Source organism: Crassostrea angulata, chromosome 10 (assembly GCF_025612915.1).
Source record: "Crassostrea angulata isolate pt1a10 chromosome 10, ASM2561291v2, whole genome shotgun sequence".
Classification (NCBI taxonomy): Eukaryota; Metazoa; Mollusca; class Bivalvia; order Ostreida; family Ostreidae; genus Magallana; species Magallana angulata.
In genome coordinates, this window is record NC_069120.1 from 48,113,605 (window position 1) to 48,401,962 (window position 288,358).

Genomic DNA, 288,358 nt, shown 5'->3' on the forward strand with positions numbered 1-288,358 from the left:
AACGATATTTGATTTATTATCTCTATTAATGCAGAAACTACCATGCATATTGCATATACACGATACACCAGAGTTGTGCACATTTAGTCTTGCCTAGTCGTATTTGTAGCTTGGGCATTTGATAAAACAGAAAAAGATCTTGCCTAGTCGTATTTGTAGCTTGGGCATTTGGATAAAACAGAAAAAGATGCAAGCGTTAAAGGGAATGTCTCCAACAGAATGCTATAATCATTAATATAAATGTAAAAAATATTTCTCATTTACATTGTTTTGCGTTTTTAAATAAGTTATAACATTACACCTTTATCTTTACCAATTGGCGATCATTTTCAGTTATATAGTTATATATAGTTTTACATCTTTCTTAATATGTGTGGTAAAAATGTCCAACAGATAATTTCAGGGGTTTATGATATTTAATAATAGTCTAACAATATTTACCCATGCTGTTGTAGAAAGTTCCGTGCTATTTCATTGATCTATCATTTTAATTGTAAATTTAATTAATGGATACGTCATTTCATGAAGGTTTATTAACAAATAGATTGTAAATTTGCTAGGATAATTATTCTATTTGGTGTAAATAAAAGTTTAGTTTGTTTGAGAATTTTTAAATAAAATTCTATGTTATCCATATTACGACAGAAATTTAAACAGAAAGCTATTTATATAGCCAGTAATCACCACCAGCTCAAATTAATTTTGTACCTTTATGGTGACATTAAGGAATTTCCACGAATGCATTACACCCGACAATAAATCAAAAAGTGATATCTAATATTGCAGATACTATGTACACTTAAGTACATTTCATATACGCGAAATGGAAATCAACAAAGGTAAAGAAACTTGAATGAACTGAAATATTTTCATCAATAATACAGTGCTTTTGCAACCTAAGTTTAACAATAAAGCTTTAAAACTACTGAGTTGTATAGTTCATACCTCGCTTATTCCTATGAATTGAGCAACACATTTTGTCATAAAGTTTGCTCTACGGGATGATTGTGTCTGTGAAAAGCATCGGAAGTTATTCTTGCAAATGCATTGATTTGAGACTACATTGGTGGTTTTTGTTTGAACTGGGAAACATTCTGTAGACGAAAATAAAACGAGTGTCACAATCCTTATCTTAAATCCAAGGCAGGAGTATAAAAGGGAAATGGGAGGAGCTAAATTTTGAAAATCACTTATTTCTTGACATGTTGACTAGAGCAGAGGAATTTTGAAAAGTTTTATCATGTTCAATTTCTTTTAATATAATAAAATTTTGCATGGTTGTACCTCTCCATCTCATACATCTATACATTAAAAATGAAGCTTTGAAAAATTATTTTAAAACCAAAATTCATACTATTTTCCACTGCTCTGCATAAGGAAGTTTTACCCTAGGTCAAACGGAATCCTAATTACCACATCAGAAATGTCAACAAATAGAACCATGTGAACAGAGAAACAAGTGAAATAAGTGACTTACTTTACTGATATGCCTTGCAGCAATGATATATTATGTTTATAATTATACCTGTGTGACGATCCCTTATTATGAGTCATGTTCAGCTTTAAACCAATCTTCATATCTCTGGACTATCCCCCCCCCCCCCCTAAATATATATTGAAAAACATCTTGGTCATCTCTCTATCCCTTTTGTTAAATATCAGCCTATTGTATGTTAAAATATATGCATGATTGTATGTTATCTTCACACGTTTCTAAAAAGTTTTAGCCAGTTTCCACGCCCTAAAATAACCAAATAACGATCAGAATTTCGTTTTTTTTCTTCAAAATAATCTATGAAATTGTACGTCTCCCTGTGCACCCAGGTGTCCGCCGATTCTACAATTTATGCGCCCACTCTTTTTCTTCTTATCTCGCAAAAAATATTGATAACTGTGGTCCTTTTATTATGTTATTACATACGTCAATACGATTCAAAAAGATAAATTAATGTATGAATGATTGATACAAAAAGATAACTGCTGTTGATAAAGCAATTCCCCTATCACTACGTTACTCATAAACAAGGCAGAAACTTTCAGCACAAATTAACTCGGATTGAGGATTCTTGGCTCAAAATCATACCCTACTCTTATTTTCTTAGGTGAAAACGTTCAATGGCCAGTTTTCAAAAACAAGTACAGCATAATTTATAAACTCTTATATATTTAAGAGTTTAGAAACATTAGCAAGTAGTATCTAACAATTTCATTATAATAAATAGTACTTTTGACTAAATTATGCATATGAAACAGATAAAACATACAAAATCAACACGATGCCAGTTAAACTGCAGATCGGCTTTAGTGTTTTTTATGTTTTTTACTCTATTTATCAGTTAATACAAGTTTGAGGTTATCTTACTTATTCCTGATACATTAATAAATAGATCGTTCCCTCATATAATAGTTTCCGTATATGCTTTGTTGTCTATCTGCAATCACCGCCTTCCACATAACGTCCAATTCTTTGTCTCTTGCAGGCATTACAAGATATTTACACTTTCTTTTCAATTCCTTGTAACATTTCAAGCCTTCTGGGTGCATAAATGTTAAGTTTCCTCGAAAATTTTCGTGTATCACATTTTTTACTCGGCTTGGAAGCAATCCAAACAAATAGAAGTCATCGACCCAGAAGAATGGGGCAGTGAACACTGCCTGGTAAAGGGCTGGAATTAGGTCAGTAGATATAAACACTACAAACCCGCTACAGTATGTGTGGGGGTACGTGTCACGCCCTTTATAAAACCATTCACTTACAAACCACTTACTGGAAGGCTGCCTTATGATTGGCATTGAATTTGGATTTATTTTGTTACAAAACATAAATCGCTTCCGCTGTTTCAAGAATGAAAAATCTTCAAAAAACTTGAAGAAATTAACAAATGCATCATCGTCAATTTTGATGACTATTTCTGCATTCATACAATTTTCTGTGATCCATCGATATCCCATCACTCCTTTATTTGTTAGATTTCTATAAGAGTCCACAAAATCACCTTGTATGATGTCGTGGTACTTTTTATTCTCACTCTTTAACAGTTTTGTCGCTGTTTTATTACTCGTCGTACCAACCAAGAATATCACCTGCAGGTTTTCGGGACTATAATGGGAACTATTGAGCCAGGTTCTCCTCATTTCCTTTCGTCTCCAGAAATTCCCAACAGAAGTGTGTACCATAACAAGAGCAGATATTTTTTCGTATTTCCTGCACATATTTCGGTTATTTATGAGAAAAGGTGCATGCATCCCGGCAGGGTATCTCGTTTTTGTTTTTATCACTCTGTCACTTGTACTGGTTTGGGAGTCTAAGTAAAATGTCCTTAATCCCTTCATTGGGGCATCTTCGACAACCATATCCTCAATAAACATGGAAATGTGATTCTTTTCATTTTGCATTGTTAAAAACATCAATGTAAATATCACTAAACACGTAAGGCAAATAAATTTTAGGTACGAACTTCTTCTATGCATTTTCGATGTGACGAAAATGTTCAGGGGGTATTGTAATGGTGTCCTCTTTTCTATGGACTGGTTTGTAAAAGATTTGATGTCGAATCATTCACAGAATATATCACAACATCTAGTTGAGTCTGAATCTGAAAAAAAAAATACCAGAATCTAACGTAGCGTTGTTATAATATATCTAAACAATCAATATTACAAAAAGCGTCATAGAACACTAACACAATTCTCTGATATAAACGATGAATTTGGTGTCATGTTTCAATTGTTTTGTTTGTTAAATTGTGTTTTTTAGTGTTAGTTTGTTTAGTTTTGCTTTTTGTTCTTTTTTTTGGCATTAACCTTAAATTAAAATCACTATGAAGTTGCGACATGTGGGTAGAATAATTTTTTTTATGACAACCTGTTCCTTGTTTTAAATTTACCAGAGTCGCCAGGAAATTTAAATTTGGCATGGCCTTTTTTAATAGACTCTTTTGGAGGTAAGAATTTCTTTCCGTCCAATTGTATCTATTAATTGAGCCGCGCAACAAATTTTCAAGCCCACGAAATTGATAGACGCTCTCTATGTTCACATTCATGATGATACGATGCCACAAGAAAGTGTACCTAATTAAGAAACCTTACTGCTAGAGATTTGTTTTGATTAGATTACGATGGGACTGAGAGATTGAGGGCACCTATTGGTCAGCCAATGGGGGTAAATTTAAGTTGTAAGTGTTTATATTTTGAGTTTTTCAAAGACGTATGTATTTGTCAATTTAATGGTTTTCATCCAAAAAGTTTTAGATTGAAATGGTTTTTACTTTCCTTTTTTTTAAGTAAAAGGGGTTCAGAACAATCTACAATATTAATTCTGAAGGTAGAAAGAAATTGATATAAAATAGTTTTCAAAATAATTTTTCGAATAATATCAAGTGTTACAAAAAATGAGTATTGAAAAAATATACTTTGGAGGATTCAATAGATATTTGTCTTAAAACAACATTGCATTTTGCTTAAGGAAGTGCACTGAGATTCGACTGTCGTACAACGTGTCAGTTGGTTGTTTGAATTGATGAAATGAATACTTCTTTGCATATCAAAAATAGAAATTAATGCCATTGACCAACCGATGCTGTTGCAAAAAAAGTATAATACATTAGATATCCTGTGACACGTGGTATGAAAAATGATAAGTTTTGAACTACTCCTTCAAGACATTCAGCGTCATTGTTCAAACATACAAAACACAATTTTACTGATTTTTGCCCGCTGTGTGAGCACAGGAGTAAACGCACCTGGCTCAAAATTATACATTCATATATAATTCAATAACTTTTTCACACATCATTTGTTACAATAACTAAAATTTGTTTTACACACGAAAAAATGGGAATTAAAAGCCCTATAGGTCCCATACACCGCTCTGGTATCCGGTTGATGAACATTTCAAAGATAAGGGAAATATTGGACCACTTTTACCCCTATACATGTATATAATTGTATCATTGTAAAATGCTAAACAAGAGGCCCATGGGCCACATCGCTCACCTGAGGAACAATAGGTATGATAAAATCAGCTTAATGGAGTCATAATACAAACTATCTGGACAATGTACAAGAATACATGTAGATCCTGTATAAATAAAATCCATTTCCCCCCTATATATTCTTATGTTTATAATCATAAATCCCTTTTCTAACAGGATGATTTTATAGTCATATCACATGTTGAGTATTGCAGTTCTCAAAACGATCCTTAACGATTGTTTATACATGTATATGGGATATAAAGCTACATCAAACTCTAAACCTTCTTGTGAGGCCAAAGAATTGTCCTGGGGCCAATGTCTTAACAATTTTAAAGAATCATCTGGCTGATTAGTTTCTGAGAAGAAGATTTTTAAAGATTTACTTTATATATTCCTTTGTAAAACTTCGACCCCCCATTCTGGCCCCACCCTAACCCCGGGAGTCATGATTTTCACAACTTTGAATCTACACTACCTGAGAATGCTTCCACACAAGTTTCAGCTTTCCTGGCTGATTAGTTTCTGAGAAGAAGATTTTTAAAAATGTACTCTATATATTCCAATGTAAAACTTCGACCCCCCCCCCCATTGTGGCCCCACCCTACCCCCAGGGATCATGATTTTCACAACTTTGAATCTACTCTATCTGAGGATGCTCCCACACAAGTTTCAGCTTTTCTGGCTGATTAGTTTTTGAGAAGAAGATTTTTAAAGATTTACTCTTTATATTCCAATGTAAAACTTCGACACCCCCCCCCCCCATTGTGGCCCCATCCTACCCCCAGGGGTCATGATTTTCACAACTTTGAATCTACACTACCTGAAGATGCTTCCACACAAGTTTCAGGATTAATTGTTCTTGAGAACAAGATTTTTTAAATTTTCTCAATTGTTTTCATTAATTTCTAATTATCTCCCCTTGTAAAAGGGTGTGGCCCTTAAATTTCACAACTTTGAATCCCCTATGCCTATAGATGATTTGTGCCAAGTTTGGTTGAAATTGGCCCAGTTGTTCTTGAGAAGATGTTGAAAATGTGAAAAGTTTACGGACGGACAGACGGACAGACAGACGGACGGACAGACAGACAGACAGCCAGACAAAATGTGATCAGAAAAGATCACTTGAGCTTTCAGCTCAGGCGAGCTAAAAAACCTAAAGATGCGTGAGCTTACTAGACCTCTTTTAAGGATCATTGGCGCCCTCTGACGCTTTTTATGAATAAAAGTACTTCTTGGAGGCCTCTACCTAATCCCAGTGTTTCCTAGGTCTTGTGGTCAAACTCAAGTGAGGTATAAACCGGCCTTATAATTGGTCTAACCCTCTGGGAGACACTTGGTGGTACCCCTGCAGGCCAAATCTGAGACCGTAAAATAATAGCCACATAGGTCCTCTACACTACCCTGCTGAGATATAAACCCCTAAAATGAGTCCAAACCTCTGGGAGCCACTTGGCTCTTTAAAAATAAGGTAGATAATGAACCTCTTTTTATCCCAATATTATTGTAAAAGGCAAAAAAAAAAACCCAAACAAACAAACAAAACAAACCAAATAAAAACCGCCAAAGTATGGGTGAGCTAAATAGTCTCTTGTATATAGCTTGGCCATTAAATTAATCAAACCATGGCTGACACAAAGATTATCCACAATTCACCTTTGGATTTCTGTTGTGTTGGTTTTTGTTTGCGGCATATTCAATTTTTTATGAGAATAAAATCACAATGTAACATCTAATCGTCCCATTTTTGTAATAATACGAAATCTTTTTGATTTTTTCATTCATGTTATTCCCGCAGTAAAGTAAACAGACACGGGGATAAATTTTTAGGCACACGTTTAGACAAATACCAATATTCAATGGAGTTTTATTAGACATAAACGCATTTATAATTCTTATCCAGGCAAGCTTTACTGTCTCCGAAGTTATAAATGCTCATAAAAATTATTTATGCATAAGTCCTCTTGATAATAGTTAAAATATGCTGATAATAAAGTAAAATATAATTTGTCGTTCGAGTACTCTCAGTACTTAAATAATTTTTCTACTGGCTGATAAAGCTTCTACGGCCTAATGGCTGTTAGCGTCAGCCTGGGCTTTTTTGGCGATACATTATAACATGTGCATGCAATGGGTCCCACTCCTAAAACTAAAATATTTTACGATGAAAACCAATAACAAAAAATATACCTAAATGCGATCTCGTTGCAAGAGAAAAATAGGTCTACTATATAATTTTTTGAATGATAATATACAATCTTGAAAATTTTAAACCCTAAATTAGAAAAGTTGTCATAAGACACTAAATTGCAATTGCAAAGCGGAAAACCATAATAGAAAAAGAAAACATATTCCTCTGTCCTCTGACATTTAAAAAAAACATGAAAATCACAAAAACCTGAGACATCTATAAGTGAGATATTTGAGATATCTCGACATAAGAAAAGCAATTATAGTCATGTTTTACCAAGATATTCTAATACTGATTTGAATTCTTGTTGAAACAATCTGGAATATACTACATGTATTATAAATTAGAAGGTTTTTAAAAAATGCAATTTTGTTTGCTTCCGGTGACGTCTTTTAAAAAATGACGTGATACTGAAATCTGATTGGTTTAGTCGCAGTTGATAATCCGTTCTATTACCCTCAACGTTAGCAACACATTTGGCAATGGGTAACACAACGAATTGTTACATGCGTGTAAATTATGCTTGTACGGGTCGCCGTGGAATTCACGTCATTTCTATACAAAAGCAGTAGAAATTTCTCTAAAATTAAGACATTCAGCATAATAAAATAAATAGCGACTGTTTGGGAGGATAACAGTTGAAACTGATACTCCGAGAAAACCATTGTCAACCGACGTGAAGCGGAGGTCATGTAAATAATTAGCAGATTGCATATTTTTTAGAAAATTATTCAAAACATTTTCACCACTGCTTATCTGATTTTTTCTTTTAGAGATATAAAGTGTCAAAGATTTTGTATTACGGCCCCTTATTGCCCTTAATTACGTAACACACGACAAACTTTTTAAAAACGTATGCATAGTTCGGCCAGGGTCTACAATTTGCCGTAGACGCTATATTCGTATACATGTGTATATGCACTCTCTCTGAACGAGACACGTGTTTGATGTGTACGCAATGTGTACAGCACAATATGTAGATGTGTAAGATAATACGAGTACCTTTGGAATTCTTTCAAAGAATATGATTACCTTATTTTATTTTTTATTGTTTGTATTTTCCTTAATCTAGTTTTACATATTCCTATAATGTTTAGATTAAGCATTTAGCTGTTTAGAAGTCTTTACCACCTGAATGCCTCGATCGGAAAGCAACCGGCCGTTACTTTCTCGACCGGTACATATGCACCTCTTCAAGCATTTATATGTTTTCGCATTAATGGATGGGCTTAAAACTTTTAATGATATAATAGTATTATATATATGACCTAGAAACTTTATTGATGGTCACTGTACATTCATGGAATTATTGAATAACAGGCGGACGGACAGTACATGTAACCGATATTTTGATGGCGCCCGCGGTGCCGGGCTCCAATCTTAAGGTAGTCATATACTCGGCACTAAATGGGCTCAATCATTAAAAGCTTAGGTTTAAATGATAAATATACATTCTAGCAATACATATACAAAAGAAAATATGTATGTTTACATGCTAGTTTGTTTGTTATCACCTCTCAGACGGGTGTACCCCCTTGCGAAAATTATTGACAATTATGAAATTTGCCAGACGTCCGTTTTTCCTAAAAATAATTACCAATTTTGGGAAAATTAAAACTGAACATACAAAATAGAGTATGAATATTTATTTAAGACATATCTCATCAGTAATTTTGCGCAAGTTTTTGTAAGTAAGTACGCCTTATGGACCTGATGTATCAAAATAGAATACAAAAACTGCAATGCTAGTATCGCGTTTGGTATTTTTTTTACTATTTTATGGACTCAAACTTAAATTCATGGTGTTTATTCTATAGATTGACATCTTAGAAAAAAGATTTGGTAAAAAAAATTATATATTGACGGATTACTTTTCACGCTATAAGATCTAAACCAAGTAGACCCTGACGAAAAAATCAGTAAAAATCACATTTGCTACAGTTTTCAGCCTAGATCTGTCAACAATGTTAGATATCATTTAAACATTAATTAATTGACGATTGATTAAATTTGAAAAAAGGCTTCTGTCTCTAGATTTAAACCGGTTTTAGTAAAAGAAAAAGAAAAATTCGGGGGGGGGGGGGGGGGGGGGGCAAAACAAAGAAGATATAAGCATACCTGAGATCCTGGTTTAATCAGAAACTTCGTTTTTCATTTAACTTTAACAGAATCGAGTTTCTCAACATTAATCATTTCTATCTCTCATAGAATACATGTATTACTGTTCTAATTGCTTATTATTGCCATTGTTTACAACAGCGATGTAGAGCAAAATCAATACCGGGTATCAAAAACGCTTTGTAAAAGTCGAACCAATATTGTAAAATCCGTATTATGACGTAGTGCGATACTCTGACTACTTTAAGTAATCAAAATGAATTGTAACTAAATGTAATTACTTCATACAAGTTTACTGCCTGTTTAGAGTAAAAACCATCCCTATTAAAACCGGCGCATTTTTATTTATTTTGGCGTTTCATACAAATTCTTCACACGAGCATAAATAGTACTATGCAATGTTCTCAACTTGTAGGTTGAAAGATCAGTCTATGATTTATTCTTTTACAGAACTTACTTTAATGACTCAATGTTTATCATGAGCAAAGAAATCATAATAATAAAACAACTGCAGTGAAACTATCAGCGCAGTTGACACTTTTACGAAGACTGGTTTTCAAGGGGCATTGTCACGATTTGGGTCAAAATGTTTATAATGCTTCAGAAAGGCATTTCCAATAGTCACCCAAAACGTGAGTGTCAATCGTCGTGTTTAAAGCGAGATACACAGCTCACAATTCTTTGTCATGTAAACAATCTTTTTTTATGTTTTAGAAGTTAAAGTAAAGAGATCTTATTAATATATGATTGTGATATACGCTTAAAACAAATTAGAAGTGAGAGAAATAAGCTTGAAAAAGAGCCTTTACCGGTTTAATGAAGCAATGTAAACAAAAACAGGACACGAGCCTTGTTTACATAAGAAAGAATTTTGAGCTCTGTAGCTTGCTTATAACTCTTTGACTGATGCTCAGATTTTCGTTGATCATTAGAAATGCATTTCAAAAACCTTTTAAACAATATAAATAGATCGCTTCGCGGTTTTAAAAGCGTAAACTGCCCCAAACCATTTTATATCGCATAAAACTAATAAATAATTCATTTCTTAAATAAATATGAAGGCCTGAGAATACTTCCGACATTAACGGAAGACCCACTCGTTGCTTTGCAACGAGCTTTGCTCTAGTTTTATTATTATTTTTTTTTTTGCAATGTCACTACCTATATACCCGCTTGAATCACCAAAGAAAGCATTTTATAAAAAGAAATTTTCTAACGTCAGGCCATGTGAACATGATCTATGTGTTAGATGTTGCATGAATATTTAACTAGGTAGATGAAAATTCTTTTGAAGAGTTAGACAAAACGTGTAAACGGTCAACAGCATATCATCTGTAATGATTTTCCAAAGTATAATCTCCAGAGACACGTTCAGATAATCTGCAAATTTTTATTAGAAGTCTATAGAATGCAATCTACCAGTTCAGAATAGACTTAAGACAGTTACTAGTATCTGAAGTTTTCTTACAATTTCATGATTATCTGAAGATAAGGCAGTTTTGTGTAACAGATACGATTAAATCGTATGACAAAATGTGGTCATGAGACATAATTAAGTAATGAGATAACCTCGAAACTCTGGCTCAAAATCATTAGCCGACACTCTAACTACTAGAAATTGATGATTTTCTTTGGATAACATGGGTAACCAAAGTTTTGATGATATCAGGATTTTTAAAAAATCTTCTATTCAAAAATGAACAAACGTTATAAATTGGAGGTGTCTCGAGTTCGTAATGCCTCCCGGCATGACCTTGTAAATTATAATGTGATAATTATGGGGGTGTTCGTTCTAGGTCGCCGCTTCTTTACAAATGTTTTTTATGTGTACGGTTTAAAGTTCAATCGACAATTGTCCCAGAGATATGGACACCCAATATTAAAACATTCCCTCGCCCTTCATTTCTATTCATAACTACACAGACTACAACAATTTACTACATACGTGTATTGAGATGATGGAGAACGGGGTCCAGTGAAAAATAAAATGTTCATTTAAGCATTGGATGCTTTTTTTTGGATACAGTCGGTCCTATGACACACCAATGCGGTGCAAATTGAATACCGCGCGTTAGCACGGCATGACAATTTGACTGCACCGCATTAAGTGTCATAGGACCGATTGCATCCAAAAATAAGCTTTCAATGCTTATATTTATATATATAATGATGTTTTTGTATCAAATATATGTGTATCGTCGCTGTAAAGCCATTATATACGCTCTCAGTCAGGGATATGAAACAGACGTGGAACAGCCATATTAACATGTTATCTAGTACGCTTCCGCAGCTAAAACTATAGTGCCAGAAACTTTGTAGAGAAAAATCTTTTTAAATAAGAGTAGATATAATTTAGTGATTATTTTTCAAAAGTACGTATCGAATTGGTCGTGTAAGGTTTAACGTTTCATTTAATATTACAATAATAAATTTACTCAAAACACGTGAAGTTTATATTTGTTGCTCATGGCGCATGAATTAGCAAAGTGTATTCATAGAAAATTGAACGTCGCAGATTTTCAATGCAAACAAAAGGGAAAATTATATACACTAAATGTACATTTGTAAATATAAATACATGAATTTACAACATCGTCACCATCATTAATTTATTTTCTAAATTCTTTCTTCATTTAGAAATTTACATGTATTCTGATCCATATTAGTTCATATTAAATCAAACGATATATACTGGTACTATACCAGTTATCGGCTAAGATCAGTTATCGGCTAAACTGAGAGTTCGGGTTTATAGCACGCGACTATTTACATCTTTGCACTTTCAGCAGTGGGGGAAGTGGCGTAATAAATTAAAAATAGATTGTGGCATCTTTGTGATATGTTACCATATACCTTCTTTGATTTGACATAATATCAATACACATTACATGTACAAACAAAGGGAACTTATTAAACTCTAAGAGATTCATTGTGCAGTTGAACGCATAATCAACATGTACAAGGATTTTACTATGTTATTATCGCAAAGCCGATAACTGATACAGTTATTTGTAAAACATGGCAAATTCGGGGCGTGCTAAAATGCACAAAAATATGTTTTGAGTTTTTAACAATGATATAATGTAACAGATGGATAAACAAGGAAATCACCATTTACGTATGTCAAGTTTCATCTAAAAAATATCAAGAAACAAGGAAATACGAAAAGAAAACATTAAATTTTAACCGATAACTGGTACAGTGCCAGTAGAATTTAAAAAAAAAAAAAATTTGTGCAGCGTTTATAGTCACTGTGATAAATCATAAAATAGCTTTAAAAGCGAGACTTGCCCAAATCTCCATGTTGTTGTTTCTTTCGCTTCGTTTTTTTAATTTCCATTTTATGTCTCAAATATTAAATAACTGAAATGTTGAATAAAGGAGGGTTATAATATGCGATCAAAGAAATAAAACATTGAAACTTGAGCAAGACTATTTGAAAATGTGCCTTATAAACTTCTAACCTGCGTCGATGGTTGATGCAGTAGCAGTTATAAACTCCAAAAACTGCAGTTCTGAAATATACACCAATAAATCCGTTACGCTGTGTATTTTAGTGTCATCATTCACGTACGGCCCTCAGAACCAGGATCTGGGTCTTGATGGCGTTTAATTTTCTATGGCCCTCTTTATCATGTTATTGCTGATCTGATCGGTGTATTATGTTTAGAAATTGTGCATCCCACCCCTACCAAAAAAATGTCTGCGTAAGTAATTGCGTATTAATGCATATCAAAGACTTATTAAGTAGCACATAGCTTATTTGGTTTTTATTTGAAACTGATATAAAACAATTTGAAATGAAGTTTAACTGGTGTATTTCATCTTCAATGTAATGCGAGGAAGTGACACGTATAATTATGCAGTTGAATATTCCGTGTACAGTAGTTGTAATATTTCCTCTACGCGGTAACCATGCATCCTATATCAACGTCCGGTCATCTAGTCGGTCCACTGACTTAAATAGTCAGTAACCGGATATAAACGGGGATTTATTTATTTCACGGATACATAACCACGTTATCTGAAAACAAAAATGCTACGAGAGACTGGTAGAAATTCATACTAGTATTGCGTTTCCACATGTGTATTTTGAATTCATTTGCAAACTGAAATTACAACCGCCAATGTATCATTGTACAGAACTTTAAACTTTAAAGGTATGCGTGGCGTATCCAAGCCAACTATTTGAAATGCATATAATTATGCAATAATTTATGTATACTAGTATGTTACTAGTTGTGGACTCTTTATTACATGCATTTTTTTTGTTCCTTACCGAATTTGTGCAAAGATTTCTCGAATATGGCTGAGTCGATTCGCTACGAATATTCACATAAGGGCTAAAACACCGTTAAAAATATCTATTATAATCATAAATATTTTGTTTTGTTGCTGAAGCAAAAATACATGTATTTTAACCATCTGCAACGATGTAATACAAACTCTTGGTCATATGTTACAAATAAGAGGCCATAAGGGGCCAGAATGCTTAATTTCTTACGCTTATATTCTCGAAACCATGAAATAATTTTGAAGCAATATTGAACAAAAAAAGCTAAACAAATGCAACTACCTTTCAGTTTTTGTAAAACGGCCCGTTAAGGATTTATAGGGTCGGTCCCTAATTATTTTTATCCTACATGCACATATCTCAAAACGAAAAGAAACGTCTAAATTATTGGAGAATAAAACGTCTTCAGAATCACAACATCTTTCATTTGATATCAAGAAAAGGGGCTCAAATGAAGGACTCAGAGTGTAAGAGTGTCGAAAGCTTTTCATTGAAAATTCTATTTACTATATAGTGTTTTTATTCAGATTTAAAATTTCAATGCAAAATGACAACTGGGTGTGAAGAATGTACAAGTAAAATAAAATAACTTACCCAAGGTACATGACGTAAGAACGATAACGCGATATAGCAATGACAACAGTGAAAGTAAGCCAGGCAAGCCAGGCAAGAATTACCCAGAATGCTAGTCTATGACATCATATAATAATTAATCTAAAACCTAAATGTATTTTCTACATAAAGATAAAATGTTACTGCCTAATTAAGGCTAACCTAGCCTAGTGGTATGAGTCACATGGTTACAAACCAACGGTACCCGGTTCAATACCCGTTCTCCGCAGAAATTTTTTATTTTATGTAAACATTCAAAAAATTATCAAAGTAATTTTTTTAATTTCACCCTCTTACATTAAACAACAAACTGAAACAAGTTTCCAGGAAATCTAAAACCACCTGCTAGTGCGGTTTCGGGGGGGGGGGGGGGGGTGGGGGGGGTGTTAAATCCTTTCAAGATGGCGGAAAGAGAGGTGTTCGAAAGAGAGTTGTTGATACTCAAGTTTAGCACATGTGTCAAAGAATGAACTCAGCAAAGCATATGGCCATGGGTATCGTCTTAACGTTAAACATAATTTTATGTGTTTCAAAGGATCTATGGTAGTCATATAGTACTGACCAAAATAATTATGTGGAAGAGAGTGATTCCATTAATACTAACACTGAGAATTACTCTTTGCAATTTACAACAGACAAACGAAAAACTTTCAAAGTGGTTGATGAAAAAAAAAATCATTGAAAGATCTGCTCATAACTTTTTATTTTAGTACACATTGCAATGCATGTAATAAGTTCGCCTGTCTATTTCATTGCAGGCCACTCAACTACGGCTCTTTGAAATAAACAAGATTTGTCTGGCTTTTTAGCTAAGACCACGTAATTAGTGCATATTTCACTTGAAACCAGTGTCATTTTTTAACTTGTTTCAAACGCCTTGAGTGAACCAAATGATCTCTATTGATATACGTGTAGAAAAATGAATATTAGGCCTAATAGTTTTTCATAACAGTATTTACTTTTCGATAATATTGATATGGTATTGATAGCCAATTTTGCAATGGGTTCGCAGAATACCGTAATATGTAGGTTTTGCCAGGAAAAAAATGTCTGCACCTTTTACTAGAGAATAAAGACTTTCATGCAAATGCAGATGAGTTAAAAAGTTATCTTCTTCAAATTCCAAGAACAAATTCAGTAGGTTTAAGAGTGCAATGACAGCCATTTTCCCTTTAGTTAACGAATGATAATCTAAGTTTATATATTATCTGTCTGCAAATAAATTTAACGATAGATTATGCTGATAAATGTACACTATAATTTGCATTCGTTAACTATGGTCAAAAGAGTTGTAAATCATAGTTTCACACTCGTGAAACTATACTAATCAGATAAACCATGATAAACTATGTCAGTATATTTTGCAATCGCAAATGGTTGTTTTCAGTTTTAATTATACATGTAGTTTTACACTTCTGAAACATAGATGATGGCGTTAACATAGGGTTGACAGACGTGAAATATAGATTATCGTCGAAAGCTATAGTTTTACAACCGTTAAACCCATTTTATCGAATCTTAAACTATGATTAACTCATTTTTTGTGAATTTGACGTGCCATATCTTATACCCTTTTTCATCGGGTTTGATGTTCCGAGAATAGTGAATTGAAAAATGGCTGCGCCCATGTAAAACTTTCTCCTCTACTTTCCATTTACCCATAGGATAGTTTTGTGGTAAGTATTTTCTTCAAACAATTATATCCTTAATCTTCATAAAAGTTAAAGAAATGTTTACAATGATGAAATACACAAGAAATTGATAATTGGAACATTGGTGTTCACTATGTACAAGTATCGCACAGCCCCATAACTCCGTCACTACCCCAACTCCGTCACTTTCGGGAAACTCCTCGCCGTTTCAAGTCAAGTGCAATTATGTCAACAATATTTGCATATCAAATATCTTCAATCAAATGTCAACAATTTACAACGGTAAATTTAAGAATATGTTCAAACACAACAAAATTACACCTTGTTCGATCATTTTATGCAACAATAACGATATTTCTGATACATGGGCCCATTTGATGATTTACGGTGGTCAGTCATTTTAAGAGAGGTAAAGATGAAGAATTTCACATGTAATTTGCTTTTTATTTAGGTTATTAATACATTTTTTCAGTCCACAGTAGCGTTTATGCACTACACTTGATGATAACGTCAAATCGCTCATGCCGTAATTTTTGCCTTATACAGGGTTACAGATATATGCCCTGTGTCGGTATTTAGAATATGCTACATTTATTAAGAATGTAATAAATAAATAATATTATCATAAATATATACATTATTGAAATGATATATTTGAAATGTGTAAACACAGAAAACAAATGGCATCCTTACATTCTGAAAAGGTCATTGTGATTGTTGTTACAAGGACCCATTTTTTAATCTGGCGATCATTTCACTGATGAAATTAAGTACAATTTAAATTGTATACACCAATTTTACTTATTATAACTTGGCCTAGATACAAGTTGAGTTTAAACTAAATTGTTAATGTGTCTCCATTCTCTGACATATCATAGATCATGTGGGTGACGGAGTTAGGTTTGTAAGTTATGATAGCACGTGTGATAAATGTGGTATTCAGAAGGCTTATTTGAATAATGATAAAAAATATTTTTGTTAATAATTTTATAAGTTGTAACGTTTCAGGTTATATTTAGTGATTGCAAATGATAAAAACCGCAAAAAATAATTTACAGAGAAACACGGAATATTTTCTGCTTATGGTGACGGAGTTTGGGTACTCGGGGATAATTGTGTAGTCAGTCTCAACGAGATTTCGAGAATAAAAATTCCTGAATAACGTCTTTTCCAAACGAAATCACTCAAAATTTTTCATTCTCGACTGATCTTGCCGAGGCCAAATACAACCGTACAACACTTTGCATCAAAGACATACAGTACCGATCAGACCCAACGTAATGGAAAGTAAACCCCAACTAAACCCTGGGTTTACTTTCTGGGTTTACTCTGGGTTTACTTTGGGTTTACTAGAGTGGACCCAGAGTAAACCCAAAGTAAACCCAGAGTGTACACAGAGAGTAAACCAAATCAGAAGTATACCCCTGAAAAGAGATGCTAACTGTGTATTCGGAATATACAAAGGGTAGGAATTACAGGCAGTAGGATGGTAAGATAAAATACTAGTCTGTTTCACACTTCAGTGCATACAGTTGACCTCAAAAGCAATTTCAAAGTAAACCCAAAGTAAGCCAAAGTAAACTCTGAGTGGACCCAAATTCTCAAAAAATAAACCCAGAGTAAACCCAAGTAAACCCAAAAAGTAAACCCGGGGTTTAGTTGGGATTTACTCTGGTGTTAGGTTGGGTCTGATCAGTACTGTAAACAGATAAATAGTCTCTGTTTGCATATATCAGCTTTCATTAATATGTAAACGGTGTGATCGTTGGACTGAGCGCAGATTTAATATAGTGCAGTTTAATTTTTGTAGAACAAATTTTATTTGAAACGCACACCGTAGGATACGCCTGGTTGCCTACTCAAATCATTAGTCAAAATTTAACTAAACGTCGCGTGCTCAGTCTACATTATGATGTCATGTCTCATACGTAAAACATACATGTTTTGTCTTTGGAAATAGCTAAAAAGAGTTAAGTTATTTCGAACATTTTTTTTATTTCTTCTTTCATTTTTTATCAATATAATTCATATAAATGCCGCTGTAAAAACTGAATACTTAATTCAGTATCTTAAAGATCAGTTCCTTGAAGTTAATGTTTTTATTTTCCATCTGATAATTTGATAAGACATACATAGAACCAGTCATGTTTCTTGATTGAAGCACTATTGAAACTAATAAATCTGATGTCCTCTCTTATTTCTTTTAATTCAGATTACCTTCTGTTAAAACACTGGAACATTTTAATCGACTTTGGGAGCAATAAACATCGATAAGTACCAGTCAATCAATGATTGAAATAACTTTTAAAAACAAAATGGCTGCCAATATGGCGGCGCCCCGGGCTGGAAGAATTTTTTTTTGGCCTTATAAGTACCCCTGATTCAACTTTCATTTTCCACTGATTTTTTTATAGTTACGTGTTACCATAAATCCTCGCTTCGCTTGGTATTAATACCATTCATTATTATCACTGTTATGATTGGGTATCCTATTCTACATTTTTATGTTTAAATACAACACTTTATTTGTTTGTTGTACTACTGTTGCATTTGAATAGTTGGATGTATAACAGATTAATACAGTAATCAAAAGACTGCAACAAGTTTTGAGTCCTGAATATTATAGCAATCAACATTTTTTTTTTTACAAAACACTGTGTGGTCTGGATGAAAACAATTGTACGATTTAGCACAGGCCTTTTAATTTCTATCAATATTAAGCAGTTAATTGTATGGGGAGAGAGAGAGATAAGGTATATATCTCTCTGTGGTTTGAGTACAAAGCTCGTTCCTTGTTTTTTGAGTCTGCTCGCTAAGCAAGCAAGTCCTTGTTATCATAGCCGTTTCTGCCAAAGTTTTGCACGACATTATTCATGCACTAAAGAAAATAGTGCATGCATTAACAGCTTTTGTTTGCATGATTGCCAGTTTGAAATGGTTTAACAATCTCATCTTATTTTTTCATATTTATTTTTAAAAGTTTTTCTTGATGATGTTTAAAACTTAAAACAAATCAAAGTAGTTTTTGTTCAATCGCTGCCCATGAATTCGACAACTTACATGGGGCAAACCTTGTTCCTTATTGATGAACGTAACTATTTGAGAAGTTCCGAATGGAAATGTCATAAAATCCATTTTTAGAAAAAGCCTGTTTGTTTTTCAATTGAGCGCGCAAGCGAGAAGACACTTGCTGTCACGGATCTCTTGGAGTGGATTTTGAGAACACATGTGAATTGATAATGTGCGATGAAATGCAAATAGTTCTTATTTCTTCGTTATTGAAATATACTGGTCCTTTGTCTCTATCCTACATAGCGCAGGGACGCCTTAATATTGCTGCGTAGAGGAGGATATCTTAATATTATTATCTTATAATATATGATAAAGGTGGTCTCATATGTCTGCCACAATGAGCTCTGTAATCTTTGTTACCTATGTTTAATTCATTTACAAAAGACAGAAAAGAAATTTTATGTATTGCTAACAATGTGATAAAAAAAAATTCATCAAAATATTGACAACATTTCAGAGCGAGTCAACTTTTGGGCCCTTCAGGCCTTTGATTTAATTCTGGGCTTTTACTGATACATGTACACTGTATATCCTAGCTATGCTTTGTCTATAAAAAGAGCAATATATGGAATAAAAATGACTTTATAATCAAGACTACAACATTATACAATAGCTTACATCTCCATATACATACGTGTATATGTACAACAAGGTTCAAAATACTTTTTTTATTTTTTGCTTGGACTGTTTCATTTTTCAGTATTATGTGAATTCAAAATTTAGTTTTTGGATTGCAAAATGAATAAAATATTGTCATTTATTGTCTCCAAACAGCAGATCACTGCAAACAACTTTTCACACCTGTGTAAACTGGTGTTCACTTAGTTAAGCTTAATCAAGTTTGCCCTTAGAGATTCAGCTTTGCTATTATGGGTATGTAAATGTACTGAAGCCTTCATCACACAGGTATTTCATATGTAATGGAATGGGAAAAATAATGAGAACCAGACCAGGACTGAACTGGAGCCCCCTGAATCTTCAGTCAGGTGCCCTACCAACTGAGCTATCTGGCGCTGGTGTCATATAATATTTTGAACCTGGCGATATATTGAACCCCGTACTTATTTCCATTTCCCATTGCACAGGGGGTTCAATATATAATGACCGCTATATTTTGAACCCCCCTCTATTTTTCATTGCTATTGGAGAGGGGGGTCAAAATATTATGGCTGCGATTTCTTGAACCCCTCCAATAGCAATGAAAATTAGAGGGGGATTCAAAATATTGCGGCCATAATATTTTGAACCTTCTCTAATAGCAATGAAAGTTAGAGGGAGTTCAACATATTGCGGCTATAATATTTTGAGCCCCCTCTCCAATAGCAATAAGAATTAGAGGGGGTTCAATATATTGCGGCCATAATATATTGAACTTAGGGTTAAATATTTAATAAGGGGGTTAAATATTTTGCAGTGATATATTGAACCTGGGTTCATAACATTGCATAATGTATTGAACCCAGGGTCAGTATTTTGCGGTATCAAAATATTATATGATACTGGTATTAGAACAGATCTAGATCTGACAGTCACACATATGTCAGCCTTATATAAAAGATTTTGCTATGTCCCTTTGCCTTTTAATATGTAAATAATTTTAATTATTTCGTAAATTCTGATTATTTTTTAGGTCTGGAAACATGGCAGAGAAGAATGAAACAGATTTTATCCTTAATTACATGTCAGAGGTGGAAGCTGTGGCAGAGGAAATTCTGACCAGCAAGCAACACATGATAGAACTCGACAAAAAAAGACAAAAGAGCAGAGAAGCTATCAGGTTTGTTCATGATCATTTTGGTTTACTCAGAAGAAGAGATTTGTGTTTTGTTGTTGTCGGCTTTCTTACTCCTATTTCAGTTTTTTTTCTATAACATGTCTATTAATTTAATTATTATTATTATAAGTTAGTTTCATTATTTAAGGACCTCTCTGCAGGCACCTTATATAGTCTGTCAGGTTCTCTGTCCGTCCTCCACCCATCTGTCTATTCAATACAACTTGTCCAGGGCTTTTTTTTTCCTGTGGTCCAGTCTGTTTTACATTTCACCCACAGAGAACCTTTCGGTAAAGTGTGTGCAGTGACCTTGAACCAAGTTTCTAAGTCTATGATTGAGGTCATAGCAGAACTACATGTAAGCAACTATTCCTTGTGACAAGTTGTCTGGACCATATATTCTAACCCCTAAACCCAACTCACTCATATTTCTTCCACAGAGAGACTTTAACAGAGTTAAGTGTGTAGAGACCTTGAACAAAATTTCTAGATCAAAATTCAGCGATCATGTCAGAGCACTGTCAAACTTGTTTTGACCATATATTCTCTTTCCATAACTCCATTTTAGTCATACTTCACCAAAAGATTGCTCGTTGGTCATATTTCTAGGTCAAATGTGAAGGCCATAGTAGACTTGAATAAATTACACATTTGAACCATATATTCTCTCCCCATGGCTCACTCTTGGTCAGACTTTACCAAAACACTGCCTTATGATGTATCAGATACATGCACATTATAATGTGATTAAACTTCATCACCATGTCGTAATTGTTGGCTGTTCACTCTTTGGGTAATAGAAACTTGTTTACATTATGTGCCTACATAATTGACACAGATTTTTAGTAGAGGCCAGCATTATTTTCAATTTCTTTTAGTGGACAACTGACTAGTTTCATCATACTGAAAAACCACAGTCTTATTCTAGAAATGTTTTGTTTAATAAAATGATACAGATGCGTTTTTAAAATTGCAGAAGTACATGTAGGTTAATCAGGAACATTTGTATTTGATATTTGGATATGAACTTGCTAGGTTGAAAGGCTTTTTAGATGATTTGATCATGTACCAACCAAGTTTGTATTCCTGTGAACTTTTTAACATTTCTGTTTATTACTCATATTTACCTTTGAGAAAGGCAATTCTTTCAGAATTATTAACATAACTGTTTTCTTATGTTTACACCGTCAAATGGAAAGCCTGCATGTGTAATCATTATGACATCATTAAAATGTTCATGTTCAAAATTACCATTACATGAGAATTATATTGTTTTTTAAATTATTGTACCATTTTCACCTGTTTGTTTCTTAGGCTTTTTTTTTTTTTTATATCAAGCAGTATATATGTTATATGCTATATTCAGTATATTGATAACAATGTATTGTAGGGTACTACAAAAAGATAAAACTTCAACAAAACAGTGGGTCTGTTTTGGCAATATGTTTATCAAGATGCCATCTAAAGAAACAAAGCTGCTGCTGGAAAAAGGTAAGAATAGTGGTCAACACATATTAGAATTCTTGTTTGCTTTTGTTTGTCGTCATATACCGGGTAGTTGGCCACAAAACGTTTTGTAGGATTATCTCTCTTTAAGCATGCAAGGATGTCTCCCATGAGGAAAAAGAACAAATTTAATTGCAAGGCATTGCTTCTGAGAAGTACTGTTTAACTTGCTTGTCAATCGTGAATCAGCTAGTACTTAAAGCAATATGAGCTGCAATTTTCATGAAGAAATTTTTTTTCTCGAAAATGTTATTTTCTACTAAAATGACAAAAATATCATGGTTTTTAAATTTCTTTTCGCCATGTTTTTGTGAAAAGGGACGTAAAGGTAATTGGAGCGAAATCGAATTATTGACGTCCTGTACAAAAATTGATTTGCTATATGTTCTTTAGAAGAAATATCTTTCCTCTGTGAAAAATTAGTGATTTTTTCCAACTTAATTATCATAAAAGTTTAAGTTACATGCAGACTGAGCATACAAGCAGGTTTTTACAGCAAAATAAAATTCTAAAAAATACAGCTCATATTGCTTTAAATAAACAACTGTTTCTCCCTTTTGGTATGTCTCATAAATAAGTGCATGTTGCCATGCGATCAAAACACATAAAGAAGTGTGGATCTAGATGCAGTAATGTGTGATTATGCTTATATGTTTAGAAAGAGGATTGTTTTGGATTTTTAATATGGAAATTTTAACTTGTCTCCTTGTTGTTTGTGAAATTTAGATTAATTTTTTGTGCAGTTGATAGAAAATATCATTGATTATGTAGAAAATTAATTATCTTTTGATATTTTTACAAAGATTGTGCTTTGCAGTAAAATATTTAAAAAGAATTTTGAATGATACACTCAGCTGATCTATAACAGTGTTGTTTCATCATTGTACATTGTACATAAATTTTTGGTCGTGAAGTTTTGAATATTTTCAACTTCTCAACAACAAAAAAGATGCAGGGATCTTAAGCATAATACGTGTTTATGGTTTGTAGCATTTTAGAGAACTAGGAACTTATCTGTAAAATTTACTGTCCCCTCTTTCCAATTATTGCCTCTGACTTCTTGACATATACCAGGCAAAAAATTAATTAATAAAAATTATGAAATTACTGATTCTTTGGTCAAGGGTTCCCTTATATTAGATCTTCTCTACTCTGAGACATTTAGCAGACAAACTGAGTGTTTAATAATTAGGACGACCATTTAAGGAATCCTCAGCCAGATTTGTGAAATTTATAGCTCCCACTCTCCTGAGTTTGAAGTTGTGATGAGGTTTGAAGAGGGTATGCTGTTGGTTGTCATTGGTCATTTAGTAAAAAATGCAATTAATAATTTCAAAATATGCACAGAAACATCCATGGCAACAAGTTAGGTTTATGTTCATGTAGCAATACCTTTGCAATTGGTACAGTGTACAGATGCAGTGTCCAAAATTAATATGTCAGCCAAAGGCTGTGAATGAAATAAAGAAATCGCCTAGATTTGGTATAAGAGAAATATGAACTAGTTCACCTTGATGTTTGGGTAAATATCCATGTTTGCAGTATGCAACACTGATAGTATTTGCCTCCATTATTATAAAATTAACAGTTGATTTGAAAGCAAATGGAGGTAAATCTATGTTGACTTATTATACATTATTTACAGAGGTGGGTCAAGAGCTCCTCGTATGACAAAATTGAAGGGGACACGATGATATACAGTTATTCTTGTGTTGAGCATAGAAGCTAGGTCATAAAAAATTCTCTGATAATTGAAATTTTCAAATAAATAAAGTTTGAGAGCTTTTGTCATTGGTTTTCTCTGGGTGTGGTATTTAATGTTTCCATCAGTTTGTAATATTCAATCTACAGATAGCATGATTATACGATATGAAATGTTCTCTTAAAAGTGAAACAGATTCTTAGTTCTCCTTTAGCCATTGATTTTATATTATAAGAAACAAGTTATCCAATATTTAGTAAATGTGTAGGAAAAAATTGTTTGATGCAGAACAATCAAATTTAAAGAGTAGCTGTTCATGATCTTATGGTGCAAGCTGCTAAACTTAATTGGAAGTAAACATGTTTGACTTAAACCTGATTTGTTAATACTAGTTTTTAAAGGAATTGCATTGGATGTGCCATGGCCCTCAGCAGTGGATTAGGTTTTATGACTTGTGTTTTATTCTTTCAAAATTTGCAGTGGAAAGAATTCAAAGGTAGTGATGATGATTTGATGATCGATGAGAAAATGAACAAAAGCATGGGGTCACCAACTGAGCTTATCACAAAAATATTGTCAGTTATTAAATGCTATGGATAATCAGTTTAATATAGACTGATAAAGATTTAGCTTATCTATGTGTTTGTTTGTAATATATAAATTAATCATTATTATCATTGCAGATTGGCAAAGATAGTAAATATAATTTTGAAAAAAATAGGCTTCATTTTGATGATTTAAAAGGAATGATTGAACCTCTGTTCTCTGCTGTGGGGTTTATGTTCTTCGATTTTATAATTCAAATTATTTATCACATATCTGTGGACATATAAAGCCATCATTATACCCTAAACAAACATTGGGGCTGTAATTGATTACCATTTATATAGAGTCTACAAGGAAATAGATCAGGCTGTAAACTGCTGTGCACAATAACAGGAAATTATTGGTGGTAGTCAGAGCTACAGGACATATTATTGTGTAAAAATCTGGAGTCTAGACAGGGAATGCTGTATCATTTTATGCTGGAATTAAACTAAAAGCAAATGATCTTATTACCATGCTGTTTAGATTTAGAATTCCATTGTTGTGCATTCCCCTGCAGAGAGGCGTCCACAAGAGATTAATGGACAGAACAAATACATCTGTATCTCATATTTTGAATACTTGTACATGTCAATCGATAGGATGACAAAAGTTTGAATCTCAATGCAAATGTTTAGTAGTAAAGGAATTGTGTTGTGATCTTATCATGTTTTTCAAATTGAGAAAAAAGGGTGATGTAAATTTGATCTATTAATGAATGAGTTCAAAGTACTGGTATATGATATTATAATAATGATATTGATTTTGTATCATTGGGGAAATTAAGGAAAAATATGTCTCGCAGGAACCAGTTTTGATTTGCTTTTGTTTGGAGAAAATTGAAATGACAAATGTAGATGATTGTGGCAAATTCACTCTCAACTACGTTAAATTAAATGGTAATTTGTAAAATGTGTGTGTTTTATTGATAAATAGTGGATTCCCTTTCCTCTTTCTCATCTACAAAAAATGCTGATATTTAAAATATCAAAGGAAGGTACTAGTAATATACTGTCATGTTGTGTTCATCATCTCACCATTTGATGTTAAAGATGTTAAGACAATGACACATGTCTAATTATTTATTTTTTAATTATTTTTTGCACTTGGTCATCTTGTGCAATCATTTCTAATTTGGACAAATATCAAAACAATGCTAATCACCATTTTCCTATTAAGAGCAGACTCTCTGATTTCTACATAGGTTCATTGTTATTAAAATTGAAAATCACTACATTACATTGGTGAACAAATTGTAAACTGAAAACCTAAGACCTCATTTCTCGAAGAAAATGATTTGTTCAATAAAAATGAATTATTTTTTTGTACCAAAGCTTGTCTTAACACTTTTCACTACAAATTTCTATTCATAAAGGTTTACCTAAACTTATCAATATTTATCTTAGTTTTCCATACAATTTGTATCTTCCAGAATTCTTGCAATTTAAACAAGGAGAGAAGTGTTAACCAATATGACTCTAGAATGCAAACTGGTTATGATACAGCTGCACTAGTATTAGCAAATTAATTTTCTGTAGAAAAGTTAAAACATCTAGAAATTCAAGAAAATGATTTGTTCAATAAAAATGAATTATTTTTTTGTACCAAAGCTTGTCTTAACACTTTTCACTACAAAGTATTTTAGTTACAACATTTAAGTTTAAATGTGTTTGAAAGTTCAGACGTCATATTTTTATTAATTTAACATATATTTATTAAAAATATAAATGTTATAAAGTTCCAAAATGAAAGAACTGCGAACGCTAACGCCCGTTTCCCACCTACATTTTACATCCAAGTATTTTGGAATTTCTGTCAGGTATTTAAAAACTAAGTTTTCTACTAAAAAGTATAAACAAATCCTAATCAATTTTTATCAAAATAAAATTTGTAATCAAATTAATAATTTTTAAACAAAAGTTTTGCTAACGCGGGGTCTAAATTTTTTTTCATTGAAATCGGTCGCTATGAGTAAGGAAAATATTATTTAGCGGCCGGTATGTGAATAAAAACTTAATAATCACATGTTTACGTTGGATATTAAAGTTAATTTTCATTTTAATTCATATTTGTTAATTATATTTTGAAACCTTACAAAGCAAAATGCCTTTTTTGGAATGGATTTTAGTCTGTAGACATATGTTCCCCCCGTGAAACAACAAACCCTTTGGTATAAATATGCTAAAAAAAAACAATATAAAAAACCCCTCAAAAGGAATTTTTGTTTCACTGGGGGGGGGGGGGGGGGGGGGGGAGGGGGAATGTTTTATAAAAAAAATTCCGTTTGCCGTTTTCATTATCAAATAAGCTATATTTTAACCCAAAATACATAGTTATCTCTCTTTTTTTAATAAATCATTTATGTTTAATATATACATTAATGTTTACATTATTATGAAAAAATAAATCTAATTAGACAATTATCAAAAAATGACTTTTAGTTAGGCGGCTAGACAATGCTATCGTTCGCAGTCCTTTCATATTGTTTTGATAAATGTTATACTTAAAGAATTTGCATTTGAAGAGAAAACTTTAAAAAAAGTATTTACAAAATACATGACATAGAATACAAGAGGTTTTTTTTAAAATTAAAAGTAAATTTAACTGGGTAGAAAATAATGGCAAGATAATTAAATAATTTCATCCATTCTTTTTTTTCTGCTCTTTTTTCCATGCTTAATAAATTAAATCATTGCTGACATAATATTTATTGATGTATTTACGAGATTTGAGAATCACTGTATATCATTGCTAACTAACACCTAAGCACTAGCTTATTATAACAATAATTGATCACAGAGAGTGTACAATGCATGTACGTAAACAAATGTGATCACAGCCAACAAAGCGACCATATATTAAAGTGTCTCATCAATTCGGTCAAGGTGAAAGTTGAGAGATATAAGTGAGCTTCAAAACACTTGATAACAGACGTTACAATCATCATAGTGATGCGCAAGTTATTTCAGTTTTACGATAAAATCTTCACTGTGTAAACTTTTAAATAACAGGTGTTCTGCACGAAGTATATCTGGACTTATACACGTATTTTATTATTTTTTAAAACTGCAAAGTCAAAAAAATACAAAAAGTCAGCAATTGGGAAGTAACATTTATAGATAGAATGTGATGTTGATCTTAAGTTTGAAATATCAAAACAAACTTAATATTTAAGATCCTACTAAGTAGTCTAAAACAATTAAACAAGCACTGTTTACATTTTTGTTTCCTATTTATGGTGGTTGGCGTGGAGGGGGAGGGGTAGTTGGGGGACGGGAGGAAACCGTCAGCATAAGTGAATCAGATAGATATATTTTGGGGTATACCTTTCTGGATTCGTTTCATCAATTGCGTATTGTAAAATATTTGTTCATATATACCATCCCTTGTTTGTCAGAAACTCTATTCTACATCAAATCAAAATGATTTAAATAAAAAATGTCTTGATAACTGATCATTTCAATTTGAATTTAAATTTAAAAAATCCTAATAAATGCAAGAATCCAATTAAGCTCATAGGTCATTAGAGTTTGTATAAGTTAGAATAAGGAAATTGCATCATATGTTGTATCACTTTATGTCTTTATGATTTCCTTTATTGGAATGGCAGTGAGACAACAACATATCATTTATATTTTCATAAATACTATCATACATAATGATGTTTGAATACATAAAGCAGTGGACATTTTCATAGCTAGTGTTGTCAGTTTAAGTGTTTGTTTGCGAAATTTCTTGCCGGACCTGACCACTGTGGTTTCCAGATGGCTGTGATTTATTGCTTGAACTTGTCTTATGGTACGTGGCCATTCTTTCAGTTCGGAGAGTGTCGGATGCACTGAAAGACGCTGCAAATACATCACCAGTATTTCGGCGCTGTAAAGAACGAAGGACCCAGATCATCGATAGCTTTACGATTTTTCTAAACTTTGTTTCGCCTATGACATAAATTAAAGGATTTATTACATTGTTGATAAAGTAAGCTCTGGCCAATAAAGGTAATAGTGCAAGTACGAGAGGCGTGGAGGGCAGCGTGTTTCCTTGGTTGAATGTGTAATTTGCATCCATGATACAGTCTGGAATGTATGAAACTATGAAGGCAACCGTAATGGCTATCATAACTTTTGTAACCCGAGGGTTGATTTTCATTCTCTTTAGCTTCTGCTCCGCGTTATTATGACTACGAATTCTTAAAATGATGAGTGTATACAATGTAACCAGACTGCTGAACACAGAAATATAAACAGTGAAAAGAACGATTGCATAAATAAATGGATAAATTGTCTTTGAAACGTCATCATCCACGGAACAGTCATACCCGATGACGCCACCATCGAAGTAGTGTATACGCATGCCTTGAACTATTGCATTTGGCCAGGCAAATAAAATTGCAAGACCCATTGCTAATGCACACAAAAAATGAGCCTGGTTTATTGAAATTTGTTTGCTGAAAGGCCGACAGATTTTACGAAACCGACCAACTGCCATTACTAAGATGATTAATGCAGATCCAATTTTGAAAACATGTCCCAAGAATCGTCCTCCTTTACACACTTCCTCACTAAAGAACTGAAGTGGATAAAGATTATCTACAAGTTCAACTGGCATGGCTATTAAGCAAGACAATAGATCTATGACTGCCAGGGTCAAGATGTAAGATCTGAAGGTAGATGGACGGTACCTAAGGCCGTAGACAACGAGCACGACAATATTTCCGATGACACCAAACGCGATAAGTATGCACAAGAAAACAATGGTGGGCATTCGCTGACGTGCTTTTGTATCGTTGAGTTCTTCTAAGGTTTCAAAGATGGCGGTAGTTGTTGTGTTATACGGTACAGACATACTGCGTGCTGTAAAAATTATAATCGTAGATATTTCATAAAAGGAAAATAGCTATATTTTCTTTTGTTTTTTAATCTACAAGAATTGCAATTCAAAAACGTCGTACATTTTTTAAACTATCATAATGTTGCTAAGAGGCTAATACAGTTATTTCTTTAATTTTTCTTTATATATATATATATATATATATATATATATATATATATATATATATATATATATATATATATATATATATATATATATACATATATTGCGTATTGGCCATTTTTCTGATGAAAAAATATTAAAAAGTGTGTGTCATAAGATAAAAAATATACTGAATATCATCCCTGCATTCTTTCAAAAAAAAGACAGAGAAAGTCTCGACATATTCAAGAACTTAGCTATCCTCTAAAAACTAAATAAAGCACAAAAACGTGAATACAATATTTATAATTCATTACAATAAAGGTATCTCACCTGCAAATTTACTAGTAGAACAATTTTCACTGTTTCCCAGTAATCTTTTGCTTTCAATTTTAGTAATATCTTAAAATAACGCCTTTATAATCGTAGTCTTTATTCGTTTATAGGTTAGAGACAATTCTTAACAAAAGGTGATTTATTTGACTCTGTGCATATTTCCTGTTTCAAATAAAATAAAGATAAGCTTTGTTTACATGAAACGTACAAAATCCTTGTAAAAATAAGACAGACACAACTCTGCGACCACAATCATGCACAGTATGAACAGTGTTATGTAACAAGTTTATAAATGTAACACATGCACCAAAGAACCATGTATGATATCCGACTGCGGCTCTTTTATGTTATGAACTGGAAATGTTTCAGTCGCTGTACACATAGAGTGTATCGTGAGGAAAATAACATGTCCTAAAGAGGATAATATAACGATGGTGCTAGTATACATGCAACTGAATTGTCATAATTTGACAAAAACTTTATATCTACAAACTTCCAACGCATTATTGAAAAAAATTGCTTTTTTATTACATTGATCGAAGATAATAAATCCGAGATGAAGCATAAAATTGTATTCTTTGCATTGTCTAGCAAAACTGTTTATCATTTAAATTCACGTAAAGATGAAAATGGTTGTTTAATAATTTTATTTTAGATTTACTTTTACCGTTTAAATATATCTGACGTCAAATGTAGTCCGTTTTCCTTTTTTCGTCTATTTGTTATTCCTATTGTTCTGGGAGTCTCTCACGTGACAGAAATATGCTATAGATATATGCCGAATATTGACCGTTATTTAAAAAAAAACAATCAAAGAGAATGTTAAGGCCAAAAACTACTGTATATCGCAGTAGTTATTTAATAATATTTACACTCAAGCATGTTCTGTAATCTTAAATAATAACGGATAATACGTTAACCGCTTGATTGCCGTAAAAAGCTGTTGAATTATTCTCTTTTGAGAAGTGGATGTAGGCTATGCCTATCCACTTCTCAAAGGAGAATACTATTGAATGTGTCGACTAACCTTGATCTACTTACAAAAAGTACTATTTGAGTCACAATATCACATTATATGATTCGACCTATTAATCAAGGTGCTTGATTATTGCATTGTTTGTATTTCACGGTAAGAACTACTTTTTGTTCAATGGTAGTAATTTCCATACATAGTTTTGATGTTGAGGTCCCATAATGCACCGCTTTATAGATCTCAAATGATGCAAACGGCATTTGCGTTTTAAATAAAAGAAATTTGAAAACGTTTCCTATTTTTCTACACTTGGTTTTTGTTGATAACCAAGATGTTTTAAAAAGGTAATAAAATAAAATTCAGAAGGTTAAGAAGAACAGAGATTAAGTTCTTAGATTTGTTAACAAAATGTTTGACATGCATGTTTTTTCTGCTTACTTCCGCGTATTTTCATTATATAATTATCAAGATGAATTAAGACCCGTTTGTGCAAATTATTTGAATAAATATTTATCTACCCATCTTTCACCCAATAGGATAAGTATTGAAAATGTTTAGCTGTCAATGAAAAGCAAGAAAACCGTTCAGAAAAATTCACAGGCGAGCATATTTGAAGCAAACATTAATTAGTTCGTTTGTTTACCCATGGAAATTTTTTTTAGATAGCATGTAGTGTTGTCATCTCTTCTTATTGTTCAATAAAAATCCATCGTAATTGTACATATAGTAATATTACTAGGAATTGTTAATTATGTAAATACATGTATCTACACCTAGGTATAACAATTGTGAAAAAAGAAAAATACAGAAGTGTACATATTAGACAAACAAATTTACAAAAGATAACAAACTTTCAAAATCATCACTTATCTAATATGAATAAAATATAAAAGCGCTTGTTCACTAATTTTAAGCAAAATTAAAGGCTCGTTAATTTCACAGTACTGTAGATTCCAAATTAATCGCGAGGAATTTATATTCGCGTATAATCGCGAAAAGTACATCCTGCGGATTTCAAAATCTCGCTATTATTTTACGGATAGATATAAACTGAATAGAGTTATGATAAAAATTCGGCGTTCGCGATTTCATATTCTCGCGATTTGATGCAAAACGGTTCAATCGCGGAAGTAAGTACTCGCGTAAAATAAGGAATTTACAGTAATCTGATACAACAAAATCGGTAAGGAAATAGAAGTTAGCAAATAATATACCATTTAATTGGCTCTTATGATAATAACAATACCAGTAACACTACTTAGTATTTCTTTGTTTAAAACACTTGAACAGTAACGGTAGTCATATGCATACCCTCGTCTACTTTAATATCTGCATCAAATACCATAAACAAAAGTGTCACCAAAACATGCTAACTGAGGTTAACTAAAAATAATTTTTAGAAAAGTAAACACAATGACTGCTTGAAGCTTCAAAATCTGAGACACTGCATTAAATGCCAAAAAAAAAAAACAAAAAAAAAAACCATGTCTCCAAAAGCATGCTAACTGACAGAAACTAAAAATCATTTGACGAAAACTTAAGACACTGACTGTTGATTGAAAAATAAAAAAAACATTTGAAAAAACTTTGTCCTCGGATATATTACATTTGTGTGTCGCTTTTTTCCGTCGAAGTTGTGAGAGCATTTGAGACTGCTTTGGCGGGTTTCCTATCAGTATGTCCCTGGTCTGCAGTTCTATAAGTGCCGGACATTGCTGAGTCGTTTGAACTGCTAACGTCTCCACTTCGATGGACTACGTAGACCACGCGATGACATGTTTGTTTGATGATCTTTCGAAATTTTATGACCCCTATGTAATAAATAATTGGGTTGACAATGTTATTTACGAAATATAGTCTGGCTAGCAAGGGTAGAGACCCCACTACCAAAGGTGTGTTCGGAAGCGTATCCCCTTTGTTGAAAGTGGAGTTGGCATCCAGTATACAATCTGGAAGGTAGGAGACGACGAAAACTACAGTTATGGCTATCATTATCTGTGTGATCCGGTGATCGATCTTGTGTTCTGTTACTTTTACCTTGTTATGGCGGCGGATGTTTAGAATGATCAGGGTATATAGGATTAGCAGGCTGAAGAACACGAACATGTAGACACCGAATGTAACGATAGTGTAGACGAATGGGTAGATGGTGTGTTTAACATCACTGTTAGTGGAACATTCGTATCCAACAACACCTCCATCGTAGTGTTTGTACTGTGTGCCTTGCAAGATTAGAAACGGCCATGAAAACAAAACAGCCACAAACATTGTAAAAATGCACATATTCCGAGCCAATTGAGTAGAAATGTTAGTGCTGAATGGCCGACAAATTTTCTGATATCTGCAAACCGCCATCAGAAAGATGATTAACGCCGAACCTATTTTAAGAATTTGTCCTGAAAACTTTCCGACTTTGCATAGTTTTTCGTCATAGAACACTAGAGGAATTAGGTTGTCTGCCAATTCCACTGGCATGCCAATACAGCAAGACAAAAGATCTACGACAGCTAGTGTAAGGATGTAAACTCTGAAGGTGGAAGGACGATACTTGAGGCCGTATACAAGAATTGTGACGATATTTCCAACGACACCAAAGGGAATGAGTATGAAAAGGAAAACAATAGTGGGCATTCGTTGATGCACTTCTAAATTGTTGAGTTCTTCCAATGTCTTGTTGTTCAATTGCTCACCATTTTGTGTGACGTTCGACATTTTTGAATATGTTAAAGAGTTTGGTCAAATGTTTCTCGTTTGTTATATGTACTCACGTTTCTGAATTAAGGTCATTCAGGGTACCTTAAAAATATGATTATATACGTAAATTAATATTTGTTAAATTGTTCGATATGTTCGTGTTTCCTCAGTTTATTATTTCTTTTTTATATAAAACCGTACAAGATAATTGGGAGGAAACATTTTATTTAACCTTATAAATAGATCCTAGTAACCTGTTGATCATATCTCAAAAAGAGTCAAATGTTAAATATAATCGTTCGATACCATTTTTAAACCTGGTTATCTCTAGCATAAAGATGTACGTAATACAACCCATGACATTACATCAGTAGATTTAATTTTGGCCAAAGATATCCGGTTAAACCAGACCCTATTTTGCAAAGTCAATTTTGATTTAAGCTATAGGCATCGTTTTTTTAAAAATTTTATTATACAATTGGTATCTTACCTGCAAAATAACTTGAAGAACAATTTTTCACTGTTTTCCTGTAATCTTTTGCTGTCAATATTAGTATAATCTTAAAGTGACACCTTTATAATAATAGTCTTTTTTCGTTTATAGGTTAAAGGCATTTCTTAACAATAGGTGATTTATTTGACTCTCTGCATGTTTCTTGTTTCAAATAAAATACAGATAAGCTTTGTTAAATTCTACATCAAACGTACAATATCCATGTAAAGTTGAGAAAGACACAACTCTGCGGGCACAATTGTGCACAGTATGAACAGTGTTATGTAACTATGTTTATAAATGTAACACATGCACGAAGGCAAACTGGAAATGGTTCAGTCGCTGTTCACTCAGAGTGTATCGTAAGGAAAAATGACATGTCTTAAAGAGGATAATGTAACGATGGTGCTAGTATACATGCATTTGATTTGTCATAATTTGACAAAAACTTTAAATCATGAGGTTGATTTTTACAAACTTTCCACGCATTACTGAAAAAAAAACTTTGCCGTTATTATTACATTGATCGACAATTATAAATCCGAGATGAAGCATACAACTGTATTTTTGGCATGGGCCAGCAAAACTGTTTATCTTAATGACACTTTAAGATGTAAATGGCTGTTTACTTATTTTTCTAAAGCCCCTTTCACAATTGGCGCACGACCACTTTACACGATCGAAATTTTTTAGCTGCTCACGAGCTCTCGCATACGTTGCACGAGCCCTCGCTTACGTTGCACGAGCTCTCGCATTTGTTGCATACGTTTTACTGGTCGCATCAAGTCTCCTCTGAATAGTGGACATGCACACTATTCAGACGCGACCGAACGCAATCCAAATTATCGCAATGCAACGCACGAACATTACTACGAACGTTTTACAACGTTTTGTGTACTCGCAAGAGTGATGCACGATTTATAAAGATCGTAAGATAAATCGCTGGTGTTTATGCGTCTGTTTTGCGACCGTGAGACTGTTGCTCAACGTGTCTCATGTAATCTTGCAACGTTTTACTATCATTGCAGGACTTATTAGCCTCAATATGCCATGCTTTCCTACAAGTATATATACCCTATATAAGTATCTCTGTTTCAGAACAAAATTCACAATATACATTTATTGCATGATCGTGAGGGAAATACATGTATGGAGATTTTTTCCCTCAAGAAAAATCATATTTCCCGAGGGCATCGCCCGAGAGAAATTTGTTTTTTCTGGGGAATAAATCTTCATATTCCCTGAACATTAATGCAATAAACGTTTTATTATACCAAGCAACATATGATTACACAAAATACGTTGATTTCTAATTATGTTTGACTTTTCAACAGTCGCAACATTAACGTCGTGATTGTTTGATTTCCCATTTAACTGTCTCACTTTTCTTTCATAAACTACATCGTATGCTCATATCGGCTTTTTCATTCCTATGACATCTCCCTGTCACGTGACTTTTAGACCAATCAGATATAATAGAATAATCATATTGAGGTATAATTATAAATGCTGCTGCATATCTGTTTCTTCTTGGGCGGCATCTTTTCTCGCTTTCAGCTACAGTATGTCTACTGAATATGGGCGGTGTATATACCCCCTCTGACTCGCACGATCATTCTGACCATGGAACGCATAATCGCACGTCCAATCACATTGGCGCACGTTCAATCGTCCGATCACCTAGTCTCTCGCGCGTTAATATCGTATTATCTTTCAACAGTTGCTTTCATTGTACAACAGTCGCATACAGACGCAAGATATATTGCAAGATTCGATGCGTTTACATTGCACAACGCTCGCTGAGATCGTGCGAAATTCGTACGAATACTTTTTTCATATGCGATTATTTCGGCAACAGTTGACGATTCATATCAAATTTTTTCGGTCGCAGGAATATTTGATCGCTTCTGCTCGCACGCCAATTGTGAAAGGGGCTTAAGGTTCACATTTACCGTTTTAATATATCTGACGTCGTATGTATTACAAGTCCGGTTTTTTTTTTTCGCCTATTACATGTACTCATTCATATTGTTTTTGATTTTTAGATCTGAGCGTCTCTCACGTGATAGAAATATGTATTTGATATATGCCGAATATTGTCCTTTATTTAAAAAAAAAACTATTAGAGAGAATGTTAAGGCCAAATCTACTGTATATCGCAGAAGTGTTATAATAATCTTTATACTCGAGCATGTTCTGTAATCCTGAATAATAATGGATAATACATTTACTGCTTGAATGCCGTAAAAAAGCTGTTGAATGTGTCGAATATCCTTGATCTTATTACAAAAAGTACTATTTGAGTCACAATGTCACATTATATGATTAGATTTATTTATCAAGGTGCTGTGCCATAGTTTGCATTTCAAGTTAAGAACTACCTTTTGTTCAATGGAAGTAATTTACACACGCAGTTTTAAGGTCCCATGATGCATCGCTTTATAGACCTCAAACGATGCATTTGCGCTTTAAATGAATGAAATATAAAAATGTTTGCTATTTTTCTACTCTTGGTTTTTGTTGATAACCAAGAAGTTATAAAAAGATAATAAAATAAAACTCATAGGGTAAAGGAAGAGAACAGAGATTAAGATCTTTGGTTTGTCAAAAAAATGTTTGACACGCATATTTTTATTCCTTATTCCGCGTATTTTTATAATACGAAATGGCTGTTTTTAGTACCAAGATGAATTTAGATTTGATTGTCTAAATTGTTTTTTGTTTCAATGAATATCTATAATGCACTATACCCATCTTTCATCTCAGAGGATAAGTATTAGAAATCTTTTGCTGTCAACGAAAAGCAAGTTAAAGATCTGCAAGAACCGTTCGGCAGAAATTCTCAGTTGAGCAATTTGGAGCAAACATTAATTAGTTCGTTTTGTTTGTTTGGTATGTTTTTTTATACTACGAAGTGTTGTCATCTCTTCTTGTTGTTCAACAAAAACCCGTCGTAATTGTGGATATAGTAATACTACTAGAAATAGTTAATTATGCAATTAAATGTACCAACACCTAGATATAACAACAATTTATTAACAAAAAAGGAAGTGTACATACTAGACCAACAGAATTTACGAATGATTACAAACTTTCAAAATCATTACTTATTTTTAATGAATAGAATATAAAAACGATAGTTCATTATTTTTAAGCAAAAGGTGCGTTAATTTTACAGTACGTCAGGGCAATAATAATCCGATGCAAATAAAATAGGGAAGGAAATAAAAGTTAGCAATTAATGTACCATTTAATTGGCTTTTATGAAAATAACAATATCAGTAACACTAGTTAGTATTCCTTAAAAAAAAACACTTTTAGTACAGTAACAATAGTTATATCCACATCCGCTTCAATATCTGCATCAAAAACCGATAACAAAAATGTCACCAAAACATGCTTACTGAGTTGAACTAGAATTAATTTGAAGAAAGCTAAAGACACTGACTTCTGATGGAAAAATATAAAACTTTGTCCTTGGTTATATTACAGTTGTGTGTCGCTGTTTTCCGGTGAAGTTGGTTGAGCATTTGAGACTGCTTTGGTGTGTTTGCTATCAGTATGATCATGGTCTTCAGTTCTATAAGTGTCGGACATTGCTGAGAGGTTTGAACTGCTAACGCCTCCACTTCGATGGACTATGGACACGCGAAGACATGTTTGTTTGATGATCTTTCGAAATGTTTTGTCCCCTTTGTAATTAATAATTGGGTTGACAACGTTATTTACGAAATAAAGTCTGGCTAGCAAGGATAGAGACCCCACTACCAAAGGTGTGTTCGGAAGCGTATCCCCTTTGTTGAAAGTGGAGTTGGCATCCAGTTAGGCTTGGGGTAATGCTAAATGTAATGGTAATGCATTGCAATGCATTACATGTTTTCAAAGTAATGCTAGTAATGTGTAATGCCTTAAAATTTGCATTACTTTCCAAAATCTAGTGTAATGCTGGCATTACATGGCATTACTTTGCATTACTATGCATATTTATAAGAGTGTTGTTATTAAGAGTTTTTAATCATTTAAACAATTTACTCCAATTAGTTTGCACTTCAATAAGAAATGTGTCAACAACACACTATGCCCCCAGGATAATCTAAGTATCAAAACAATCTATTGTTATAAGAAGTGCTAAACACCCCAATCCCCTTCCCTTCGCTATGTCACAATAGAATAGGAGACAGACAAAGCAAAATGAATGCACTGTCCATCCATAATGAAAATCAATATTATAACCCATTTGAAAATAATCTTACTTATTTTCTCTCTCTTTCTCTCTGTTTCTGTCTCTGTCTGTCTCTCTCTCTATCTCTCTCTTTCTCTCTCTCTCTCTCTCTCTCTCTCTCTCTCTCTCTCGTATATTAATTACACTGTACATAGTTTTGACTGATAAAAATACAAGATTTATGTATTTAATCTATTATTGCACTTAATATATCCTAAGATAAAGATCGTCAAACAGTATTTTCCAGTCCAAGCTTTGACTGCTCCTACAAAACATTTATTTAGTATAGCCCGGAAGATGGATGCATTTAAAAGATGAACCCTTTGAACCTTCGATCATAAAGTGCAACAGCAATCTTTTGTCTTAAAGTGTCCTCCGTAAAAAGAAATACGATTAAAATATATTAAGAAATATAACTGGGAAAATCATCTGTTTATAAATAAATAAAATTAAGTGTCCACAATTATAAAGATTTGTGTAATTTGGCGATATATCTATATTTAGCAACATTATTTCATAAATTGTTTTTTGTTATGAATGTTATCCTGTGTCTCTATTTCATATCAGATATTGTATCATGCCAAATGTCTATAAATATCATTTTACTTATGTAATATGTTGTTCATATTGCCACAATAAGATTATATATTGGGCAAATAAAGAATGACTCTTTTTTATTCATTGAATTTGAACCTGATACTGAGCATGAAGCTGTAGATATGTTAAAGAGTGTTGTATATTCGAAACATTTGCATAAACTCTTTATTAGCTTTACTTACCAAAAAAAAAGTAATGGTAATGCATTACTTTACTCATGTAATGGTAATGTAATGCATTACTTCAAGAAAATCAAGTAATGGTAATGGTAATTTAATGCCCCAATTTATGAAGTAATGGTAATGTAATGCATTACTTTACAATGTAATTCGCCCCAAGCCTGCATCCAGTATACAATCTGGAAGGTAGGAGACGACGAAAGCTACAGTTATGGCTATCATTATCTTTGTGATCCGGGGATTTATCTTGTGTTCTGTTACTTCTGCCTTGTTATGGCGGCGGATGTTTAGAATGATCAGGGTATATAGGATTAGCAGGCTGAAGAACACAAACATGTAGACCCCGAATGTAACGATAGTGTAGACAAATGGGTAGATGGTGTGTTTAACATCACTGTCAGTGGAACATTTGTATCCAATAACACCCCCATCGTAATGTTTGTACTGTGTACCTTTTAAAATAAGAAACGGCCATGAAAACAAAACGGCCACAAACATAGTAAAAATGCACAAGTTCCGAGTTAATTTGGTGGAAATGTTGGTGCTTAAAGGCCAACGAATTTTCTGATATCTGCAAACCGCCATCAGAAAGATGATTAACGCCGAACCTATTTTAAGAATTTGTCCTGAAAACTTTCCGATTTTACATAGTTTTTCGTCATAGAACACTAGAGGAATTAGGTTGTCTGCCAATTCCACTGGCATGCCAATACAGCAAGACAAAAGATCTACGATAGCTAGTGTGAGGAGGTAAACTCTGAAGGTGGAAGGACGATACTTGAGGCCGTAGACAAGAATTGTTACGATATTTCCAATGACACCAAAAGGGATAAGTATGAATAGGAAAACAATAGTGGGCATTCGTTGATGCACTTTTAAATTGTTGAGTTCTTCCAATGTCGTGTAGTTCAATTGCTCACCATTTTGTGTGACGTTCAACATTTTTGAGGATGTTGAAGATATTGGTGAAATTTTTCTCGTATGTTATATATAATCAAGTTTCTGAATTAAGGTCATTCCGGTTACCTTAAAAATAAAAATATGATAATATACGTAATTTATATTTGTTGAATTGTTCGATATGATCGTGTTTCCTCAGTTTATTATTTCTTTTTTTTATATAAAAACATGCAAGATGATTTGGAGAAAACATTTTATTTAACGTTATAAATAGATCCTAGTAACCTGTTATTCATATCTCAAAAAGAGTCAAATGTTAAATACAATCGTTCGATACTATTTTCAAACATGGTTATATCTAGCATGAAGGTGTACGTAACACAATCCATGCCGTTACATCAGTAGATTTAATTTTTGGCCAAAGCTATCCAGTTAAGGTTAGACGACACGTTCCTCAATTTTATATAACATTTTCAAGGAATTTGTTAATGGTTTACTACGACTCTGACAAACTTTCTTGCAAAAAATTAGGATACCTAATCAGAAATTGATGCAAAATACTAGATAATGCAATTTCCTATATAATCTTCTTGAAAATACACTTGAATTGCTGATAAAAAAAAAAAATTGATACAGCAAACCGAAATTCACCGTATTTGGCCGGAATTGGAACTCACAACATCTAGAAGCTACGCTCCTGGCAGAGAGCGGCCACGGCTCTAAACACTCGGCCATCTAGGCATATATCCATACACAAGTAAATTTTATTCATTTTAAAAATCATTATTAAAAAAATAATGTTTATTTGGAACTCTTTATTACGAGGAGTTACAAAAAAGATGCTCGAGGAACGTGTTGTCTGACCTTAAACCAAATCCCATTTTGCAGAGTTAATTTTGTTTCAAGCTATACGCATCAGGTTTTTTTTTATAATTTATTATAAAATAGGTATGTTAGCTGCAAAATTACTAGAAGAACAATTTGTCACTGTTGCTATCAATTTTAGCAATATCTTAAAACGACGCCTTTATAATCATAGTCTTTATTCGTTGGTAGGTTAGAGATAATTCAAAATAATAGTTGATTTATTTGGCTCTGTGCACAACTCTTGTTTCAAATAAAATAAAGATCAGCTTTGTCTATTTCTACATCAAACGTACAATATCCCCGTATACTTAAGACAGACACAACTCTGCAGGCACAATCATGCACAGTATGAACAGTGTTATGTAGCTATGTTTATAAACACATGCACCAAAGCAGCATGTACGATATCCGACTGCGGCTCTTTTAAGTCATGAACTGGAAATGTTTCAGTCTCTGTACACCCAGAGTGTATCGTCAGGAAAATGACCCGTCTTATAGAGGACTAAGTAACGATGGCGCTAGTATACATGCATTTGATTTGTCATAATTTGGCACCAACTTTAAATTATAAGGTTGATTTTTACAAACTTTCCACGCGTTGTTGAAAAAACTTTGCCTTTTTATTACATTCATCGAAAATTATATAATAAATCCGTGATGAAGCATAAAATTGTATTTTTGGTATGGTCCAGCAAAATTGTTTATCTTAATGACACTTTAAGATGTAAATGGCTGTTTACTTATTTTTCTAAGGTTCACTTTAACCGTTTGAATATATCTGACGTGTAATGAATAACAAGTTCGTTTTTTTCGCCTTTTAGTCATTCATATTGTTATTAATTTCTAGATCTGAGCGTCTCTCACGTGACAGAAATATGTATTGGATATATGCCCAGTACTGTCCTTTGTTTAAAAAAAAAACTATCAGAGAGAATGTTAAGTCCAAATCTACTGTATATCACAGTAGTGTTTTAATAATGTTTACACTCGAGCATGGTCGGTAATCCTGAATAATAATGGATAATACGTTAACACCTTAAATGCCGTAAAAAGCTGTTGAATGTGTCGAATAACCTTGATCTTATTACAAAAAGTACTATTTGAGTCACAATTTATGATTAGATTTATTAATCAAGGTGCTGTGCCATAGTTTGCATTTCAAGGTAAGAACTACCTTTTGTTCAATGGTAGTAATTTCCACACGCAGTTTTAATGTCCCATGATGCATCGCTTTATAGACCTCAAACGATGCATTTGAGTTTTAAATTAAGGAAATATGAAAATGTTTGGTATTTTTCTACACTTGGATTTTGTTGATAACCAAGATGTTATAAAAGGGCATTAAAATAAAACTCATAGGGTAAAGGAAGAGAACAGAGATTAAGATCTTTGGTCTGTCAAAAAACGTTTGACATGCATATTTTTATTCTAAATTCCGCGTATTTTCATTATACGAAATTGCTGTTTTTAGTACCAAGACGAATTAAGATTTGATTATCCAAATTGTTTGTTGTTTGAATGAATATCTATCATGCACTTCTTTCACCTCATAGGATAAGTATTAAAAATCTTTAGTTGTCAACGAAAAGCAAGTTAAAGATCTGCAAGAACCTTTCGGCAGAAATTCTCAGTCGAGCAATTTGGAGCAAACATTAATAAGTTCGTTTATTTGTTTGGTATGTTTTTTTATACTACGAAGTGTTGTCATCTCTTCTTGTTGTTTAACAAAAACTCGTCGTAATTGTGCAAATAGTAATACTACTAGAAATAGTTAATTATGCAATTAAATGTACCAACACCTAGATAAAACAACAATTTATTAACAAAAAAAGGAAGTGTACATATTAGACCAACAGAATTTACGCATGATTACAAACTTTCAAAATCATTACTTATTTTTAATGAATAAAATATAAAAACAATAGTTCATTAATTTAAAGCAAAAGGTGCGTTAATTTTACAGTACGCCAGGGCAATAATAATCATATGCAAATAAATTAGGTAAGGAAATAAAAGTTAGCAATTAATGTAACATTTAAATGGCTTTTATGAAAATAACAATATCAGTAACACTAGTAAGTATTCCTTAAAAAAAAAAACACTTTTAGTACAGTAACAGTAGTCATATCCACATCCGCTTCAATATCTGCATCAAAAACCGATAACAAAAATGTCACCAAAACATGCTTACTGAGTTGAACTAAAAATAATTTGAAGAAAGCTAAAGACACTGACTTCAGATGGAAAAATATAAAACTTTGTCCTCGGTTCTATCACAATTGTGTGTCGCTGTTTTCCGGTGAAGTTGGTTGAGCATTTGAGACTGCTTTGGTGTGTTTGCTATCAGTATGACCATAGTCTTCAGTTCTATAAGTGTCGGACATTGCTGAGAGGTTTGAACTGCTAACGCCTCCACTTCGATGGACTATGGACACGCGAAGACATGTTTGTTTGATGATCTTTCGAAATGTTTTGTCCCCTATGTAATAAATAATTGGGTTGACAACGTTATTTACGAAATAAAGTCTGGCTAGCAAGGATAGAGACCCCACTACCAAAGGTGTGTTCGGAATCGTATCCCCTTTGTTGAAAGTGGAGTTGGCATCCAGTATACAATCTGGAAGGTAGGAGACGACGAAAGCTACAGTTATGGCTATCATTATCTTTGTGATCCGGGGATTTATCTTGTGTTCTGTTACTTCTGCCTTGTTATGGCGGCGGATGTTTAGAATGATCAGGGTATATAGGATTAGCAGGCTGAAGAACACAAACATGTAGACCCCGAATGTAACGATAGTGTAGACAAATGGGTAGATGGTGTGTTTAACATCACTGTCAGTGGAACATTTGTATCCAATAACACCCCCATCCGAATGTTTGTACTGTGTACCTTTTAAAATAAGAAACGGCCATGAAAACAAAACGGCCACAAACATAGTAAAAATGCACAAGTTCCGAGTTAATTTGGTGGAAATGTTGGTGCTTAAAGGCCAACGAATTTTCTGATATCTGCAAACCGCCATCAGAAAGATGATTAACGCCGAACCTATTTTAAGAATTTGTCCTGAAAACTTCCCGATTTTACATAGTTTTTCGTCATAGAACACTAGAGGAAGTAGGTTGTCTGCCAATTCCACTGGTATGCCAATACAGCAAGACAAAAGATCTACGATAGCTAGTGTGAGGAGGTAAACTCTGAAGGTGGAAGGACGATACTTGAGGCCGTACACAAGAATTGTGACGATATTTCCAATGACACCAAAAGGGATAAGTATGAATAGGAAAACAATAGTGGGCATTCGTTGATGCACTTTTAAATTGTTGAGTTCTTCCAATGTCGTGTAGTTCAATTGCTCACCATTTTCTGTGACGTTCAACATTTTTGAGGATGTTGTAGATATTAGTCAAATTTTTCTCGTATGTTATATATAATCAAGTTTCTGAATTAAGGTCATTCCGGGTACCTTAAAAATAGAAACATACGTAATTTATATTTGTTAAATTGTTCGATATGATCGTGTTTCCTCAGTTTATTATTTCTTTTTTTTATATAAAAACATGCAAAATGATATGGAGAAAACATTTTATTTAACTTTATAAATAGATCCTAGTAACCTGTTATTCATTTCTCAAAAAGAGTCAAATGTTAAATACAATCGTTCGATACTATTTTCAAACATGGTTATATCTAGCATGAAGATGTACGTAACACAATCCATGCCGTTACATCAGTAGATTTAATTTTTGGCCAAAGCTATCCAGTTAAGGTCAGACGGCACGTTCCTCAATTTTTTATAACATTTTCAAGGAATTTGTTAATGGTTTACTACTACTCTGACAAGCTTTATTGCAAAAAATTAGGATACATTAATATACATTTCTGTAAAATACTAGATAATGCAATTTCCTACATACTCTTCTTGAAAATACACTTGAATTGCTTATATAAATATAAATAAATAATACAGCACAGCGAAATTCACTATATTTGGCCGGGCTTTGAACTCACAACCTCTAGAACATACGCTCCTGGCAGAGAGCGGCCACGGCTCTAACCACTCGGTCATCTAGGCATATATCCATATACAAGTAAATTTTAATCATTATTAAAATCATTATAAAAATAATCATGTTTATTTGGAACTCTTTCTTACGAGGAGATACAAAAAAGATGCTGGGGGAACGCCTCGTCTGACCTTAAACCAAATCCCATTTTGCAGAGTTAATTTTGTTTCAAGCTATACGCATCAGTTTTTTTATAATTCATTATAAAATAGGTATCTTACCTGCAAAACTACTCGAAGAACAATTTGTCACCGTTGCTATCAATTTTGGCAATATCTTAAAGTGACGCCTTTATGATCATAGGCTTTATTCGTTTATAGGTTAGCGACAATTCGAAACAATAGGAGAGTTATTGGCTCTGTGCATGTTTCTTGTTTCAAATAAAATAAAGATAAGCTTTGTTTACTTCTACATCAAACGTACAATATCCATGTAAAGTTAAGACCGACACAACCCTGCACAGTATAAACAGGGTTATGTAACAATGTTTATGAATGTAACACATGCACCAAAGCACCATGCATGATATCCAACTGTAGCTCTTATGTCATGAACCGGAAATGTTTCAGTCTCTGTACACCCAGAGTGTATCGTAAGGAAATTGACCGTCTTGTAGAGGACAATGTAACGATGGCACTAGTATACATACATTTACTTTGTCATAATTTGACACGAACTTTAAATCATATTTGAGTTGATTTTTATAAACTTTTCCACGCGTTGTTGAAAAGCCCTTTTATTACATTGATCGAAAATAATAAAACCGAGATCAAGCATAAAATTGTTTAAATTATATTCTTGGCATGGTCCAGCAAAATTGTTTATCTTAATGACACTTTAAGATGTAAATGTCTGTTTACTTATTTTTCTAAGGTTCACTTTTACCGTTTGAATATATCGACGTGTAATGTATAACACGTCCGGTTTTTTTTCTTTTTTCGCCTATGAGTCATTTATATTGTTATTAATTTCTAGATCTGAGCGTCTCTCACGTGACAGAAATATGTATTGGATATATGCCGAGTACTGTCCTTTGTTTTTGAAAAAAACTATCAGAGAAAATGTTAAGTCCAAATCTACTGTATATCACAGTAGTGTTTTAATACTGTTTACACTCGAGCATGGTCGGTAATCCTGAATGATAATGGATAATACGTTAACTCCTTAAATGCCGTAAAAAAGCTGTTAAATGTGTTAAATAAACTTGATCTTATTACAAAAAGTGTTATTTGATTCGCATTGTCACATTATATGATTAGATTTATTAATCAAGGTGCTGTGCCATAGTTTGCATTTCAAGGTAAGAACTACGTTTTGTTCAATGGTAGTAATTTCCATACGCAGTTTTAAGGTCCTATGATGCATCGCTTTATAGACGTCAAGTGATGCATTTGCGTTTTAAATTAAGGAAATATGAAAATGTTTGGTATTTTTCTACACTTGGTTTTTGTTGATAACCAAGATGTTATAAAAAGGTTACCGTAATAAAATAAAACTCATAGGGTAAAGAAGGAGAGCAGAGATTAAGATTTGTCAACAAAATGTTTGACATGCATATTTTTATTCTAAATTCCGCGTATTTTCATAATACGAATTGCCTGATTACCTAGATGAATTGAGATCTGATTGTCCAAATTGTTCATTGTTTGAATGAATATCTATCACTATGCCCATCTTTCACCTCATAGGATAAGTATTAAAAATCTTTAGTTGTTAACGAAAAGCATGTTAAAGATCTGCAAGAACCGCTGGCAGAAATTCTCAGTCGAGCAATTTGGAGCAAACATTAATTACTTCGTATGTTCGTTTGGTATGTTTTTTATACCACGAAGTGTTGTCATTTTTTTCTTGTTGTTCAACAAAAATCCGTCGTAATAATGCGTATAGTAATTCTGCCAGAAATAGTTAATTATGCAATTTAATGTACCAACACCTAGATATAACAACAATTTATTAACAAAAAAGGAAGTGTACATATTAGACCAACAGAATTTACGCATGATTACAAACTTTCAAAATCATTACTCATTTTTAATGAATAAAATATAAAAACGATAGTTCATTAATTTTAAGCAAAAGGTGCGTTAATTTTACAGTACGTCAGGGCAATAATAATCATATGCAAATAAAATAGGTAAGGAAATAAAAGTTAACAATTAATGTACCATTTAAGGTAGCTCGCGGGTTTACCTGCTTGTGAGAAAACCTACCTTGAAAATTTGTCCACGTGATCCATAGGTTTCAGAGTTTTATTTCTAAAATTTATTTGAGATTCGTCTGCGCGGTAATAATGTTATCGTTTTTCAAATACAGTATCATTGATAAAATTAATCAACGCCATTTCAATGAAATATATAGTAAAATGCACATATTAGTCGAGAAACGCATTACAAAACTATACATCAAACTTTTAAACGATTCAGACGAAATTAATTATACTCAGCACAATAACGGAGGAGATAATTTTGAATCAATTCATAAAAAATAATCAGTATGTGTTCTCGGCCAATTTTTGGCAAAACAACTTTAAAGATTTAAAAGATTTGTCCAAACCTTATATTTTCATTATGACGTTAGCCCGACGTCATCATTTCCTTACGTCTGAGAACCCAAAAATTGAAATGAATTCATTGGCAAAACTAGCTGATTAACACATTTTAGAACTTGTACATACTAATAAGACACTATTATGAATGTTATCAAATGCACAAATGCAATTAATGTAAGGCTGTTAAGATACAGAAAATTGCTATTTTTGTTTTTATGAAATTCTGAGTCAATCAATGCCAAAAAAAAAATGCCAGGCAAATACTGACATAATAAGGCCAAAAGAATTTTTAAAAATTTGATCGGTAGTTAAAATTACGGAAGCAATAATTGTAAAAAAAAAAAATATAAAAAAAAAAACCCAACAAGTTAATGCATACGGTTCAATTAATTTACTTGTCTATTTTAAAACATGATTTTAAATGGAAGAGTTCAAATGTACATTCTTACTTTATAGAACAAAATGTGACAATGTATGTGACATCTTTTTTTTTTAATTTCAGCACTTGATATTATAATTGTTTGTATAAACATTAATATACTGCATTTAGGCTTTTTGAAGTATTTCCTTTTAAGCTTCTTAATAGCTTATTTGTCATTTTGAAAAAAGAAGAATGTATGAGTTTATTATGGCGGTCAACTCTTTACGTCGATTCTTATTGTGACGTCAGCAAACCCGCGAGCTACATTAATTGGCTTTTGTGAAAGTAACAGTATCAGTAACACTACTTAGTATTCCTTAAAACACGTTTAGTACAGTAACAGTAGTTATATCCACATCCGCCTCAATATCTGCATCAAAAACCGAAAACAAAAATGTCACCAAAACATGCTAAATGAGTTGAACTAAAAATAATTTGAAGAAAACTTAAGACACTGACTTCTGATGAAAAAATATAAAACTTTGTCCTCGGTTCTATTACAATTGTGTGTCGCTGTTTTCCGGTGAAGTTGGTTGAGCATTTGAGACTGCTTTGGTGTGTTTGCTATCAGTATGACCATGGCATTCAGTTCTATAAGTGTCGGACATTGCTGAGACATTTGAACTGCTAACGCCTCCATTTCGATGGATTATGTAGACCACGCGAAGACATTTTTGTTTGATGATCTTTCGAAATTTTGTGTCCCCTATGTAATAAATAATTGGGTTGACAACGTTATTTACGAAATAAAGTCTGGCTAGCAAGGGTAGAGACCCCACTACCAAAGGTGTGTATGGAAGCGTATCCCCTTTGTTGAAAGTGGAGTTGGCATCCAGTATACAATCTGGAAGGTAGGAGACGACGAAAGCTACAGTAATGGCTATCATTATCTGTGTGATCCGGGGGTCAATCTTGTGTTCTGTTTCTTCTACCTTGTTATGGCGGCGGATGTTTAGAATGATCAGGGTATATAGGATTAGCAGGCTGAAGAACACGAACATGTAGAGACCGAATGTAACGATAGTGTAGACGAATGGGTAGATGGTGTGTTTAACATCACTGTCAACAGAACAGTCGTACCCAACAACACCTCCATCGTAGTGTTTGTACTGTGTGCCTTGCAAGATTAAAAACGGCCATGAAAACGAAACGGCCACAACCATTGTAAAAATGCACATGTTCCGAGCTAGTTCTGTAGAAATGTTAGTGCTGAATGGCCGACAAATTTTCTGATATCTGCAAACCGCCATCAGAAAGATAATTAACGCCGAACCTATTTTAAGAATTTGTCCTGAAAACTTTCCGACTTTGCATAGCATTTCGTCATAGAACACTAGAGGAAGTAGGTTGTCTGCCAATTCCACTGGTATGCCAATAAAGCAAGACAAAAGATCTACGATAGCTAGTGTAAGGATGTAAACTCTGAAGGTGGAAGGACGATACTTGAGGCCGTAGACAAGGATCGTGACGATATTTCCAACGACACCAAAAGGGATAAGTATGAATAGGAAAACAATAGTGGGCATTCGTTGATGCACTTTTAGATTGTTGAGTTCTTCCAATGTCTTGAAGTTCAATTGCTCACCATTTTGTGTGACGTTCGACATGTTTGAAGATGTAGAAGAGGTTGGTCAAATATTTCCCGTATGTAATATATAATCAAGCTTCTGAATTGAGGTCATTCCGGGTACCTTAGAAATCAAGATATGATAATATACGTTAATGTATATTTGTTTAACTGCTCACTATGTTCGTGTTTCCTCAATTTGTTATTTCTTTTTTATATAAAAACATACAAGATAAGGAAACATTCTATTTAACCTTATGAATAGATCCTAGTAACCAGTTCATCATGTCTCAAAAAAGAGTCAAATGTTAAATACAATTGTCCGATACTATTTTCAAAAATGGGTATCTCTAGCATGAAGATGTACATAATACTATCCATGTCGTTACATCAGTTGATTTATATTTGGCCGAAGCTATCAGGTTAAACCAAACCCTTTTTTGCAGTTAATTTTGTTTCAAGCTATGCGCTTCAGTTTTGTTGTTAAAGACATGGTTGTTCTTTAAACAAAACTCTAAATTAAAGCATTAGTTTGTTGAAAAATGTGATTTCCTATAACAGTACAAAACTGTCTCAGTCTTTTTCTTTCTACTTTATACATGCGTGAAGAGTGGGTTTTTGTTTTTGTTGTTTTTTAAAGATATGATGACTTCATTAGATAAATTATCAGATTATTTTTCATTCACAAAGATTCCCCGATGCCTCGCTCAATGGGTTGTTGTGATCCTGAAGATAAAATGATGTGTTCTTCTAAAATTATACATGTATATTTATTTGAAATAAAACGAATTTAACAATGCTATTTAAGCTTTTTACAAATTTATACAATTGCAACATGTTTGTCAAGTAATATGCAATGGAACATAGATGAAAAATAAATTACTGTTAAAAGAATTGCTGATATTACATGAAAAACCAACATCAGTTATATTTTTGAAAAATCATTTAAATCTTACCTTTATGGACAAATGTTACACTATCATATGGATTGTATGCACCGAAGACGCATGTTTATACAAGTATAACAATTAATGTGCATATTTATTAAAATTAAAATTTCCTCATAGTGTATCATTACCGCTTTTAATGACAAAGAACAATTCAGCAGCGTAGATATTGTTTGTATGGAATTTGGAAAAAACAAAATCTATCTCTTATCACGAGGAAACATATCAAGTCAACAAGACGGGGTTTTCTCTGTCGTACATGTTTAACGGGTTATCTACATTTAAAAGACACACTAATGGAAGATTGATATGGAAATTTTTTCAAGTCTCTTTATCAAAATATATTGTAAACATTGAAAACTAAAGAGAAAAAAGGTCATATGCGCCCCTACTCATAGGGATGACACTGACCCCTCTTCCTTTCTTTTTCTTTGTATTAACTCTCGATATCAGTAGTTATAAGATAAAAAAAAATATCATAAAACTTTACTTAAGTAGCAGTTACCTTCGTTATAGTTAAAGGACAGGCACCTGACGTCATTTGTTTTTTCTCAAAAATATACCTGTACCTAATGATAAACAAGCTACACATCGCTGCCATCTTGGATTTATTTAAAACTACCCCATCAGTTGAAATTTTTGCTGGAAGCTCATCGCTAGAATTATTTTGCGCTCCTCGTCATTTTCCAATCGGTCCTTGAACTTACAACAACTTCCTTAAGCTTACAACAGTTTCAACCAAAACGGCGTATTACACCTGTCATTTAGGGTGAGAACCAGAACTTGGGTTTGAACCCTTTGTATATCATATATACAATAAAATATGTCATTAATAAAAATCCAACCCCCCCCCCCAAAAAAAAAGTCTGCATCAACTGCCTTAGATACGCGATAAATGTCCAAGGGTATTCTGGAAGTTTACACCTTCAGGTAAATGAGATACATTGTATCCCTGCACCGTCATCTTCGCCATCATCTTTGCTTTTCATGATTTTTGGATGAGTCTGCCCCCCCCCCCCCCACTTTACAAAACGATGCTACGTGCCTGTTTTAACTGGTTGAGACACAAGTTCTCGAGTACAGTGCCTCCCCAACGATGGTCTAACCACATCGCTTTAAAAACCTATATATTTTTCTGGGATTGAACATAGTTCTACAAACTTGTCAAGGCTCGCGGAATAGCATTGGAAGTAAACAATGCGAATGTAGAGATTGCCTATCCCGTTAGTATATACGATCCTGCTTATGGTTTTTGCTTTTAAAGGTTCAATGAGCTATGTTTGCTCCACAATATTCACGACAACGATACCTGGTTTTATTGCATGAAAGCTTTCATATAAATCGGCGACTTTTTCACTCCCGGTACAGGTCCTTACAAAACACTATGAATAAAACATTCCGTGTTTTCCCTAGGTTATAACTTAATTCGAATTTTATAGCATCGTTTATTATGTTCTGATATTCGGTAGTCAACATGTTTTCAAACTGTATTAATGCCGTGGAGTGTATATAACCCGTTGTTTAATTCGATTAAAATGTAAATATGCAAGGGGCGCAACTTAAGTTCTCGCTAGATAGCGCCATCACATCACCAAGTTTTTGTAATAAAATCCGCCAAGGGTTTATGAGGAGCAAAGCGGACCGAAAACCCTTGGCTAGCGAAGATACTGCACCGTGTGTTTATGTTAATATTTTCAAATATATACGCATTCTTGATAATGTTTACATAAACTTTGGTAATAAAAATTAATATTTAAGTAATAAAAAACTGACCGTATTCATTATCCGCGTCATCATAATTTGTATGTTGATCGACGCCGTTTGCAAATATATTGCCAATGTAACCACTTTGTGAAAATGTATAAACTTCTAATATTCTTCTCTGTACCTTCTTTTTCTCTGTACCTTCACAGTCGTTGGAGATAAAGTAAATGCATGGTTATAAGTAAATGCATGGTTATTAATCCTCCCGCAAACAAAGTTTGGGGGGGGGGGGGGGGGTACTAGTATATAGGAATCACCTTGTTCGTCCGTCCGTCCGTCTGTCTGTGCAAAACTTGTGTCCGTTCATATATTTTTTATGGAGAAACATTGGTAGTTCTTACTTCACACAAAGATTGCCTATGATCTTAGGATGTGTCATGACCTTGAACCAAGGTCATTCCGGTAAGGACAAGGTCACTGGCAGAAAAAAATGCAAAATTCGTTTACAAAATTCCGTATCTTTTTGATGGGGAAACATTGGAAGTTCGTACTTCACACAAAGATTGTTTATGACCTAAGGGTGTGTCATGGCCTTGACCCAAGGCCATTTGGGCAAGGGCAAGGTCACTGGCAGAAAAAGTGCGGCGATATTCGTGTATGGTCCATATCTTTCTTATGGAGAAACATTGGAAGATCTTAATTCACATAAAGATTGCTTAAAGCATAAGGGTGTGTGAAAACTTTGACCCAAGGTTAATTGAGGAAGTTCAAGGTCATTGTTAAAAAATGCTTAATTTCTGTCTGTGTCATGTCTTGTACTAAAGGAAATAATTGGAAGCTAATATTTGACACAAAGCTTGTTTGTCTCAGGCCACATAAAATTAATTTTTAGATTCTCATCCCCGTCTCTCTGAAAATGGCCGGGCCCAATGAATTTTTTTTTGAAAAAAAAATGTGTGGGAAAAAAAATTCGGTAAAAAATCGGGCTCAGTATACCAATAATTTAAAATGTTTATATTAAAGGACACAGACCACAATTATATTTCCCTTTTATTCCTTTATACAAAAATAAATCATATAAAAAAATTCCACTGGCTCAAATGAGTTCAAATACAGCATACCTATAGAATGACACTAGTCCAACAACATATCCAAACTACAGGAAAATCAATCGAGAGGGGACTGAGATATTGCCCCTAAAATAACCCCTACCATGAAAAATTCACTTTCACTTTGGAATTTGTGTAAACGTTGGCCTCTTTACACCCTTTCTATTGCGCCTGTAAAGATAATTTTTCTAATATTTTTCTGTCTGTATTTTTTTCAAACCTTCTTCTTTCCATCCATACATAAAAGGAACCAAATTCGACCATTTAGTACCCCTAGGAATTTTTGAAATAATACATACATTTTGAGAATGGAACTACTTGCCTGGTCAATTACCACGGGGTAAAAAAAATAGTGGTATGTGACCTAAATGGCTGCTTGGCATGTGGATTTTCGTTTGATTCGAGTCATGTTTGTTAACATAAGGATGCAAATGTTCTCAGGCATTAACAGTTAACTTGAAATAAAATGGAATCCAAAGAATGGAAATTGGTTTGTGTACCCACATTAGCATTAACAGTTTAAAAAAAATAGAGCAGTTGTTATTTATAGAAAATGGACGGTGAAATAGATTCCTCCAATATTTTCTATAATCGAAAAAATACATGAGCTATGATTTGTTCTTAGCAGGGGCGTATCAATTGTGAGTTTGCTCACAGTACCTCTAGTTATTTCCAAATGTCTTCTTCCTAAATTGTGACATTCACTGCCCATAAAGGGGGTTGGGATGGGGTGGGGGTTACATATTGTAAACATGTATTTCATATTGATCTCATTACTCACTCTGGTAGCCTATTGCCGTTGGCCGTGCGCCGTCGTTTACAATTAAAAATATTTCAACTCATCTTGAAAACTGCAAGATAAATTTCCACTTGATCGAAAATGTTCTTTTTTAGGAAGTCCACTTTGATTTCCCGTACATTGTATGCGTGTAGCAATAACCTGTATGTATGTTATGAGCATTACAAATGAAACTGTAATTATTATAAAATACTAACGATTAAAGGCTTGCAAGGTTCTTTTTACCAAACGTTTACAATTTTTAGCTTTTTGGGTTTTTTTCTTTTTCCGGATTTGCTTTAATGCTTTAAATCATTCAATTAAAAATGTTCACCCGAGTGCACTGACATGCTTAACATTTAATCGATAAAGAAATGTTTTTTACACCTCTCATAAAATACAGTGGTTGCAACTGTTTCACACATGCGGTAAGCTTTGCTTGATTAAAACCGTTCCCGATAGGAAAAATGTTCATATACTAGTATACTAAAAAATTTAATCATCGGGTAATCGGACTCACTGAAGTAATGAACTAAAGGAACGCAGGCGTTTTTACTATTCGTGTTATTTCCCTCTTTGCTGCTTTGGTGATTACTCTTCGACGTGCAATATAATTACGCAATCTTAATGTTGAATTATTACTACGCATTCTAGACAAATTAGATAAAGTTCTACGCTACTCGTTTGTCATTGTTTAACATCTCAGCGAGAAGTCTGTATACGTCATCAATTGAGAGCATAGCTCAAAATGACTCAGGACATTTTGCTTTATATATAATCAAAGTGTTATAAATTTGTTTGTAAGCACTTTTGTCATTTTCAAAGTAAATTATAAATGGATAGAAAATGCAGTTACCATGGGCTGTTCGCGTGTTCGAAGTCATCTCGGTTGAATTGACGATTTATTTTGAAGTTCCAAAGTTATCTGTCGAGCCAAAGATAATTATTACACTACATGTATTCTTTGTATAATGTATAAATAATTCATATAGTGAATAATATCGGGTCTGATTACTCAGAATACGTTTTCTTCTCCTCGGGGTAATGACTGGGAATTAGCGACATATATGATCAGAATGTCTTCGTATATAAGGTAGCTGGCAGTATATAATAGATGAACAATGCGTGTCAAGATACTGGTATGATTCTGACCCCCATCCCCTCCCCCAAAGAATTTTGATTTATTGGTTATTTGCTCGGAAAATTTTGATATTTGAAATAACTAATTCAGCCGGGCTGAACAAATAGCTAAACATTTGAACATATAAACGTTCGAGTCTTTTCAAGTTGCATTCATGTATTAAATCGTTTTTGCAAACATATTCCGCAGTTAATATGATAATGGGATAGAGCGAGAGATATTTGATTTTCTGAAAAGAAATACATGGCGTGCATGTAATGGCTCAAGTTAGGATGTTAGCAATCCAAATTCCTCTTTTGACATGCTTTGCTTTTGTGTAGTAATATATTTTTCTTTATTAGGTAATGATTGAAAAATTATGGGGGAGCAAAAATTTATTCAGAATTGGCTTTTCATCAAGGTGAAATTTTCAATGACTTTGTATTCCTATTTTGAGGGACTAGTAATTGCTTAATTTTTGCCCCAAAAAATCTTTCATTAAAAAAACCCTATGCTTTTTAATCTTAGTTTATTAAATCGAAAAGCGACTTTAGATTTTTAGTGATGTTTTGGTATAGCAGATATTTTTTTTTTTTTTTTTTTTTTTTTTGAATTTTATGATTTTTATTGTATGTATTTAAAAAAAAAGAATTATCATATATACAAGTTGTTGAATTCAAAATGACCACCGACCTTAGTATCGTATCATAGCATGTCTTGTTTACATGATCAGATGTTAGGCGACGGCACACCAGACTGGGTTTTTTTCTTCTACATACAAGTTCGGACGGAAGAAAGTAATTACGATTGATTACATTTTTTTTTTTTTTTTTTTGAAGTTTTTATTGTTTATTTACATTTGTTCTTAATACAATAGCAAAAGTACTTACTACATAATTTTTCAACATAGATGTATAGGATCTTTAAATATAAGTAGATATGCACATTTTCATACAGAGTATTCGACATAGGTCTTATAAGTAAAAAAAGATATTTGAAAAAAAAAAACATAAAAAAAATGATTGACAAAAAGGTAACGATAAAAGGTTTCAGAATTGTTCAAACATACATGTATATTTCACTTTTAGTACAGCAAGATATTGCCTATGCTAACATGAAGGGCCACAATCTACTAACTACATGTCTCTAATGCCCCATGTTAGCAAGACAGCGACCACACCTGGTATGTGGACCTGTTGGCACCTATTTGTATAACAAAACAGATATAGAAAAGATATATAAATATATATAAAATAAAAATAAATTATGTATCCTATTATATGAATTATAAATTGCTTCTAATACGTTTTAAAAGGATTGCAAAACTCCTTTGTGACAACGATTTGTAGACCTCAGAGAAAAAAGTTAGTACATATTTTATATGATTACATATTTCTTGAGGTTTTTCCTCTTTGTTTTCAATTCTACAATACATTTTATACTTAAATATCTTACAGGCAATCAAAGAAATCAAACTGTTAAGAAATAGTGTTTTCTCATTCTTTTCAAAATAAAAACCTATTACTACTGTTTTCCATGATACATCAAAATTTAAACATTTTTGAACAGTGTCCCATATTTGACTTACATTCTTACATCTCACAATGAGATGCTCGTTGTTTTCCTTTACATCTTTACAAAAGACACACATATCATTTTCAACAATTTTCCATCTTTTCATCATTTCTCTATTACATAATAAATTGTTTAGTAATCTGTAATTAAAGTCAGATATTTTTTTGTCTTTAATGGCTAAGATTTTTTGTTCATAAATAGATTTCCATGATTCCTTGGAAATTTCAAAAACATTTTTATAGTAAAGTTGATGTAATGGTGCTACAAATTGTTTTTGACGAAAAATGTCATAAATTAGCTTTGAATTAATATCACAGATGTATACATGGTTTTTAAAACACAGTTCAAAAGACGTTTTTCCGAATACAATGTTTTCATATTGAATATCTGAACAATCATATTTTTGAAAACATTTTGAAAAGATCGTTTTTATAATTACATATTCACATATCCAGTTTCTTTTACAGACAAGATGGTCATTAAACCATTCTGCAGGTTTCAAACCATTTTCGTTTACAATATCGTTTAAGTACTTAATACCACTTTTTAACCACTCTTTAAAAAATACTGGTTTGTTTTTTAACACAAAAATTTTATTACACCATAGCGGTTCTTTTAATAGTGCGTTTAGACTCATGTCTGATTTAAATTTTTTACATTCGTTAAAAAAGACAAAAATTTCTTTGTAAAACAGGGGAAAATGTTTTATCATTTAATAATCATGTAAACATGTTACATTGGTTTTACAGAGATACTCAAAATCAAAAAACATTTCTTTACACAGACTGTCTACAAAAATTGATAAGGAACTGTTTTTTTTTTGGAAATGTGATTTATCCAGGACACTTTTATTGATTTAAGTTTCATCAGTATATCAACAATACCTATGCCTCCATCTTCAATTTTTCCTATCTGAGTATTTCTTTTGATTCTGTCTTTTTTATTCCAAATAAAATTATATAAAATACTCTGTATTTTTTTCAGTATACCTTCATCTGGGAGGTTTAAAATTGATCCAGTGTATAAGAATTTTGGTATTGCCAAACTATTTATTACACAAACTTTACCAAATATTGTTAATTTTCTTGTTTTCCATGACTCAAATAGTTTTTCTAAATCGTCAACAATTTTTGTCCAATTTTTATTGTAACACATCTCTTTGTTTTGACCTATAAAGATTCCAAGAGTTTTTATACATGTCTTGTTTACTCTTACATTTTCTATTTCTTGTAAAACATTTTTCCAGGGACCTGTTAAGAGACATTCTGTTTTAGACATATTTAATTTCATACCTGATACATTACTAAAACTTTGTATTATCTCTAGGCAATTTTTCAATGAAGCTTCGTCTTTTAAAGGGAGAGTACAGTCATCTGCATGTTGTATAATCTTTATACTCTGAACCATTCCAGGTTTTTGAAAGCCTATTATATTTGGATTAGACCTTATGACGATTGCTAGGATTTCAACAACAAAAAGAAATAATATTGCTGATACCGGACACCCCTGTCTTATGCCTCTATACATACTACATGTCTTAGATATCCACCCATTGTTTTTTATTCTGAATATAGGTTTGTTATACAATATGTTAATCCATTTTAAAAAGTTTTCTCCAAAATTGAATTTTTTAAGAACTTTTAACATAAAATTCCACTCTACAGAATCAAACGCTTTTTGAAAGTCAAGGAACAACAAAATTGATTCCAAGTCATTCTCCTCATAATAATCAAAAATATCAACAATTAATCTTGCGTTTAACGCTATATTTCGTCCTTTAATATAAGCTGATTGATTTATGTGTATTGTTTTATCAAGTATATTTTGAAGTCTGTTAGCAAAAATAAAAGCAATAATTTTATAATCGGTGTTTGTCAGGCTAATAGGTCTATAATTATTTAAGTTTTGTGGATCTCCTTTTTTAAATAATAGAGTGATTAGAGAGAGCCTCTGCGAATATGCCATAGTTTCCTTTCCATAAATTTCTTGAATAGTACAATAATAATTTTCTTTTAAGCTTTCCCAAAATGTTTGGTAAAATTCTGATGGTAATCCATCAAGTCCCGGGGACTTATTTTTTTTCATACTTAGTATAGCTTCTGTACATTCCGAAATCGTTGGAAATTTGTCTAGTTCTATTCTGTCTTTGTCGTTTAATATATATTCTAAATTTAGATTTTCGAGATATTCATCTACTGTACTGTTATTTGTGTTGCATGATTTATATATATATATATATTGGTATAGCAGATATAATTTTTCAGATATTAAAAGTTGTATTATGTATTGCATTTGTTTCAATTGCTTTAAGTAGATATACGTTTGACAAAAATGCGCGATTCGCATTAACGATTTTTGTGGCTATTGCTACCAGTCTTAACGCGCAAAAGAATGAAAAATATTTTTTTTTAAATTAATTGTGCAGTTCGTTAAGTAATTAAACAAGGCCTTTGCAACAAAATATTTATTTCACAATATACGTGGAATATTTTTATAATATATAAAAATTAAAAAGTATAATACTTATATAAATGAATTTTCTGATAAAGGTATTAATGTTCATCACTGTGCATGCACCACTTTCTCGAAAAAAAACCCCATTAAAAATATCACAATATTAATAAATCAACAATATCGACATTGAGACAATGAAATGTATATATTTCCTATGTAAGATTGACTTTAATGTGAAGCAAACTTCTGGTAACAAAGAATGGGTTTGTACATTAAAATATTTTGAATTTTTAAGACAAAAGTACATATATGAAATAACATACAAATAATTTCAAGTTTTATTGTTCTTAAACGAAAAACAAGGATTAGGAACTTTTCGTAACTTTCACATTGTAATTACTTAAGTTGAAATCTACATAGATTTATACACTAAAAGCAATTCGGAGAAAAACAATTCAGAGAAAATTCGATTATAAATGTCGTAATTAAGATAATAGCTGTTTCCAATGCTGATGACGAAGATGCAGATAAAACCGGTCTATGAATGAGACATGGTTGGTTTCACATCTGTAAGGTGCATCGTTTCAGCCACCGTGAAACTCTTTAACTTTTTCTTCCCAGGTCGGCAGACAGAATAGAATACCCATCTAATGCTTTGTTTGATAATGTTTCTAAATTTTGGATCTCCTAAAAGGTAGATGAACGGGTTGATGACATTGTTAATGAAGAATGTTCTGGCGATCAGTGGGAGGGTGGCCAAAATCACAGGACTAGGAGGTGCTACATAACCTCGTTTGAATGTAGATATTGCATCAAGAATACAATTAGGTAAATAACACACAACAAACGCCGTTGTGATCGCTATCATCATTTTTGTAATTCTTGGATTGGATTTCCGAATGTTATCATTGAAGGCGAATTGCTCCTGTTCCTTCACGTGCATGTTAAGGTTATAGATAACTAAACTGTAAAGAACCACTAATAAAATAAACACTATAGCGTACACGGTAAACATGACTGTGGAGAATATGAATGGGTATTTTGTGTTGAACATATCGGAACTAATGGAACAGTCATAGCCGGTAATGTTAAACTTTAGGGTACGCTCTCTTATACCTTGAATAAGCAAGGTTGGCCACGAGAACGCGACCGCTAAAACTACCGAAGCTACGAAGGCTAAACGAGCTTGTGAAATTGATGTACTTTTGCTGAACGGATGGCAAATCTTTTTGTATCGTCCTATTGCCATGACCACAATCACAAATGCCGCGGCCATTTTGAACACATTTCCGAGGAATCGTCCAACTTGACATACTGTCTCATCGAAAAACAAAAACGGCAGAACGTTGTCAGCAATTTCGAATGGCATGCTGATACAGCACGTTAAGAGGTCTATAACGGCTAGAGCTAAGATGTAAAATTTGAACGTAGTGGATGGATATTTCCTGGTGTAGACAACTATAACTATGATATTTCCAATCACCCCTATGATAATCAAAATCCCGAGGAAAATAACAGTCGGCAAGCGCTGCATAGCAATATCATGGTTTTGTTCCTCGCGATTCTTGAAGTTAGAAGTTTCATTCATGATGTCCGTTGACGTTTCAATGGTTTCCAGGTCATTATAAAGAGTCACAAGATCCATAAGATTTTGTCAACCTAAAATAAAAATGATAATTCATCATCAGGGGGAGAAAAAAAACACTCAACATTGTAACATAAGGATTATTTGGAAATAAAACCCGACTATTTCAATTCAATCGCACAGAAACACAACGTAAGTGAATTATTTGAGGAGGTTTTATGATATCAATAGCAAATGTGATTATTGCGTTGTTATAGGCTACTAACCAATGTCCTTATCTAATAATTGATGGAAAAAATACCTCTCATAAACATTAAATTAAACGGCTTTGTAGATCACATTCCTGCGTTGATGCAGTTGTGTTTTATAATGAGTCAAGCGAACAGTGTAATCAATACCCTGTATAAAGGGAAACCAAAGATCAGTACCATTTGTTGATTGTAAACTCAGCATCCCTTTGTCGTTAAACAGTATTTCATATTTTATCTGGTAATCGATATTTAAAGGAATTGTATAATGATTAAAATTGTTTTATTTAGATGTAATGTCAATATTCCGCCAGCTTGTCTGCTATTTGTATATTTTGGGTATGAAATAAATGTGCGCAGGCCATGTGGAAAAGACACAATATTGCCTCCGTAATAAATATTTCTGAATTGATAATCAATTGATACAGTCACTATCCTGTTTCATCAAGAGCAATTTCAATCATTTGTCAACCGGTTGGTTGTGTCTCATTAGCTTAGCTCTGACTGGTGAATGGTTATACATTTTAATAAAACTCTGTGAAGATAGCTTGATCTCCATTAGCCTTTCTTCGCTCTTAAACTACATGTAGGCTATTCATTAGCGTTATTCCGGTTGTAATTCCGGGGGGGGGGGGGGGGAGAGAGAGAGAGAGAGAGAGAGAGAGAGAGAGAGAGGAGAGAGAGAGAGAGTTAATGAATAATTTTTACCTTTTCAGTACATTTTTGTTATATCTTTATGACCTGTAAAAGATTTCTTAGTACTAGCGGCAAATATAAAGTGAGAAGTATGGAAAATGGTGTTCTTTATGACAGCTTGATATATTGGCCATCGAAATTATTCCCAAGTCTGTTACTTTTTGAAAACATGATAGATTTGGGTCACTTCACTAATTACATCCAATCATACTTTGGTATAGTGTTTTTACAAGGTTAAATATGATCAGAGCTTTATCGATTTTTATTTTCGCGTATCTCTCACTTTGGGTCCAAAATTGTATTTCCCAATGGATCCGTGCTCTGTATTATTGTTGTGATATTTAATTATACGTGCTGTGCTTATAAATTTGTGATAGAGAATCGTTGCATGCAATGTTAATCCCACACAAGCAACCGATACTCTTTCAATTTCATCACCAAGCATCATGGCGACACAAGCTATGGTTGGTCATACTCTAAAACCTGGCTTGGCCCCTTTGGCCTGGCCTGGCCTCAAAGTTGGCCAAACCTCAGGATCGATCATGAAGCTCTTTCAGATAAGTCAATATTGTAACCAGTCATTAAATAATGGTTTATCATAAAATGACTATGAACATTTGTAATTTATATCAAGACGTTTTTAACAGCATTTCAATTTTGTCAGTGTTTGCAATCAAGAGACATTAAGACAGTTTACAATTTTTTACATAAATATAAGTTTGCTTCATGATCCTGGGGCCTTGCTCTTCAAATTTTTTGGCCTCAAATTAAAAAAAAAATTCTCACTTTCTTAGATTTAGATTGAATTTTTCTTGATTTCTTTTAGAAATTGAAAATTCAATACTTTTTACAAGTAGCTGACTGTTCAAGTTTAATTGGTTTAATTTACGTATAAACACACAAAAAAACCCTATGACATGAATATACACCATTGCTCCTACTATTATGCCAATACATGTACCAAAGCGGTTAACTTTTTAACTTAGAACCCCCCTCCCCTCCCCCATCCTTCATTTAAAATGTTAAACATCATTTTAAGAGACTGACCTGACTGAAATCCAAAGAGTGAGGCCAGGCCAATTTTGAGACCAGGCCAGACCAGGTTTTAGAGTATGCCGTTGGAAAGTTAATTTTGTTTGCTTTTTAGTTCGTGTGTTTAATCACTTAGGATCTGCCTTCGTGCGATTGTTCTATCTCTGTGACATAGTAAATCTTTCTGCCTGAAATTAATTCTTAAGTTGCCCCCGTCACTGGAGTATGTATTTTCTAAGTCGTTTATAATGAATGTCTGTTCTAGAGGTTGGAATCAGGATGATACAGTTGCGCACACTAGCTACAACGACAACCTACCAAAAATATCGCGTTTTTAACTACATATATTAGAAAAAGTTATCAAAGAAAGTTGGTTAGTTACATGAATATATTTAATGTTAAGATTCGTATTATATTTATACACAGAAAAAATCTCTTTTGTAAGATAACTTTTTTAGTTTATGAATCAAATTAAATAACCCATTCACACATTTCAGTTGAATAGAGATCTGTGGGAGCTAACGTAGCTAGGTAGATCGGAAAGCTAATTAAAGCAACAGAAAAGTGCAATTGCAATAAACCAACTTATGATACAGACACGGAAAACGCAATGATTTTCATATATTTTATTTTGCTTAAATTACTTACATCTCTCAGTGTCTTTGTCTGTGATAACACTACGAATTGATTTTGTTAAGTAAAGTCAATACATTTTATCAAGCAATGACTATTTTAATAATTATTCGTACAATTGCTGAAAATTATATTAATATAAGAAATGTTTGTTTGGAATTGCCACCAGGGGGTTTCCGGACCCAGTGGGAGGGAGGGAATTTCTTTAATGAAACCTGAAGTTTAACTAATTAAAAATTGGTAAAAAATAAAATTCTCCATATGAAATAAGTTCTTTGTTTTTTGCTAATAATATTATATTACCGGGGGGGGGGGGGGGGGTACATGTATTTCAATAAGGCGGGTGGCAATTTTTAAACAAACAATAATTTTGTTTTTTGTTTTGGCCCAATAAAGACTTTTTTGAAAACTATGAGTTGATCAAATACATTCGGGCGTGATCAAAGCTATCACTATCATTCTGGCTTTATTGGATTGTATCACACCGGCCTTATTTGATCACCTCGTAATACACAATCATTATGAAGGAATGATTCCTTCACCAAAGATTACGTAAACGGCATATTACATTGAAATAGAATTTTTAGGCAACTGCCCCAATGTAAGAAGTTCTTTAAGTGCAATGTACAAGGAACGTGCGCGGTTTGTGTCCTCCTGTACAATGTGCCATTGTACATGCACATCTTTGCAGTTGGATTGTCCACCTTCGATTTCTTAGAGGATAACTCATTCATTATAGACCAGTATAGCTAAAAAGGTGGACAGCGCTCTTTGTTATCATAATCTGATTCATGTGTTCAACTGGCAGTTGATGGAAGCACGGCTTTACAATATATTAGGAACACTTCATGATATATTCTCGCCAAGGCTCGGAAATAGCAAACACATAACTCGGTGTACCTAACATTCTTGTGTAATCCATTACCTATCCAAACAGAATGGACATATTGAATCTTGCAAAGCACGGAAATAACTCTGATATTGGGGAAAAAATCATTAAGATAATTTTGTGCATGCAATTAACAGCAGCATTTATATCTCGTATAAACCTAGGTCTAATTGACCGAAATAACAACGATTTTTGTGTGGAGTTAGAGTTTTATATTTTATGATGTTCCATCAAATATAGGAATTAATTGCAGTGTGAGGATGTGATAGTCAATATATCAAGGTTAATTGGCATCTGTAGCTCAGACTCTACTAATTGCGCTCTCCAGGAAGTCCTATACATGTATTACTACCACTTGTTGGATATTGGATATGTAATGAATTACACCTAATGTTTATAGGGTCTTTAATATGTCAACTTCAATTTATTTTCCTTGGACGCCATCTAAACTTGCATGTTCGACTGAAAGGTGGCTTTCTACTGTGAAAAATATTTCATCCACAGAAAAATACACGAATGAGTGAATTTGAATCTACTTACAATACTAAGAGGCGTTTTTACTAATACTTTGATAATGTATTGAACTGACAACTCGACTGGCTTTGCATTTCGCATAAGAATCGATAACAATTATTTGTAAGCTGTAACTGCTGTTTTTGGTTTTAATTATCTTTTCAGAGATTCGATCCGATTGACGATGGCAGGTTTCATTGCATGATTTGTTTGTTGTTAAAACCAAGCATCAAAATAAGTTGGGTGAATTAGTAAAGTTAACGTTAGTTTGACTCATCTGACTGATCGTGACATTTTTTATAGTACACATTAACCATATAGAGAAGATATCAGTGTATGTGCGTGAATAAGTACACGCGTACCTCGTGCAAACAATGTAACACAAAGGTGACATGAACCTTCTGAAATATGTCCCCGGTGTATCATTAACACTCCCATTTTTTTTCTGGAAAGGGTGCATTTTCTTTAAATGACAATTTTCTTTTTGCTTCATGATCATTAATTCATACATATTTATAAGGACGCGAGATTCGTATGTCCAAGCCAACTTGACCCAGTTAAGTCAGAGTCGAATATCGAAACTTGATAACATAATACCACTAAAACTAAAACCCAAAGAAGATATCCTCATATTTTGGAATACTTTCAACGGGTTGAACATGTGTTTTCTAACTTACCTTACGTGTAGAATAGTATTATTATCCTGAGTATGAAACGACACCAACACGTGTTGTGGTAGAAAACATTTAAATGCAGGATAGGCGCTTAAACCCACGCAGTTAAAAATCCTCATTATGTTAATATCAAATTCGCCGATGTTCATCACGTGACTAATTAACTCCTCTCCCAATTTTTCCCTTCATTTCTTACATCACAAGTACAATGGACAGTTCGCTTTCAGCGGATATGCAGACGAGAAAAAAGAATTGCTTACGTCTGTCGCTGATCGAGATAAGAGACCGGGGTTTCACCTTGTGGCTGCACATTTAAACAGAGAGCTCTCCAGGCCATCAGAACAGCCGGTTGGTTTCAATTTTCACTGAAATGTTTAAACATTTCATTGAATATTTACACTGTGTGCGTCTTTCAATAGACAAATCATGCAGGACAAGTAGCGGGGTCACTGTATGTGCCATGGGAATTTTGACCTTGCCTGTTATTCGCTTTATGTGTTTTACGGGATCGCTGTGATTTATTGTTTAAATTATGGTCCTTTGTTGACATGCCAACAGAAATTATTGAAATTTATTCATTGAATTCAGTATACATTCTGGTATACATGTATCTATATATTTCCCAGGTCATTTATAAATACTTTTTCGGTATTTGCCAGGACATTTGCTTGTGATTTGATATCATACATGAAGCTGGTATGTCTGTACTTACGAATGTGGTACCCACGGTGAACAGGCAAGAAATTAACACAAGTGCTAAATATACCAACAGAAAAATTCATGCCCATAATGATTTTATGTACCAACACTTCATTCCCCACAATGTACAGATAGCAAAAATCCCAGAATGTACCCTGTGTTGGTATGTCTGGTTTGTGTGGTTCCTTGTTACACTTCTATAAAGGGTCAGTATGAAATACACACACTCACAAGCTTGTATTGCTCTCTGGTGGTCTTTGGAAACCATGATTGACACGCATTTTCACTTTAACTGAAATCGGTCTTGTTAATAATGATGTATCTTGTAAATCGATTGCTGGACCTTTTTTATTGAGGTCTAAGACCATCAAAGCGAGAAAGTGAACCATAAAAAAGATTTTTATTGTCCAATTGTCCAATTAACACGGACGAAAAGGAAGAAGTCAGGAAATCGGCTGAAGGAATTGACATTATCTGAGACCTCGGTCAATAGGAATTGACATTATCTGAGACCTCGGCCATTAGGTCAAGTTTAACCCTCACCTTTGAAGTCGCCCTTTCATTCAACATCATATCAATAAACAGACGATTTGTAGACAGTGTATGAACATTGTACATCTAGATGAATGTACGCTATTAAGAGTGTTTTAATGTTCATTTTTAACATGTATTTTGTTTAACTTATCTTTGTTAGTGATAATATGAAATCATCCCGAGGAAAGGCAAAAGAGCAGAGCATATGTAATGGTCCACAAACAATGCTCGTAGAGACATAGTCAGTTGTATCGGAAGCTTGAGTATTTGTGTATGTACTGAAGTAATCACATATTGAAAGTAAACTTATAAAATATTTGAACAGTTCATGCCCTTGATTAACATGAATCAATGAAAGGTTCAATAAACGATAACCCAGGGTTTTAAGGCAACATTACACAAACCTTTTCTGGGTTTGTTTTTTTTTTTTTTTTGATGTTCGGTTTTTAATTGCATTGTTTTGATATCTATGGTAAACAGAAGAAAAACAGATATATATTGATTTCAGTAACTGACTTATTTGTTTATGCATGTTATTTAGGGCTTATACCTTTATGTCAGACAAGGTGCAGTAAAATGCATTTGATGTCATGATCGTTAGCGAGCTAGTGTACTGTGCTAAGCTATATTCTTTTTACCGTCCCAGTCGTTAACAAAAAATTTAATCAGTGAGATGAACTGAATTAACAGCATCAAATAACAAGTGTTCCATAACTTGTTATTAATTTTTAAAACCTATCAATGGAATAGTTAAAAGCTTTTCCTTTGAAACATAACATATGACTATTCAAAGGAAATAATCACTTGGTGACGTAACACTTTTATAAAATACAATTTTCAGTGTAAATTTATTATTTATAATGTCAAAGTTTATCTTTTATCATCAGGATGTTTATATTTTAAATATTACCCAGGGATTGTCATATTTGTAGTTTTTTGACAGCTTCTGCATTATCGTCGCCAACCACGGGTTTCGTGTCCATTCTATTTCCGCAAACAAATAGAATTGAGACAAATCCGTGGCTTGCGACAATGTTTTTGCTATCTCTCATTCCAGCTGTTTTAAAAAAGATAGATATACATTATAATACTGTATAGCAAACTCTCTCCTACCTGGCAAGACATTTATTTTCTATATCATGATCATTTACAGTGCCTTTTTAATATGATAAAGCTATATGCTTTTGTTTTTGTAATGATGAGTGTTAAGATCATTTTTTAGGGGGAGCTGTTTTACATTTTATATCAGTCTGTACGATAAACATTATACCACTTCCACTGCTCTACTTTTGGCTTTGTTTTGATAATAATTTTAGAAAGATAACATTTTTGCCTTTTGAATTCGAGCTAACATCTGATATATAACTGATTGACGCGATCAGGAATGATTTAATCTTATCAAAGTTCGACGTAATGTTTTGAGAACGGAAATCGAACACACTTATCAATTTTAGTGTATTCACATACATGCATTCCTGATCAAGCACGCTAGGTCTACTCAGTGGGGCATACTCATGCATGTGTACATTGTCACATAACTAATTTTGTGCTGAAAACAAGGTAAATAAAGGACACAGCCTTACAGTTATTGTCGTTTATTTTGGTTCTTTGCTCAGATGTTGCAGCATTGTCCGCTATGGTTAGTGGTTTCCCATTGTAGGAACTATGTTCAGTTTATTCCTGTAATTTTGTTCCTTTTGTTTTGGATAATTGATTCAATGTTTCTTATTTTCCACCGTGAAGCAAACGTTTTTGTCCCTCTATTGATTTTGCTAGATAATTGATGGGCTTTTTAGATGACTGATCATCGTATACGTTATATCTGACACATTTAGGACAAACGTTCGGATATTTTAAAAATGTAACAGAAAAGATAATGTTCGCATTTTTGGACTAAAAAGAAAATGTTTAATCTCTTCCCTCAGATACCATATGCAGAAAATTAAAAGTGTGACTTGCTCAATTGTTGAGTTAGTACTTTTTGTCTATAACATTCCCTCCCCAATCTGTGTATGCTTAGAATTTGCAAGATATCAGCATTATTATTGAATTGGATCCTGTGGGTTTGGCTGATATTGATGTGAATTTCAATATGCTGCTCTATTTTAGACTCTAAGAGTCAGTTCATAATTGATTTATCAACAAAATTAAAGCAAGTGGCCGTTTTTAAACGACAAGTTATCTGTAAAAACAGAACATTCAAAGAAACATATTGAACGTTGTTTTATTTTTGATAGATTTTGTTGATTTTTCATAAAAGTTTGCGACCCCTGTTCTTGTCCTAAATATTATACATGTAACTTAAACTAACTCATGAAAAAACCGACACACAGAGGAGCATAAGCTCTAGATTTACTATTGACGTATGGGGTAGGTATATTTTGGACCAGCTGTATTTTAAGGACCTTTTCATCCTTTCATGGCATGTTTAAATTGAGTTGCTCGGAAAATCTACCAAGGGATCTATTATACCTCTCACTATTTTAAAGGGTGGTTTTTTTTTTTAAATGTATGATCAAATTGTTGGAGCAAGTGAATGTTATTGGAGCATGTCTTATTCCCAAGCACCCGTTGACCTGAATTAATCAAACATCTGCAGATTTTAATGTAATGCAAATCCAACCATCCTTTGATTATCCGTATGCGATCGATATTTTACGGATGAGTATGCAGGTTAAATTCTTTAAAAGGTGTTTGTACCTACTTCATTTTGTGCCAGACATAGACAAGACTTGCATAGTATTTGATTCTTAAGGTATGACACCATTCGTGCTTTGGACAACGCTTTTAAGGTGGTATGGGACATCTGGCGAAATCGAAGCTAGTGTACTTCCATATTTTAATTGAAATGCTTTCACCGGTTTAGAATTCTCAAATTTTACAATATTCGACCAATAAAAAAAAAACAACTTTTAAAAATATTTGAAGAGGTAATAATTGTAAAACACCAAGCGAGATTCGAAATCATGACTTACAGATTCGTATAGTAAACCCTCTGACCCACTGCGCTATGCTGATAGGTGACAATTTTGGGAAAGAAACTACTTATATATAATTACGCTGGGTTTTATTGTTTATTTCGATAAACAATACGTCACAACATGGAAGTGTCCCATACCACCTTAATATGTCCACTGCATACTATGTTCTTTATGAACCATTTATGAACCAATATTGCACCATCTGCATGACTAATACATATGGGTATACAAAATACTTGTCAAAAATCGTTGTTTGTATCATATATATTTTCCGGATATATGGCTTAAATTTTGGTCAGGTACACTTGTTAATACGCAAGCTAAAACAAACAGAAGTTGTTATCTAATACAAGCATATTGTTGCCTTGCTTTGAATCCTATATGTTGCTTATTTACCATAAGAAAACGAATTAAAATTTCCAAAAAAAGAAAATCTATAATGAGAACTGTTTGCTCACAATTTACCCTATTCGACCATTGAAACATTTGTTTTATACATTACATCAGTTATTCTTTAGATAGCGTATGCGACATTTTGTTTTAATTGTACTAGACTTTAACTTGTTCACAAATTTATCAAGGAGGTAAACATAATTTTAAAAAGGAGTTAAAGCCATGCCCTGTCCTCAACCCTTTCTCTCCAAAGGATTTCTTCATTAAACTTATTAGAACACGGAAGAGAGTGTCCTCAGTACTCTCCCATGGGTTGGATTGTGTTCATCCCGTGCATATTCTCTTTATGTGCTTAGGTGGAATATTTTCTTCCTTTCTGACCGTGTAACTACCCCAGCCCCCCCCCCCCCCCCACACACACACACAAACACACACTATAAAAATAAAAAAAATTGCATCTGCTTCATCCTTAAACTCTAAAACAACTTTAAATTGATGTATAAATAACCAGATCAAATGGTTTATTGCAAGAAAACTTTAAAAGTCTTTTTATTAACCTACCTAACATCTAACTGTTTTTAGACTTGATCAAGGTCAAAATTGCAAGGGGCCAATTTCTTTATGATATATGACCTCATTCATATCTTGAAATTAAGAATTTGCATGTATCGATTTCCACAAAACTTGCTTTGGAACTGCAATCTACGATGTTTTTAAGGAATGACTCATTTGTTGTATGTTTCTCATATTTTCAAGACTTTTAATAAACACGACAGTGTAATACTTTTAGACAGGTCCATCATTTACAATTGGTCTATTCTTGGAAGCATGTGCGCTCCGTAACCTTTGTATAGGGTGTCGAATAATGTATATAGTGTATGCTATCAACAACCAAGAAAATCCAGGACTATGCATGTAATTCTAGTTTATTTTCTTTGATGTTTAATCATTATATTGTACTGAAAAATGAGCAAAAGTACTTAAAAAGAACAAGTTCTTTATTGTATAATGAGAGAGAGAGAGAGAGAGAGAGAGAGAGAGAGAGAGAGAGAGAGAGAGAGAGAGAGAGAGAATGTGCTCTAATATGATTATCTAATAAAAACATGATCGAGATGAACTTTTAATCTGCGATAGGACTATGTTTATTCAACGGTCAAGCAGTAGATTATATGGTAAAACAAATCCAAAAATGAAAGAATTTTAGCACGTAACTAATTGAAAATACCAACGAAGATGTACCCTTGGGATTTATATCTTTATAGCTCAGCCAGATTTTGATACCTCTAAAAATTTCAGTCTATTCTGTAAAAGCATGCGACTAATCATTTATCACAGTCCCCAGTCGTAGAGGATCGCAGACGCACAAACAGAAGCATTCAACAAATTGTATTTTCATCTCTCTATTTTAATGCATTTGATATGTCTTTTAACAACAAGTCAAAAGGAACATGCAGGACTCAGCAATCAGATATTTGATGATCGAGTTTTTCAACAAATGATTTCAATTTTAGATATCAGTCTTTTTATTGGAGGACTAATTGGTTTCGGATGACAACGCCTTACCCATTGTTTCCACAATTTCAAATCCAGAAAGTATATTGAATTGATATGCCAATGATCTGATTCGGATCGAGCGCAGGTTTTTTACAGGAAAAGTTTGCTCATATCGTTCAAATGATGTTTTAATTGTATACTTCTATTTACGAATCTGTTCACTTGACATAATGTTCAATTTTTATACAGTTTATATCATTTGCGTTATTATCAATTTTGAGGAGGACTAAATAACTATTCCATGTTCGTTGTTTTGCGGTTTAGAAAAGGACAGTTGTGACGTAGGCAAACATTTACGTGTGTCTGACCGATAAAAGAACAAGAGCGTACAGTGCCTGAAATTCCCCGCACACCCAGAATGTTGAAATGGCATACGTACATATATAAAAAGAAATTTACATTTGAAAGTGTACATCAGTACATGTATAATATAAAACATTATTCTCTGACAGATTAACAAATGTATACATTTATAATTTGTACTTATCTCGTTTGTTTTCTAAACACTTGCACGATGTTCTCCTATCTGTGCTAGCGCTATTTTATGCGACATTTTGTGTAAAGAACATAAAAATTACTTATTTTTATCATTATCTAGAGCGTATTAAACATTTTTTTTTTTAAATCGTATAATTTTTTTTAATAAAAAAATGATTTACTTAAAACCACAGAAATTAAAAATAAAACTCGGCTAAGATTCGAACCCCCTCTTATCCGATAAGTTTAGTCTACAAACTTCAGCCTATCTCACTGAGCTACGCTGATACACTACGAGAACGGCGAATAACTTTGATTGTTTGACAATCATAGTTAATTTAGTAAAAGTTAAATTTTTTTGGTGAGAACCACGGATTTTGACTCATTATGGGTCTAGACTCCATTTTCATAAATTATAAATATAGATGAATAAAAATTTCAAATAAAAGTACTTTTAGGATGGACTCAAGACCCATTCATTCCTAAAATTTGCAATTTAGAACAGTAAATGATAAAGATCTTTGCATAAAACGCTGTGTAGCTTAATTTGGTAACCCATATCTGTTGTGTTTACAGAATGAAAGCATATGTTTGACTCACACCACTACATTACATAATAAGCAATGCTTACAAGTCAAAATTTTAATATTCCAACTGAATTCACACTGAAAATCGTTCGTCTTTATTGCTTAAGTGGGGGAAATATAACGCCTTGTACTCCCCTGTCCTTTTGTAGTAGTTTATTAGCTATATTTATTATGTGATGATCATAACGACAGGAATAATCATTACTTTCGGTTTTAATTTTGGGTGGTTACAAGAATAATGTTTATGCAGTATTGCTATTTTTAGTGATGTAATTAACGAGGCTTCGTGCATATTCTGAAGTTTGATTCGGCTCCTCTAGGGCTGTAATTTACCAAGTGCACATATTGGCAGCCGTGTCCGCTCCCTAATAAAGAATGTACATGTAACCTTTCAAACTAGGTAGATAAGCGTATTGTATACTCATTGTGTGGACCCTGAGGTACACGGAGAAAGCGAGGTTGAGCCCCTATGGGGAAATCATATGTGTGCAAATATATAATCGAATGTGCAATGGTCCTTACTTCCAATTAAACGCTTACATAAGTTATAAACGGCTGGACTAAAAGAAAGATAACTGTAAGAGCAGCTCGATTGCGGCGGATTTAGAATTCTCTTTCTTTGTTTTTAGTAAACGATCCTTTAATATACGATTTTGTTTTGATTTATTTGATTTTATATTTATTTCATTCATTCTTATTTATTTTGATACTTGTAAGTTGTTTCTTTTCAGATGTTTTTTCTCCATTATTTTCAATATCTTTGAATACGCACGCATCAGGCTTGGGGCGAATTACATTGTAAAGTAATGCATTACATTACCATTACTTTATGAATTTGGGCATTAAATTACCATTACCATTACTTGATTTTCTTGAAGTAATGCATTACATTATCATTACATGAGTAAAGTAATGCATTACCATTACCATTACTTTGTTTTAAAAAGTAAAGCTAATAAAGAGTTTTTGCAAATGTTTCAAATATAAAACACTCTTTAAAATATCTACAGGTTCATGTTCAATCAGTATCAGGTTCAAATTCAATGACTATACAAGAGTTATTCTTTATTTGCTCAATATATAATCATCTTGTGGCATTATGAACAACATATTACATAAGTAAAATGATATTTATAGACATTTGGCATGATACAATATAGGATACGAAATAGAGACACAGAATTACATGCATAACAAAAAACAATTTATGGAATAATGTTGCGGTATCAAAAGCTAAATAGAGATATTTCCCCAGATTAAACAAATCTTTACAATTTTGAACACTTAATTGTATAAATTCATAAACAGATGGTTTTTTCCAGCTATATATCTTAAGATACGGTATTTTAATCATATTTCTTTCTTCTGAGGACACTTTAAGACAAAAGATTGCTGTTGCACTTTATGATCGAAGTTTTAAAGGGTTCGTCTTTTAACTGCATCCTGTTAGTTTGAAAATCTTCCAAGCTATACTAAATAAATGTTTTACAGGAGCAGTCGAAGCTTGGACTGAAAAGTACTGTTTGACGATCTCTTTCTTAGGATATATTAAGTGCAATAATAGAAAAAATACATGAATCTTGTATTTTCTATCAGTCCAAACTAATGTACAATGTATTTAATATAAGAGAGAGAGAGAGAGAGAGAGAGAGAGAGAGAGAGAGAGAGAGAGAGAGAGAGCGAATAAGTAAGTAAAAATATTTTCAAATGGGTTATAATACTGGAAGTGATATTGATTTTCATCATGGATGGACAGTGCATTCATTTTGCTTTTAAAGGTGCATGTCTGTCTCCTATTCTATTGGGACATAGTAAAGGGAAGGGGATTGGGGTGTTTGGCACTTCTTATAACAATAGATTGTTTTGATACTTTGATTATCCTGGGGGGCATAGTGTGTTGTTGACACATTTCTTATTCAGACTAATTAGAGTAAATTGTTTAAACGATTAAAACTCTTAATATCAACACTCTTGAAAATGTTATGAAATTGTGCTGATATATTTAATAATATTAACAATTCAAAAATAAATCTTTGAAAATCTTTAAAACATTTTTATCTCAATAATTATTTCTTTCTTCTTTAAAAATAAATTTAATCAAATTCTATTTCAACTATTCATTTATTCATCACATTTTTTAAAGTGAACATGCATAAATAAGCATAATAATGCAAAGTAATGCCATGTAATGCCAGCATTACACTAGATTTTGGAAAGTAATGAATTACATTACCATTACTTGTAATGCTAATTTTGTGGCATTACACATTACTAGCATTACTTTGAAAACATGTTATGCATTGCAATGCATAACCATTACATTTAGCATTACCCCAAGCCTGGCACGCATACATACTGCTGTTTTCTAAAAGTAAAGACTTAATAATTGTCCCCATCGTTAGTCGCTACATGTATAATCAAAACTGAATTTTATTGTCCGTAAGCTATGATTATGTCATCTGTTTAAGTTATAAATATTTCCAGTAACAGGTTATTATTATTTTACCTTGAAAACCAGTTCAGTTTAGTTTATTTTTCTTAAAACCAAAGGAAGTACGTAAGGTGCATGTAACAAAATGACATATATATATAATATATGTGTATAATATCATTGTGAAGGTCAAACGTAAGAGAACACATACTCAGAGATTTGATATCTTTAATTTAGAGTATGGTTTGTGGCAACGCACTTTGAAAAAATTACGCACTTTGAAAAAAAAATTTTAAAGTGCATAATTTTTCAAAGTGCTTTGTAACAATGGTTGTATTGTATTATAGTATTGTGATATCTTTAATGGCATAAATTGAAACAAATCACTGAAAAATCATTTACTCCATAATATCAACAAAGATGAATGGGCTCTAAATTACTCTTAAAAAGCACTCATTTTATCAGACTGATGCCATGAAAAAAATATTCATTTTAATATTGCGTTTATTAAAAATGTTAACTAGTGGCTAGTGCCAAAACGGAAACGAAAATTGTGTGAAAAAAATTTATTTCGATCCAATTTACATTGACCATTTAAAGTGTTAACTTTGCATGCTGTGTTATCAAAAACGTCATATTAATAACCATCCGCTTCTTCAACCATTGCACTTGCTCGTTTGGGTTACCATACATGTTCAGTGTATTTATACAAGAAAGCGATCATTGTAACGTAAGTAAAGACACAATTTTTTTGCATCTACACAACTATGATAAGGAAATTTTATCAGAGTCACTAATACGTCGGTCCGCAGAAACTTACGTGCGCGGATCTAAGGAAAGCAAGAAGGTTAGGAACCCCCCCCCCCGACGTACACGCATATTGTCAAGAAAAAAAGTTTAACTCATGCGTCAGTATAAAAACCCAAATAAAACTGAATGTGTCAAAACGCACGTTAATACATTGAAGAAAAATACAACGAAGTTCTGTACTGACACTGACACAAACAATTGACGGTAGTTTGGATAAGGAACACATGGTCTATTTATGACTAGATGTTTCAGTAGTAAACAAAACGTCGTCATCGTTTATGGACTCGTGTTCATTTGATGAACCAAATTAGAAGATGTTTTTACTTTGATTTTACCTAACATGTACGTGTATCAGAGGAGGAGGAGGAGGAGGAGAGGATTTCAACAAATAGCCGTCAGATCTTCCACAGATTTATTAAGTCAGTTCTGTTTAGCTATAAATATTAATAAGTAAAGAAAAAGTCCATATATGTTACGTTTTTTAAAATTTTTGGCATTTTCCTATATTTTTATATAGAGCTCTCCTTTAAAAGGATATCAATACAGTCTAAAAATGGCCACACCCATCGAGCCCTGTTATGTGCGTGTGTCAGAGGGACGAGCGGAAATTATGAGCATATTACATTGTTCTTATCAAAACTATTAAGTAAAAACTGGAGTCAAGTACAGTGTACATTTGCATGATTTATGTCTTTGCCCATGACGCCGATCGATTGTGAATTTATGTGTGTTGTACATGCACGAGTTCCATTTTTAGAAATTAACATGTACGTGTAACAGAGGAGAGGGTTTTATCTTAGGTATTATGTAGCCTAATAACGAAACTACATCTTGATCATTTTATCAAACTAAAGTGAAAAGTTCAAACAGTAATATTTATGTAATGAGATAAACTTAAACGCTTTTTTTTCAAAAGGTGGGGCTGTTTAATATCACTGACGAATCTATTAAGATGATTGTATCAAGTCAGCTCTCTCTGCCGCGGATGTTTAGTGTACAATAAGGAGTCTGGCTTCTGCTGTATATTCTGTCTGGGGGTAGTTTATTTCAGATAGAAGTATCTCTGAAGCTTTAACGACACCGGACCCCCCGCTGTACCAAATTAATCTTAAGTGGCAAATACTTGTTGAGCAATAAAATGCAAAATGATGACCGTATATCAGGTCTTTATTTGTTGTAAAGATAAATCCGATCAGCATTCACTTTATCTACATTCCTATTTGGTTAGAGTTTATCGTATTGTTTTTGATGGTATTATTTAAAAGATTCTGTACAACTTCTTGAAATGTTCCTTCCCTGTGTAATTGCACATTTAAATATGTAAATTCTGGATAACACGATCAGAATCGTTTATACATTTACTCCTTGTCCAAGATGTATTTGATATATTGCACAAAATGGAGACATGTGACACTGTTAACTGAATGTTATCTTATCTTATCTCAATTTGTTCATCCTTCGCAGAGGATGAACATATTGAAATGTAATTTGGTATGTATACAGGTTTATCATGATAATATCTAGGTCAAGTTCACTATTGGGTACGATCGAGCAATTTTCGACAGAGTTATGGCCCTTAGACGTACAAAAATTCCCGCTATTAGCAGTTTCCGCTCATTTTCTTCGCAGAGGATTAACATATTGAAATGAAATTTGGTATACAGGTTTATCATGATAATATCTAGGTCAAGTTTGATTTTAGGTATGATAGGGCAATTTCCGACAGAGTTATGGCCCTTGGACTTAGAAAAATTCCAAATATTTGCAGTTTACATTCATTTTATTTTTGTAGATGTTTCCAAGTGAGGGGGCATAAGTGTTTCACAAACATCTCTTGTTAGATATTATATGAGCTATAAACTATTATCTAGTAAAGAAAAATTCCATATATTTTACAAATTTGTTTTATATTTTGGCATTTCCCTATATTCTCATATAGATCTCTCCTTTTATGAGATCAATACAGTCTAAAAATGGCCACCACCATCGAGCCCTGTTATGTGCGTGTGTCAGAGGGACGAGCGGAAATTATGAGTATTACATTGTACTTATCAAGACTATTAAGTACAAACTTGCGTCAAATACATTTGTATGTTTTATTTCTTTGTCCATGACTCCGATCGATTGTGGTGTTAAGTGTACATGTACAACGCACTTAAAACCACAATTCTTTGTAGCTGTTATATTTCAGATATGTGTCACGAAAATTATTTCGTGCTTAGGGTTGTTGTTGTTAAAGTTGGTTTTCTGTACTGTAATTGATAAATGGAGTCGATATACAATGACGATATTTATTCCACAAGGGTCCAGCATAAAGTGAATTATAAACAAATGATAAAAGTGATGACAAATAAAACAGAGTAATAAACAATGAGTCTTTACAAAATATGTATAGAGATGCAACATAAAAAGGACCACAATAAAAATGAGTCTTTGCATACTCTAACACAACTGTAACATATACACATGCTAAGTGAATATTGACCACATTAAATCTGTGTTTTATAAGTACATAGCTATATCATATGATTATAAATAAAAATTAAAATAAGGGGAAAATTAACTAAAATGGAGAGATCGCTTGGCTATGTTGAGGACCATAATTATTGAAAAGTCAACTATATTTGTTTACATGTAGTAGTAAGCTACGAACCTATACTTAGCGCGAGTACACATGTACTCGGCTATGTTGACGAGCCGAAATAAAGACGTAAAGTGATTAAAGTTAAATATAGATCTTAAGTTCAAATAAAAGAAAGCGTAGATAAAAATAAACATGTTAAACACTTACATTATAATTTAGGAACGATCGATTGTAATTATACAATGAAATACGCATTCTCTTAACGAAATAGATTTGTAAAACCCGCATTTCCTCTTGGGCGGAAGTATAAACAATGACTAAATTTAGAACCAATCACGTGGTAATTCCGGAAGACGCTTTAGCAATTATCAAAGTGAGAAGCGGGGAATAGTAATTATTGATAAGTAAGAGAATCAAAAATAAATCAAATAACAAAATATTAGAACAGATGGGAAAATGATTATGAACATAAAATGATTGAGAAAATAAACATTCAAGTTAATATTTTTGGCTAACAATATTTTCTTATCAAAGCATGTAATATACATGTATATAAATGTAATTTCAAGATATTGTAAAATTCAATGACAGAAAAAGTTGAACGTTTTACCCTTTAAAAAGACAAATAGTTGTAATAAAAATGCATATAAAAATGTATATAAAATAATGTCCTACCTGTAATTGATAAATGGAGTCGATATACAATGACGATATTTATTCCACAAGGGTCCAGCATAAAGTGACGCGCTGGGATCTTGGGACAAAAATCGACTTAGTCCAGGTGAGGTACATTATAGGTTAATTACTTATTGTATCAATAAAAATAAGAAAGGATTCCCTTGCGAGGGCCTCTTGACAAAAAGATAGGTAAAGCGTGGGTACAGACAAAGGGGCTTAATCCGATGACCTGACACTAATTGAGTAGATCAAACATCAAAAGAAATTTCTAATTGAAAAGTGATTTGTTACGTAAAATTTGTTTGACCTTAACTAGATAGATATTTCGCTCGTCGCCATGATAAGTGTGAATATTTACGAAGCAGATTATCAAGTGATAGAAAATATTTCCTTGCGGCAAAATGGGATTTATAGTGACAAAAAGATATTAGTTACTTTTTGTGCATTTTGTTCCAGAAATAGTTTGAAACACAATTACAATATAAGGACACAATATGTAGAAAATAGGAGAATTTTCTATATTAAAATATATCTGATAAGGGGTCAAATGTACCTTATGATAATTCCCTCCTGGTTCGGAAAATTTTTGTCCTCAAAAATAAAAGTTATGGTAGGGGGTAAAAAAATGGGGGGGGGGGGGGGTAATGTAATGTTGAATAAGCTAGGTATCTAGTTAAATGAATGAATGCGTGCATACAAAATGAAAAAAAAAATAACTATCTACTACTAACAACTAAAAATAACATACAAGTAATGAACCGCAAGATGCATGACTCATGATTACTGATAAAAAAAACAAGAATCAATATATATGGTTAAAGAATGAACACATAAGAAAAAAAAAAATCATAAATAATATGATACAAATCAACATCTATGGTGATGTGAGAAAATGGCATCAGCGGTTGATGCTAAGGTAAAAAAAAAATAGTCAACATCTATGGTGATGTGATGATAGGGCATCAGCGGTTGATGCTGGGTAAAAAAATAATAATGGGCATCTATGGTGATGCGAGGTAAGGGCATCAGTGGTTGATGCTGGGTTGAAAAAAAAAAAAAAATATACACGTGTATAATCAACATCTATGGTGATGTGAAAGAAGGGCATCATTGGTTGATGCTGGTACAAAAAAAAATATCAACATCTATGGTGATGTGATAGTACCGCATAAATGATTATGCTTGTCAAAAAAATTAAAAAAAAAAAGCAAAACAAAACAACTAAACATGGAGACTATTAAAATTGGTAAATGAGTGAAAAAAAATAACAAAATTTCAACACCAATGGTGATGTTGAAGTACAAAATAAAGATACATCAGTACAGATGAGATAAGAGCATCTCAAAGTACGAAGTATAAACTTGGCTATATACAAAAATCTGAAAAATAACTATATACACATGTACGGTTCACAGTCAAGTTGTACAACACATGAGGAAATGAAAAAAAAATATATAACTTTCAAGGGAATACATTTATACACACTTCCACACTGTAAGAATTGTGATCCCAGATTTTTTTTTTTTTTTTTTTTTTTTTTTTTTTATTAAATGATTTTATTCAATTAACTTGAAATATTGATGGTGAGATAATTAGAAGTATGCCGTGTAAGGTTGTTGTAACATTGAGCGGAGTTTGTATGCGTTGATGGGTGAGAGGTGAAATTTTGTAGAATGTTGATTGATTTGTGTGTGTTTGTTTTGAATGATCGGACTATCGATGGTCAAATGTTGGGTATGCAGGTTGTCATAGCAAACAGGCTAAAGCATGCAGTCAGTACCAATTGTGAGTTGAGGGTTTAGTGTGGTGGTGTAAAGTAGCTAGTGAATGCAGATAATGTGCAATGGTCGTGTAGTAGTAAACATGTAAGTATGTAAAAGTAAACAAGTAAGTATGCTCAAGAACATGCACTTGATTAATTCAAAACACGGCAGGTGAATGGGAAAGTGTTGGGTAGTGTCCAGTGACCTAGGGAAGGAAGTAAAGTTCAGATAGATCAGGAGTTATGTATAGTTGTCAATATTGCACAAGTTAAGGGCTAGGTTTAACTGTTAACATTAGTTCTATGGAAAGAAAATAATGTTAAATATGTACAAGTATACATAACGAGTGGCTCAGTGAGCAAAGAGAGAAGTAAGGATGTAGACAAGGCGGTCAAAGATTAGGACTTGCAACAACTTAAATTCATTCGTAAAAACATGCACGCTCTGGTTAAACACTGCAACCGGACAAGTTTTGAGAGAATCAGAGTGCATGCTTGTTATTAAACACTTGTTAAGGTTTTGTAAAGGAGTGTTGAAATTGGGTCTAAGCATGTTAGTAGACTTGTTTCTTGTTGAAGAACGTGCAGTTAGTGACTATTAGTTAGATAAGTGCATTTTCTGAGTTGGTGTTTTGTGATTATAATGGTACTGTTGTATTTTGGTGTCTGATGCAGGTAATTAAGGTGTTATGTGAATGACTTCTTGTGTTGTACATTTTGCAAAAAAAAATGGAATTGTATGAAGGGTAAGAATGTCTTGGAAAACAAGACTTACCACCTTAAACACAGTCTGTTATGTAGCAAAAGTTTGTAGTGGCCATTATTGTCTTGAATGCTGGTACCCCTGTCACAGTGAAGGGAGGGCACAGTGTGGTCTTCCTCTGTTGTTCTGGAGGTCGTTGCCATGGAGACTGGTTTCTCTGTCACGTTGCAGTGACAGGAGGATGTAATGTGGACTGTCACTAATGTTGTGGAGCCCATCACTAAGTTGGCTGCTGAGTTTGCTTTGATGTCAGCTGTGGTGACTGTTGACTTGTAGGCCATTGCTTAGGTTGTCATGTAGACTGCCACCATGGTTGTTATTGGTCCTGCTGTCAGAACTCTTTGTCGAGGCCAATGTCCTGGTTGTTCTCCTTTAGTATCAAGAGGGACTTGTTCTCTAGTCATCAGTTTGTCATGGCTATAGGTCCTGGAGCTTGCTAGTTGACTCTTCAAAGGGATGAACCGTGTTCTTCCACCATTTGTCACGAAAATTATTTCGTGCTTAGGGTTGTTGTTGTTAAAGTTGGTTTTCTGTACTGTAATTGATAAATGGAGTCGATATACAATGACGATATTTATTCCACAAGGGTCCAGCATAAAGTGAATTATAAACAAATGATAAAAGTGATGACAAATAAAACAGAGTAATAAACAATGAGTCTTTACAAAATATGTATAGAGATGCAACATAAAAAGGACCACAATAAAAATGAGTCTTTGCATACTCTAACACAACTGTAACATATACACATGCTAAGTGAATATTGACCACATTAAATCTGTGTTTTATAAGTACATAGCTATATCATATGATTATAAATAAAAATTAAAATAAGGGGAAAATTAACTAAAATGGAGAGATCGCTTGGCTATGTTGAGGACCATAATTATTGAAAAGTCAACTATATTTGTTTACATGTAGTAGTAAGCTACGAACCTATACTTAGCGCGAGTACACATGTACTCGGCTATGTTGACGAGCCGAAATAAAGACGTAAAGTGATTAAAGTTAAATATAGATCTTAAGTTCAAATAAAAGAAAGCGTAGATAAAAATAAACATGTTAAACACTTACATTATAATTTAGGAACGATCGATTGTAATTATACAATGAAATACGCATTCTCTTAACGAAATAGATTTGTAAAACCCGCATTTCCTCTTGGGCGGAAGTATAAACAATGACTAAATTTAGAACCAATCACGTGGTAATTCCGGAAGACGCTTTAGCAATTATCAAAGTGAGAAGCGGGGAATAGTAATTATTGATAAGTAAGAGAATCAAAAATAAATCAAATAACAAAATATTAGAACAGATGGGAAAATGATTATGAACATAAAATGATTGAGAAAATAAACATTCAAGTTAATATTTTTGGCTAACAATATTTTCTTATCAAAGCATGTAATATACATGTATATAAATGTAATTTCAAGATATTGTAAAATTCAATGACAGAAAAAGTTGAACGTTTTACCCTTTAAAAAGACAAATAGTTGTAATAAAAATGCATATAAAAATGTATATAAAACTAGAGCAAAGCTCGTTGCAAAGCAACGAGTGGGTCTTCCGTTAACATCGGAAGTAAAGCTGGAAGTTCCTGTAAGAAGCAGAGCTCTAAAACCAATAACAAGAGTAACTAAAATAAAAAGATGAAAAAATCGAATTATTCCTGGTACGACTTAACAAAATCCGAATGATTTTGAGTACGAATTAACAAAACCTTTCCGATTTCAAGAACGACTTAATTAAAAAAAATCCGAATGTGTTCAAGTACGACTTAACAATTATTTTTGGTACGAGTTAATTTTACTTTGAACATTACACTATTTTTTAAACCAAGGACGCGGAATCAAAATTTCCGGAAAAATCAATTTTTAAACCCCGATATCTCTGTAATGCTACGTTCGATTTTCAAACGGATTTCAGATTTGAATTCACCATGGCAAGTTCTATAAGACTGTAGTTTTGTCTTATTTTGTTCAAAAAAATGAAAATTTCCAAAAATTGGAACTGCTTCCGGTTTTGAGCAAAATTGATGAAGAAATTTTTAAACCCCCCAGTACATTATAGAATTGATACATCTATCATTAGTTAAAATTTCAAAGCGATATCTTTAAAGTTAACGGAGATTTCTTCCGGACAAAATCACTTTTTTTAAATTTAAAAATGGCCGCCAAATTTGAACGGAAGTGACGTAAATGCTGAAACTTTACCATCTGTGAGGCACGGTAACTTTACAAAAGCTCTGAAAATTTCATTGAAATCGGATGAAAACTTTTTGAGATATAAAGCCGAGAAGGAGTCAGAAAAAAAATAAAAAATAAAACTAGAGCAAAGCTCGTTGCAAAGCAACGAGTGGGTCTTCCGGTAATGTCGGAAGTAAAGCAGGAAGTTCCTGTAAGAAGCAGAGCTCTTAAATCAACAACAAGAGTAACTAAAACAAAAAGATGAAAAAATCGAATTCTTCCTGGTACGACTTAACAAAATCCGAATGATTTTAAGTATGAATTAACAAAAACCTTTCTGATTTCAAGAACGACTTGACAAAAAAAAAATCCGAATGTGTTCAAGCACGACTTAACAATTATTTTTGGTACAAATTAATTTTACTTTGAACATTACGCTATTTCTTAAACCAAGGACGCGGAATCAAAATTTCCGGAAAAATCAATTTTTAAACCCCGATATCTCTGTAATGCTTTGTTTGATTTTCAAACGGATTTCAGATTTGAATTCACCATGGCAAGTTCTATAAGACTGTAGTATTGTTTTATTTTGTTCAAAAAAATGAAAATTTCCAAAAATTGGAACTGCTTCCGGTTTTGAGCAAAATTGATGAACAAAATTTTAAACCCCCCAGTACATTATAGAATTGATACATCTATCATCAGTAAAAAATTCAAAGCGATATCTTTAAAGTTAACGGAGATCTCTTCCGGACAAAATCACTTTTTTTTAATTAAAAAATGGCCGCCAAATTTGAACGGAAGTGACGTAAATGCTGAAACTTTAACATCTTTGAGGCACGGTAAGTTTACAAAAGCTCTGAAAATTTCATTGAAATCGGATGAAAACTTTTTGAGATATAAAGCCGAGAAGGAGTCAGAAAAAAAATAAAAAATAAAATAATAATAAAAAGAAACCGAAGAAAAACAAGAGGGTCTTCCGTTGGAAACGGAAGACCCTAATAATAATAAAAAGAAACCGAAGAAAAACAAGAGGGTCTTCCGTTGGAAACGGAAGACCCTAACTAGAGCAAAGCTCGTTGCAAAGCAACGAGTGGGTCTTCCGTTAATATCGGAAGTAAAGCTGGAAGTTCCTGTATGAAGCAGAGCCCTTAAACCAATAACAAGAGTAACTAAAATAAAAAGATGAAAAAAATCGAATTATTCCTGGTACGACTTAACAAAATACGAATGATTTTACGTACGACTTAACAAAAACCTTTCCGATTTCAAGAACGACTTAACAAAAAAATCCGAATGTGTTCAAGTACGACTTAGCGATTATTTTTGGTACGAGTTAATTTTACTTTGAACATTACGCTATTTTTTAAACCAAGGACGCGGAATCAAAATTTCCGGAAAAATCAATATTTAACCCCCGATATCTCTGTAATGCATCGTCCGATTTTCAAACGGATTTCAGATTCGTGTTCAGCATAACAAACTCTACAAACCTCGTAAACATTTTAAATTAAAACGAAAAATTCGAAAATTCGAAAATTTAAAAACACTTCCGGTTTAGACCGGAAGTGACGGAAACTAATTTCCAGTCTTATGTCCAAATAAAAACGATCATTGCTTCAACACAGAAAATTCCAAGTCTTTATCTTGAACCGTTTTTGAAAAACGCCCTGGACAAAATTACTTTTTTAAAATTTAAAAATTGACGTAACGTAAAAACGGAAGTGACGTTGTAGTTGAAAATTTTAAAACTTTGAGGCACAATAATGCTTCATAATCCCTGAAAGTTTCATGTAAATCTGTTGAAAACTTTTTGAGATATTAAGCTTTGAAAAAGTCAGAAAAATAAAGAAAATGAAAAATAATAATAATGAAAAAGAAACAATAGAATAACAAGAGGGTCTTCCGTTGAAAACGGAAGACCCTAATAATGTCCTACCTGTAATTGATAAATGGAGTCGATATACAATGACGATATTTATTCCACAAGGGTCCAGCATAAAGTGACGCGCTGGGATCTTGGGACAAAAATCGACTTAGTCCAGGTGAGGTACATTATAGGTTAATTACTTATTGTATCAATAAAAATAAGAAAGGATTCCCTTGCGAGGGCCTCTTGACAAAAAGATAGGTAAAGCGTGGGTACAGACAAAGGGGCTTAATCCGATGACCTGACACTAATTGAGTAGATCAAACATCAAAAGAAATTTCTAATTGAAAAGTGATTTGTTACGTAAAATTTGTTTGACCTTAACTAGATAGATATTTCGCTCGTCGCCATGATAAATGTGAATATTTACGAAGCAGATTATCAAGTGATAGAAAATATTTCCTTGCGGCAAAATGGGATTTATAGTGACAAAAAGATATTAGTTACTTTTTGTGCATTTTGTTCCAGAAATAGTTTGAAACACAATTACAATATAAGGACACAATATGTAGAAAATAGGAGAATTTTCTATATTAAAATATATCTGATAAGGGGTCAAATGTACCTTATGATATATGTTACAATTAGGAGTAGTGAATTTGAAAGGGGACTTATTTGTGTTATTATCTTTTTATTATAAACAAATCATGTTTAGAACTGCAAGCAGAAAAAAATGTTCGTCTTATGCTGAGCGCCCTTACCGCAGCCCTAGTGGTTCGCCGTAAACACACTTAAAATGACTCGCCTTTGACTGTACAACCGCTGCATGATTATGTTTGATGCATCTTTATAAAGTGTAATAATTATTTATTTGCAGAGCTGCATTTATCCAAAAGCTCCAATCCGTACCTTTCTTTCTTATTTATAGCTTCGTGTAATATTATTCGCGAGTCAAGAGGGATGAACAGCCGTGCAGAACTATATAACCACCGCTTTTATCATGACCAGTACTAACCGGTTTTAAAACTCTTGTCATGGTTCAGGTTCGCAGAACCAATCAACTCATCTATAATGTTGGAATTCTAGATTAGTGATATAGAATGACTAAGAATTATAAAAATGCTCGATATACATGAACTTGCTCAAGAAATGATCCGGACATAAAGATCTCGGAAGATTTTTCTGATGGATTCGATAATGGAACCCTATTACTTTTGGGACTGGTGCTTCTGTCGTACTGTATTTATACTGTGGGCTAAGATCATACTACTAGCACTTTTATAACATATAAAGATTTTGTATTGGTTTCAGCAAAGTTCCCAAAACCTTGGGAATGCATTCGTACATAATAAGAAGAGTTCGATTTTGGACTGCTACCTCTCTCTTCTTCGCTAACCAATGGTGTTTGATCCGCACCGTTCTTCATGGGGAGCGGTGCGGATCAGAAACCCTTAGCTTGCGAAGATAATGTCGTTTGGTTTGCAGATTGTTTTTGTATATATTATACGAAGAATTTCTTGTTGGTCTTCCAGCATCTCAGGAATAATTTAATTTGTACCATCTTATTTCTTTATTTCTTGGGGAAAAAACTTTTGTGTAGGGTTTGTTAAGTTTTGGGTTTGATTTAAAATATAACTTGAAGAAGATATATGTGTGGAGCAATAAGGTGATATGCATTCTTTATTTCTATAGGGATAAAACTTGGTCCCATTATTCATCATTGAAATAATGTCTAGTCAATAATACTCTTGAGATTGCGTTTGATAATGATCCTAATGTAATAAAGTCCAATTTGGACATATGAACTGAACTTCCAGTCGAATGCTTGTGTGCGTAGGAGTAAGGCTTGCTCCCTTGAAACTCTAAAACTGCATTTCTGTTAACACTTCAACACAATCTTTTTCCTAAAATTTGCTTTATGCAAAAATATTATCAGTTAGGCATATAAAGATTAAACAACTGACAGGGTTTATCAATATATGTGTAAACCTCTTTACTAATGTAAACGCTTCTTAATAGCAAAGGGATATATTTATTCGAAGAATAAACTAAGAAAAAAAATATGTAGCATTAACTTGTAAAGATTCCTCTATCAAAAGGCCAATTCGGAATGAACATTCCTTTTACATTGATTAAAACATGACGTACAGAAAACTGAATAGCACGAGGAACACTGCCAAACATTTATGCAAAGGAAAACTCAGGAGAGAAACTGTCTAGAATTTCGTAACATTTACTTCCTACAAATTCTTTGAACTCGATACCAAAAGTAAATTGATTTCTCTGTAACCGATCACACGCTCAGCTCTTCAGGTTAAATGTTATTGAATCATCTGTCTATTTGGCATCAGTGATCGATGCAAGTTGATAAATAAAAACGTTCCGAAAGTATTCCATCTTGTTATAAATCTTGTATCTTCCTAAACATTTTTTGTGAAATTAATTAAATATCGTTAAAGGACCCTCTACTCTCCATACACTGATCTGTTATTCCAGGGTACTTTTAGACCTAACTGACCTGCCCTTCGTACAAAATGCCATCATTCAAAGCTTCTAGATCTGGTATAGCTTGGAAATGTTCGTCCACGGATTATGGAAATCGGAAATCTTCTTAGAAGACATTCACATCATTTACATGAATTGCATTACTGTAAATTCCCAATTCCTCTGCGTAAATGAGCGAAAAGCGCCCCTCGCAGATTTTAAATTCTTGCCATTATTTTCTGAGAATTGGAAACTATAAGATATATGGATGAATGTTGCGCGTTCGCGATTTTATTTTACCACGATTTGATACAAAACAGCGGGATCGCAGAATTAAGTCCTCGCGTAATATAAGAAATTTACAGTACCTTCTCGTTTTGAATACCGGTATATCATAACCATTTACTTATTTAGTGATCAGTGTGTCTGTCCGTTCGTCCGTCTTTCTGTCTGTCTCCGTCTTTGCGTCCGTCTGTCCGTCAGAGATTGCTTGTCCGGAGCATATCTTCTTTCCCCTTGGTCCAATCTGGCTCATACATCACCCATATAGTGCCTTTTAGGTAAAGGGCGTGCAGTGATCTTGAACTATGTTTTTAGGTCTAAGGTTAAGGTCATAGCAGAATTATATATAAAATCATTGTCCGGGGCAAATCTTCTCTCTCCGTGGTCTTATCTTGCTTATACTTCACTCACAGGGTGTATATGGTCAGAGAATTTGCTGTGACATTTAATGAAAATTGTAGGTCAAGGGTCAAGGTCGTATCGGACAACGCAAAAACCCTTTTGTATGAGCATCTGTGCTTTCCACTTAGCCCTATTTGGCTCATACTCCACCTAAATAGAGATTTTGAGAAAATTGTGTTTATTGACATTGAACCAATATTCAAGGTCAAATGTAAAGGGCATAGCAGAATTGTATGAAAAATCCTTGTCCGGAGCATATCCTCTTTCCCTTTGATCCAGTCTGGATCTGGTATAGCTTGGAAATGTTCGTCCACGGATTATGGAAATCGGAAATCTTCTTAGAAGACATTCACATCATTTACATTAATTGCATTACTGTAAATTCCTAATTCCTCTGCGTAAATGAGCGAAAAGCGCCCCTCGCAGATTTTGAATTCTTGCCATTATTTTCTGAGAATTGGAAACCATAAGATATATGGATGAATGTTCCTTTGATCAAAGGATATGCAGTGGCTTTGCATGATTTTTGTAGGTAAAGTGTTAAAGTCATATCGGATCACACAAAAATCTCTTTAAGAGCGTATATATACTCGCCACTTAGCCCTATTCGACTAATAATATACCTAAACAGAGCTTTTTGGTTAATGGCGTGTAGTGACCCCGAACCAAGTCGATGTGAAGGTCATAGCGAATCTTTTTTTAATCAGCTTTAGACCGAAGATTATTTCCCATTTGCTTAATCTTGGTCAGAAAAAAATGTCTGTATGTAAAGGGTAATGAAATTGAATTAGAAGTTCTATGCCGGCTGCATGAAAATTTCTAAGTTATAGGTCAAGGTCAAAGCAAAATTTCTGGTTTTTTTTTTATCCTGTTGTCCATATTTTAAGCGGGACCCTTTGAGATAGTCTCCATCTCAATGTTGTCTAGTTAGGTTTTTACTGACTGACGAGTTGATCAGTCTCATAGACGGCGAGGCTCTAACTTAAAAGTGATTTTAGAGGACAACTACTCCAAATATTTTTAGAACTTACGGAACGCGGTTTTTGCATCAATTATTATAAAATGTCGAGATAAGTAGGCGAAGCGACCGTCATATTGCCGAATATTAATTCTCACCAGAAGGACATAGAGATGTATCCGACAGTCATGTGCCATGTTTAAACTAATGAGAGTGTGACATTGCAGTCCGAGGGAAAACAATTGCAAATGTCAGTTGCTAGATCATACATTGTCTAGACTATATAATCTGAAGAGCCTCTTGAAACAGTATACAACATTATGACAAGTAGATTATCCCCTCTTCATCCTAGGTCAAGGATCAAAGGTCAACAATTCGCTCATATTGTAGATCGATCAAGTATTTTTGTGAGCATTAGGCTTCATTTTGCAGAGAAATTCAGGTTATAACAGATGGTTAACTTCTATCGATCATCAGGTAAATGAATGAAAGTCAAGGTGTTTGATGATAGATCCACTTCAAATATATTCAACCATTATCTGAGTGAAAGGGTGGAAATTGCTCGAAGACACTAACATCTAACTTCATAGAGAATTTTAATAGGTGCGTCCTTTATACAATACAGTACTACTTTATGTACATGAAGTTAAAAGGAATCAGGGGAAAATCAATTAAGTTAAGAGATGTGGAATGTTGGATACGATTTCTAAGCCTGCAATTCAGCCTATGACAACAGTAAACGTCTGTCTAAGTCTTTATCCCATTGATCAGGTACACTGACACTGTTTATCTGTCACTGATTAGTTTGTAGAATTCTAATGGTTTAGAACCACCCACGTTTCCATAGGTTTTAAAACGATCTGTTTTTATCTTTACGCAGTTTTAATCTGCAAACATACATTTTATTTGTCCGTTAACAGTGAAAAGTCATGAACTTTAGTGAGTATAATTTCGTCAGATGTTTGCAAGTCTGTAATACGAATATGTATCTGTTTTTGACTTGTACGTGTATTTTTCTGGTGTTTTAAAATCTTTGTTTTAAATTTTAAATGCCTTATTCGCGATAACCAACATATCTTGTATCATAAATTTTTCAAGGCTAACCATGTTTTTGGAGGGACTATTCACTATCTGAATGGTATGGAATTGTTGCTCTTCAAACTAGAAGAATGAAACACAATAATCCGAAACAATATAGATTTGTCTCGATTTAATATTATAATTTACAAGTTTCGTTTTTATCTTTGAAGTCTTGAAAATTTTAAATATTAGTGTGTCTTTTTATAGTAAGTAAATACTTTACTCGTAAAATTATATGTCCCATAAATAAGCACATAGAGATTTAATTTCATTTCCTAAGCTGTTCCTTACAAACTAACATTCTTGGGATATCTAAATTTATAATCATTTTTAATATGATACAAAGTAATACTGAGTTTTCAAAAGAATACACTATTATATCTGTACCGCCAAAGATTTATATATATATAGGAACGTTTAATTGGACGTGAAACATCCGTAGATTATATACATTGTTTTGCCTATAACAATGAATGTGTTGATTTTGATGGCCGTGACCTCAAAGCAATAAACAATGCATGTCTTTAATTTAAATAAGGAAAGATTAGTTTGCATTCAGCTATTAATTTATGGATATATATATATATATATACATCCTCGTTTATCGGAAAACACAACTTGAAAATGTCCCATGTTTGTAGTATTGGTAACACTAATATTGTAAGAAAGTTGCTATTTTGCTGACGGTGTGATTTGGTTAAATGTAGCAAGCCATACAAGGATAAATTCATCTTAATTGTGAAATAAAAAGTATTGTTATATAATATAATATAAATTCATAAATGTAGACAAATATCGTCATGTCATCATAAAAAATGTATTTTGACGGTGTTCATAGTTGGCTTTGATAATATTTTATGGAATTATCCAGACTGCGATCTAACTTCTGTTAAGCGTATGGACTCCGTTATGGCGAAACTATGCTTTCTTTTCTGTTTAGGACAGCATACTGTGTAGTAAAGCCATCTCAGACTTTGTTTCACGATATTTCGAAACTTTGATTCTCCAACCAGATATATGAAAGGGTTGATGATATTGTTAATGAAAAAAGCCCTGGCTAGCAGCGGAAGAATTCCCAAAACGATTGGGCTTGGCGGGAAAAGGACTCCCCTTTTGAACGTAGAGGCTGCGTCTAGGATACAATTAGGAAGGTAACACAAGATAAAAGCCACGGTGATTGCAATCATGAGCTTTGTGATTCTGGGGTTCATTTTGTCCAGTTTGTCGTTGGTTTTCTTGGTGGACCTCTTTCTAGAGTGTCTTCTGAGAGCAAGGATCACAAACGTGTACAAAACACTTAGCATCAAAAACACGATTACATACAGCACAAACAGAACAGTCGAGTAGATGAACGGGTACTGGGTGTTCCTTATGAGGTCGTCGATGGAACAATCGTACCCGGTGATATTTCCTGGAAGATACACGTGTTTGATTCCTTGAATGATTGCGTTTGGCCAGGAAAAGGCAATGGCGAGTAGGATTGCTGCCGCACAGCATAGACGAGCTTGGGTCAAAGTGGTAGCCTTTGAAAATGGATGACATATCTTTTTATATCTACTTAATGCCATAACAACAAGGACAAACGCAGATCCTATCTTTAACACATTTCCAATGAATCGGCCGCTCTTGCAGAATCCCTCGTTATAGAACATTATGGGGTATGTGTTGTCAACAACTTCGAGAGGCATAGGTATGAGGCACGAAAGTAGATCAATCACTGCCAGAGTCAGGATGTACAACCGGAAGGTGGAGGGAGGATACTTAGAGGAGTAAACGACGATGACCACTGTGTTACCAATCACTCCAATGATTATTATGATGATCAGGAATATGACGGTCGGGAGGCGCTGCTCGGCTTTCGATGCGTTCAGCTCTTCTAGGGTTCGAAAGTTTTCCATTGAGGTAACGGCTGTTGTGTTGTTCATCTTTCTATTTGCTAAAAGCGAATAAATATCAAATATTATGCTGGAAACCGCTAGATTCCATAACACTGTTATGGTTATTTATAAACTACTTATATAGAAGAACTTTTGAGTACTCATCCCATATTTAAAATTATGTACATGTAGTCAAACAAGGGAGCATTTATCAATTGTATTGAGAAATGCAACGAGGTCTTGTCAACTTCTAACCGAATTAAATACAGTGTGGGTCAGCAAAATCATTAATTTTTCTCCTAAGGCCCCCATCTATTGATTTTTGACAAAAGTATTTACTGTACAGTAATAATATCATCACTTTAAACTAACATTATCAATAATACCCAGCGTAAAAGAGATTTGTTCTCTCGTTATCAGAATAAATTACATCAGAGGCCCACCATTAAATAAGAAGAATATATTGCTATATACTAATTATACAGCAAGAATTGTTACTTAATAGCATGAAGTAGACATACCTTGTAGGAATTGACCAAGTGTAAGCGCTCCCTATCTGATCACTGGCTTAACGCAGCGCGTCCTCCGTCGTTTCCGTTGATCCACTTCAAGCAACAGTAAACCAAAGAATCGCTTTTTTATCTTGTTAAAAAGCGCACTATGACACACGGAGAATCGCTTTTTATCTCATTAGGTGCAATACGAAAACGTCACCTCAAATCAGTACTATGTGCATTACGAGTTCTATGTTATGTCTATTGTTGGGTGACCCCCTCTGTTGCTCTCAATATGTTTGTAAGTGTTACTGCTCCGTCAAGATGCCTCTAACTCACGTTTCACACATATGTTACTCAACGTCTTCTTCGGTGTGCAATGTCGACATTGATGCCACAACTCTGATTAATCATCCGACTTTCTTCATGGATTTTTTTTTCTCTAAGTTCAGGCGATTAATAATTGATGTCGGTTGACAATCGTTTAACATTTCCGTCGATACAAGGAAACCCTCTTAGTTGCCTTATCTTCGCTTCTTAGTTCGTCATTACCATTTCCTTATGCTTGATGAAGCCAAAAGACTGAGTATTTACCGTCAGTCTAGAAAAATGTCGTGGAAGCTACTGTACTTTGGCTCGGTTGACTGTATCTACCCTTTTATTTTTTACCCTCTTCATAGTTGTTTTCCATTGGACTTCCTATTTTGATTGACGGGAAAAGTTCACCGGAAATTTAACAGAGTATTTTACATCTATTCATTGTATTGCAACAGAAGCCCTGAATGACTAGCCAGAGATTTCCATTGTAGCAATACTTACCCAGTGAATGATGACTTGTAATAAACGATGATGGTTCAATTTGTAACCCTGATGATATATATTTCATCTCGATTATAACAGTTGTATTGCCTCATTTGAAATCGTTTTATTGATGAATACAATAATGACCCCGATAACAAATCTTAAGAATAAAAACAAATAGTAATGCACAAAAGATGAGAGTTTGTATTGCTTTTTGGGGGTTGGGGTATGGAGTGGAATGGTGTTTTTTTAACATTGGAAAATTAGTTAATGTTTCGTTTATAAATTGACAGAAGTCCAAAATATTGATCATTGCTCTTATATATGTATATGATGATGGAATATATTTATAGGATGATGGGGGTGTAGCTTGTAAGGGGGGGGGGTGTCACCAGTCGTATGATATTGTAATGTGTTTGTTGTTCTCTTTTGCGACACACTTATTACGTCATAAGTGCAATAGAAATTATCTTTAATTCGATTGTAAACTACAAAGTATAAAAAACATTATGATCTGGAGTAAAAATAAGTGCTGAAAATCAAATGTGTAGCATGCAGGTCCTCATGGTTAGTGTTGTACCAGTGCACGGGTCTAAGTCCTGTTGATGGATAGTTATAGCCGTTGGTTGTACTATGAATTCTTATTAGGAGCATTGCTCACTTGTACGTATGTGTGCATTAATTATTTGCCAGTGTTTGCAGTTTACATATAATGTCCAACGTAATTCATGTATATGAACATGTATCTGAATTATTTTTACTTTATCGAATGCGCGCATTATATACAATTATATACAATTATATCTAAATGTTTATTAGGATTCAATTTAAACCATATATATTTATGCACGAGTTAGATGATTCATAGTGTTATTTGCTTTGAATATAAGGATTTAAGTGATTGCTTTATGATATCATTACCATAAGTAATCGACAACGTGTACATTCTTGTGTAAATTCCAGAATTTTTACCAAAATGCATTGTCATTTTGTTGCCTTTTTCAAAATGTAGACAACTTTTACGAAAGTGTTTATAAATTTTACTTAATCGGTATATAATTATATATATACATAATGAACATTACTTTTTGGTGTAAAAACTTCTATCAAAATAGCAAAACTATTTTATTCTGTTGTTCAAGTCCATAGGCATCTTTCACGTGTACAGAACCCTATAACGTTGAAGGACCCGATTATTTAATGACTATTTGAATGAGTAAAATGCACGTGTCATGATGCGCTGGGGTAGTGGCGGGGGAGGGGAGTGTCTGTAGTACAAGAAACAGCTAACTTCTTCTTCCATTTATATCACCTTCTCTTACGAATTGTCTCATTAAAACCACGCAAATTTGAGCTTATTCTATGCAATGTATCTACCATTTCGAACATTCTCTGAATAACAGTCTTACTAAAAATCTTTTTTTTTATCCGCTTAGATTTCTGGTATAGATAATTTCATGTATATCTTTTATTCAAATATGTTATTTTGTATTTTGCCTTTCCCATAAATGCATAAAAGTTTATGCAGTAAACAAATCAAGTATCTTAAGTGTACATGCAGATTGTGTATTCCTTGATAGTTTCCACTTTATAGGAGTAATCGGATGTGATGACGATGGATGTTCCCGATTTTTAAGAAAGCATATCCTATATACATTATCTTGATGTTGGTTTTAGGGAAAGTTTGTCGAGTTTTTTAAGTATAATATGGCGTTTGAATATGTGGTTTCTTTAAATTTAAGGATACATAGGCCTTTTGTATAATTGTTGCTATGCACGCAAATCTGAACTACCGAAAAGCGGTTATGCATTTGTTGGATCAGTATCTATTCATAAAGGTCAATGGATCCTTTCTATAATGCACATGCTAAACTGAAAGAATTTTCTCTGTTGCAAGCAACGTAGGCTGATCGAAAGAACTATAAAGTCGGCCTTTAATCTTGATTTTCTGTTAAATTGTTTATAAATGCCGAAGGTTCGTTCGTTTAGATATCTAGTCTGCAAAGCAGGTCACGTGGATAATGTTTATTATCTTGATTATGCCAGTAACTACTTAAGGATCATCTTTCTGAAGTTTCTTTATTTCTGTTGTTGTAATATTTATATTACGGAAGGTCTTACATGTTTTATAGAGGATAAATAGGAGAGTGGCATTACATTTCATCGATTTTCTACAAATATACGACCGGAAGTATAGACCAATGTCTGCTGGATTTTTGTAATCTTAAGACTGATAGGACAGAGTTTCACTGTTATTCCTTCTTTATACAACAAAAATTATCTAAGAAATTTTCCACAAGTTCTTGATTAATTAACTTCGAGGTCAATGTAATCGAATATGAGTTGAAAGGTGTGGTATACTTTTATTTGGAACTTCCGACATTTTTACTATCGCTTGTTTTACAATTTTTTTTGATCAGTAGACAGACGTTTATTTCAAAATGCCATTCGATTTCCTTTTTCTTTCTTTTTTTTCATTTTACCTTACCTGAGCTATAAAATCACCTCACTTTAATGAGCTTTTCTGATCACTGGTTGTCCGGCGTCCATATCCATTTTTATCCAGTTTTTTTTTCACATTTTGGTCTCTTCTTTGGAACTTCTAGGCTACAAGTGCGCCTTGCATAAGGGGGGGGGGGTTGTTCAAAGAAAGGGTCAAACTCTTTTTGTTTAAAAACCAAGGTACTGAATGTACAGCTGCCAATTGATGCTTATACATGCAACAAAAATTTGTGTAAGACTTTAGGATATTGCATTTTCTACAGATAAATAATTGCTAGTCAACACCACATTGTCCATTGCACCAGAAGTTTTTGTAATTTACATTATTAAAGCTTCTTTATTAAGTATAGAGTTAAGGAAAAGTAAAATTTGTTTGTGAAAACTGGCAACATGAATAATTTTTCATATTAAATGTTACGCGGTTGGTTTAATTTTTTTCTGATTCCGTAAATGTGACAGTTATTTTGACAGCATTTGTTGATTAGTTATTACTTGTTAATGTAATATATTTATTTTCCAGATTTTGATCAGCTGGACAAGGAAATATCAGAGACCAGGCAGGACCTGAAGCCAAAACTTCGGCAGCTTCGTGACCTTGAAAACAAGGACAATCCTAAAGGATTTCACTTGAACCCGTTAACGAAAGAGGAAATGCGGGCTGTCGAGCAGATGCTTTAAGGTCAGAGGCTCGAACAACTGTGTATCATAATGTGCCAGATTCACAGAATATATGTCAAGAAGCGATCGGATTGACGCATTTCATCTACATCAGGTCTATTCCATCTGACAAAATCGGAGGTTCAAAATAGACATGTAGCTTGTTCGAAAGGGTTTGGATCTTTGTTCGTAAGACGAAAGTTGATGTCTACAGAGATGGAAGCAAATTTATCACAAGCAGCCCCGTTATACCACCCCCTCATCACTTGCGTAGATTCCTGGTCTTTTTATTTTACGTGTCACCTGCATTTCATGAGACAATACACCTATTTCATTGCAGAAGTATAATGCCAGTATTAGATATATGTATTATGAATAAAAAAAAAAAGGTTACATTGTTTAAGTCTCTATCATTGTGACAGTTGAGACCACTTGATTCTTTTTCTTATTGTGCCAAATTATCCTGGTTATATGTTCTGTGATAATCGGTCAAACAATGTCCTGATCTTTTCATACGTGAAGGCACTTCGGCTGGCTAACAGATGTCGCTGTTACAACAGGAAGAAGAAAGAGACTTAGTATAATTCAATCGCTTTATTACAAAAATGTATATTTCAAATAATCAGAAATTGTTTATGCTGTGTATTTTGATCTTTCTTTAAAAGAAAATGTGTTGCATAATTTTCCTGTCGGACAAATTCCCCAAAAAATTTGTAATTACAAACCTTTAATGGTTTCGTATGAAATGTTAATTATTTTTTAATATGTAAGACTAAATTAGAGTGTATCGTTTTGAGGGCTATTAAGTATAATGTATATTTTAAATTTGATATTGTTATTTTAAATTAAACATGATATTGATATAGGCTTTTTTTCTGAAAAATTGTTTCAAGGACGCTTGTTTCGATATCGAAATACGCTAAGTAGAACAATGGTTTCACTATTAATGTACCACGGGGAGCTAAACGTTGGGTTCCTAATAATTTTATCCACAATACCTGATTTAACGAAAATTGATTTTATGTCATTTTGCAAATTATCCGTAATGATAGAAATGTTCATTAGATTATTAAATAATCATTTTTCAGATATGTATTATTTATCTTTGATGTGAACCTCATCAAGTAAATTGAAATAGCAAAGTAACATTTATAAAACCAGGTCTCAGTACAGAACTGATCAATCTAATTTGTTAATAATTTTCTACATCTATGCAAGTCCGATGTCTGTAAAGTATTACTAACGTCATTTTATAACTTCTTTAAATAAAAGAAAACTTTGTCAATTTGACTTAAATTATATTTGACACTTTCCAGAAACTATACAAACGACGGATTATGAATAATTTATATTGTTATTTGGTTTTAAAAAAAATCTATTAAATATGGCAGTGTGACAATACATGTACCTGCTATCTATAAAGGAGGAATTAACCTGATTAAAATTTCTCTTTACTTTGATCTGAAGCATTTGATCATTAAATATGAGAATCTTTTAAGGATTCTGTCTCTAAATATTCACTGATTGTTCTCGGATAAAATTTGCCTTTTTCATCTGATAACTTTCTTTTTTTAATGATCATAAATCGTATTTTTTTTTACAATAAAGCTATTATTATTTTTATTTGTTTTCATTTTCTCTCTTCAAACGTAGCCTTGAACTGTATGAAATTTTCAGCAACAGAACGTGAAACTGTTCGTTTATAACTGCATATTTACTTAAAGGGACTTGGACACGATTTGACTTAAAATTTTCAAATTTTATTTTTCCATTTTCAATGTTTATAATGATAGATATAGAAGTTTAGAATGCTATGTTAAAATCTGAAAGTCAACTATCAAGTTATAAGCAAGATACAGAGTTCATGATTCTTTGTAAACAACTATAATACGAGATTTGTTTACATGACATTCAATTCTTACCTCTGTATCTCGCTTGTAACTTGACTTTAACATTCAATATTTTGGTCAATCATTTAAAATGCACCAGTAAACCATTTTATACACAAAAAATAAAAATAAAAACTTTGATCTCAAATCGTGTCCGAGTCCCTTTAAAACTTATGCACTATTTTTAGCCGGGCTCTGCTGAAAGCAGAGTCCTGGCTGTAGGCAGGCAAATCGCCAATGTTACTATAAATAGCACAACTTCAAAAGTAATACAAACAAAAAACCAAACAGCGTCAAAGTAAAAGTTTCCGCTATACCAAATAGTTACACAAAGAGCCATGTTTTTGTCAAAAGTGTTGGCATTTTGTTTCTTTTTTTTAATTCGAGAGAATTGTCTATCTTTTGTAGTTTTCTTATTATTAACGTGTTTGAAGAAATGGGGATTGAATATATAATGCTTGTTGCAAAATTCAAGGCAGCAACTGTTGAACTTTTTTCTAATAGACAGACATATTTTTGTATATAGCCGGTTACAAAATTTGGTCGCTCTATGACGCTTTGTCGACATTAAAAGCATGAGAGAGAGAGAGAGAGATTTCAGTCTTTACTACACAATATGCATAAAGACACACCAAAAGAGCCCGGCTTTCGGTACTTTAGTACTTTGATTTTAATCATGCCAATTAAGGGATCATTAAATTAAATTTAAAGCATTTCGTTAATCTTAGCATGGTTAACGAAGTCATGGCAAGAGCCATACGTGTGTAATTTCAAAGAACAAGGTTGATATAGACGTAGGGGGCTTGGTGGTATTGACCAGTTTTAGACTTTACATGTATCATGTACACGAAGAGTTCTATATAAAGATATGATAATAATCAAATTTCAAAAAATTTCCAAAAAAAAGGCTAAATGAGTTTGATTATTTTTCTTTACTAAATAATAGTTTTTGGTCTTAAAAGTTTAAGGTAGATCTGACGGGTAATTTGTTGACCACACTAGCTTGGCTCAGTTTCGAACAAACTGTTAATATACCAGTAATGAAAATATACTTCGTATTGATTTGTGCATAATATAGTTAGATATCATTTAACCTATAGTAAGTATCTTTTACATATATAAATCTGCGTCATAAACGGGAAAGTTTTCAACACAGTGAGATATGATCTTGATGCCTCATAACAGCAGTGTCACACCATACTTATCAACCTCCAGAATCAACAAGAAATGGTTTGAGATTGCTGCACTGTCAGAAAAGAAATCTGTAAACATTAAGGCAGTCCAAGATTTAGAGAGATATTCTTGACAATTTCTCCCGTTTCACTAAAGAAACATGCCAAACTAATCGAAGGAACATCATTCGAAAGAACATTTCCATTGATTAATGTTACTATTGAAAGGGGGGGGGGGGGGTTACATGAACTGTGTGTCTTTCTTGAATCTTTTACATTTTAAATGTACAATGTACATGTATTATCATTTATGTATGTACATCTAAGTATTCATATATGGTTTTATAATTGTAACATGTTTATACAATGTTACTGCTGCTTTTGTTGTTCTTCATATTGAGAATGCCAGTTCTGAGGAGACTATGTAGCCCACTGGCATCGCGATGTTTATTATTTGTAAAGTAATGATATTTAGCCTAATGACCAAAAGTTAAAATAAATATTTATAATGAAAATATAGTTTGCGTTCATGGAGCTACATGACAGAAAAATCATCTTTACTGTATAAATGCTTATTGATGAGTTTAGCACTAATGCAAGGAAATGGCATAGCCAAAATAGTTTGCGTAAGTGTAAAGACTTTTCAAAGCTTGCAGATCTTCTGAGTACCTCGCTATGTTCATATTAAGTAAGTTCATTCGTAACGTTTTGAACCAGTGTCTTATTATCTTTTTTAAAACACTGACACTACAAGTCAGGGTTTTTTTTTTTTCTAATTTATGCAAAAAAAATTATTGATATCAATAAAGCTTTTACTTAAAATATGTTTTAGAAAAAAAAATAATTTATTTAAAAAGCAAAAACGTCACGTAAAAACTTGTGCAGTTTTACGAAACAAAACCTGCTTTTTTTTACAGTCTAGATCTGGTCATTCAAATTGTTAAAGAAAAGTATTCCATTTTGAATACACTAAAACCGAGCGTGTGTGATGTGCTCTTTTCTATTTCATCAAATGCAAAGCCAATACAGTATCTGCCAAATCGGTTCAAAGTTCTAGCTTGGAAAGTCAAATCACAGGCTTTTTGCTGTATGTATATATACAATATATACACAAAATTTTACCCAGTAACTTCCTAGCTGCTTCATTATCAACGGTGATGACATCCCGTCGACAACTGAAATATCATATAGGAACGACATTGACAAACTGTATGCACTACATCAATGGCAGTTTTGTGTGAATGTGAGAAATTTCGCCATAGAAAATTTTATGTTAGAGTTCTCACAGATAACCAAGAAAAAAGGCCATTGCACTTTGGTCTATAAGTGTTTGGTTTCAGAAAACTTTTGTTTTTCATTTTGCGTTTTATTAAGTCCAAGTTCTTTGAGAAAACAATAATGATTTGTATATATCTTGTATTGGGATCCTTCTTGCAAATCATGTCTTTTATTGCTATAAAGAAATAAAACACTTCTCACCTTTGGATGACTCTGAATGTTGATTTTTGGCTGGCTATATTCCAACCATAAATCACTTTGAACGCATGATTGTAGCTCAGTGTATTTTACATCGTAAATCGACACCCAAGAATAACGATGCTCAAAGTGCAATCATAACAGTAGTAATTGTCATTCTACGCCAATCTATTCTATTTCTATTGTTCGTTATCTAGAGCGACTTTAATTAAGAAGGCGTATTGGTTTGTTAAAGATTAAGGTACTGACGTGCACGTTTTGGGATCGCGAAAACTTCAAGTGGATTAAATTTGAATTCTATGATGAACATGTACTATTTACAAACTGAGATATTTTCATTTCTTTTTTCTTTTCTTTTCTTTTTATTATTATCAATAACTTTGGCTAAATTCCTTCTGTGTTTTAAAATGATATAAAAATGTAAAATATTTACTTAATATATAATAGTTTTAATCATTTGTACAAGGGCTGATATAAATATAAGTAATCAACTATATCATAAAGCCATTTTTGGTTTATTAGATTTCCAAGATCACCCCGTATTTGATCACCTCATAATACTCAAAGAATGATTCCTTGTTCCTTAAATACATGCGGCAGTCTAATCACGGTAATTTCATAAAATTTATATATACATTACAGATACTGATTTACATGTACATATAATAATTATGCTTTCAAGGGTTGATTGAGTGTGTTAGGAGGCACACTTAAAAGTGAGGGCTAATATAATAATATAAAAATGTAAAGCAAACACGCTTAGGATGATTGTGTTGTCAATAGAGCAACATCTTCGCTAGCGAAGATGATAGAGCAAATACAGAAGAGTAAAGTATAACACATATAATAAAAAAACGGGACTGTAGAGCAAACACTCAAGTCATAAGTGCTAACCAATATTATAAAAAAAAACCACATAATCATTCATTAATTAATTTTACATTGTGGGGGGGGGGGGGGGGGGTTGTTCACTATTTTCGTCGGGATCGATATTCTAAACACTGGGGTTGTTTTTTTTTTTTATAATAAAAAAATTATAATTATATTATATGAAAGTAACTATGTTGTATTTAAGAATCATGAAACTTATCTTTCAAAAGTTAGAGATTTAAGATTTTTTGTCAAATACAAAATTTTAAGCACTTGTTTTATAAAATATGACGTAAAATAATGCGTGGGCCCAAGAACCTGGGATTTTCCGTCAATTATACACATTTCGTCGCACATGTTGGGACTTTCACTTTCAACCTACTGCTCTGTGATGGATTTTTCCGACTCTAATTCCGCATCTCTAGATGTGAGTATGGATGGAATGGCGAGCGACGACTCTAATTTTGCAAGCACGTCGTCTTGGACCGGGGTATCCGTGGCCGAGACAGCAGAGAACAACGAAGAAAACGACGACATAGAATCTTACTACTTTGAGTCGGATCATTTAGCATTTCGCGGGAACAGCGATTATAACACAATGCTTAAAACTATAGCTTTGCTCGAGGCACAAAGAATACAGGCAATTTCAGATATAGAGAAACTGCATGAATGTATGGATGATGCATTGAAAGACCCCATCGACTTCGTAAACAGACTGCAACATGGAGTAGATTTGGGTCTACCAAAACCTCAGCAGGTGACAGAGCTCCCCGATATCAATTGGGAGAAATATACAAGTTCTGTAGATTTTTCAAGTCTTGGCTTTCCGAAACATTTGACTCGATTAAAGAGACAATTGGTAGAAGGACCAAGCAGTGCAGAGTGTGGGGAAGAAACTGTTAAAGTTGATGGCAGTTTGACATATGTCAGAGGCAGGGTGAAACGTGAGGACAAGCCAGAAACATTCAACAAGCTTTGGACAGCGGAGGAGCAGAAAAGATTGGAGGAACTTCTACTTGAACATCCTCCCGAAGAAGTTGAAGCCAAACGCTGGGCCAAAATTGCAAAAGCCCTAGGAAACCGAACACCTATTCAAGTTGCCAGTCGTGTGCAAAAGTACTTTATAAAGCTGGCCAAAGCAGGCCTCCCCATTCCTGGGAGATTGCCAAACATTGCCATCCACAGACAGAAGCATGCTCATCGGCATCAACGATTTCAGAAATTTTATTATCAGCAATCCACATTTATGGCTTCCCATGAGCCCCCAGTATACATGTCAGATGATGAGAACTCAGGGTCTATATACGGTGGGGACGAACCACGAGAAAACTATGTCAATTCAGGAATGGACTTTTCAGACAATGACGATGAGCCAGATGAAGATGACAGCATTCCTCTTGAGCTTCAAAACACACCCGAATACCAAGAACTAATGCAACTAAAGAGAATGAAACAGTGTAAAATGAGGATAAAGAGTGATGCCTCTTATACTCATAACGGCTTTAAGTGCGATGGTTGTAACTGTGATCCTATCGTTGGTGTGAGGTGGCATTGTCAGGATTGTGATCAGGAAGATTGTGTAGATTTTTGTGACAGGTGTGTACACAAGAACATCGAGATAGGCCAACACAACTCGAGCCACCGTCTCGGTGCAGTCACCAAGGAATCCAATGACATCGATTATGAATCTCAGACCTTCATGCCAGATGGTTACAACTATCTGGATCCAAATTACATGCCTGCAACTTGAAGCAAGGAGCCAAGGACATCAGATGAATATATGACAATTTTGTGAAATATGATTTAATTTAAAGCTATGTTTTGTAAATTTGTGGATACATTTATACAGATACTGTTTATATGAATGGCAATCTATTGAAAATTGTGCATATATAGTCTATATTGTATATTAATTGTTACTCAATTTTAAAATAAATGATTCAATACTAGATATAATGCCTCTTTCTGAGCTTTCCAAATCACATAATATATCTTTGTCATTTTGAATTCAGTAGTACTGCATGTGTATTTAGTGTCATGTTTATATTGCAAATAGCAATTTTTTTGCTTTTTTGTGACCTCAATAACAAAAATTACAATACGGTACCATAAATTGTAACTGGAATTGTTTTAAATCATGAAAAATGACAGACACAAAATAAGTGGTAACATGCGAAGTGTGACATAAAGAATGTGGGCGCTTAAGATGTAGATTCGGCAGGAATCTGGGCGCACAAGGAGAGTGAAAATTTCATCAATTAATTTTGAATATTTTTTCGAATTATAACCGTTATTTGATTTCTGTTGGATGTGGAACGAGTGGAAAAATATTTGAAATTCAAAAGGTTGTATTATAATATGGGTCTAAATATAGCAACACGATGCAATTCATGCAAAATCCTACTTATTTACAACTGTTTTTAAATGATTTTGTTGTCTCTGGGTCTTCTCTCCACAAATATGTAAAGGTAACATATTTCAACATTAAAAATGTCGCTTTTTAAAAAAAGATGGAGAGATGACCCAGAGATGACTAATTATGTACTTTTTCAAATTATTTTTTGAAGGATAAAAAACAAAGTCCATTGATATAACAGTGTTGTTTCAAACAGTACTTTATAGAGCATATATTGACAAGTCTCCGTGGCTCAGTGGTTTCGCCCTGGATTTAGTGAATACATACATTCAGTGTTTTGGGTTCAAATCCAACTGGTGGTCTTTTTAAAAAAAATTAAACTTTTTTGTTTTAAATGTTTGTTATTATAACATGATGTTGAATTATAATATACCGGTATATTTTAATTTGTTTTATTGATTTCTAGATCTGCTGTATGAACACTATAAAAAATTCTTTTCTTATTAATGTTTTTTAGGATATACATAATATAAATTCATTAAAATATGTTTTCATTAACATTTCCAACTAGTTACAGGTTTACCTCTCATTGCCATTTTTTGAAAGCTTTGTGAGTTTTTTAATAACCGGAATAGCCATGTACTTCGACTCTCAACATAATATATTTTTGTTGAAACCTGTACATAGCCTTTCGAGGTTATAGACATTTAAATCCCAATTGATTCGTGTCGTGGATTCCTGCAAACTTACAATCTTGTGCGCTCACTTTCTTTTATTAATTTATTAAGGATATATAAACTAATAAATGTACCTTAAAATTCCTTTACAAACTTTAATAATTGCTTTATTCGTTTGCTATTATTCAATTTGATAAAAACCATGCATAGCCAGTCTTGTATAGACAAACTAAGTGATTGTGAAAAGATCCTTATATTTCCTTCATAACATGAATTATTTATGCCTTATTTCAAATGGCGCCTTCATTCATTAGTGATGAAAATGTCACCAATGGCATAAATGGTGACACAAGCTGACAGCTGATCCATACATATCAACTACTTTTTAATTTCTGAATTATGTTAGTAGAACTTTCAAAAATTTAATTGCAAACATAAAGTCATATCATTATTGCATTTCGTCTAGCTGTGCCACTTTCAGCATCTAATGGGGGTTATATTCTTAAGAAGACTGGATAATCAACATATTAACCATCAGATCTGCCTTAAACTTCTACACATAGGATATTTTGGACGTAAACTATTATTTGGTAAAGGAAAAATCAATTAAATATTTCAGTTTTAAAATTTGAACATTTCTCCGTATCTTTATACATGGATCTTCGTCTAAAGGAGGTACATTGTAAATAAAACCTAAAATGGCCACATGCAACCATCCGGCCCTATAGCCTTAAAATTAGGGCTCCTGGTTGTCCAAGACAAGGGCTGCCCATTATAATTCTTATAAATTCAAAAGTGGAGCGTTTTACCCAATTCAATGTTAATTTTTGCAATTACTCTTGCCAATAAATGTATTATATCGATATAATGATTTTACCAATATGCCTAAATTGTTACTTATTTTCCCTAAAATGCGAGAGCCCTACAATTTTTGCCGATAAGTTCATGGATTTATTGTTTTGATTTATTCAGGTACAACACAAAGGTGCTAACAAAAGAGTTCAAACAAATTCTAAACTTGAAATACTTTGAGCAAAATGTCTGTGCATTGATTATTGCATTAAATTTTAAAAATTCAGTTCAATGGTTATATTATCTCCTTTGAGGTGCTTTAATTCAAAAGAAAACATTAAGATGACTGTATAAAAATATTTAATGTAAATCATTGATTTTTTCCATTTTGTATAATCTACCGGTATATGGACACATATACGTTACACATTTTCACATTTAATTAAGAGAAATCATTGGTTAAATGCGTTAGAAATGATGTGTAAAAGTGCAAATGAGTGGGCTTTATAAACATGCAATAGATATTATCACCTCTGGTCAAGAATACCTAACAAGTTACCCAGAGTACAATCCCCTAGCAAGTATGCTCAATAAATCAGTTACTGTCACAGTGGAATCATTAGATTTCGTGGTGGCTCAATTTTTGTGGAATTCGTGGGTATCTCTCATCAACAAATTTACATCCTCTACGAATTAATAAATAAGAGTTAAAATACACAAAATAACGTCCCCACGAACCAGTAAATTTTGAGCAATCCACGAAAATTGACCCCCAAGAATTTTAATGATTTCACAGTAATTTAGTGAATATATATTGATCATATTTCATTTCAGGGTTTCTGTCTGTTTCATCATAGACTGAAGATTTTTGAGTTGAGACATGAGTGGTAATTCAAATATTCACTTCGTAATCTATGACCTCTTTGCATGCTGAGGAGCACTGGTATGATTCATCATTGTACACTCTGTAATATCATCCATTTTCAGTGTACCAAGTGGGAAGAAACTGAAACTCTGACCCAGGATTTTGTAGTGAGCAAGTTATGTCCCCTGGTGGAGTCCACTCAAACAAGTAGACTGTCCTACAATACAAACATGTGTCATTTACAAAAGCTACAAATATGTTATTTAATACAAATATATGAACAGGGGGGCCATGGGCCTATCACTTAACTGAGCCATAATGTGTAACAACTGATCTTGTTATTTGGCTTTCCTCTGACCAAGAGGTTAATGTATGATATAAAGTGGAAAATTCTCAAAAGTGTTTTGGATATGGAGTGTACTAATTTTACTTTACATGATGAAGTCTCTACTTTCGTCAGAGAAATTTATGGGTAAAATTTCCCCACATGTGACATCATGGATAACAGAATATGTGCATGTACAATTAATCTTGTCAATTCTTCACACATGAAGGTGTCAATAACAAAAGCAACCACTTACTTGGAGTCATCTTTCGTGCAGGTTCTTTTTACATGAGAGAGAAATTTATCCAGGAAGTTGAAACAGACCACTGGATCCCAACCATCTCGCTCATCCTGGGAATAATATTATTCCAGTTATTCAAAAACCAAAGTACAGTGTATGTATAATGAAAATATGATTTGCATGTCCTTTTCTATTCATCATATTTCAGTGTGTACATGCAGGTATCTCATTAACTTGCCTTGGCTCTCTGTGGGATTTTAAGAGTTTCCATTTTCTCCAGGCTGCGTACAACACCACCGTCGTCACGGTAACCACAAATAATGGTAGGGATCCCAACAAGAAAACTTTGTGCCCACCACTTGATTAACTTGAATCTAAAATCAATCACAAATTTCACTCCAGGAGTTATGCCCCTTGATGCAGAATACACCTATAGATACTTGTATGTACCGGTATATAAGTTGGCCTTAAATCATTAACAATTTTGATACCACTTTAAATACATGTACAATGTATATACTAAATATAAATTATACAGAAGTTAGCTTAAATGAATGCCACATATAATTTAATCTAGAGGATGAATGTGCCCCAATTTATTGAATTCTATATTTATAATATAAGTCTTATCTTTTACTTGATAAAATTCCTTTCTTGTCTGTAGCTGTCCAGCTGCCTTGTGGTTTTAAATTCAACATATTTACAAGGTTCCTTTGCTTGCAGATCAATGGCATCCACCTCACCCGAAAATACTGTATAGGGAGATAAAAAAAATCCATCTGATTAAAAACATCATCATGATCTGACTCTCTGGTATATGTATATAATATGAACATATTATTTAAAAATATCTATGCCAAAATTCAAGAAAAAATTACCCTTGAAAGTCTTAAATGATTTTTGTGTCCAAATTAAAATAATAAACTACATGTATAACTCTAAAGATATATATCATACATATAAAGCTAAATTTCTCATGAATCGCACAAAAATAAAACATCATAAATCAGGACAAAGATGCAGATTAAAAGAAGTTATACATTACATTCACATATAACGGAAAGTTTAAATATGTTTGTTAGTTTCAAGTTTTTACAGTAGGAAAATGACATAATTTGGCCATGTTCATGCATGAATAACTGTAAAAGAAGGGTTTGCTATGCATTGATGGATGGGATATGGAATATTTTTTTAAAGCTGCTTGGTCCGATTTCATATCAAATTTTATGCACGCTTTTAAACGATGGCTATGCTTAGTATATGTATAATAATAGACATTGCAGTAGTTTTACCCGTCAATTATGCCAAATTTCAATGAAGAAAAATACGTACAAAATTTGATAACAAAACAAACGACATTAAAAGGTACCGCGTTATTTCGCCTCATGTTAAATTTCACCCCTGACGACGAGACGGGTATGGTTGAATTAACTTTGACATCGCATTATATAATGGTCGAAATGATCAGACAAGTTACAAATAAACATGTGTACGTTTTGATCGCTAATATTTCCAAAGTCTGCATTCTTTACAATCGATGCATAGCATGTGGGTTGAATACCCCCAATCATTCGGGGGACGAAACCAAGCGGTTTCCTTTTCTAAACATTCCCGTGATGCATTTTGGTTTGTTTTTTCGTTTGCCCAAAGAGAAATTATTTTTATTTACTTTGAATATTTCTAACTTTGAAAGGAGACTGATTCTGCTGGTGTAAATAGGAGAAAGTCCATAACTTTCTAAGATAAATGATTTGTATGGAAAAAATTTTGATACTGTTATTACAAAAAAATCGGGCCAAGCAGCTTTAATTGTGCAAATAACTGATTTTATGTAACAATGTCCCAATTTTATCTATATTAATCATTCCTAGAGATATTATTAAAACAGGGTATAGTGTTCTAGCTTTATACCTTGAGATTTTATGATCATATTGGTTTAATTCTTAATTTATCAAATTATTTTTTTTTTACTGAGATCCTGCACTATTACAAAGGCAGTTGGATGTTAAAAACATTTTTTTGTAGGTAGAGTATTCTATTTTTTGATAATATTACATGCATTACACAATGGGAAATAATCTCCTATAATAAGCAATGAATTTAATGTCAAGTGTCTGCATGTACACTACCAAAGAGCTATCCATGCTGGTAGACATCCCCGGCCTGTATGAAGCACATTTCACTTCAACTAATAATTTAGTCAGCATTTTTCATGGCATCTTTCTTACATAATGAATGCTTCTCCAGTCGAGATCTGACTACTGTACAGAATGCTTCACAGTTGTTGACTGGTTCATCCGTTTTAGGCAATCCATCAGGTTTGTCTGTTGACAGGCAAAATAAAAGTCAATCTTACAATTTGGGGATAAGGATAATCTATTGTAGCATTCTTGAACATTGAAATACTTCAGAATTAAAAATCATTTCAAAGTTCAAGAATGCACATGTACTAATTTGATATACATGTACCTATACTTCATCATGTAACACATTGGAAAAAAAGGTTATAAACCTTCAAATACATTAACCGTAGAATAAATTACTTCTAGCTCAGTGCTGAACTTGATTCATTTGTAAACTCATTTGACAAAAATATCAAAAAGGATAATAAACAAGAGGCCCAGAGGCCACATCGCTCACCTGAGCAACAATTGCCTTAATTCAGATCAAATTAGCATTACAGTATCAAAATAGCTTGACAACTAAGTACAGTAGATCTTGCTAAAAAAAAATTGAAAATCTGCCAATTTTTATCCACCTCTTTTTTTGGGGTAAATACGAGGGTTGTCCCAAAATAATGTATACAAGACACATAATTTATAATCTGTTCACTGCAATTTCATTAGACTTCTATCTTTTCTTCAATGACCCTTTGGCAAACAATGCTGAAAAGTTCAGATCTGTACTTTTTTTATTTCTCGAGAAGATGAATAATTAGTAACAACAAGTTTTGTCAGGCGGCGCAATGTGCGACGTCGAGAATTTCCAGTTTTACGTTGTTCCTTAACCCTCCACATCGTTTACGATTACATTTACGTTTTATTTCCGAAAATGTCTCAGAAAAAATAATATCTTTAAACATGTACCCAGCATGTACATTCAATATATATTTCTAGTTTTGATTTTTTAAAAAAAATATTTTTTAAGTACAAACGATCTGTCGGCTCCAAACTTGTCCTGTATTACTTGTTGTCTAACGTCCGTCTTACCGAAATGCGTCGTTCAACATTTTGACGTCCATTGATATCGTTCGGGGTTTCTTTTTTCCACTTATTGTCATCATACTTGTTCAAATATTTTGAATGTTGTTTAACTACTTATTGATAAAACGCATTTCTCATCGATTTTGTTAATTTCATTTACTTTCAAAGCCGCTTAGGATTTATTTCATGGTCTTTACAAAATTGTATCAGTTAATGCTGCGCCGCCTTCAACGCTGACAACATCATTTCATTACTAGTTAACTTTTCAACTTGTCACAAAACGCGCTATAAAATATTTAAAAGTGTTGTCATAGCCAAAACATTTTCTGAGTAAATGATAGAACTATTATCAAATAATAGTGTATGTTTTATTTGAATTTTTTTCATTCGATAAGTACTTTTCCGCCCAATTTTCAATTCATTATGTTGATTTTAACTTTTTGTTTTTGACATTGCGCCGCATGTCGAATTTCTGATCTTACATGCTTTCATTTCACTAATTTAATCTCAAACAATATTCGATTTTAAAACATTATTTGAATGCAAATTTCTTGTACCCTTTGTGGCACAAATTTCATCTTCCTTTGTCTTCGATTAACTGAATAACGCCACTTGTCTACGCTATTTTGGGACAACCCTCGTACCAAGCCCCTTTTGTTGTTGTACCTGTAAGAAGATTTTTCTCTATTTTTCTATTCCTATATACCCCCCCTCCCATTTCGTGGCCCCACTTTTCTCTAGGGAATCATGGTTTCATCAAACTTAAATCTGCATAAGCTGTGCTTTCACACTAGGTACTGAGTTTTGGACCAAAAACTTTCCCAGAATGTTTTTAAAGATTTTCTCTATATATTCCTATTTGTAAAAATTCAAACCGCCATCATGGCCCCGCCCTACCACTAGGGACTATGATTTTGCAAACTTGAATTTACACCACCTGAGGATGCCTCTACACAAGTTTAAGCTTTTCTGGCCAAATAGTCTTTAAAAAGAAGATTTTTAAAGATTTTCTCTTTATATTCCTATGTAAAAATTCATCCCCCATTGTGGCCTCATCCTACCGCTGGACTATTATTTAAACAAACTTGAATCTTTATGATCTGGGGATGCTTCGACTCAAATTTGGGCTTCCCTGGTCTAATAGTTTTGAGAAGAAGATTTTTGAAGATTTTCTCTATAAATAAAAATTTGTCCCCCATTGTGGCCCCGCCCTACCCCCAGGGACCATGATTTGAACAAACTTGAATCTACATTATCTGAGGATGGTAACACGCCAATTTGAGCTTTCTTGGCCAAATAGTTTTTAAAAGAAATTGTTTTAAAGATTTTCTCTATATATTCCTGTATAAAAATTTATCCCCCAATTGTGGCCCCACCCTACCCCCGGGGACCATTATTTGAACAAACTTGAATCTACACTATCTGAGGATGCTTCCACTCAAATTTGAGCTTTCCTGGCCTAATAGTTTTTGAGAAGAAGATTTTTAAAGATTTTCTCTATATATTCCTATGTAAAACTTGATCCCCCTCTTGTGGCCCCTCCCTACCCCCAGGGACCATGATTTGAACAAACTTGCATCTACACTACCTGAGGATGCCTCCACACAAGTTTAAGCTTTTCAGGCAGAATTCTTTTTGAGAAGAAGATTTTTGAAAAATACCAACAAATTTTCAATAATTCTCAATTATCTCCCCTTTAAAGAGGGCGTAGCCCTTCATTTGAACAAACTTGAATTCCCTTCACCTAGTGGTGCTTTGTGCCAAATTTGGTTGAAATCTGCCCAGTGGTTCTTGAGAAGAAGATGAAAATGAGAAAAGTTTACAACAACGACGACGACAACAACGACGACTACAACGACAACGACAGACAATGGACAAATTGTGATCAGAAAACCTCACTTGAGCCTTTGGCTCAGGTGAGCTAAAAACTGATTGAATAGGCACCTGCAGTAACATATTGTTCAAACTTCCAGCCCCAGTATGCCATCTCTTTCTGCCTCTCTGACATTTCCTGCTTCTGACGTTTCCGGCTTTCTGTGTCAAACTCACACATATAGTGGGTGCCCTGGTAGAGGGTGACTGCTATAAGCCAGCCCTCTCTGTTTTCAAATGGAGTACATAGCAGCTTGGTAAGAAGTCCCCTCCAGCATACAAAATCAGTGTGAAGATTTCTGTTTAAAGGTTACATGCAAGTATTATAAATGTCATCTTTTTTAAAATACACATCAAATTTGTCAAACATGTATCAATAAACTACATTTCTAAATCAATGAATTAAGTCATTTGCAATTACAGTATAGTGTGCAATTAATCAACGGTGGTTTTCTTTAGGTCCACAAGGCCAACTTTATAAGAAAAATTTGTATGACTTTTTCCAATTACGGTAAGTGTTTTTAACTTTGGATCAGCTGGTTACAACTTTTTACCTTCAAAATGTGGAACTCAAATAAAACTTTGGTGTTGTGACCAACCTCTGGAACTGACTAACTCCTCTTAGGGGAAAATGTAATGGATGAGAGAAATTATGATGGACCAGACCAGAATTTGAACCTGGGCCCCCTGAAATCCTAGTTCCTGTGCTACCAATTGAGCTATCTGATGTCCGTGATCAAATGGGTTTAGTGTCAGAATCAACCCTTGGAACTGACAGGTCAACTCCTGCTGAGGGATAGAACCTGGGATGCTGATCTTATACTAATAGGGTAAGTCTAATGAACATTTACGGTAGGAGGAATGTGATTGTCAGACCTGGTTGATTGTTGGTGCTAGATAGTTCAGTTGGTATAGCATCTGACAAGAAATTCAGGGGGCCCAACAAGATTCACATCCTGGTCTAGTGGTGCATCATTACTTCTCCCATCCTGTTACATAGTAAAATTACAAATATTGACAAACTGCCAGAACCAACCTAATCTGATTTTTCTCTTCAACTGACTTCTTCTTTTCTTCTTCCAGTAAAAATTTGTCTCTGTTACAATTGATCCATTTCAAAATGTCATTAATATATTCTTTAAAAGTTTCATCCTTTTCAATGAAGTTGTGATATCCCTTGGTTAAATCAAATCTCACTTTGTGAATGTCATTAGGAGGCACATAATGTTTCAGCATGCTTCTGTCATTATGGAAGTTTCTTTTGATGTCAAGAGACAGTGAACCAATTTCTGTTGGCTGCCTGAAGTATGGAAAATTTCCATCTCCTTTAAACACAGCAACAGGTCTCGTTTTTAACGTCGGTTCTGTTCGTGCATATTTGATTTTTTTGTCCCGGGAAGACTCGTCAACCCCTCCATACGAACGTTTCATTCTAAAACTATCAATCAACTACATTTCATGCGTTTGGACTGTTAAACCATGTTTACACACGTGTCGAAAATGAAAGTAGACAAGCGGAAGTTCAGATAATCCAATAGAAATTCAGAGATTTCTTGAGTGCGTCATAGTATCATGGTAGCCCCCATGACACAGATTGCGACGTCTGACGGTCTGTAAGTCGGTGAGAAGGTAGCCGATAGAATGGTAGTTTTACCAAGTTAAGCAAAGTAGGATATTTCAACAGTTTATTTTTAATATTTTATTTGTTTTTGGTTCTCCTCCAACCTTTATTAAAGTTAGCTGATCAAGTGTGATTTTGAGATATTGAAATTGTATTATATCAGCTGTATGTACATATAGCCATCTTAGTATCGGAACTTTAGATGATATTTCATTGAAAATAAATATTCACGTAAATGCTTTAAACTTAGGATCACATAAGTCCTACGTATGTCCTACGTACCTTTTTTACACAATGAGATAAAAACCTTTGTTCATGACATTTGGTTTTGTTATACTTTCATGTTAAATACTGAAATCTGATTGGTTAAGACGCAGTTAATAATATTTACTATTACTCTCAGCGTTAGCAACGCACTTGGCAACGGGTAACATTAAAAAATGTTACATGCGCGAAAATAATGCGCTTACGGTTCGCTGTAGAATTCACGTTATTCCTATATAGAAGCAGTAAAATTTTCTTAAAAATTTTAAAAAAGACATTCAGTATAATAAAATAAATAGTGCCTGTTTGGGAGGATAACAGTTAAAATTGACACCCCAAGAAAACCATTGTCAACCGACGCGAAGCGTCGGTTGACAATGGTTTTCTCGGGGTGTCAATTTCAACTGTTACCCTCCCAAACAGGCACTATTTATATAATAGCAACCCTGTTAATTTCTCTGTGGATAACAGATTCTTCTCATTGAGCATGTTGAATTGTTGGTAATAAATTTATTTTTAAAATCAAAGATTTTACGCAGAATTAATCTGGAAAGATAATTCTTGTTGTCAAAAACATCTATTCAGAACCATTTTAACAAGAGCTTGGACATTGGGTAGTTTTGTCAAACAGCAATGCAACGTAGGCCTGTCTATTTCATTTCTGGCCATTCAGCTATGGCTCTCCAGGGTTGTCTCTAAAAGTAGAAGGGAGAAATAAAAAAGTAGAAGGGGATCTGGAGGTCTAGCTTATAGCTAGATTGTGTTTGAAATGCAATAATAGCCGGGTAATTACGTCACTTTAGGCGGGGAAATTCCCCGCCTCCCAGGTCTTAGAGACAACCCTGCTCTCTGAAATCAACTAAATTTGTCTCGCTTTTTAGTTAAGACTACACAATCGGTGTATATTTGGCTTGAAACCAGCATCATTTTGAAGTTGTTTTGATGCAAAAACTAGATGGTTACATCCTACTAAAAGTCCAAGGCCTTGTTAAAATGGTTCTAGTTGCTTGTCTTATTCTTGAATGTATTTTGTAGAAAACGGAGAATGTCTAAACGCTCCATTGTAAATGATCTTTACAAGTCCAGAAAACGAGTTTGTACTGCACCCAGCTCTGCTATCAATGAAACTTCAGAATTTAATGATGGTTTGAATGGAACATCTTTCTCTGGTAACCACTTGTTATTAATCTGGAATGTTATTTGAAATCAAAAATGTCCTGTTACAGCTTTCTTTGTATTGAATTCTTTCATTGAGTCCAAGTTTATACAGATGGAAAATTAAGTTAATTTAATGCAAGTTTAATATTCTATAGACCAAATATCACATTATTGCTTGATTTAAAACATGTAGATGGTGCACATGGACATGATGGATGTCCTCAATCTTTACTTTCTTCCAAGATATCCAATTATTATCCATGCAGCACAATTTGCTTAATTGCTTAATATTTATACTGTATATGTATGATTATACCTCAGAGTTCACTGACAGACAATGTTAACACCAATGTAAAATTTCTCTTTTGTTATGATCCCTCTCTTCTAGACTTGTCAAGTTTCAATACACTACTAAATAATGGCTTCTGTCGGATTGTACAGATATATCAAGAGCAGGATAACATGTATAGATGAAACAAACCCAGCTTTTACATTTACACACACATGCATTATTTAAATGTAGTACATGTGTAGAATTTTTTTTTTTTTGCTCTAGCCGCAGAGATCCCCTCTGATACGAAGGTCTCTCTCCTCCACTTGAAAGAGTTGTTTCCCTTGGAGCGGTTTGAGGGGAGACTGCCTGTGGTTATTGTGAAGCATCAGCTGTACAGTCTGATCAATGACCGCACAGCCGTCGACAAGGAATTAGTGAGCAGATTTTTATCATTGATCTTCGTGATTCAATTCGAGATAAATTGGTATTATAATTCAGAAGGCTAGACTTTCTTTAAATGTACCGGCACATTGTACATGCATATGTTTAATTGTTTATTCTCTGCATGTATATAACATGAGCTTATTTATTCTGTAAGGGTTTCTTTTTTTACTTTTTTTTTTAGGTCACCTGAGTCACTCAGGTGACCTATTGCAATTGGTCTTCGTCCGTCGTCGTGCGTTGTGCGTCGTGCGTCGTGCGTTAACAATTTTACATTTTTAACTTCTTCTTGAAAACTACTAGGCCAATCGTTACCATTTTTGGTGTGAAGCATCTCTATGGTAAGAAGAATCTAAATTGTGAAATTTATGGCTCTACCACCCCTGGGGTGCCACGGGTGGGGCCAAATATGCAAAAAAAGCCAAATTTTCAAAAATCTTCTTCTCTAATTCAACACATGTGAGGAAAAAACTGAATGCATGGTTATGATGTCCATGAGGCCCTCTACCAAAATTGTGAAATTTATGGCCCCTGGGTCAGGGGTTCAGGCTCTAGGGTGGGGCCAATATGGCCATATAGTAAAAATGTATTAAATCTTAGAAAATCTTCTTCTCTACTACCATATATGTTTGTTAAAAACTAAATGCATGATTATGATGTCCATGAAGCCCTCTTCCTAAATTGTGAAATTCTTGACCCCTGGGTCAGGGGTTCAGGCTCTAGGGTGGGGCCAATATGGCCAAATAGTAAAAATGTATTAAATCTTGGAAAATCTTCTTCTCTACTATCATATATATTTGTTAAAAACTAAATGCATGATAATGATGTCCATGAAACCCTCAACCTAAATTGTGAAATTCATGACCACTCGGTCAGGGGTTCAGGCTCTAGGGTGGGGCCAATATGGCCATATAGTAAAAATGTATTAAATCTTAGAAAATCTTCTTCTCTACTCTCATATATATTTGTTAAATACTAAATGCATGGTTATGATGTCCATGAAGCCTTCTACCTTAATTGTGAAATTCATGACCCCTCGGTCAGGGGTTCAGGCTCTAGGGTGGGGCCGATATGGCCAAATAGTAAAAATGTATTAAATCTTAGAAAATCTTCTTCTCTACTCCCATATATATTTGTTAAAAACTAAATGCATGATTATGATGTCCATGAGACTCTCTACTAAAATTGTGAAATTCATGACCCCTTTGTTAGGTGTTCATGCTCTAGGGTGGGGCCAATATGGCCATATAGTAAAAATGATTTAAATCTTAAAAAATCATCTTCTCTACTCCCACACATGTGGGCAAAAAACTGAATACATGGTTATGATATCCACAATCTCCTTTACCTAAATTGTGAAATTCATGGCCCCTGGGTCAGGGGTTCAGGACATGAGGGGGGGGGGGGCAATATGGCAATAAAGTGTTAATGCATATAATGTTTAAAAATCTTCTTCTCTATTCTCACACATCTGTATAAAAAAAACCGACTAATAATTATGTTTACCAGGAAGTCCTCTACTGAAATTTTAATTTTCATGTCCCCTGGGGTATGGGTTTTGACTCTAGGGCAGGGCCAAAATGGATGTATAGATGTTAATGCATATAACGTTAAAAAATTATCTTCTTTACTCCCACACACCTGAAAGGAAAACTGAATTCATTATTTTGTAGACCAGATCTTTTAGTTTTTCACCAAAATTATAGGTTTCACAGTTCTTTTTGAATTAAATGTGGTTGTCATTACAAATTTATAATTTTTCTACTCCAGTATGAAACCTAATTAATTATAGATGCATATATGAGACTCCATGACAAGTTTTTGTATTGGATATATGCTACTCAGGTGACCGTTAAGGCCAATTGGCCTCTTGTTTTTTTTTACAATTTTATGTGTCAACAAGTTAATTTAGTGGGATGTAGTTAAAAGATGTAATTTTGATTGCTATAATAATGCAATTTTGCAATGAAAAATTGTTTTCATTATGACATAACTGTACATGTATGCCACTTGGGAAAAAAATTGATACGAAAATTTTGGTGGAACATTGTTTCTTGTTTAATGAGGGGTTTTTTCCTGCTTTTAATTTTTAAGGATATTTATAAGAAAAAGACATTCACATCACTTGAGAGCTTATATGTATAGAATATACATGTGTTATGCACTTTTCTTTACAGAATACTCTTAAATTAGCCAATGAAATAAAATTATTCAAACTGGGAGCTGAGTTGGATGACTACTGTATTGTGTTCACCAAGGAATACCAGGATCATGTGATTAAAGTGATGAGTGAACTCTCCATAAGTAAAAACATCTGTAGTAAGTGCATCAATTGAGCAAATTACAGCAAACTACATTGAAGCGTTTAATAGGCATTTACTCCAGAAAAGTTGTTAAGTAATGTTTTGACTGACCTTTGTCCAATCAGATCGTAGAAGGCAGAGTTGAGACATTACCGCTCGTGATTTAATTTGAGAGAGAGAGAGAGAGAGAGAAAGAGAGAGAGAGAGTTACATGTATGACACAGATGAGCGAACTATCTATCAACAATAGTTACCCTATAAAGTGACAAATCACGGTCTAGTATATCTTATAAATTAATGAAACTTTGAAGTGTTTTGAAATTCTTTAACCAGGGAACAACGTCTATATATAGATCAATAATAGGATGAGGTAATGTCAAATATCGAAGACTGCACAAATAGTGTTGATGTTAATGTTCAAATTAAAGTTTGCCGAATCTTCCTGGAATTAAACACAGGTTGTAAATTTACCTTGTATAAAAAATTTCTTTATGGTTACTCAGTGTGAAACATTCTTTACCTTAGAACGAATTTGTCCGCCATTGTTTTACTTTTCCACTAAGCACCCGCCTGCGTTGCCTTTCCTTTACACTACATCTAAATTCATCGTGTTCATAAGTGATCATTCGTTCGCATTTCAAAATATTTAATGTCCGTATTCTCGGACTCCATGCAAGGAAATTTAGTTGGTTAGCTACGTCATTCTTATCCATGTACATGTTGTCGACGGCGCGCGGCCAAAGAAGTTTTCACAATCGATTTTAAAACGCTTTAAAGTTATACCAATATAGGATATACATGTAATTTTTATAAACAGACCTTAATTAATTTGTTTGCAAGTTTATAACTAATGATTATTCCTTCATCGGCACCACTTATAATTTACACAATTCACTCTCTCTTTCTCTCCTCTCTCTCGTTAAAGTCACGAGCGGCAATGTCTTAACTCCGCCAAGCTACGATCTGATTGGACAAAGGTCAGTCAAAACATTACGTAGAAACTTTTCTGGAGTAAACCCCTATTAAACGCTTCAATGTAGTTTGCTGTATAGGCCTATAATGAAAAAAATGCTATAGTTTTGTAACAGTTCCTATGAGATTGAAATATAGACATGCAAAATATTTTTCATACATATATTTGTCGCTTGCCCTTAGTATAATTTGTTCAACAATATACTATTGAATTTTGTTATCTTGAGCTTGATACGTCAAGATATCCAAGAATTGGAGATTTTCTGGTACCTAAAATGCCTGAGTACCCATGATATTTGAGAGACAGATTTTGGATTCTAAGTTAGTTAAGTTAAAATACCATAAAATTTCAGATAGGAACTTTAGGATTATTTATTTAGTAATGAAAAATTTTCTAATATGTAAGCTTCAGATCTTGAATCTTTTCCTATATCTTAGTTTGTTTAAAGCTATCTTTCTGAATAAGATAAGTATTGTCTAGAAATGGATATTGCCATCAAACCCTCTTGTCAATAAGTTGTACATCATAAAAGCAACATCAATACTCAATACTAAATAGACAATAGTCCCAATACATTCCAGTATTTACATGTACTAGTTGTGTTTTTATTTTCCACAGGGCAAATTTTATAGCTTAATAGTATGGTAACTTTTAAGATTCCTACAATAAAATATCAATGATTCATAATAAGTGTTAGATTTCTTGTGATATGAGCATCTCCATAGAAGTGGATTTATTTTTTTTCCCTCAATAGTATTTCTTTTTTTGTAGATAAGTTTGTGAATACTGTGATAAAGAAATACACTGATGTCTGCATCAACAAAGATACTCTGATGAATGAATTCAACTTCACCGACTCAGAAATTACGTACGTAATTAGTACTAGATAGTAGATCCAATTAGCTATATGTTCATAATATCATACATGCTTGCATGTTTTGTAAAAACCAGGGCTAAATTAACCTTTATTGATATTTTCCGTACTCCCCACAGTGTTTTGTTCATTCCTATTCTAAGTATTAAAACTATGTCAGCCTTAAGAATCTATTTATCAAACACCAAAGAATTCTGGGTGCCCTTCAGAACATTTATATTCTGTATAAATGAATTACAGGCAGCTTGTGAAAGCATCCGTCCTGACCGTCCGAGATGTTGGCAACTGGTGGGTGGCCCTCCCTAATGCTGGAATCTTCATGAAGTGTTTCTTGAGGGGAAGAAAGGCTATTCTCACTATGATCAGGAAATGTAAATACCGGGAGATCCTCCAGTCAGTAAGTGTAAAAGGAATTGATATACATTTAGTAGTGTAGGCAGCAAACTCTTTATGTATTCTAACTTTGTTCGTCCAAATATAAAACAATACGTACTAAATGAATAAACAACAAGTGTTACATAAGAATGCTCCAAGTGGTTATTTTGTTACACACACAACATAGTTCATGTATGTGTATACATGTATAACACAACATTATTATCAGCCCAGGGAATCTGTTTCTTTAGTTGATAGACCCATGATCACTGCAGTCCATATTGTTTGCCATTCTCTTACACACTTCACTAGTGAGCAAGCTACACTAATGCATGGCCAGACTACTAGCATTTATACAATTTGACGATGTGACTCAAAATCTATTTGAACACTTAATAGAAATCCTTCTGCACATTATTTTAATTATGGGTGGGTTATTATTTTTGGATACAAATGAAACTGTGTGTTTATGTATTCAACTAATACAATTCACGTAGCTTTATTTAAGTGGGTCTAGTGTTTTTTGCTGTTTGTTGTTGGGCTCAACTTTGAAATCTTTGAGGGTCAGACAACTCAAGCTTTTAATGGGTATGTCCATCTCATGATCTGTATAGATTGGTACAAAACAAGTTGTATATGGGTAGGTGAAAGTCCTGTATTGTTTGGTATAGCTCAAATTCTAAATGTGACTGTGTTGTTTCTTGTTTTCAAATCAAAATTTGTAACAAATTTATAATTTTTCTTTCATTAATAGGAATTGGAGCAGAGAAAGTGGCCAAAAGTATGCAAACTTGGACTTCAATATCACATGCATGAAGTGATAGGTGCGGATCTCATAAAATGGTAAGGAAAATGACACATGTACTTCACAACTTTGGATTTTAATTAATACTACATGTATTGACTACTATATCTCAGTTATGTTTTTTATCTACCTATTAAATAAACCATCACTTAACACTTTTTAAGGCCAAAATCCAGTCAATCTCTGGATTTAATTTTTTTTTTACTGCATGAAAAGAACCTTTTTATGGCTGACTGTAAGATTCTGTTCTTTTAATATAGCATTCAAACAACCTCAGGACTGTTGCTTCGATTGAAAGATTCCTAATTGTTGGGTGATTCCATAGTGAATACTCTACAGGAAAGGCTCATTAAGCAGCCAGATCTGCAGGATTTTGCATATTCTGAACATTATCTACATCAACATCTCATTCGTGCTGAGTCTGTTGGATAATTCTATAGGAATTACCAGTCCAAATTTTGGTGCCATTGCATTCTTTGGTCTTATAAATGTATATATTTTAAAAATACAATTGTTTTGTGATTAATTTTCTGTCTCTTGATCTGTTATTTCATGCATACAGTATATTGAGTTTTAATTATGCAAGTGTATGTTGGAGTCAATGAAATAATTAATTTCTAATTGTTGACTGATATTCTATAAGGCTGATCATAACTTTGAAAGATACGGTTGGCATCTCTCTTTGTTGATACTGATCAAAAGATTGTTTTTATTGCAGTTAAAAAAATCAAATATATTTTATCTATCAAAACATAAATCCACCCTCAAAAAAGTTTGATGGAAAAACTTTGATATTTGCACCCATTGTCTTTCTGTGATATTGTCTTGTTATTTATTTTAATGTGCAACAATTTTTAAATGAAGAGACTTAATTGTGTATTATTACACATAGACTGATAATGGATTTTTTTTTTTTAATTATTTGAGATGCTGTGTGTTATTAAGGGATATTGTTTGTTTGTCATTATCCACTGTTTGAGTGTGCATGTACATGTATGTATTTATTTGTTTGGGTTTATTCTGGGTTTTTTCTTTGGTACATGGTTAAGAAATATTGAAAATAATTGAATACATGTATGTAACTGTACCTGACACACCCCTCTGTACCCATTAGAAAAAAATGTAAAAACATATGTTTAAGTTGTTGAAACTTAAAGTGTTTAGTGAGTAATTTACATACGAAATACATGTGCTTTGCCTTTTGTACTCCGTGAGCATTCAAGGGGTGGTTTCATGAGTTTTGATCTTTGAATTTTTTTTATTTAGTCTACCTCATATATCTGTTCAGTACACTCCCACAATACAGGGACAGTATCAAAATTACTGATATTACAATACATGTATTTCTGCTTGCTCACTGGTGCAGAATTGTGGGTCTTCCTTATTCACTCTCAGGTAAACATAGACTCCTTACCTCATTAGTTTTAGAAATCTTTCAGTAATGTTACATAATATGATTGTGCAAACATATTATGTTGTTCTGCTTAGATTGATATTATTTATTATTAAAACTATTCACGTTATTAGGAATGTGGGAGATATGTAATAAGTTAAACATCTGTTCCTTCGGTGCATTGTCCGATTATAGATATATAAAATTGTATACTTATTATGATATACGAGTACATGTGTATGTTTACATGTTGGGAATTTTAATTGTAAAATCAGTTTAGTTTTTATGATGCATCAATCCACTCAATTGACTGTTTGTTGTGTGTATTAGAAGAGAGTTGTATTAGAAGAGAGTTAATATTGTCAAAAGAAAAAGGGAGACATGCAGATTGTCTTTCTTGAACTGCAGGGTAATAAAATTCTGATGTTAAAGATTACAACATTCATAATAAAACTGAGATGTATAAATGTACCTGAAAGTATTGATTTGTTTTGCAACATTTACAGTATTACCTGGGTAGTTGGGATTTTTAAAATTCATTAAAAGCTGCTTGGTCTGATTTATATCAAATTTTGTGAACGCTTTTAAATGATGGTTATGAAAGTATATGTATACTAAAAGACATAACAGTAGTTTTCCCGGTCAATTAAGCTATATATTAATGAAAAAAAATTGTTTATAAAAGAAACGACACTTGTAAAGGTTTGGCCATATTTCTTGTTAATGAAATTGTATTTCTTGTTATGTTAATGATACCCAAATTAAAAGTTCTTCTTTAATAATGAAAAAATATTTTTGATAAAGAAATAATTCATTATTGCTTCACACTGTAAAATGAAGCATAATAAGAGAGCCATGATTAAAGTGTGCTCTAAAGAATATCCCTTTTGATTGGAGGTACATGTAGAAACGGGTTTTTTTTTTCAACTTTATTTTGTATGTTAATTTGTATCAATTGATCCCTTGCCTTATCATTGGGATTTATAATTAATACAAGATGAATGCAATATGAAATATATGCTATCAACAAGTTTAGGATGATTTTATTTTAATATTTATTTTGTTGTTGCAACAGTCCAAGTTTAAATAAAGTGTGTTAACAGTTTTTGTTTTTGTTCAAATGCAATTTAATCTAATATGTTCATTTGTGAATATTTCATTCACTGTGATCATAATTATTTTTTGAAGGTTGAATAACACTATATAAATAGTGCCTGTTTGGGAGGGTAACTGTTGAAATTGACACCCCGAGACAACCATTGTCAACCGACGCGAAGCGGAAGTTGACAATGGTTTTCGAGGGGTGTCAATTTCAACAGTTACCCTCCAAAACAAGCACTATTTATTTTATTATATTGAATGTCTTAATTTTAAAGAAAACTTTACTGCTTTTATATAGAAAAGAAGTGATTTTATGCGCATGTAACAATTCGTTGTGTTACCCGTTGCCAAGTGTGTTGCTAACGCTAAGGGTAATAGAACGGATTACCAACTGCGTCTAAACCAATCAGATTTCAGAATTTAACATGAAAGTATGATAAATCTTATTATATATCTTATTTAATATGATTATTTTATATAACGTGACATCTGATTGGTTATGAAAAATACCGAGGATGAGCATACAATGTAATTATTATAAAATGGATTAATTATATTCAAAGCCGTTTTTTTATCAGAAAATTGTCATGGAAAGAAACTGGTAAACATTAACTATGTTATTGTCCTACTTGAATTGAAAAACAACTAGAAACTGATGTATTCTAAATCACCACCTGTCGTTTGGTATATAAACAATTTATTGCACGTTTCAGCTCTACTGGCCTAATAGTTTCTGAGAAGAAGATTTTTAAAGATTTACTCTTTATATATTCTAAATTATGTAAAAATTTTACCCCATTGTGGCCCCACCCTACCCCAGGGGGGTCATGATTTTCACAACATTGAATATTCACCAGGGGATGCTTTTACATAAGTTTCAGCTTTTCTGTCTGATTAGTTTATGAGAAGAAGATTTTTAAAGATTTACTCTATATAAATCAGAAAAAATAGAGTAAATTTCATCTTCAGCTATTTTGTCTTCTATCATTGTTTATATCTATACGATGGGAACACGGCATCCTCACAATGTCAAGGGTCCTGAGTCCACTCGTGGCCACGGCTTCGAGTGGACTCAGGACCCCTGACATTGTGAGGATGGGAACACGGAGGCATCATTTATCTTTCCAATTACTAAGAATGACAACTCTTGCACCAATATTTTGTTTCGTTACACCATGGACATAAAAACAGGTAGCTGACATACTTGATCTCGCTGAAATATATTGTTCATATATTTTCTTCGTCTTTTTGTTTGAGAGAGGTATTTTACTTACCTTTCATCCCTTGACCCTATTATTTTAACAAGAAAGGGTCTTACTACCTTTACAAAACCTATTTAAAATCGCAAACTCTGAGTGCATGGTAACAGTCAAATAATGTATAAAAATTAACTTATAACCTTTCTAAACTTTTAAGATTTTGTTAAAATTAACTGAATATGTACTAATATATATGCTAATATTTACCCAAAGGTAGCACAAAAGTTTAACTTTGCAAAAAACAAAGATTATACATGTACTTTCTAGTGCCCTGTAACAACCCAATACCACCTTTTTTGAGAATGACATATATCTATGTAAATGTTCGACCCCCCCTCCCCTTCATTGTGGCCCACCCTAGCCCGGGGGTCTTAATTTTCACAACTTTGAATCTATTCTATCTGAGAATGCTTCCACACAAATGTCAGCTTTCCTGGCCAAATGGTTCTCGAGAAGAAGATTTTTGAAAATTTCTTTTTCAAATTTTCAATTATTCATGAATCCCTTTAAAAAGGAGGTGCATTGGTTCTTAAATTTGAATCCAATTAGCCCAAGGGTGTTTTGTGCCAAGTTTGGTTGAAATTGGCCCATTATTTCTGGAGAACATGTTGAAAATGTGAAAAGTTTACAGACAGACGGACGGACGACAGGCAAAATGTGATCAGAAAAGCTCACTTGAGCTATCAGCTCAGGTGAGCTAAAAACACTATTTAAAAAACAAAAATGTTCCAGTGATGTATATATATAAATGACAACATATTTCGATCAAGGACGAATATACTAGACGTAGTAGTATATATACATCCGTGGTTCGATAAATATTTTTTTTTGAAATTCAAACTGCGCTGAATTTCTTTATTTAACATAATTATGGATGATTTTTTTTTTAATTTAAATTAGAAATTTTAGCTCTTACGAAAAAAATCATTAAATAATTTTATCAAGCGCATTTCTTAAAAATTGACTTTGATGATGCTCTCTCTCTCTCTCTCTCTCTCTCATTTCAAATATATTCACACTTTCAGGTAATTAGTAATACGCTTTCAGTTCGGAGTTCCTCTGTCATCCATGTGATGCAACAAAACACTCTAAGCTGATTTATCTGTGTATTTAGCGCTTTTGTCACGATGATCCAACATATTTGTCTCAGCATGATTATCTAAAGAACTGCGTCCATGTGATAGGGAACACCCTTGGTGTTTTCGTTTGCAAGGTCGTTCGAATTTCCTCAATGTCGATTGTTTTTACATAAAACCTTTAACACGTAGGTACAGTATACACATTTCACTGTAAAATGTTAACATTGAATTTATAAATTCTGGTAAAGATTAGCAAAATAAAGATATTCTTTGTTTTAAAACAAAAATCCGAGAGATTAAGGATCTTTGTGAGCTGTTCGCCAAAATGAAACTTGATATGGCTATATAATTTTTTGTTCTCGTTTTGTTAAGAAAATGACTCCGCGACAGACTTTTCTTTGCTTATGGAACTTACTGTTGAGAGATGCTCGCCATGTCCTGCTTTCAGATAGAATATTGGTACAACAGGCTTCAAATAAAAGGTATAATTCAGCACGTTCAGAAATTTAATTCTTTTTTGTATATTAAAATTGCTTTACCCATAGATACTTTACAGGTCCAGTACAATCTCCAGATTTAGCTATATAGCTTGAAAAAGCTATATTGCTTTATAAAGCTATTCAAAATAGCTAAATAAAGCTATTTATATGCAGTATTTGAAGAAAATATCAATTGTAAAAAATGGACGAAAAATCGCAATTAACTTGCTACTCATATTTGCGCCAGTGACCATTATAAACTTGACCCAAATGCAAGATAGTTTTAACACTGCAGCTTTTAAACACTTTTAAGCAAAAAATACATTTCCATTGTTTGGGTAACTGTTCACCACTTTGTGTGCAATGAGGCGTGGATATGTATGATTTCTTCTCTTTGTGATAAATTATTACCAATCAATTATCTTGTTTACCATAACTGACCTCCTTTATATTTCATTCAAGAAGTAACTGTGTGGTCATGAATCAGTTGCCCCCAAACTTTTAGTGCAAAGTCTCTTAAGGAGATGCAAACTTTTGAGTAATCTTTACATGCATTGTTTATAGAACAGTTCAAAGTTGAAAATTATCACTGCACTAAAATGCGATTTTTTATACATACTGAAAAAATTACACATTTAAGAAAATTGTATGACAAAATAGCTAAATGAAGCTATTCTAATAGCTTAATAAAGCTATTTAGCTTATTCAAGCTATATAGCTAAATCTGGAGATTGTACTGGACCTGCTTTATATAATAAGTTTTCTGATACACTATAGTCTTTCCCATGTTACTGTGTCTGTTATTTTTTGACAAAGGTAAACAAGAATACTGTGATTGTGTGTATACATGTATGAAGGCTCAGTCGGTAGAGCGGTGGTTTTTAGGAGTTGAATTTTTATTAACGAGGCCAGGTCTAATTTGTTCTGCCCTAGATTTTTGATTGAAAGTTTTTACATGAATTTCGACTGATATAATTATTATTTTAAAATAAAAAAATAAGACATTTACCACACCGTTTGTTGAAGGGGTCATCTCAAAGTTTGTTAATTTTTAACATGGGACCCTATTGGATTTTGCTTGAAATGTATCAATTTTGCACATTTTTTACATTTGTTTTAAACTTCTGCCCTAGGGATTTCTTTTTCTGTTCTACATATTAAAGTTATTGCTAAAAGGCATCAAAGGCTCAAATAAAAAAAACCTTTTACCTCCTGGTTTGTTCCAGGGGTCTTATCAAAGTTGTTTTTTGTATGCACAATTTCCCAGATTTGTCAGATAATGGCCATTTTTTATTTGACAAAGGCGGAAATGGTGATCTTTATAGTAATATTAAAACATCCAGACATATTTAAGTAATAAACAAATATATAACATCACATATTAAGGGTCATTAATATGAAATACATGGTTGCTGTCTTGAAATATATGAATTTTAAAAAGCTATATTTAGGCAGGTTAAGAAAACGTGACAGAGGGCTAGGCTTGCTGAACCCTCTTCACGTTTTTGACCAGAGCCCAAATATAGCTTATACTTCGAGACATTAAGGTTTATTCCACAATATGATATCAATTTTACGCATCAAATGAGCTATAATTTTCAAAAATTTCGCTGAATATCAACAGTTGAAACTATCACGCCATGGTGTCAACCAAGCAAAAAGATGACGTCACAATACAAATGAAACGCTGCACGAAAGCCTGCGTACTCGTTCTGTACTCGGCCTCGTTAAACAACTATCCTTTGCAGTTACTGTAGCAGAAGTGAAACAGTGTTTGACTTAAGTACAAATCATCACCACTGACAAAACTTGGTACTTGAAGATAATCGATAAATTTGATGTAATGCACCTCTGTCAACGCTAGAAAAATAGTCTGTCACATGATCAAAACAAGCATGGCTAGCACATGGTATTGTTTTTTGGTTTTTTTTTTTATTTCACACGTTCTGTAGACATACACTGTACAATGCATGATTATGATGCTTTAAATATAATGATCCAGAAGTGCAAAATTTTATGTGAGAGAGAAAGAGAGAGAGAGAGAGAGAGAGAGAGAGAGGAAAATTCAAGTAAAAATTGGATTCCAGATGTTCCAATGAGTATCAAAAATCTCATTTTCGCCATTTTTGTAAGAAATAAATTTCTGTGTTTCATAGAAGAGCTTTAAAGACGACATTGCAAAAGAAACACTCAACTGTTTCTCAGTACACCTTGCTGTGTAAATATAGTACTTAAACCAAAGAAAAATGATATTAAGGATATCTTTGCTTTTACCAAGGATGCTTTTTGGTACATGTAACCAGAAAATTGATTTTTTCTTCTAAATAATGTTTAAAATTTTCTAAAAAAGATTGAGCACAATCACAATCCCACAATATATGTTCTATAGTTTCCTCTTCTCTGTGACAAAAGGTACACATTTTAGAGTTTACTTTTTTAATTTTGAATAAAAAAGAGTTTGTTGCTAAAATTTTGTTAATTATTCTGTATTGGAACCATTGAAGTTTACAGTTTTTTGTTATTATGAAAGGTAGTTTATGGATTAATTTCCATTCCATGTCCTCTATGTCTATAATAATTCATTCCACCTTCTTTTACCTGTTGTCACAGAGGTATTATTTTTTAAAATATCATAAAAGAACTTTGACTTTTTACATTTCATAACTTTATATATGTTTTCTCTAATAAGCGGGTTTGCTAATTTTCTTAAAGTTTGGTTTTCACCCAATTTTCTGATGTATGTCTTTACAGCATGGATTATACTTGCATATTCTAAAAAGTTGACCTTTACATTTGTATACATTTCACAAAACTTATCAAAACTAAGAAAAGTACTATCTTCCTCAATAATATCATTGATGTATCTAATATTATTATCAAGTAGTTGTTTATTAAAAAAAGATTTCCCTCCAATATGGATCAAAGGGTCATACAATAAAGGTGCGTCTGCAATAGCACATGGTATTGTTGATTCTCTTCTTCTGTACAATTAGCTTAAAGGGAAGTCATCGAAAGTGAAAACTTTGAGGACATGTTTAAAACATCACAGGAGATGACATATTACTGCTGATTTATGTAAATCATCGATGAATCGGTAGCGTATAGAAACTGATTTTCAAAACATATGTCAAACTAGATCATGTGATCATAATGTAATGTTTACCTCCGCAAAGTAGTTCTCCTAGTAACGTTGAAATAAAAATTTAAAAAGGCTTTAAAGATTAAAATTTAATTATTTTAATCATATTCATAGATAAAAGGAATAACTACATCGATTTTGCAGCCACCGTTCATTCAGCGTTCGCTTTTAGTTCAATCCCTCTTTATTCATTTTCATTCAGAAGTTAAAAATGGAAGGATCTCTCTTTGAGAGTAACAACAAATTGAGGAAAGGAAGCGTTTGTAAAAGTAGAAGGAAGTTACATTTCACATCAAAGACATCATTTTAATCAGAATCCCATGACGCCAGGATATAATTTAGTCATTTTTAGCTCACCTGAGCTGAAAGCTCAAATGAGCTATTCTGATCACATTTTGTCTGTCGTCCGTCTGTCCGTGCGTCTGTTCGTCTGTCCGTAAACTTTTCACATTTTCAACATCTTCTCAAGAACTACTGGGCCAATTTCAACCAAACTTGGCACAAATCGTCCTTAGACAAAGGGGATTTCAAATTTGTGAAAATTAAGGGCCACATCCGTTTTGAAGGGGAGATAATTAGAATTACCGGTAATGAAAAATTTTCGAGAAATTCTCGAAAATCTTCTTCTCAAGAACCATAAAGCCAGGAAAGCTGAAACTTGTGTGGAAGCATCCTCAGGTAGTGTAGGTTCAAAGTTGTGAAATTCATGACCCCCGAGGGTAAGGTGGGGTCACAATGGGTGGCTCGAACTTTTACATAGGAATATATAGAGTAAATCTTTAAAAATCTTCTTCTCAGAAATTAATCAGCCAGGAAAGCTGAAACTTGTGTGGAAGCATCCTCAGGTAGTGTAGATTTAAAGTTGTGAAAATCAGGATCCCTGGGGGTAGGGTGGGCCACAATGGAGGATCGAAGTTTTACATAGGAATATATTAAGTAAATATTTAAAAATCTTCTTCTCAGAAACTAATCAGCCAGGAAAGCTGAAACTTGTGTGGAAGTATCCTCAGGCAGTGTAGATTCAAAGTTGTGAAAATCATGATCCCTGGGGGTAGGGTGGGGCCACATTGGGGGAGGGTGTTAAAGTTTTACATAGGAATATATAGAGTAAATCTTTACAAATCTTCTTCTCAGAAACTAATCAGCCAGATGATTCTTTATAATTGTTAAGACTTTGGCTCCAGGACAATTCTTCGGCCTCACAAGAAGATTCAGAGTTTGATGTAGCTTTATATCCCATATATAAACAATTGCTAAGGATCTTTTTGAGAACTGCAATACTCAACATGTGATATGACTATAAAATCCTCCTGTTAGAAAAGGGACTAATGATTATAAACATAAGAATATCAAGGGGGAAAATGGATTTTATTTATACAGGATCTACATGTACTATTGTACATTGTTCAGATTGTATTATGACTTCATTAAGCTGATTTTATCATACCTATTGTTCCTCAGGTTAGCTATGTGGCCCATGGGCCTCTTGTTTTATTTTAATGGATGCATGAATGTAGTTTGGGCAAAAAGGTACTTATGATTATCAAAAAATGAAAAAAAAGGTAGTGGAAGCAGAAACTTGGGACAGAGTATAATTGTATTTCAGTACATATATTACATTGCTATTAAATTCAAGATAAAACATGAAATACTTTCCTTGTAGCATTCCACAATGCAGTTTTGTAAGGACCTATCATCAGACTGCACCTGTAATGTTCTACAGAAGATTCCTTGATAGAGGAAAAGGCAAGGTTAAGAAGAAGAAAAAAGAAGAAGAAGACCAGGAAATAGATGCAAAAATTGTGGAGGAGAAACTTACTCAGCTCGAGAAAGTTAAAAAACCTGGATATAAAATTCGAATACCTACATATGAAAGTACAACCGACAGATATATAAATAGAATCTTTAAAAAAGCCGAGGAGCAGGGTGAAAAAACTGAGGAAACTTTCAATACTGCCATTAAGATATACAAGTTGAATGCTGGACTGTACGTGCGAGGGCATATAGAGTTTGGTGATTTAGCACTGAGTAAATTAGAAGAGTATGAACTTCAGTATAATTTAGAAGTGTATAAAATGATATTCAGCATATTTCCTGAGGGAAAATATTTACCTAAGTCCAAAGTTGATGCCGAGTTCATCCCTTTTCCTCGTCAACAGGATGCCGCTCTGAGAGTTCTGACAAAAATGTTTGATAATGGTACGTATGAAGATGATTAAAAAATATGGGATATCAAGTTTTAAATTTTTTGAGGGTGAAAATGTTAATCTACATATTAGAAAATAATGAATTTCTGATTTTGAAAATAACATTTTTTCTTAAATTCAATTATACTTAAAATACTTAATAAAATCACAACTGAAAAGTTTGAAAATATGGATAATTTGAAAATTGCTGAAATAAGTTTTAGATTTTGAAACAGTGATAGAAGTACAGTATATTGGAATATTTCTTGACACCCCTGACTCTCATCTGAAAGTTTCTTTAGTCAAAGATTACATTTACCATAATTTCTGTTGGATCATTTTCCATGTTGCATTATGTTCATACTTTATGTTGGAGCCAGCAATTAGTAACAAAAAAATGAATCATAGTGGCCAAGACCAAGACTTTAGAAATGAGTTCATTGAATATTGCATGTGATTTAAAAATAGAAACCCACGTGTGTTGATAGACCCATGTTGCCTTTAACTACCTAGGCCTGTTTCATTCTTGTAGGTGTGATTCCCGATGAGGAGTTTGGTAGAATGATCATATCCAGATTCTCCCAACGCTCCAAGGTTTTCACACGGTTCCAGAGAATGCTGTACTGGATGCCCAAGTTCAAACACATGAACCCCTGGCCTGTGCCACGCCCCCCTCCCAAGGACCCCACACAGCTGGCGGTCATGGCTCTCAAAAGAATGAGTTTTGATTTGGAGACTAAAATCACCGTTGTAAATGTAAGTTGCAGCATGTATTGGGCTCTCAGCTGTTAAAGACAAATTATGATATAAATATTAATTAAGTGACACAACACATTTAAATACAATGGATGTTTTCTTTATTGGTTCATTTATCATATGTAAATGTAACAATTTTGGGCAATGCAGAAAAATACACTTACATGGGTATCTCTGAATGTTGGTTCCTACTTCAATGAGCCTTGTTAATTAGTACATGTAACATATACACAGCATTAAAAATTTATTTACAAATATATGATGATTTCAGATTAGTATCTGATATCATCAACAGATTCAGAGAATCACATACCTTAATTTTTATATAGCCTTTTTGTTGGTATTATTGCATTAGTAACGTCACTTCAAATATTTTTTATATTGTACATGTACATGCTGTATATTATCGTTGCCAGGACCCCAGGGATTCTTGTAGTGGGAAGTTCATAGCCAGTGCTCAGAGCCCTAAACAGATTGAGCTTCTGTCCAAGCACCCTCCCTCCAAACCGATAATTGTGGAAGGGGAGCACTATGTCTACCTCAGAAAAGTTAGCCAAAAAGTGTTTGTGCTGAAAACAGACCGCGAGGGAGAACTACCAGGGGAAGAGCCTGACTATTACAAAGCTATGGAGGAAGAGGAGGATGAAGGTGAGAGCCACATTTGATGAAGAGAACTTGAAAACAGAACAAATGAGAGAAAGTACACAGACAACTGTTGAATTACAGAGTTTATGTTTGAATTTGAATAGGCCTACTTAGTAGACTCAGTATGCAGCAGGATTTGGTGAATTTGATTCATTTTATCCCCAGTTTCTTTGATTTGCTCTGCTTCATACTTAAAAGACCTTAACATTTTAAGTTCTGTGTTAAATACAGTATTAATACAAAGGTCCAAGTGTGATCCCATTCACACACACTTACTGCTCTACCTAAGTTTTATTGATATCTTTTGAGGTTTAACATAACACAGCAAATAGAATACACACCACAATAAATATTGTCTTTTTATACTGTAGAAATGTTTGACTTCGTGACTCCACTGGAGGAAGAGGAACAGACAGCCATAGTTCCCAAGAAGTCGGTACATGAGCAGGAGGACGGGACTGTGTACGGGATGTGTATTACGAGTGACTCCAGCAAAGAGTCCGTACAGGACTGGATACAGTTCCTACAGACCAACAACCCGGCCCTCGAACATATACCCGTCTTGTTTAGGATAAGAGATGCTGACTTTTTACTGAATGAAACCTTAAAACATGAAGAGGAGGAATAAAGATTTGTAATATTTGATTTGTGATATTTGAACTTCAGAATAAATTTGGTGAGGTTCCCAAGAAGTAGTTTTTTTTTTTGCTTGTAGGTGTTTTATATTCAAAATTCCAGGATGATAGATGTTTGTTTATTTGGGTTTTTGTAACTTTTTCTTCTGTATTTTTTTTATATATGACATTTTTGTTTACTCATGTGCAAAATGCTGTCTGACTAAAGGAACTTCTTTTTTAGTTTTCACATTGAATTTTCATAGATTACAATAGTTTTGTTTTTTTTTCACTCAAAAATTCAGCAAAACTTGGCAAAGAGCCATAATTATCTCATTTACAAATAGGAATTGTTTGAAGGACACTAAATCCTTCTGAGGAGAAAAATCAAGAATTAAAGCCTAGCAGTTATTTTTTTTTCATTTTCTTACAAAAAGAATTTAGTGTGTTTTTTTATATTTTTGAAAATAAAATTTTGAGTGTGTCTAAAGGAGTCCAATTACATTATCTAAAAGACAAAGAATGAAAAATACCTGAAGATGACAGTAGGCTGCAACAAAAATCAGTTGACATCTGAGAGATGGCTGTCAAATGGAATTCCACTGATACGACATTGATTTTCAATGATCAGAAGTGGATCAGTCAGACATTAATTATATATTTGTTATGAAATATTGAGATTTATTTGGTCTGAGTTGTAGACAGACGTCCATACGATTTGGATCGTTTGGAATAAGTCACAATTTTCATGGACTTCTTCCTATTTTAGGAATACATGTAGCTCATAGATGCATGAGTTTGAAGCGTAAAGGTGGACCTTTCGTCCAGAATTAACCAATTGTGAATGTTGCAACCATGTTGAATATCTGTAGGCATTAACATGAAACAGCAAAGCTAGCTGTTTTCTGGTTTTATTTGGTGGGATAACCATTGTTAAGGTTTTGATGTTTTACGTCGAAATCAATTCAATTGATGACTGGAATATACCGGTATAGTGTAAATAACTGACACATGTCTGATAATTTACATAAAAAATTATTAATTAAAACTGATCTGACCCATTTAAGTGCAAAGTTTCCTCTGAAAATCAGTCGGTTTCAAGGTCCAAAATATCTGCATCTTTAATTAGCGGTGCTTTTTCATGTGCGTAAGTTGACATCGAATATAATCACCCTTACTGTAATTAAAACTAAAGCGCGATCAGTATTAAATATTGAATAATTTCCCACTCGAAAACATAAATATGAGTTCAATTAATCCCACCATATTCCATGAGATGATCTAACAGCTTGAAAAGATGGAATTCAATATCGGGTACATGTATGATATGATACAGGTATGACACCGGAATATCCGGTTATCAGAAATACTGTCTTCCAAGATCTCGTTTGTCACAGAAAATGAATAAATCAAAGAAAAATTCTGAAATGAAATAAATAAAGACCACGAAAGCTTTTTGCACTGCTGAATATCTGTCACGTCCGAACGGAGCATCAGCTGGGCTGGAAAATTTTAATGAAGTCCATGATGAGATATAAATCATTGTAATATTTCTTTAGGGATTATTTAATCAGCAAAAATATGTTTTTGTTTAAATAAATGTTTTGATGGAAAACTGGCACCAGCAGAATTGTTTTTCTCTTCTCTCTCTCTCCCTCTTTTTTACATCTCTCTCTCTCCTCTCTCTCTCTCTCTCTCTCTCTCTCTCTCTCTCTCTCTCTCTCTCTCTCAGAAAAAAAAATTAATCGAGACCCCCTCTAGATCTCCAACAATCCACGTTCCTCTGGGCATGCGGCCTTGTTGCTACATATACGTAATATACGTAGTGTTCGGGTTGGAGTAGCTCCTTATTGTTTAGAATAGTCAAACTAACGTTTTATAACGTTTTGTGGGATTTTGTAATTATTGATGAACAGCTGATTCTCTCCATGGATTCAAATTATGTCGCAATCTCTTACACAAACACTAGAAAACAAATAAACTTGCTTCCGTGTGCTTCCAAACTACGAGGCAATATTCATATTTTGTGATTGGAAATCTCCATAAATCAAGCTAATGTAACGTTATGTAAACTGTCACTTGTAGAGCCTTGAAGTCATCGAAATGTTTCGAGAGGAATGGGGAAATGCGTGCGTGTGTGTTGGGGGGTGGCCAAAGCAACGTTATGCTAATAAAATCTTTTTAAAAAAAAACAAATGGGGATCGCCGAGTTTCCGGGATCAAAAAGTAGCTTAAAATTTAATGCAATGGTTGTAATTATAATATTCATTCTGAACTACCCCTCCCAACTTTGTGTTTGATGAAAGGTAGAATTATGCGTTTCTCGACCTTAAATTCTGAGTTTGGACAAGGCTGACTGTATCATGTTGACGACAATATAAACGGAAAATGCACTAAAGAGAAGTTCAAACCTGATTCCTGCTGGTAAGATCAGCTCCACTCAGACTCTATGTAAGCCTTGTCTTGGAAGCCATACTCCTTCGGGAAGGGGGGGGGGGGGTCGAGAACTGAGTACTGTGTGAGAGTGTATGTGGGGGCATTAGCATCCACGTGGAATAATGCTGTGGATTAGTGATTCATTTTATCAATTTAGAGGATTACATCTAAGTTAAGATGAAGGATACTAAAATTAGTTGTTAATTTTCACTATATACATGTATTTTGTAGAATTAATAAACTTTATTTTTAATTTGAATAAGTATTTTAACGCCATGCAAGCGTTTTATATATGCTAAGATGTCACTTCTAATAAATGAAGTAAACTTGTTAACTTTGACAATTATTGAAACAATTATTATATTTTTTATTCTATGGGGTTTAAAATACTATTAAATAACCACAAACTTTTTAAATCTTTAAAGATAACAAATAAGCGATATAGATCTAGAATCCCATTATTGTACTTATATCACTGTCTCTGGTTTATCTTGAAAAAACATATATATTCATTAGACAACTTTAGAGAATGTCCCTTTTGATTGAACACTTATTCAGATATCCATTATTGCAGATGTATCAATCTTATAGTTATCTGAATGTGTCGCTGTCACCATGGCTATAATATTCTTTCTGTCGTGTTTTGCTGCGTCCACTGATTTCTGATTAGTGTCCACTATTCTTTATCGTCTGTATTACTGTTTTTTTTTGTTTTTTTTTTTTGTTTTTTTAACCAAATTATCCAGTTTTCTGATTTGCAGACAAGGATAACAACCCAACATTTCTTTATAATTATAGTTTTACATATACATTGAAGGTATGGTTTGAAGTTATTTTTTTTTCTTAATTAAAGATGCTCGTAAGATGAACACAATCCTTTCTTCATAATTGATGGTATGATAAACAAAAACTTACAACCACAGTAGAGGCTTTGATTAAAAACGCAAAACATTCCTGGAAAACTCTGATGAAGAAGTGGGAATCCTAATAAACGGAAGGTCGCCGTATTATCTTGTTTTCTTGTTTCTTGTCATCTCTCGGCCAACTGAAAAACTGGGGGGGGGGGGGGGGTCAACCTTGAACGAGGCCGGGCCTAATTATTTCTACTCTAGATATTTCGAGGAAATTTCGTATATTTAGTTTTACTTCCATATCAATCATTTCAGGATCAAAGTACAATTTACCATTCCAATTTCTTAGGGATCGTCTCGAAATTTAACAAATTTTAATATGGGGCCCTAAGGGAATTTGTTGAAAAAGCGCTAAATTTCTCTTTTCTCAATATTTTCTGTACATTTCTACACTAGGGATTTCCTTTTCTTCCAAATATATGACAACTTTTCTCAAAAGTCACCAAATGATGGAATATTAATATACCTACTAATTTCGCACACTGTCTGTGTAATTACGTTGAATCATTCTTGATGCAAACTCTGCTCTCCTCCAAAAGCGGCGAACAGAACTTGTGGTTTGTTTGTGAGGGGGGGGGGGGGGGGTGGGCTCCGGTCACCGGCTATATAATGGACAATGGATATGCTAATACTTACAACTCTTTATTTGTAATTATAAGGAAAACGGTAAATGAACCACAGGTAATGTCCTCGCATACATTGAATGCGTCCTCACTCAATGACATCCAAATTCATTGTCAGATCTCTCTCTCTCTCTCTCTCTCTCTCTCTCTCTCTCTCTCTCTCTCTCTCTCTTGTTCCCTTGGTACGGCCACACCATTTATATCTTTCTCCTCAGACTCTCCCGTAACTCAATCAACAACTTACTCTCATCTATCATATCTCAATCATGCTCAATATACAGATGACAACTACACAATTACTAACAAACGATAAACTCATGCTTGCTCGCACTCACATTCCTAACAAGCTATACGATCATGATCTTGGGAAGCAGGGCTAAAACTCCTATGTCGTGCACCTGCAACCTTTTTAAACCTCTTACACCACCTCTTTTCCTCAACATTCATTAATAATACCTACCCAAGAGGATAGCCCTAGCTGTGATATGCTTCCACGAACGTTAGGGTGTTTGGGAAATGTATTTTAATAATTCAAGTTATTGATTATTTGTTGTTGTGATTGTACTAATATATGGTGACGATCTCTCATTGAAATATATATAATTTTTAAACGAGTGTTATTATTTCTTTTGATAAACTTTCTCTAATCAAAAACGTGAAGCTGAAAACTATAGAGATCCAACTGTTTCTTGATATGACATGCAGTTCTGCGAAAGAGAACATTAACTGAGGAAGAGCAAGGAAAGGTGACAAAGGAAAAGACATTGTCCGCACGTAATAAACGCCAATTGCACGGCAAGAGTAGGTCCCTTCGGTGCTCATCAAAATCGAACCTGAACTCAACGTTTCTTATCCTTTTCAATAGCTTATTATATTTGTGTTAATCCTCTGAGAATTAATTATTACGGATTAGTAGAAGAGTTAACTTTCAAAGTTAATTTTTTCTTTCCTTTACTTTTCTATGTAAATAATAGATGTACATGTAGCTTCTTCAATTCTCAAATGCAGCTGCATGACGGTTTATGATATTTTATTTTTGCCAATGACTTTGTGACCTCTTCATATTATCGGTAACAATATTATTGGTACTTGCTTTTATTGTTGAATACATGAAATATTGCAAACGTTAAGTATCGAAAAAGTAAGTAATTAAAAAATCCTTGGCTGGATACGCTCTTCGAATAATGGGTACCGGTGTTTATGATGTAACACAAAATTGCGTATCAATTTGAGCAACCCACCTTTTGGTTATTATCACGACAATTATCGCACAGTTCACGAAAATAAGGCGCTAATAACAAAAAAAAGATGTTTCGTCATCAATCCGGTCGTAAATGAGGCCAAGCATTATTTGGGCTTGGAAAATTTAAGTACAACGGTGCTTTTTTTTCGATAAAGCATGTAATACTTTCAAAATATTAAAGATTTTGCTTACGTTTCTCACACTGATTTCGTGTGGAGGTACGTAGTCACAAAATACAAAATCAATGGCATTGAAAAGTTCCACCAATAATTGTGTCATAAATACATGTATGTTCCTTTTTTACCAAACATTATTCGGGCCGATTTTGTATCACCCTTATATGTTAATGCTATCTTTTACATGTGTTCTTATCTTAAGATATATAAATATATATATATTTAAATTCATCACCAACTTTGTATATTAGCGAACCATGAAAACCTTTCTTAGAATTGAAATTCTCTGAGAAGTTTCTTCTTTTTTAAGAAGTGATGGGTCACAATCTACATGTTCACTGTTGAGTTTACTGAGAATCTTTTTGGATGTCCTAAAGGTATATACACACGATTTAAGTTGCTTAAAATTTTCAAATTGTTTTTTTCCATTTCTAACATCTAGAGTGGTTACAATTAATATTTTGTTAAAATTTGAAAGTCAAATATTGAGTTACATACCATATAAAAGGTTAGACACATTTTTGGTTTGTAAATATAGCTCGATTTTTGTTATTGTTTACATATTTGTGTTGTACTGGTAAAAGTTTCAATCACATGTTGCTTTGTTTAGTTAATAGTATTCTTTATGAGCACATTGAATAAGTTTATCTTGTTTGCCATGAGCCATTTTGTCAAAAAAAGAAGACAATTTCTTCACATTACACTATTTATAACTCGAGCTTTGTTTACATAACAATGAATTCTCGTTTGTGACTTGATTTCTGAGATTCAAGTTTTGGCCAATCATTCAAAATGAACAATAAACCATTTTGTACATAAAACATGAAAAATAAAATTTTGTTCTCAAATCTTGTCAAGGTCTCTTGAAAGTTCAAATGATTTCTAAGAGGTCCCACCGCTTTGAAAAAGATCTTTAGATGCATTATCGTTTTTTAAATAAGAACTCGAGTTCGTCTTGTTTAAGTTCTTCCTTTATTTTGGTCTTGAACTACCGTAACGAAATATACAATTTCTTCCCAAATCAAATAACTAAAAGAGTCATTCTATTCTTTCACATAACAGTTACATTTGTCTAAATATCATTTCTGGTGACTTAAAACTATTGAACTGATAATATCCTGATTTGAAACATGTACACAAATGGTAATTTATGTAACTTTGTTCAAATCTATGATTGTAACAGTGTTGAGTTTACCTGGACGACATTTTGTAGGTTTATTCTGGAGATGTTACATCTATAGTCTGACGTATTATTAATTACTCTAATAGTATTATAATCTGGTAACAAGATTTCATCTTTGATGTCATAGTTCTGCTTTCAGAATAAAATTATCATAGTGTTGCGTTAACCTGGAAGACATTTTGTACGTTTATTCGGGAGATATTACTATTAGAGTCTGACGTATTGCTCTTCGGAGGAAACAACAGCAGTGGTCGATAACGCGGGAAGTAATTTGAGTGTAATATATATATAGTCAGCTCCCACATCAATCCACAGACAAGCCTGTGTAGGCTCCAGAATGGGATTCTCTGACACCACAACCTCAAACTGCATGGTATGCGCAATTTATTTTATTTTTTTTACAACATGTAAATGTTAAAAATAGAGTTTTTTAATTTATATATTTTAATTAAGACGTAATGTATTATTGATTAACCGTACTTGACAATTCTATTCTGAAAGCAGAACCATGACATCAAAGATAAAATCTTGTTACCAGATTCTAAAACATTTTTTTGTTAATAATAAATTCAAAATTTTTCTCAATTCAAAGGTTTGTTCTTAATTACATTTTTTCATCATACAGGCTACAAAACGTTTCATTAGATCATAGATTTATATGGATTTACTCAATGGAGAGATCATTGGTCATATTTTATATGTCATTATGTAAATGTATTAAAATTGACAGTTTAGTGCGTAATATATATATATATATATATATATATATATATATATATATATATATATATATATATATATATATATATATATATATATATGTATACACACACACACACACAGAATGAATTTTTTATAGTTGTTATCTTACGTAGGATGACCGACCAAATCAAATATTTTTTAAACTAAAGTACACATCATAAGGATGACATGATTTGAAGATGACGTAAGTGTCTAAATCTTAAGTTGTTAATGTTTTTAAGATAATAATTACTGAACAATTTTTTTTTTTACATGAGACAATGCACTACATTCTAAAACGTAAATAAATTCATCGCCAATTGGATTGGCTTTACATAAGCCGCACTTGCGATCTGATCTTCACGTGGAGTATTGTTCCACCTACCAATTTCTATGGAGAGGTGATGGTTTTAATTTTATATTTAACAAACAAGTTTCTTAATTTTCGTGGTAGTAATAGTATATAGTCTTCACAACAAAAATTAGATTTAAAAATACGATATATAGCACCTTTTGACGACCTATCTAGTTCACTATTCCATTTTTGGAGAAATTGATCTTTACGAATTTGTTTGACAATATTTTCTAACCATTTACGTTAATAGGATTTTGCTGGTGCCATATATAGAATAAGCCACAGCTATCAAGAATGTTTTTTTTAACACAAACAAGCCACTTACTATTGATTTCACCTCTAGTGTAACAATTGTAAAGATACATATACATAGTTTTACATAACTTGTTCTTCTGAGATAAAATCATCTCTGCCCAAAATCCAATAGTTCTCGTATAAATTGTTATATATAATGGAAAACGACCTGTCTCCCCATAAACCATAAAGCTAGGGGTACTACTTTTCAAGTTAAGTGTTTAAGAAACTTTAAATCTACACGCTTGATAACATCAATATTATTGTAACCCCAAATTTTACAAGAGTATAGTAAAACTGGTAAAACAACCTTGTCAAATAAGTCAAATTGAATATCGAAGGACATATCCAAAAATCTAATTTTTTATAATAATACCATACAAAGCTTTCTGAGATTGAGTACACAATTAAGTGTTTCTTGGCTTTACAAAAAGAGAAATTTAAACAACGTAAACAAAATTCTATAAGATGTTCAATATTTCCAGTAGGAAAATTATTTATCCTATGGGAATTATTTTCCTGTGAGATATTAACTTTTTAAGGTAAATATGTCACCTGTCAGGTTAAACAAACTATATAAAAAAGTGGTTATAAACTCTCAAGAGAATGGTATATCATTTGGTATATGAAAGGATTGTAACACGGCTTGACGAGGGTGCGCTGTGCGCGACCGAGGCAACAGGTTAACAACTATTTTGTCGCATGGTCTTTGTTTCTAGATTGGATGGTTGAACTTATCAGGTTTTCAGATTCAGATTCATTTATTTCAATCACAGCGCCACTTCACAATGGTATAAAGAGACTATAAAATACATAAACATTTAAGATTTTCTAATTAAATAACAACGGCATACGTGAAAACACAAGTATAAAGAAAGGTATAGCCTTATGTTTTAAAAAACGTGAAGTACAGAAACTACCGGGGAAGCATATTTTATTTATGATCCTTATAAATGAACATAATTTTGTTTAAAACAAACATCGCTCACTATTAGACACTACATGTTCAAAACTAGTTGTATTTCTTAATTTGGTATAACTTGTTGGAAAGTATTGGTTTTTCTTTCCTGTTGTAATGACGGACAATTAAGAATATAATGAAATTCAGTCCCAATTTCGTGTTTTGCGCATCTTGAACATATTCTTTCATTTCTAGGTGTATTACACCAACGTCAACTTCCAATGGGTAGGTGGTGATTACAAGTTCGTAATATACTAAATATGATTACATCTAAATAATTTCAAATTTGAGTTTTTCCTTGTATAGTCTATAATTCAAAGCTTTAGCAAATGATTGAAGTACTGATTGCCAATTTTGGTTGAATTGATCAATTAGAACATTTTTTTTTTACTTTTAACCACTTGGTATATGAAATTTGTATTTTTTGTTTAAGCCAAATATTAGAGAGACCATAATGATTTAGTGTTGTTCCAGTAGATTTAACCAATTTCTTAGTTAAATTGAAAGGCCAAGTTGTAGAATAATTTGGTTTCTTTTCCAGTCAGTAATTTTGACCAATATGAAATCATGCGTGTTTTTATTTGAATTTCTAAAGGATATCGACCAAGTTTCCCATATATCATGAAATCTGGAGATAATTGTTTTAAAAGAAGCTATAGTTTTAATTACAAAATTTGAGGTGTAACCATTCTATAACTCCTAAATAGTTCAAATATATCACTACTTCAATGAATCCATCGTCATATTTTAAAAGCTGTAAATTTTCTCTCCGTCTGCCTCTGCTAAATACTAGCATTTTAGATTTATCTATATTCATTTTCAAATTCCATCTTCTGCAATAAATATAGTTTGATAGGTAAGGATTGTAATTAGATAAACAGTCAACAGTGTTCTGAGATGTATTCACTTCTTTGTATGTGTATTAAAAGTGACAAAATAACAATTAAATTTTCGTTTTGCATTCATGGGCTGTGAAATCGTCTCATGATAGAGATAAAGATGATTTTTTTATATTACGTATTTATAACATCTACTAAACTAAACGATAATAGATGTACTCAAAAATCGTGATGACGTTTTCATTTTTCCCCATGGCGTATGAATTGTGTATTCAAAGAAAATTGAACGTCGCAGATTTCCAATGCAAACCTAAGGGGAAATATATACACCAAAAAAAAATTATATATATAAATATCTGTATTCACAAAGCAATATAATGTAAGCCCGACCTCAAATTTAACACGAAATACTGCAATAGTTAATAAAAATTACAAAAGATATCATATCATTGCGATTTGATCAATATCCTTTTTCTTGCAGGACAATAGCCTGAATAATACACTTGAGAAATGTCTTGGTTTGAACAATGGCAGCGTGATGGCGGTGAGGCAAGAACCCCTCCTGGACTCCGACACCACGCTCGCCATCATCTATATCGTCATCATGGGGATCGCTCTCCTGGTCGGTACGTGTGGAAACGCTCTAATTCTCCTGGTTTCCGCTGTAATGAGGGGAATAAACAAGTCAGGGAAGGAATTCATCCTGAACTTGGCCATTGCAGACTTGTGTGTGACGGCCATTGCAGACCCCCTCTGTATAGTTGGTGTGTACACAGTTTTCTATCGGTATTTTCTTCATTTTCATCATTTTTATAAGAAGATAAACTCTCAAAATATTAACTCAGTAACAAATGCATTTATGAAATCTCTATAAGAGTCTTCCCACACGAGACAAAATAATTTAAAAGTTATTAGTAAACATTCAACAATTTTATAAAATATTGACTGCATGCTTGTTCAAGTTCTATTGTCAATGTAATTTTTTTTCAAAATTAAAGGCGTTGCTAAAGGAGAGCAGTTCTTTGACGACAAGATGTGGATGTGTGATTTTGTAGCCAGCATGTGTCTGACTGCCTGTTTCTGTGCCTTCCTGAGTCTAACACTTTTGACACTTTCACGCTATATATACCTTTGCCACAACCAGCTCTATGATAAACTGTTTAACCGTGTCACCTGCATTATCATGTGTGTTGTCTGTTGGGTGACGGCATTCCTTTTTGAGTTTCCTAACTTCATCGGATGGGGAGGACACTATTTTGACCAGAAGAACCACCAGTGTATATGGGACAGAACCGCGAGTTTGTCCTACACCATGTTCGTCTCCATTGGCTTAATTGGTGGACCCCTTGTAATCATGGCAATTTGCTACTTCCTGATTTTCCAACAGATCTGGGAAACCAAACGAGATATATACAAATTGGATTCTGAAAATCCACTGAGAATGAGAAAGGCATGGAACGAAACTGTCCGGTCTTCTAAAACTCTGTTCTGTATCTTCATTGTTTTCGTCGTTTGCTGGACGCCCTATGCCATCACAGTGGCCTTAGATGTACAGAACAACCTGTCCACCGAGATTCATCTTTTTGTCACTCTTCTTGCCCATTTCCATTCCAGCGTCAACTGTATCATATACACCTCTGGAAATAAGAGGTTTAGGAAGGGACTTATGCGTCTCTTTGGTTGCGCATCCTCTACCAAATCGTCGTTCACATCTAATCCGGACACCACCGCCAAGAGAACCGGTAGCACATCTTCTACCAGTCCTTCCGTGACCAGTGAATCTTACTCTCCTCACTTCAACAAGAAACATCCCATAAACACATTTTCCTCCGTTTGTACTATCTCCAGCTCCTTCAATGTTAAACTTTAACACGGTTTACTTTCATTTAAACGGCAAATCGGATATCATTTTAATATGAATTTGAAAGCGATGGTAGGCCTATAAGATAAGACAATATGTATTGTTTTAATATTATTTTCATCAATGTTATTTTATTTATGATTATTATGGTATCGTTAGATTGCTTTCAAAAGTCCTTAAAGCAATATTGTATGACCATATCGGTGAATCTGCAAAGCAACAGTCCAACTGTTGAATCGAGGAGATAAAACTTTGTCTTTAGATTATTTATAATTGGTTTAGTTGTTTGTTAATATTGACATTTTTCAGTGTCTTTGTCTTTTATCAATAAGAATCGACTTTGTATCGTAAACTCCACAGCATTGATCAAAGACTATTTTAAATATTTAATCGTGCAATTGATGAAATTTATATGGTTCTAAGTAAGAAGAAAGCATTCTTTAATTTTTTTTTTACAGATACTGTATCTAAAGAGACGTGCTTTTATCTTGCTTCAAAATAAATGTAGTAATTCCAGCAAAGTTGTTAAATACTCGATTTGTTTATTTATTTTTTTAAATATTTGATCTGTCGTCCCATGTCTTATTGGCTTCTTATACCCCGTACTATATATATATTTTCATTATTGGCCTTTTGACAAAAAGTGAAGCTTTCTTGTAGTTTGGTTTTTAAACTTTGGTTTTTCCTTATTAGTATTGGTAAATAAAGTTTCGTGAGACCATCATCTACCTTAGAAAATAGTTAAGCTAACAATGAGTGTCCACACATAAGAAAAATCAATAAAATCGACATGTATTCAAGAATTTCTAAACGAATTACTTTCTCTGAAAACATTAACATAATCATGGCTATTATATGATTGAATAATTCATAGCTCATTAAATTGGCTGATTTCCAACAATCTAGAAAATGGTATATTAACTTGCACGTGACTTAGACAGTTTCTTTACATAGGACAAAAAATAGATCGTCCAATAAAATATTGCGTTTCTTCATATGTTCGGATATTATTTCAAACTAAAAAAACAACAATAATTGTAAACTGTTGCATTACTAAAGCGAAATTGGTTTGCAATGTTCATTTACTATTATAACTCTCTGGTGTTATCTTTAGATGTCAAACCATTGATCTTGCAAATTATTTCGATGGCTATAAGAAAATTCTTTTTTGAAAATTTCATTAAAATCATGGAAATTAAAAACTGAATAATATAAGATTGTAAATACAAGTATTATTCAAAACATACGCGAATGCCGCTATTATCTTTTCTTACAGATGTCAGATAGCTATGCGATTTTACACAAACAAATCTATAAAATAAATTGATTTCTATGATGTTTCATGAGGGTATGTAAAAGTAGTCTTAAGGATGGCTTGTGGATCTGGATAATCAATATATTAAGTTTCTCATTGTCAAGGATGCGTTAATGATATGGTAATATCTATTAAGATTAAACTACAGTTTAATAATATTCAAAATATTTTCATCTACATTCATTTATATACCATTAATGTTTTATTGGTAAAATCCGATCATTTTTAAATATAACTTTTTCCCGCAATGTCTATTCAATGCAAGTGTTCTGTTACTAACTCATAAACGGCCAGTTAAACCCAAACTGCATCTGAATATACCTCATATGAAATCAAGAACTTTGTCAAGAAGATTCATCAATTTCACCGAAGAACAAGCATAACTGATGCACCAATGGAAATCAAAAAGAAAAAAGACAAAGAAAACAGTGTTACGTATATGCTTCACTTTAAACATGACGATATTAAGAAACCCACACATAGACAACAAATAATTTAACCAAAGAAAACAAATTTTTAAATGCTGACAGTTTTGATATAATAGACTAAAATCATTTACCAATTACTCATGCAGTTACCGAATTGTGTGTTGATATATATATATATATATATATATATATATATATATATATATATATATATATATATATATATATATATATATATATATATATATATATATATATATATATATAGATATAAAGCCAGTCGGATGAAATTTTAAAGAACTTTCACATATTTTTATACAATTGCAAGTAATCATTCATGCATACTAAATCAAGGGAATAGAAGTTTATGTACTTCAAATCTATTCTTATACCATATAAGTGGAAAACACTGTTCTAGATAATGCGTTTAATAATACAGCTCTAGACAACATAAATATATACTAAGATTATAAGTGGGCACACTTTTACATACGATATCGATATCCACATGGCAAAGTATAGGTCGAGGATTCATTCAAAATTCACTACATCATTTTTTTTGGGGGGGGGGGGGAGGGAGGGGGTTACGTCTATTACGGATGACAGTAGATGTTAAGACTATCTACTTTGACAGAAAAATAAATACGAATCATTTTAAATCCATAATGTTAAGTGAGGAATCTGTCGAATTTTTTCGACTGTTTAGCTTTGGAATACTTATAATTATATCGCCTTTATGGGATCGAGAGTAAAAATGACAATAACAAACTGTAAACCATCTCAAAAATCCATAAAAAAATACAAATTCAAAGCAGAGCAACACGGACCTCTAAAAAGATGGAGGGAAGATCAGGTGCCATGGAGGGGTGAGCATCCTTTGCTGACCGGTCACACCCGCCGAGTGCTCTTTGTCATGATCGGGTAAAAACGGGAAAGTCCGTAGACAATTAGGTGGTTAATTATGGTCTAACAATTATGTTTTTTGTCAGTAGTTTACCTCGCCTTAGAAACTGTTCATACGAAGAGCATGCCCTTGTGTATCGAATTAACTGAGAGACAAAAACACCATATGCAGGTGATGAAGGTATATTGCTACATAAGTAAGAAAAGTTGAGTATAGAAAAATTGAAGTCATCGCGTTTATCACAAAGTTTTGTTGTTAGGTTATCATCAATATCCATTTCCAGTAAAATATCTTAATATAAAACAGATGACACAGACTCAGTGGTATCTTTTATTTCAAGTTCACTGGGATACATCGAGTAGACGTAAGTATGGAAATAACAATTTATTTTTTTTCACGTACAAGTTTTGTGAATAAAACGTTAATCCGATGTAAATGTTGATATTAATCCCAAAACCGTGCTTTGGTTAGGAGTTTGTGAAAAAGGGGTAGCCAACAGCGAAAATGAAGAGAACTACTCGTCTTTAATAAATCACGAAAAAATAAAGAAAATGGTTCAGAAAGCTGGATACGCAACGAATTCAGTATCTTCAGAAAATTTTAAGGAATGATTTCAAATTATTCAAAATGTTTTCCTAGATGGCGCATTTCTGTCATGTTATTCTGCCTAAACATCGTTTGTCGACTTAGTGGCTCACTAATCTCTAATAAATATCAACGAATATGTGAATATAATTGATTTTGCCGATAATACGCATTTGAAAATGACCTTGACATTATGAGGACTTATCTGCATTTCAGCAGTGTTTGTCCCATCTTTGCAAGAGTTTAACTTTTCGTGTTTTGGATATACGTTTGCTTTGTATATACTGTGATAAGTGCCAGTTTCTTCAATTTTCTTAATACTTTCACCATGTCAGTAAATATCTACATGCTTGTGTCTTTAACGATTACATCTGCGATTAAAAGTTCGACAAGTATCTAAATGTGCAATGTTCAGTGAATATTGAATAATCCGCGCCTTGCAAAGAGACGTAATCTGGCTCTTTGGATCAAGTAACTGTATTATGATAAATTTATTATATACCCTTGTCCATTTAAATGTTTTAATTACAAAAACTATCATTTTAAAATGAATTGTATAACTATTAGATTTATAACAAAGCTTTTTAACAAACTATTTCGTAACACAATAAAATACAGACGGTATTAACTGTGTACTTTATCATAAGTTTCAGCGAGTGGTGATACGGAATCGGGAACTTTAAGCGTAATGATACGAAAGATCAGATTACACTTTGTATAATTGACAGGATCAAGAATAGAAAATTGATGGGCAAATATATATATATATATATATATATATATATATATATATATATATATATATATATATATATATATATAAAGCACAGAGAAATTCATCTTAATGGAGCTTCACCTCCGCCCCGGACGGGGCTTGAACTCACAACCTCTAGAACCCATTCTCCTAGAAGTGACCGGCCACTGCGCTAACCACTCGGCAATCTAGGCAAGACAAAAATCTTGCTTTCGATCACGAACGGAACCTAGCGCGTTGGTCGCTCACTACACAGTTGATTGAGACATAGGTGGAATACAATTAAACGACAATTTGAGAGGATCGGGGCGATTTATATTGCATAGAAATATACATATGATAAGCACAAACATTGCAATAACTCTCAAAATGACATGTACAAATATGCAAAGTACAGAAAATACCATTTTTTGTAAAAGTAACTCGTGCCAAACAAGAATCAAAGTACTGAAGAACTGACGGGAGTTGATTTAATCGATTAATATTAGTATTAGTCCCTACCGGTTTTCACCGGATGGGACTATAGCTTTCCTCTGCGTCCGTCAGTCTGTAGGTATTTAGGACAAATGTGTAGACGTACATGTTATCAGGAAATTCCTATTCCATCATTCTTCTGGTAATTTCAGCCTTTTGAACTTGAATTTTTGCCATATATTGAATCTAGTTAGAATAGCATGTAGATATGCATACATGTATGTCCAAGAAATTCCGATTTCATTATAATTCTTTTGATTTTCGAATGTTGATGTTATTAAAGACAAAATTATAGGTTGCACACATTCTGGAAGTTTTGATGTGATGATTTTTTTGAAGTTATGATCCTATACAAAATATATTTCTAGCTCACCTGAGCCAAAGGCTCAAGTGAGCTTTTCTGATCACAATTTGTCCGTTGTCTGTCGTTGTCGTCGTTGTCGGTGTCGTTGTAAACTTTTCACATTTTCATCTTCTTTTCAAGAACCACTGGGCAGATTTCAACCAAATTTGACCAAAGTACCACTAGGTGAAGGGGATTCAGGATTGTTCAAATGAAGGGCCACGCCCTCTTTAAAGGGGAGATAATTGAGAATTATTGAAAATTTGTTGGTATTTTTCAAAAATCTTCTTCTCAAAAACTATTCGGCCTGAAAAGCTTAAACTTGTGTGGAGGCATCCTCAGGTAGTGTAGATTCCCGGGGGTAGGGAGGGGCCACAAGAGGGGGATCAAGTTTTACATAGGAATATATAGAGAAAATCTTTAAAAAATCTTCTTCTCAAAAACTAAGGCCAGGAAAGCTCAAATAAAAAATGGAAGCACCCTCAGGTATTGTAGATTCAAGTTTGTTCAAATCATGGATCCTGTGAGTAGGGTGGGGCCACAATAGGGGGATCAAGATTTACATAGGAATATGTAGAGAAAATCTTTTAAAATCTTCTTCTCAAAAACTATTAGGCCAGGAAAGCCAAAATAAAATGGAAGAATTCTCTGGTAGAGTAGATTCAAGTTTGTTCAAATCATGGTCCCTGGGGGTAGGGCGGGGCTACAATGGGGGATAAATTTTTATATAGAGAGAAAATCTTTAAAAATCTTCTTCTCAAAACTATTAGGCCAGGAAAGCCCAAATTTGAGTGGAAGCATCCCCAGATCGTATAGATTCAAGTTTGTTTAAATAATAGTCCAGTGGTAGGGTAAGGCCACAATGGGGGATGAATTTTTACATATGAATATATAGAGAAAATCTTTAAAAATCTTCTTTTTTTTTATTTGGCCAGAAAAGCTTAAACTTGTGTAGAGGTATCCTCAGGTAGTGTAAATTATAGAGAAAATCATGATTCCATAGAGAAAAGTGGGGCTACGAAAGGGGGGGGGGGTATATAGGAATAGAGAAAAATCTTCTTACAGGTACAACAACAAAAGGGGCTTTGTATTTACCCCCCAAAAAAAGAAGTGGATAAAAATTGGCAGATTTTCAATTTTTTTTTAGCAAGATCTACTGTACTTAGTTGTCAAGATATTTTGATATTGTAATGCTAATTTGATCAGAATTAAGGCAATTGTTGCTCAGGTGAGCGATGTGGCCCCTGGGCCTCTTGTTTTATTATTTGAAGCATTGTCAGGTAAATGGGAGAATGGGGGTATGTGAATTTGCTAACCTTTCTTTCATTTACATTTGTTAGAACATCTGATAGTACCAAAATAAGCTTGAGAGACTGTAATATACATGCTTGCAACCGTGTCTGAACAGCAATGTGCAGTTATACATGTAGCTCAAAACTTCATTTATTAACCATTGAGAAATGTATCTTGGACTGAAATTATCTGGTATAGCACATGTATCTTTATCATAAGATTTATTTTTTTAGTTAAACATGCTGTTTGTGCAATCTAGATGTGTCATCAAAAACAACACATTACTGATGATATAACACCGCTTTTGTTTATTGGTAAAAAAAAAACATGTTTAGATTTTAATTTTTTTAATTCTTAATTTTGGTACATGTACATATACGCTTAAACCACGTAACCTGCATGTTAGATGTAATGTGTGGTGTTAAGAGGACCCTTTACAACATTTGGTACAGTGTATATTAAGTCACATAAACATGATTTGTTTAAAAAGTTTGTCTATTAATAGTCACGATAACAGGCCGACGCTCTCCCATCGATGGCAATCTTACATGTTGTAGTTTGATGTGTCTCTCATTCGATGTCATTGATATGTTATCAATGTTTATTTTCTCCACCTGATTAAGGTCAGACGACACGTTCCTTAATTTTAGATAACTTTTTCCTGGAATTTTTAACTACTTTGACAAGATTTCTTGCAAAATTGGGGTACCTTACCGGGCATTTCTACAAAATACTAGATTATACAATTTCCTATATAATCTTCTTGAAAATATACTTGAATTGCTGATATAAAAATAAATACATCTACAGCACAGCGAAATTCATATATTAGAACTATATCTCCGCCGGGGCGTGGCTTTGAACTCACGACCTCTAGAAGCTATACACTTCTGGCACTGTGCGGCCACGGTTCTAACCACTCAACCATCTAGACACTTAACCAAACCCAAGTCAATTTTGTTCATTTTTAAAGTAATTATAAAATTAATATTTTTTATTGGATCTCTTTATTACGAGGAGATACAAAAAAGATTCTCGAGGAACGTGTCGTCTGACCTTAATATATTATACAAAGATTTTCAAATTCATTTCTTGTTCTTCAGGAAAATTCTGTAGGTGCTTGTTGTGCCCAATCAGTGCCCATTTCTTAGGCCAACAGTGTCAGGCTTTTTTAACTAGATTGATTTAAATACGTTTTGAAATTTAAATCAATTTCACATTTCTAACAATATACATATATCTATGAAACACATTTCATTACGACTATGAAGTGGATTAGAGAATCATTGCTTTTGAATTGATAAATCAAAACTTAAACAGTTGGTATTTTTAGTCCTCTACCGGTTTCACCGGAGGGAACTATAGCTTTCCTCTGCGTCCGTCAGTCCGTCCGTCCGTTTGTCTGTCCCACTTCAGTTTCCCACACTTTTTTCTTTATGCGTTTGAGGAATAATATGAAATTTGCTGAGCAGCTTCAAAATGTCAAACTCCAGATTAAGTTTACACTTTTGTAGCGTCTGGTTCGGGTTCGTTATCGGGTTCGGTGTGTATTGAATAAACGAGGAAAGTATGTAGTCAGTAAAAATATCGTGCATTGTACTATTCCTTTTATTGTTTCAAACGAATAAGTTCTGTAAAATATTGTCAAGCATTATGTTCTAAATTTAATCGACAGGGTTTTTTGTATTATAACAATCGGGTTATCGGGTTGGTCTGTTGAATCGAGGTACAAAAGACGGTAAGAAATGATATTCTGCATAACAGTGCATTTTTTTCACAAACTTCTACAAACCGGTAGGGGACGTGTATTGCTTATGCAATACTCTCAGAATGCTTGTTTATTTTAGAATCAACGATATATTATTTTGCATGGCAAGTAGTTTCCTATATGTATTTGAATTATGCACATTTTAAAAAAAATGAATTATTCTCCGACAAGAATTTGGCGAAAACCCCATATGAATAATGTTGTGTAATATTCAAAGAATTAATTCCATCAAACTACGTATCGGTAATCGATATTTCAAAGAAATAGTATAGATCCAAGCAATATTGAACTCTAGTCTCGTTCAACCAGACGCTCGGCTGTCTCCGTTAATCTACGATAAGCAAGAGAGACTCTCTGCTTGTCGGGGATTTACGGATATATTGAACTCTGGCGTAGGAATACATACAATGCACGACTACAAAAAATATCTAAATTGTTGGTACCATTTAAAATCTGACTATTTACAAGGCATCTATAAATAAGTTTCATTCAATTTTTTAGAATACATTTCATCGAATTTATCGATTATTTTCAAGGATATTATCACCGGTGTTAGTTTGTGCTTAGGTCCAAACACTGTTTTACTTCCGGTTCGCCTGAGTAACTGCATAGGAGAGTTCTTAATGAGTTCTTAAGCAATGTAAACAAAAATCAACATTTAACTAAAACTTATACCCATACTATTTATATGTGAACAATACAAGACTGTAGATTTAATATTATAGATACTAAAAATGAAATATAAAAATTAAAAACTTTGAGCTCAAATCGAGTTCAAGTCTCTTTACATCAAATAAAATGAAACTTAACATACGTTTTAATAAATGTATGTGAATAAAATGATGTAGTGGTATTGACTTTGTTTAAAAATATATATGTTACCACATATTTTTTCGTATCTACCAATATACTAGTACATGCATTTGGTTAAAGTGAATACGTATGCTCTTGTATCATTATGTTTTTTGTTTGTAACAGCAAAAACTATTGCTCATTTTATTCTAAGAAATATTACTTTACATTGATGAATATACTTAATACGTCTTCGATATCTTTTTACTTTCATCGGAATTTTCTAAAAATGAAATGTGGTGATAACAAACAGTGTTGAATTATCAAAAGCCTAAAGCCCAAAAGAAAAATACAAAACATAAGCAGAGCAACACGGACCTCTAAAAATTAGAGGTAGGATCAAGTGCCATGGAGGAGTGAGCTTCCTTTGCTGACAGGTCTCATCCATCGGGTGCTCTTTGATGCAATCGGGGCGGGAAAAAAACCGTAGACAATTAGGTGATTAATAATGGTCTTACAATAAGTATCAAAAACGCCAGTCAGTATTCGACCTAGAGGAATATTGTATTTGCTGACAAGGTCGTTGTATCGACCTTAGAACTAACGAAAAGATGTCTTCGATCGAGACTGTTGATAGTCCTGGTTTATCAGCTTGCTTGTCAATAGCTTGTCTCACCTTAAAAATTGTTCGTACGTTGAGCATGCCCGTGCGGTTCGAAATAACTGAGAGACAAAAAACTCCAAATGAAAGTGATGAAGGTATTTTGCTACATATTAAAAAAGGAAAATTGACTATAGAAAGACAGAAGTCATGACGTTTATCATAAATAAATCATTATCACAGTTCTATGGCTACATTGTTTTCTTGTTTCTGCAACCAGGGATGATTATGAATTTCATACACATTCATAATGAGTTTATATTCAAGTTAAGATTATAATAACAACTAGACACTTGTTGCAAAAGCAACAAAAAGGTCTTCTGTTTTGATATACGTGTATTAATTTAACTGTAAGACATTGCTTCTCTCACATAGAAATAAAAGTGGATATGATAATTATTGTGAATGATATATCCAGACGTTACTTACATGTAAAACAACGAAAATAAAAAACAAATCAATTTTTGAAGTACTTTCTCTGAAGACAGGAAGCAACGCCGATCAAAACAAAAATGTTAACCATTTGTACTATCATAAGTCAATCCTTCCTCAAAGTTTGGTTGTTTACGTCTCTGCCAATTCTAAGATCTCTTTGAAACAATATTTTTGTCTCGGGACCAGAAACGGACAAACAGAAGTGATTAATAAAAACAAGATCTGGCATTTCTCGTACATTCACTGTTTATTAGGCTAGATGAAACACCCAAGAAAGTCAATTAAACTTGTTAAAACATGATTTGTTTGAACCCTTTCAGTAAGAAACCCGAAGTGACAATTGACAAAATTAAACCCGTTAAACACATTCCCAATCAAATTTCTATCAATCATGAAAGCTTCGTGTCTCAATCACTTACAATGACAAAAATCTCGAGGATATAAAATTTGTAAAAAGGAAAGCTACATAGAGATATTTGAGATATCTAACCGGAAGTAAACTTTATTTGCTAATTTAACATTATATAGATGACATATGTAAGATTATATACTGATATTTTCATTTAAAGTAAAATGAATAAAACATGAAAAAAACTAATTTTTGAAGTGCTTCCGGTGACGACTGGAAGTTACGCCGAACAAAACAAAATAGTGTAAACACATGTACATACATAGGTCTTTCATCCCAAAAAGTTTGATTGTTCAAGTCGTCACCGTTTTTGAGATCTCTAGGAATCAAGGTTTTTTGTCTCGGGACAGGAAACGGACAAACGGAAGTGTTCGATGAAAATAAAAGTTAGTATTTCTTAACCATTAGACAACAGGACTTTATTGACTTTCAATTTGTCTTACTTTGTGAAACAAAACCAGTAAATCTCTTAAACAACATGGATTGTTTGAACTCTTCCGGTGTGGACCGGAAGTGACGGTTGACAAAATAAAAACGGTTAAACACATCTTCTATCAAATGTCTATCATCCGTGTAAGTTTTGTGTCTTGGTCACTTACAGTTTATGAGATCTCGCTGTCATAATATTTGTTTTAAAAAGACTACCTGAGATATTTGAGATATCTCACCGGAAGTAATTTTTTTTTGTTTATTAATCATCGGATAGATGACATATGAAAGCGTTTATACTTATATATCAATTCTGTGTTAAAGAAATAAAATGCGTAAAAACATAATTTTAGAAGTGCTTCCGGTGACGACCGGAAGTTACGACGAACAAAACAAAATAGTTTAAACACATCTACAGCTATAGGTCTATTATCCCTCAAAGTTTGGAGGTTCAAGTCTTCATGGTTTCTGAGATCTCATTGTCCATAGCTTTTTGTCGCGGGACAGGAAACGGGCGACAGGAAGTGAATTTTGAAAAAATGAAAAAAAATCCCTGGAGATATTATCGTTTTTTATCAGTCCTAAAAATTTCAAGAAAATCCATCCATGCATCTCTGAGAAATCTGGTAAAACTTTTAAAAAACTTGATTTGTTTAAACTATTTCTGTGTGGACCGGAAGTGACGGTCGACAAAATAAAAACGGTTAAACACATCTTCTATCAAATGTCTATCATCCCTGTAAGTTTCGTGTCTTGATCACTTACAGTTTCTGAGATCTCGGGGTTCAAACATTTATTTTAAAAAAGGCTTCATGAGATATTTGAGATATCTCACCGGAAGTAGAATTTTTATGTTTATTTATCATCGGATAGATGACATATATAATCATTTATACTTATATTTCAATTCTCCAAGAAATATATTAAATGCGTAAAAGCATAATTTTTGAAGAACTTCCGGTGACGACCGGAAGTTACGACGAACAAAACAAAATAATTTAAACACATCTACAACTATAGGTCTATCATCCCTCAAAGTTTGGAGGTTCAAGTCTTTATCGTTTCTGAGATCTCATTGTCCATAGCTTTTTGTCGCGGGACAGGAAACGGACGACAGGAAGTGAATTTTGAAAAAATGAAAAAAACGCCTAGAGATATTATCATTTTCTATCAGTCCTGAAAATTTCAAGAGAATCTATCCAGCCATCTCTGAGATATCTTGTGGACAAAAAACGGACAAAAAAAAATAATAATAATAATAATAAGAAACATTACAATCACTATAAGGTCTTCCGTTGGAAACGGAAGACCTTAATAACCAAAATTATACTGGTTAACCATACTTTAATACTAAAAAGATGCTCTTTAAAAAGATTTCTTTAATCAAAATTAAAGATACGTGACATATGTCATAGTAGATATTAAATAGTTAGTTAGTAGTTAGATCCAATCCTTTGTATCAGTCTGTAAATTTAATGTTTACTTTTTAATAAGATATATATGAAAGGCGTCATAAGGATTGTCTCTGTTGGTCAATTGCAAAACCTATCCATCCATAACTCTGTCTAATACTGCTGACAAAAAGTTGCCATATCTGACGTAATAATTTCTGGTCGTAGCAAATAGATTAGTCGAGAATGCATTTAATAGTCCAACTATAAAAAGATATATTCCGCATCTTTCTTGAACAAACCACACAAGCGTTTTCTCAAGAATGGGAGGTTTCGACTTGACAACATTAATCATGGTATGAACAATTTCTTATATTTCAAAATTTAATTTCATTATGAAAAAAATTGTTTATAATACGTTTGTTAATAAAAAAAATCGTTTATATTTTGTTTTTAGAAATAATTAACATACATTAAGTAATTAGCAAAAGATGTCAATACATATCAAGATCGGAGAAGACTATTTTGTGGTATATATTTCTTAACACCAAGATTAATTGAAATAGTCATTGGCTAATTAAAAAAAAATACCAGTAAATTTTTTAAATTGTTAAAGAGACATGGACACGATTTTGGTCAAATTTCATTTTTCAGTTTTTAGTGTTAATAATGCTTTAAAAATACCTACTAATGATCAACCATAATTTGAGGGTCTGTCGTATACAGAGCTCACAATTCTCAGTCTTGTAAACAAGACTGGTGTCCTGTTTTTGTTTACATTGGTTCAATATACCGGTAATAGTTCATTTTCAAGCTGATTTCTATCTGTTCTGATTCGTTTAAGTCCAAAGCAACATTCAAAATGTAAACAAAGCTTTGTTTACATGAAAAAGAATTGTGGCCTCTGTATCTCTCTTATAACATGACTACTGACACTAAAATATAAGTTGACCATTAGAAATGCCTTACTAAAACATTGTAAACAATAAAAACGGGAAAATAAATTTTGACCCAAATCGTGACCATGTCCCATTTAGTGGAGTGACAATACCATAAAAAAATTTGATTTTAATGTACCATTCTACCTCACGGCTAATTTGTACTTTTTAGGAAAGATGCTATATAATTATTTTCACCTGGTCATAGACATTTCTATGGTCAAAATTTGAAATAATAAATTTTTAAAGGTCAAAGATCAATGACTGAAATATGACAAAACATATTCGTACTAAAAAATTGCAAACATTCGCGAATTATTTTTCAATTTAAAACATTTTTATGATATTTTTAAAAGCTGTATTTATTGATATGAAGAAAATGTCACCGATACTGTCTGTCTGTGTGTCTGTCTGATTTTGAAGCGCTCCTCTTTAAATAACTATACTTTTTATGGTTGAAATATGATTTTATATGTATATATCAAACAACCATACACAAATCAAGAAATGTATACCATGAAATTTAAAATTAACAAAAGGAAAAACAATTGAAGAGAATAATCTTAGATGTATATGAAATAAGCATTGACTGTCACTTCAAATTAATCGAGATATTTAAAAAAAGTTATACAGCTAGATAAATATACACTGTAGTGTATATTTAATAGAAGAGATAACATGAATTATATTTATTTTTCCATCTGTTTATCCCTTTGCTTGAACTCTCCGGAAATATTCAAATGTCATTCGAAATGTACAAAATAATTTAATTATCACTTTTCTGGATGTTTAACCAATGAGACACAGAGCATGCTTTGAAAAAGGCAGGATATTCATTGCAATAACATGTAACGAATGGTTAAAATTTTATTATACAGTGAATTAATTTGACCCTATAATCCGTGATTTTAAAATATGTTAGAAATTTAATCATTTTTGTAACATTGAAATGTAAAATGCAAATTTTTTATTGCATTTTCATTATTATAAAAATGAAAATCACGAAAGACATTTGTATACACATATAAATAGGTACAAATAAACAAATATAAGTAAAACGAGAGAAAAGCTAGAAGGACCTGTAAGAAGCAGTGTTCTTAAACCAAGAACAAGAGTAACTAAAACAATAAGAAAAAAATCGAATAATGCTTGGTACGACTTAACAAAAATCCGAATGATTTTTAGTACGGCTTAACAAAAACCGTTCCGATTTCAAGAATGTCTTAACAAAATAAACCCAAATGTGTTCATGTACGACTTGACACGATTATTTTTGGTATTAATTATTTTTTTAACCAAGAACGCGGAATCAAAATTTCCGGAAAAATCAAATTTCAAACCCCAATTTCTCTGTAGAGCATGGTTCGATTTTAAAACGAATTTCAGCGTTAGATTAAGCTTAAAAAGTTCTTTGTTTTTGCTAAATGAAAAATATCAAATTATTGCTTATAAAAAAGTTATCATAAAAAAACTTACTAGCCCTTTTAGCCCCTAATTTGAGCGGCCATCCCTCTTTTCTTTATATCAAATAAAAGGTCTCGCAAATGTAAACATTTTTTGTTCGCATGTATTCACGAATTGTTAAACGTTTTCGAGATATCTGAACAGCTGTGTTTTAGGGACCGACCCTTTAACTCCTTATCGGGGCCACCAACAAAAAAAATTAATTGCCATATTGTTAAGAACATTATTCTTAACATTTTGTGTTCTACATTGTTTTTCAAAATATTTCTCCTTTTTCAGATATTAATGATCAAAGTTTTGAACTTCTGGCCCCTTGAAACCCCTAATTACGTAATATATGACTTAGCTATGGTACTATAAAGATAAACAGCTTACAGTGAACATTTTTGCTTTTATAATTAATAACACAAATTTTTGTTCAGTAAAGAATTATTGTAAGAAGATTTTAGAGCCCTCTTGGCCCCTAATTTGAGGGGCCAGCCCCTTTTTCTTGATATCAAATTAAAGGTCTTGCAAATATATACATATTTAGTTCAACAAGTGTTCACAAAGTGGTAACCGTTCTCGAGATATCTGTATAAATGTGTTTAAGGGGCCGACCCTTAAAATCCTTAGTGGGGCCATCAAAAATTTAAGTTGGCATATTGTACAGAACATTATTTTGAGCAACTTTTGTTCTACATTGCTTTTCAAAATGTTTCTCCTTTTTCCGATATAAATGATCAAAGTTTTGAACTTCTGGCCTCTTGAAACCCCTAATTACGTAATATATGACTAAGCTATGGTACTGTATAGATAAACAGTTGTACGATAAACATTTTTGCTTGTATGATTGATAACAAATTGTTGTTCAATAAAAGGTTATTGTAAGAAGACTTTAGGGCCATCTAGGCCCCTAATTTGAGAGGCCAGCCCCTTTTCCTTTATATCAAATTAAAGGTCTTGCAAGAATAAACATCTTTTGTATTACATTATTTCACAAAATATGTACACATTAAAAGATATTTCAGAAAATGTTCAAAAATTTCGTGGAAAAAGTTGGTGCTTATTTTCAGGTTCAGGCGAGCTTCGAAGCCTTGCACAATTTTCATAAGTGAAGGCAATGGGATACATCTACATACATTTATCTACAATCCCTGAAAATTTCAAGCTTCTATCTTGATTAGTTTCGGAGGAGATGCGTGGACAAAATGACCTTTAAGATTTTACAAAATCGTCAATTTCTGAAACCGGAAGTGACGTCATAAGTTTAAATTTATTAACCTCGAGTATTGATGATACCAAATAAGTTCTGAAAATTTGGTGGAAATCGGTTGAATAGTTTTTGAGATATAAGCCACAAAAAAAGTCAGAGGAAGAATAATAATAATGAACTAGAGCAAAGCTCGTTGCAAAGCAACGAGTGGGTCTTCCGGTGGTGTCGAGAGTAAAGATAGAAGCTCCTGTAAGAAGCAGAGTTCTAAAACCAACTACAAAGAAAATTAAAAAAAAATTTAAAAAAAAAATCGAATAATTCTTAGTACGACTTTACAATGTCTGAATGATTTCAAGAACGAATTAACAAAAACCTTTACAATTTCTAGAACGACTTAATAAAAAAGTCCCGAATGTCTTCAAGTACGAATTAACAATTTTCGAATTATTTTAGGTATGAGTTAATTTAACTTTTAAAATAACACTATTTTCTTAACCAAGAACGTGGAAACAAAATTTCCGGAAAACTCAATTTTTAAATCCCAATATTTTTGTAATGCATCGTCCGATTTTAAAACGGATTTCAGTTTTAAATTAAGCTTAATAAAAGCTCCTTTGTTGCTTTATGATTTTTATCAAATTGTTGGTCAGAAAAGAGTTATTATAAAAAGACTTAATAGCCCTTCTGGTTCCAAATTTGAGGGGTCAGCCCTTTTTTTTAAATATCAAATAAAAGGTCTCGCTAATATAAACATATTTTGTTCTACAAATGTTAACGAATGGTTAACCGTTATCGAGATATCTAAACAACTGTATTTTAGGGGCCGACCCTTTAACTCTTTACCGGGGCCACTAATAACAACATTTATGGTATCATATTGTTCAGAACATTATTTTGTTCTACATTGCTTTTAAAAAATATTTCTGCTTTTTCAGATATTTCAAAATGATCAAAGTTTTGAACTTCTGGCCCCTTGAAACCCCTAATTACGTAATATATGACTAAGATATGATACTGTATAGATAAACAATTGTACAATGAAAATTTTTGCTTCTATAATTAATAACAAATTATTGTTCAGTAAACAGTTCTTGTAAGAAGATTTAAGACCCCTCTTGACCCCTAATTGGAGGGGCCAGCCCCTTTTTCTTGATATCAAATGAAAGGTCTCGCAAATATAAACATATTTTGTTCAACAAGTGTTCACGAAATGTTAACCCTTCTTAGGATATCTTTACAAATGTGTTTTAGGGGCCGGCCCTTTATCTCCTAAATGGGGTCATGAACAAAACGATTTAAGGAAGCATATTGTTCAGAACATTATTTTAAGCAACTTTTGTTCTACAATGCTATTCAAAATATTTCTCCTTTTTCAGATATTAATGATCGAAATTTTGAAATTCTGGCCCCTTGGAACCCCTTATTACGTAACATATGACTTAAGTATGGTACTGTATAGATAAACAGCCGAACAATGAACATTTTTGCTTCTATAATTAATAACAAATTATTATTCAGTAAAGAGTTATTGTAAGAAGACTTTACAGCCCTCTTGGCCCCTAATTTGAGGGGCCAGTCCCTATTTCTTGATACCAAACGAAAGCCCGTGTAATTTAAAACAACTTTTGCATTACATCTTATAACAAATTATTTATACATCAAAAGATATCACAGAAAATGTGCAAAAATTTCGTGAAAAAATTTGGTGCCAATTTTCAGGTTCAGGCGAGCTTGGAGGCCTTTAGCAATTTTCATCATTGGAAGCATGGGGGTACATCTACATACATTCATCTACAATCCCTGAAAATTTCAAGCTTCTATCTTGATTAGTTTCGGAGAAGATGCGTGGACAAAATGACCCTAAAAAATTTACAAAATCGTCAATATCTGAAACCGGAAGTGACGTCATCATTTAAAAATTTTATTAAATGTAGCGCCGATCATGCTTTATCCATCCTGAAAATTTTGTGCGAATCGGTTGGATAGTTTTTGAGAAATAGCGCTCCAAAAAAGTCAGAAAAAGAAAAAAAAGAATAACTAGAGCAAAGCTCGTTGCAAAGCAACGAGTGGGTCTTCCGGTAATGTCGAAAGTAAAGCTAGAAGTTCCTGTAAGAAGCAGGGTTCTTAAACCAACAAACATAAGCAACTAAGACAAATAAAATCGAATTATTCTTGGTACGAGTTAACAAAATCCTAATGATTCCAAGTACGAATTACCAAACCTTATCGATTTCAAGAACAACTTAGCAAAAACAAATCCGAGTGTGTAAAAGTACGATTTAACAATTATCGAATAATTTTAGGTAGGAGTTAATTTAACTCTGAACATAAAACTATTTTTTTAACCAAGAATGTGGAATCAAAATTTCCGGAAAAATCAATTTTTAAACCCCTTTATCTCTGTATTGCATCGTCCGATATTAGAACGGATTTCAATTTCAAATTATGAATAATAAGCTCTTATTTTCTGCTTTATGATTAATAACAAATTATCGCTAAAAAAATAAGTTATTATGAAAAGACTTTGTGGCCCTTTTGGCCCCTTATTTGAGGGGTCAGCCCCTTTTTCTTGATATCGAATGAAAGGTCTTGTAAATATAAACATATTTTGTTCAACAAGTATTCACGAATTGTTGACCGTTCTAGAGATATCTGAACAATTGTGTTTTAGGGGCCGACCCTTAAACTCCTTACCAGGGCCACTAACATAAATGTTTTAGATACCATATCGTTAAGAACATTTTTGAGCAACTTTTCTTCTACAATGCTTTTCAAAATATGTCTCCCTCTCCATATATTAAAGATCAAAGTTTTGGACAAATGGCCCCTTGAAACCCCTAATTACGTATCATATGACATAGGTATGGTACCGTATAGATAAACAGATCTATAATGAACATTTTTGGTTCTATAATTGATAACAAATTATTTTTCAGTAAAGAGTTATTGTAAAAAGACTTTACAGCCCTCTTGGCCCCTTATTTAAGGGCAAGCCCCTTTTTCTTGATATCAAATAAAAGGTCTTGTAAATATACACACATTTTGTTCAACAAGTGTTCAGAAATTGTTGACCGTTCTAAAGATATCTGAACAAATGTGATTTAGGGGCCGACCCTTAAAATCCTTAATGGGGCTACCAACAAAAATTATTTAGGTGGCATATTGTTAAGAACATTATTCTAAGCAATTTTTGTTCTACAATGCTTGTCAAAATATTTCTCCTTTTCTAGATATTTAAGATCAAAGTTTCGGACTACTGGCCCCTTAAAACCCCTAGTTACGTAACATATAACTTAGGCATGGTACTGTTTAGATAAACAGATGTACAATGAACATTTGTGGTTCTATAATTGATAACAAAATATTTTTCAGTAAAGAGTTATTGCAAGAATACTTTAAAGCCCTCTTGGCCCCTTATTTGAGGGGCCAGCCCCTTTTTCTTGATATCAAACAAAAGATCCAGATAATCTGAACAACTTTTGCATTACATGTCTTAACAAAATATTTACACATTAAAAGCTAGGGCCGAAAATGTGCGAAAATTTCGTGAAAAAAATTGGTGCCAATTTTTGAGCTCAGGCGAGCTTCGCCGCCTTGCGCATTTTTCAAAATATACAATAATTAGGATCATCTACAGACATTCATCTACTATCCCTGAAAGTTTCACGTTTCTATCGCAATTAGTTTTTGAGAAGTTACGTGGACAAAATGGTCCTTAAAAATTCACTAAATCCTCAAAATCTCAAACCGGAAGTGACGTCATCAGCGAGAATTTTTTTAATATCAAGTACTTTTAATGCTCAATACATCCTGTAAATTTCATGCAAATCAGTCGAGTAGTTCACGAGAAATAGCGTTCGAAATAAGTCAGAAAAAAAATAAAAAATAAAATAATAATAAGGACTAGAGCAAAGCTCGTTGCAAAGCAACGAGTGGGTCTTCCGTTAATGTCGGAAGTAAAGCTGGAAGTTCCTGTAAGAAGCAGAGCTCTTAAACCAATAACAATAGTAACTAAAATAAAAAGATAAAAATCGAATTATTCCTGGTACGACTTAACAAAATCCGAATGATTTTAAGTACGACTTAACGAAAACCTTCCTGATTTCAAGAACGACTTAACAAAAAAATCCGAATGTGTTACAGTACGACTAAACAATTATTTTGGGTACGAGTTAATTTTACTTTGAACATTACGCTATTTTTTAAACCAAGGACGCGGAATCAAAATTTCCGAAAAAATCAATTTTTAAACCCCGATATCTCTGTAATGCATCGTCCGATTTTAAAACGGGTTTCGGTTTTAAATTAAACTTAATAAAAGCTTCTTTGCTGCTTGATGATTAATATCAAATTATTTGTCAGAAAAGAGTAATTATGAAAAGACTTAGTAGCCCTTCTGGCCCCTAATTCGAGGGGTCAGCCCCTTTTTCTTGATATCAAATAATAGGTCTCGCTAATATAAACATATTTTGTTCTACAAGTGTTCATAATTTGTAAACGGTTCTCGAGATATCTGTACAAATGCGTTTTAGGGGCCGACCCTTTAACCCCTTACCGGGGCCACTAACAACAAAATTTTTGGTATCATATTGTTAAGAACCTATTTTTGAAGAACTTTTGTTCTACATTGCTTTTAAAAATAGTTCTCCTTTTTCAGATATTAATGATCATAGTTTTGAGTTCTGGCCCCTTGAAACCCCTAATTACGTAATATATGACTTAGGTATGGTAATGTATAGATGAACAGCTGTATAATGAACATTTTTGCTTCTATAATTAATAACAAAATATTGTTCAGTAAAGAGTTATTGTAAGAAGACATTTGAGCCCTTTTGGCCCCTTATTTGAGGGGTCAGCCCCTTTTTCTTGACATCAAATGAAAGGTCTTGTAAATATAAACATATTTTGTTTAACAAGTGTTCACAAAATGTTTACCGTTCTTGAGATATCTGTACAAATGTGTTTAAGGGGCCGACCCTTTAATTCCTAAATGGGGTCATAAACAAAAACATTTAAGGTAGCATATTGTACAAAACATTATTTTGAACAACTTTTGTTCTACATTGCTTTAAAAAATATTTCTCCTTTTTCAGATATTAATGATCAAAGTTTTGAACTTCTGGCCCCTTGAAACCCCTAATTACGTAATATATGACTTAAGAATGGTACTGTATAGATAAACAGCTGTACAATGAACATTTTCGCTTCTATAATTGATAACAAATTACTGTTCACTAAAAAGTTATTGCAAATAGACTTTAGAGCCTTCTTGGCCCCTAATTTGAGGGGCCAGCCCCTTTTTCTTGATATCAAATAAAAGCCCGTGCAAATTGAAACAGTTTTTGCATTACATGTTTTAACAAAATATTTATACGTCAAAAGATATTACGGAAAATGTGCGAAAATTTTGTGAAAAAATTTGGTGCTAATTTTCAAGTTCAGGCGAGCTTCTAGGCCTTGCGCATTTTTCGCAATTGGAAGCATGGAGGGAAATCTACAGACATTCATCTTCAATCCCTGCAAATTTCAAGCTTTTATCATGATTAGTTTCAGAGGAGATGCGTGGACAAAATGGCCCTTAAAAATTTACAAAATCGTCCATATCTGAAACCGGAAGTGACGTAATCATTTGAAATTTTAATAATCTGTAGCGACATTAATGCTTTATAACTCCTAAAAATTTAGTGTAAATCGGTTGAATAGTTTCTGAGAAATAACGATCCAAAAAAGTCAGAAAAAGAAAAAAAAGTATAATAATAAAGAAAAAGAAACCGTAGAATAACAGAAGGGTTTTCCGTTGAAAACGGAAAACCCTAAAAAGAAACAATAGAATAACAAGAGGGTCTTCCGTCGGAAACGGAAGACCCTAATAATAATAGAAAGAAACAGTAGAAAAACAAGAGGGTCTTCCGTTGGAAACGGAAGACCCTAATAAGAATTTCAAACAAGGGAGATCCCTCTAATGATAATCATTAAAATTCATTTTATGAATCTTAGCAACACTCATAAGCCTTCAAGTACAGCATCTCTTAAGGTGGCTCAAAACACCTTGAAATATTTTCTCAATTGACAAATCAGCAGAAAAATACTTGATAATGATAGATATCATAATTGATAAGAAGTGTTTAAGTCAAATAGGCAAAAATGTGCAATTTTAAATGAACAAGTACATTTTTAAAAATTTAATTCAATAAACAGTAACAAAAGCTCTAGGCAGACTCGAACTCGAATGGTTTAGAAACCCAATACTTTAAGGTGGCTCTATACACCCACAGTTTATTCCAATTTTCAATAGAAGACCACAAAACATATACTTATCAAATATTAAAATGACGATAGGGATACTATAGGTATTTTTAAAGAATTTTTTAATGTTTTTTCGTGTTTTTGTAAAATATTTTTTAAAAAGACAGCTATCAACAAATTGAGAGAAATTATTTTGTCATATGATGGATATTTCCTTCAGACACATAAAAAAAAAATATAACACTTTTTAACATTCAAAAATGTTATTATTGCAATTTTTTTTAGTATTTCCCCAAAACATATTTTTTCATATTTTCTTACTCTGTTGACAAATCATCTGAAAATGTTGCTTGATGTTATAAGAAAGTGTATTTTAATAAATGTGAAAGAAAAAATTGAACGAAAACAATTGCAAATAAACCCAAAAAATATTTTAAATTTTATTTGGTATGAAAGTTCCTCATGTAAGGGTTATCGTTCCTAAGTCCCAAGGCCCAAACTCCTTGGGGACTTTTCATTTCTGAGTTGAAGAAAATTTCCTAAATATAATGTTGGAATGATAAATACATGCATATTTCATTATAGACTTTGCCCTGTATAAGTGAATATATTTGCTTTAGTGCAAAACTAAGTCAAATAAATAAAGGGGAACATTGACTAGGCTAATAGGATTTATGTATCCCAACCTGAGAGAAATTCAAAGCAACCCTCTCATCCCCGTTAGGTGTCGATATTAATGTGCATTAAAGTATATTATAATTGAACTATTTTCACTTGTTTAGAATTTTCTTTCACGGTATTCAACCAAAAAATATGTTTTAGAAATTTTTGGAAAGTTAAAAAATTTATTGTTCTCAACGGGAATCGAACTCATGACCTACTGGTTTGTAGTGAACCCACTAACCCACTGCGCTACGGTGTAACATATCGATGATGCTAAAGAAACTCTTTAAAAATTTATACTTGATTTTATTGTTTATTTCGATAAATAATACCACACAACGTGAAGGTGTCACATACCACATTACTTGTAAGTAATGAATTTTCCAATTATCAAATTAAATATATCCGTTTAACAAATTTTTCAAAATAGCGGTTCCCATACAATTCACCTCAGTTTAAATCAGCCAGTACCGGAAATGCATGTTTCCAGATTTACTTTTTTGCGTACTGCGTCATCAAAAAGTGGTGTATAGAGCCACCTTAACCATTGAGCTATGACAATATACAACCCAATCAAACGATATGAAGAGTTCAACAAAACATTTAAATCGCCATCTTGTGATGTAGTGTCTTAAAAAGTATAAGTCTAGGTGTAGTGATGTACCTTAATTTACAAAAATATTAACGGGTACTTTATCCGAATCTGTCCCTTGCTTCCTTTAACTTAGTACATTTTATGAACAGATGTCTTGTCTTAGAATAAGAAAGCTAATGCAATTCTGAGAAAAAAGTATACTACATATTGACAATTCCATTGAGGTTTAATAAACATATGGCCATTTAAGTGAACCCACCATATTCAATTTCTTTTACTCAACACAGATTTACAGGGTTCTCCATAGTAAAACATCTTTACCTGACCTTTTAGAGGTCAATTATTTTTCAACCACCATTAATAAGAAACCTTATTCAATACAACATACATCTACATGATATTATCTTGATAAAAGCATCACATCACTTAGAAATACCCTTACATGTATACCCTCCCCCTATCTTTTGATTTTCATAAAAAGTCATGGTTTGAAATCTTTTACCTAATTTTATGAAACTTGTGGCAATTTCTTTGAGTCATTTCTCACACATATTTGAAAACAATCATTAATGATACTAAAATTTGATCTTTTTTGTTTCTTGAATGATTTGTAGCATTTTAATAATTAAATAGACATGTATTCTTGCATGTGATTTCTTTTTTCCATGAAAAAAGGTAAGCTAACAATCATATTTATTGAATATCTAATCTATTCTGGTTTCTTGTCTCTTTTTAACCATGCTAAAACAGTAAGATCAACAAGTTCAACATCTGCCTTAAATAAAATTAAATTCAAACACACCCGGGTAGCTGGAGGCGGAGGAGAATTCCATTAAAAATGTTAAAATTTGACATGTTGTGTCTACTTTTTTTAATGCACATATACCTTAAAAGGATGAAAAGAGATTGTTTCTTGCTCATTTCAAAAGTAATTATCATTGCAGGTGTTATTCAAAAGTCAAATGTACATTTACATATCCTACATGTAATCTTAATGGAGACAATTGGAAATAGTTGGGTGATTTTTCAATTATGTAAAGACATCTAAATATCTTTATAAAATAAAAAATGAAGGAAATATAATTGCATACTTTCATTGAAAAACAAATTTTCACAACAATCATATTTCTTTAAACAGCCTTAATTTTGGTTTTTTATAATTTCTTATCAAACATGAACAAACCACAATAGGGCATGATGCTTTCTTAAAGTTCCATTATTGTTCATGCATTATCCTTTTTAATTTGAAATACCGGTAGATAGTCTGTAGAACACAAGGACTATGCATGTGGGTAGAGGTGACAGGTTAACCTCAAGAGCTGAAACCATACGAATCAACAGGTAAAAGTAATGTGGTAACAAGAGTTCGTTTTGAGCTGAAATGAAAAAAAAAAATTAGCTGAGTTAAAATACATGTACTTGTAATAGCTGTGCTTACACTAACATATACATAATGTTTTTGGAAAAAATAAACTGACCATGCAGTGTTATAAGTATGACATATCCAAATACATGACATTAACATTTAGGCAGTACAAAAACAAAAATGTGCATATCAAGTCATAATATCATAACATTAAAAAAATTTCTTGGGTGTAGACATATCAGATTGAGAGAGAGCGAGAGCAAGAGCAAGAGAGAGAGAGTTTGTTTTACTTGTAGTGCAACAGCAATATTTCAATTCATAAACTACAAAGGAATACATGTATTACCAATCTGAACAGCGTCAAAGCATAAGCTTCTGCTACATGTATACCATGTTTTGTCAATTCTACTGGGGTTTTTTGCGAATAAATTTAGCGAGGTTTTTTTTTTTTCTTATGAGTTATGTTTTGAAAACAATACTATGTATAATGCGCAGAAAATTCCAGGAACAATTTTACAAAGCTTTGGATTTTGGTTGCACATTGAAAAAATGAGGGATTGATAATAGGAGCATGCTCATTTTAAAATTCAATCCACTTTAGATTTCTTTTACAAGACCGAGATATTTTTGTCACAAAATTAAGTTGCCCTCTGACACTTTGCCAAGATAAAAAATTTGAGAGAGAGAGAGAGAGAGAGAGAGAGAGATCTAAGGCACATGCAGTAAAATTATTTACATACTATGTAGATGTGATATGCATGTAAAGCTTACCTAAAATGAATCAATATGTATAAAAGATAAACTAATCTCTCAAATTACAATGATTCTGTGAAATACTTATATCTTGAGAAGACTGTTTAATAGATATCATGGAACATTGACCTAAAATCTGAGCTTGATATAATACGAAATTTGAGACTTTTCATCTAGCACCCTGTTTTGCATGCTCGTTACACAAGCAATAACCATATATAACAGAGAGAGAGACAAAAGGTCTAATTTTAATTAGATTGAATATTTACTATGTCAAATATATTTATTTAATTAAACACAAGCCTGAGTTTTTTAATTTATAAATTAAATGAAGGCGACATGGTAAAGATCTGCTATATTCAAATATTTAGGGCAAAGTTATCATCATGCAAACATGCACTCCAATTACAACATTCTATTCTTGTGTACCTTAAGACTCCCACCGCTTAAAAATGCACTGTTTTACAGTGTGCGGTGTGTTGTTCAATACAAAGTAAGACATACATATACATAATAACAAATAGAAATTCAAAAGATGGTGTGCAAAACATACCCGTGAAAATACACTGGACATATAATATTCCGAGATTCCTCTTACTCTAACGCCCGCTTTTATATTGTGACGTACTTCAAAAGCGGAGGTTAGAGTCAGAGGAATCTCGGATTAGATTGAAAAGTGCAAATACTTTGAAAAGAAAAAGTCAGTACGACATATCCTGTATTGAAACATACCTTTATGATCTGTCATACGTTAGTTGAGCTGAAATTTCCACTATCGATGTCTTGCAGGCCATGCTTCTTTTAAAAATGTAGACAAACCGCTATCAGCTGTTGTTAAAACATGGCGAGTTGACATGGGGAATCGTACGATAATTATTTCGATTAAGACTAAAAAGACTATAATAAAAACTAACAACGTAATTATCGAACGAAATAAGGAAATTGTTTCGATTAACACTCTGATTAACATTTAAAAAAAGGAGTTCGGTTTTATGACCTGTACGAACGGTTTTCAGAAGGAGTTACTTTCAGTGTGAATTATGCACTATTTTTCAAACCAATAACACGGAATCAAAATTTCCGGAAAAATCAATATTTAAAACCCGATCTCTCTGCAATGCATCATCCGATTTTAAAACGAATTTCAGTTTTGTATTAAGCTTTGGAAACTCTACAATATGCACATAATTTTATGTTTTTTATATAGTTTCATGATCAGGACGAATTATTTTCAGTAGAAGTTATTTTCAGTGTGAATTTTGCACTATTTTTTAAACCAAGAATGCGACATCAAAATTTCCGGAAAACTCAATTTTTAAACCCCGATTTCTCTGTAGTGCATCGCCCGATTTTAAAACGGATTTCAGTTTTAAATTAAGCTTAATAAAAGCTTTTTTGCTGCTTCATGATTAATATCAAATTATTGGTCAGAAAAAAGTTATTATAAAAAGACTTAGTAGCCCTCCTGACCCCTAATTTGAGGGGCCAGCCCCTATTTCTTGATATCAAATAAAAGTACTCATTAATATAAACATATTTTGTTCTACAAGAGTTCACGAATTGTAAACCGTTCTCGACATATCTAAACAAATGTGTTTTAGGGGTCGACCCTTTAACCCCTTACCGGGGCCACTAACAACCAAATTTTTGGTATCGTATTGTTCAGAACATTATTTTGAACAATTTTTGTTCTACATTCCTTTTCAAAATATTTATCCTTTTTCAGATATTAATGATCAAAGTTTTGAATTCTGGCCCCTTTTAACCCCTAATTACGTAATATAAGACTTAAGTATGGTACTATATAGATAAACAGCTGCACAATGAACATTTTTGCTTCTATAATTAATAACAAATAATTGTTCAGTAAAAAGTTATTGTAAGAAGACATTAGAGCCCTTTTGGCCCCTAATGTGAGGGGCCAGCCCCTTTTACTTGATATCAAATGAAAGGTCTCGAAAATATAAACATATTTTGTTTTACAAGTGTTCACGAAATGTTAACGGTTCTTGAGATATATGTACAAATGTATTTTAGGGGCCGACCCTTTAACTCCTAAATGGGGTCATAATCAAAAACATTTAAGGTTGCATATTGTACAGAACAATTTTTTGAGCAACTTTTGTTCTACATTGCTTTTAAAAATATTTCTCCTTTTTCAGATAATAATGATCAAAGTTTTGAACTTCTGGCCCCTTGAAGACCCTAATTACGTAACATATGGCTTAAATATGGTACGGTATAGATAAACAGCTGTACAATGAACATTTTTGCTTTTATAACTAATAACAAATTATTGTTCAGTAAAGAGTTATTGTAAGAAGAATTTAGAGCCCTCTTGGCCCCTAATTTGAGGGGTCAGCCCCTTTTTGTTGATACCAAATGAAAGCCCTTCAAAATTAAAACAACTTTTGCATTACATGTTATAACAAAATATGTACACATCGAAAGGTATTACAGAAAATGTGCAAAAATTTCGTGAAAAAATTTGATGCTAATTTTCAGGTTCAGGCGAGCTTCAAGGCCTTGAGCAATTTTCATAATTGGAAGCATGGGGGTACATCTACAGACATTTATCTACAATCCCTGAAAATTTTAAGCTTTTACCTTGATTAGTTTCGGAGGAGATGCGTGGACAAAATGACCCTTAAAAATTTACAAAATCGTCTATATCTGAAACCGGAAGTGACGTCATCATTTGAAAATTTGATAATATGTAGCGACGACGTTGTTCTATCACTCCTGAAAATTTCGTGCAAATCGGTTGGGTAGTTTTTGAGAAATGACGCTCCAAAAAAGTCAGAAAAAGAAAAAAAAGAATAACTAGACACGATCTCGTTGCGAGCAACGAGGAGGTCTTCCGTGCACTTTTTTGAAGGTTATATGACCTTGACTTTGATATTTGACCCTTCATCTCCTTATCGGGGCAACAACAAAAAAATTATGGTTGAATTTTGTTAGGAACATCATTCTCAGCATTTTATTCTATATTGATTTTCATACTTTTTAAAGTATTTGTTCTGTTTGAGGTATGTTATCAACGTTTTGTACTTCTGGCCCCTTAAAACCCATTAAAAACCCCTTAATACGGAACACATGATAAAATAATTATAATATATTGTTAAATAAATGTGAGATGAACATTATTGCTTCCTAAACATATTACAAAATAATTTTCAGTAAAGTGCTATGGAAGAAAGACTTTAGAGCCTTTTGGTCCCTAAATTGAAGGGCCAGCCCCTTTTTCTTGGCATCATACGAAAGTTCTTTTGATATTAAACATATTTTGTCCAACAAGTGTTTAGAAATTCTTTGCCGTTTTTGAGCTATCTGGGATATGACATATTAGGGGCCGACCCCTAATCTCCTTATTGGGGCCTAGATAACGAAACTTTTATAATTGAATATTGTTTAATACATCATTCAAAGCATCTTTTATTCTATATTGCTTTTCAAAATATTTGTCCTTTTTGAGATATATTCGATCGAAGTTTTGGACTTCTGGCCCCTTGAAACCCCTAATTCGTAATGCATTATAAAAATTTTATAATGTATAGGTTTATTAGTGAAAGATGAACATTTTTGCTTCTTAAACATATTAAAAAATATTTCTCAGTAAAGTGCTATAGAAGAAAGACTTTAGAGTCCTTTTGGCCCCTAAATTGAAGGGCCAGCCCCTTTTTCTTGGCACCATACGAAAGTTCTTTTGATATTAAACATTATTTTGTTCAACAAGTGTTTAGAAATTCTTTGCCGATTTAGAGCTATCTGGGATATGACATATTAGGGGCCAACCCCTAATCTCCTTATTGGGGCCAGATAACGAAACTTTTATGATTGAATATTGTTTAAAACATCATTCAAAGCATCTTTTATTCTATATTGCTTTTCAAAATATTTGTCCTTTTTGAGATATATTCGATCGAAGTTTTGGACTTCTGGCCCCTTAAAACCCCTAATTACGTAACGCATTATAAACATTTTATAATGTATAGTTTTAATATTGAAAGATGAACATTTTTGCTTCTTAAACATATTAAAAAATATTTCTCAGTAAAGTGCTATGGAAGGAAGACTTTAGAGCCCTTTTGTCCCCTAATTTAAGGGGCCAGCCCCTTTTTCTTGATATCAAATAAAAGGTCATTTAAATCTCAACACATTTTGTTCAACAAGTGTTTAGAAATTTGTTACCGTTCTTGAGATATATAGGAAAGAACGTTTTAGGGGCCGATCCCATAACTCCTTATAGGGGCCATTTAACGAAAATTTGAAAATTGCATATTATTAAGTACATCATTTTGAGCATCTTTACTTCTATACTTTATTTCAAAATATTTTTCCTTTCTGAGATATGGGTGATCAAAATTCTGGACTTTTGGCCCCTAAAAACCCCTAATTACGTAACACATGATAAAATCATTACAGTTATTAGATACATTACTGTAAGATAAACATATTTGCTTCTATAACTGTTCACAAAATATCACTCAGTAAAGGGCTACAGATGAAAGACTTTAGAGCCCTTTTGTCCCTTAATTTGAGGGGCCAGCCCCTTTTTCTTGATATCAAATGAAAGGTCTTGTAAATATAAATCTTTTTTGCATTACAAGTGTTAACAAAATATTTTTCAAAAAAGAGACAAACTAAGAAAACCATTTAAAATTACGACATTTTTTTAGCCTCAATTTTCGGGACCAGGCGAGCGTAAACGCTTTTTGAGCATGACAAATATGAATGCCAAATAGCACATCTACAATCTCTTGTCTACAATCCCTGAAAGTTTGAACTCAATATCTTTTACCGTTTAGGAGGAGATCCCTGGACAAGCCGACCCTCTGAAAATCGTTAAAACGTCATTTTCTCAAGAAGAGAAATGACGTCATAAAAATAAAAAAATGTATATTAAGTTCGGATTAATATCTATTAGATCTGAAAGTTTCACGAAAATCGGCCGAGCCATTTTCGAGAAATCGCCTGCACAAATTTTGTAAGAAAAAAAATAATAATAATAGGGAAAAAGAAACCGAACGAAAACAATAAGGTCTTCCGTTGGAAAACGGAAGACCTTAATAAGAATAAAGAAAAAGAAACCGTAGAATAACAAGAGGGTCTTCCGTTGGAAACGGAAGACCCTAATAAAGAAAAAGAAACCGTAGAATAACAAGAGGGTCTTCCGTTGGAAACGGAAGACCCTAAAAAGAATCCGAAGAAAAACAATAGGGTCTTCCGTTGGAAACGGAAGACCCTAATTACTATATTCAATTAAGTATGCAATTTTAAACCTAATATGATCGGCATATGTCCCACTTAATGGGTCTCGAACTGAAATGTAATCGCAGGTTGGTTATATACACGGTTAAAATCTAAAAACCCTTTTTTACTGAAATAAACATGATTTATTATGAAAAACATGTAGAGATGTCTTTCTTCATATTTGTTAATCATACTTTAGAACAATTAACCTAATGCAGTATGCAGTATGTATAAAAACAGATCAATAATAATAGATAATAATAGAAAACATCAAAATCTATGTATCAAACTGAATATAATTTTATCAATTACTATTTATAAAATTCTTCCTTTGTGGTAAGAGATATCAGACAAATCGATTTTAGAATTAATGTAATTGATTGAGCTGTCATCGTAGAAAATTTTAACTCTTTCTTGAAATCTCCATAAATTCAAGTAAATGTGATTTATTTTTTTGACAAATTCTTGACAATCTAAAATACGAAATATACTCATTTCTTCAATTTAATTTCTTAACTTTTAATTTTCTATCATCGGACAAAACTGACATATACGACATATACCAAACGACATATACAAAATAGTCGATTTACAAAACAAATAATATTTTCAATGATTTGTCTTCACTTCACAATGTATATTGCATAAACATGTATGAATTTATTACTGTAGTTGCCTCAGTATCTGTTGTTGCAATCTCTTTCACTTTTATAATAGCTTACAAGGCATACACAGGAAAAATGTCCATATGTGTAAAACATGTGTTTAATACCACACATGTTTTACACATATTTGACATGTGTAAAACACATGTTCAAATTTATACATGTATAACATATGTATATTTTATATGAAAAACACATAAAATATACATATATTTTACATGTGTAAATTTGAACATGTGTTTTACACATATTATATACATGTTTTTTGACACACATGAAATATGTATATTTTACATGTGTGTTACATGTGTGATGAGTTACATAGAAAATATACATGTATATTCTAAATGCCAAAGATTGCAAAAATGTGTGATGAATGATGTTTTACACATGTTAAACACATGTTGAACATGTGTGAAATTAAACACTTAATACATGTGTGCTCTTTTTATGTGTTTTACACATGTAAAATATATATGTAAAATATATGTTTAACACATGTTTTACACATGTGGACATTTTTCCTGTGTATAACACTATCGCATAACAAAACTTTTTGTGATCAACAGTAAATACGAGACTTTGACTCAATCAATGTTTGTTTTATTTACAAGAAAAATATTAAAAATGCATACTTGCATATGAATTTAAGACAACAATAACTGTTTAATTAAGAATAAATCTTAATAAAAGTTTTTAATCATGGAGAACAACAATGGTTGACACAATGGGAAAAACATAGAAAAATGTTCAAATCTTAATTTTTTGGCATTTTAAAAAATATTTGACTTGAGAAAACTCTACCACCGGACAAAAATGTTTGAAGAGGATGATATATTTAAGAAAAAATAACTTTCAGCCGTGAGGTATGTCGGTCCATTAAACTAGAAAAAAGAGACCTTTTCTGTCTTTGTCACTATACTATTTAAATCAATGCACTAAAAATAACAATTCATTTATAAAAAAGTAATGAAATTGTTAAATACCAAATTGGCTGCAATACACGTGTATTTCAGAGGCATAGACAATGGAATATATCATTTTCGCTTACAGTTCAATAGATCGAATAACACACCCCAAAATATTGTGACTCTCAGTAACGACACCGCTATGACAGTACTGAGAACTGATCCTCTCCTGGACACCAACCCAACGCTCGCAATTGTCTACATTGTCATTGTCGGGATCGCTATTCTTGTCGGGACTTGTGGAAACGTTTTGATTCTCAGGATATTTACTGTGATGAGGGGAATCAACAGGCCAGGAAAGGAGTTTATGATGAACTTAGCCATTGCAGACTTGTGTGTCACGGCCTTTGCAGATCCTCTCTGTATTTTAGGTGTGTACATATCTGTATTTTAACGTATTTATTTTCTAATTTGTTTTACATAATATTTCGTGGGCATCAGTTTCATGATGGGGTGGGGGTGCGTGTCGCATTTTCAAAGATACACAAATGCCTGACTGGTGATCTCATCAATACAAAATAATATTAGAAATTGCTTTTTATCAGCACTTGGTATTGTGGATCAAGTCAACAAACAAATCTAACGAATTTGTTCTATTCTCTTTACTTAAAGGTGTTGTCAAAGGAGAATATTTTTTCACCGACAATATGTGGATGTGTGAACTCGTTGCTGGAATGTGCGCAACAGCCTGTTCCTGTGCCATCCTGAGCCTCACTCTTCTGTCGTTGTCAAGATATATATACCTTTGTCACAAGCAGCTCTACTATAGACTTTTCGGTCGAGTCTCTTGCATTGTCATGTGCGTCGGCTGTTGGCTAATGGCCTCTTTTTATGAAGTCCCCAAGTTTTTTGGATGGGTAGGATATTATTTTGACCAGAAAAACCACCAATGCATTTCGGATCGAACTGCAAATTTGTCATTCACCATGTTTGTCTGCATTAGTACAATCGTACAGCTTAGTATGATAAGCGTTTTTTACTTTTTAATTTTTCTACAAATCTGGAAAACCAAACGAAATGTTTTCAAATTAGATTCAGATAATCCTTTGAGGATGAGAAGAGCGTGGAATGAAACGGTTCGTTCGTCAAAAGTTTTGTTCTGTGTCTTCGTTGTTTTCGTCGTTTGTTGGACACCCTACTGCATCATTATGATACCAGATGTAGAAGATAACTTTTCCACCGAGGTCTACCTTTTTCTTACTCTTCTGGCACATTTACATTCGAGTGTCAACTGCATAATATACACCACTGGAAATAAGAAATTTCGAGGACAAATTATGCGCCACTTTCGTTGCAGATCGTCTGTGAAATCACCAGTCACTTTTCACATGAAAAACAGATTTACATTTACGTAGACAACAGTATTGTTTCAATGTACATTTTCATTTGAGCATTACCTGCATTATTTACATTTTTTTTTTAAAGAAAAATGTCTCGATGTTTGCAAACTTTCTTTTTTTAATTAAAAATTTTGATTAAGTGAATTGTAAATTACAACAGCTTTTCCTTTAATTATTGATCTAAAAAACAAAAGTAAGGCATTTTACAATAGTTAGGTCTTATTTTGGCCAATCAAAATGACATACAGGTCAAAGTCGTTCGAAAATCCGAACAATATTCATTTTTCATATCTGTATTGTTTAGGGTGGTGTAGAAAACTTTTAAGGAGTATAGTAAGATTTCTTAAGGTATTTACAAATGTTGCACTACATCCTCCACCTTGAAATAGTTAAAGAGTTATTGCTAGATGAACTTCAAAACTATCGTCCCATAAGTTTAACAAATTGTGATTACAAAATTATTGCTTGTGTTTTTTCTCGACGTTTAAAAAAAATTATGGACAAATTAATAAACCCCGATCAGTCTGGATATATTAAAGGACGTTATATAGGAACAAATGCTAGACTTATTTTAGATATTTTTGATTATTGGGAAAAAAGCAATGAATCAGGAATCCACTTATTTGCTGACTTTCAGAAGGCATTCGATTCTGTTGAATGGGAGTTTCTGTTGCTGTCAATGATGAAATTTAATTTCGGCGTGATTTTGTTAAATGGATCAAAATTTTGTATACAAATCCTTATTTCTATATAAAAAACAATGGTTGGATCTCTAGAAAATGTCATATGTATAGAGGTATTAGACAAGGATGTCCTGTCTCAGCTATTTTATTTCTATTTGTAATGGAAATTTTATCAACAAGAATTAATAATTCTGATAGTGTTAATGGATTTAAAATAAGCAACACACGAAATGAAATTAAATGCATACAACATGCAGATGATAGTACTTTTCCTGTTAAGGACATAGACTCCCTTGAACATGTTGTCAAAATTATTGAAAACTTTGGATCTGTATCAGGGACAAAGTTTAATTTATCAAAGACGGAATGTATTCCTTTAGGGGCGCTTAAACATACTATGGAAGGCGAAACAACTCTTAAAGGTATAAAAATTAATTTTGAAACAATTAAATGTCTGGGTATATATATGGGGCATAATAAAACCGAAAATAATGAAAGAAACTGGTTATGTAAACTTAAGGAATTTGAAAAAATACTTGACTCTTGGCGAAGTAGAAAATTAACTATTTTTGGAAAATGCCAGCTTATAAATTCTCCAAGGTCTTGTACACGGCTACTATTTTAGAAAACCCTGAACAATCTTTCATAAAGAGTATTAATAAAATAATTTTCTCCTTTCTTTGGGGTAATCGAGAGCGCATCAAGCGTAACACCTTAATTAGAAACATAAATGAAGGCGGCATTGGTATTACAGACTTTGAATCAAAACTCAAAGCTATAAAAGCTTCTTGGGTTTCGAAAATTATTCAAAATAGAAGTAGTCTATCTTCACTCTTAAACGCTTGTGTAGTTAAACATAATATCGATATTCCATTTTTGATCAATTCAAGCATTACAAAATACGAAGAATTTAAATTAAACTCCCTTCCTGTGTTCTATAAAGAGGTCCTTGTGGCCTTTAACGAATGCAAAGATATTTCATTAACCAATTTTGCTAATCAAAATATCTGGTTCAATAAAAGCATATGTTTTAAGGGTAAATCTCTATTTTTTTCAAGTTGGACAAAAGGTGGTTTATTACTAGTAAAAGACCTCTTTAATGAGAATGGCTTCAAAACAATAAACGACATAAAAGAATGCTTGGCATCACCAAGCAATTTTTTATGTGAGTACTTTATAGTTAAAAATGCAATAAAGTTGCACCTTTCAAGAATAGATTTACAAACCATAAATTTCACGAATTCGCTCACTAAGTCACATTTCTATTTTGAAGGAAAGCTAGAAGATACTTCAAATGAAAAGTCTAAATTTTTCTACAATATTCTTATAAACAAGAAATCCCAAAAACCTATTATGGAAAATATATGGTGTAAGGAATTCCAAATAGACAAGTACTACTTTAATGTAATCTACAAGAACAAGATTCGATCATTATTTGATAAATCTGTATCAGAGTTTAATTATAAATTACTTCACAACTTGTTGACCACGAATCTAACGGTTAGTAAATGGGATAAAAACATTAATGGGAACTGTAATAATTGCAATACGCCAGAAAATATAAAACATTTAATCTACGAGTGTGACTTGACAATGCCACTTTGGCGGAAAATTTCTCAAATACTAAATATTGATGTTACTTGGAAATTGATTGTCATTGGTTTTATTTTCACGAGCAACAAATATACTCTTATCTTAGACAACACTTTGTCATTCATTGCATGCAAAATTTACAAATATAAAATGAAACGTAGAATCTTAAACGAACATGTGTCATCTGAAGATATGCGCTGTTTTTTAAAAAATGCGCTAATGCAATTGTATCTTACTGTAAAAAAATCAAAATGTGTAAAGTTAAATTTCAGCATTCTTGAAAAATTATCAAATAGTATATGATAAATGAAATATTATAAACTTTATTAATGAACTATTATAATGTACAAAAGGGAGACCTGTCCCTCTTCACATATATGCGGTAGGCAATTTTGGACTGTGATGCTGTTGTTAGTCCTGCCGCATTGCATTTACTTTATGTTCCGATTGTATATCTATTGTATGAATATTATATCAATTGATACCTCCCCGAATAGTACTCTTATTTTACTTTACTATTACTTGTATCAAAGTGTGTTATTTCATATTTACGTCTAATTACGCTTTAAAAAAATACAATTATACATATTGAAGAAAACAAATACCTTGTTCAATATATATAAATGCTCTACAAATGTATGTACAATATTGATACGTATATTATATCAATTGTTATTTCAAATCTAAGTCTATTTACGCTTAAAAAATACAATTATAAATACTGATTCATTTATATCGCTGATTAGCATTACTGATCCAGGGGGCCCCTGGCACCCCAGGTGATGTATATATAGAGAGCCTCTGCGGAGGTATTATCTCGCATGCAAATGTACTGTTTAATAAATGCATACAAAAAAAAAAAAAAAAAAAAAAAAAAAGAGTTATTGCCATTATTTTATGAATAGCTTGTTATCGCTAATTCACTAAAACCATAAAAGATAGAGACATGAAACTTTTACCAATGTCTTTCGTAAATATCAATGATCTTTAAATTTATTTTAACAGAAGGATGATGTCTCCTTTTAGCAGTTTTTGCCCCGTAATCTTCTTAACTTTGTTAAAGACACTTACAACTTTTGAGCCATACATTTTAGAGACAGCGGACGACTTAAAAATGAAAAGTTGACCTTGGCCAATCAAAATAACATAAAGGACAAAGCTCAAGGTCAATTAAAAAAATAATACTAAATCTTTTGACAGTATTGTTTCATGTAGTAATACAAGGAAAGTATTTCAGCGATTCTTTTTAAACAGAAATGTTCTAAACAATACACAAAAGAGGTTGAAATACCTTTAATTGTTCGAGAACAATTAGACTACTTGTCTTTTGATATGTTTCCGCATATATTCAGGGGTAAGGGTATTAGTGCTTACATTCAACAATCATTTATCGACGCCTTAAAGATAGCAAGGGACAGTTTCGAATAAAGTACCAGTCAATATTTTTGTAAAATTGAGAATTGCTGTACTTGAAGGCTTATGAGTGTTGCTAATATTCATGAAATGATTTTAAATGCTTAACATTAGTTAGAGGGATGCCTCGTGTTGAAATTGATATTGCAATATGTAGGCCCCATATGTTAGGTACATGAGAATCAGAAGTAAAATGCGAAACCTGCGGCTATGACTGTTGTGTTGACTTTACACATTAAAATTGCAAGTTACAGACGGGAGGTAAAATAACACGAAAAGAAGGTGGATGGGACATTGTAAACTAAACACCGGTAAGTTTCTGCCATGTGATGGCGCAACATGCACACGGTACGGAAGGTCAACCCTCTGCAGGGAATTAGCTGGGGTAGGTCTAAAAAGCTGAAAAATCATGAAAAATTTGCAAAGTATGGAAGGGTCAAAATCTCATGAAACCAGTATGTAGAGAATTTTACAGGTTTTGACTAGTAATTTTCTTCAGAAATTGGTGATTGCCCTTATACAGAGTGAATTAAAGGTATTTGTGCTGAATGGGAACTGAGGAAGTTCCGAAGATACACATCCCCTGGCTACAATGAAATGTATCAAAAAAATTGTCCCGTGCCACCTTCATAAGTCTTTTTACAAACATCAGGAGTGAAGATTGTAAAATAATAAGATGATCACTTAAAACTGAAACATTTCATGATCAACAGCTGGTCCATGAATGAAGATTATCCTTGAACCAATATGTCTAATCAAAATGATATAACATGATGTAAAATAAAGGATCTAATACCGTCTTAGTCTGACCAACAGTGGCAAAAGCAATACCAAATATATAATTTTGTATAATAGATTTCTTTTAATAATATTTCAAAAAATAATCGCCTTTCAGTTCTTCAGAAGAATTAAAGAGTGTTCTTATCACGAACTTTGAACCTTTGTTATGGTTTCTTCCTGGTCCCTGAGGGTCACAATCTGAACAAACTTAAATCTACCATGTATATCGGAAAGCTTGTGTTAAAGATACCTTAAATATCCTACCCAATATCACTCTTTAACAATTATTTCCCCTTTAAAGAGGATCTTATTTGAACAAATTTTATAGCACTTTCCCCAAGTATGCTTTGTATAAAGTTCGGTTGTAATTTTCCAAGTGGTTCTGGAGAAGAATATGAAATGTGATAAATTTACGACAGTGACTGCAACCACAACAATGACTTGGTCAGAAAAGCTTTATACTTGATCCTTTGAAAAAAGTGGTGATATAAGTGCAATACCTAAAGCCAATTCTGATGTTAAACTTCTTCTAAGTCGTCACACAGACCCTTAGTGATCGATCAGTAGGCAGATCGCGTCCCAAACGTATAACCCAATTAAATCAGTATTTTAAGAACTCATTTAGAACTATATTACAAAAACAGTCAGGCATGCAACTTCTATTATTTTGATATGATAATCCCGGCTGGAAAAGGGTTAAAGTTTTGACTGCTTTTAACTGCATAACTGTCCGGTTAGAAATGCAAACTTCTGATTAAAGTTTTAAAAACTCGTTTAAATGTTGCGTAGGCTATAAATCTTTAGTTACGCAGAAACATGCAAAACCGGTGAGTAAAGGCAAATTTCAGACCATGATGATTTTATTGGAGAAAAATTATCTTATGCATAAATTTCGGAAGAGAACGCCAACAAAAAAGGCAGTGTGTCTTCTGGTGCCAAATATTAAAACAATCTTTGTACAACTGTCAAAAATATAACAAGTAATATTAAAACTGAGATTCAAGGAGATCCATGCAAAATGCTTCTAGCATTTCTTTCTAATTTTGCATGGCCATCATCAAACATAATATTCACAAAAAAAGTAAGACACTACAACTAAAATTACCCCTTTTCTTCAGAAGCAATTAATGACAAAAGCTCAAATGTCACAGACCACTTCGCTACTTCCTATATACAACGACACTGAATGTATGATACCAGTACTAGTCAACTTCTGATGATGGCAACTGGAATACATCGTGGACTATCAAGATGATCGCCTGGTTCGACATTGTTAATAAGGTTTGAGATTTTAAACTTGACATTGAGCACTTTTAGGTAAAATAAATTAAGCAAAGCTCTGAATGAATGGGATATATATCCTTCTATCTAATATCAAACTACAATAAATCCAACCCCTCGTAAACATTTCTACGTACTTGTGGAGGATATACAGAGCAATATAGAAAAGCTGAGCAATATTTGTTTAACTATTGTTAAAGATATCCACCATTGATAATTTCACTTAAACTTCCTGTTTCTGATTTTGATTTGAATAATTTAATCTGGATCATGTCCCCTACACGTGTTTAATGGTGCCAGAGTGATTTGTAGGTCAAAAATCCAGAGCACCTGTAGATTGTTAAGGTTTTTATTTTGAAAATAAATTTATATTTGAGAAAAGCTTTATGTTCGTACAACACACGAGTTCAGAAAAAAATGCATTGATTTGCAATTTCCTTGAGATGCCTGTCAGAGATAAGCTTAGGTAAACATCTGATTTAGTAGACGAAGTATGCAGTCCTGCATTTTCCGATCAGATACACCCATTTGGTAAATGTAAGAACGCAGTGATTAATACTCACACTAAATAGTCTCTAAAACACACGCGTGTAATAAAAGAAAATTTCTGGACATCAATAAATGTCATAATGAAGTTATCTTCAATGGTTAGTTTAAACAAATGAAACTTTTACTGCATTCGTAACGTTTCTGTTAGAATCATGAGATGCAGTAGTGGCCAGTATAAGTGTGTGTTTCTTAAACAATAAAATGGTTTCTTTGGCGATTCATGTTGGATATGAAGGTTGCAACATTGCATAAAAAACACATATTAATCCACTTTAGCGGGTAATGTAAAAATTTTTTCTACAACGATCGCTGCCTTCATAACCCGCATGAATCGTCGAATAAGTCATTTTATTGTTTATATTTACATCTTTTTTTAATAAATTAAATTTGTTGTAAACAAATTCACTAAATTACTGTAAATTTACATCAGTACGTTAGCTAAAAGAAACAGCAAAATCGTCTCCTACATGTATACGGATTTGAGTATGACATCATAATGATTTTTTCGTGCAGTTCGTGATATTTCTTAGGTCGCTGTAGGTTTCGACCAATCGATAATCACAATCGACGGGACGTGAAGATTTCAGTCCTGCAGTTTCTATAGAGCTATGAATTCAAGATAAGTTTCTGTAAAAAACAAAGGGCATCATACTTGGTAGATGTAAATATTATAAGATATAACACTGAAATAATCTGACAGAGTAATCTTTTTAACCAACAAACTAGACTTAAATTTAATGCATGGAGGCACTCTTTATACAAACAATTTGCTATGTTGGAGGATAGTTCAAAATTTTATTTTGGACAGGCCTAGCTGTAGTAAATCTAAAATGCGGGGGGAAAACAAATATTACAATTTGCAGCGAAAAAGAATCCTGGTTTAAGAGGTTTACTTAGAGTCGGTGATGATATTCTGACTTAATGTGTGTTTTTTTTAAATTTCAAAAAGTAAAATTACAGAAATTACCACAAATATAGAAACGCTCATGTTTAGATACGCCATAGTAAACATAAAATTCAAACTTATTATTTAAGAATAAAAAAAAATAAAAGATCATAAACAGAGCGTGGAAACATGTTTACCTAGGATATTACTTCGGCTATCAGATGCAATATTGCTGTAAGTTCTCAAATCTGTCTTTTGTCATATGTAATATTTGATTAATGTTTCAATGTTTTATGACCCCAGAAAAGTATGCCAAAAGCATACCGCTGTACACACCAGAGTTTACCTGTGCAAGTTTTGTGTAGTTTTGCAGGTAATCAATCGGCTGTGCAGCTAAGACGGATTTAATCATAAAGCGAAACTACATAATTTTGAATGTATTACACCGAATTCGGTCATTATCTGCATAGCGTTTTGATGTAGCTTTTGTCATACACGTGAGTATCTTTTATTCCATATCAAGAAATATTGCTATAAATCGTTATGGTCGCAGAAACCAATTTCAAACCCGTTCTTTATGATTTGATATACCTCAGTCAAAAACTCTTAATTCAAATTTGTCAATATTAAAACAGCTGTTGCTTTGGAAAGTCAATATTCAACATGGTGGGGTGTTTTTCTGGACGTTTTATACAGCATTTTTTGTCTTTATCTGATTTGGAAGAGAAAGGGGGAAACCCCCGCAAAACATTGCCCTTGTACTACGGTATTTGGCTAGGGAGGGTCCCTTCCTTTCTGGTGCACGACTACTCAATTAACTTGTTATCTCTGTCTGTTCTAGAAGTCTGATCTTAAATAATTACCTTCTCGATGATCATTCTTCACAAAAAGATTGTGTACTTTTTTGCCTTTCGTATAGCTCGACTCGCTTTTTATATCGGAATCATTAACTAAATGTTATGCCAATTGTACAGAATTTCGAGCAAACCCGTATAACCGACACGATTCTAAAAACGCAATATTTCAGTTTTGCAAATACAAACTACTGCGTCGTTCGCAATCTGCACAAAATCTGAATAATTGTCGATCCCTGAACCGTCCTGATTCTACTTCCTTCATTATTTTTTCTTTAAGTTTGTTGTGATGTTCATACGCCGATATCAATTGTTTTGAATGAATGTGAATTCTTTGCCCCGTGTATTATTTCATGACCTTTGCCCAAATAAATATGCTTTTCATGTTTCTAGCTAATAGCAATTTCATAACAACAGACAATTATGATTCAGATATTTACCCTGATGTATATACAAAACTAAATAGACTTTTGTTTGTTTGGCGTAGTTGTCATGGCCGTTTAATCAAATGTGGAAAAATTAGATAAGTACATGAATATCAGATAGATATCAGTCAGATATATAGTACATGTACATCAGATAGATTTCATACATGTACATTGAACTCGACATGCGCCGTTCAAACAATATGGCAGCATATATCAAATATATATATGTAATATACAATATTAGAAATACTCTCTTGACCCGAGGAGCCTGGAAAAAACAGTGCCCCACGGAGACAGTATTCTAATCAAAATTATGCACTTTGTTGCCGAGTCCTTGAATACAGATGACCTGCAAAACCATTCTTTGTCCATATTCACTTTCCAGCACATCTTTCTTCTATTCTTCATGGCCATGACGCTGCAAAAGAAAACTCAACCCGAAAAAACTATTCACAATTTATAATTGTACAAAAACAATACCTATGCAACTATTCACAAGTAGTTTAAATGGAAATTTATAATAAATTATAACCATGCAACCTAATTCTAAATAATGGGTTTGGGTGGGAGGGGATTTTTTGTGAACGACTCAGGGAACAGTTGAATATAAAAGGAAGAGCTTAACGCGCACGCTCCAACACCAGGAAGTGTAGAGTTATTGCCCTTGAATTAACATTACTAGAGTTATAGTTCTTGCCCCAAACAATATGCTTAACTGCATGAAATAACAGGGTTTATCCATATTTGATAAACCTAATTATTTCATGACCTTTGCCCAAATAAATATGCTTTTCATGTTTCTAGCTAATAGCAATTTCATAACAACAGACAATTATGATTCAGATATTTACCCTGATGTATATACAAAACTAAATAGACTTTTGTTTGTTTGGCGTAGTTGTCATGGCCGTTTAATCAAATGTGGAAAAATTAGATAAGTACATGAATATCAGATAGATATCAGTCAGATATATAGTACATGTACATCAGATAGATTTCATACATGTACATTGAACTCGACATGCGCCGTTCAAACAATATGGCAGCATATATCAAATATATATATGTAATATACAATATTAGAAATACTCTCTTGACCCGAGGAGCCTGGAAAAAACAGTGCCCCACGGAGACAGTATTCTAATCAAAATTATGCCAAATGGATCACGGACACTGTCACGTGAACCATCCGCCAATACCAGGCGGCAATTTTGACAACAATGACACCTGTAGATATGATACATAAGAATGTCTGTACTTGGACATTCTAGATTCAGATATATGTATATGATATATAATAAGATAGATAATTAAACGGACCATGACTTGCCACAGATATATCAGCTAGTATATTTTAAGGATAGGTGCGAGAGGAAGATGTCACAAACTGCACAATAGCATTTTTCAGGGAATTTATGTATATATTGTTACCCAGATCTGACAAATGCACACCATCTAATCTAAATAATCGCTTTTGAGTTATCTGGATATCTGGATATTTGATAGATGCACCATTAAGCTTTTTCAAAACAAATGTTGCAATGGCACTATTTATTCTACGCCTAGAGTTTTCACCTTCAATGGTTGATAAAGACTGCCTCCAATTACTTCTAGGTAATATATGTGACCATACAATGAGAGTGTTTGGCAAGAGGTCTGCTATTTGAGATAAAGTTAGTTTCATGAATTTTTGAATACCTTTTAGGGTATTTTGAGGGTCCCCAATATTATTACCCCCGCAGTGAATTATCAAAATAGTTGGTTGTTTATTAGCTATTAACATACTTGACACAGTTGTATACAAGTACTCCCAAACCATTCCCCTTCTACCATTCCAATTAATGGTAAAGTGGTTTAATCCAAGGTTTAACTGATTTGTGGTCTCTGCATATTTCTGTGCCCAATGAATAATAGATGAGCCAATGATCCAAACTGAATCTGAAATTTATGTATGATTTCACAGCATAAAACTATAAATACTATTAACATGGTCTTATGTAGGATTTGAAAGCTGAGGAACTCCATCTACCCATGTGCTTGATTTGTATTTCAGAAACCCCTTTTAAGTACAGGTAAGTTGCACCTCCAATCCTAAATGAGTGCGACTTGAATGAATTTGTAGGTACCTCTAGGAATTTTAAGGATTTATACAGCATGGATGAAAATTGATATTGAGTCAATGGTTTAGTATTGCAGTGGGCAAATAGATGTGTTGCTTGAATGCATTGCCTATGACTTTGAAATTTTTGAAAAATTTGAAACATCAAAAAAGAATCTGGTGTTTTGGGTATTCTAATGGATGAACCATTACCAAATTGATCTGTTTTTGAGCAACCCACAAAAACTATAAATTCATCCTCCAACATTTGAACATGATTTCTTTCCAATGCCACTAGTTCACTTACTCTCAATAAAGCAAAAAATGCAATGAGAAATGCTGACTGAAATAAATGTGCTTCATACGAAGAAATAGTTAAATGTGGAATGATACTGGTAATTTGTGTTAATAAAGACAATGTAATTGGTTGTCTAATGTCCTGAGTTCTGCATGACCTTTTAAATCCTGCTAACAACTTTTTGACCAAAAAGGATTCTGTAGCATTCTGCCAACCATGTAAATTTACAACAAAACTCAAACCAGCCATATAAGATTTTGCTGTTGAAAATGCAAATCCAGATTCCTTCATATAAGCTATAAACATTACTATATGATCTATAGGTGGTGGCCACAAATGCTCAAAGGAAGCTTGAACTCTGAAATTAAAAATTGCTTGGATGCCTTGTTTATAAACTTTACTTGAGTTTTCAGATATACTGGCTTCTAACAGTTGATCTATAGTTGATGAATAATCTCCCAAAATGGAGCAGGAATTTGACATGGAAAATTGTCTGCTGTAGGAGCCAACTGTCGGAATCTTGACCACTGAAAGCGAGAAATAGCATCTGCTATATTGTTATTTTTTCCCGGAACATGTATAGCTCTAACCTGGATATTATACCTAAGGGTATACAATACCAACGCTCGAATCAAAACCATGACCCTGTTATTTTTTGAAGACTTTTGATTAATAATATGAACTAATGAGAAATTGTCAATATGCAACAATAACTTTTTTGCATAGAGTTGTTCTGCCCAAATAAAAACTCCCAAAACAATAGGCACAAGTTCAAGAAAAGTAATATCTTTTGTTGTCTCATAAAACCAATGTGAAGGCCAAGCCAAATAACACCACTGACTGCCAAATATAACCCCACAACCTACTGAACCTGAGCTATCTGTATAAAATTTGAGTGTCTCATCATCTTGCCATGTCAAAGATGGAAAAGGGGTTAATCCATTAAACTTTGTAAGAAATTCTACCCACATTTCTAAATCCAATCTGATTTCTTTTGAAATTCTTATGAAATGGAAAGATTTTTTACCTCCTGCTAAAGCCGCATATACACGACGACAAAATGCTCTTCCTGAGGGCAAAGCTTTAACCACAAATGCTAGTGACCCTGCTAATGACTGTAATTTTTTAACGGTGACCTTTTTACAACTTAAAGCATCATTAATTTTTTCCAAAAGTTCAGTAACTTTATTTTTTGGAATGAAAATAGTTCTTGAAACTGTGTCAATGCCTAATCCTAAGAAACAAATAGATGTACATGGACCTTCTGTTTTTTCTGGAGCTAATGGGATCCCTAAAATTTCAGATAACTTTATCATATGAGCCATTAACATCTCACAATCAGCTGTGTTTGCTCTACCTATAAATAAAAAATCATCTAAATAATGAATGATCCCCCTTGAATTTGACCTTTGCTGCAGCTCCCAGTGAAGGAAGGAAGAGAACATCTCAAATAATGAACATGAAATTGAGCAACCCATTGGCAAGCATTTGTCCACATAATATGAATTTAAAAACTTGAAACCTAGCAAGCAGAAATCTTCAGGACAGACTGGCAACAATCTAAAAGCACTTGAAATGTCCATTTTGGCCATTAATGCACCCTCCCCCATCTCCTGAATCAGTGACAAGGCTTGATCAAATGTAGAGTACGACACTGAACAATATTGCTGATCAATGTGATCATTGATACTATTACCCACTGGGTGTGATAAATTAGAAATCATACGCCACCCTCCTTGCTTTTTGGGGAGGATACCAATAGGATTACACCGCAAATTTGAAATAGGTGGACAGGGAAAGGGGCCTAAAATTCTACCCAATTTTATTTCTTTCTTTATTTTTTCATGTAACTCAACAGCATGTTCCTCTGCAGATATCATGTTTTTAAATTCAACCTTTTTTCTAATGCCTGTATATTGAAGTGAAAACCCATTTTTAAACCCATTTGATAGAACTGTTGCTATTTCTTTGTTTGGGTAATTTACCAGTAAAGAATCGAAGTTAGATGTATTGATTGGAGTGCTGCCAATATCCCATAATTTATGTAACAAGTTACATGTAGGTTTGCCGTCCTGTGGTTTGTTGTCGATTCCTTGATTCATGTTGGTGGGAACATGTGACGACAACGCACTTGGTGCGTCAGGGGTGGGGTTAACTATGGGCGGCATGTTGTGAGGAATCATCCCAATCATCCCGCTCCGTGACATTCCCTGGCCTGCTTCAGTTGACGCCTGTGTCGCTGGTGTCGTCGGAGCCGCAGGTGTTGGAGGAGTCGCTTGTGTCGGAGGAGCATTAATATTGGAGATGTTTGCAACGGGCTGTCTCACTTGACCTCCTCGACGATTTCCGCGACGACCTCGTGCCAATACACTACTCGAGGCAACTGTATTTGTTCCATTTGGCACGGCTGCGTATGGGCTTCTCGCCTTAGATGCCCTTTGGTTCCTTACCCTCAGCATGATATTGAAATAATATGCCGGTATAAAGTAATAAAACTCGCCGATTAATACGATAAAACTTGATTATTTCTCTAGTTGATTTTTTGTGACCGACTCAGGGAACAGTTGAATATAAAAGGAAGAGCTTAACGCGCACGCTCCAACACCAGGAAGTGTAGAGTTATTGCCCTTGAATTAACATTACTAGAGTTATAGTTCTTGCCCCAAACAATATGCTTAACTGCATGAAATAACAGGGTTTATCCATATTTGATAAACCTAATTATATTTAAAAACCTGTGAAAATCCTAACAATAATATTTTGCAGTCTGAGTATTTGGATAAACATGACAAATACTTCTCTAGTGCAGGGAGTTTAATGGGAGTTTTACCGAGGCCCCAAGCCTTTGCGGGTTTGTAAATCTGAAACGGGGGCCCTGGTTGTTGGTGTTCTGCATGTGGTTCCCTGAAATGCGATTGTTTTGTCCTGGGTTGATTGTTAGCATGTTATATTGGGAATCTGGGGGCACGAAAATTATGCATGTGATTTGTTTGTGCAAGAGTGCAGTGTAGCATGGCATGCTTGGCACTGGAACGTAATTAACTATCAGTTTACGTGCAAGGAAACTTTTCACAAGACCTTATGAAATTGAGGTTGTAGCACTTTCCTATAGATGTAGCTCTGTGCAGTGTTTGAGGAGCATTAAAGTTGAAGTTGGGGTCATGTACATTAACCAGAGATCAGAATCATCTTTCCCCCGTGATGTTGCTGGATTATGAGCCTTACGTAACCTATGCTGGACATCATATTCTTTCCATCCCACTGCTCCCCTATTAGCGCCCATTCTAACACACTACATGTATTTCAAAAGCTCTATGTGGATTTACATGTAGCAGGGTGGTCACTTAGATAAATCGCAGCTAATATAAACATGATATCAGTCCATTGTTCTTTGGTGTCAACCCTTTTTGGGTAAGCATCCTTGGATATCCCCCCTCCCCCATATTATTTACGATTAATTTCTTTTCATCCCCTCCAGGTCTAGAGGACAATAGAGAGGCCAGATCAATATACTGCCCTTCTATTTTCTTATTTTTTATTTTTGGCATTGCTAACGTGCATACCTTGCATGTTGTGGACCGATGGAGCGGCTAGCGGAATATCGTCTATGCATATGGCATGTGAAGATGATGCCGATGACCCTGAGGGTTTTGTGTTCTCCGAATTGGTTTGCACCAGTTCTGATGGGCCGTCGTCCATTATACCATTGGGCCGCTGCTCCCTGGTTCTTGCCGTTGGACTTTCACTGGCCTTGTCATATCAATTTTCATCCTTTTAGACCGCCATGGCGGCATTTCAATCATTCGATAATACGTAATATGCATAAATAAACAAGTGTTAATTTAAAAAATTGGGATTTCAAAATAAGTGTATAATTGTTTCATCAATAAATTTGTTTATTTTAACGTTATACTTTTATCAATATTATTTTTCATTAAAATATTTACATTTTCAGCTGTCTTTATCTGTGATACCATTACGAATCAAATTGATTCTGAAAGCCTAAAACCCAATTATTTCAGAAATATTTCATAAATGAGCAACACCAAATGGGTGTGTCTTAAAGCATGACCTAAAACGGTATTGGCTCCGCTGCGTAGTAATACATAGCATGTGCTACATGGAAAAATAGTGGCTTTAAAATGTTGTTTTAAAGTGTAGAAATTGGAAATAATATAAATATAAGTACATGTAATAAGAAATCATTCTTTGAATATATATGAGGTGATTATTTCGGTCGGACGTGGTCAAATCTATCATAAAGCCCTTCTGGCTTTGACCACGCCCCGACCAAAATAATCACCTCATAATATTCTAAGAATGATTTCTTTTTCCTTAAATATATTTAAAAGGGATTTAATCATATTATCTAATTCTTGAAACATGATGTATTAGATAAACTTGATTCGGTAGACTTAAAACAAATGGGTTTTTACTAAAATTGAAAATGTCAGGGCCGCCAGCTCGTGGAGTTTGGTGCATGCTCAAAATTTATTTCATAATAGTTTCTGCTCTTCTTGAAACATAACAAGGAGGAAAAAGAGTAATTTAATTGATTTTATTAAGCTACATTGATAATGAATGTACATAAATGTACATAAATGTATAGGACCATAACCACCCCTTCTCAACTAACAACCAACTACCTTTTTTGAAATTGTGTAATTACTTCATTATTAGTACTGAACAGTAACCCACACGCCATCTATATATTTTACATGTAAGACCATGACCAAATGTTACACATTGATTAGCTGTTGTTACATCCTCTCAGTTTTATCCATATCAAAAATAAAACCTTTTTGATATGAAACGTTTTCATAAAAATCAAGAACTTCAGTTAAGTTAAGCTTAAGGTTAACATTTTCATAATTTCTTTAAAGACTTAGAAAAGAATTAAGCGTGTACTGTGCTCTGGTAGAAATTAATTTCTTTATGAAATGATGGTTACCTACTGAAATATTTTCATGTTAAGAATTATGCAATTTCATTAAACACTAAGTAAACTGTGTGTCTACACTAACACAATTTGAATTGAATTTTTGGATATGGTTTAAAGTTTCTTCTCTCATTCCAGATAATCTCAGAAACGGACTTTGACGATAGAATTTTTTTCTTAGCGTAAGAAATATTAAACGAAAATGAAGCAAACTTTTCTCGTAAAATTCACTGAATGCATCGCTAAATGACTAAGATGTTAAACATGTGATCAAAATGATATCTTGTCATGTGATTACTTTTAAAAAAAAATATTTTTAAAAATAAATATATTGTTATAAAAACCTGTACACTGTTGTCATGTAAAATACTTTGTAAAATACTTGCATAAGCACATTGGATGTCCCATTGCATTATTTTCTACACCTTAGCTAAGCGTTAACAGGGGAAAGGGACTGGGGAAGGGGTCCAGAGAATATCAATAACACCCTCCCAGTTATACAGGTTAGTTTAAGTGGACAGTTTTGCAGTTTTTTCATCCCTCCCCTCCACATACACACATAGATATGTTTCGTCACATTGTCAATATCAGTTATGCATGATTTATTTTGATATATTTTGTGATGTCTTATCGAACATGAAAGAGATAATTAACTTTAACTTGACTGTACCTATATGTTCTTAATCCCTTAGTAACCAAAGTATCTGTGACACTGGCTGGTTATGTGGACACGGAGCGGGCACACGGTGGATCACTTACAATTTAACTTTTAGCGGTGCATGATATCTACCTGTACCTGCAATACTAAAATTCATATCTAAGAAACAATTCACAATAAACAGGTGATTCATTATTCCATCAAGGATTGTAATATGTGACGTTGCATTTGTAAATTACTATGAACTTAATTTGTGAATGTTAATCTGGGAAAATCCAGCTTTGTTTGACTTTTCATTTTTACTCAGGTAATCGACACAGGTGTAAAGTGTGTAACTTCAAAGATGTCCAACGAAAAACTATTCAGTATCCAGACAGGGAAAATTACCCATTTCACGGAGGTGGACTATGTGTTGTTTGGACTATTATTGGTGATTTCTGCTGGTATCGGACTTTTCTTTGCCATCAAAGACAGAAAGCATAATAACACCAAGACCTTCCTGATGGCGGGGGGAGAAATGAGTCCCTTCCCGGTGGCTCTCTCCCTCCTGGCTAGCTTTATGTCCGCTATCACAATCCTGGGGACCCCGGCAGAGATGTACAATTACACTACGATGTACTATTGGATAGGGTTATCCTATCTGTTTGTTGCTTTTGGGGCTGCCCATGTGTTTATGCCTATCTTTTATCAACTAAGAGTAAGGAGTGCGTATGAGGTAATTTCTGTTTTTATTTAATACATCATGCATATTTTCATTGACAAAAGTTGTGTACATCAAGCCTACATCTGTCGCTTGTCAGTGCCTAGTAGCATTATCAATTCTCGGAGCTCTGGTATCTCTCGCACTGTCAACTAAATTTTCACCTGAACGTATATTATCAACGAAAGTAGTTATTTTCACCTGTATGGCAGGTAATACACTTTTCAAAATCAAGTGTGAAACAAAGTTCTAAATTGTGATCTTGACATCGTTCACAACGTTAGACAAGTGTCCTTATAGCAAACGATCGCCAGCAGGAAAAAATTATGTGAACGGGAAAATATTTTGCACATTTCAGTAAACACATTGTGAACGTGAAGCCCGCGTTTGTAAATATTTAGGAGGCACATTGTATTTAGAAAAACTTAAGATAAATTACTTAACAAATCTCTACTTTTCGAAATTACCTGAAGAAATCAAAGATGCAAAGAACTCACCTGTTTAGGTCACGTATATCAATATATACAGGAATTAAGTAGGGCCTAAAAAAAGTTGTGTGTTTAGGGTAACCCGACCTAACCTAGAAAAATGCTCCCATCCTACCATTTTTAGATGTCTGTCTTTATCCGATTGTGAATTTTATATTATTCCTATTAAAAAATCTGTTTTTAAACATGACAAAAACAAACATTCTTAGGATTCATGCAGAAAAAAATATGATAAAATAAAAAAAAAATCCCTACCTACCTAACCTAATTTTTTCATCAGTGTTACCCTAAACACACAACTTTTTTTATAGGCCTTGAAACACAGTTCTGGTTTTCTAACTGTGTTATAGAAAACTATCTTGTCTTTGAAAATATATGCATTAATGGTGATATTGATTATAAAGTAAAATTTTTATTTAAAGAGGCGAAACTTACTCTAGTGTCGAAAATTTGACAGGTGTGCTGATGTCAGGCTTTTTACCGCCCTATTTTATCCCCCTAGTTGGTTTCATATATTTAGTTTTACACTTATCACTTTGCGTTCGATATGGTTCTTCATCGTTTATTAAAACGCCAAGGATAAGACATGAGATATTTTATATCTTATCTCCAACTCAAAAATTGATATTGGTATCCCGTTAAGCATGTAACACTATAAAATTTCCCTATTAAACCTGTTTATAGCTGCTGTCACAATTCGAGGTTTAGAAAACACGTAACATTTCATTAATTTCAATTTTATGACTAATAAAAAAACCCCAGGATTTACGTATTTGGAATAATGTTTAATAAGTAGCTTTGAATCTTTATCATGTATGTCATATTGAGGCAGTAAATAATGACTTCATTTATATCATGCCTTTAGTTCCGTGTTAGTTTCATTGGTGATTGCCTTAAAATAAGTTAATTCATATCTAAAGTATTTTCTCTTTGCGGCAACTTTATACTTTAATGCTGAAATCATCTGCATTTTAAGATTGTCCTGATTTAATATTTTGGTCAACATATACATGTAGCATCAGAAATAATGTTCTTTGTTAATTTTTTATTGGGGGGGGGGTGTGATTACAGTATCTGTTTTACACTATCTATCTATCTATCTATCTATCTATCTATCTATCTATCTATCTATCTATCTATCTATCTATCTATCTATCTATCTATCTATCTATCTATCTATCTATCTATCTATCTATCTATCTATCTATCTATCTATCTATCTATCTATCTATCTATCTATCTATCTATCTATCTATCTATCTATCTATCTATCTATCTATCTATCTATCTATCTATCTATCTATCTATCTATCTATCTATCTATCTATCTATCTATCTATCTATCTATCTATCTATCTATCTATCTATCTTGTGAGTTTGTTCTGATTTATTGTTTAAAAAGATACGTTTAGAGCATCTTATGTACTGATTTATTGTAAAGTGTTCCTAGCATTTGCATCCAATGTTTGAGGGTTTTTCTTTCTTTCTTTCTATTTTTTTTTACATTTCCTTTATATTATGCCGATTTTGTTGTTTTATGTTTTCAGTATCTGGAACACCGATTCAGTCGAGGGGTGAGAACAGCAGGCTCAATGACATTCTGCGTACAAATGGTAATACTTACATTTTCAACTGTCTTTGTCTGTGAATACATCACGAATCAATTTTGAAGCCTATAACCCAAAAGTTTCAGAAAAGATGATCGACACAAAAATATAGCATTACCGAAACACGGTATTGGGTGCGCCGCGTAGTAATACATAGCATATGCAATGAAAAAAATAGGGATTTTAACGAAATTGGAATTAATATAAATTTAAGTAATAAGAAATCATTCTTTGAATATTATGAGGTGATACATTCGGCCAGAGCTTGGTCAAATCTATCATAAAGCCCTTCGGGCTTTATTGGATTTGACCACACCCCGACCAAATTATCATTGTATTTAATCCTTTACAGAATTGTGATAAGTGGAAACAATGTGTATATTGATGGATACGTTAACAAACGAAGGTTGAGCCAAAACTTAAGTAATGTCGCACTAGATGCTACTTAAATTATAAATACTCCGCTTACAGCGACAAACACTCGCACAATATACATGTAATATCTAATTAATAATGAAGATTTGAAATGTTCAAAGCGAAATACTCATTCTGTCGGAAGGTATCGTACAATATATAGAACCCGAGGTAATGATAATCGCCGCAAATGCTTAAAATTATAAGGCATTCTGTTCACTTTCTCTTCCTATAAATTTGATTTAACGATTTCAGTTCCTTTTCTAGTTGAATAGTTTAGTCTAAACTAAAATGCATTGAATCTTTAACGCCCGTGCAGTTTCTTAGCTCTTTGATAGAGGGAGAAATAATATTTGATAGATAACTCCGCGTAAAATATCAACATTAAAAACTATGTTTAAAAATTAATTTTTCCATTATTATACATGTAATAAAACTGTGACATTACTTTTGGATTAACCTTTGTATATTTAGTATCATGTCATGGTGAGAGATTCTTAAACATGTATTTGTAAAGAAAGTTGGCAGCAAGTAATTGATTGGATTCTTAAAATACATGTATGTTACTTTCTGTTAGGAAATCATAATTCGATAAAAATTCAAAGCAGTCTTACTATGTAATCTAATAAGATATTACTATGTTACAGTCTGACATTTTATTTTCTAAAATTAACTTCAAGTATGATTTTTATTTAGATGTAATTCGACATTCTGTAATTTCTTCAATAAATTTGAAATTTTAGGAACCAACAGAATCCAAGTTTTCATTATAATATTCAGTCATTTAAAAAGAAGCTGTTGCCCTCTTCAACGTTTTACTAGTTCGTATTTATAACAACTTGACATGTTTGTAAATAAAAGTGTTTATCCGCTGTTTCTTTTTGTTTAGTTGTTGTACATGGCCCTAGTGCTCTATGCCCCATCATTGGCCCTGAATTCAGGTAATACACATCATGCATCTACAGAAGAACATTAAACTAATTAAGTATGATTTATTTCAATCTTTTATATAATAGGTTGGTATTTTTTATCGAAGGCTGAGGGTTGCTTTTTTTCTTCATGAATGATTTTACATGGAGCTTGTGGACAGTAATACTAGTATAGTATGGGAATGATGTAAACTTGCTGCTATTATGGACAGTAGTATTGTATGGGCATGATGTAAACTTGCTGTTATTGTGGACATTAGTATTGTATGGGCATGATGTAAAACTTGCTGTTATTGTAGACATTAGTATTGTATGGGAATGATGTAAACTTGCTGTTATTGTGGACAGTAGTATAGTATGGGCATGATGTAAACTTGCTGTTATTGTGGACAGTAGTATAGTATGGGAATGATGTAAACTTGCTGTTATTGTAGACAGTAGTATAGTATGGAAATGATGTAAACTTGATGTTATTGTGGACATTAGTATAGTATGGGCATGATGTAAACTTGCTGTTATTGTGGACATTAGTATAGTGTGGACAATAGTATAGTATGGACATGATGTAAACTTGCTGTTATTGTGGACATTAGTATAGTATGGGCATGATGTAAACTTGATGTTATTGTGAACATTAGTATAGTATGGGCATGATGTAAACTTGCTGTTATTGTGGACAGTAGTATAGTATAGGAATGATGTAAACTTGCTGTAATTGTAGACTTTAGTATAGTATGGACATGATGTAAACTTGCTGTTATTGTGGACAGTAGTATAGTATGGGCATGATGTAAACTTGCTGTTATTGTAGACATTAGTATAGTATGGGAATGATGTAAACTTGCTGTTATTGTGGACAGTAGTATAGTATGGGCATGGTGTAAACTTGCTGTTATTGTGGACAGTATTATAGTCTGGGCATGATGTAAACTTGCTGTTATTGTATACAGTAGTATAGTATGGGCATGATGTAAACTTGCTGTTATTGTGGACAGTAGTATAGTATGGGCATGATGTAAACTTGCTGTTATTGTGGACAGTAGTATAGTATGGGTATGATGTAAACTTACTGTTATTGTGGACAATAGTATAGTATGGGAATGATGTAAACTTGCTGTTTTTGTAGACAGTAGTATAGTATGGAAATGATGTAAACTTGCTGTTATTGTAGACAATAGTATAGTATGGAAATGATGTAAACTTGCTGTTATTGTAGACAGTAGTATAGTATGGAAATGATGTAAACTTGCTGTTATTGTAGACATTAGTATAGTATGGAAATGATGTAAACTTGCTGTTATTGTAGACAGTAGAACAGTATGGGAATGATGTAAACTTGCTGTTATTGTAGACAGTAGTATAGTATGGAAATGATGTAAACTTGCTGTTATTGTGGACATTAATTAGTATAGAATGGAAAGGATGTAAACTTGCTGTTATTGTAGACATTAGTATAGTATGGAAATGATGTAAACTTCTGTTATTGTAGACAGTAGTACAGTATGGGAATGATGTAAACTTGCTGTTATTGTGGACAGTAGTATAATATGGAAATGATGTAAACTTGCTGTTATTGTAGACAGTGGTATAGTATGGAAATGATGTAAACTTGCTGTTATTGTAGACAGTAGTATATTATGGGAATGATGTAAACTTGCTGTTATTGTAGATAGTAGTATAGTATGGAAATGATGTAAACTTGCGGTTATTGTAGACAGTAGAACAGTATGGGAATGATGTAAACTTGCTGTTATTGTAGACAGTAGAACAGTATGGGAATGATGTAAACTTGCTGTTATTGTAGACAGTAGTATAATATGGAAATGATGTAAACTTGCTGTTATTGTGGACAGTAGTATAGTATGGAAATGATGTAAACTTGCTGTAATTGTAGACAGTAGAACATTATGTGAATGATGTAAACTTGCTGTTATTGTGGACAGTAGTATAGTATGGAAATGATGTAAACTTGCTGTTATTGTAGACAGTAGTATAGTATGGAAATGATGTAAATTTGCTGTTATTGTAGACAGTAGTATAGTATGGGAATGATGTTAACTTGCTGTTATTTTTATCTTCAGTGACGGGGTTTACGTTATGGGGATCGGTTATCTCGGTGGGAATAGTATGCACACTGTATACTACAATAGTAAGTCAACTTACATTTCAATATTATCTTAGTTGTATTCATGTAGAATATTTATTTATGTTTTGCCATGCAATGTGCATGTTACGCACTTTGAAAAAAAATTTCAAAGTGCGTTAAATCTTGGGCCAAGTGAACGCACTCGGAAAAAAATTTAACGCACTTTGAATATTTTTTTTCAAAGTGCGTAATTTTTTTCAAAGTGCGTTGCCACAGTGCGTTCATATGATGAACGTTAAAGTAAGCTTGGTTATTGTGATACTGGCACTATACTGACAGTATTGTTAGTAGGGATTGCCACTCGTCAAAAGTCATATGATCATACAATATGGTTATTATTTTTGGTTCAGAATAAGGAGATGTGAATCTGTTTTTGTTGGTCAAAGGTTTCAAAACCTCTTTGTGTATAAAACTTATAAGCAACGTATAAAACACATATTTTTTTAATATACGGAACGAACATGTAGTGTTACACTACTTCGATACTTGGTAAGTGTCGGAATTCTCACATCGTTAGGTAATTGAATCGTCATAGAATCCCCGAATATACCTCGTTAAATGTATATTTCAATTATCCTGTAATTTGTGAGGTAATTGCAGCATTATTTGTTGATGATGTATAATATCCCTCACATTTAGTTAAAAAGTAAACTCAAACTTTTTGGGGCGATAGGGAGCTACATTGTAGTATTTCTTAATCTAAGTTACTTGTAGCTTTTTTCATGTTTGATAATGTTGTAGATAGGTATGTTTATAAATGTCTATACGTTTCATTCTTTTCTTACTGTATTATAAACGTTTTAACGTTTACCTATAGATGAGTCCAAAGTTGAAAATAGAGTTGAAGTTATATAACAAATAGATTGTATTAAAATTTGGAGTAATAGTTAATTTGGTGAAGTATTGAAAAACAAACCCACTTGACTTTCTCTAGAGTAATAGTTTTGAGTAGTTATACATGAATAATTAGACGCACAGTTATATTTGTTTTGACACTTCATTTTTCAAATAAACATTGTGCACACATCATATTCATCGATTAACCGGAGTCATATGTTACCAATCTCTTAAATTGATAAATATTGTATGGATTTATATTATAGCACTGAATGATTTATTTTTGACGTCGTCGTGTCAATAACTGCCGCCAGGTAACCACACAAACTGAATAACGCACATTACATAAAGGCAATAAGTTTAACTTACAAGAAGCAAAAAGAACAATTTGTTTGTTACAGGGTGACATAAAGGCTGTTCTTTTCACCGACTCTTTGTTTGTTACAGGGTGGTATGAAAGCTGTACTGTTCACCGACTCTTTCCAAGTAGGAATGATGTTTGCAGGGTTGTTAGCTATCTTAATTCAGGGTAACATCGAGCTGGGTGGGTTTCATGAGGCATGGAAAAAGGCCGAAGAAAGTGGAAGGGTGTATTTTGATGAGTAAGCCTTGATGCTATGTTTATTTAGATGATGTTAAAATGATGATAATTCCACTATTCAAACTTATATTATTCAACACAACAAGTCGGGATGTTTCACGATTATTTGATTTTACCTTCTTTGTTCTTACTTACCCGACAAAAATATTGAATTTATCAAGAATAAATTCGTCATTGATTTCTTTGGTATAATAAAAACATGTTTGACTGTTCTTTCAGTTTTAGTCCTGATCCCAAAGTCCGACATAGTGTCTGGTCCCTGGTGATTGGTGGAACCTTTACCTGGGTAGCCATCTATGGCGTCAATCAGGCACAGGTCCAGCGCTATTGCACCTGTCCTTCTCTAAGGAAAGCCCAAATGTGAGTGCACTTTTAATGAAATCCATTGATTCCTTGAAAGGGCGCACGAGTATCTAACATAATATGACGATGATTTTATTTTTTTTTTTGCTGTAGAGCTATCTGGCTAAATTTCCCTGGTCTGTGTCTCATCTTATATCTGTGTTGCCTGATTGGAATGGTGGTCTATGCTTTCTACAGCACCTGTGACCCCTTCTCTTTTAATCTTGTTAAAACATCTGATCAGGTGAGAATTTTGGTGTCACATCTCGTTTTTAAGATTCTTCCTGGAAGCTTTAAATCTTATCACATGTACATGTATATCAAAAAGCATGGTTTATGCATTTGATGTAGATTTATAAGGACTCGCCTTCCACTTTTGTCTGTTTTGCTCTATAATTATAATAATTATACTCTCGCTCCGAAGGAGAAGGGGGTATACTGTTTTACCCTTGTGTGTCTGTCTGTCCGTCTGCCCGTCCGTCTATCTGTCTGTCCGTAACAAACATTTCTCTCGCATTTTTCTCAGCAACTATTTACTTTATTTTTGTACCAATCAGACGTCAACTTCCTGTTAAATGACGACTTTGTTTATTTTTAGCATTGATTTTTAAACAAATTTTCGTCAAAGACTTCTCAGCAACTATTTATTGCTGATGCTTGAAATTTTAACACACTATTTGTTTAGGCATGCCATATTGTGGGATATATTTTTGTGCCAATCGCTTATTTTTGTGCCAATTGCTTATTTTGCATACTCACATCAGAGCGGGGGTATTACTAGTAAGCATTGGCTCACAGATGTCTTGTTTAATATCGTTTCAAACGGTACGTCTTCTGCAGTAAAGAAATTGAATTGAATCAGATGCTTGACCAGACAATGTCTTTATATGGCAACAAATAATACAAAGTTCAGTTAGTTTGTTCTTTTACTTTACAAACACATATTACATTTACTATTTGAGTTGAACTGAAATGTATGTAAATTCAATGATAGACAAAATTGAAATGAAAAAAAAACGTTTATTAAGATCGAATTAAAAATGAATAACTTGCACGTAAAATCAAAATCATGGCGTTTGATTTATTCTGATCTTCCATAAAAAAGAATAATATATATATACATATATAGATGTATGTACATAATGACCATCGTTAAGACCAAATGATATGATCCTTACTCGTATATGACACCGATATCAAACTTTGGTCACTTGGAAACCTAAAAACGAACATCTACTTCCTTTTATGTATTGTAAGCCTTAGTACAATTTACTAATCTTTTAGTGCCACTGGTGACTAGGTTACCATACCATTTTCAAATTAATTGTAGAGATATTTGATTGCAATTTTGGATTTCATCAATCTATAAAATTAGTATGATAAATGTACGATTGATGAGAAAAATATATGTTAAGAAACAATTAATATGAATTATGATACATGTAATATTGTATATGTTTATCATTTACCAGTTGCTTCCTCTTTTTGTGATGGATGTGTTGGGGCACCTTAAGGGGTTTCCAGGCCTCTTTGTAGCATGTTTATTCAGCGGAGCGTTAAGGTGTGCATGATTCTTTAGATTTATTCAATATTGGACCCAAAGCTGTGTATCGAAAAATTTAAAGCTTAAAAAATAGTTTATCGTTCTATCATTGTTTAACACTCTTTAAGCAGGAGATATCAAAATTAGAGCGGCTTTTTAACAAAGATTATACGGAAATAATAATATGTATAAGTACATGAAATTCAACTTCAAACTGTGAAAAGGAGATTTTTGGAAAAAGAAATGATATAAGATACATGTCTTTTCCTACAAACATGATACTAACTAAGTTGTGTTCTTCATTCAATCGTTAACGTTTTATTCCCAGCACCATCTCCTCTGGATTGAGCGCTCTAGCAGCTGTGGTGTTAGAAGACGTTATCAAGGCATACATGTTCAAAGACCTGTCAGAGAACGCAGCCACCAACACGTCAAAGGGGCTCGGTAAGTGTCCATTTAGTCGAAAAGGAATACATTACTTTATATAAAATAACCACTGAATCTATACCTCAGCTCAACAGGATTTTGAGTGGTTTTTATACAAATAAAATGATCCCTACATAAACTCAGAGACTTCAACAGATAGTTAAAACGTTTTGAAGCTCAAGACCGGCTATACTAATGGTTATGAAAAATTCTTTAGAATCAAATGTTAAAATCTTAAAGTTTGGTGTTGAATGCTTGTGTTACATTAAGCAGAAAAGGTTTGTTGTTTTGTTGGTTTTATCAGAAGAAATCTTACAGATACCTCCCTGTAATAAATGGGTTTAACATTGCTGTTGTGTGACAAAAGTCGATACATATCTTTTTAACGTGGCAACGCCATCATTTATTAGGAAGAGCTATATTTGATGTTTCCTGGTGTGTTTCATTTTATCAAAACGATGTTATTAGATCCTCAAAAAGAAGCTTCAAGATATTCAATGACTCAACAAAATTCAAATCTAGCGACTAAATGGGAACGCATAACTCTGTGTGTGGAAGAGGGGCGGTAAACTTTGCGGGTATTCTCTTGATGACATAATCTCGTGGATTAGCTTGGTTCATATTTGTCTAAAATGTGGGGGGGGGGGGGGGGGGGGGTAGGTGGGGGTATGAATAAAGTAAACTTGAACCACAACGAATTTTTATGATTCCAGAGTAATAATGACCTTTTTTAAAATTTTGTTAGTAGCAGAACCAAATCCATCAAGTATTTTTCCTTTTGTTTTAGTGACACGCTAACAATGTATTATTATTACAGATCTGAGTGATTCTTTTAAAGGGCTGGGTAGACGGGATCATATATAGACTATTATTAGATCTCTGTATAAAAATATATAGGGCAATAGGAAAAATTTATTCCAAAACTATAAAAAATGTTTGAATTTTTCTTTACTAAAGAATACAGTTTGCGCCCTTAAAAAATCATCTGTAAAGTTTTAAAGTTGATTTGACGAGTAGTTTGTTGAACATCTTTTCTTGTTATATAATTATATTTCAAAGCCAGTCTGGTTTCAAATGAATAAATACTTAAGAAGCATCAGTCATATAGAAAATGTACTGTAAAATTTAATGCCAATAATTGCACTTTTGACGCCAAGTATTGTACTTTTCAGCTTTTGTATTTGGGATTATATGTCTGGGATTGACCTACGTAGCCTCACTCCTAGGTGGCGTTCTACAGGTCAGCCTTTTTATTCAGAAAAATTCACTGATGCATGTTGTACATACTGCTCATAATTAATAGTTATAGATAGAAAATATGCATTCATATGTTTTTGTTTTACCTTCCAGGCCGCTCTTTCGTTATTTGGAATGATAGGCGGTCCTCTTCTGGGGTTGTTTATTTTAGGAATGATGTTTCCATGGGCCAATAAATGGGTACGTCCCAAAATGTTAACCGAAAAATATATAAACACTCGCTGAAAGTTTAGGGTCAACATGTTTATAACAATATATTGCTACTTTAACTTTCTAAAACATCTGAGTATTGACTTAACTGTTTTTTTTTCTTTTTTGTAGTCTCAATAAATCAATTTGATATATTTATTTTGATTTCGGCAAGTTACTCTTTACCAATAGTAGACATGCATAATCATCCATTCCAATTTGTATTTGTGCCAACATAAATCACTTTTATGGGTATCATAAAATAGAGATGAAATAAAAGTTTAAATAAAAAAAAGGGAAAAAAAACGAGCTGCAATATGTATTTTTTAGAAATCCGTGGTAGTTACATATTGTAATACATGTATCTAACTTGAAAAAAAATCACCATTTAAAGTCGGATGGCTATAAATTGAACATTAATTATGATGTGGCTATTTTCAATTTCAGGGAGCCTACAGTGGTCTACTTCTGGGTTTGGTATTTATGTTTTGGATTGGTGTTGGGGCACAGATCTATCCGCCTCACAATCCAAAGTCCGCCATTAATATAACCGGCTGTAACTGGAACCTCACCACCCCCGCACCTACACCCACCCCGATATCTTCATTCAACGCTTCTACCACCGCCGCTGCCATTAGCTCCACCACTGCGCTCTTAAACCCTACCACTCCTACTGTGGTTGAAGAAACGTAACTTTACTTCTAGTTACTCTATATTTTGTCGATACATACATGTCCAGATATTGTTACATTAAAATACAAGAGATACTGCGCAGTTTTAAAATTTATTAGCAAAAGCAGCTGTGTTTCGGGGAAAAACGTTGACTTTTTTCAATTCATTATGTGTGGTACAGAGTTGTAAAAAGAAAAAAAGTGTCTAAAATTTCTTGAGTTATAACAAAAATATGCATTCATTATTGACATTAATCTTGCGTTGTAATATTTTTTTCTCTTTCACAGAAATGTATTCCAGGATCTGTATGCGCTGTCTTACATGTGGTACAGCGCCACAGCTGTTCTCTTTGTCGTCGTTGTGGGTCTGATTGTTAGTTTTCTGACAGGTAGGCTCAAATTGTTAAAAGCAACCAGGTTCTATGCATACATGTTCAGACTAATTGACAGAACTATAGTTACTTTATCATCCTAAGGTCGACCTCTAGTGTCAATGTCCTGCATGTGTCTTTGCAAAGGTTGTCATTCCATGCCGTCAAAGGGATAAAATTGACGGGAAAGGAACCAGATTCTAATGATGTGGTTTCCATACCAAACAAAACATGTTATTTTTATAAAATCTCACCAGCAGGCATGCTACTAATAAACTTCACCAAATTAATAGTTCTGAAATTAGATGTCAAAATTTAGCAAATAAGATATCATGTTCATTTATAATAAAAGAAAAACAGACAATTCATATTTTTTTCTTGTCAATCAAATTTTTCCATACAAGCAAATCTATCGGCACACGCCGTTTATTTTTTTTTGGCTGAACGTTGCTTCTACAAGTAATTTTACCAATTCCTGTAATTATTCCATTGTGTCTATAATACGTATAACAATGAGTTAATTAACTAGTTTGATTGATGTAAATCGCAAAAGCCTAACTTACTATGTTATTGATGAAATTATAATCTCTATAACAACATCATATCCCGTTTCACTTTGAACTAGTTGTAGACTTTATTATGATTGAGATTTGAGTAAGAATATACAATAAACGTGTTATGTTAGGAAGAACTTTTTTGTTCTCTTTTTATATTTTGATTTATTCTTAACACTGTAATTATACCTTAAAACATGATGTCATAATTTTCCTATTTTGTGTTAAAACGGAATAAAAATCTAGTGGTAAACCACTTATGTTATACATATGTTTTCAATTTATGAACTCTGTGCTGAAACGTTGCTGTCATCTTAAATATACTCTTATTTTGAGGTTTTTTAAAATCATTTTAGGGCCTCAGGATCCCAAAGATTTGGATCCAAGACTAATATGTCCTTTGTTTGACATCCTTTTTCCCTACTTGCCAGAAAAGATCAGAAAACCTCTTAGGTTTGGGGTCAGACATGGCGAAGTAAGCAATCGAATTCAGTAGACCTTCTCGGTTTTGATAAAAGGAGAATGAATAATACATTAAAGCAATATGAGCTGTATTTTTTAGAATTTTATTTTGCTGCAAAAAACCTGCTAGTATGATAAGTCTGCAAGAAACTTAACTTTTATGATAAATAAGATTTTAAAAAATCATTGATTTTTGTCAGGAGAAACATTTCCCTTATAAGGAATATATAGCAGATCAATTTTTGTACAGGACGACATGTACAATAATTCAATTTTGCTCCAATTAAGGCTTCTTAATGGCTTTTCCCACAAAAACAGAGCTTACAGAAATTTTAAAACCATGATATTTTTTGTCATTTTAGTACAAAATAACATTTTCTTCAAAAAAATTTTCAACATGAAAATTGCAGCTCATATTGCTTTAATTTACTGAAAATAAAACTATTATGTATAAGTTTAACACTCCCTGTCGTCATTTTCCCGTTCATTCTATCAATAATTCAATGAAAACACTCATTTTTATCCTATCATAATTATGTTTCATTTGTGTATCAAAAAATAATTTATCATATAAGTTACATTTATGATAACTAGAATCTATAGTATGGCGTAAACAAACAATGGTTTGCAATTATATCAGACAAAATTTACAGACTAGAGATTTGATATCTGATTTCTATTTGAAACGGGTATATGAATTTCGAGAATTTTAATATTATTATACATTTTTGTTTTCAGGTGAACGATAAAATTAAAAAAGGAGAGGGAGGTGTATATGCTGATGTAAATATAGACATATTGAATCAAGAAATCCAAGTAGATTCCAATGGGAAAACTAAAGAGATCCAAGTCAATGGTAGCAAGAGTATGGCAAATCAGAGCATCCCTAATGGGACTCCCAATGGGGGGTTTGTGGGAGATGAAACAGAAATGGTTTCCCGGTTATGATCTTTATCCACGAAAAACATTCCTTGAAAAAAGTGCATGTTTCAAATTGATTTTCCATGCTGCAGACAAAATACATTTTCAATGTATACAAAGCATAGCTGTTGTTAGTTAAACTTTATATTTGTTTTTTATCTACTGTTGAAATGAAACCAATCCTATACTAATGTTGAGATATTAGTTTGATTACTCTAAATGTACCAGTAATATCTAGGATGATAATATGCGATGTTTTTCCCTTCTTAAATGAACCAATTTGAAGTGCCTGTTGATTATGTGTAATATCATATGATGTTGTTTCGTTATGAGTAATTATATACCTAAAACAAAATATGTACATTTGTATATTTACATTTATTGACTGGGTAAGAGGACAACATATCAACTGTTGGACCCGAAGACACAAATGTTGACCAATGACAAAGGTCCATTAAGGTCAATTAAATAACTGCCCAGTAAATAACTGTATACTATATGCTTGTATATACTTAACATTTATTTAATTGTGCTTATTTGCCTTTAATTTTATTTTCAGATTTTTCTTTTGCTTCTTTATCGTTTATACTTTTGACGTTAAGAGATAAGGAGTCCTTACAGTTTTGTCTCATGAAAAAGGAAATCACTTCATTCCATTCTTTCCGTTTAGCCCAATATACAAAGAGACTACTAAACATTTTAAATTTTGCCTGATATGTACATATTTAGTGACATACTCGGACAAATTTCGCGTCGGTTGACAATGGCTTTCTCGGGGGCGTCAATTTCAATATTACCCTCCCAAAAAAATTACTGTTAACTAGTTATAATGTTATAGGCACTTTTTTCAGAAAATTTTTATACAGGGATATCTACTTTAATTATGTGTATATATTTTGTTTGTTTGTATTCATGTTTATGAAAAGAAACTTGTGCCTGTTTATGCGTTATAAATATAAGTATTTAGGTTTTGCATTGAATATTATATACCGAGTCCAAGACAAAAACGCGCACATTAACTATTTCTCGGGAGAAACAGTAACTGTCAAGGGGACATTACATGATCTTGTCCGAATATTCAGTAAGTATGTAAATGTATTTTATTACACGTACAGTCTGTTTAGATAATCGAGTTATCGGACGCAATCTTAGAGGAGGGAGTGGTTGTCTCTTGCATTTTGCAAAAGATATACAGATAGGAACATATTTGCGAGTAAAATAATTCTAATGACTTGATAGTTTCTATACTCTGTACAGTACAGTACAGTACGGTACAGTAGGGCCCATTCAATTTTAATAATTTAATACTTATAGCAAGAATTTACTGTATATTCCATATAAATGTCTCTTATAATCTCTAAACTTACCTTTGAATGCATCTTTGAAACTATTCCTTACATCCCAGAAAAACACAACAATATCAAACATATATAAGATTCGACTTGAAACAAAAAGCTTTAAAAAGGTATTGTGAGAAATTATTGATTATTCAAATGGAACATAAAGTAACCGGCAAATTAGCATATAAAACATGACACAATTATGACAATTTGTGTTATGTATACGCCTTTTCTGGGGAAGAAAATTCATATCACACACTGAGAAGAACTAAATATTTGTAGTATTAAATCAATAACATTTTACGTATTACAATTTATGAATATCGTGATAAGCATTCATATTGCAACAACACAGTTCATCAATAAACGAGTTTAAAATAGAATACAAAATGCACTTCAAATATCTGTACATACATATTAACATATTAACATACATTCAAGACTGTATATATATAGGGTAGATCAAAAATGCACCGAGCAGGGGAAAAATAGTTCAATTTGTTATTCAAAAGTGGTTTGTAGCGTCAGTATCCAATAGATGGATTTATATTTACACCAGATGGTGCGGGGCTGTCATCTTTATGAGAATAAAAATTGTAATTTACATATGTAATTCATCATGTCATAACATTCTTACATCTGTCATTCCAAGAAAGGTAACTCTACTTCACAAATGTGATTATTTTTATATTTCAAATTTCAAAGTATTTTAGAATATATTTCTCCGGTCTTAATTAGATATTAATTAGATATTGTGAAAACATACTTATCATTAAAGATTATTGAACACATCATACTTCACAAAGTTCTCTGTCTTCTATAACAAATCTTAGTTTTCAGGCATCCTATTGGCAGCTTTAATGGTAATTTGGAGTATAAAGTAAATCTTGCTTATGATGTAAAATCTAAGATTTAAAAAAATATCATAAAGTATTGTAACACAAACTAATTATGCTCAGAAAAAATTGAGTTAAAGCTGATGATGAAATCGAATTAATATCTGAATATTATTTCAATCTTTCAATATTTCTTCAAAAAGTATAAACAAATATCGAAGTAAAAAAAAATATGTAAAACATTTATTTCATTGGTAGTAAAAACATCTGGAATTATACAGACGGTGGTTTTACGTCTGTCAAGCGAATGGAATCCGGAATGATGGAGGTTTTTCTTCAGGCTTTTTCTGACAATGCAAAAAAAAAATGAAAGTCATATTCATGTAGATCTTAGACTCTGCTGTACTATTTTGCGAAACTTTGTTTCTCCAGCTAAATATATGAAAGGATTTATGATATTGTTTATAAAATAGGCTCTGGCTAACAGGGGAAGAATTCCCAAAACGATGGGGCTTGGTTTGAAAATAACCCCCCTTTTGAATGTAGAAATGGCATCTAAAAGAAAATTGGGAAAATAGCACAAAATAAAAGCCACAGTGATTGCAATCATAATTTTTGTGATTCTTTTGTTCACTTTGTTGTGTTTGTTGTTCGTTTGCAGCCATGATTTCTTTTTGGAATGCGTTCGCAGGGCGAAGATTGCCACAGAATACAGTGCACCTAACACTACGAATACAGCAAAAATTAGAACAAATAGAACGGTAAAGTAAATGAAAGGGTATTTAGTGTTTCTCATACGGTCGTCAATGGAACAGTCGAACCCAGTTATATTTCCTGGAAGAGTCACTTGCTTAATTCCTTGAATGATTGCGTTTGGCCAGGAAAAGGCAATGGCGAGTAGAAGTGCCGCTGCACAACACAGTCGAGCGTGAATAAAAGTGGTAGCCTTAGAATAAGGGTGACATATCTTTCTGTATCTTCCAAAAGCCATGACAACAAGAACAAATGCTGACCCTATTTTCAATACACTTCCGATAAATCGGCCACTCTTGCAGAATCCTTCGTTATAAAACATTAAAGGATATATGTTGTCAACAACTTCGAGAGGCATAGGTATGAGGCACGAAAGTAGATCAATCACTGCCAGAGTCAGGATGTACAACCGGAAGGTGGAGGGAGGGTACTTGGAGGAGTAGACGACGATGACCACTGTGTTACCAATCACTCCAATGATTATTATGATAATCAGGAATATGACGGTCGGAAGGCGCTGCTCGGCTTTCGATGCGTTCAGCTCTTCAAGGGTTTGATGGTAAATCAAAGAAGAATTGGAAGCAATGGAAACCATCCATGTTGTATTGTCCATGTTTCTTCATTCTAACAAACAAAAAGTTTTTTATAATTCATAAATATATTACGTTCTAGTGTCATGTTTCTGAAGATTGAAATGCTGCATTTATCAAACGAGAAGGCAACACCATCATCATATCCATATGTTTGCATATCCATTGTTCTTTCCCACTGTAAGTCCATACGGAGGAACTGCAATTATATTTCTATAATCGCAATTGCTCTATCTGTATACTATGACGTCATAAAGGTGTGACGTCATATACTTTTACATGACGTTATAATTTTAAACCACTATACGATAAATCAAGTGTTTTTCCTCCAACTCCATAAAATTGATGTATTAAATATTAAAACATGTCTTATAATAACACTTTAAAGGAATTACTGTTATAACATATCATTGATTCTGTTAACAAATCTTTGTGAATTAAAAAGATACATTACAGTTTGAATGTTCATTTTGATGCAATAGCTAAATGTCAAGGTCTAGGCTAATACAGGGTATTTGCAAGTGGTAAAATTCAAATATAAGTAATAAACAACGATTATTTAGTGAACATGGCGTTATGAATAGCAACTGCTCTGCTGGCATATTTTCCATGATGCGCTAGCGCGCATCATGGAATATGCCAACAGAGCAATTGCTATTCATAACGCCATGTTCAATAAATAACGTTGTTTATTTCTTAAATAAAAGTCCTACAATTGACAAAGTTTGTAAATTCACATATTAAACTTACAATTCAAACAATAACAATTAATTGCTTTAAAACCTGGAATATTACCGTCTCTTTAAGAGACAAAATTATATTACACTCAGCTGTTGTTATAATTAGTAACATTAGTACGTCCTGTCAAATGTTTTATTGAATTCAATTCATTGTGGGTCAGCAACACAATTAATGTTCCCTAAAGGCTGACTGAATCGATATTCTTGGCAAGTAGAAGGTATTACTCAACCTGCTGTATCTGACATCTATGTGAAATTTGTCTCCGGAATAAAAATACAATACCAGATGGCCTGATCGAAAGTAGATGCTTCTTCTGTTATACTTAATATGCAATATAAACGATTCAATAATGTCAAGCACACATACCTTAGTAAAGAATAATACAACAATGGGTTTATATGCTTTCGCAGGAATAAAGCGAGGTGTCCTCTGTCGTTTTCACCGAACCACAAAAAAACTTAACCGAATTATCACTTATTATATTCTATATTCAACACATTTTTAAAGCACTTTTTTTCAAGTTACACAATGTCCAATGTAAAAGATGAGCAATCCCTTTCATACCACGAATCACAATGTGAATACTCACTTCAAATTAGTACTATGTATATAATAAGTACACTACTGCTGTGATTTTTTTTCTAGTATGCTTCCACGTGTTACTACTCCATCAAGATGCATCTAACTCATGTTTCACACATATGTTACTCAACATCTACCATGGAATGCCGTATTGCAACATTTCTGATAAATCGTTCGAGACAATAAACATGGTATGTACTCACAGGGTTAATAAGCATTTGACATTGTCCCTTGGCCCGTACACGGAATTGCTCTTTTATTCTATATTAAATTCTTAGCCAAAATAATTATCGTAGTTCATTGAAATAAAAAAAAGAATACTTACAGTCACTCATGAGGAAAGATGTTTAAGCTTCTCTGTTGCTCTCCAAGTGTGCTATCATTAAAAATTGTAATCTGAAAATCATTACAATTACATATTTTCCATCAAAATAAATGTTAGGCCAGTTTGTTATTTGCTCGTACGCGATATTGTTGTAGAGTCCATTATAAACCCAAACTATACCGTAATGATTTTATAACGAACTACAGATTTTGGCATGTGCGATATTGTGACATCCCGAAAGTTACACCAACGCATGTACATCACGAACCAATTATTTCATTGCTATCCTTAAATTATAGATAAATTATAGATTTATTTTAATTAGAAAAGTTATAGCTTTCTGATGCGTGTCAAGGCATGTTTTATTGACCTGATGAGATTATATCAACTTCGGACTTCAATTCGTTGACAATCAATGTATAAACCTAGAAATTTTAAAGGGTCTATAGAAACATGAATTGATCTCATCATGAAAAACACCAACAATAATTTTATAGTGTACACAACTAATGATATTGTCTCATTTTTATTCATAAAAGGGATGCATCACGTCAGACATCCCATTAATTTTTCAAGGACTAAATGGATTTGTGAGGATAAGTTTGTTGGCGTGTCTCCAATTGCTAATCTTTGCAAATCGATTTATGCAGTTTAAATATATAATAGTTCGACATTAGACAATTTTTTTTCTTTTTTCCGGTTCCCAGAGCCTGTACAGAATTCCAGAAAAGTTCATTATAATGATGTGATATATCGACTCGATATATCCCAGTGGACTTGAAGTAAAAGATACCACAGAGTCTGCGTCACCTGTTTCATGTTTGGATATTTTACTGCAAATGGACATTGATGGAAACCTAACGAAAAAAATTATGATAAACGCGATGGCTTCAATTTTTATGGTCAACTTTCCTTACTTATGAAGCAATATACCTTCAATATCTGCATATGGTGTTTTTGTTTTTCATTTAAGCTACAGTTAGGCACCTGATCCTACCTCTATATTTTTAGAGGTCCGTGTTGCTCTGCTTTGAATATCGTTTGTCGGCTTTTTGAAATTGTTGACCGTTTTGTTACTGTCATTTTTCATATCAATAAAGTTTATAAAATATTTATGCATATTCCATATTCAGGTCTGCAGATATTCTCCCATGTGACAATTTTATCCTATATTTTATCTCCCTGAATTGGTTTTTATTCGCTTGCAATTTAAACAGAAAAGAGTAGCTGTGATTAAAATCTTTTTTAAATTTCGTAGTGGATGACGTTTAATAATTGCAAGATAGAGTTTTAACGTCTTTGTTTTGTTTTTGTAACCATGGTTTTCTCTTAATTTTCATTTCATTTATTTATTTGTCATCTGTTAGTTATCTACTTATTTGTTGTTATAATCTTTTATAACACATTGATCTATCGTTTGTAAGAATTTTAATGAATATGCTATAAGATTTTTAAAAAATACTAGAGTATTTTGATGTATTTTATGAGCCTTTATAAACATCGCTTGTTTATAGTTATTGGTATAAATTACGATAAAGATTCTTACAGCGTATTTATCACATTTATTTCTTTGATACGTTCATATTCTCATTTGAGAGAGAATTTGCTCGGCTTTTCTTCTATCCATTGATCATCATTACATTTGGTCTACCTTGATTTTTCTTGTACCTTAGTTTCTAGTTGTTTACAAATGTGGTGTTCATTAACTGTGACTCTAATTGTTCTTTTAAGGAAGAAAATATTTTGTCATACATTCATTCTAACGTTCGAAATGATATTGATTTACTTTCTCTATAAGTAAAATACCAACTAATGTTTGATCGATAATGATAAACGAGATACAAGAAAATCTATATTCTATCCATGACCCCTTTCTTTTGTTTATGATGATTGCAAAGAAAACAACAAAAAATCAGAAGTTTGACAATGGATGCATATAGTATAAATAATCTAAAAATTCTAAGTATTAACTGCCAGGGCCTAGGAGACAAAAAGAAAAGAAAAGATGTGTTTAACTACCTTCATAATAAAAAAAATATAACATTTTGTACAAGAGGACGAGAAAATGATGCAAACACAATGGGGTTTTGCAGCTTACTTTAGTTCCTATACATCAAATGCCCGTGAAGTGGCAATTTTTTTAAAAACAGTTTTGAATTTAAAGTTAATGATGTATTTTCAGATATTAATGGTAACAGTCTAATGTTAGATGTAACTATAGACAATAAACAGCGCTTGCTAGTAAATGTATACGGACCAAATGAAGACAATCCACAATTTTATATTTTATAAAGTTATAGGTAAAAAAAAATTGTAACAGTATTAAATAACCACTCCATTATTATGGGTGGTGACATCAATATGGTTATGGATAAGACCTTAGATACTATGAATTATAAAAACTTGAATAATCCCAAAGCTCGGTCTAAATTAATAAATCAAATGGAATCCCTACATTTGAGTGATTTATTTAGATGTGCAAATCCACAATTGAAACGATTTTCTTGGAAAGAAAAAATCCATTTAACAAGCAATACTAGATTGTTTTCTTATATCACTTGAATTATCTCTCTTTATACAAACCATTGAATATGAAAATAGCTACCATTCAGACAACAGGCAGCCCAGATATGTTACATATAAAAACTACAGACTTTGTACAGGGCAGATGATATTGGAAGTTTAACAACTCTCTTCTTCCTGATAAAGAATATATACACACAATAAAGACACTGAAAATTGATACAAAATAAGCTGCTCTTGTCTGTAACATTAATGAAATTCAAAATATCAAAGACTCCGAAATAGTATTTCAAATATCCGACAGCTTAATTTTAGATACACTATTAATGGAAATAAGGGGAAATCTATCTCTTTTAGCACATACAAAAAAGAAAATTAAAAGAAGGAAAAAAAACTTGAAGATGAGATTAAAAACTTAGAAAAAATTTGATGAGTCAAGCAAACAAATACTGGTTGATAAGCAGGTAGAATTTGAAAATTTAAGGGTGCATAAACTTAAAGGAAACTATATCAGATCAAGGGCGCAGTGGATTGAAGAAGGAGAAAAACTAACAAGATATTTTTGTAATCTAGAATCGCGCAACTTTATAAAAAAAAAATTTATTAAAGCTAGAAATTAAAAATGGTCAAATTATACAATCACTAGAGGAAATTTTAAACAAAACAAAGTTGTTTTATAAAACTCTATAAAAAAAATGAAACTTTAAAGAGATATAACTTAGCTGAAAAACTTAAACATTACAAAGTCAAAAAACTAACAGATGAAGAATCAAATAGATTAGAAGATCCAGTCACCAAAGCAGAAGTTATTAAAACTCTAAAGCAAATGAAAAATGATAAAAGCACAGGTGCAGATGTATTTACTGTAGAATTCTTCAAATTTTTCTGGTTAGACTTAGGTGAATATACAACAAGATCAATAAATGATTCTTTTGATAAAGGAGAATTGACAAATACACAAAAATTAGGGATAATAACTTGAATACCTAAACCTGATAAAAATAAACAACTTTTAAGAAATGGAGACCTATTACACTCCTCTCAGTAATTTACAAAATTGCGTCAGGCTGTATTGCAGAAAGGATAAAAACAAAAATGCTTACAATTATAAATGATGATCAAACCGGTTTTTTTAAAGAAGATTTATTGGAGATAATATTAGAATTGTATATGATATAATGAGTTACACTGAATTGAATAATATTCCAGGCTTTTTTTTGAAAAATTTTGAAAAGGCATTTGATACAGTATAATGGGACTTTATATTCCAAACTTTAGCCTTCTTTTACTTTGGCGTTTCAAGCAAATAGTGGATCAAATGTTTTTATCAGAATATATCCTCTTGTGTTATTCAAAAAGGTATACTTTCTCAGTATTTTAACCCCAAAAAGAGACTGTAGGCAAGGATACCTTATTTATTCTCTGCCTAGAATGTTAAGGTATTTCAATCCGAAACAATAGAGATGTTAAAGGAATGGAGATTGACGGAAAAGAATATAAGATATCACAATGAGGTATGTCTAGTGCACGATGTTTTATCAATATTGTCGACATCGCAATGTTGGTCAATATCGAGTAGATATTGTGTTGATTATTAGCATTATTATTAAATTTGCATTTTCAGCGTAAAATTTATATCATGTGTACATTTTCGATATTGCAATGTTAACCAACATCGAGTCGACATTGTGTCCACATCGTGTGTCTTGTTTCCTGTTTACATAGTCGACATCGTCGACATCGCAATGTTGATCGATATCGGGTCGACATCGTGTCTACATCGTACCTCTTATATCCTGTTTACATCGTCGACATGTTGATCGACGATATTAACAGTAAAGAAATATCGGCAAGGTTGACGATGTAAACTCGGTATCGGTTCAACATCGTCAACGTTGCGATGTCGACGATATAAACGGCAAAGAAATATCGGCAATGTTAACGATGTAAATTCGATATCGTTTCACTATTGTCGACGTTGCAATGTAGACAATGTCGACGATGTTAACAGCAAAGAAATATTGGCAATGTTGACAATGTAAAATCGATATCGTATCAATATTGTATACATCGCGATGTTGACGATATCGAAAAGAAATATGCATATTGGACATGATACATTCTTGATATCAGATGGGTCAGCATCATCTCTAGATGGTATACTACAAACATTGGACTATTTTGCAGAAATATCAGGCCTAAAAATTAATTTCAGTAAAACAAAACTGATATGGATAGGTAGAAAAAAAATTCTCAAAAAATGTTCATCACCACAAGATGGAAATTTAATTGGGAGGAAACAACGTTCGATTAACTTGGAATAAAGTTTTCTGTTAACTTAGATGAAATGATAGATCTCAATTATAACAACAAGATGGAAAAAATATTAAAGTTAATAAAACAATGGAAAATAGAAAGCTTACCCGCCTTGGAAAACTATCATTCATTAAACCCCTTTATTCCAAAGATGAATCATTTGATATTAACTTTGCTAAATCCCCCAAGCCACTATATAAAAAATTTTGAGAATAAACTGTATGAATTTCTGTGGGACGGTAAACTAAACAAAATTAAAAAAGCTGCAGTTATACAAGATTATAAATATGGTGGTCTAAAGATGATAGAATATTTAGATTCTATAATTGCTCTCAAGTCTAATGGACAATACGACTAATATCATGCACGAAATTAAAATGGAAGAAGTTATTTGAATCTGATTTAAATGTTTCTAAACCAGAACTTATGAACTTTGGAATACACATTGTTAAAATTCTAGAAGATAATACAAGATATAAATTCTGGAAGGAAGGATGTCCTTCGAAGCTGGATACTGGCCATGGTTTATAAGGCAAATATTTCAAAACAAAGTAAAACATATCAAATGACCACTTATGGTATAATCGGGATGTTACATTTGATAAAGAAACACTCTTTTTTTTAAAATCATTTTGTACTGGGATAAGATACATTAGTGACATATGTAATGCAGATGGGTAGTTACCTTTCTTTTCACGATTTTAACACATTTTTCAATGCAAAATCAAATATTCTTCAATATTCAGGGCTTATTTCAGCATTTAGAAGTTATCAAAAGAACGATGGCAGATTTATAAGAAAGGAGTATAATTTAAGATACCCAAATACAGTAATAATCTTTATGAACTCAAACAAGGACTGTAAGGAAATGTATATGCACTCGTCTCAAAAAAGAAAGAGTTTCCCACATCTGAAAAAAATGGGAAGAAAAAGGATACTACTTTACAAGAAAAGAATGGAATCTTATTTATGATTTGTCGTTTAAATGCACTCAAGAAACTAGGTTACAATGGTTTCAAACCCAGTTACTTCCAAGAATTTCTGCAAGGAATAAATACTTATGTAACTGCAACTAAATCAACTCTGCTTCATGCTCCTTCTGTGGACACTTAACAGAAACAATAGACCATTTTTTCTGAATGCTACCTCATAAAAGAACTTTGGGACAAAATTAAACACAAGCTTGATGATTTACAGTTAAATGTGAATTTTGATAATGAATATATTCTGTTTGGCAAATAATTGAACAGTGATATACATCGCTTTGAAAATCTAAACCCTGATAGTAAAACAATATATATATATATATATATATATATATATATATATATATATATATATATATATATATATATATATATATATATATATATGCTTGTAAATTTAGTTTATCTAAATAATTAAACATAAAGGCACTGAAACATATCATTATTCACAGATTCTATGTCGAAAAATATATTCTTCTAAAAACCTGCAAATACCAAGAGTACAATAACTATTGGACAAACATCTTCCAAAAGCTATCATCATAGATAATTTCTTTCATCTACTTTTATTTTTGTACCTTCTCCACTGTATTTTTAAAGATTTTTTCTACTATTCTCTCCTCCCCATGGGTGAATTGAATCAAAATCAAATGCTGGTAAATCCTGATTTAAAGAAACGCATTTTGTTATGTATGTGTATTATGTTTGTGTCTATGCAAATGTACGTTTTACATGTTTGTATAAGTATGTACAATAATATTAGAGCAAGATTAATTTAAAGTTAGTCAGTGTATTTTTTTTTTAATATTATGATCAAATCACCCAATTTCTACCCCTCCCTCATCCCCTTGCCCCAATTATAAACCCACCCAAAATATCAACTTTCATGACAATGATAAAATTAAAGTGTTGATAATGTGCACTTGTGTAAATACATCTGTATAATCATAAATTATATTGATTGAAAAATGTCTTGATCAAATGTGTTATAAGTGTTTATATGTCTTATATCACTTGTATCTGTTATTTTTTTTTTTTGTGAAAGTTGTATTTAATAAAAAAAATTATATTCTATGCTAATAAAGAAACCATCGTTTTTGAGGATACAATGCATGTTTACTTTTTTCAATTATCACAATAATCTTTGTAACATGATTTACAAAGCAACAGAAGCCCGATATATCAGCCTAACAAGTGTGACAACTGAGTGTTAAATATTATAGCATTTGAAACATAAAATCGTCATATATAGGAAAGAATATTCAAGTAAAGTCGATTCATGCTTTCTTCATAAATGTTGATTTACGTATATATATCTCTCGCTTGTTACAGTTGAAGAAGAAAATTATAAGTAAAGTTGAGACATTTTATATATTTATTTTTATTGCTTTAAAGGGATTTACTTCTTTCTATAAATAAGATATCAACAAATGTTTGATAATATGATGGCATATTTCTGCCCCCTACATTAATAAACGATATAATGTTATGAAAGATTACTTTCTATACCCTCTTTTAGACAACGCAAAAATACGATCATTACCAATTAAATTTCTAAAAGGAGGAGTGTTTCAATTTACAATTGCTATCATAATTATTGATTCCTTTGAAGGGGTAATTTATGTTGGTTTGAGGAAGCCGGCATAGCAATACGTGTAAGATATCACTCTCATATTTGTTCTAAAAAAGACAGTATTTATTCTAACGGGGAGATGGAGCTTTGTTTTGTTTTATTTCAACAGTGTAGTTTAATTAACCGAAGTGCAATAACCAATAGTCATAATTTAGAAATTCGAAAAAAATATCTTATATATTATGGTTTAAAAAGGAATCAGGCCTCAGCATGCTTATGTATTTCCAGTCTTCAGAAGCGTGTTCCTTAAAAGTCATCTAAAACTTATTATGGTTATTCTGCCCTGCATAATAATGGTTTCCATAATGTGTTGAGCAATATTTGACCATTCTTTACTTGATTTTATACTTTTTAACACTTATTTTGTATCACACTTCCAGTGTTTAGATGACATAGAGAAAGAACTTTTGATTCGTGCATTACATTGCGAAAAAAGTATACTAGTATTTCCTATAAGATGTATTCCTAAACAAATAGATGACGTCCACTATTGCAGTATTCGTCAAATAGGCTGACTTTAATATTCGATTATTTAAAATGTAAGTAGAAAGTGATAAATTTCTGTTAAAGTAAAAACATGTTTACTTGTTGGTGATTGTTTATTTGCAATAAACATTTGTCATAATTTATAACAGCTTAAAGTGTAATCAATCATAATTCATAAGTGCCAAAAAATTTGCAACCAAGGTCAAATCCTTTCACGGTTTTATTATTACCACGTAGTATTGTATCGAAACACGGAGTTTTAAATGAAGTTTTTCCTTACTTACTACGACCAATATATGTACTTGGAAACTTCAGTTAATCAAATTTAATTTTGTCTACATAGTCTTGTAAATATTCAAAAAGCGTGATGAGCACATTTTTCGTAGGTTATTATATGAAACGTTTTGTTGTTTATAAAGTAAACAGTAATAATATACATGTAATAATACTAACTGTTTGATTTACTTTGCATTTACATTACGAATATTTATGTACAAAATATATTAAAAATACAGTGTATTTAAATAAAAATAATTGTTTTCCAAAAAATGCGACAGATAGTCAAAGAAAATTTATCAAAGCATCTGGATAGTACACTTGAAAAGAAATATTGTTAAATGCAAGTGCTCCTACATAGGACAAATAAACAATCAAATGAATAGACACTAACCACCTATTCTTAAAAGAATTTACATTTTGTGACAATTAAGAGGCGTTCAGCAACTTGATATTTCTTTTATATGCATATTGCATTGCTTGTTTAATAAAATTGAGGACATCTTTTTAAATGCAGACAAGACTATGCATATCTTTCAATACACAAGATCATGTTTCTGTTCTGTTATATCCGAGAGTTTGATTTACAGTGCGCATTAAGCCTTTCAATGATTCACTCCTAGGTAATTCTGAAAATTCCGAGACCTCATACAGAGATTTTTTCTACATGTGTTTATCAAAATCTTTATATGTCCCAAATCTACACTTACTTTTCAATCCGGTAAGTAACGATATAGATTGTTTTAGTTCCTATTCAATATTTGCCAAAAAATACGTCTTATGTTATTTTTTTGTAGTGACATTCTTACAAGGCATAATTGATTTTTTTTTCTTTTATTGAGATACATTTTCTGTTGATTAAGTGATTTAAAAGTAAGACACTGTATTTCATTTATAATTGTTCGACATACTAGATTTGCAAAGGCAAGGGCAAAATTTAGGAGAACAAATCGTCAAACATGTATTATTTCCCGGTGTATCATGTGAATTTTCTAACCCTGAATCTTTTTGGAATATGAATGTGTGCCATATTCACAATAAAATTTTATAACGTCTTAATTTAGGTCTCATTGAATTGGTTGATATAAGCTTGCGTGTATGTAAGTTAACGTGTGTACACGAAAAATTCTTAGATACAATGAAGATATTTTATGGTCAGAACTTCACTTTAAACATCTACAAAAGAACACATAATACCGTTATTAATTCTAAGCTAAGAGGTGTTTTGAGAAAAGATTTAAAACACATGTCTGTTTAAATTGCTATCTATTCATTCAGTTTCAAAAGATCGGTACTCATATATCGCTGTAACGTATGCATTCTTTATTCTGCATGGTAGTTATTAGATCTTTTAAACCCCTCGGAAAAGAACGGGAAATTTGGAATCTCAGGTAATAATGATAATCATTTCATCATGAATTATGTATATATGTTTTATTTTAATTCTGTATATTTCAAACAATATTGGATGTGACAACTGATATCGTTACCTATCGACATATGTATCATTTAGTGAGCATGTGTCTGTTGGTTCTTTTTTTTTTTTTTTTTTTTTTTTTTTTTTTTTTGAAGAAATTGCTTCATTGACTTTTAAGAGCTTCCTTCTTTGATTTTAAAGAACTTTCCGTAGTGGTTTTGAAAACGCTTACTGCATTTTATCATAAGAATATGACTATTCTCCTGAGCGTTTTAAACCGCACTTCTTTTTTTTAAATTGTTTTCTCACCATTCCTACCCACCAGGGTTTGGGTAGATACTGTAAAATGAAGACAAATGTAATATTTTTAGCGAGTAATCTTTCATTTCATTTCATAATTTTATAGGAATATTTTATTTTATTTATTAATAGAATAAATATGATTTTATCTTAACTGTTTAATTCCCATGGGTCCCAAAGATATGTTTTGACATAACGCCGTCCCCATTTATATGCAGATGGGTATGAACATCATATCGGCCAATTAGGGTTTAACTATCAGGCATATATTTTTCTGTAATTCTGCTGTTTTTCACTCGAAATATGATTTATAATACAAAATTTTAGGATCATCTTTTTAGTACCAGAAGATGAACTTCTGTTTTAGAAAGAAAGATTCAAAAACCTGGTATATTCTTTCTCGTACTGTAGATCCTATAAAAGTGTTCCGCAAGTCAACTGGTTTTCATGTGCTTACATTGGGGATATACTTATTTAAGTCTTTTTGATTTCAAGGATCTTGAACATCACTCGAGTCTGTTCCTTATAGAGGTTCCAGAATAATGTCAAGAAGGATCAAAACTTCATCGTCAAGTTCAGCTCGAAAGGAGGTATTATTTTTTAATATCCCGGCAAGTAGCATCGGGGGCATGCCCCCCTCCCCAACTTTTTCTCACAATAGGCGTTTTCCTTTGAAAGGTGGGTCCCTGCTCAGTAATGTTTAATTTAAAGTGATTTTTTCATGAAATCATTAGTTTGACACCTTATGTAATTAAAAATCTCTCTCTCTCTCTCTCTCTCTCTCTCTCTCTCTCTCTCTCTCTCTCTCTCTCTCTACTTTGGGGAATTGTCATTTATGTTTAATAATGTTTTCAACATTTTCTAAGTACATTAAATTTTATGTTTTGAAAAATAGTGGACGTCTTCATTTTTAAGAAAACGCCCTGTGATAAGATAAAGGGTTTTTTTGTTTTGTTTATTTTTTTTTTTTGGGGGGGGGGGTGTGTGAAAACTGAGGAAATGTAAAAATGAATGTACAAATACAATATTTTAAGTATATAGTAGTTAAAGATCAAAATCCTCAATGCAGAAAATTACACCTTGCTCCGATACTAATGCACTAAATGCAGTATTATCAATTCAATATTTAAACAACGATAATTTTGTGCTTTATCGATATTGATAACTTTATATTTTTGATAAGGTGTAAACACAGCTATGAGTGATGACGTCACTCGAGTAGGAACCCCCCTTAAATTAATATATAGAAAATGTGTTACGAAGAAACTACCCTTCTTATTTAATTTGGGGGGCATGTAAACAATTATATTGGTAAATTACAAAATTATTTAAAACAGAAGTTTAAGGAATAACGTATTAACCCCCCCCCCCCCCCGCCTACCCCACTATAGGTTGAAATTGTAAATATATGTGCTATTTTGCATGCTTTTGAAGATTCCAGATAAGTTTGTCCCCTCCCCTTTTTCAAAAACGATCCTGCGTGCCTGATATCACACCACCTACTGCATGTGTTTGCACAAAAATATTAAATGATATGATTATTAGTACACCAGCATGTATATATGTAAGTTTTATGGATGATTGTTTTGAATATATAGTATGTTGTTTTGTAGCAAATGATGGCCATTGAGAACGATATGTATCCAGCAACAGAAACGAAAGTTAATAAAGATAGGAAAAGAAATGTCGACGAAAACATTCGAATCGAGGTCCTAGAGGAAAAAATAAAGATTGATTCCAAAAATCATGAAAAAGAAAAGAGAAAAATCACGTCTGAAAAAGATGAGGCAGTGAAGTCTCTGGAAGCTGAGAACGAACATCTAAAGATCGAAGTTGCAAACAAGAAAGACAAAATAAAGCAGTTGGATATAGCTAATGGTAAGAAGGATTTTCTTCTAAAGGAAAAAAACAAGCAAGTTAAGGAATTGCAACAGGAGAGAGATGAACTTAAACAGCGAGCAGATGATCTACAGAGAGAGATATCTCGTCTTGAAGACACAAGAAGAGAAATGTCAGAAAAGTTCCAAGAGACCACAATAACTGTTGAGAAGCAGCAGGAGGAAATAACGATAATGAAAGTAAAAATTGATGATCTAAAAGAAAAGCTTGCATTAGTACAAGCAGAGAGGGATGCAAGGGACGCACGGGAAGAACAGTTATTATCTCAGATGAAGTCGATGGAAACTAAAATGGAAGAGATAAACAGAAATGCTAAAGCCCGAGAGAAGGAACAAGAACGGAGAATGGACGAAAGGGAGAAAAAGCGAGACGAAGAAGCAAAGCGGCGCGAGAGATTACTGAATGAAGAATGGGAACGAAGAGAAGCCAAACGAGAGGAAGATGCCAGAAGGAACAACCAAAGAATGTATGATCAACTCGATAGAGTTCTTTGCGAAGTCTTAAATAGTAAGACAGAGCTCCGAAGAGAAATAAGAGAACATTCAAAGCCCAAAAATGACGGTTTTTTCATTACCGAATCTAAAAATCTACAGGTTCAGAGCGGTAATCATTACTACATGGGGCCGACATCACCATCAAGAAAAAAAACCGAGACTTTGTCCAGAGGAAAGGTGCAGCCTCAGACCAGATTCTCTTTCCCATCCGGTATTGGTGTTTCTCTACCCAGAAGTGGGATTAACAACAAAATGCCCAACTACAAATAAAGAAAATGTCGCCAACAGGGAGTTGATTTCATATTTTTATTGGTCATGCTGTAAAGAAAAGACATGTAACAGGAAGGAAAACTTTCCAGATTTTTAGTCGTGAGAGTTTTGCTTATCTGTTTATAAGTCATGATCTACGAAAGCAGTTTTGATACTAATATTCATAGAAATGAGTTTTGAAAGGGTTCTGCAGTTTTCTGAGTCTTTTAATGAATGTCCATTTTTTTATTGATTTGTTTAAAAGACTGCTAGTATATTCATGTTTTTATTAAATTGATCAATGAAACGTTTACAGTTATTTGAAAGCATTTTCTTAAAGTGTTGTCATTCCGAATTTGTGTAATAAGATTATGCTTATTGTCGTGTTAATTTGAAAGTGCATGGTTTTGTTACATTTTATAAAATAATTGGCAGTTCGAAACTTTGTGTTTTTTAAACTGCTTATTGCATTGTGATAAGGCAAATCCTCTAGTTAATGTAAATTCTAGATATAATGATTATCACATTTGATTTCATAGTTTTATGTGTGTGTTGTTTTAAGCTTTCGTTGGCATTTTAGCCACAGATTTTTGTTTTGTATTGAGTGTTATCATTTTTCTTTATCAGAAATATTGTCTGATTACTTTTGTTATTTATTCATGTTGAAATTTAAAATATACGTCTTTTTTTAAACGTGTGTCGGTTGTTTCGTTTTCGATACTCGGAAATCCCCTGAACTACCCACGTTCTGAGTATTCTATAAGGCTTTTGTTAGTTTGCGTGAATTTACAGTCAAGATCGTTACTTGGCTTACATTATCATTCTTGAACATTACTTACCGTAATACGATGGCAGGTTTTTAACATGTACTATCATTGTGTAATAATTATGTTTAACAAAAAATAGCATAAACATGGCCTTACAGGGGTAGAAAATGCTGTAAACTATTTCGATTTTTTTTTTTCATTTTCATTTTAAATCAACTGATTAAAACGGACTAAATGCAAATAAGTCCTTTCTTATTTGTTTTGTTTCGATTAGATTAATTTTTATGCGAGAAGTTATTAATTAAAACAAATATAAATCACTAACTATAAAAGTAAAAGTTTGTCCACTAGAATATTAAAGATTTCAAGTTACTTTTTGATAGATGTGCAGATCTTAAAGCAATTGCAAAATAAGCTAAAAGCAGAGGGTAGAAGAATAGTCTTATGTTCTGCGATATCAACTTGCTTTGGGCTACAGATCTAGAATTTTTGGTTTATTTGTTTTCATTTATTGTTTTCTATTTTTTGCTTTGTTATATGTTAGTTTTGTGTTTGGTTATTTGCTTTGTTTGCTATGTTTAGAGTTTTATTGTGTGTGTGTGTGTGTATGTGTGTGTGTGGGTGTGGTTTTTTTAATTTAGTTTTTATTTTCTTTTGTTGTTGTTGTTGTTTTTTATGATTTGGGTTTTTTTTTTTTTTGGGGGGGGGGGGGGGTGTCAGGGTTTTTATCATTTTCTTTTCTTTTGCATGTGAATGCTAAAGAAATGAAAAGTAAGTTAAAACAAATTTATTTTGAATGCCATTGGTTTCGTACCTATTTCTATGTTCTAACTGAACGTTGAAGTTGAGCAGTGATTTAATATTTTTCCATTTCATTTTCAAACTATTCATAGCAAATGTTTACATATTTGAAATAAAAGAATTTGCTAGCGATGAATCCAGAGGCGGTGTTATTTTGAATTCGACTGCAATTTCTTTTATGAACGCAAAGAGGGAGTACTCTATTCTGTTACATGCACACGCGATGTTTCACGTGGTTCGCGTAATTTCAAGTCCACATAAACATTAAAGCAATATATTCATATATACGAAAAAAAAAGCCGTTTGTTGTAGTTACATGTACCGTGTTTTGTTATCAATGAACAAAAAAAAAAGACTCTCAGAAAACGTTTTAACAAGAGGTACATGGGCCACATCGATCACTTGAATAACATTCAAATGTGCCATTCTATTTTTAAATATGAAACTTATCAAAATTGTTAAAACCTTGACCTCCGGGTCAATACTGCGGCCCCCAAGTGGTTCAAAGTTAAATACCGAAATACTCGTATAGAGGGATTTTTTAAAAATCTTCTTCTCAAAAACTACAATGCTACAACTTGTATAATTACTATGCAAACATCCTGGGATAGTGTAAATTCTACATTGTTTAATCCGTAACCTTGAATCAATACTGAGGCTCAAAGTGAGGTTTTTTAGTTGAACATGTTTTATTGTATACAACATATACGAAAGAATTAGAAACAAGTTCGAAAATTGTTAATAAATGTTACAATTATACAACTGGCGTTGAAAATTGTACAAATCAAATATACAGAATATACACAATTAAAAGTAATATATAGTTGATTAAAGAAGCAAAATTTTGACAACTAAATTTTCTTGAGTCTTGAATATACATATACGTCTTAACGTAAGATAAAATACAGTTATTTAATTTGGTTGGTGAAGTAGTATCGCCCCAAAACTAGAAGGTGTGTATCTATATGATAGTCAACTCATTTAACCTTGGTAATCTATCCAACTATCTAGCCAACACTTTTGCGAAATTGTTTAATTGGAGTAGCCTGTCTTGATTAAATGCTAATTAAGAGAGTTCCACTTTGAAACAGCATCTGGTATAAATGACATTTTGTAAACTGTGAGTCTGTATTGCGAAGATTATATGAGGACCTGTTGTTAATTTTACTAGGCACCACTTCTTAAAGATATTGTGGAACTTCGTTATTATGAACTTACTACATGGTAACTAGTTTAGCAGTTCATCGTCTAGATGATAGTGGTTCTAATCAAGTTTCTGAATATACAGAATCTGTAGACGCTACATGTAATAGGAAGGTCTGTAATAATCCGCGCTGCACATATTTGGAGTTTTTCTAAGCGATCACTATCGGATAAGATACATCCATTCCAAACAACAGAGGCAAATTCTAAGACTGGTTTTAAAAAGTGTTACTAATATTCACTTTTAAAAGAGTATTTCTTCTAAAAGTAAATTTTAATTTTTTTTTAGAAGTCCTGGCTTTTTAATAAGCCGTTCTTGTTATTTTTGTTTATATATTGGGACCAGCCTAAATCGCATGAAACAAACAATCCTAAATGCACGCGCACTGGCACGAACTCTAACTGACAGTGTTGGAAAAATAATTTAGGAGGACCGATCGATGTGGTTGTTCACTGAGAAAAGTACAGCCCTAGTTTTACAGGGACAAAACTCTGGAAACCATTTTTGGACCATTTATCTAAACACTGAGGTCATGGTTCGATTTCGTTCAAATTGCATGTTGCACTGAATTATCATCAGCAAATAATCTATAAAAAGACATCATATTTTCAGCAACATCATTAATGTAAATGAAAAATAATAGAGGTTCAAAGTTTAAAGACATACCATTTATATTCTTCACTGTTTCGCAAGTACATGTATCTGCCTTTTAAAGAGGGTTTCAACCTTTGTCTAAACATCACCTTGGGTTGCAATTTTTCCGGCGAATATATTTTTGAGAATTTTTAACCTTTTTGTCTCCTCTTGAAAAAGGACGTTATCTTTCATTTTGATAATCTTGAATCTCCTTCCGATACGAATGCTTTGTACTAAGTATTGTTAAGATATAAACAGCAAGTTAAAAAGTTCACCTGGATAGGAACTTGGTTGATCACGTGATCAAATCATATGAAGCCTGCTAGAGAAGATTTGATCACGTTCCAACCATGCAAGTTCATAACCCGGTGAACTTTTTGTGTTACATGACTGACGAAATCCAAAACTAGGCGTTCAATGCTTATATTTATATCCATAATAATGTTTATTTCAGGCACGTAGCATCGTTTTTGAAAGGGGGTAGACTCATAATCTTGACAAGCAAAAAAAGGGGGGGTTGAATTTTCCAAAATCTTCAAAATTGTAATCCGTGTGTGTGTGTGTGGTGGTGGTGGTGGTGGGTGGGGTGGGGGGGGGGGGGGGGGCTGGCGTAGTACATGTATATCTATAACTTCAATTTCACTCCTAATTATTTCCTTACTTTCATACCAATTTTTTTTTACATACTCCCCAGAAAGGGGGGGGGGGGACTCGATCTATGATAATTCAATTTTTTATATGTAAATTTAAAAAAAATAGTTGCTACGTGCCTGTATTTGACGGCACAAAAACTGTACATGTAAAATAGGCCTATTGGACTTTTTTGCTATGACGTCATAAAAACCATGTATATAAATATAAATCTTTTCCTATATATTTGACGGCTTGTTGATAGAATTTCAGAGGCCAGTGTATAAATGTTCGCGTATGTTTACAAGTTTTTCCCAACGATTCAAATTTCACACGTATTGTCAAATTCGATCAGTACTGCATGTTTGTATATGTAAAATCTTGAAACATAAACATAAGCCAGACTTTTAGATTTTGAGACAGAAACTTTAGTCTATTGTCGTTTGAATTTAATTCGACTTTTTTAAAATTCTGATAATTAAATAACTTTTCTAAATAATACTAAAAATTTACTTTTTTTTCTTTTATCAAAAAATGCTATATGCCTAAACTTGTCAAAAGCAAACTGCGTCCCATTCAAGACAATAATTAAAAATTTGTCCCTAATGTAATATTTGTAGATGTCTATCTATCACAACACTAAATCAAACAAAAAACAGGGGAGAGAAAAAAAACCATTACGAAAATGGACTTACCAAATGCAGCAAATGGCGTATACAGTTAACGTAATAACGTACGTTATTCGAAATCAAAGTAATTTTTTGTGCTGTGGTTATTTTATTAATTTTACCAGAGACATTTATGTCTTTTATTTTACAAACTTACTACATGTCAATATTATTTTGTAAGTCAAGATGATAAATTATGTTTTTGGTTGTAAGATATGGTGACACACCACTAAGATCCATGCTAACAATAGAAAAAATTCACGCATGCGCCTTTTGTATATCCGGAATTTAGTGAAAGAGTGGTTGAAGGCAACCTTCCGTCTGTTTAGACACACGTTATCACACAAAAATGGCGTTAAAAAGGATACAGAAGGTATATTGAATATTGATATAAACAATTTTAGTTCTACGTTTCATACTGATGACAAGAAAAAGATTATTTTAATGTTATATCTTGTTTCCCGGCGACAGAGGGTTTACCTCCTCGAAGGCCATAGCCGCCATTTTAATTCATAGAAAACTATATAGCGTCGTATATCCGAATTTATTGGATGGTATTTCGTTATTTTATTGTATTTTATGATTAAATCAAACGTTTATTGAATAATATTTCCCCATAGGCTCTGTTTTTACGGAGAATTGTAAATTTAAGTAGCATGGGGAGTTTTGCAGTCGAGAGTTCAACGAGGTCGATACACCCAAGATTAAGTAAAAACGAAAATAAGAAATGTAAATTTGAACATCGGAAAGCGTGCAGCTAAAAATGGATTTACACTGTTCTTTTCTTATACCTGATTTCATTCTTGTTCTATTTAATGAGTCTGTTAAACATTATGCAAGGGAATAAGTGGTAGGCAAGGTGAAGATTAATGAAAAACTTCAATAACCCCCAGCGAATGACTGGCCCATGTAGTCTTGTTCAGGTTAATACTACTTTGCTTTTACTTGCTGACGTTTTTGTAATGAGTCATAGTGATGAAATTTTTGAAAACATGTATTTTCTTCACTCTTATTTATCAAGCTTGATACAGTATTACAAATATAAAGATGATAAGGATGTCAAGTGTACTTTTATAGATAGACAATTGAGATTTGTACTAAATAAAATCAAGATTAGAGCTTGCATGTGAAGAGTGGATTATGTGGGAAGTTATTTCCAAAATTAATCTGATGTGAAAGGGTTCATATTTCTGTGGATATAGGGAAATGAAGAATATTTATAAGATATATAAATCAATTTTGAAATTTTTAGAACATGATCGTTTTTGGGAATGTGTTTTGATAAAGTTCAAGATATTTTAGCCGTTTTAGATTTATAATATTACAGAAGCATTATTAGTAAACATGTATCACTTTTATTAATTAATTATTCACATTTGTCAATTAATTGTTTTTTGTTCAAGTGAATTAGAAATGGGACAATCAATTGATGCATCACTCAGGGTATTAATTTTGGAGATCTATGGATCGATACATTTAGCATTAATATGATGATACCTGAGCAAATGTTTCCAAAAATGCCTAAGCTTCATATATCAGCTATTGTTAGTCTGCGCACCTAATACTGTCAAAACTGTTATAAAGCTTATCTGAAGTGTGAACATTTTTTGGACTACCTGTTTATGACAAGAATAGTGTACACACCACAGGTAACATGAAAGTATTTTGTTCATTTTGCAATGCTCATTTGAAATATAATGATATCACGATGGACATGCAGTAACACATCAACAAATTGAATAAATTTAACGAGGCCGAATACAGAACGAGTACGCACGCTTTCGCGCAGCGTTTCATTTGTATTGTGACGTCATCTTTTTGCTTAGTTGACGCCATGGCGTGATAGTTTCAACTGTAGATATTCAGCGAAAATTGTTGAAAATATCTCGTTTGATGCGTAAAAATAATGTTATATTGTGGAATAAACATAAATGTCTCGAAGTATAAGCTATTGGTCGAAAACGTGAAGAGGGTTCAGCAAGCCTAGCCCTCTGTCACGTTTTCTTAACCCGCCTAAATATAGCTTAATTCATACATTTCAAGACAGTAACCATGTATTTTATATTAATGACCCTTAATATGTGAAGTTATATATTTTTTATTACTTAAATATGTCTGAATGTTTTAATAATACTATATAGACCACCTTTTTCGCCTTTGTCATATAAAAAATAGCCATTATCTGACGAATCTGGGAAATTGGGCATACAAAAATCAACTTTGATAAGACCCCTGGAACAAACCAGGAGGTAAAAGGTTTTTTTTATTTGACCATTTGATGCCCTTTAGCAATAACTTTAATTTGTAGAACAGAAAAAGAAATCCCTAGGGCAGAAGTTTTGAAAAAATGTTAAAAATTTGCAAAATTGATACATTTCAAGCAAAATCCCATAGGGTCCTATGTTAAAGATTAACAAACTTTGAGATGACCCCCTAAACAAACGGTGTGGTAAATGTCTTAAATTTTAATCTTAAAATAATAATTATATTGGTAGAAATTCATGTAAAAAGTTTCATCCAAAAATCTAGGGCAGAACAAATTAGACCCGGCCTCGTTAAAACCTTTTTTCATGCTTTCATTGAGTTACAATGTATCATGATATGTAATGTATCACATCTCAGGTATTGTGATATGTACCGAATCAGCTGAGTACAGTATCATTCCAGCCCTAAAGTGAATCCTATCCGTGACCCATTTCTATAGACCAAGTTTTTTTTCTGTTTGCAGGAGTTAACAGACCTTGGTCGGGATCCCCCAGCACAGTGCTCAGCAGGTCCAGTAGGAGATGACTGTAAGTCATAGTGAACCAGGAAGCATTCAAAAATAGTCAGAGCATGGCAAAGTCCCTGTACATTCAGTAACATACTCCATATTGTACTGAATCAGTTCACTGTTTATTCAAATTTGTGCAATAAAATTTTGATATGTGAAATAATTTAATGATATGATTGAGTTCCTAGGGCATAAAATTTCACCAGAAGGCTTTGCTTTCAATGTAGAATGGTAAATTCAAGTAACACTGATAAGGGGATTTGCAAAATAAACATTTTCTGTAACATGTTTCTTAGATATTTCCATGATGAAGCACCAAACTATATAAGCTGCCAAAGGGTTTTGATAATGTTAGCATATACATGTACATGTATTATGAAATACTAGTGATGATTCAGTTGATTAAAAATATTGTGCATGCTTACTTTGAATGACATGTTAAATGATATGCATTAGAATTGAACTTAAATACAGAGTTTGTGTTTGTTGCAATAATTCATCTTTTACTTGATAAGTTATACATTTATTCATTTCAGTATTTCATTGGCAAGCAACAATAATGGGACCGGTAAGTAAAATTCATCAAAGAAGTATGTATGCTTATTAGTGCTGAAACGAATACCATAAATTAATATTTGAATATTCATTACTTCTATTCGTACTAGAATATTCGTAGACTTTATCTACGAAGTATTTTGCATGTTTGATAGCTTAATTATTTGATTATATGTCTAGATTGCTTCAGCAAGTTAGTTCGATGTTGATACTTAACGCATAAGTATCCTTTGAATAAGTTGCGTATATATTTTTTGGCAAATGATATTGAGAAAAAAAAATACAATCAAACATGTTATAACTTCTTTAATTTACTGCAGTCCAATATGTAGAATTTTAACAAGGCTTTGGACTTTCAGTACGTCTCAACTGTCTTTTTCTTTTGTCAAAACAATTTTAAATGACACAGGTTTTAAGCAAAATATACACCGATTACGTAGTGGTAAATCAAAAGCCAGAAAATCTTGTTGATTTCAAAGAGCAATAGCTGAGTGGCCTACAGTGAAATATACAGGCCTACGTCACATTGCCATTTGACACAACTACTCAAAGTCAAAGCTTTTGTTAAAATGGTTCTAAATTGATCCAAAACTTTCAGCCATATTTGATTATAGCATTTGATATAACCAATGATGACCTCAATTCCGGAAAAGTCCCATTTTTATTGAAGCATCTTTCCGAAACTCGCACTCGCTTAAACACATTTAATAAAATATTTCAGTTGTTCTGCTATTATACATTCATCATATTAATGAATCGTAAAATCCAGAATGTTTGTCTCTGTCCAATGTACACCCTGCTTTTACATTCAATGTATGGAAGTCAGGTCAGAACTTCAGGGAAATGATTAATTTTACAAACAATTAGACCGATGGGTGTTTGCCTTTATAATGATTGATTAGGTTAGGTGGTGTGCCTATATATATAAAAGGCTGCTTTCAAGAACTGTTAAGAGTTTTCAAATGGCTAAAAAATAAATTTTGATTTATTAAAATAACTTTTATTCAGACTAAAATGTTCCCAAACCCAGTTTCTCTTTTCTATGGTGCGAAAAATAACTGGTTTACAATGCTGCTAATTGTGACTGAATATTTGAATACTAAAAATCTATTCGAATATTAGAAATTACTTTTCATTCACAAATATTCAAACATTCGTTTCAGCACTCAATGCATGTACATAGCTCAATCTAGTATGTATGTACTTTTATTGCTTGAATTATAAAAATGTTATCTTAAATGTCAGTAAAGTACAACCAACTTTTTTTTATCTCGTTAAAATAATTGGAAAGCTGCAAAAGTCCAAAAAGAATTTACTTATCTTTTTACCAAAAATATTAGCATAAAGGAAAATTAAGAATGATTGTTTTTAACTTTTCCTGTACATTTCATAAGATCATACTATTTTATATCTTTGTTCTTTTACAGTCAGATAGTCCATTCACTGGTGGTGTGTTTTTTCTAACAATACATTTCCCTACAGATTATCCATTTAAACCCCCTAAGGTAAGTGCACCGTCCTCATTCGTTCATTTCTGTTTTAAGACTATACATTTTAAGATTCCTATAAGAATTTTATGGTTGTGTCTGATTGTTTGATATCATGCTAAATTAAATTTTTTGTTTACAATGATAGAAATCCAACCAAACTCCTGTTAGCATGATGCTCTATATAAAAGGAATTTTTTGTTGTAGACTTATGTTATAATATAGTCCTTGGCAACCAATTTTATAACTAATATTCCTTTTTAAATTAACATTTCCTGATTGTGAGGTAGGCAAGGTCTGTTAAACTGTTGTATAATTTTCTTTAATACAATGAATGATTTCCTTCAGGTTGCCTTTACAACAAGAATATACCACCCCAACATAAACAGTAATGGAAGCATCTGTCTGGATATATTACGGTCACAGTGGTCCCCAGCTTTAACTATATCAAAAGGTACCAAGTGACGTTTCTTGCTGCTTGCAGTGTTAGGCATTGCTATCATGAAAAAAAATAAATACTAATAATATGTACTTGTTTCAACTACTTTTTATACTTTTGTAATCTTTCAATTTATACAGTTTTTGTGATATAAATTTGAAATGATTGGCATATTTTTTAACAGAGGAGTAACAAATAAAAGAGTTGTGATAATTGGAAATAGTTTATCTATTTCTGTGATAAAAGATTCCTGAGTTTGTAGTTTCAAACTTCAGCCTGTAAAATCTTTGGGATTCATTTTGTGCCTTTGTTATTACAGTACTACTTTCCATATGTTCATTGCTAACGGACCCAAATCCTGACGATCCTCTTGTACCAGAAATAGCAAGAATTTACAAAACAGACAGGGAAAAGTACAACCAGACGGCCAAGGAATGGACTACAAAATATGCCATGTGACATCATTATGACAGCGAAGAAGACAAGACAAAAATTTGCATATGATGTTTTGACATTTTCACTTTTTTCCCGTGGTATGTTGCACAAATATGTAACATACAAGCATTTTCCTGAGGCAGGGATCAATGATGAAGAGTGAATTTCTATGACTCCCAATCATTTTTTCCCCTATGGAAATTCTGTGGTTTAATAAAATGAAAGAAAAGTTGCTAAATTATACTAAAAAATTTATTTCCAGTAATTTAATTTTGTGACATGTTTACGTTTGGAAACTTTAATGACATTGAAATGCTCATGTTTTTTACCTGGTATGAATGATGTGCTAAAACAAATGAATAGTGATACCGCGGTAGTCATATTGTGTGTCCTGTTAGAGATCGGAACAATTTGTCAGGTCCATTTATATATTTTTTTGTCCAAGAGGCAGTGAATTTCCCCTTTGTTTATCAAATTTACCAGTGCATAACTGTATGTAATCTTTATGCAGATACTTCTCTAAGATGTTAAAGCGCCTGTATTGCTAGCCCACTTGTACATGTTAAGTTATTGTACCTATTTAAGGGAATCTTCTGACTAGTGCTAACATGGCCTGGATTGTTGTCCATGATAAAATTGCTGATATATATGTATTTGATTATTATTTCTAAAATTTGTTTTATTAATATGTTAAAGAAAATTTTTTCTTTATTATTTTGAAAATAAGAATGACCGTAGAACAGATTTAGCGCTACATTTACGTGTATAATACAAACAGCAGCCATGTTTTTTTTTTATTTCTGTATCAGGGGGATGTACTTCTCAGCTAAAAATGTCCTTTGTAACATAAAATTTGCATAGTTGAAATTAAAAAAATGGAATAATTGTAAGTGGAGTTGATTATTTATATTCTTTGAATGACTATATATTGAGAAACATTCATGTATTAATTTGCAGCACTATTGAGCAATGACATGCAATGCTGTGTGGAAGGAAGTGTTGGCAATTTATTTTGAGACTACAGACATCAGACACTCCTCTGGAAAACTTAACATGGTCTCAGAGACGGGAAGAAAATACTATGTTATTCTCACTCAGTGATGGAGGGATGGATCATCATCCTAGCCATTTTCTTTGTAGATGAATGTATAAAACTCCGCTGGTTTGTGATGTGGAGATATGACCATGTTCTGTTGATTAAAATTTCATTGCAAGTAGCTCGAAAAGCCTGAAAATTAATAACCACCCCCACTCCTCAACGGTTACCAGAAGAAAAAAAACTATTTTAAACAATGAAACAGGGAAACATGACAGTCATGATCATAAGGAAGGAAGAGAGGCCGGGATCTATATGATAGCTATAAACTGTTAACTCACTAAGCCAACCCAATTCCTGTATTGGCATTAGTCATTTCCAAATCGAGAGTTATTCCTCTTTTGGGTGTTGCAGTGGTGAATAATCTGGTCATTTTAAGACGTACCTTGTGGTTTTACCGTATAATTCATAAATTAAAGACTCAATATCTGAGACCCCCTTATCCCCTGAACATTCAAGCTTTGAATGCTTGCACACGTACATTACAATTTGAATAAAAAGTTTACGTTAATCCCCTTGATGTGTAAAAACGAGTATATTTTCAAAACTACTATGAATTATGTAAACTTCTACTGCAATTTGCAATATCTGCAACATGTATGTATACCTTTGAAGTACTTCAATAATGTTACATAAGAAGAAATAACACATGCTTCACCAAACAATTTTTTATGTAGGAATATGTTGTTATCAAATGAAACGGCTAATTATTTTGTTACCAATAATCTGCTTATGTGAATCCGGTGCTGCTTTAAAAAAAAAAAATTAGAGCAGAATATTTAATTCCATTTTGTATAACAAACTATAATCTCGAAAAACTTGGAAAATAGTTTTTAAGTATCCTTACTCTGTAAGTTTATCATTAAACCTAGTTGAAATAGACCGTAAAACAGCAATGTCACCCCGCCTCTCCCTGCATAGTTTCTCCCACCGGCAAACACGGACATAGGTCGATTTCCCCATAGGCAATAAAATCGCTTAGCATTCAGTCCACCTCTGCACAAAATTAGTGAAGAGTTTTCGAAAAACCGCACATAGGTATACTTATTGTAGAGCCCCTTTCCCCCACTTCTGCTTCCGGATTTCATCAACCGAAATTAATCTTAAATAGGAAAACTAACAAATAAAAATTTAACAGAATAAAAGAAATATAGTTTATATATCATTTAGGAGGTTGGATGATCATCAAATTACCAATATTAATCAGATTTGGCTTAAATTTTTAAAATTAATTTGTTTCGCTAATAACCATTACATGTACTTAGTTAAGTATTTTTTTCTTCTTTCTTTTTACAGAGCATGCATTTTTAAAGAAAATAGAATAAAAATATTTCCGTCCCTCTCCTTTATTCTAATATATGATAAATATAAAAAAAAAAAAAAGAATTGATCTGGATATATCTGTTGAATTTTGGTACACGATTTGAATGCATGTACACAATTTTTCTAAACTTATGAATAAATATAGTGGTTCACAAAACTGCACAAAATTAGAAGAAATATGTCTTGCATGTAGGCCTTGATGAATAAAGAGAGTCCTAACCACGTACATGCGCGGATCTAGAGGGGGGGTCGGAGGGGTCCCGACCCCCCTGGAAAATGAAAATTTATTAAATTTACATAGTAAAATTATCGCGAAAATATGCCTCGGACCCCCCCTGGCAAACACAATTATCTTTCGGACCCCCCCCCCCCCCCCCCCTGGAAAAATTTTCTGGATCCGCGCATGACGTAGGGTATAGAACAAGACACAGATACATAGCTGATGTATAAAAGGAGAATTTTTGATTTATAGAATAACAATTTATTTTGAATTAAAATACGTATTTACATGTTTATTTTTTCATAAAATATCAAAAAAGCGACTGAGACGTGGGACATGTGTATACCGTGTATTGAAGGTAGCTGTATATCTTCAAGAACACTATAAATTTCGTTAATTTCTCTTCAATTTTTATAGGCTACTCAAAAAGTGGAATGGGCAACTCCATCATAATTAATTTTTTTAAACCTGAAGAAAAATGTTCGCTGCTAGAAATTTAAGTTGGTGCGGGGGCAAGGCCCTGCAGGAGCTGTGCAGCATGCAGCATTCTCGGCTATTTTTTTTTTCTTGTATGTGCATAAAACGCATAGATTCAACCCCCTCCCCCTAACTTTTTTGCATAGTCAGACATCAACAAAGACCTATTTTCTGCTTTTCAAGATTTCTGACCCCCCCCCCCCCCCCGACACTTCCGATTTGCTTCCAACGCCACAGAAACGTAAGGACAGAAATAACTTGCATCGTAAATTGATTATTTTTACAGTCCCATTGTCAATCTCTGCATGGACCCCGCAAAAAATTAAAACTTTTCTGTCGGAAGCTTTTTTGCGCGGAAGTGACAATTCTCGCTAAATGCGGACACGCAATATTTTGAACATGCGGCGCTGATATGGCGGACTTTTTGTTTTCACTGCACTGTGTATGGCTAGGGCAGCGTTGACGTAGGTAGTATTACTGCACCGCATTGAATTGTGTAAATAAAAGGTGGTAAGTAAAACGTCTGAAAATGAAAGAGTACTTATTTATGAACATTTGCGATATAAGACATGATAAGTCAACTGTTTCAAAACGAATTGCCTCTGATTATATTTATAGTCATAAACTATAACGTTAAGTGCAGTCTGTATCATGTCAAGATCACAGGGACTCGGTTTTTCGGATATTGGAGCTTTGTTCTCGAAGATAAAACTGAGAGTAAAATTGGTAATCTTTTGTTTATTTCTATGTATTGCAAAAAAAATAACAGTAACTGAAAATCACTGTTTCAATCATCAATAAAAGTGATGAATGTACAATAAAAAAGAAACAGCGGATGTATATATATCCCCGAGCACCCAAACTCCGTCACCATAAGTAGAAAACCTCCCGCGTTTCTCTGTAAATTATTTTTTGTGGTTTTTATCATTTGCAATCACTAAATATAATCTGAAACAATATAATTTATAAAATTATTAACAAAAATATTTTTATTTTTATTCAAATAAGCCCACTGAATACGACGTTTATCACACGTGCTATCATAACTTATGAACCTAACTCCGTCACCCACATGCTCTATGATATGGCAGGGAATGAAGACACATTAACAATTTAGTTAAAACTCAATTTGTATCTAGGCCAAGTTATAATAAGTAAAAATGGTGCATACAATTTAAATTGTATTTAATTTCATCGAAATGAAATGATCGCCAGAATAAAAAATGGGTCCATGTAACAACAATCACAATGGCCTTTTCAGAATTTATGGATGCCGTTTGATTTATGTCCTTTTATATTTCAAATATTTTATATCATTAATTAATATATTACTTATTAAATTATTTATTTATTACATTTTTAGAAATGTAGCATATTCTAAATAGCGATATACCGGATATGTCTATATACCCTGTATAAGGCAAAAGTATCTGCATGAGCGATTTGACGTTACCATCAAGAGTAGTGCATAAAGGCTATTGCAGTCTGAAAAAAATGTATTAATTACCTTAATCAAAAATGTATTACATGTGAAATGTTTCATCTTGACCTCTCTAAAAATGGCTGACCACCGTAAATGATCGAATGGGCCCGCATGTCAGAAATATCGATATTTTAGTGCACCCGTGAAAAAGTTTTAGCTGATTTTACACAATTAATGGTGCATAAAATGAACATGGTTTAATTCTGTTATTTTTTGACATATTCTTAAATTTAACCGTTGCAAATTGTTGACATTTGATTAAAGATTTTTGACATGTAAAAAATGACGTCATAATCGTACTTGATTTCAAACGGCGAGGAGTTTCCCGAAAGTGACGGAGTTAGGGTAGTGACGGAGTTAGGGGGCTATGCGATATTGCAATGCACAGAAATTCACACAAGATTATCAACTTTTATTAATTTTGTTTTCAGGATTAAATGATTAGGAACTCCACTATCCGACAACCGAACCCCAGGCTCCTGTGATCAAGATGGGTGCAGTCTTGAAACGATTTAGAAAATGAACCTTTTCCTAGTATTAAATGCTGTTATTTTAGATGCTAATAAAGTAACTTATTAAAATAAATATGGTAATCAATTAAATAAGAAAATGTCAATGCAGGCATTTGGGAATGATGGGGCCACCTGAGCTTAATTAATTCTTATCCCCATTCCGTAATGTTAACGTTACATACCTATACTCTGTCAAAAGATATATATGCAGCACATTTTTTAAAATAATTCAATATGAAAAATTACATCGGGGTTCAAACGATGTTCATTCAATAGTATGAAAAAATCCCAAGGCTTCTTCTTCAAAATGCCCCCTCTAGCTTGTCATGTTTCATATACACATGCATGGCTAAAAATAAAAATTAAGTTTATGGTGATTTTTATTACAAATGAGATGGAAGTACCTCGATGACAATGTTGAAAAATTGTGCAAGGTATTCTGAGTTACTTCCGAATAAAGAAAAGATGTGGGTACATTATTTCCCATAATAAATCTCTGTAAGAAATCTGCTTTCATTCCTGTGAACTTTTAAGTGTGAAAAATGATAGTGTGTCAATGAAGATATCTTTGACATTGTCCCTTTCTGTTCATGTCCTTAAAATTTTTTACATATTAGGAATAAACAAATAAAAATCCTTTTCTTAAACACCCAACTGACCAGAAAAGCTTAAACTTTTGTGGTAGTACCCTCAGGTAGTTTAAAGTTTCCCTGAGAGTAGATAGGGGTCACAATAAGGGTTGAAATTTTACAAAGGAATAGAGAAATATATTTTCACTAGTAATCTTCTTATGAATAAACCAATGGGCAAGAAATCTGAAGGGGGGAGTTGAATCGATAAAAATCTCTGAAAATCTTTTCAAAAACTGAAAAAATAAACAAATGGAGCTTGATCAAGGTTTAACATAATAAATTAAAATATCTTATTAAATCTGACAAGATTTACTCTATGAATTGTCAAGATATTTTGTATTTGATATACCATAATAAATGCTGATTTGGGCAGATCGAGTTACAGCTAATGTTGCTTAGGTCAGTGATGTGAATATGGCCCTGGGCCTCTTGTTTAAATTGGCCAGGGGCTGCATAAAGGGAAAGAAACCATTTAAGGTGCTACAACCCTTAGCCTCAAAGTATTTTTTTCATCAGAAAAATGTTATTTGTCATTCAAACTTTGTCAATGTAATGAAATGAATAGAAATTTATTGATGGTATCCATGCATTAATGTACAAAAGCTATTGCAAATTTGCCGATGATGGATATAATGGAATAAATACCGTTATACAAGTTGAGATGAAATTGAAAGAAAAAAGGTTGTACCAGCTAGTGCATTGGTGGCTCGATCATACCCCTTTACATATATGTATAGTACTGTAGATCTCTGTGGAACCACGAAGCCAAGCATTTTGTTTAATAACTGATCATAAAATCAACACTATAAGACGTACTAAACAGGTTGGGACTAATCTCCCAAATGGGATATAATAGCCCAAATTGGATATAAATTTAAAGTGCAAAAAATATTTTTTTTTTATTTTAAAATTTTTGACATAAATCTGTGAATCAAATGCAACAACTTTTGGTTATTAATAAGAAGTTTTTCTATATGTCTGTAGTTTGTAAGATTGATCCCCAAGAAGTTTTGGATATACTGAGGGATCAATCTCCATAATAGTACAGCTATAGAAAAAGTTGTATACCAAAAGTTGTTGTATTTCATCTAATGCGGATTTATATCAAAAATTTTAAAATCAAAAATTTTTATTTTTTGCACTTTAAATTTATATATCCCATTTATGCTATTATATCCCATTTGGGAGATTGGTCCAAACCTATTAAACTTCTTTATATAAAAGGCAGATGTATGGTATGAATAAAAAAAAATCTGGATAATATAGAGGTATGGAACATGACTGAGGACTGGAGCTTGTTGAAATAACTGAAAAATTGTTGTACCTGAAAATTTGCATGAACATATCCAATTCAGTTAATTGTCATAGATATTCAGATGATGGGTAGTTAACAAGGAGAGAAAACTGATATTATCAAAATATCATGTGTATGCGCGCGGTAATCAAGAGTTAAATTGAATGAAAATTTTCTTAACGCAGGGTTTCAAAAGGTTATGCAAGAAATAACAGTAATCTAGAATGGAGGCTTCTTTGGGCTCCTAGAGGACAGGAATAGTAACTTATCTCTGTCTACACTTGATGTTCCAAGATAGGGAGGGGTACCTTTTGTTGACAGTTAAGATTTCCTCACCTAAAACAGACTCTGCTTACATAGCAAATTTAACTCAAGATCATTTTGGTCTGTGATCATATAATTTGGACGTCAGAACTTTGCTAAATCAATTATTAATCAGGTAACATTTTTAGTTAATATTTTGAAATTTTTTAAAATACTAATTCAGATAGTTGAATTTGATCTCACTAGAATTTACTGAAGATGTTGCAATATTATATAGCACTAACGTAAGCATATGAAATTCTTTATTAAGAACTTATCACTGACCATCATCAGAACCCTGCATGCTCCGTTCGTCTTACCATACTGGGTGGGAATCATCACAAAATAACTGCAGGGAGAAGGGTATAGACACCTGGGAATGTTCAAGATGTATATGTATATAAATACATCAAGTGAACCGTGAGGTCAATACTGCCAAGAATTCATGAGCAATACATAGTAAAACATTATTTCTTAATTTAATATTGAAAGAAAATTTCCTACCAGTATTTTTCCTCCAATATAAACTACATGTATATGTACATAACTATACATATCTTTTACAACAAGTATTTTTTTCATTGAAGAAAATGAGATAAATGCACCAATTTGTTTTTATTATTAACAGTACATATTCATTAATTTAATAATACATGTATTTCTAAGCTAATGGATTTAAGTTGCAAACTTGGTCATTTGGTAATTAAACCATTTTTAAAATTTTATATTTATACAATGTATATATAAGAGCATCATTCCTCATCTCACACAGCTACCATTTTATATTCATTAGTATTTTGTCTGTCACCATGACTTAACGTTGCCCTCCAAGTCCCAATGCACATGGATTTATTTATTAAAGAGCTGTTTTATTTTCTAAATGCTTTGAAATTTGAATGATGTAACTTTTACAATGTTGCAATATTCATGGCCCCAAGGAAGTAGCTGAAATTGCATGCTGGGGATAATTGGATTCGCACTATAACTTTTATAACTCTGAAATAATTATATATTCATTAAAATTTTGATTGAGTTCTCAGTTTTGGTTTAAAGTACTATTATCAAAAAGTTGAATATTTTTAATGGTAACCAGTAGTTTTGGTACATGTATATTGTTGGAGACAGCCCAATTCCTGCATGTGAGGGCTGTCTGAGCCCTGTAGCCTTTTACAGCATCAAGTTACTGAGGTAGTTTTCTCACTTTCAAAGAACTGTAATTAGATCTAAACTGTTTCACTGAAATAATGTCACATTTAAAACCCAAGGATCACGTCTCTCTGGCCTGCAGGTAATAGTACAATTATAAAAGCAGTTTGTTCTTCAACTTAAATACCGAAGATGGCAAATGATGTAAATGTTGATGTTTTGTTAAAAAAATGATTGATGTGGAAAAAATTATGTGGTGTTGGGTGATTTCAATCTATCTTCGGAAATGAAAAGATTTTCCTCAATTATGGTAAGTTAAAACAGCCGACGGAAGCCCGTGCTGAATTGAGAGGTGCAATTTGGGTCGGCATTCGTGGGATGTGCCCTTTGATGGGACGTGGAGACCCCACGATTATTCTAGCAGAGAGCTTTGTTAGTTCAAGAAATCAATATTGCATAGTGAAGCTGGGAATATTTCTTCTCTGCTAGCTACTATTGATGCTGGCTCAGTGAGTAGTTGGTGTTTAATGGGAATTTTGTGTCCTTTTCCAGCTACATGCCAGGTGATTTTTGTGTGCAGCGTGTAGATTAAACAGTTTCTTGGTAAGTACAGGTATGAAAAATAAAATATTTTTTTTCTTAATGAAATATTTTACCACATAGAAAAGCAATATTTAGTAATAAATAGTGATTAGGGATTAATTTGTAATTATTGATTTGTAAGATATGAATGTTAAACATTCTGTACAGATTTCAGAATTCATTGTTTCATTGAAATGGAACTAAATACCACTTTACATTGTTTAAACAACTGAGTCGGTATTCCAGTACAATTTGCTGGGGATTATGCTGATGTTCAGAATTTATTGATCAGTATGATAATGTAATTTGAATGACATTGTTGTCTTCTGTTATAAATGTTTGCGATATGTTGATGATGAAATGACCTGCGTTTCAGACCTGCCCTACCCAGGGATGAAGTCCGTGAGGAGCTTGGTTGTGTTCGGTTTGCTGTGTTGTCTGTCGGAGGCCCGACCTCATGAAAAGGTAGGCTGCTTCTAGAGACAAAGATTTACAATAAAATTTACGACAGTCATAACTTTTTTTCAGTCCCGTGGAATGATCCTTCATAAAATGGCAATTAAAGTATACAAAAACATTAATTCCAAATGATCTCCATCATTGAGTGAAACATTTGGCACCAGACGAATAATCAAAATTTATTAATTTGGTCGCGCATGTAATTCATAGGTTCCTTAGCACATTCACTGCAACATATAAATTATTAATTGGTACATGTACTCCGATCTCGTGGTAAGTTGTTCACAAAGATCTAGTGTTCAAAGAATCGTGAGACATCATAATTAAGACCTGCATGTTGGCCAATAGAATCTGCACATTTTTATATTGCTTTCTTTTTCACATTGTTTGCAGTAAATTTCAAGCATTGATCAGTCTGTCAGGCATGATCATTTTATTACTGAAGGAAGTATAGACTCGTATGGAAATCTTTTTATGAAACTTTGACTAGATTAGATTCCATAAAAACATGACAAAAAATTTTAAATTAGAAGTTTCTTTTTTGGAAATAAATATTAATGAAATAAAGTTGTTCTGAAAGACTATACCTTTATTAATCCACAGGCAATATCCAACCACACAAAAAAAAAAATACCAATAAAAAAATCCAATATAGCAATAGCAGAGAGTAAAGGTCAAGTTATAAAATCTTTCATCAACATCAGTGACATTTGGATATCAATGATTGTCTGGATTGAAAGGTTAATAATGCCCATCAATTAAAAGCATCTAGTTCAACCTTATGAAGGAACCCGGTCAAACTAACCAAGGAAATAATGTCATAATGAACGAGCAAATGTTATATGAATTCCATATTAATAAATTTGATGATGTTTTGTCAATAATCAGCATGAACATTAATTAATGGTACCAGTTTTGGACTTGCAAAGAGGAAAACAAATCTAATGAATTTGAAAATATTTATTTATTCTTGATTGTTACATGTATATCAATTATGCTGAATAATTGGTTAACTTTCACACCATCAAATACAGGGGGTCTTCTGCAAAGTTTTTTTCTCTTTCGTGCTTTGAATACTGGACCGGTAATTAGAAATTTAAATAAGAGAAGATATTGCGCATTACCGTCCTGAATACCGGTAGTCAATGATGAAAGATCATGGCTTCATCTCAAAAGCTTGGTGTCTCATTTAGATCTGTGGTTTTATTTTCTCTCTAATCACCGACTGTGTCAAAAACACAACAGAAATCAATAACAGACACTAATGAAGAAACCATTAGCAATGTTGAACATTAATAATTTACTGGAAACAAATTTAAGAATATTCTCTAATGTGTGTTCAACCTGATAGATTTAAAAATCGATTCTTAATGTTAAACTGGTTCAGGCTTCACTGATCAGAAATAGCTCATTTCTTTCCAGATGGAAATTATATTATCCTTTTAGCACCTTGAAATTATACATAGAATTCATGGATAAATTTTATGATTTTGTTTTATTGATTTACGTACCAAAATTTCATCACATCGTGACTGCAGTACTTTTCCTAGACAGCTGGCCTTTTTTCATCATTGTATGTATCCAGAATGGTGACGACCATAGTTATTAATGTGTAACTCTACCTAAATCTTTACTATACCATAATCTATGAACTGAATAACAACCCACACAGAAGACTAATGGTTGTTCCTCCAAGTGACTTACTCTCATTTAGATATGGGCCCCTTGGGTGTGTTTTGATGTCTGGATTGCAATATATTGTTGTCTGTGAATAGGTCTGCATTGAGTTGTTGCAGGCTCCCTGAATAAGGCTTTTATATTGATTTATTGACTGGTTCTCTTACCTCCTGATTGGGGCATGCAATACTGTCATTACTCAAACCTTGTAGAATCAGGGAGGCAAATGAAAGGAAGAAATGTTTTGTTGGACAATCTTATTTGATATAACAATTAATGGACCAAACTAAAAACAAAATGACAACAAAAAATTTACCAATTTGCCATTCTTTTCTTTAAGTAAATGTGTTTTGCCATGTTTGATTGTAGCTTATTGCTATTTTTTTGCAGTAATTAAAAATGTGGAGAAACTCCCAGGATTTATTTATTTGGTGTATGGGAAAAAGAAACTACACAATAGATTTTGTACAAAACTTGTAATCCATTGCAACCTATGTGTAACCATTTAACAAATATTCCAGAGTCAGAGTGTTTTCAAATACCCAGAAACAAAAAGATCAACACAACACAAAGATGTAACTTATGAATTTGAATCAAGTGTATATATTCTAAAGAAAAAATGGTGAAATTTTTTACCTACTCTCTTGCAACTCCATATGTTATCTTTTACAGATGACTGATCATTAATTGTCAGAATAAGAGATTAGACATGCGTCACAAGACTTAAAACGATGGTTTTTATATCATTCAATAGTATTAATGTTTTACAAACATGCACTTCTAATACACGATACCAAATGCATTTGTTTAATGTTTTATGTCATTTTGAGGTTTTTTACACCATTCCGTTGATTCTGAATCATTTTTCTTGAAAATCAAATCCCTGTTCACAGCAGGCAGATAGTTTTAGGATTACATGCAAAACTCGATTGATTTTTTCTGCTTTTTATACTTTAATCATTTTTCATTCATTTTCTGCAGTTTGTGGACGCCTGAAGAAATGAAATTTCCTAATTGCATCATGAATTGATTTTATGGTATTATATGTTCCAGATAATGAAAATGCATGCCAGAAATGGCCAAAGATATGCCGATATTGGCCCTAAAGTTATATAAGCTTTATCATTTATTGCGATGGTTGTTGAGTGTTTAGAAATTTCCTGTCACTGTTGCAATTACAGGGGTATGAAGTGTCGGGTAGTCAGGTATGATCTGGATGGTGAACGGTGCATATGACCTATATTACTCATGACCCATGAAGTGTATTAATTCATACGTGTATTGAAGGGATGAATTTCTGAAGATATTCAAAACTGTCCCAAGCTAATTTATTATTGTATAAATTGGCATGTAGCTTATTATTTAATTCACTATGGAATTCCAGTATATCTGTTATTACTGTGCAATAATCTGTTGATATTTTGCATGAAATTATAAATATCTTTTTAATAATTTTGCTGTCTTTCAAAGGACACCTGTTTCAGATATGTTGATTTGCATCTAAATCTGACAGACCTGACTTTTCTTTCATTAACTTTTCATATTTCTATTATTTACTTTGGGCAATATTTAGCATATCTTTAGAAATAGTCTGAAATTTAGTTTCTGTACGTTAGACATCAGACAGAATCAGTTTAATCATCTATAGAAACCTCTCATTCTGATAAGCACTGGCTCGCTGATTAGTTCTGTTTGAAGTCTGGAAGTCCTTCAGTGTTGATGGACTCTGCTGAGTCTGATGAACTCGAGATCTCCGTGTTATTGACCACTGATAGAGCTGTTGAAGCCCTGTACAGCCTAAATCAGTGAGATGGATGATTTCCTGCCTCACTACATACTTATTCTGGATGATTAAACAGTATCCAACATCAATTATACATGTAATATCGACATCAATGGCAATCAGACAACTTATCAAAGAATCATGTGATTTTTTTCATCACGGCAAGGTTTATCAATTGGTTTTTTGCAATATTTGTTATAAAACAATTATTCAGCATAGTCTGTGCATACCGGTACTTGCAACCATTTAAAGGGTTTGCAAATTAAATATAGACTATGATAGTGGCTATTTAATAAGTCGTAACTTAATATACAGTTTTAGAGAATTATACTTTATGATGATTACATAAGGAATAAATCAGTAGTTGAGATTTTTATCTATACCGTTAAGACTTTTGGTGATTTTATTATGGGTATATAGTCAGTTGAAAAGACCTGAATGAAATAAGGAATATTGTAGGGATTGGGAATTATGCTATCCTTCTCTGTGTTCACTGCAGCAGTATGTGTATCATAATGTATTCTATAAAGGCAGGAATAATTACCAGTAATTATGATTTAATTCTAGATAAAGAAAAGAGTATACCAGTAGCTCACATCTATTTTAGATAGAGTAAGAAATAAGTCAGTGCTTGATGAGACGCAAATCAGACAATGAACTGTCTGCCGTTTGTGAATACCAATTAGACAGGCAAAGGTACAGTAATCTGGTATTGTTAGAAGCTGTTGTTGAAGATGTTTACAATCCCTCGGGAGTCTTAGATTCCCCCATTTTCTCCATGCTGATTGCTCCTGACATACATGGAACCATGGCCTTCCTTGATTGAACAGAGATCTTGTTCCCCCTAATATGGAGATCTGATGCTTACAATTGATTTTCTCTCTTATCTCCACCAAGTCGAGTGGCAGATCTATGTGTAGTTCTTTGATGTCATGGATTCAGATAAATGTTTTGTACAGATTAAGATATATTGTGGTTTCATAAACATTTGTGGAGGTTATTATACCCCCGCAAACGAAGTTTAGGGGGGGATATTGGTTTCACCCTGTCCGTCTGTCCGTCTGTCTGTAGACGCAACTTTGTCCCCCCTATAGAATTTTTTATTACTGCATGGAACAGTTTGAAAATTTGTACATATGTTGAACACCATCTGAAGATGTGCACCTGCAATTTTTTTTAAGATCAGACAAGATTTAATGATTTTATGACAGTTTTCATTTTCCTTATTCTACATATTGTACACTAATGTTGAAAAGTAAGGGAGGTAATCCTTACAGATTTTATTAATTAATTGATAGAAAACACTCTAAAATATATTTATATAAATACATCCAGATGAAGTTTTTTGTCTTTATGTCTTAATTAATTAAAAAAAATTATTTTTTATAAGTATTCTATGAACTGACAATGCAAAGTTTTTGTTTGTCAATGATAAATTCTTAGGAGCTAATAAGAACATCAAAGACAAGTGTGGCTGAATTCATCTGTCCCAAGGCAGCCATTATCTGAGCCATGGTTCAGATGGAGCATGTGTTTAGGGGAAATTGATAATCTGTAAAGAGGGTGATGGTTTTGGGGCTATTTTAAAACTGTTTCATGTAAACCAAAAGGTCTATCATTATAAGGTAATAAATAATTTAATTATTAATAAAGAAGTTAAACTATTTTTAGAGGTTGTTTAAATTTATTTGTCAAGTAAATTGATGAAGTGACCCTATTGGACATTAATTTAAATGAAATTCAAAATTACTGATATGATTGTAGTGTTTTGGCAATTTTAAAATTGTTTGTAATATTAAATTTTCTTTTTTTACATATTTTTACATAGTATGGTAATTATGGTAATGTTTTGGGAGTTTATTAAATTTAACAAGTTCATCAAAGAAAATCATAGTCCTATGGGATCAATTTTCTGATATGGAGTTCCATTGTGCCATAGGAGAAAGTGAGGAAAATTTGAAACAACTAATTGCATCTGTCAAGACTCTTATTAGTAAGATATTGAAAGTTTTATCAACAGAAGAGCATTGCTTGGCTACCGGTATTTCTATTCACTGCAAAGGGAGGGGTTATTGTCATTTTGTTGGTTTTTCTTTAAATCAATTAAATTAAGAAAATATATCATCAAATACATACATTTGTAAATGTATTACTGTTATAGATATGTATTTACAGTGAAATTCTGACAATTTTGATTTTATTTTTTCTTTGTTAACTAATTTTTTTTTTTTTTTTTACAATTCTAGAAAATTTTTTTGTATGTGTTCCAAACCTTTATTAATCAATTCAATTATTTGTCCCATTTGAAATTAGCCTAGCGGGGGTATTAGTCCCATTAGGACAGTTCTAGTTTTTCTTGGACATATAAATTGTCATATTAGTTTTGTGAAAAATGGCTCTACTAATGACTATTTTGTCAGATTTCTTTCATGAACCTTTCATTTGTGGATGGACTATGCTACAATATCCACAAATATTGGTGCTCATGAACAAAATGTCATTTAAAAAAAGGTAGTGGATAAAGAATTATTGAGTTACACACTTTAACATAAGATGTCTGCTAAGCCTCCTGAATATTGCAGCAGACAACATATATTCTTAAGGTAGCTAAATAAACATGTATTAAAACATTGTAATGCCTCCAAGTGCATCACTATGTCTTTGTAATAAATTGGTCAGCCTCTTTTGTCTGTAGAGAAGGTCCCAAATGACCAATTAGAATTGCTGATATATAATTCCAGACAACCATCTAGAACTTTATTCCCAATTGACCATGCAGAACTTTATAGTCATAGACATCTACACAGAAACAATTGGTAATGCTCCCACACAAGTACACTCTCAGACAACATGTAGAAACATTCCTAGACAATCCTCATAAAAGAATCATTTTCCCTTGATGGCTTTCAAAGAAGAACCATTGAGCTTAAAATAAATAATGATTCTAGGTGACCATGCAGAAGTACATGTACAAAGTCTCTGAGAATTATGTAGAACTCTGCTCCGATTCATAACCTTATCATTACTATATTTCCTGATAACTATACAAAATAGCTACATAGGACCATAAGCAGGGAGTAGTGAAGTCTTGTGCTTTACACAGTCGGAACACCTCGGATATCAACAATCATTGTGGAGTGTGCAAGACATCTGAGTTGTTCCAATTGGTGTTTTATATGTGAGGTTAATTGATTTGTTTGAATGTTTCTCTCACGTTTCTGTGCCAGTCTCTGATTCACTCTTTAATAATAATGGGTGAACAGCCAGTGACTCACCTTGCTCCACGGTAGTGATGTCATCTTCACTCGCGGTCTTACAATGTATTGCGTATTGAGTCATCCAAGTGTTTTGGATTGCAATAGTTACTACCATAGAAAACTTATGACTTTTGCTATTTAATGAGAACCATAATGTAAACTGTTTATGATATTGTAAAATTGAATGACTTCAATAAAATTGTACTCACTACCGAGAGTAATTTGGTTGGAATGACAGTATATTTAGCCACTATGGTATTAATGTATAGTACATGTAGCTGTAATTGCCAGGGATAATCGGTGACTTCAGTAAATTAATTACCGTTACATCTACTTTCTACATGTAGTAAGAGTGACATTAATTTGAGCAATTAGTATAGCTGCATTTGGGTTCTAATGCAATATGTGTTGTTTTGATGGTAAAATAAAAAGTTGTATAAGTATATCAGCCTGTACATGTATATGTTTCCCTACAGTAGCTGCAGTGATATTTGGTCACCAGGCTATCATTAAATGGATTATATGTGCTCCAGAATTTCATGTAATAATTCACCATACTTATTATTTCACCAATTAATCAGAGTACATCAGGATATATTTGTGGAAATCTCTGAAACATTACACCTCCAAGAGAGTGATACTGAAAAGGTTAAATGTCTAATCAATAACCCGTACAAATACCAAGGATGTTGGAGCCCCCTGACAAAGCTTGCTGATTGATTTTACAATCAGACTAAATTCACTAATCTTACCATTATTCAGAATCGGATACAAGATTACATTGAGTGGAATTCCGTCTCTCAAATATGCCCAAAAAAATAAAATCACACAAAAATGTAGTAGATGAAGACAAAAATACCAAACAGGCTTTTGCATTTTTTTATATGTAGTATATGATTATTCATAGCTTCTTGTCGGATGCATAAAAATGCTATCCGCAAGACAAAATTTGTAATTGTCCAGCATCTGCTCCATTTGAGTTGGTTTCCATGGGAATATGATTGGGAGGCTCAATTCTATGACTCAGATTCCCCACGAGACCTGCATTACACTGCATTGTAGCTGTTGTAACCATTATACTGTAGCACTTGAGATTGTGCAGTTATTGGGTGCAATTAATCCATGAGTTTGTTTTTTAATGCCTGTTTCTTCACATTTTCTCTGTATAAGCCCTTCATTAGTCTGAAAGATCTTGCATGATAAAAACTGTAATATTTTACCAGTTGTTCCAGCTTTGATGAATAATGTTACAGTTTTTTCACTTAGCATATCATTTTAATGCATTAATTTATCTTAGTTGATATTATAAGTTTGTCCCAGTACATGTATGTTGATTTGCAATGTTCTTCTCATCAGAATGCAGCTATTTTGAATTTTTTGTTGATCTTTTTATTTTCCCAAGCAGAACTGTAAATACACGACGTAGCATAAATCAATATTTCTTCTTCTGTGTTAAGGTTTACTTAATCATCATCTTTATTTATACAATTTCAATCAGTATTAGTTCATTGACAAGCTCATTTATTCACTCAACACCATTACAATTAATAAAAAACATTCATGAAGGTTTTTTTTATCTCCTCAGAAACATGGCACCCTATACAATGATCCTGGCTACATTGGGTATTGGAGACCTCCAGCCATGAACAAAATCTACTACCCAGAAATGGAAACACAGTCTGCGGAAACAAAGGGAGAAAAATCTGTTGGGTCCAAACAACTTGATAGCTTGAACTCTGGGAGAGTGGAAGATGCTGTTCTACAAACAAGTACACATAAAGTTGCAGAGAAATCTACCAGTACTGCAGCTCCAAAGCACAAAACAGAGGCGCAGCACATATCTGTTACTGCAGCACCTGAGCACCAAGCACAAGAACAGCACAGTTCCATATCAACAAAAGCACCACAGCACCAGACAGACTTGAGCAGAATTGTAGAAGATACTCAGAACAAGGATAAAATGTCAGGGAAGGCAAAAGATATGAGTCCCAAGTCTAAAATCACCAGTGTGAAACTGACTATTCAAGATGAGGGGTCCTCTTCCAAGTGGAACGATCAGATGACTGAAGTGATTAAAGAAGTCTATGGAGGAGAACTGCCATATTCTGAAAATAATATTGTGTTAGATGATGAAAGTGGGAAAAATGCTGATAAGGCCAATAAAGAGGAGGAATTAGCTCCATCAAGAGTTAATCAGTCTCCTGACTTAAATGAGCAAATACCTGAAAAATCCACACAGAAATCCACCACATTGAAAATTAAAGATAACTTAGAAACAAACACAGAGGAAGACTCCATGCAGAAAGTTGTAAGAAAGATACAAGAAACCAAAGTGGAACAAGCAGCAACAAAAACAAAACAAGAACCGACACCTATGCCTACACTGACCCATCAGAAGCAGGAGGGGAAGGAGTCAAAGGTCAAGGTTTCTTCCACTACAGCAGCGCCCTCTACACGCCCCAACCCCCCAACAACCCGACCCACCAGGGTGACCCCAGTGTCCGAGAGAAAGACTGAGCCAAAGCTCGTCCCTTCTAAACCCCATGGTAACTGCTTCATACTTGTTGTTTTGTACACACTATAATTGTTGACAGGCTTGTTTATTTAGGTGAAAAAGTATGGTTTATTAGGTGATTGATCACAGAAAATTTATTTAATCTTTGTTAATTAAGACTTGATTTAAAACATTTTCTGTTCACAATTATATCTAAATATCTAATATCTTTTGAATTAATTCAACAATGATCAAGTAAATTAGGAGTAGAGCAACAGAATTTTGGAAATGATTTTCTATTGAATTGTATATATATAATGTATTACTGTAATTTTATTTTAATATAACAGAATTTAGTAAATGATTTTCCTATCAAATTATATTTGAAGCTGATTGTATAATCTTGTTATTCCAGCCCCCTGTAAAACGGACATTGACTGTAGAGCTGGCCGTGTGTGTCACGCGGGGTCCTGTGTCTGCGGGGATGAGACCCTGTGCGCGAGACACACCCACCCTGTGTGTGGTTCCGACGGTATTGTCTACCCCAGCCACTGTGAGCTCCACCGACAGGCCTGTCTACACCACAGACACATCAAGGTGGACTCCGAGGGAACCGCCTGTGCCAATCAGAACAAAAATCCACCGACAACTGTGGCCACAAAAAATAACACGCTGATCAGAGGCAAGTGTGGTTATTCTAACATTCACTTTCTAGTAATTCTTTCATTTCTCTCTATTCCCCAAACCTCAGAACAATCAACTATCTTTGTGTATTCTCTCTAGGTGATACAATAAACTGCCTAGAATTCCGTTTTTGTTGCGAGTTGAGTAGGTTGATTTTTGCCGATTATTGAAATCATTACCGAGTTCATTCAGAGACTGCCATGTTGGTAATGGGATTTATGGGAATCTGTGTGAAGGTTTCCCCGAAGATAGTTATGCAAATATAAATAGGTTAATATCCAAAGCTTTATGGCCTAAGTGTAACTAGAAAGGGATGTTTTTTTCATAATCTGCACTAATCAATTTCATGTTCATTCTCTATCTGCAGATGAAATTGGAAACATGTATATACTTGTAATTCCCGAATAGATTTAAGCATTTAAATTGATTTTTATATTGTTCACTGAAAGGTATTTAAATATGAAGAGATCAACTGTTGCAATAAAATATCTACATGCTCTGGATTTAAAAAATTTTGAATTGCTATCAACTCTACAGATCAATAATGGTTTTCATGGAGCTAGTGTACATGGTATTGAACTCTGATGCAAATTGGCTTAACAATAGCGATGAATGCTACAAGCTGAATGCAATTACGGTAATGCAAGAACAACGTGAAGATTGAATTATAATTGTTATAAAGAAATGCAGTGTGGAAATTTGACACAGTGGCATAAATGAGTCAAAGATTTTTATTCAGTGCAATTTAGCCCAAATAATTGTTCAAAATATAGATATGCAAACTCAAAATTCCCCATTGCTCTCTCAAATTGCCAAATATTTGAGTGTTGAATGTCTGGAACTGTGAAACAACTTAAGGGGGGGGGATATTACATTATTATCGATGCTTTGTAGAGTTTACCCTTGACAGCTCACGTGATCAAGAGATCGGTAGCCTTACAACAAATCACCCAGTCGTAGCATATTCATAATGCATTAGCGGTATTGTCCCAGTGTCATTCCCCTGTCAGCCAATAATGGCCGTGTCGTATTCGATAGTTTTTTTTCAAATAGATGATTGTACTGAAAAAATAAAATTCCTGTAGAATATTAGCTTTATTGATTATTTGGAGTAGCATCATTTAGTCAAGTTGGCACTGGTTTTTTGACTGCAACAAAGTTACAAAGATGCAATCAATATGTACTCTGTGGTTTATGAGCACTTTATTATGATGAAAATGCCATTAATTTTTGTCCCACCTTCATCCATGAATTTTTATCACCATAAACTGACATACTGTTAACAGATATGATATCCCATATGCAGGAAAATTGTCTTTCCGACATGAGTGTTGCCTTTATAGCTATAATAAACCTGTTATCATTGGATAAAATCTTAGAAATATACTGTGGAATCATCGTTGTTCGTGGAGGACCAATTTTTGTGGCTTTCATGGGTAACCCTCTCCCACGAATTTACATCCCCACAAACATATATATAGAAGCATTTCTTTAATATTCATTAAAAAAAATTCCCAATTACACTACCAACCAAATTCCGTCCCCACGAACCAGGAAAATTTTGGCTACCCACAAACATTGACCCCTATAAATATAGATGATTCCACAGTAGATGCTGTAATTTAAAGGCTATCCAAATATTTTGTTGATGACAAAAAGCTCTTACAAAAGAATACCTTTACTTTGTTTAAAGTATTGATGTACATTTGCATGTATTTATGTTTGTGATCTGAGAATTGTGTGGTTTTGTCTAATTGTGATGTCCGTGTACATGTAGGTGTGAGGTGCGAGTATCGAATTCATGAGAAAACAGAAGGGGTACTCTGGGGTAAACCAGTTGTAACGACCAAGGCCAATTCCTGGGACAGTTGCCTTGATCGCTGTGAACAAAGGGAAAACTGCGTAGGATTTGAATATGCAGCAGAGAACAGTCTGTGTGCTTTCTTTGAGAATGGGCAGGACTTGAGCTTCTGGCCCAACCCTAAAATGACATTCTATGAAGTTGTTCGCTGTAAACACACTCAGGGTATACATTATAGATTTATATACACATGTATTAGTTGACATCTACACTTTTGTTTTTGTCTCTCACCCCATTTCCTAGTATTCCACATGCTTATTTTTACTCTGTGTTGTCATAGTAGATGATTGGGGTCTGCTGGAAGTCAGAGACACAAATTATTCTTTTGTTATTACACCAAGATATTTACTTAACCATTTTTAGCTCACCGAGACGAAGTCAGGGGGAGCTTATGCTATACCCTTGGCGTCGGCGTCCGGACCTGGTTAAAGTTTTTGTTGCAGGTCCTGTATCTAAGCTATTACTTGTTCTATCTTCACCAAACTTGCATGGATGATGCATCTGGACCTACTTATGGACTTGAAAGACTTGGATGCTGAATCTGAGTCCTAAATTTCAGATGCTGGAGGAGGTTAAGGTTGTTGGACCAGGTTAAATTTTTTGTTGCAGGTGCCCTTTGATAGCAATATCTAAGTTACTGCAGGTCCGTACTTCACCAAACTTGCATGGATGGTGTGTCTTATGATACTGATGCACCAAACAGGCTTGAGTGCTGAATCTGAGCTATAGGTTTCGGATGCTGGAGGAGGTTAAGGTTTTTGGAGCAGGTTAAAGTTTTTGTTGCAGGTGCCCTTTGATAGCAATATCTAAGTTACTGCTGGTCCGTACTTCACCAAACTTGCATGGATGGTGTGTCTTATGATACTGATGCACCAGACAGGCTTGGGTTCTGAATCTGAGCCAGAGGTTTCAGATGCTGGAGGAGTTTAGGATTTTAGAGCTGGTTAAAGTTTTTGAAACAAGTGCCCTGTGATGATTATATCTAAGTTACTACTTGTCCTAACTTCACCAGACTTCCATGGATGGTGCGTCTTATGATACTGATGCACCTGACAGGCTTGAATGCTGAGTCTGAGCCATAGGTTTCAGATGCTGGATATGGTTAAGTTTTTTGGAACAGGTCACATGTTTAATAGATAATAGTACTATTTCAAACTTGCATACTTGACTAAACTGTAATATGAATGAATCACAGAGGAAGCTTCAGATGCAGAGCTTGATCTCCATTATCAATGATGCTGAAAAATATATCTTAGTTATTACAGGTCCTAACTTCACCAAACTTGAATGGATGATGTGTCTTATGATACAGATGCACCTGAGAGGCATGGATGTTGAATCTGAGCCATATGTTGCAGATGCTGGAGCAGGTTAAGTTTTAATTGCTAGTGCCCTCTGATGATGATATCTTAGTTATTACTGGTCTGAACTTCACCAAACTTGCATGGAGATGCGTCTTATGTATACTGATGCACCTGACAGGCTTGAATGCTGAATCTGAGCCATAGGTTTCGGATGCTGGATGAGGTTTAGTTTTTTTGGAACAGGTCACATGTTTTATAGATGATAGCTTGCATAGTTGATTTAACTATATTATAAATGAAATGCAGAGGTTGCTTCAGATGCAGAGCCTGATCTCCATTATCAAGGATGCTAAAGAAATCTCCTACCTCACTCAAACCTGCTCAATAGATAGATGAGTTTGTTGATAAATGATATAACCTGATTCCTATGATATAGTATTGTATGGTATGAAACAATATTGTTTAATATGATACAATATAATATCATATGTAATATTATAAAAAGTTATATGATACGATATGAAATTGTATCAATTCTTTTGATATTTTATGTTATGATATTGTATCATGATATTGTGATGTATAGTATTGTGTATTATGATACGATATTGTATAATACTATATTGTATTATTAATTTATAAATTTTTCAAATGATTCTATTACATAAGATATTGCAAAATATAATATTGTATCCTATGATACAATATTGTATATTCTATAATATTGTATCAAATGATATTGTATAATATGATATTAGTTTCTGTAACATAGAATTATATCACATGAAATTGTATAATATTATACTGTAATATTATATAATATCATATCATACGATATTGTATGATATGATATTGGTTCATAACATGATATATTATCACATCACATGAAATTGTATTGTATGATATTGTAAAATATATTATTGTATCATATAATATTGTATTATATAATATTTTACTTTATCACATAATATTGTATCATTTGATATGATACAATGATGTACATATCAAATTATATTGTATCATATGATACAATATCATATTATGTATCAAAAATGATACAGTATCATACAATATCATACTATATTATACAATTTATTATCATATGTTTCAATATTATGATGTATTATGTAATATGATATTGTAATATAATACTATATTGTTTTATTTAATATGATATTGTGTTATGTGATCAAATACAATAACGTATAACACAAAACAATGTCATATCATACGTTACAATATCATATTTCATCATTGTTTATTATGATATTTCATTTTATTATATGATATATGTTGTAAATATGATAGGATGCAATATTTAATTTTATATTATTGTATTGATTAACATATGAACATATGATCATCATACAATTTTTTAACAGATGATATACGATATTGTGTCAAAACAGAATCCATGAATATCCAAGATCATAAAGTATGATTTTCATTTAATATGATAAAGGTGGTCTCATAAAGGTGAAGTCTCATAAGGGTGATGTCTCGTCTCGGTGAGCTTTGTAATCTGTGATTACCTATGTTTAAAGTATCTGCACTAGTTTTGAAGTTTCCCTGCTGCACCAATTGCATATTTAAAAAAACCACCTTACATTGGGTGTTTTGGAAATTTGTCTTATTGTCAGTAAAACACAGGAAGTGGAGTATGTGATGTAACATTGATGTTGTGTGGTGTGCTTGTCGTTTTCCGTAATTGTGAATGTGTTTAAATTTATTAACTGTATGTATTGATTGCATTAGTGGTATGAGTTCTTGTATGCTTGTGTACTAGTAATTCCTTAATGTGTAAATGAAAGAGTGAATATAAGTTCCATATAATGTCAGGGAAATCTCAGTGTGTTTTGAGGTCAAGAGTATATCTTAAGGACTCTTTAAGGACAATTGTTATAAATTCATCTTTAAACGATGAAATATTTTGGTCGTTTATCACTATTTACAAGTGCAGGGGATATTAATTTGCCTCAGATTCTAGCTTTCTTGCCTTTTATTTAGCTGACTTTTAATTGTTGTTTTTTTTGTAACAGATGATAGGAAGTGCAGCTATGAACAGATCAAAGTGAACTCAGACAACGTGTTCATGATGTGTGATGTGTCGGTCAGTTTCATACCTGACATCGTGGGGTGCCAGGCTGCCTGCAAGGACTGTAAGGCCTTCACTTACCTCCAGGGGGCGTGTCAGGTGTATCATGATGAGGTCTGCGTGAACATGCTGAATGAGCTGGGCAAGAACCACTTCATCAAGCATTGCCATAACACAGGTAAAGAAAGACCTCATACAATGCCTTAATACTGGTAAAGGAAGACCTCTAACACTGCCATAACACAGGTAAAGGAAGACCTCTAACAATGCCATAACACAGGTAAAGGAAGAACAGTAACAATGCCATAACACAGGTAAAGGAAGACGTCTAACAATGCCATAACACAGGTAAAGGAAGACCTCTAACAATGCCTTAACACAGGTAAAGGAAGACGTCTAACAATGCCATAACACAGGTAAAGGAAGACGTCTAACAATGCCATAACACAGGTAAAGGAAGAACAGTAACAATGCCATAACACAGGTAAAGGAAGATGTCTAACAATGCCATAACACAGGTAAAGGAAGACCTCTAACAATGCCTTAACACAGGTAAAGGAAGACGTCTAACAATGCCATAACACAGGTAAAGGAAGACCTCTAACAATGCCATAACACAGGTAAAGGAAGACCTCTAACACTGCCATAACACAGGTAAGCCATCAAGCACTGCCATAACACTGGTAAAGGAAGACCTCTAACACTGCCATAACATAGGTAAAGGAAGACTTCTAACAATGCCTTAACACTGCATGGTAAGGAAATACACTGCTAAGGGAAGACAGCAAATACTCCCTTAACACAGGTAAGGAAAAATGTCAAGCACTGCCTTAACATTGGTAAAGGAAGACTTCAAACACTGCCTTAACACAGGTAAAGGAAGACTTCAATCGGTAAAGGAAGAATTCAACACTGCCATAACATAGGTAAAGAAAGACTTCAACACTGCCATAACACAGGTAAAAGAAGACATTAACCATAACACAGGTAAGGAGAGACAGCAAGCACTGTTATAACACAGGTATTGAGGTAAGTGAAGACAGCAAGCATTGTCATTGCACCATTAAAAAGGGGAAGAGAGCAAGCACTTCCATTTCCAGGTAAGGAACAGAGAGAGAGAGAGAGAGAGAGAGAGAGAGAGGGGGGGGATTGGTGACCAGTCAATATGATTACTTTTGTTATCTTTTATGTGGGAAGTGAATAGAGGGATTTTATTCATGCAGTGAACTGATTGGAAGCTTGAATTTGTAACTTTTTTCCAAATATGTTTCACAGAAATCCCCCTTGGGGAATTTATAATTGATGTGACTACATTCTATATATATGGTGAGAGAGGCAAATGATTTCCCAGAGAGATTACACAATGCAAGACAAATAGATGAATTGGGGTCCAGAAGGCAGATTTGTGCTTCATAAATCACAATCTGTCAGGATTATCTCGGTACAGTAAAGATTAGAAATCCAGAAAGAGGAGCACGATGTATTACCTCAGACATGCAACAAGAGAGATTGTCATCTCTCTTCCCAGGAGGTCTCTTTGCTATGAACACTTGACAACTTGAATTACACTAATTGTTACATTAGCTACAGTTTTCATCAGGGAGAAATTGATATGTAATAAAATTAAACAAAACAAAAAGTTGTCCACATCAGCTCTCTATAATTGAATGCATAAATGTTTCAAAGCAATATTGATTGCAGTTTTTAAAATCAAAGAAGGGACTTAATTGTCTTCCTGTCCCAAAGGTGCATATCACCAGTAATGTTCTTTTCCGACATTTTTATTACACTTGCAGCCATTTTAAAAATCGTCATCCATAAGTAATTATATATTGATTCATGATTTAGCAGAAATTTCTCTGGCATTCACTCAGCAATATTACAGGCTTAAAAAAATGATTTTTTTTTTCTTTTGGCCAGTATGTATCTGAAGTAAAATACTGCTAAAATTAAAAACAATTTTTAGAATTTTAGAATTTCTTTTATTACATAGAAACCAACTCTAGCTGTCACATCCTGGAAGTGACCCCTGGCAGGTCACCGTACATGTGCAGTAAGGCCACCAGTTCCCTGTCCACACTGCTTGACTGCCACGACACTTGTCTCAGGGGTCACTGTGAGGCGTTCAAATTCCTGAAGGACAGCTTCTGTGAAATCTACTTTGACAAGTCGTGTCTGGAGATGCTGAAGAAGGGAAGGGAGAATTACTATGTCAAGAGATGTGCCAATCCCAAAGGTGCAAATCTATATTAGAACATAAATTTAATAGATCAAAACATTAAGTTTTAATGTATCATGTTTTATTACAAGATGGTAAAACATTGTTTTTGACATTTTCTTTGAATCCAAAAAAGTAAATTGCAATTTTTTTTTTCTTAAGAACTAGTGAGTATTATATTACTGGTTTATCTGATTACCATGCATTACATGTTTTTTTCCACTGGGGACAAAGTTATAATTATCTCTTGTGAAATCTTTAAAACTTGCACCTTTATGAAAATGAAGAATAATACAAAACAGAGTTTCTCAGAGGTTTAACCAGTTGATGCATGTTTAGTACAAATTAGACCCAACCTACCACCAGAGTAAACTCCAGCTAAACCCCACCCTGGGTGTACTGTTGGGGTTTACTGTGGGTCTGTGTTTGAAAATTTGCGTCTACTCTGGGTTTACATTGGGTTTACTCGGGCTTTGCTTTTGGGGTCCACTGTACACACTGAAGCAGACCCATTTTTTATCTTAATATTACCACCTTACTGCTTGTAATTCCTACTCCTTGTGTATTACAAATACACATGTAATGTCTGCTCTCAGGGGTAAACTTCTGATTGGGGTTTACTCTCTGTGTCCACTCTTGGTTAACTCTGGGTTTACTCAAGCTGGGTTAACTCTGGGTCCACTCTAGTAAACCCAGGGTTTAGTTGGGGTTTACCGTATTTTCCCGACCATAAGTCGGTATTTTCTGTTAGGTTGGGTCTGATCAGTACTGTAAGTTCAAGTCCATTAAGATATGTAACATTGCCTAGCAGTAGACTAATCTTTTGACTGACCTTCACCAGATTGTTCCTACCACGAGGTCCAGCTACCAGCCAGCGTGCCCTGTGAGATACGGTTGGACAAAATGAGTTCTTTTCAGGACTGTCGTGATGCGTGCAAGGACTGTACGGCCATTAAGTACAACTACAGTACTGGCGAGTGTCACACCTATCATCAGGAGTCTTGTATCACCCAGAAGTCTGTCAACTTCATCAAGAGGGACTGTGGACAGACTCAAGGTATGGTGTTTTAAATAAAAACCATCGCACTGAAGTCTTCTCATTTTCAGTTGCATAGATGTGTGAAGTGTGGTTTTAAATACCATGTGCTACTATTTAAGGGCATTGGCAACGAAGTGCTAAGGATTTAAAAAATTTGCACCTGCATTTTCTCTTTTATACAATGAATTAGAGTTACCCCTCTTGAATTGTTTTCCAACTGGGAGTAATCTCCCATAATATGAGCTCTTTTTTAACATTATGGTAAAAAAAGCAGTGTTTCCGAGGTAAACAAAATATGTCATGTATAAAGATGAAGCGATATTTATATATCGCTCTGCGTCAACAAGCAGGTTACATGGGCCTCAGAAAAGAGAGGAGCAAATTCCTATATGGCAAACATTGTGAGAAAGATTTTAAATGACCTTTCGTTTTCTTATTTACTATTGACAGACAACTGAGGAAGGTTGGGGGGGGGGGGGGGGGTCATCCCTACCGCAACATCTTTGAGACGAGCAAAATAAAAAAAAGAAGTGAACCAAACACTGATTAACTCCGATACTCTTTAACAAAAGACAGTAGACCGAGAGTCTAAATTCATTTATTTTCATACCTATTGTTTTGATATTATAGTACAATACACACATATACATGTACATGTATATGCATGAAATATTATATACACATACACTATTCATAGCTGCTTTATTTTGTGGACAATGAGATCATTTGTAAATTAACCTGACCTCATTGCTAAGTCAGAATTATCAATGACTCACATTTTAATTATTAATTTGTAAAAGAGACATTTCTGACAATGAATAATGAGTTACTTTTGCTCTCTTAGAGCACGCCTAACTAGGAATTCAAAAATATTAGAACCTTCTTTTTTCTTGATACCTCAAAGATAAGTACCGGTGTAGATAATTGTTAATGATCTTTATTATTTACTGTGTGTGTGTTCGGTGACAAAATCAAGGACGGTAACTCTTGAATAGGAAAGAGCAAATTGAGGTTCACACTTTTCTGAAAATATTCGCCCTATATATCATTATCAGTAGGATATCATATAAAATCGATTTACAATAATATGTATCATTTAATTTATAATCACATATCTCACTTATCAAAAAATTGCTCCTTTCAAATATTAATTATTGCGATTTGTTCATTGAATTACATTGAAATCAATGTTGAATGCAAAATTAATATTTTTAGAAATATTTTTGTAATAAGGATGGAAAGAGGGGTCTCTAGTGTCTGTTGTTGTCTATATAGACACATATAAATTCATTTAAGAATTTATGAAAAACTTTGTCCAGAAACCAGGATTGTTGCCAATGCCCTTAAGTTTATAATTAGAGATCATTTAAATGCTTATGGTAATATAGACTGTATATGTTCAAGTTTGCTTTTGAACTGGAACTAAGAACAAAAAATAGAAAATGCAAAAATAGCCTACCTTTGTACTTTGATTATTATGTTGAAATGTGCTATGCTTGCATACCATTGTATGATAGTGTTAATGTTCTTCTATCTTTGATAGACGTAAAAAGTACCCCAGAGCCCTTGCTTCTGCGAGTCAAGAGACCAGACAGCACCGTTAAACCTGCGAAACCTTTGACATTAGATAATGATGACAAGTCTGAAATAGTCCTACCTTCTGAGACACCGGTGGACCAGACTGAGAAAGCACCAGAAATCAAGGTCAGCCTGGAGAGAATAAACCCCGGCCCCTCGAGCAGTAGTCAGGGAGAGGGGAAGGCTAAAGACCTCAGTCCCAAGAAGCTGAGGGACAGGGTGGAAGAGGCCATGTTCTCAGAGCTGTGCTCCCTACAGGAGTACACCCAGATGAAGGCGGAGGTCCTGAGGTACCACTGTGTGCGGTTCCAGGAGAAGGACTGCTCCCCCCAGGCACTGTACAGCAGTGAGTAGTACCCGGTGTTACTTATACATGTACCGTCAAATCTGTGTCAGCTAAGCAACATGGTTTAATGGATAGTTTTTTGTTGTTGTTCAGATGGACATGATTTTGGCTTCAGACTGTAGCAGAATTAATGAAAATATAGATTTTTGTATGGTAATACAAAGGACAATGAAACAAATTACAAAGTTTTTGGTTTAATTGATCTTCATTATTGATCTTCATTATATGCTATTTAATCATTGTTAATTTACTTTAAACTGAAATAAAAGAAATACATGTACTTGCATAAAGCAAGGGAAAGTACACAAGGAACTACATGTACTAGATTTTGGCAGCAAGGGAGTTATAATAATTAGAATATGCCAAAGAGATAAGAGTTAGCTATGTGTTTGTTCTCTGATAGCCACCATTTTTGTTCACAAAAAGAGATAGAAATCAATTCAGTGATCAACTGTCTTCACAAATTAATGTTTGTTTTCTTTTTTTTCCAGAAAAAGATTATCTAGCCTCCCTCATGTTTAGTTACTATGACAAGAACATGGACAACACAATTGTACGCGATGAAATCTGGGAGATCTGGGTCACAGAACCGTTTCAGCGAATGTTTGCATCGTGCACCCTCATGGACATGTTTAGGTTTGAGAATATTCTGGATGATGAAATTCAAGAGGGAGAGTTTCTCAAAGCCTTTGGTAAGTGTAAACCTAGTTAGAAATTTGATACATTTGTAATTTCAAAGCATATTCAGTCAAATTTGATAGAATTGATATTTCAAAAGCTGAAAGCATAGAATGTGTTGGACAATATTTAAAATTACGATATGAAAAGTGATATTTCTGTACATGCAATAAACAGGGAGGTGATAAAAGGTAGTTTGTAAATGACTTGTTCTGTGACAGATTTAAAGCCAGCTGCCTTTGAGGAGTCCTTCCAGGAGGTGCCGACATTAGCCACGGTCGGTAATGGACTCGAGCTGAGATGTGGAATTTCCCCATCCTCAGAGAATTCCCATATCATCTGGAGCAGACATAACACTGATTTGGAGACCATCAGTTTCCCAGGAATAGCTGTAGGTGTCACCAAACGTGTCATTTAACTAACTGTTGTGGAAAAATCAATTGACTTGAAAACCATTTTTTAATATGCATTTCAAAATTATGCAATGTAAATATCATTACTTACTTGTTGGAGTTTACAATAGCAACCATAATGATAAAGATTTTCTCATCTTTCAGTCTTAATATTATAAAGTTGCTAAATTTTATACCTGTCAAATAAGCCTGCTATACTTACCTGATAATTTAGATAATTTCTGTATAATTGTAGGTCTTCTCCGATGGCACCCTCTACTTTGAGAGTGTGGGCATCCACCACATTGGGAACTGGACATGTTATGACAAGTACAGGTCGGGATTCAAGCAGGTCCACACACTGCAAATCAACAGTGAGTGATTCATTCTGTGTGTTTAAGGAAATCAATGGAGCAGAGCATGATATGGAGAAAATTGTCAGAATTATGTTTGATTCTTAAGTAAAAATTGATACATGGAGAAAAATAATGATAAGTTTAATTTTTTAAGTGAAAATTGAAATATAAAGCTTTGCATGCTTTAAAACATTATTTTACCTACAAAGAGATTAAGAAAGAATGATAACATATTTAATCTATATAGTATTTATTTAGCATTATCAAGCTTATCAAAAAATGGATATCTTTGATTGCTGTTAATTGAATCCATACTTAGTCTAATGTTTTCTTTCTGATTGAGTGTATTGAATTCTGTGTGTACATTCTAGTTCCCCCGTTCGTGAAGGTGTCCCCATCCTCCATGATGTTACCTGTGAGCGGGGTGGACATCTTCCTCCACTGTCATGTGACAGGGATTCCCCGCCCCACCATCCAGTGGCAGTTCAATGACAAGGTCATCCCTGTGAGACCGGACCATTACGCCAGAATACGTTAGTACTCTCACAGAAATTATGAACATCATTCTAAACATTGAATTCATAAATTCAGTTTGTAAGCTGATATGGTAATGTAAGTATCTCAAGAGAAATGTTTTCTTTTCAATTTAGATGAAAATGGTACTCTCATCATAAAAAGCTCAAACTACCAGCGTGATTCAGGGGCTTATAAATGTCAAGCCAAAAATGTAGCTGGCAACAGTGAAGACATAGCCATGGTGTACATACAGAAACCAAATCGAACAGAGAACCACTGTAAGACTAAAACTTTTCCTAAAATACACTATGAAATCAACTTAGAGTTACCTGTATAAGTCATATTTATGTTCATTGCTTAGAGCTGTGACTTTTTGTTTACAGTGTATAGCAAACAGAGTTCTCGGCAGGAGACGTTTTTCGTCTTCCATCAGACAGGATATAGCGCCTACAACCCGAGTGGATGTTACACCAAGCGGCAGGTTCACAGCAGCTTCGGACATCTGAAGTACATCCCTGAGGAACTGGATGCTCCGATTCATCTGTGTGACCAGAGAAAGGACTGTAACTGGGGACCATCGGTCAACGTCCAAAACAAGTTCCTGTACATTGCTCAGCCAACCGAAAACCGGGTCGTGGTCATTGATGCGGTACAAACTATGAACCCAGTCGAGGTAATGTTGTAACATTGCTTACATGGGTCATGTTTTCTTTTTGATTATTTTCATTTGCTTTTTTGTTTTGTGTACAGATGGGAGAAAATTTTCTGAACTAGCTCATTTTACATATAAAAATTAACATTTTTAAATGGAGTTTTCTTAATATTTTTCACTTTAAAAATCAGAAATATATTATTCGGATATAAATATACTTGTATTCACCCTTGTTTTTGGTGTTCTTTTATAAGTTTGTGAGGACGGACCTGTTTCCTGCCAAGTTGTATTACGTAGAACATCTTGATGAGGTGTGGGTCTTGTGTTGGAACTCTGATAAAAACACAGGAAGTAAAACCATTGTTGTTATTAAGGAGGCCAGCTCTGACACGCGCCACTCAATGGTGCATACCCAGCCTATTGGATACAAATTTGACTTGGTAAATAAAGCATTTAGATTCTTGGATGAGTTTTCAACATACTTTTTTATTTAAAAAGAAATGTTTGAATTATATTTTAATATAATTAATTATATTAAATTTTATATTAATTATATTTCATTGAATATTTTCTTGTTGAAAGTATTCAGCTTTGAATTGATTTTCAGAAGAAGTATACAGCATTTTAAATTTTCTTTTATTTATGCTAATCCTTATTTAATTTTACTTAAATAAGAAAATAGTAAAGCTACAAGTAGCAGATACACATGGGCATGCATTCTTTTATTATATTCCTATGTAAAAACCACAATTAAATTCTCAAACAGAAGATATCAGGATAACTGAGACATTTGTAATAATGTATTTGCAGGTACAGGACATGTTCATTCCTCCCATCAGTGAACTTCATCAGAACATGAGGTATGGCTACGTCGTCCACAGTGAACAACACAACCTGTTCAAGATTGAGCTGGAGTCTATGAGGTACACCAAGTCCCTGGATCTAGAGAGCTTTGCCTGCCTCCCACAAGAAGTTGCATTCATACCACTAGGTAAGTAAAGCACACATAGTCTTTGGCTGTAGGAAGCTTTGTCTGCCTCTACTCCTCATAAAGTGGCCTTCAATAATACCACTTGGAAAGTGAGGAAAACAAAGTCTGGTCATAGAAAACTTTGCCAGCGTACCCCAGGATATGGCTTTCTTAACCCTAGGTAAAAAGGTGGACATTGGATCATGTGTTGTCACACAGTGTATTAAAAATATATTGTTCATCTGTGTTTCAGAGTGTTTACTTAGGTGAACAATTTTTACTCAATGTATACGTCAGTTAAGATGTTACTTGTCTTAAAGTTTGAGAAAATGACACTCACCTGTAGAAACATAAAATTATGCATATTATATATCTTAGGCTTGTTACATGTAGGGGCAAAGGTTTTAAAACCTTTGCTGTAAAAGTAATTGAATATCATATTGTGACCTTTAAAGTACATTATACAATCTTTGTTTTTTCTTTGGAAACAGGAGGACACATTCTTGTTAAGTGCAAACCGACCAATGGTCCCAGTGGTCCGAAGACGACCCAGATTCTGATTGACCTGATCACAGACACACCTGTGTCCAACATTACCCTGCCTGGGACCCCGTATGTGTCACCTGACTCTGAGCATGTTGTCAGTGTGGACAAAGAGATGGGCAAGGTCCACATTGCCAGGGTCAAGGAGAACGGTGAGTGACAAATTTATTCTTTGTAAAATTCCAGAGCAGTCTCACAAATCATGATTGTACAGTAGTTTTTCGAAGTGAATTAAAAATGTTTTTATTATTTTACTATGGTTTGGTTTTTTTTTCAGGGGAGATAAGCAAGATGACAGAGGTAACTGTAAGTTCAAAGGTCAGCGACGTGACCTTTTTTCCGTCCAAGGATGGCCATGGCTACAACATTGTGATGACATCACAGGAACTTCCTGAGATTTACTCTGTTCAACTAAACAATGGGAAAATCACATCTCTCAAAGGTACAGTAATTCAGGAAATAATCCCCTAACATGAAATATTCATGTAGAACATTGATTAATTGTAATAATTTAGATATGAATGGCTAAAATTACATGTATGTTTTTCAGTTTAAAGGAAATTACATGGCTGTATAAATGACAAATAATTTTGAAATATAAAATTTGGTTGGAACAAGAGTAAAATTGAGAGGGTGGGGGGCATGTCTGCTGTAAAATTTGACTGACTCCTTCAATTTCTTATCAAGGTATGGGTGAACCTCCAAAGATGACCTTGAACCCCTTTACACCAGTGTCTCGTTCTGTTGTTGGGGGCGATGTTTTCAGCAAGTACTTTGCCACACCCTCAAAAGACACCCTGATGATCCTGAATGGACAAGACATGTACATAGACTGTCAGCTGTCTGGTCTGAAGAACCCAGACAAGGTAGCCTACAATGTGGCCTCCGTAGCGTGATGGACTATTTCATAATGTCATTGATAAGGGGTCATCTCAAAAGTTTGAAACTCATCAGATGAGTTCATGATGTTATGATGTGGTTTTCTTGTTTTCGTAGAAGACCTTTTTTTTTTGAGAATTGTTATTGATGTTTGGTGCAGAATTGATTTTTTAAATGAAACTACCATTTAACTGTCACTTGAAGTGTGTTATAAGTTTGACATCCTTCTTATGAATTTGTAATTTTGTTTGATTTGTTGTACCAAATAGATGAACATATGTGAGGAATTGCAAGAGCCTGATGTGAATTATGATGCTTTTGTTGACATGATTTAAATACTTAAGAGGTCCATCAATTAGTGGATAATACTTAAAGTGTAATATACTTATGTTTGCTGATATGTTAAAATCATATAATAGATTTTTTTATACCTTTGATTCGTTTGATTAAAGTAAAGATAAAATGACAAACAAGCTTTGAATGTATGTCCAATGTAGATGTGCTTAAGCTAGACCAAGAACTTACATAAAATGATGTAGTGCAAGGAACAGCTGAGTATTACTGCTGTGTACCTGTGTGTGTGTCGGTCTGTTATTGTCATTGCTACATGGTTACAGTGGGCCAGAAATTTACTGAAAAGAAAACAAATAAACAGAAATTAAGATTTTTCAATTAATGAAGTGTATTTGACATACAGAAACAGAATGTTAAATGGGAATCTGACCATGTAATGAGGGAGGTTAGGACCACATTTTGTTTCCATCTGTGTTGTACCTTAGGGTCCTCTTTAATGTGCTTGCTATAACTTAAACATATGATACATCATTTTTTCTGTTTTTCAAACCTATTTTTGAAGAGGTGCTTTTGAAATAAAAGTTCCAAGAATAATATCATTGTCATCAATGGTATAGTGCTTTGTTGTTACAGAATTTAATAGTGAAAGTTTTTACATGGTAGGTTATGGTCAGGCACCAATAAAAAAGAATTCTGTAGTTATACTTGTTTAACATGTAACTCTGACACTAATCACTCCTTGGATTATTTTACTCTGGTAGATTAACAATATTTAAGCAATATACATGTCCATTGTCTTGTGATTTATTTTTTTCAGCATTAATCATGTTTTTATAATTTTATTTTGTGATTTTACTTATTTTCTTTTGTATTTTATACTCTTTTACATTTATCTTTATGGGTTTTATTACATTCCATTATACAATATGTAAAATTAGACCAGATTTTTTTTTTAGCTTTCTTAAATCTGAACATTCTACTCTGAAGTTATTAGGTTTTAGTTACCCAGTATTTAAGACCACATAATACAAGCAGGCTTAATGAGATATTGCATACATGTAGGAGAAAAAATTGTTTAATTAACTGTCTAATTTTTATGTAATCCATAGTGTACCTGAGAGGGAATAGTTAACAGTGCTGCATTTATGTGTACAGACTTGTCCTTAATGTTTGTTGATGTTCTTTTAATTTCTACCCGTCATATACAGGTGTTCGTTATAATGTGGTGTTCAACCAGTCCAATTCCGCTTTGCAAGTGCTGAGTGATTTCTTTGTTGATTACATATATATACATTCCTTACAACTGTTTGATTTTTGCCATATGCCTTTTACTGGGAAATAAAGTTTTTGTGATTTTGATTTTGTTAATGTAATTTTTAGGGGTTCAGTGGGGGAGTATAAATGTTGATTTTATTTAATGAAAATTTTACTGACCATTTCAATATTACATGTATATATACAGTTGAATGAGAGATTAGATATATCAAGTATCAATTTCTCTAACGATAGAATGTATTTGCTTGAAGGAAGTAACTCCTGTCGATCTACAAAATTGTACGTTCTGTTTTCAAAAACGTGTTATTGTACTTGGCTACAGAGTTGTCGGTTCTATATTAAAAAACACAACACGTCTGCGTTATCGCTCTTGGCTCATGCTAATGTAGAGAGAACAGCAAAACGCTGCATTGCCTTACACAATACTTGGATTTAAGTAAGAATTATTTCAATTAAATTCAGAAGTTGATAACCAATAAAAAAGAATAAAGTATATTCCAGTTCAACTAGCTGTAATTCTGTTGAGCCTTTTACTGATTATGCAAATATCCAGCATAAAAAGAAATTTTTGAATACAATTTAAACAGATTTTGACATTTCTCAGTCCCTCCCTCCCCCCTCTCTCTCTCTCTCTCTCTCTCTTGAGTCCTCGTGCGAAATTTTTATTAAATTACATGTAAGTAACACAAACCACAAATTTTCTCTCAACAATTAGCCATGTACATGGCGTCTTTTAAATACATGTACAATTTTTAACCGGGCGTTCCAACGGAAAAATCCGGTTATTAAAATGGTGAAAATGGCGGGTGGGCGGGCGGGTGGCTGCCAAAAGGGTACCCTCATTGTTCATAACATTGTACGGATAACTCCTCCTACAGTTTTCAAGAGGTTGTTCCTTTGCAAATCAATTGTACACATATCAGAGGTGTACATATTGCTAGGATTTTGATTTGTGATAATTTATGAAAAAAATACCAGCTTTTGAACTCAGTCATTTTTTGGCAAAATATTGCATATATGGTACCCTTATTATACGGATAACTCCTCTTACAGTTTTCAAGATAAGAAGTTGTCCTTTTGCGGATCAATTGTACATATATCAGATGTGTGTTAATTGCTGGGATTTTGATTCTGATAATTTATGGGGGGAAATACCAGCTTTTGAACTTAGTCATTTTTTGGCAAAATATTGCATATCAAATTGGGTACTCCATTTCACTGGATAGGGTAGGTAGTGTTTATCAGTTCAGGGTTGACATGGATTATGCATACTATTCACATAAAAGAAAACTTGCAGTTTGGTGTCACATTGACAGCTTTTCACTTGTTCATTTCTGAATTAGTTTAAAAATTGTAACCATGCATGGATTTCACGAAATCCCCGAAAACCACTGTGCTCATCGATTAGCTTTTTTACCTACTTAGAATTTAGGTTTTTTAAAGGAAAATTTGGATTCCTTGTGGAGCTACGACCCGATTTCAGAGCAATTAAACATGAGTCATTACACAATAAAATGCTTTCTTTGGTGATTCGTGCGGGATATGAAGGTGGCGACGTTGCAGAAAAATACATACATCGTAACCCACGTTAGCAGACTATTATATTTAAGCATAATCAGTTTTTTGGTGACAATTAAACAAACTGGAATTTACATTACATTAGGATGGTTGCATAATTATACCGCATTGGTGACATGGTGATTCTTGAAACGAAAAAAAAAAAATGAAGATTTTTCCCCTTCTAAATAGAAAATAGATTTATGATCAAAGTGGTACCGACCCAAAATAGGCCTGTTATTGTTCCAGGATTACAGGATTTAAATCACAATTTAAAACTTAATGTGTACTCAGGATACTTTCATAGTTAAAAAACTATTTTTATTAAATATTAAATTTTGAAATACAAATCTATGAATATGAATTTGCTTACCAATGTTGGGCAAATATTTTAAAGTTGAACCAGTAAATTATATTTTTCAAACTATTTTTTTTACTTTGTAAAAAGGCATGTTTTCATATTGATTTCATAAGATTATAAAGCTTAATTCGATATTCTATTACATATCGCCTTTCGGCTCTACGAGGGTATCATGTAGCATTATCTCCGAGTGCAGCGAGGCGTTACTCAATTCAAAGAAGTTAAAAAGTGACCTGTGTGACGTAAACACACCTGTGGTCAGTGGTATATAAAGCACAGCTCCACGTGCCGAAATCATTCTTTTTCTCTGAGCGGCGTGTGTTTATACCTGTACAACAGGTGAACATCTTATAACGGTGTGTATTAAAACTTAGAACGTTGTTCAGGTTTCTTGTCTTGTTTTCTGCTGTAAAACAGCTACCTTATTTAATTTTATGTAACGTTATACTGGTAAGGTAAGTTATTACAAAGTTGGGTACTTTACCGTAATGACGGAAAATCAGGACGATGTCCTGTCGTTCATGGGAAGCGACCATGAGAATTACTCAGACATAGATGAATTGTTTGGCGATAAACCCCGGACACGAAGTGTATAAAAAAAATAAAAATAAAATTCCTTTTGCTGAACATCATGGGTGATTTGTTAGAGCCCCCGGTAACATGTAAATCCAATGTGATGTCACAGATGCCACAAAATTTTGGAGCGACAAAACTCTGTACATTAAAATATTTACTTATTTTAAATCAGATTTGAAATTGTCAATGTAAATGAAAATTCTGAAGATGATATACCGGCATTATATAGAAGGTGACGTATGATGATAAATGATGATCAACTTGAAGATAATCAAAATCAACACAAGCATTCTCAATATTTTTTACAATAGTATGGACTGAAAAGTTCATACTAAACCTTTTTTCAAAATATTGTGTTGGTTGGAACTCGACTGTGTAATTTACTCTGGAATATCATCGTAAAATAATATCAATTTACTTATTCAACGTTCAATTTGTTAATCTGAATTTAAATTATGATTGTGCTTTTCATCTGCAATTTTCTAAATGACTGCAGATCAAGAAAAAAAACAAAAATAATAAAAGATTTCTCTTATTAAGGGCAAAAGAAAACATGCCACGACGGTAAACAATTCATTGACAAATGCTTTTTAGCCGCGCTCTGCTAAAAGCAGATCTTGGATGCAGGCAGGCAAATCTCCAATGTTACTATGAATAACAACTTCGTCAGAGAGAGAGAGAGAGAGAGAGAGAGAGAGAGAGAGAGAGAGAGAGAGAGAGAGAGAGAGAGAGAGAGAGAGATTTTTTAATCTTTTCACAATATGCATAACAACACATCAAAAGAGCTCGGCTCTCAGTTCTTCTGTACTTTGATGTGTTCACCGGTTTTTTACTAGCTATAGAAATACACTCGAAAAAAAGAGTGTTCCATCCTGATAGTCCAACGACTTGATGATGAGATGATGATAAGAATGATGTTATGAACGAAGCAGAACATGGAAAAATGTCCACAGAAGGCAAGAAAACTGTAAAATCTAAGTTTCAGAATTAAGCAAAACTATAATTAAAAATATGACCCCAGAATTGGTTTCAAAATTGAGTTTTGTTTTTGTTTGTTTTTTTTTTGTATAACACTTCGTGACTGTAACATTAGTTCACTCTTTTTACCATTTACTAGACTGTCACTTGAATGGGAACTGATCTAGACAATTTGTCACATTTAATCCCAGCTATCTTTGGAGCTATGATATATCAAAAGGTTTATGTAAAAATGTCACCATAATTCTCAGAAAGTAAAAAAGTGGTCGTTTTCGAGAAAATTGTACTTTAGAATGAGAGTTTATTACAACTAATTATATCGAATCTCAGCTATATTTGAAGCTATATATAAAAATGTGCAGAGAAAGTTGACTATCTGAAACAGTAAAATGTCGGGAATATTATGTCTAGCCTTTGGACTTTATTTGGATATTATTTTTAATTGATACTTTACAGGAAAGTCAGCCCAACTGTAAAAAGGCTGAAGACTTATCAAACAAACAAGTACTATTATTTCAGTCTAATATTTCATGTTTTCAAAATAAAAGATTTACCTGTAAACAAAACACTGTACATTAAAATAAATAACTTTATGAATTGAATTTGAGATACAAATGAATGTTTAATAATGTTACCTAACAAAGATTTAAAATAAACATCATTTAGTTGTGATCGTTAGTTTCTTATTACAGTTTTGGTCTGAATATGAGGCAATCTTGTAAGGCATACATGCTTTAATATGTTTTAACATAACAAGAGGCCCATGAACACATCGCTCACCTGAGCAACAATAGGCATGATAAAATCAGCTTAATGTAGACATAATACAAAATATTTGGACACTGTGGTATAATACATGTCGATCCTGTATTAAAATAATTCATTTTCTCCCTGAATATTCTTATGTTTATAATCAAGTCCCTTTTTTAACAGGATGATTTTATAGTCATATCACATAGTAAGCATTGCAGTTCTAAAAAAGATCCTAAACAATTGTTTATATATGGAATATAAACCTGTATCAAACTCTAAATCCCTTCTGAGGCCCAAGAATAATCCAGGGGCTATAGTCTAAACAATTTTAAAGAATCAGCAATATGTCAAAATGCTTGCATATAAGTAAAACCATATGTGATAATATTTCCAATTTTGTGAGCAATTGAAATATTTTTCTTTGTACAATTGGATCCCCAATGTGGCCCCACCCTACTCTGAAAACTTTTGATTTTATGTATTTGAATCTTCATAATCTAAAGTTGCTTCGACTCAAGTTTAAGTTTTCATGGCTGATTGTTTTCTAAGAAGAAGATTTTTGAAGATTCACTTAATATATTTCTATGTAAAACTTTGACACCCATTGTTGTATTTGTAGCCCCATCCTACCTTTGGGGGTCATGATATTCACAACTTTGAATTTACACTATCTCGGGATGCTTCCACATAAGTTTCAGCTTTACTTGCTGATTGGTTTCTGAGAAGAAGATTTTTGTGATCGGCTTCGGCCGATCACTGTTGTGTCCATATGAGGCATCCGGCAAATGCTTCCACGTGCGCACACCTTCCGCTTGCATAAGTAGTTCTTATAAAAACTTGAAGTTTGGTTTAGTATTTATATAACATTTAACTCAATTTTATTTCAATTCATTTACCTTAAGAGATGCAAACATACTTAAAATAGAGTTCAACATGTTAATTCAAGAATGCACATTTTGTCTCACGCGTAAGAATTTCAATCGAAAGATTCATTCAGTAATGCAGTTGACCTCGTTGAACTGACCTCAATCATAAGATGCTCCATGACTTTTGATGTTGCATAATAGTAGCTAGGAAGACGGTTTGATCTATAAACAAGGTTACGTTATTATGCGACCTCAATAGCAAGTTATGATGGCATTCAATGTTTTTCAGTCGCATTAAATTATTTTATTACCTAATCAAAGGGATTTTGTTATTTTATTGCAGATTAAATATTTTCGTCTATTTTGTCTGTGTATTCAGGTTTGAAAGTGATCTATTGACTGCCGGTCAATAGACTGCGATCTATTGGACCGCCGGTCAATAGACTGCGATCTATTGGACCGGCAACATATTTTAGAAAAAGTTTAATTGCTACAAGATTTAAAGATAACTTTATTATGTTTATTTTACTATTGTTCTTATTATTTATCTTTTAGATCATCTTGGTATTGATTAACAATGACCTGAATGCATAATATAATGGAAAACCTTCCGTAATTTATAATTGTGAACACAAAATATTAAAAACGGAATTAGGTAATAAAACAATTATTTAATGCCTGAACAGTCAATAGACCCGAATTTTTCCCTGCACCTCGGGAAAAATATTCGGGTCTATCGACTGCTCAAGCATTAAATAATTGTATATTAATACAACTCTTTCTTTGTATACGTGTTAATGCTCTTTGAAGAACCCTACTCAGTATTCTGAAGAAGAAGACGATACATTAACATTTAATAATAACGTTGAAAATATAAAACTAGACAAGGACTTTACGAACGGCTTTCCCCAAATTTATTTCAAAATTAAATTTGTTAACGGTTTATAATGATGAAATTATGTTGTACAGATTCAAAATATTCTATATTTTGTAAAAATACAGTACTGTTTTAATTATTTTTCATCAAACTGATCATGTTGATTGCTTCTAGCTATCAATATATCATTATTGCCGATCATTCCTTTAAAAGGAATACTTATTAAAGATTTACTCTATATACTGCTATGTAACAAATCACCCCCCCCCCCCTTTGTGGTCCAACCCTACCCCCAGAGGTCATGGTTTTCACAACTTTAAATTTGCACTACATGAGAGTGCTTCCACATAAATTTCACCTTTCCTGGCTGATTGGTTTTCTAAGAAGAAGATTTTTAAAGATTTACTCTAAATATTCCTATGTAGAAATTTGAACCCCAATTGTGGCCCCACCCTACCCCGGGGGTCATGATTTTCACAACTTTGAATTAACATTACCTGAGGATGCTTCCACATAAGTTTCAGCTTTCTGAACAAATGGTTCTTGAGGAGAAGATTTTTGAAAATTTCATGATCCTTAATTTTCACAACTTTGAATCTCCTTTGCCTGAGGGTGCTCTGTGTTAGGTTTGATTGAAATTTTCCTAGTGGTTCTGAAGAAGATGTCGAAAATGTGAAAAGTTTACATACAGACGGACAGACAGACAGACAGACTGACAGATGGACGGACGACAGACAAAATGTGATCAGGAATTAAAAATGGCAAAAATAATTTTATCACATACAATCCATCCAGAATTTCAATACATTGATTATCATGTTGTACAACCCACAAAATACATAAATTTTAAGACGAAAGAACATGAATAAGGTTGGTCACTCCTGTGACTCAATTGCAACACCAATGACAGTTTCAGTAATTGACTTATAAACTTTAGATTTAAAGTCTTAAACATTACAAAGCAATGAAGTAAAAAAAAACTTTAATTTTCATATATCAGCCTTACTTAAATACAAAGATTTATGAAGTTTAATTCTTCAAACAAGTTTGCAAAACAAACATTGACAAAGTTACACCAGTGACATTTGTCATTTGGTTATTCCAATGTACACAAATTGTAATCAACATTTTTACTTTATATAAAAGCTTGAAAAAATACTTGGAAAAAGGTCATTCAATTTGGTATCTCCACTTACTAATTCAAACCTTTGCTGGGCTTACATTTCCACAATATTTGCCCATGTTTCAGTGATTATTTAAACCGGCTTGGATACTATCCCTTTACATTTTAGATTAATTTCAAAAAATGGATAAACGTTGGTTATTTCAATTGGCATAGGTGTTATCCTTTTCTATTGAACAGCTTAATGAAATAAACATGCCATTATTACTTTTATTAATACTTTTGTCATTGGTATTACAGGCATATGGCATGTTTTTAATTCGAAAACTTGTTTTAAAAAAAAATCAAATACCCTATATCACAATTGATAAAAGTTGTAAATCAGAAATGAAGATTAAAATAAAAAAGAATGTATCATTAAATGTATATTTTCTATCAGTGATGTAAAATTGACATGTGGGGATAACGAACAGTGTCCCCCCCAAAAAAACACAAAACAAAATAAAAACGTCTAAATCGACGTAGAGGGATCACGGTTTTGGTCCAAATTTATTTTTCCGCTTTAATGTTTTCAATGATTATATAAGTAAGACATTTCAATAGTCAACCAAAATTTGAGTGTCAATTGTCGAAATATAACCAAGATAAAGAGCAAGTTTGATGTGGCATACTGGTGCATTGCCTTCGACAGTGTTTTGCTACTGGACCATCGTACATGTATTTGGCGATGAAGAGTATGTCTTGTGTATAAATCAGTCAAACATCAAACAAAAAAAGTGAAAAATTGTCTCAAACATATTAATATATAAGTACAAGTTAGAGAAAATAATAGCAGTATTCGATTTACATCTGTCAGTAGCAAATAAGTATTTAGAAACATACCTCATAACTTTTGTCCACTTGTCATGCATAATTTGTTGAAAACAAGTATTTTGTGTCTTGAAATTCACAACTGACATATCCCTACACATCTAAGTATCTCATAAGTTTTCAAAGAAATTGATTCTTTCATCCTAAGCAGTACATGCATGTTAACATTGTCTTACCTATCACAATGGTTTCATCGATGAGACTTCGATACGACGATTAAACATTATTCTTAACCTTGGGTTTCTCTTAACAATTGACCATAGGAGAATCGGCTGCAATTTGCAGTCAAAGTTCAAATAAAATAATATGTCAGCGCAATTAAATAACGCTTGCCTCACTTTTGCATCCGCATTCTTTATTATATGTTGGAATAAATATTTTTGTTTGTAAACAATCTCAAACATATCAAACGAATAATAAAAAAGACACATTAAATTCTATTGCCTTTTTTTTTCTCTTTAGTAACAAAATATTTTTCAGAGATCTTCCCGGTTTATTAAAATATAAATATTTTATGATAAACAGATCTAAAAGTGCAAATAAAATGAATAATGCACTCTAAGATTGAGTCCACCATGCTCGCGTATATTGTCCCTCTCGATATTTAATATAAACAACAGCCGGGAATTCAAACGATCTATACTTGATTGGTGTTTATGTACCGTACTGCCAAAACATGAAATAAATACTGATATGTTTAGACATTTTTATCTTTAAGCGACGCCTTTCAGGAAATTAGATATTAGAATTGCATGAATACAGCAACTTTTGTTTTATGGAACATTCTTCATAATCCATTGAGAAAACAGAAGTTCCGCTTTCGCAATTAAAAACGACAATCCTTCCTATAGCTTTAGTGACATGTACTTTACCAAGATAGTGTATACATTTCTTTAAGTTGGTTGCGCTTTATCATATGAAAATGTTTATTTATGAAATGCAAACAATGACGTCGGCCTGAAAATATCCTATTAACAGAATGTAAAATCGAAACTAAAAATCAAAACGCATATTTTAATGTAACTATGACTCAAATTATTATTCAATGCATTAAAATCATTCATTCTACTAGGAGTTTAATATTCGGTGCCTCTTACTCAAAAGCTTACATCAACAGCAAATAATTAAGAAAAAAAACTTAATTTATTTATAACATAAGAGAGAAAAATCAAGCAAAATCCAAACCCAATAATATGCACCCCAACGATCTATAAAATTGGCAACCAACGAAAGACTTTACACTAGAGTATTTTGATATTTAAACAATGCATGCATTTATAATTTAGTAATTCCATCAACCAATAAGAGAGAGGTACAGAGATTTGAAAATATGTATGCATTTTTTATGATTCATATACTTCTTGAAAATATCTTAATTCTAAAAAATCTCCGAATATGTAGAGGAACAAATCATTATGCAACGTTGTGGAAAAACATGGGATTCTGAAAAATCATTGTATCTAGACCAATCGACACGTACTGAGTGAGCACCAAACAAAATCAAGCACGTTTAGAAGTGCAGTTGTTATGGAAAGAAAATTCTTAAAATTCACAAATTCAATCATCTCTTTAGAATTCATGGAATAACTGATTGAAAATGATCAAAAATGAAACAGTTATAGAATGCTTGATTTTGTTAATGAAATTTTGTTCAAAATCAAAAGTCCAATGGAAAATACAAAATAGGAGAAGAGCAAAAATGGATCTCTAAAAGAAGGTAGGATCAGGTGCCATGGAGAAGTGAGCATCCTCTGCCGACCTGTCACAACCACCAAGTGCTCTTTCTACTTCTTTTCATGTAAATATACAATGTGAATATATTTTTTCTCTCATCATCTGAGCTATCTAAACCTATATACATGATGTAATCAAATAATTTGTATTGAAAAAAAAGTCACATTTTGATAATTTAACTTTCATTATTTAATTTTATTAATATTTAATTTAAATTTCACAAGTAATTTGTAGAATATTTTAAACATTTATGACAATATCGTATTTTTCCGAAGCAAATGATTAATCAATAGCTGTCGAGTGACTAAATCATTCTATTATAAACCTTTATGCACAAAAATTGAATATTTTAAAAACTCGCTGTACTAAAAGAAGATATTTATGACAAAATACTGCCTTTAGCATTGCGACATTGGGACGTTATGATAGCAAAAACAACGCCTAAACATTATGAACATATAGTTTGCTGTTATATTCGTGAAGAGAGTTAGTTTTTTATTTATTCTAATAAAACAAGTATAGCCTTTTTCTATCGGTCAGTACATGGTTTTATAGACCTTATGTATATACATGTACGAGTTTTTCAATCTCGGACTTCGTTCTTGGTCGATATACTCTCGCTGGGGCTATAAAACCATATAATGACCTTATCGAAAGACTATAACTGTATAATATTACACCAATTAGAAAATTAACTAAACTATCAAAGATATAGTCATTTGATGATACTTCCTGGTACAATAATCTAGGACAGAAAACTCCATGTAATGTAATAAATGATCACTGTTCATCCAAAATATCTCTAAATTAAGAAAATGACACAACCACTCCTGGTAACCTGATAACTGTGAACCCAAAAGTACATGTCTGTCAATCTTAGTTGTATCCATTACAGCAATGGTTTCAAGATTTAAATAGAATAAATAGAAAAAAATACCATCAAAATGATAAAAGATCTATTGAGTTGTTTTAGTTTTAATTTTTATATCATTAACAACACTGGGTTATTAGGATGTGTGAATCTTATTTGAAAAATTGTTTGCACACTTTCCACGGCAAATTGAAAACGACGCAGGATTTACAAATTACATAGGATTTCCAAGAAAAAAAATCTAAAACTTTTTTTTTTCAAAGGAAAATATTTTATAACACATCTCCAAATATTCATTTACAAATAGTGCATCCGATCCAACAGAGAGTGATTATTACTCTAATTATTTGTAATGACTTTCCTGCAAGAACCGAGATCATTAAATTAATTTTAAATGTTGGGCCGTTTTATCGCCTCATTTTTATCACAAATATGAAGGTAAATTGAAAATTGAAAAAAGTGTTCCATAACTCGCTAAAACACAAAGCCATGTCCATATAATTGTAGTATACACAACATTTTTTAGAAATTAAAAATGTTTCAGAAGTACTGTTTCTAACGTTTTTATTATCTTTATATCTTTATATGTATTGAACTAGAAATATTTTGACAATGTTAAAATTGCAGATAATTTTGTCTACATGTTCTTGCAGCGTCAATTAATATACACACTTACAGAAACAGTTATTCTAAAAACAATGGTCAGAAAATGAAATAAAAACGAAGCAATATTTCAAAAACAAATATCACACATACTTAGCCAGACTTAGTCAAACAGTGCCAATACAAATAGTATTTTACACCGACTGAATTTATATTGCAGTTTTCATCGAAAAAAAATGCATTACATAGACATATTGGTCATATCCTTGGCTGACCAAAAAAGGTAATAATTACATTGAATATTTTATATTTCTAAAAAAATATTAAAGTAATTAAGTTTAATTCTGAGATCTTTTCACAAATCAAACATATGTAATACATTTAAGTTAGTTTCACGTTACAGTTATTCATCTTGCTAGAATAAGAATAAAATAGATGTATTTAGAAATTAGTCTCGAGTGAAAAATTAAATTGCCTGCAAAATGACACCCGTTTAAGAAAATAATATGAATTTAAGCCAAACAATTGCATATGAAATACAATATAGTTTTTTAAATTATTATTCGTGGGTGTTATGAATTCAATATTGAATTACAAGAAGAACCTTGGAATCAAATCTATATCTAAAGCCTATTAAACTCCATGAACAGAGATGGTATTGAACATAAAAATAGAAACTGAACCTTCATTCTAATAACACAACACCATAGATAAAACGGACAAGAGATCATTGACAATTTTTATGAGGAAAATAGCAGACTATATTGGCAAAAACTGGAAATAGTCATGCTGCTAATTGACGGAACGTAATTTGAAAATTCCGTATAAATATCCCTTTTAACTGCATTCATTACTGTGCGGAAATTGATGCGGATATTTTCACTTACAGCTAGTGAACAAAGGTATGTGTCCTTTTCTAGTTGATTTCTATATGCATTTCTTACGGAGTTAAAATATACAAAATGTATTTTTCTAGGTAAAATAACTACTTCTTAAAAGAAACTTATGACTAAAACACTAATAACGAAGATTGATTATTTCCATCACATTTCTCATCAGTGTAGTATGGAAATCGAAATATAAAATTGTATAAGTTAATTTTATCCAAAGTCTTTTCAACCGTAAATCTATTTTGAAATGTCATTAAATTCGATATGAATGTTGCCTAATGGAGTATGTATAACCTTTTTATTACTTTTTATGATCGTTTGGAATAAAATAAAAAATATAAATCTGCCAGATATCGCTGATGACAATCAATTAAAAAAACTATTTTCTGCTGTAAAAACTATTGCTTCACTGTCAACCAAGAATATTTATCTCGACTGACCTATTCAAAACTTATTCACAAATAAGCAATCAGTTTCCCTTTTCTTTAAACAATAAATGATTCAAAACACAGTAATTTCTTGCAATTGCACTGATAATTATAGTAATATAAACATGTTTTACAATTTTGTTTTTAACAGAAAATCATCGCTATGAAAAGAATCGTCATCCTTACGTTCACCCTCTTTGTATCTATTGTACTTTACAACGTAGTTTCGGGACAGAGGGAACCCATAAACAGCATTTTGGCAAAGGATAAAATGCAAGTATTAGATAAATCTGTATACATTTATTTTTTTACTTTTTAGAATTCTCTGATAATGAACAGAGCTGACAATTAATGTCGAACAATAACTATTGTTTTTTGTTATCCGAGTTATGGGTTTTTTTTCAGGAGAATAGCGAGATCTATTTTAGGAGACATTGATTTGATGCGGATACTTGCACTGCAGCCCCAAAAAATTGGACACGGCCTTAACATATCTCAGTAGTAAGATAAAACGCTATTACCTATGTTTAGGACATTTCAGGAAAAAAGAGTATACTCTGCTAAAAAAGAATCTAGTTGTAATTGAGTTCAATTAAACTCTAAACTTCTAGTATATATGCATTGTGTCATTTTTCAAACAACGAATAAAACAAATTAGCATTTAAAATATTTTTTTTTCATTATGATAGCTTTTGCATTTGAATCTAAAGTAATTTATCAAAAAGTCTTACTTCATTTTATTCAAT

The 288,358-nt window shown here is 33.0% G+C and overlaps 20 protein-coding genes and 1 pseudogene across 40 annotated transcripts; 10 read left to right on the forward strand and 11 right to left on the reverse strand.

Moving 5' to 3' along the window:
* Positions 1-2,144: 2,144 nt before the first annotated feature.
* LOC128166362 (beta-1,3-galactosyltransferase 5-like) lies at positions 2,145-14,244 on the reverse strand. 3 transcript variants are annotated; one of them, XM_052831472.1, is made up of 3 exons: positions 14,171-14,244; positions 12,747-12,797; positions 2,145-3,596 (listed from the first exon to the last, which is right to left on the reverse strand). In XM_052831472.1, exon 3 carries the CDS (start codon positions 3,469-3,471, stop codon positions 2,377-2,379), a length of 1,095 nt encoding a protein of 364 aa, XP_052687432.1. In that variant the 5' UTR covers positions 3,472-3,596; positions 12,747-12,797; positions 14,171-14,244; the 3' UTR covers positions 2,145-2,376. The 3 variants fall into 3 exon arrangements, with proteins under 3 accessions (XP_052687432.1, XP_052687431.1, XP_052687433.1); XM_052831471.1 differs by having other exon boundaries at positions 12,747-12,970; positions 14,171-14,235; XM_052831473.1 differs by lacking the exon at positions 12,747-12,797 and having other exon boundaries at positions 14,171-14,242.
* A 1,538-nt stretch (positions 14,245-15,782) lies between these two features.
* Positions 15,783-98,744, forward strand: LOC128164589 (p53 and DNA damage-regulated protein 1-like). Of its 3 annotated transcripts, none has more exons than XM_052828518.1 (4): positions 15,783-15,864; positions 20,543-20,689; positions 22,077-22,177; positions 96,985-98,744. In XM_052828518.1, the coding sequence occupies exons 2-4, from the start codon at positions 20,553-20,555 to the stop codon at positions 97,140-97,142; spliced, it is 396 nt and encodes a 131-aa protein (XP_052684478.1). In that variant the 5' UTR covers positions 15,783-15,864; positions 20,543-20,552; the 3' UTR covers positions 97,143-98,744. The 3 variants fall into 3 exon arrangements, with proteins under 3 accessions (XP_052684478.1, XP_052684479.1, XP_052684477.1); XM_052828519.1 differs by lacking the exons at positions 15,783-15,864; positions 96,985-98,744 and adding exons at positions 19,802-19,898; positions 37,442-37,578; XM_052828517.1 differs by lacking the exon at positions 15,783-15,864 and adding an exon at positions 19,831-19,898.
* LOC128164590 (C5a anaphylatoxin chemotactic receptor 1-like) lies at positions 27,797-34,565 on the reverse strand. Its single transcript, XM_052828520.1, has 2 exons — positions 33,141-34,565; positions 27,797-29,332 (listed from the first exon to the last, which is right to left on the reverse strand). The coding sequence occupies exons 1-2, from the start codon at positions 33,472-33,474 to the stop codon at positions 28,191-28,193; spliced, it is 1,476 nt and encodes a 491-aa protein (XP_052684480.1). The 5' UTR covers positions 33,475-34,565; the 3' UTR covers positions 27,797-28,190.
* Positions 38,902-41,883, reverse strand: LOC128164588 (cysteinyl leukotriene receptor 1-like). Its single transcript, XM_052828516.1, has one exon. It carries the CDS (start codon positions 39,887-39,889, stop codon positions 39,086-39,088), a length of 804 nt encoding a protein of 267 aa, XP_052684476.1. The 5' UTR covers positions 39,890-41,883; the 3' UTR covers positions 38,902-39,085.
* LOC128164585 (delta-type opioid receptor-like) lies at positions 42,307-44,165 on the reverse strand. The gene has a single exon (XM_052828514.1). The coding sequence runs from the start codon at positions 44,092-44,094 to the stop codon at positions 42,988-42,990; it is 1,107 nt and encodes a 368-aa protein (XP_052684474.1). The 5' UTR covers positions 44,095-44,165; the 3' UTR covers positions 42,307-42,987.
* On the reverse strand, positions 46,797-50,341 carry LOC128164583 (neuromedin-U receptor 2-like). 3 transcript variants are annotated; one of them, XM_052828509.1, is made up of 3 exons: positions 50,272-50,341; positions 49,570-50,041; positions 46,797-49,439 (listed from the first exon to the last, which is right to left on the reverse strand). In XM_052828509.1, the coding sequence occupies exon 3, from the start codon at positions 49,353-49,355 to the stop codon at positions 48,246-48,248; it is 1,110 nt and encodes a 369-aa protein (XP_052684469.1). In that variant the 5' UTR covers positions 49,356-49,439; positions 49,570-50,041; positions 50,272-50,341; the 3' UTR covers positions 46,797-48,245. The 3 variants fall into 3 exon arrangements, with proteins under 3 accessions (XP_052684469.1, XP_052684470.1, XP_052684471.1); XM_052828510.1 differs by lacking the exon at positions 49,570-50,041 and having other exon boundaries at positions 50,272-50,340; XM_052828511.1 differs by lacking the exon at positions 50,272-50,341 and having other exon boundaries at positions 50,002-50,227.
* Positions 58,997-65,655, reverse strand: LOC128164584 (rhodopsin-like). 2 transcript variants are annotated; one of them, XM_052828512.1, is made up of 2 exons: positions 65,276-65,655; positions 58,997-60,661 (listed from the first exon to the last, which is right to left on the reverse strand). In XM_052828512.1, exon 2 carries the CDS (start codon positions 60,645-60,647, stop codon positions 59,541-59,543), a length of 1,107 nt encoding a protein of 368 aa, XP_052684472.1. In that variant the 5' UTR covers positions 60,648-60,661; positions 65,276-65,655; the 3' UTR covers positions 58,997-59,540. The 2 variants fall into 2 exon arrangements, with proteins under 2 accessions (XP_052684472.1, XP_052684473.1); XM_052828513.1 differs by having other exon boundaries at positions 65,533-65,650.
* LOC128164586 (C3a anaphylatoxin chemotactic receptor-like) lies at positions 91,507-93,929 on the reverse strand. The gene is made up of 2 exons (XM_052828515.1): positions 93,189-93,929; positions 91,507-92,726 (listed from the first exon to the last, which is right to left on the reverse strand). The coding sequence occupies exon 2, from the start codon at positions 92,713-92,715 to the stop codon at positions 91,654-91,656; it is 1,062 nt and encodes a 353-aa protein (XP_052684475.1). The 5' UTR covers positions 92,716-92,726; positions 93,189-93,929; the 3' UTR covers positions 91,507-91,653.
* A 4,106-nt stretch (positions 98,745-102,850) lies between the features above and the next one.
* LOC128167142 (ZZ-type zinc finger-containing protein 3-like) lies at positions 102,851-104,689 on the forward strand. Its single transcript, XM_052832690.1, has one exon. It carries the CDS (start codon positions 102,884-102,886, stop codon positions 104,276-104,278), a length of 1,395 nt encoding a protein of 464 aa, XP_052688650.1. The 5' UTR covers positions 102,851-102,883; the 3' UTR covers positions 104,279-104,689.
* Positions 104,690-106,704: 2,015 nt separating this feature from the next.
* On the reverse strand, positions 106,705-114,342 carry LOC128167143 (decapping and exoribonuclease protein-like). The gene is made up of 7 exons (XM_052832691.1): positions 113,896-114,342; positions 112,932-113,158; positions 110,013-110,108; positions 108,422-108,536; positions 108,023-108,158; positions 107,800-107,894; positions 106,705-107,435 (listed from the first exon to the last, which is right to left on the reverse strand). Exons 1-7 carry the CDS (start codon positions 114,288-114,290, stop codon positions 107,327-107,329), a joined length of 1,173 nt encoding a protein of 390 aa, XP_052688651.1. The 5' UTR covers positions 114,291-114,342; the 3' UTR covers positions 106,705-107,326.
* Positions 114,343-114,423: 81 nt separating this feature from the next.
* Positions 114,424-124,445, forward strand: LOC128167301 (serine/threonine-protein kinase 19-like). Of its 3 annotated transcripts, none has more exons than XM_052832940.1 (8): positions 114,424-114,526; positions 115,780-115,913; positions 116,459-116,610; positions 118,795-118,936; positions 120,665-120,761; positions 121,008-121,164; positions 121,897-121,985; positions 122,208-124,445. In XM_052832940.1, exons 2-8 carry the CDS (start codon positions 115,790-115,792, stop codon positions 122,251-122,253), a joined length of 807 nt encoding a protein of 268 aa, XP_052688900.1. In that variant the 5' UTR covers positions 114,424-114,526; positions 115,780-115,789; the 3' UTR covers positions 122,254-124,445. The 3 variants fall into 3 exon arrangements, with proteins under 3 accessions (XP_052688900.1, XP_052688902.1, XP_052688901.1); XM_052832941.1 differs by having other exon boundaries at positions 114,454-114,472; XM_052832942.1 differs by lacking the exon at positions 122,208-124,445 and having other exon boundaries at positions 121,897-121,989.
* Positions 124,446-126,723: 2,278 nt separating this feature from the next.
* LOC128167994 (evolutionarily conserved signaling intermediate in Toll pathway, mitochondrial-like) lies at positions 126,724-134,676 on the forward strand. Of its 2 annotated transcripts, none has more exons than XM_052834030.1 (6): positions 126,724-126,968; positions 127,152-127,261; positions 132,061-132,596; positions 133,116-133,339; positions 133,756-133,987; positions 134,356-134,676. In XM_052834030.1, exons 2-6 carry the CDS (start codon positions 127,155-127,157, stop codon positions 134,610-134,612), a joined length of 1,356 nt encoding a protein of 451 aa, XP_052689990.1. In that variant the 5' UTR covers positions 126,724-126,968; positions 127,152-127,154; the 3' UTR covers positions 134,613-134,676. The 2 variants fall into 2 exon arrangements, with proteins under 2 accessions (XP_052689990.1, XP_052689989.1); XM_052834029.1 differs by having other exon boundaries at positions 126,724-126,964.
* A 6,752-nt stretch (positions 134,677-141,428) lies between these two features.
* LOC128166669 (melatonin receptor type 1C-like) lies at positions 141,429-146,487 on the forward strand. Its single transcript, XM_052831971.1, has 3 exons — positions 141,429-141,543; positions 144,842-145,124; positions 145,359-146,487. The coding sequence occupies exons 1-3, from the start codon at positions 141,508-141,510 to the stop codon at positions 146,228-146,230; spliced, it is 1,191 nt and encodes a 396-aa protein (XP_052687931.1). The 5' UTR covers positions 141,429-141,507; the 3' UTR covers positions 146,231-146,487.
* A 31,963-nt stretch (positions 146,488-178,450) lies between these two features.
* Positions 178,451-179,663, forward strand: LOC128166020 (melatonin receptor type 1B-A-like). Its single transcript, XM_052830937.1, has 2 exons — positions 178,451-178,679; positions 178,810-179,663. Exons 1-2 carry the CDS (start codon positions 178,451-178,453, stop codon positions 179,661-179,663), a joined length of 1,083 nt encoding a protein of 360 aa, XP_052686897.1.
* A 7,389-nt stretch (positions 179,664-187,052) lies between these two features.
* Positions 187,053-212,711, forward strand: LOC128165893 (sodium-coupled monocarboxylate transporter 1-like). Of its 4 annotated transcripts, XM_052830831.1 has the most exons (17): positions 187,180-187,330; positions 196,143-196,292; positions 196,416-196,823; positions 198,844-198,909; positions 200,207-200,258; positions 202,328-202,395; positions 203,677-203,831; positions 204,050-204,190; positions 204,287-204,416; positions 205,645-205,733; positions 206,044-206,159; positions 207,314-207,381; positions 207,492-207,578; positions 208,035-208,276; positions 208,547-208,647; positions 209,540-209,658; positions 210,384-212,711. In XM_052830831.1, the coding sequence occupies exons 3-17, from the start codon at positions 196,452-196,454 to the stop codon at positions 210,591-210,593; spliced, it is 2,016 nt and encodes a 671-aa protein (XP_052686791.1). In that variant the 5' UTR covers positions 187,180-187,330; positions 196,143-196,292; positions 196,416-196,451; the 3' UTR covers positions 210,594-212,711. The 4 variants fall into 4 exon arrangements, with proteins under 4 accessions (XP_052686793.1, XP_052686791.1, XP_052686790.1 ...); XM_052830833.1 differs by lacking the exons at positions 187,180-187,330; positions 196,143-196,292 and adding an exon at positions 187,053-187,067; XM_052830830.1 differs by having other exon boundaries at positions 196,143-196,823.
* On the reverse strand, positions 188,054-193,271 carry LOC128165892 (uncharacterized). 3 transcript variants are annotated; one of them, XM_052830827.1, is made up of 3 exons: positions 192,497-192,581; positions 190,913-191,038; positions 188,054-190,053 (listed from the first exon to the last, which is right to left on the reverse strand). In XM_052830827.1, exons 2-3 carry the CDS (start codon positions 190,992-190,994, stop codon positions 189,470-189,472), a joined length of 666 nt encoding a protein of 221 aa, XP_052686787.1. In that variant the 5' UTR covers positions 190,995-191,038; positions 192,497-192,581; the 3' UTR covers positions 188,054-189,469. The 3 variants fall into 3 exon arrangements, with proteins under 3 accessions (XP_052686787.1, XP_052686789.1, XP_052686788.1); XM_052830829.1 differs by lacking the exon at positions 190,913-191,038 and having other exon boundaries at positions 189,846-190,053; positions 192,497-193,269; XM_052830828.1 differs by lacking the exon at positions 188,054-190,053 and having other exon boundaries at positions 190,849-191,038; positions 192,497-193,271.
* LOC128166021 (uncharacterized) lies at positions 193,312-194,982 on the reverse strand (annotated as a pseudogene).
* On the reverse strand, positions 212,212-215,982 carry LOC128165895 (C3a anaphylatoxin chemotactic receptor-like). Of its 2 annotated transcripts, none has more exons than XM_052830834.1 (2): positions 215,734-215,982; positions 212,212-214,119 (listed from the first exon to the last, which is right to left on the reverse strand). In XM_052830834.1, exon 2 carries the CDS (start codon positions 214,106-214,108, stop codon positions 213,122-213,124), a length of 987 nt encoding a protein of 328 aa, XP_052686794.1. In that variant the 5' UTR covers positions 214,109-214,119; positions 215,734-215,982; the 3' UTR covers positions 212,212-213,121. The 2 variants fall into 2 exon arrangements, with proteins under 2 accessions (XP_052686794.1, XP_052686795.1); XM_052830835.1 differs by lacking the exon at positions 215,734-215,982 and adding an exon at positions 215,193-215,488.
* Positions 215,983-224,529: 8,547 nt separating this feature from the next.
* LOC128168096 (uncharacterized) lies at positions 224,530-229,759 on the forward strand. 2 transcript variants are annotated; one of them, XM_052834191.1, is made up of 4 exons: positions 224,549-224,674; positions 225,293-225,344; positions 226,166-226,260; positions 227,284-229,759. In XM_052834191.1, exons 3-4 carry the CDS (start codon positions 226,213-226,215, stop codon positions 228,331-228,333), a joined length of 1,098 nt encoding a protein of 365 aa, XP_052690151.1. In that variant the 5' UTR covers positions 224,549-224,674; positions 225,293-225,344; positions 226,166-226,212; the 3' UTR covers positions 228,334-229,759. The 2 variants fall into 2 exon arrangements, with proteins under 2 accessions (XP_052690152.1, XP_052690151.1); XM_052834192.1 differs by lacking the exon at positions 225,293-225,344 and having other exon boundaries at positions 224,530-224,674.
* A 3,481-nt stretch (positions 229,760-233,240) lies between these two features.
* Positions 233,241-239,597, forward strand: LOC128167180 (ubiquitin-conjugating enzyme E2 2). The gene is made up of 6 exons (XM_052832754.1): positions 233,241-233,391; positions 235,747-235,810; positions 236,328-236,359; positions 237,774-237,851; positions 238,182-238,287; positions 238,592-239,597. Exons 1-6 carry the CDS (start codon positions 233,368-233,370, stop codon positions 238,729-238,731), a joined length of 444 nt encoding a protein of 147 aa, XP_052688714.1. The 5' UTR covers positions 233,241-233,367; the 3' UTR covers positions 238,732-239,597.
* A 2,621-nt stretch (positions 239,598-242,218) lies between these two features.
* On the forward strand, positions 242,219-275,207 carry LOC128165449 (follistatin-related protein 5-like). 4 transcript variants are annotated; one of them, XM_052829991.1, is made up of 21 exons: positions 242,219-242,333; positions 247,746-247,806; positions 248,152-248,240; positions 256,537-257,497; positions 257,861-258,127; positions 259,907-260,155; positions 263,334-263,567; positions 265,383-265,625; positions 266,449-266,664; positions 268,190-268,570; positions 269,062-269,262; positions 269,470-269,639; positions 269,897-270,014; positions 270,368-270,529; positions 270,647-270,790; positions 270,896-271,185; positions 271,419-271,604; positions 271,975-272,155; positions 272,626-272,829; positions 272,955-273,119; positions 273,365-275,207. In XM_052829991.1, exons 3-21 carry the CDS (start codon positions 248,169-248,171, stop codon positions 273,571-273,573), a joined length of 4,653 nt encoding a protein of 1,550 aa, XP_052685951.1. In that variant the 5' UTR covers positions 242,219-242,333; positions 247,746-247,806; positions 248,152-248,168; the 3' UTR covers positions 273,574-275,207. The 4 variants fall into 4 exon arrangements, with proteins under 4 accessions (XP_052685951.1, XP_052685949.1, XP_052685950.1 ...); XM_052829989.1 differs by having other exon boundaries at positions 247,746-247,796; XM_052829990.1 differs by lacking the exon at positions 242,219-242,333 and adding an exon at positions 247,348-247,503 and having other exon boundaries at positions 247,746-247,796.
* The last annotated feature ends 13,151 nt before the right edge of the window (positions 275,208-288,358 follow it).

Coding starts and splice junctions, on each gene's coding strand:
- LOC128166362 (XM_052831472.1), bottom strand. CDS start 3,471: ATGCATAGAAGAAGTTCGTACCTAAAATTTATTTGCCTTACGTGTTTA.
- LOC128164589 (XM_052828518.1), top strand. CDS start 20,553: ATGGCAGAGAAGAATGAAACAGATTTTATCCTTAATTACATGTCAGAG. Junction 20,690..22,076: donor AAGAGCAGAGAAGCTATCAG/GTTTGTTCATGA, acceptor AATGTATTGTAG/GGTACTACAAAAAGATAAAA. Junction 22,178..96,984: donor AAAGCTGCTGCTGGAAAAAG/GTAAGAATAGTG, acceptor TTTATTTTCCAG/ATTTTGATCAGCTGGACAAG.
- LOC128164590 (XM_052828520.1), bottom strand. CDS start 33,474: ATGTCGAACGTCACACAAAATGGTGAGCAATTGAACAACAAGACATTG. Junction 29,333..33,140: donor AGGACAAATTCTTAAAATAG/GTTCGGCGTTAA, acceptor TAATTTTTACAG/CACGCAGTATGTCTGTACCG.
- LOC128164588 (XM_052828516.1), bottom strand. CDS start 39,889: ATGTTGAACGTCACACAAAATGGTGAGCAATTGAACTACACGACATTG.
- LOC128164585 (XM_052828514.1), bottom strand. CDS start 44,094: ATGTTGAACGTCACAGAAAATGGTGAGCAATTGAACTACACGACATTG.
- LOC128164583 (XM_052828509.1), bottom strand. CDS start 49,355: ATGTCGAACGTCACACAAAATGGTGAGCAATTGAACTTCAAGACATTG.
- LOC128164584 (XM_052828512.1), bottom strand. CDS start 60,647: ATGGATCTTGTGACTCTTTATAATGACCTGGAAACCATTGAAACGTCA.
- LOC128164586 (XM_052828515.1), bottom strand. CDS start 92,715: ATGAACAACACAACAGCCGTTACCTCAATGGAAAACTTTCGAACCCTA.
- LOC128167142 (XM_052832690.1), top strand. CDS start 102,884: ATGTTGGGACTTTCACTTTCAACCTACTGCTCTGTGATGGATTTTTCC.
- LOC128167143 (XM_052832691.1), bottom strand. CDS start 114,290: ATGAAACGTTCGTATGGAGGGGTTGACGAGTCTTCCCGGGACAAAAAA. Junction 108,537..110,012: donor ACTGGAGAAGCATTCATTAT/GTAAGAAAGATG, acceptor CTCCCTATACAG/TATTTTCGGGTGAGGTGGAT. Junction 107,436..107,799: donor TGCACGAAAGATGACTCCAA/GTAAGTGGTTGC, acceptor TTTGTATTGTAG/GACAGTCTACTTGTTTGAGT.
- LOC128167301 (XM_052832940.1), top strand. CDS start 115,790: ATGTCTAAACGCTCCATTGTAAATGATCTTTACAAGTCCAGAAAACGA. Junction 115,914..116,458: donor GAATGGAACATCTTTCTCTG/GTAACCACTTGT, acceptor TTTTTGCTCTAG/CCGCAGAGATCCCCTCTGAT. Junction 121,165..121,896: donor ACCGGGAGATCCTCCAGTCA/GTAAGTGTAAAA, acceptor TTTCATTAATAG/GAATTGGAGCAGAGAAAGTG.
- LOC128167994 (XM_052834030.1), top strand. CDS start 127,155: ATGACTCCGCGACAGACTTTTCTTTGCTTATGGAACTTACTGTTGAGA. Junction 132,597..133,115: donor GACAAAAATGTTTGATAATG/GTACGTATGAAG, acceptor TCATTCTTGTAG/GTGTGATTCCCGATGAGGAG. Junction 133,988..134,355: donor GGAGGAAGAGGAGGATGAAG/GTGAGAGCCACA, acceptor TTTATACTGTAG/AAATGTTTGACTTCGTGACT.
- LOC128166669 (XM_052831971.1), top strand. CDS start 141,508: ATGGGATTCTCTGACACCACAACCTCAAACTGCATG. Junction 141,544..144,841: donor CCACAACCTCAAACTGCATG/GTATGCGCAATT, acceptor TTTTTCTTGCAG/GACAATAGCCTGAATAATAC. Junction 145,125..145,358: donor AGACCCCCTCTGTATAGTTG/GTGTGTACACAG, acceptor TCAAAATTAAAG/GCGTTGCTAAAGGAGAGCAG.
- LOC128166020 (XM_052830937.1), top strand. CDS start 178,451: ATGACAGTACTGAGAACTGATCCTCTCCTGGACACCAACCCAACGCTC. Junction 178,680..178,809: donor AGATCCTCTCTGTATTTTAG/GTGTGTACATAT, acceptor TGCCTGACTGGT/GATCTCATCAATACAAAATA.
- LOC128165892 (XM_052830827.1), bottom strand. CDS start 190,994: ATGTCAAATTCCTGCTCCATTTTGGGAGATTATTCATCAACTATAGAT. Junction 190,054..190,912: donor CAGTATATCTGAAAACTCAA/GTAAAGTTTATA, acceptor CATAAATTTCAG/ATTCAGTTTGGATCATTGGC.
- LOC128165893 (XM_052830833.1), top strand. CDS start 196,452: ATGTCCAACGAAAAACTATTCAGTATCCAGACAGGGAAAATTACCCAT. Junction 208,277..208,546: donor CCTACTGTGGTTGAAGAAAC/GTAACTTTACTT, acceptor TCTCTTTCACAG/AAATGTATTCCAGGATCTGT. Junction 208,648..209,539: donor GATTGTTAGTTTTCTGACAG/GTAGGCTCAAAT, acceptor AAATCATTTTAG/GGCCTCAGGATCCCAAAGAT.
- LOC128165895 (XM_052830834.1), bottom strand. CDS start 214,108: ATGGACAATACAACATGGATGGTTTCCATTGCTTCCAATTCTTCTTTG.
- LOC128168096 (XM_052834192.1), top strand. CDS start 226,213: ATGTCAAGAAGGATCAAAACTTCATCGTCAAGTTCAGCTCGAAAGGAG. Junction 226,261..227,283: donor CAAGTTCAGCTCGAAAGGAG/GTATTATTTTTT, acceptor GTTGTTTTGTAG/CAAATGATGGCCATTGAGAA.
- LOC128167180 (XM_052832754.1), top strand. CDS start 233,368: ATGGCGTTAAAAAGGATACAGAAG. Junction 235,811..236,327: donor AGGTCCAGTAGGAGATGACT/GTAAGTCATAGT, acceptor TATTCATTTCAG/TATTTCATTGGCAAGCAACA. Junction 237,852..238,181: donor ATCCATTTAAACCCCCTAAG/GTAAGTGCACCG, acceptor GATTTCCTTCAG/GTTGCCTTTACAACAAGAAT.
- LOC128165449 (XM_052829991.1), top strand. CDS start 248,169: ATGAAGTCCGTGAGGAGCTTGGTTGTGTTCGGTTTGCTGTGTTGTCTG. Junction 270,015..270,367: donor CCACACACTGCAAATCAACA/GTGAGTGATTCA, acceptor TGTACATTCTAG/TTCCCCCGTTCGTGAAGGTG. Junction 272,830..272,954: donor TGCCAGGGTCAAGGAGAACG/GTGAGTGACAAA, acceptor TTTTTTTTTCAG/GGGAGATAAGCAAGATGACA.